Here is a 283,078-nt window from a genome sequence, read left to right as displayed (position 1 = left end):
AACTGTGAGGGGGAAGCAGCAGCTCCCAGGATTCTTTAAAGTCATGTGCTTTAATGTATGGTTTGGATCTGCCAGGGGGCTGGGGTGTGTGGCGATGAGCTGTCTATCTGCTACTGATTCCAATTCATTCAGAAGGCACAGGCCAATCAGGGTTGAGCCCCTATGCTAGTTAGCTGGCCTGTGCTCACTAGGAGGGGAGATGTGACAGGAAGGTTGGTGTGGTGCAAATGCTCCACCAAACTCTAGCTCACATGGCCCTTAAATGTAAAATGTATGATGATCTCCGCCAACCATTTCTAGACCATCTATGTATTCCAACATGGAAACCAGAGACAGAGGTTACACGCTTCTTATTACAGGGGAGAGACCAGGAGCTCACCAAGACAGTAGCTAAGTTCCTCTATTTGATTTTTTGTCGCCGAAGTACACTACAGGATCCTGCCCTTGCTGGAGACCCACAGAGGTGAAATAGATTACTCGCCTCTTCTTCCCTTTGGCAAATGACTGTACTGTTGAAATGGCGACAAGATCTCCCTGGCCTATTTATTCTGAATGTTTGTATGTGATGCCAATAAAGGTTTGATGATGATGATGATGATGATGATGATGATGATGAAATGCTCCACCAAGACACCTGCACCATTCCAACCATCCCACTACCTTTCCCTTCCCCCCACCTCTCCCTGTAAGCAACCAAGAAGGTCCTGTGGTGGCTCTGCACCACCTAGGAGCAACTTCTGAATCTGAGGTGTCAGTTCTCACATATAAAGCCCTAGACAGCTTAAGAGACAGCCATATGACGGAATACCTTTCCCTGCACCAACCTATGCATGATTTGAGATCTGCCAAAGAGGCTCTTTTTGGTAGTAGTACCGTTGCCCTCCAAAGAAGCCTGGGCTCATAATAGGGCCTTCTCAGTGATGGCACCCAGCTGTGGAATTCTCTCCCCCCCCCCCCCGAGGTTAGTTTTTGGCACCAGGTGAAAACAGTCTGACTTCTGAATCTTCAGCATTGGCTTATGTACTGAGCGGGATGACAGATGAAGGGATGTTGCATGCAAAAATGGATTGTGAATCTTAGATGTTTCAAATACTTTGTGGTTGTTTTTGCATAGTTTTATATGTTGTGACTCAGTCTGCGGTTGAATTATGGTAAAATACAGCATATAAATTTTTACAGAAGAATAAATGAAATCAATTCTGAATACCATAAATGCTGGGACAACTCCGATACTCGCTTTTAAGGCAAATGATAGCCGACTCCTTAGTAATTCTTTGAATGCAGGGAGTGGAAAGTAAAATAATATCACCCTTTTAAGGCTCTAAAGGGGAATCAGCACCTCATGCTCAGTCAGTAGGCAAAGCCCGTCTGTTGTAAGAGCACAGCAAGTGACATATAGCGCCTAATAATTTCCATATATGAACATGATTTCGTTCCAAGGCAGGGAAGTGGGGGGCGGGGTTGAGAAGTTACCTTTATTCTGCCCAAATTAATAAAAGAAGAGCTTGGCTTGGTTTTATCCTGCTTCTACCTCTGATCATTTATCATGCAAATGAAAAGCTGTAATGGAAAATGTAAAGAAAACAAATTTTGCAATATATTGAAACCTCTATCCAGTGAGAGATAAGATTGAATATTAGAAGGAAGGGTGCAGAAAATTAGCTGTCTGTACAATAACTGGGAGGGGAAGCTGTTTTATTTAGCCTGGAGGGATTTTGGTTGCAAACCGACTAAATTAAAATCCAGTCTATTAAATCCAGGATCATACTAGAAAATGCCTTCTCTTTGCACTTTTAGATAAATTTTCATTGATCTCATTTTACGCATGATTACATTTTTAATGAGTTGTGCAATATTTCCAAGCTAATTTTAAATCCCTTCTCTCTCTCTCTCTCTCTCTCTCTCTCTCTCTCTCTCTCTCTCTCTCTCTCTCTGTCTTGCACACCCTACCCCACTTCATACTTACTGCCCGCTGGATTAACATTTCTGATAAATTGTTGGACCAGAAAGAAGGCGCATTACCAGGATGAAATAAATTACTTCCAGTTTTGCAGCTACGGAGTGATAATGTGAGAATACAAATGTCCAGCGTCTAATTATGCCATCTTCCAATTCATTTCACAAAACAATCTCCCCCCCCCCTCACATTGTCTATTATAAATAACCCCTGAACAATATGCATAAGTGGGGGGGGGGCGAGGGAGGGACAATTCCTTGCCCCAGGACTGGCCATGCAGAGTCAGTGTTCCCATTTTTTAAGTTCGAATCTATCTATCTAAAGAAAGAAAAATAAAAATGTGGGTAAGGAAGAGCTGAGGTGTGATCACTTTTCCTACGTAAGGCAAAATATCCAGAAAATAAATTAGCTGTCCAGTTTTCAATAACATCTCAAATTACAGGTAAATAAAAAAATAATTCCAATTTTACACTCTCAGGCCACAACCCCAGAAAATAAAGTTGACAAACCATGCTTTAACGTTAGATTGGATCATGTACTGATTTCAGCATCAGATGCCAGGGAATTTAGATGCCAATAATGCCTGAAAGATGGTTTCCCCTGGGCTGCACAATCAGCAAAGGACGGAGTGAGAGTCATCCCATTTCAGGTTCATCACATCATGGACACAAATAATCATGAATACACAATAGAAAGAATGGGGGGGGGGGAGAGAGAGAGAGAGAGACTTGTATGTTATGTTCAGTATTTCCTGGCCAGCTCCTGAGCTGCTATCCTGACCTCTCCCTAGTCATGCTACTTATGCACACTGATGAACACAACTGTGGAAAGCAGGTTCACAACTGCTGGGGCAGCTGCCAACCCTTTATAGGGTTACCTAAGGCAGAAGTGAGGGGTGATCCTACCTGCTGACACTGGAGCTCAACTCTTTTTGGCCATTTGTGCGGACTGAAGCATTGATTCCTTCAGACAGCCTTGCCTTTCAGCAAGGGCATATGCCATACCCAGGGCGGGAGATGGATCCTAAAAAAGAATTATTAGCAACTTCTTTCTGTTCTTTCTTAAGGATCCTCCGCTCCTCCCACAACCCCTGACTTTACACAATAACTACATGCAAAAAATGAGGAAACCCTTCAGCAACCCAACAGTCATTGCTTAAAGCCAAAACAATGTCTAGTGGGGTGAAGAAAAAAGAAAAGGGGGGAATTCTTTCACCTTCATCCTGGAGAGCCCTCAGTGTTAACATTTGCTTAGGGTAGGAGTAGGGAGAGTGCTTTAACAAAAGACAGGCCAAGAAAGAGCACTAACCCAAATGAACACAGGGAGAAATATTTTCAAGTCATTCAGCTGGCATGAAGACTCAAAGGCTGGGCAGGCACAGAGGATATTTTGGTCACAGTGTTGCAAGTGGGCTGTGAGAGTCATCACACAAGGTTGGCACACTTGTTTGCATCCTCTTCAGCCCTCATTACTCAATCAATCAATTTGTCATTTGTACCCTTACAGCAGCTTCAAAACATTAAGAAAATACAAAAATCAAAAGTACATTGTAAAAAACAAAACATTGTGCTAATTAAATGAACAACAGCAATCTAAAATATGGAAGATGGGCAGAGTATCTGGTCCAACCGGGCTTTGTGGGTTTTATAGTGTTTTAAAATCCTACAACGCCTGTTTGACCAGAGATAATAATGAGGCAAATGGCCTGCGCTCTGTGTGAAAAAGATGCCTTTCTGCACCATACTCTTAACCTCTACATCAAAACCACCCAGTGTGCCCTTGGTCGAGCTAACATTTGGACCGGCACCTTTTTCTAGATCACCATCATGAATAACTGGATCCAGAATTTGCCAAGAAGCTGGCCAGGGGCCACAGGACTTCTTTCTCAGAAGCAGGGGCACTTTCCTGGCATGCTCCCCAGCTGAGCAGATTCCTCTGTCAGCTTCATTATAAAGGAATTAAAATGAGTTATTCCTGCACAAAGTGGATTTTGGTGGTTATGTCCTCATTCCAGAGGAATGTTTGCAATCTCCATGCAAAGCCATCTGTGTCATCAGTGGATCAGAGCCTTCGGGGTGTGCTCAGTTGTGTTGGTTTAATAAATCCGTTGCACGCTTTAACCTCAGTGTGATTCGTAAGGCAAGCAGAGTTCAAAAAGAAACAAGAGCAAAAGAACAACTTTGCTTTAACTCCTGTTTCTCCAGATGCTAAAGCAATATTATCTTTTCACTCACCAGAAACTGCCCCAACACGCAGCTGAAAGTCTCCCTGGATGATACCCCTGACTCACTCAAGGCAAGAAGACCCCAAAGGGAGTTTCAGCTCAACCAAGGAAAGTGTAGCAGAGGAACCAAAGCCAGGGACCAGGCAGCAAAGTCACATCTCCTTTTAAAATATTGGATACTGAGTTATACCCAGAGCAGGCCTACTGAAATCTACTGTATTGGCTTACATTATCCATAATAGGTCAGATACCAATTATCATGTACGGGCATAAATGTATCATGTGTAGAAATAAATTAGCATTTCCTTTTGTTCAGAATTTTGAGTTTGGTGCCAAAGTTCTGCTTTGCAACAGCTTCTGACATGGGTAGCTAAACGGGCTATTCAGGAGAAGATTCCTGTTGCAGATGCAAGGCGCTGTTTGGCCAGGAACCAGTTTCTGCAGCAGTCCGGGGAGAAAACAATTCCACTCAGCTTTGCACAGCACCCAGGTGAGCCATGTCTTTGTACAGTATTCCCTCCTCTCCCTCACCCCGAACCACGCAGGTAAGAAAAGAAAGCCACTCCTTTCAGTTTTTACTCAGCACACATTTTGCGTCCAAAATGCAAACACCTAGCGATAATAAACACCTAGCGATAATAAAGCATCTCAGTTAAGTCAAAAAACCTGGAGATTCATATGGTGTCCATATACATTTTGAAAGCAAATGCTCAAAAGACAGAACAGTTGCATGCAGCATGGGGCCACAAGGCCGGCAGCTGAGATGCCAGCTACACTACTAGGCTAGTCGTGCTCCCATTTGCAAGCACGGATGGGCACACTGCCCAAATATCTTTCATTTCCAAGTCACCTAATGGGATGAAATCCAAGTGATGTAACACGCAGCTATCTAGGTGCCTGAGTTGAATGAAAGGTGGCAAGTCTGAGCGTATGTTGGGGTGGGGGCTGTTGGCTGTGGCTGCCTGCTGAACCCACGGAAGTCTGAATGTGCTGAGAGATTCCTAGCACAGAAAGGTGATGGATTTGTCCAAAAGCTTGCTGACAATGTCCACTTCTCTTTAGGTTACTTTGAATTAAATTGGCCCTAGAGGGGATACCGAGGCAGGCTGGGCCCAATGTCACCACTTTGAAGAAGGTGCTGCAGCTTCTCCAGACCAGGCCCCTCTCTTTGGTCTTGCTGTAGCCACCAAGTTTGTGGAGCTGGAAATGGCTGGAAGGGGAGGGTGCAGTGGCATCGCCAGGTGGGCATCCTTATGCCTTGGGCGCAACCACAACTGCTGACCACACCTTTGCACAGCTGCTGCGGCTTTATTAAAATGCAAAATGCAGGCAGAAGCAGAGACACCAATAAATTATTCTGTAAAAAGCACAAAATGCTTTTTTTCCAAACGGCTCCCAAAACACTAATAAGCACGGCTCTCTTATGTGTACTTGACTCTAGTTAACCTTTTTCTGGCGCTTTTTAACATCTCCAAGTCAGGTACTAATATGGAACTAATGTGGGGTTTATGTTCCCTACAGGAATAAGGGAAAGAGTGCTGCGCATTATCGCAAAGCACGCAAGTCCCCGCCAGAAAAATGGCAGGACTTTAGATCAAAGTGCCCATCCTGGAGCACAGGAAAAGAATTTAATCATGACTGTGTCATGAAGGGTGTGTGTGTGCTTCGCTTTTTGACATCAGGCCTGCTTTATGGAATATTAATCCTGAGCGCCGTTACTGGAAACTAGAAAGTCAGCAAGAGCAGAAACAACAGCATGTCCTCCTCACCATGTCTGGCCATCCCAGAACCACTCTGTTGAAGCTGTGAGTGGAAGAAGACCACAGGAACAGAAAGAATATGGCGGACAGTGCCATCCTATACTCTGCAGCAGACTCCACAACCTGATGCCTTCTGGATGCTTTGGAGTACAGTTCCCATCATCCTCAGCATCATAAAGCCATCTTGGACAGAGGATAATGGGAGTTGTAGCCCAATATCTGAAGACTACTCTGCTGAATGTTAAAAATGACTCTGCGGAATGCAATGAACTACATCACTGTAGTTCATAAATGCCAAAAGGGAAGGTGCCACTGCTGAAGATCAGACAACTGTTGATGGGAAAGACCCTCCGGAGAGCTACTGCCAATTAGTGGAGGCCCTAGCACAGTCTTCCAACCAAATGCCCTCCAGACCTCCTGGACTACAACTCTCATCATCCCTGATGACTGGCCATGCTGCCTAAGATTGATGGGAGTTGTTCTTGTTATTAATCCCCCACCCTTCACTCTAAGATCCCAATGTGAATGGCAATATTCAAACACAATAACTGGGAGAGTCACTGGCCTCTGCTAAGAAAACCAGTCCGAGGTAATCAAAGGCAGTTCCCCATGTCTGAAAGAAAAGTTTAAAAGCATTAAAGGGTCACAGAAGCCCCCTCAAGTGTTTTAAGCTTTGGGGCTAATTCGTACACTCCATAACGTATGTCATTCATGGAAGCACAATCCAGTAGGCGCTGTTCATGTGGACCAAAGTTATGTGTGAACCAATCATGGGCAGGCATTGAGTGTTAGCAGGACACCCACCCCCACCTCACAGCAGTATGACCTGGCAAGAGGCCTTTCTTCTTCCACCTTTCTTCCAAACCTCGATTCCTATCCCCTGGGTACTTTCTGTTTCCACCACACAGACCTCACTGGAGAGATTGCCCAGTCAGGCAATCCTGAGCATCCTGAGACAGCAGCAGTTGTGTCCCACCCACAATAATCCCCCTGCCAAGCTGCTGGAGAACAAGGGATTCATTGGACAGCAGCCGGGGTGGGGGGGAAGAACATAAATATATGGGGGGAAGAAGGGAATACATAATGGAGCCTAAACCATATGAGCAAAGCAGCTTCTGTCTGTGTCTCTGTCCTAGGAAGTAGTAGCAGTAGTAGGGAAAAGTGAATGGTAAGGTGGGAATCCCAAAATGTGCCTCAGTCAGGAAACAGTCAGAAAGACGCCCAAGAATTTCCACTGAGAGGCAACTCAAATGAAGGGGTAAAAAAGCAGGAGGCCTTTTATTAAGACCACAAGACTCACCCCCTACTTCCTACATACACTTTAGTCAAATTATACCCACTCAGCCACCCTGCAATTTAAGCACTGAGGCAGCTGAAATCCTGTCATGTATGAGGAGGCAGTGACCAACTGCAAAGTTGTAAGCTATCAACAACAGTATCATTGGATGGAAGAATGTTTTTCACTGCTTTTTGTTTTTTAACTGTAACTGATTTTAGATGTTTCTAATTGTAATCATGTTTAGAATGTTTTAATCTGTTCCAGAATATTTATTTTTGTTTTAAATGGCACATCAGTTTGCTGCCCTGGTCTCCTTTGGGAGGAAGGGCAGGATATAAATTCAGTAAATAAACAAACAGGGCACAGCCGGCTAGGCCCCATGGTATCTGGAGCTGGAAGGAAGGAGATGGTGTCATTTCTATCACTTGAAGCAAGCAGTGTTGGTCTGGGTGTGATTAGCAAAGCGGTGTTTAGGGAAGGAAAGTTTCCAAAATCTCAAAGAAGCCCATTTCTGTTCCATGGTACATGAGTAATATCCTTCAGTGGCCCTGCTGCAGTAGTTTGTGGGCTAAACATCAAAGACCTAATCTCTCAGGCTATTCTCCAAACCCTACTGCAAGGAGAATTGTGGAACAGCACATCCCTGATTTGAAAGGCAAAAGCTTTCTGCACATGCTCATGGATCTTTCTAAAGCTGATGTCTGAAATGGGTTTTCATGCTACAGTGGCAGGTGCAGAAATTCAGGATTTAATACCAAGGCCCAAACTGACTTCAGAGCACTGAAGCCCCAGCAGAGGTGGATTTAGGGGAGCACAACCGCAGGGGACGCCACAACTGTTATTTAGAATGGAGTGTGAAAAGGGTGCTGAGTTTTGGTGCTGTAAAGGGCTCCACTGAACTTTGAGACCCCTTTGTCTGGCATTGGCCCCAGAAATTGCTTGGCTGTATGGAGACATCTAGAAGATGTTATTTCACTCTTCCCTGAGAGGTTTGGCCGATGCTACTATAGGGCCTGCGTTTTCTAGCTTTTGTAATACTGTACCTGTTTATGTACAAGTGCATAGCAGCGAGGCCCAAACCCACAGCATGCCTGCTGCTGGCTGGACACCACACAATAATCAATCCAGATGGGGAGGAGAGGCAGATTCTAGCCTCTGTTGCAGAAGACAAGAGGTCAGCCCCCTCCCCTGACCAAAGAGTCAGAGATCACCCTACATTCACAGGTGAGTCCCAGGGAAATGTGCAGCCATCATGTGCTTGCCGGGTATACAAGTGCATGCTCATAGCCAGTCCCTGGCTCCAATTACACCCTGCTGCTGCTGCTACTGAGAATCTCTCTCTGTTTATTATAAAGATATCTTAAAACAACAAGCGTAATAGGCTGCACATGCTGGCCACGGCTTTGGGGCAGCTGGGAGTATTTCCCAACATTCTCCACCTGGGCGGGGGGCGGTTTTTGCATTTATAGGCACAAGGAGGCTCCCATCGCCACAAAGCTGCAGGAGCCTTTCAGGATGGTAAAGTCATTTACCTGGAGGGGGCAAGGAAGAGGGCAAGACTCCGGAGCTGGCTAGCAATCAAAGGAAAGCCTCTTTTAATATCAGAGCGCCACCAGGGCAATCCCAATGGCTAAGGAAGACTGGGCTTCATGCACACCAGACATCGCACGCCGCCGGATCCCCCATTCAGGCTGCCAGATGTGGAGATTTACTTTTGCATTCTCATTGTTTATGACAGATCAAGTCAAACAGAAACTTCCTTGCAAGTCAGCCTCTGTTTTCCCAGCTGCCAGGCATGTTTGCTCCTGCAGACACTTTCCTGCAAATACTTTGACTGCATTGGGTTGGGGGTGGGGGGGGCATGGTGGGGGTAGTGCTGGACAGCATCTGTGCCTGAGATTCACAAAAACATTCCTCTTTGGAGGCAGGGAAGGGAGATCAGAATCCTCCATCAGTGCAGAAGAGGAAGTTGTTAACTCTGCTATTCCAGACAGAGTGTTCTGCCAAGCTAGAGAGAGGGAATGTGAAATACAAAATATTTAAGACCCCTACACATTAAAAAGGCATGAAGGTGAAAAGCTGCAAGGAAGAGAAGCTGATGTGAGTGTTAAAATGAGTGTGGGTCAAATGCAAATTCATGAGACAAGCCCCCTGTGCAAGCTCTCTGGCTGTCAGTCTATGGCTGCAGCTCGTCCTCAGAGGAAAGGCCACCAGCACAAGGCAAGTTTACTATGACCCAGATTAGATCTTGCTTCTGCAATGCCCTCCTACGGCTCTCCTGGAAGAAAATGGCTTCCAGCCAGACACCTTCATAACTGAGCTCACTTCCTTGGTCAAGGCTTGGGATTAAATATTTTATTCTTCAGCTTTGTCCCATTATATGTTTTCACAACCCATTCTAAGCAGTTTTGCTACTGGAAACTGGGTCCAGTTACTTATTGACACCCTTTGGTACATAAAATGTGCAGCACAAGGATTGTGAGTCTGGGTAAAGGGTAGACTTCACCTGTTTCAATCACACACACAGAGATGCTTGTAGAGTTAGAAAAATATCAAAGTAGTTTATTGTAGGAAGTACGTAACACGTCTTATAACAATAGAAAAGTTTCTAGGTCTAACCTAACTAATCTAGAGAAGACAAAGGCAATCGTTCTAGTGAGGGGGGCAATAATGACACACCCACCCATATTAATCAGATCCATGGGCTTCTACGCCTTTACCTGCAACAAAGCAGCACACATCTAACTTGTTCTTCCACACCCCACAGTTGGATAGCGTGAGGCAAGAAACAAACAGCCTTCAAAATCTCCTGCTGGACCAATGTGCAGCAGCGTTCGCTGGTGTCTCCTTAGTTTGAGACCTGTGCAGGCTTTGGACAATAAATTAATTAGCTAATAATGAGTACCTGCTGGGCCCAGGGGAAAGATGCTGATCTGAAATGCCAATATTCTCTTTGGAAATAATTTAGCTTTCACTTACATAGATTGCTTTGGTGAGTGTCATACAACAGCCTGATGTGTAAAATCCATATGTCAGGAAGACTTCTCAACAGCTGCTGCTCTGCAAGTCTCTCTCTCTCTCTCTCTCTCTCTCTCTCTCTCTCTCTCTCTCTCTGGCTTTGCAAATCCAACTGTCACTAGCCTGATTCAGTGCAGTATCAGGAGGTGGGGAATGAGGGGGTTTATAGGTTTACATGCATGGGCTTTAATCCTGCTTCATTCTCCATCGTTTTAGGTTAGAACAACAGCTAACTGATTAACAGGTTATCTTGCTTTTCATACATCAACAGAGTCTTGATATCTTCAACACCTGGGGGTAGATGGAGGCTTTGCAATTCAGGAGCACTGAAATGTAAGCAAATGAAGGCCGCATCCACACCATACATTTAAAGCACCACAATTCCACTTTAAACAGTTCTGGCTTCCCCCAAAGGATTATGGGAGTTGTAGTTTCTTAAGGGTCCTGAGTGCTGTGAGAGACCCCTTTTCCCCCTCACAGAGCTACAATTCCCAGAGTTCCCTGTGGAGAGGGATTGACTCTTAAACCACACTGGAGGTGGTGAGAATTGTTAGAATGTGGCCCAAATGAACTGCAAAGTGCGTACAGGTATATTTGACAGGGTTGCCAGATGCTTTGATTCCAAAATGTAAAGAGGGGAAATTGGGCCAGGAGGAGAAGCTGACTCCTTGTTTGAATTCCAGAGGCACTTAATGTCAGAGCTGGTACAGACACCACCAGCCAGAGCAAGCGGCCTGAGCCTGCCAGAGCCTGAAGTTTTTGGAAGAGCCACAAAGCAGCAGCAGCTGCCAGCACAGGCAAGAGAGGCTCTTCACCTCAGCAGACCTTCTTGCTGGAGCCTCATCCCCTAAATTGTGCCTTCTCTCTTTTAACAGCTGTGGGACTGTTTTTTCCAAGGCCACAAGCCAAACGCCTCTGAGTCCCAAATTAGTTAGAAGTTCTCTCATTTCCCACATTCCATCTCTCTCCAAGCACATTTGCTGTTCTAATAATAATAATACTACATTGTAATGCCCTGTTTTAATGAGTTTCTTCTCCTTTTTTTTCACATACAAATATCCTGTTTCAAAATCCAGATGCAGAATCAGATTTTTAAAAAATCTGTCATAAAAATAAACAATGTTATTTCTGCATCTGATGCTCTTGGCTATGGAAGTTCAGGCCACACTCAAAGAGTTTCAGTCTCTAAGACACCACAGGAGAGGAGGAGACTTAGAGCAAATTACTGGCTAATGGATTCACAGACGCTCCCAAGCCTTCCACAGTACAAATCACTTTTGAAGGAGATGAGCACAAAGCTGGCTTCTACTGCAGCACTCTGTTGACCCACCAAAGGCCTCGGACTTCACTGCACTGAAACAACAGCACCAAACTTTTACCACTGAAGATGCGGGCAGAACTTCTGCAATGCCACAGAGAACAGGCTCTTCTGGACAGCCTGTTTCTTCAGCATTCATCCTGATTTGGTGGCGCAAAGCTGACGTAATGGTTTGAACATTTCTTCTGATATGTTTATGGGGTGGTTATACAACGAAGATATTATTGCATTCATCCTGATGCACTTGAAGAGTTTTTACACCTCCTTCTGTGATTTTTTAAAAAAATAAAAAATATATCCCGCCCATCTGGCTGGGTTTCCCCAGCTGCTCTGGGCGGCTTACAACATATATAAAAGCACAACAAAACATCAAACATTAAAAAACAAAGTACCCTATACAAGCAACAAACAAACCAAGAAATCATTAGAAATCAATAATGACAACAGCAACAACAATAACAATAAAAAGTTTACAGTTATACCCAAATTGAAATAACCGCCAACCCCAACTAAACATTTAACCACCAACCCAACAAAAACAAAACAGAGGAACCAAAATTAGAACCTTTTAAAACATTTTAGCCGGTTGCCCCAACCCAAGAGTTGTTCCATTCATTCATCCATCCCACAAATCTCAGTACATTTCTCCTGCAACTTTCCTAACCACAAAAAGTCCTTTAAAAAAAAAAGGAGGGGGGATCTGTTGTGCACTTCAATCTACAGTGGTACCTTGGGTTACAGACGCTTCAGGTTACATACGCTTCAGGTTACAGATTCCGCTAACCCAGAAATAGTACCTTGGGTTAAGAACTTTGCTTCAGGATGAGAACAGAAATTGTGTGGCTGCGGTGCAGCGGCAGCGGGAGGCCCCATTAGATAAAGTGGTGCTTCAGGTTAAGAACAATTTCAGGTTAAGAATGGACCTCCAGAACAAATTAAGTTCTTAACCAGAGGTACCACTGTACTAGAAGTGTGCAGATCTAAACTTCCAGAATGTGACTGAATGTCTCCTGCAAAATAAGGACAGTTTTGCAGAGCCCAAGAGGCCAATGGCTGGTGTGGTGTCTTCACACGAAAGAAAAGCATAAGAGGCTTTGGGCTTTTCAGTTCTCTTGGTGTGAGAGGGGGTCCAGCAACCAGGCCCATCCTCTCTTCCCTTGGAGGGCAGGCTTCTGTGCCATATCCAGATGAAATCTGCCACCCCCTGCACACACACTGGTTCACTCCCAGGGGTGCCCTTAGGAAGGGCTGCTGGCCTGGGAGCCCACAAGGGCTGTCTTAATGAAACAGCACCAAACCCCAGGCTCCCACCCCTGCCCTCCTGCTTTTTAATCGAAGCCTTCCACAAGATGGAACTAATTATCGCCATCTGCTGCCTGCTCCATACTTATATTTCCTCTCTAGCAGCTCATTCTTCAAAAACTCGGTAGCTTCCTCCCTTTACATTTGTAAATGCTGTTGACTATGGATAAAATCCATGTTTACTTTGTATTCGGGGCCTGTTTTAATCATCTACAGATGTCCTGCTCTCTTTTGCTTTGCTTGGCACTCAACCTCAGAGGGAAATAAAAGAAAAATCTTTATTTTACATTTAAATTGTAGATTGCTGCAGACTAAATAAAATGCCAAATTGTTATTGGAAACAACACAGCCGCTGCAATAACTGGAGTTGACATTTGCTTTTTATACAATTATAATTTTGTTTTCTGGCATTGTTTAACGCAAAATGGTTTCCACATTTCTCATCCCTTCTCCAAAATGATTTGCAATGAGGCCACAGACATTTGAAATTTATTTTTATTTAATACTTTCCTATGAGTTTATGAAATACAGGGATTATTATGCTATATACAGTAGATAGGTTTTTGAATGCATACCATCCCCCTGGACTCATATTTCAATACACATTATCCTCCTGAACCCATTTGTAAATGCCCCTTATTCCGACAGACCTCTCCATAAATATGCAATGTCTCCATGGACTGATTTGGCTGTACAATCCTTTTTATCTCTGGTTTCTTTCATATTTATGGTCACCTTTGATGTCCAATATGCACACTCTCCTCGTCCTCTGGTTTTTATTTATCCACCACTAGTGTCCACTTGCTGCCTCCATCAGTGGCAAGGCAAGGCAAGACTGACCCCCAAATCCTAGCCTGTTTCCCAGATCATAGTAAAACAGGAATGTGCATAGACAGAGGGGCTCAGATACCTGCCCGCTCCACGGAACTCTCACTACCCAATTGCTACTATTACCTGCTCAAGTGACACCCAACAATTTACTGCCAGAGCAAGTGCCAATTTTGCTTTCAGTTATCACTGCCAGGGACCAAACTGTGAACCTTTAAAAACCACCCCACACAACCTGTCGTACCATCTTTATGCTACATATCACTGAACATCCCAACCAAGGTTCATAGCTGTCAACGTTTCCCTTTCTTTAAGGGAAATTCCCTTATTCCGAATAGGATTCCTCGCAAGAAAAGGGAAAAGTTGACAGCTATGCCAAGGTTGTCCTTCATAGGGTTATTTATTTTTCACTGCAATTCTGTTTTTAAACCAAGAGAAAATTCCTGATTATCATTTTCTGACCTAAAATCACTTCCCAAACTTGCTTAGCAAAAATTACTGGAAAGAAGCAGTGTGTTATTACTGAGCTCAGCTTTGGCCACAGACAGCTACTTCCGTGGCAGAATGTGGCCCCATCTGACCAACACAGAGACATGCCATAATCAGGATTGTTACGTAAAATACAGCAACATTACCATAATAGCCTGAATTTAAGCCACACTTCCCCTCCCCCCCAAAAAAAATTTCGACTGTGAAAAGTTAAAATGCGGCTTAAATTTGTGACCTTACAAAAATTGGCTTTTACGATATTGCTGCTGAAACAGACATACGGTGAAACAGAATAGGAGTGAGTGCCTGCGGAATTTTAAGGGAGCGGCTTATACTCTGTTATTGTCTTTTTTTCTGTCCCCCCCCCCCTTGAATTTTAAAGGTGCGGTTTATATTCAGGTGCAGCTTATATTCGGGCCAATACGGTATATGCATTTGGTATATGCACTGTTCCAAACCCTTCCCTTAACATTAGTCCTTTGCTTCCTCTTTCCCATCATGCAAAAGAAAACTTCAGCTGTGAATGATCATGCAATCAAAAATTGCTTCACAAAATAGGCCACATTCGTTGTGATGGCTATGTAGTGCCTCCAGTTCCAGAGGCAAAATGGGGGGACCAAGAGTGGGGTGTGTGTCTTATACTCAGATCCTTCTTCCACTACATATTGAGGCATCTGGTTGGCTGCTGTGAGAACATGATGCTGAACTACATAGGCCTTTAGTCTAAACCAGAAGTTGGGCTCTTCCAATGTCCTATGCTCAGAGAGGATTCATGGGGACTACCACCTTTGGAGAGGCTCTCTCCATCAGTGCCCAAATCCAAGTATTTGGGTGCAACTCATCTCCTACTGATGCCAAAGCAGCTCTCCCACCTCCTTGGAACCTGAGGTTGATTTCCCGTCTCCAAAAGCCCCCTTCCGCAAATTGCTCAGTATGCAAATGTAAAGTCTTCACGGTCCAGAGCGCTCATTCAAAGTACAAATGTCCCAATAGCAACTAGCATGTCCAAGCACACAAACTGTTTTTCAGGCCTCCTTTGACTGTTTTGTCTTGTGAAGCTAAACAATGCATCAACTATTGAATATATTTAATAACAAATAATTTTAAAAATAAGCATGATAATTTGCACTTGGACAGAACTGGCTTGGCTCACCCTATCCATTGAGATATTGCTCCTTTACTGTTCTGACTGATGAAAAGTTCCGTGCAATCCAATATATTGCACAAACAGATTGTATGTTTCTATGCACTCAGGAAAGCTGTGCTATTAAGCTAAGGGAAAAATACTGTGATTCCATTAAAGGTACTCTGTGAGCAAAGACAGGAGCCCTGAGCAGAAATAACTCCAGACTATACATGAGAGAGAGAAGTATCTTAAAGTATAATAGAATGTAAACCAGGTTGGAAAGAACCACACTGATATTTTACATCACAGGTGAATACTGGTCTGAATTAACAGCTCATTAAGCAAAAATATTTGCAAGCCTGGATCTAAAAGGAAAATCTCATTGATTGTCATATATAATTTCCAGTCTGTGGATAAATCTGAAAAAATGTCAGCCAGCCAGGCTCTTACCATGCACCAAACAAACAGGTGTCTATTGGCCTCCTGACCTGTGACATCAGCCACACAATAAAAGCCCCTCCATTTACAGAGCAAGCCATTTGGTCCTGGTCTATGGCATAATACCTGCTTCATAAAATGCGGAAACATTTATAACAAATGCCTTGTTAAATCCCAGGAGGAACCGAGTCTTACGATGTGAAGTATTCCCTCCAGAAATCTTGTAAATCATAGAAAAGTTTAACATATCCTGGGACAGGTCTGACAATCTGTTTGTGGTTTCCAGTTCATTTTCAAACATTAGATCTGGTCAAGCCACAAATAGCAAAAGGATCCCTTGACGTTTTCCATGCCAAAAGTTTGTTTAAATCTTGCTAGAGGAACGGGTTTACATGCCAGGCAAATTTGGTTTCTAAAAATCAATTAATGTTCTAGTTTTTTTTAAATTCCATTTACTCTGTTGTTTTGTTTTGCTCATAACCTTTTAAGAGCTTTTAAGAAACAAATGGCTTGCCTGGGCCAGCCCTCCTTCCCCTACTCTGGACATTCCCTTGCATGGTTTTTAAGGCTGAGTCACCATGAATGCTTTCTCCTTAAAAAAAATAAATATATTTTTCAATAGTCTAGAATTTTTCAATATCATCAAGAATTTATATGGCCTTGGAATCTTGGGGTGGGGGAGAGAGATAATGGGATTAAGCCATTTAGATCCCAGTTCTAAACATTTGCTCTGCCAGGCATCTCTGCCTGCAGCCACAGTGTGACACTGGGAAGGTCCTTGGCTCAGAAGAAGAGCATCTGCTTTGCATAACAGAAGGTGTCCCAAATTCAATCCCCGGTGGCATCTCCAAGTAGGGCAGGAAGGGCCTCCTTGCTTGAAACCCTGGGGACTCGTCACTGCCAATCAGTGGAGACAGTATTAAGCTAGATGGAACAAGGTTCTGGCTGGAGGTAAAGCAGTTTCCTATGTTAAAAAACCCCTGAGGCAAGCAGACACTATGCAACCCACTCCAGAAGTTTGCATGCTGGGCAGCAGCAACAGGCATATCTTCCTGCAGAAGGCAATGGAGCAAAACTGAGCAGAATGGAGCAGGGTAGGGAGCTTTAGGCAGGGGCCTTAGGGCAGGACACCCAGTGGATATCATTTGTGGGCATCTCCCTCCTGTGCCCTGTCCGCTCATTATGTCAGAGGCCAGTGAACGAAGTATGGGGGAAAGTGGGTGAGATCTTAATTACACTTAGAAGTCCCCAATCCTGAGTCATCCATCCTGAGGGGGCCACCACAAAACAAAGGGGGTGGCCCCCTTTCCCCACTCCACCCCACCTGGATTAGGTAAGCTGTTTTCATTTGGGCAACCCCCCAGAATGCAGGCCCCACCAGCTGGGCCTTCGAATGCCATACCTGTGAGTAAACACAGTGAGTTGACATTATTAGCACCAGGATGACCGATGGTAGGGGATATGTCATGTGCTTAAAAACATTGGTACACTTCTTCATACTTGTCGGGAGAATCACGCCCTTGCTGCAGTCAGGAAGTCACCCCAACTTGTTTAGTAGACAGAGCTGGAAGGTGGCATTTGTCAAGGCTGCAGAGAGCAGCCTGGGAGGCAGCAAGTGATGCTTTGCAACCCGGCTCCTTCCATTCAGATGGAGAGACCACAGCTTACTCTTTCCTCCCTTTGTGAAACAGAGAGTCACTTTTGAAAGTGATTGGATTACCAAATTAATTCAAGCTAGTCCCAGATAACCTTCAGCAGCATTCAAAAGACATTCACCAAAGATGCGCTTTGGGGCTGGCGATAAGATTTCCCTTCACTGTTTGGCTGCTTCTGCCACCGGAGCGCAGCCGTGTCTTTGTGATCTCAATCACATCTTATTCACAGAGCGGCTGGTGGGACCTGCCGCTTCCGACATTATAGCTGTGTGTGTGTGTGTGTGTGTGTGCGTGCGCGCGCGCGCATGTGTGCAGATTATTAAAATGAAACTGCGTTTGCCTCTCTGGACAGCATTTCTCTTGCAGGCCCCTTTGGCTGAAACTCACCGTGGGTTTCCTTTATCAAATTAATATGGCAGGCACATTAAATGTCAAAAAAGTAACATTAGGCTAATGTTGCCACTTAGATCTCACTTACAGTAAGGCAAAGAAATAAAAAAGTTGAAGTTGTTGTTCTAGATTAGAGCAAAGGGGAAAGTGTAAAATGTCAAAACAGAAGAAGGGCCGGGGTGGAGCTTGCTCCCAGTAATGTCAGACACTCTTTGCTAATGCTCTACAGCCGCTCCTGATCGTATCAATGCTCCTGTGATTTCGCCTGCAATAAAAGGAGATCTATTATAGAGAAAGCAAATGAAAACTGTAAATGAGGCTTTTGAAAATGGGCTCCAACTTTTGTCCCAGCTGGCTAAACTCATGAATCAGAATGGAGACCTCCAGATGAAACTTTATAACCTCAAAAATTGCAGGCAGCGCAGGCAGAATCTGTGAGTGAGGGGAATTCTGGAAACCACAGGGCTGTGGGGGGGGACTTGTTGGATATGCTAACACAGTGGGGCCAAGATGCGTTCCCAAATCTGAGAATGAATGATACAAATGCAGAATGAGTCCACAGAGCCCTTGACCACAAGCGCTCCAACCCAGCCAAGCCTAGAGATATTGTGTCATTTGAATGCTTTACACTACAGTAAAGGATGAAATGGCACGGGTGACTTGGAGCACCCAACATCTTCCCTGCCATGGATCCTCTGTAATGCTTCTTCAAGATTTGAGCACACACACCCTTTGCAGGAGGCAGATCCTGAGATTGCCTACTCTGAAGCGAAAGGAAGCCAAGGTGCCAAATAAATGGGGGTGCCCCTTTCACCTTATGGAATCCAACATATAACTGCAAGGATGCAGCCCAAATTCTGGCTCTCCTCAACACTGCATCTCCATAGATGGAGGAGGAGGAGGGCCTTGAAGAGGACTTTGAAGAAATGCTGCAACAAAACTGGATGAATTGGACAACTGGATAAAGCAAGATAGGCCCCTAAGAAGAGACAATGTTTTTCTAAATCTGACCAGGTCACAAGCTGAACAAGGAAAACACAGAGCACATTAGCTTTTATCCACACTTACCTTTTGCCCCAGTCTGTAAAGCCGAAGTGCAGTAAATGGCAATTCTGGTTTTCTGCAAGTTGCCGTTTGCTCTGATTCAGCAGTAAAGAGTGGGTTTTCATGGGGAAAACTCCCAAGCAAGAAAAAGGGTGCTTGGACACATAACTTTAAAGCACAGACTGTGCCTGGAAACCGTGGAGGAAAGATAAGTGTGGAAAATTTCTTATTTATTCTTTATTCTTTACTTTTTCTTAGTTACTTGTGTGAGAGAGACAAGCAGGGCAGAGGTAAAAGTAAAGGGGAGACCCTGGCTCCAACTCCCAATGGTCACAAAATGCTGCTGCTTCACCTCCTTTTCCTTGCATGGTCTTTGTGCCCCACAGAAGTGCAGAAGCATCAGGGCTGTTACAAGTGCAGGAGGAGAGCCTGTTTCCCAAGCTTAGGGCCACAAGCGGAAGACACTGAGAGGCCTGCATAAGATACAACTTTCAGTGGCAGAACAGGATGGGAGTGAAAGCTGGGCAAGGAGAGAACGTGCCAAGTCAGACACATTGAGTCCATCTAGCCCAGAATTGTCTACACTGACCAGCAGCTGTTCTCTGGGGTTTCAGGCAGGGAGAGCTGACTGAAGATCTTCCCTCTGGGTGACCTTGGGCAAGTTGCCACTTCCCAGACTCACTACTGTTTAATCTGTATGCTATTTGTACAGCACCTTGTAAAGCAAAAGTTCCGCAGGAGTGGTTAAAATAATAGCATGAATGTGTTGCAGCTGCCAAGTCCTGGTTGCCAAAGGTCACAGTGGATTATTTTCCGTGCTTCTAAACTACTCTGCTGTTCTGAGCTACTTGCCTCAAACCAAAGTGTTGGCCCCACAGCAGTGGCCTCAAAAGTGGCCCATGTTATTAATGACTCTGGAAGACATGCCAGGGACACCCCCCCCACACACACACATATGCTCTGGTGGGTTGAGCCAAAGAAGGGTTAATTCCTTCACCTCTCAACAGTAGGAACATAAGAAACCACCCAGTACCGAGTCAGAGCCTTGGTCTATCTAGATCAGGATTATCTATGCTGACTGGCAATAGTACCTGTCCAATTTTTGGGGCAGGTGTCTCTCTGAGCCCTACCTGGAGATGCCACTTCCACTGGTAAAGGTTAATTACCCATGGATGGTTAAGTTCAGTCAAATGCGACTTTGGGGTGCGGTGCTCATCTTGCTTTCAGGCCAAGAGAACTGGCGTTTGTCCACAGACAGCTTTCTGGGTCATGTGGCCAGCATGACTAAACCGCTTCTGGTGCAACAGAACACTGTGATGGAAGCCAGAGCACATGGAAACACTGTTTACCTTCCTGCCGCAGTGGTACCTATTCATCTACTTGCACTGATGTGCTTTCGAACTGCTAGGTTGGCAGGAGCTGGGACAGAGCAACGGGAGCTCACTCCATCGTGGGGATTCGAACCGCCAACCTTATGATTGGCAAGCCCAAGAGGCTCAGTGGTTTAGACCACAGCACCACCTGCGTCCCATGCTCTGCCACTGAGCTATGGCTCATCCAGGATAAGGACGCAATGGGTTCTGATCGCACTAAGAAGCCAGTTGCCCATCGATTGCATGGGCATGGCTTGATCCTCAAAATCCTCCAGGCACAGGCACATGACATAAGTTTCCATTGAACTTGCAAAGTGTGGGGAGAGCCACACTGTCAGGGCCTGGTACAAAGGTATATGCTCTATCCTCCTAGGTGACCCCTTCACAATGCTCCTGTAAGGGGCAATCAAAAGCTTAGTGTGCACTATATAAATAATAAAATTAGTATTCGTAGTATTAGTAGTGCAAATGGAGTCCAGTGTGTTCAGTCCTCTCCAAAGAAAATGTTTCCTGTTAAGATAGCCCTTCTAAAAAAAATCCCTGAAACACCAGAAACTTATCATTACATTAAAAAAAAAAAACCAACCCAGAAATATTTACAAAAGTTTCTTTAAACAAAAACAGATTTTCTTTCTGAAAAGCCTCCATCCTGACACAAAATGAACATGCTGGCTGTTTCATTCACAACTTTACATTCTTTTTGGTTTTTATGCACAGGTTATTTCAACATTCATTCCTCTAACAAGCACTGAATATCTAATTAAAGATGGTGCATCTTCAAGCCTTCATTATTGTCTAGAGGTTTGTTTCACTTCCAAGAAAACTTATTAGGGCCCCTCTATTAATGTAATTTAATTGTGGGGGACAGGGGGAGCATTTGTTTTTCATTTCAAAAATAGGTGGTTTTGAAATTCTGGCCTGTCAACATCACTTAAAACATCCCTGTTCCGTGCCTCGGTGTAATACATTAAATCAGCATTTTAATTGTGCCCTGGCCTTGCGGTTCCTGGCAGTACAATAAGTTCTTCTGTGAAAGCACATCTCTAAAAGTCCTACTGAGTGATTAATTACAAGTCTGGAAGATATAAATATGCCGTTCAGTACGGACAGTATGGACTGTTGGAAGCGATGGTCTGTTATGCCCTGGAGAGCTCCTTTACTTAGCAGACATCGTTTTAATTCAAACAAGATTCCAGCTTTGCTGGTCTCCTCCAACAGCAAGACTGGCCTCCATTAGCCTCCTTCATTAGCACCACATACAAACCTCCAGAATCACTTAGCTGTTCCTACAGAATTCCATCAGCTTCCTGTAAGGCTGCAAACACACAATACACTTAAGGCACATTTAAAGCACATGGCTCCCTGCAGAGAAGCCTGGAAACTGTAGTTCACACACCCCACAGAGCTACAATTCACAGCACCCTTAACAAACTACATTTCTCAGGATTCTTTGGGAATATGTCCTATGCTTTAAAATAATGTATGGTGTGTATGCATACAGGGAGAAGAAAAAGCAGGAGAATTTTGTCAGCATGTTACTCAGCGGACAGTGGCAGGTGGATTTGATGTTGTCGCTGGCTGCTTCATTCAGAAACTGCTGTTGAAATGTCCCTCCAGTCCAAAAATGTGTTGCCAAGTGACAGGGCAGGAGGTGAAGAGAAAGAATCTATGACCAGAACAACCTGCCCCTTCAGTACATGGAACCAGCTGAACAGGAATTTGCTTCCTTACTAATACAAAACAATAGTGTATAATTTGTGCTGTTCTTGTAATGCCAAGATCTACAGCACTACCCTTAGCCTCTTTATTTGGCCCTCGGAAGCAGAAACAGAAGGATCTGTCAATTTCAGGTCTCAGTTGCTCCATTTTTCCAATTTGATTCTCCGCATTTCCGTAGCAATTTGTGAATATCTTTTTAAAAATGCTCTTGAAAGTTCTTTAGCAGTTTAGTGTTAATTTCTCCTCATAAATACATTTTTATGCAGTTTTAACTAATTTTGTAAGCAAATTCTCCTAACATAATGCAGGCTTGTAAGTTATTTTCTTGAATATATTCATTTTTATGGACACTTTCTTCTAATCTGCATTTTTGTAAACCCTGGTTGGAGAACTGCATTGCAAAATTCGGATAAGTGTGAATTCCGAAGGATGGCTGGTTTTGGTTCTCATATTTTGGGGGAAGTACAAACATGATGAATTCAGCTTTGAATGTGAATGGAATCAAATTTCTCTCCCATCCCAGCTCAGGAGTCTCTGTAGACTACAGCCCTCATTGGCCCTGCTTTGTACCCTCTTTGAGTGATTCTGCCTGGCTGGAATGTGTCCTTGAACTCTGATAATGGCTCTTGCTTGGATGGATGGATGAATGGATGGATGGATGGATGGAGGATAGAGAACAGTGTGTGTTGAAACCATTATATAGTACAAAGGGAAATTCAAGTTAATTGTTCCACCCACTTTTGCTTCTGCCCCTGCCCACCAATGACATGTCCCCCTTGGAAAGTTGTTCAGAAGGGAACATGGCGCTCAGCCTGAAAATGGTTCCCATCCCTACAGTAAACATTATAGGCAGCTTCCTATAATGAAACACATTTTATTTCTGGATCTTCGGTGGGCATTTTACTAATGGGCACCCAGCGAAAAAATTCTTTAGAAAGTTTTTCTCCAAAAGAAGGAAGTCAGCCTTTGGCAAAATAATTCTGCTAGCATTTGAGTTTACTTTTCATTGTGGATGTGTGGAGGGGCAGCACATGCTCCCACAGCCATTCCCATCCTCATTTCCTCCCTCTCCAAGGGAAGTATCCTGAGGTTAGGCAGATGAAAGCTCTCATTTCTTTCCATTTTCCTCATCATGTCTGTGTTTTAAAGGCTGATGGCAAAGGCAACCTATAATAACACTTGATGAAGCACAGACTGCAAACGTATGAAAACAAAGCAAGCATGTTGTAATTATTAATTTTTAAAGTTGGGTGAGGCAAAAGAGAGAGAGAAATCTACATGCTGTTGTCTCATTTGTCCAACATAAGAGGCCGGCAACTGGTTGGAATGGGTGTATGTGTGTGCCACCTTACCCTTTGCCTTTTTAGTATAAATAATCACATTTGGGCTGGGGGGCTGAACTCTTCTTCCGGTGGCCGTATATTTCTTTTTTTTAATGCTATGTATTTAAAAAAAATATTTATTAATATTAATAACAAAATATAACAATACGCCAAAACAAGAAAGAAACAATTTCAAATCTTACAGATTAAAACACGAAACTAAAAATGAAAGAGGAAAAAAAGAAAAAAGAAAAGAAATGAAGATAAGACAAAAAAGAAAAACAAACATATTCCCAACACCATATTCATCATTACATAACCAAAGTTGATAAATCAAAGACTTTCACTGATCTCACAACACTTCATTTCAGTCTCGTTATATCTTTCTGTATTTCCTTATTATCTCAATCCATATATATATATATATATATATATACACACACACACACACACACACATATATACACGTGTGTGTGTGTGTGTGTGTGTGTATTCCTTCCCCTTTCTAAACTCAACCAGAGGTCATTCTAAACTCAACCAGATTTTTACCCTTGAATCTTGTTTTTTGAAGTATTCATTCAAACAGTTTTTGTCTTATTATGTCCGTCAGTTTGGCTAACTCCACATATTCACAAAGTTTACATAGCCATTCTTCCCTGGTAGGTATTTGTTTCCCTTTCCAGTACTTAGCTACCAGGATTTTTGCCGCTGATGTCGCATATAAGAATATTTTAACTTTATCTTTTGGAATGTCATCGTTTAATATTCCTAATAGGAATGCCTCTGGACTTTTACTATAAGTAATTCTTAGTATTTTCTTTATCTCTTCATGGATCATGCCCCAAAATTTCCCAATCTCCGGGCATGTCCTCGGTAGCCAGATATTTCACATTCCTTGACCATCAGTGGTAGGATTTGTTGGCTGAATCACCTCCCTGTCAGATAAGCCAGCCCAGCCCTTTTGTAGAATTGTCTACATGCTCTGGAAGCCATCTTCATCTGTTTTCTGTTCAGCAGAGTATTTTGTGACCCTCCTCCACCCCCACACATACCCCTGTCTACTTTACTGAAACCTTTAGGCTCAGGAGGACTGGACTGGCCAAGACAGGCGGCAAGGCTGCTCACTCAATCCTGTACTGAGGGAGGGGGCAGGATTGTCCCCAGGGCAGGCCCAAATTATTTCACTGCCTCTGGCCGAGGGCAATGTGGTATATTCATCCCTCCATTCCAAGGACAGAACCCAACTGGGCTTGCAGTTGGCGAGAAGAGAGTGTTCATCGTCATCACACCTTAGTGAAGCAGGCTGGTTTTTGGGGTGCAGGACCGGCTAGGTGACATACACAGGGCTCTGTCATCAAATAGAGGGAAATGGCTGGTTCCCTCCATTGTCCTGCCATCAGAGGCACTTATCTCTCCTCTGGCTAAGGAGAGGGCCGGCCGCAAGTGTCCAACAAACCACATCCTGGGACATCCTTGGAAGCTGAGGGAAGCATTTCTACCTCCTCAGTCCAAGATGTGGGAAGTGTCTTCCTTGCTTGGTTTGGAAAATTGATAGACTGTAGGTACATCATTATGGAACCTGGCTTGTATATTATATAAGCAGCAGCATTTATGTATCCTATTTTATTTTATTTTAATGTGCATGTACACACACAGAGATCCCTGAGAAATTACTTTTTTTATTATCCACCTTTTATAACACCACCCTAACCCCGTAATAGTAGTTTAAACTCACAACCCATTTCAAACACAATTACTAAAAAAAGGAGGGAAAGCCTGACCATAACCACCACTCCTCTGCAAAATCAAAACGTAAAAGAATGCTGGATTCCACCCACAATTGGGGCTGCTTGTTTATAACAATGTAGACTCATTATTAATATGAATTGGGGGAGAAGAAAGATCAAAGCTAATGTTTATTCCTGGTGGCATGTGAGCTGAAGGACATTCCCAGACATTTGAATACACACACACACACACACACACACACACACACACACACACACAAGCTCTTTTCCTCATGTTTCCTTTGGGGGAAAATCTGTTTAGTGAATTCCTCTCCCGGCTCTGGCTTTATGAACCAGGTTTGTCTCTCTTCCATCTGCAAATGGCCAGCTGAGCTGCTGGGGGAGCCTCCAAGTTGGCTGTGATTTCATTCACTCAGGCGCAGCTAAGCATCTTAACAACCAAGCAGGGGAAATGAGTAACAAAAGGGCAGCCAGTCTATGGCCATTGTGCAGCAGCAAACTCCACTCCTTTGCTGCATAAGGAAACATTTAATCTTCAAACAGGTGACCACTTTGTCGATTATTACTTTTCACATGGCGGGGAAGCTAGAGAGTTGGGGTTAGCATCAAAAAAATGTGTGAGATCTGAGCGAAAAACTAAGGATATCCCACCCTTTATATGGTTTAAGATTTCTTTCCATACCACTGGAGCCATCTGTATCTGCAATTACGAGGGAAAACAATAGGGATTTGCAATAAATCTTGCCTAAAGCTGCAAATTGTTCTGGTGCTTACAAGCAGGGATTATGAATAGCTTGTTTGTTTCTGGGCAGAGATACCAAGTCAAGAGTAAGGATTGTGGGTGGCCGCAAAGGCACCGATGCCGACATGGCAAACTGACTTCCCTCAGAAAGGTGCATTAGCCTCTATTGGTTACAGTTGAGCGCGACTCACATTCCGGGGCCACACAGCGTCCCTTGTGGGAGTGCTACAATATCCTTCCCACGTCCCTTTGCTATGCCTATCAGCAAGCCGATGCCAGGAGATTAGGTCCATAGCAGTCAATCGTTCCATATAAACATCCTCTTTGCCGCAAATTTTTGCCACTCCCGTTCCACCCCAGTCTGTCTTAGCGTGACTAATGACATCCACCAGAGAACCGCAGCTTGAGCCACGGCGCTGTAGCAATCATGTAGCTCTGTGCATGCATTTTAATTTCATGCTCTGTTGGGGGGGGTGGAGAGAAGAGGGAGTGGGGAATCACCACCAGGCTTAAACAAAAATTGAGTCTTTAACATGTGTTGTTTTACACGCCTTTTTTTTTAAAAAAAGCTTCCCAGCTGCGTAACGTGCTTCTCGAAAGGTACCTCAACTGAAGCTGCTGCTACCTGGAGAGGAGGCTATAGAAAGGAGATTTGATCAGAACCTGATTGGAGTCTTCTGGATTAAAAGCAACAACAGCCTGAAAATAAGTACTGTGTACACACATACACACACATATGATAACCCTGGGAAATCTGAAGCATACCAATAGTTTCAGCAGATGGCTGCTCTGATCAGCCTCCCTGGTTCTCCTTGCAGCGTGGTTTGGCCTGACAGCACCCGCCACCCCATCACAATCTCCGTGGGAGAATTGCTACCGGCAGATCACACACCTGGGCCGTTTTGAACACAAGCAGCAACTGATGTCCTTCCAAGAATAAGGAAATGGGGGAAGAGCAAGTGATACCATGGAGGAGGTCTGGTTGAGGCAACTGGGCTGGTCTCCTCAGACGTGTTATATGAACACTGCTTTCCTTATCCCTGACATTTGCCTTCAGTGAAGAACATAAAAGGCTTCCAACTGTGTCATAAACCAGGAATTCCCAAACTGTGGTCTGTGGACCACAAGTGGTCTGTGAGCTTCGTTCAGGCGATCCATGGCGTATCTGTGGATTTGTGGTTGAAGAAAGGAGGCAGCACATCCGTCACGCGGAATATTCATAATTGTATTTTTATTGCTCCGTTTTATTTCTTATATTGTATTTTATTGTGTTACAGATTGAATTCTATGGAATTACAACTGCTGCAGCAGGCAGGAACATCGTTAAGTGGTATGCCAAGACCTTCAGCAATTTTCTCCCCACGGTGGGGGGAATATTTGGGAACCCCTGTGGTAGACTCTCTCCCACACTGTGCAGGTGGCTTTAAAGGAGGAGTAGATAAATTCATGGAGAATGAGACTATCAGCAGCTACAAGTCATGATGCCTATGTTCAACCTCTGTCACAGGCAGTAGGTGTCTGAATGCCAGTTGCTGGGGAGAATGCAATTGTACTCATGTCCAGTGGGCTTCCTGATGGGACATTTTATTGTGTACAAACAGGGACAACCCAGTCAGATGGGCAGGGTATAAGTAATATTATTATTATTACTATTGTTATTATTAAACTAGATAGGGCCCTTTGGCCTGATCCCTCTGCAGCTGGGCTCTTCTTATGAACGTCGTCTGCGAATGCTAATGCTGAGAGAAAGGGGTGGGAAAATAATTGGTTCCATCACACGGAAGATGAAGCGAGCTTGTTTTCTGCTGCTTCAATGGATTCAAATTACAAGAAAGGAGATTCCAACGAAACACGAGGAAGAACTTTCTGAGAGCAAAAGCTGTTTGGCAGTGCAGCAGATTACCTCAAATGTGGCGGACTGCCCTTCATGAAGGTTTTTAAACAGGTTGGATAGCCGTGTGTCAGGGATTATTCAGCTTTGGCCATGCAGGGGGTTGGACTAAATGACCCTTGGGAGCCCTTCCAGGATCTTTTGAACTACAACCCAGCCAGCATGGCCAATGGCCAGGAAGGGTAGAAGCTGTAGTCCAACAATATCTGGAGGGCACCAGGTCAGCCCTTCCCCTGCATTGTACACACCAGTCAGTGTAGGTCTTACAGTTGCAGAACACAGGGTAGCACTAAAGAACGAAGAGAGAAAGCACTCCATCTCCTTGTTCATGTCTGAGAACAAGGCCCTGGACATGAGCCATTTCAGAAGGTGCAGATTAAGACATCTCCCTCACTCCTTGGCATGTGCAGGGAGCAGAGTGCATATTGGGCAGTGCTGTAGCAATTCCCCAGGCTCCTTGCTGGCTCCCAGGCTCACTCCAAGATTGGGCTGGTGCAGACCAGGCCCTGCCTCTGTCCAGTGGAGGAACACCTGACCCCTGACTCAGGCGCTCCTGCTCCTGATGCAAGACCCAAAATAAGTTTTTATGACCATGTGGTTGCCGCTGCTGTCGCCTTTCCCTTCCCTGAGGATTCTGAGAAGGAAGCAAAGGCCATTTTCTTTGCTTTATGAGTTTCAATAGCTGGATTGTTTTTTGGTCCCAAAATACGGTTGTGCTGCGTGGCTAAAGCACTTTACAATTTCTTGCTGATTATTGTTGCTATTCTGCTGCCGTTATGCTAGAAGCTGCCTTGGGCTTATAGGAAAGATGAAAGGTCCAAACACATAAGCAAGGTAGTCCTGCCTGTAGTTAATGCATAAATGCCAGGGTCCTGTCTACCTTGAAAGCAGATGTGGAAACCCTGACTCCTAAACATTCATTTGTTTGTGGGGCAAGTTGTGGTAATTCAGTGGCAATTGCAAGGCACTCTGCACATGTTCAAATGCACTCTCCTCCTTTACCACATGCCCCAGGACCAATATTGGATATTAAAAACACATTCCATCCAGGCCCCAAGTTAAGCACAGAGCACAAGATGATGGGCCCAGCGAATGAGCATCTCTCTCCAGGGTGTGGAGATGGGGAGAAATGGTGCCCAGTGACCAGAAGAATCAGAGGACCATTAAGACATTCCATTTGTCTGAGAATTCACAGTCTGTTTTAATACTCTAATGTTCCAGAAAGGGCAAATAAATTAATGATTCCTTCTGCTAAAGAGCCTTTTTTGAAGAAATGCGGCACTGTCTTTAAAGCCCTGAGACAGACTTTTCTGCCCCCTAGTGGGGGAAATGCAGAGAAAACAACAGAACAGCTCACCTCTCTGGTAAGCATTTCTGCTCTAAGAAACGGGGTTTCAATGGCAGGTTTAAATATTGTAGCAAAACACAATGGATACTTTAAGATAGGTCATAAGGGGTATTAAACTATCTTCTGCAACGTGTCAGAAGATAGCCAGTGTAGTGCAGTGGTTAGAATGCTGGACTAGGGGCTAGGAGACCAGGGTTCAAATCTCCTCTCAGCCATGACCTTGGGCCAGTCACTCACTCTCGGCCTAGCCTTCCTCAGAGGGTTCTTGTGAGGATAAAATGGAGATGGGGAGAAGTGTCTATGCCACCTTTCAGCTCCTTGGAGGAACGCTTGGGTATAAATGAAATAATAAATTGAATTGACTGTAGTTTAAGAAAGGTGACCAGCATTCCTGCACAACACTCCCACACCCACACCCACACACCCTGCATTGTTGTGTTGAGGGTTTCTGGCATCAGGGCAGATGCTCCCCACCTGCCTTCTCTTTGAGGAATATTATGTCCATGTTACGAAAGTGTAGGACAATACCTCTTTTTTACTCTGCAACCTCCTTAATTCATACCCAGTTTACTCTGCTCATTCCTGCAAACAAACAAACCTAATATAATCAAACAAACTGGGACTACCTCTGATATCAGGAGATCATCCACTGATTCTTAACTGTGGTATGTGATGAAAGTTAAGAGATGTAAAGTAGAGGTTTGGAAATAGGTTTGTGTGTGTTTAAAATTTGTGCTGCGCAATTCTGAAGTCATGGAAAGAAAAATAAATCCACGATTCTGTAATGTAATTTTACAGTCATTACTGAAGTTTATTGATCTGTCAGTTTAAAGTGCCACAGTATCAGTTCACCACTGTATTGCATTAAACTTTTTTTAAAAAACACACTTTAAATAAAAATCCCATTTTGTGACTCAGGTATACAAAAGTGCAAGCTTCGGGCCCTCTGATGTGTCAAACGACATAAATCAAAAGTCATAAGGAAAATGTATTCCCCCCACCAGAAAATGTGAGCCATAAACAGAACAGTCTAAAGGATAAACTTTCCCCCCAAAAATGCAATGAATTATGTTCAATTCATCTTTCTTTCTGCATCTGCTGCTTTCATACATCTGCTGTGCTCATTTAGGATTTTTAAAAAAGATTCCCATTCATATGCTGTCGTATGGCTCTCCCAAAGGACTTTGCAGCATTAATAAAACAGGTAGATGAACATTCTGCACAAGAGCTACAATGGAATTATTTTAATGTTCAACTGAATCTGAGCAGATTGGAAAATGACATGTACAACACCTTTAAAAGACGTGCCTGGGAATTAAAACTTACTGTCTTACTGAGGACAAAGAGATGAACAGAAACCTCAGATTCCTGAGGAGTCACTGCAATAGTAATTGCCCTGCTGCTGGTGGTCAGTGTATTAAGTGAGTTTGAAGTGAATAGGTTACAATACAAATGCAGTGGCTAAAACACCAGCTTTGCAGCTGGAACACATTCTTTCCTTCTCCCAGGAATTTAGCCTTCTGCCTGATGAAGGGTCCTGTGTAACTAGAAGCTTTGCATATTCCCAAATCAGGAAAAAGTGCTCTAATCTGACATACACCCTTCCTGATTTTGCACTTATCTGTCTTCACAGTCAGCTATCAGTTCAAGCATTATAAGGTAAATTGGGGGTTTGTGAGGGTTGCAATAAAAGGGGCAGTGCTATCTGGAACAGCCACCTCTTAAGAAGGCAAGCAGCTTATATGTTGTCATTAGTGGCAAGTGCACAACTTGCTTGTGAACAGGTAGATTTATTGATTTAAAATATTTATATCCTGCTTTTCTGCCTGACAACAGGCCTCCCAAACGGTGGATGAACTGAAAATGTTTAACAGCACAATAAGAAGATTATTTGAAACCACAGTGGTGACTTATGAAGACTGAGGAGGTGAGACATAGGAGGCATATATCCTCTGCCCATTTTTTAGATGAATCCAATTTCTACAGGAATACAGAAATAATTCAAGAGGAAAAGCAAGACAATGAAGATCATGGACATCCTTAAAGTTGGTTTTTCAAGGGACAGAAAGAGCTCTTTTCATGTACCGTAACTTACTGTTTTTCTCATTCACCCTATCCTATAGTTTGGAAGAGTTTACAGAAATGTCAGGATATATGTTAGTTAAATGGCTTACTTTTGATCTTGCTGCAATGATGACTGTCTCTCCATGGTTGCCCACTGGGCTTGTAAAGGGTTTTGAGAGCCTGAAAACAGCCTCAGGAAGGAGGCCACCAATTCCACTGCCCCCCAAAAAAATTTTTTTACAGATGGGATCTGTGGCCATAGGACAGCAACTTGTCCAGAACTACCTAGTACTGAATTATCCACACTGGACATTGATAGCAGAGCACCACCAAACTTCCTTCTCTCTCCCCACTTGCCAGCACATATCAAAGTCCCATTACTGTGGAACACCTCTCTCTTCCCAAATGAAACAGCTCCATCAAAGCCCAGCTAGCGGAGAGGCCCTTCTTCACCCAGCCAAAAGAATTCCACTGGGGAGCAAAGCAACACCTATTTTGCTTTCACTCGAATATTTCATAGACGCCGATCTGCAGCAAATCACATTTCATTTTTGTAAAAATAAAATAAGTAAAATCATAATCAGGAGGAATCCACAGTGATAACATACTCATAAGTCTGGTGCAGTCTTTTGAGAACAAACACTGAGGCAATAAAACAGGAAGGAAAAGCCTCGCAGCAGGAAAGGGCCCTCCCCGCATGGAGGCAGCCGCTCCACCTGCTGTGCAGACAGGGGATTTGTGTATGTGAATTAACACTTGTTCTTATTTGTTTTCTCACCTTTTAATACAGCAGCTGCGGGTGTGCCGCTTTATCTCCAGCAAACGCTAATAAGCATCTCTAAAAGGAAAGCTCACTTCAAGGACCATGGTGGATAGCCAAAAGGGGGCTGGCCCTTTATTTTGCATTTATTTATTTATATCCCACATTTTTCTCCAAGGAGCTCAAGTTGGTGATACATGGTTCTCCCCTCTCCTCATTTAATCCCCACAACGGCCTTGTGAGGTCGGTTAGGGTGAGAGGCAGTGACTGGCCCACAGTTGCCCAGTGACCTTCATGGCTGAGTGGAGATTTGAACCCTGGTCTCCTGGGTCTTAAGAGAAGAACATTCTGACCACCACTCTGAGCAGGCTCATTCTGGCAGGCAGGAGGCACCCGGTTCGGACACAGCCAGAGGGAGGGGGGCACAAATTTGATTTGGTTCACATTCGCAGGCCAACCTATCTAGTGTGCCCTGGGAAGTCCTGGGAAGCCCCTGGCACACTGTTTCGCTGCTATGCAAATTTGCCTGCCAGGCAATTCTTCCTTTCTGCTTGCCAAATTGGATTCAAAGTGGGCATGAATAGAGCGATCAGCTCAGAGAATCTCCAGCAAATGTGACTAAAAGCCACACAACTGGGATAAGTACCTGCAAGTTTTAAATTGCTCCCATGACGAATTGTAATCGCTCCCTTTCCAGTTCTGAATGACCAAGCTTCTAAAACAAGCCCCTTTTATTTTGGAGGCACTGGGCTTGTTATTGCTGAAAATAACGTTCAACTTTATAAATTGCTGTAACATTGTTGGCATTATATCTTGCTTAATAAGGAAATTTAATTGTCCATGTAATTTGGTATTTTCATAATGACATATTGTCTGTTATGCCAGTCTAGAATGACTTAATTTGCCTTTATAAAAGTTCTCATCGGCCTCCCTGAATTATTTTTTAAAATTAAAAGTCATAAATATACACATACACTAAACTACTGCTCTTGGTAATGATGAGCTTCCAAATCGCAGGGCCAGTTTACTTCAAAAACTGATTATTATTGACATTATACTGATTATGGTGAAACTGTTCTGCAATTAGAACCCCCCCCCCCAAAAAAAAAACCTAACACAAATGCAAGCCTGATGAATTTCATGCTGATGTAATTGTCAGACTGAAAAGGATGATAACTCTTTGTGTATTCCAAATTTAGTTTCTGGAGTCATAATCCAGATTTCAGGCTCCCAAAAATGGAGTCTTTCCTCAAAGGGAAAACATTCAACTACCAGAATTCATGACCAATACACATCTAATTTATTTATTTTTTAAAGTTTTTAAGCAATCTCTTGTTCTGATTAATGGCCTTCTGCCCTTAAGCACCATTGCAACATGGGGAAGTGTCTGTGGTGTCAGGCAGGAAGGCTTTTCTTTCGGCGGGGATGAGGAACCTACTGTGGTCCTCCAAAAGTTGTTGGGCTCTTAACTCCCATCATCCCAGCCAGGATGGCCAGTCCTTGGGGACTATGGGAGTTGGAGTCAAGCAACCTCCGGAGGGCCAGAAGTTTCCCACCCCTGTGTAGTATATTAAGACATTTCTGGGCTACCATGACCTATATTTTTAAAAAATCATTTTGATAACAAGAGCTGGTAAATCAAAGGGGAAGCCATAATCTCCTGACAAGACTGCCTGCTTTATGTACATGTTGTTGTTTTTCTTGAGTCCCAATCTACATAGAAAATGCCTCCTATGCTCTTTCTCCTCCCCCTTCCAGTTTTGTCCTACCTTTTGATTCACTTTCTCTCCTCTCTTCCCTCCTGGGCAGTTGCTGTAGCTGCTTAATATAAAAAAGCCTCCATGTGGTGGTTCAGGAGCAGGGCGAGGCTGACTTGCTCCACAGAGATGCTGTTTTATGTAGTTTAATATAGAGAGTTGTCATGATGGCCCCAAAGAATGACACAAAATCAATAGCACACAAAAGAATAGTGCACCAAAGCTCATTTAAGAGACACCAACTCACCTATGTGGTGCCTCCACATTTGAGGCTGCAATCCAAAACACACTTACTAGGAAGTAAGGCTGCGTACACACAACATTTTATTCCAAAATCAGTGGAGAGTGAGCACGTGTTTGTTTTTTTCCATGTAGTGTACACGCCAGCTACATCTGTTGTATATTTTTTTGCCCCTGAAAAGTGCTTATGGTTTCATTCCAAAAATAAAAGCTCATTGCAGATTGATTCTGCATTACCCTGCAGTGTGTCCATTGGAAAACAGATTGTAAGCAGTCCTGGCAGTGGGGCAGAGAGGTGTATCCCTACCTCCCCAATGACGTTGTGGGTGAGCATATACCAATAGTGCAATCACCACTTCTTTCTTCATGCAGCTGCAGAGAGGAAAAGGCATAGCTTAACTACCCAATGGGGCGGTTTTCAAATGGGTTTCAAGCAACCATGCCCATCCCTGTGGATGCCAGGTTCTAAAAACAATCTACACTGAAAACACCATGTTGAGGACAAGCACGAACAATTCTGGATTTTTAAAAAACTAAATTTTTGTGCTACAAATGGCTTGATGTATATGCAGCCATAGTCTCACTGAATGCAACAGAGCTTACTTCTGAGTAAATGTGGTTAGGATTGCATTGTAGATTTACAGTGCTTTCCATAAAACACTCCCTACCATCTCTAGGTCATCAACCATGGGTACACATACGCTATTGCGATAAGGATATCCATCCATCCCAAATGCAGGAAGAACCACCTCCAACCTTCCTCCTGGGCAGCACAATGAAGTCCCCGCCCTCATTTTCTTTCCTGATCCCTCTTTAGTGGGAGCTCTGTATGTTGCCTTGCTGTAGACAAGGCAATTAAGGATCACGTCAATGATAACAGACACACAATATCAGGAAGATTCAGTTGTGCAATTAAAAACATAAGCAATGCTTATAAGCTAGAGAGAGAAAAGGAATCCATATTCTCATTCAGAAGCAAAATTTGAATAATTACTTAGGAGATACAACGATGTCCTTTTCACCAGTGCGTGTCCAAGTCAAGACTACAATGCCTGACATCAAGAACCCAACAGCACTGACTATCACCTCATATGCCTGAAAAACATGGACATACCGCAGATATTTTAATTCTCTGTAGGGTTTTTTATATGGCTGTGGCTGCCAGTTATATATTTGTGCTTGTTTATTGAATTTTAGTGCTGTATCTGATTGCACTGCATTGTTTTGATGTTTTTACCCATTTATTCAAATTGTTTGCATGTCACCCAAAGAGGTTTTGGGGTGGCTAATAAACAAACAAACAAAAAAGCAGAATAATTTTGGCATACATTTTCCCCAGTGAATTAAAATCCTGAGAAGTTTAGTGCAGACACTTTTCTAAAATTGCGAAGTTTGTGGTTCACACTATGAATCATAAGATGTGTACAGTGTTTAGAGTACCTCATGAGTTGTGTATGTCTTCTCTGCATGCAGCAACTGAGCCAAGATTCACCCAATGTACTTTGCATCACATTTCCTTCCACATTCCAGGGGCATTAAGATACACAGAGCAGCCACCTGACGTTAGACAAAATGGGATGAAATGTCTGGATGATGCAGTGTTAATATAATCTACAGATGACCTTACTGAGCTTCCCTGCCTGTCATAAATTTGAATTAATTGTATCATTTTATTTAAGTTCCCAACTTGCTGTGGTGTATTAGCATATAAAAATTAACTCTGCGGGCTGTAATCAGTTCACCTTAATAAACCAACTTACCAGGACAAATGTGATAAAATTATAGTACCCCCTCATGGTGTTACCTTCATACCCCAATAGGACATTGCCTAATATTAAAATCTTCTTCCACCAAGCTTGGTGGATAGCTAATTAACCTTTTCTAAAATCCAATAAGAGCAAGAGGAAACTAAACGGAATAGCATCAAAGTCTGAAAACAGATGAGGAGGAAATTTCTCCACAAACTGAAGAAGAAATCTCAAAGAGAATCCATATGCATTTCTATATCAGCAAACATGGCAAATATTTGTGCATGAAGGAGTGGAAAGGGCAGATCAAGGTTTGATATTCGTAGGGAGGAAACCAGCAACCAAACAATGGCAAAGTAGTATTCCGCTTTGGCCAGCCCAGGCTCTCTCCTTCCTCCTTCTTACTGGGTCCTCTTTTTACTTTTCTGCACATAAATCCAACACCAAAATTGGCTCCCACATCCCACATGTTCATGGCAGGCAAAATTATTGACAATGGGCAATTAGATGATGAGGGGACAAAGAGGACTTGGGGCTCACTCTAGGAAACGGAGTCACTGGTACCACCCATTATTCATGCTACCTAGGACCTCAGGGACACTTACCGGTATGTGCAAATTCTTGCTTGGCTACAGCTTTACTGTGCGGCATTCAAGCCAGTTACAAGTGGATACATGAGGCTCTGAAGAGGATTATTTAGGTGATCGGGGTCAATGCAGGGGCGAGGCATTTGTAATGGGGAATGGGCATTCTGGACAATGCATGCATGGGGCGGGGGGCAATTTGCACTAGAACTCTCACTAAAGCCAGAAGTGATTAAAAAATTCATGTGTGAAAACACCCTCAGTCTCATTGACCCCTCTGAAAATGGAATTAATGAGCTTCAGAAAGATTATTACCCACACTGTGGAGGACTGGGGTGAAATCAGACATTGCCTGTACATTTTACTATAGTTTGATATTCCAATTAAAAATTGTCATAGGGTTAACATGAGGATAGGAATGTATAAATACATTTCAAATGAAATACGAGCCTTGGATCTGCATATCTACTATGTGCTAATTCCTACCACAAACACACACTTTCCTATATAATCAGGTATAAAAACGTCATAATTTATTTCTCTGGTCAATTTAAATCTTCCTTTCCTATTCTTAGCAACTGTCTGAAATTGCCCAGGAATTGTGAAGCAGAAGTGAGTGTTATTCCCTCAGCGGCATATGAGAGCGGCAGTCCTGTGGCCAGGTATGACGTGGGCATGCCTGGAAGCTTGTAGCTGAATTTAGTTGAAAAACAATTTGTGATTTGTCTTCTCAAGGATCTTTATTTAAGTCAACAGACAACTTTTGAAAAGGCAGCTGCCAGTAAGCCAGAGAACTACCTAGGAAAAATTTCACCCTCCTCCTCTTAAAAAAAATAAAAAATCACAGTTCACTGTGACAATAAAATAAATGAGCCTTCACTGACCAGAAAGTACACACCTATTTCAAACAGTACATTTTGTCTTTCATTCTATGCTTTCAGTCATGAGTTTCATTTTGCTTTCTCTCCTCTCCTCTTCTTAATGTCTCTTAAGCTAAACAGTTCAAATTTTCAATTGCATTATAAAATAAAGGCTCAGAAATGCATATTTGGTGTGATTTTTCAGCTGTGGTTAGCAAAAGTAGCTGGGCACAGTGTTTTCTGTTCTATTAATAATTTTTCATTCTTGTAAAAGAAAACAAGGTAAAATGATGGCAACCATCTGCTTTCTCAATTCTTGTTTGGAGTTCTGTTGGCTACCTCTGTATTCTCTCATACATGACTAATAGGAAAGATACAAGACTAATAGGAAACATAACTGCAACTTCACTTATGGTTGGCTTCAGTTAACAGATGGTCTTTAAACGATCCAACATAAAAGCACACATTTTTATAAAAACTGACCCCCAAACTGCTTCATAAAGTAAAGGGGTTTTTTGTGTTTTTTAGATCTTTAAAAACTTTAAAGAAGTTGCAGTATAAAAGAGGCCCTAGAGTACAAAGAACACTTATAATTTCCAACTTAAAATATCAGAGACAAAAGATTTAACAATACGATAAGTATCAGAAATAACACACAATTCCCTTTGCAGCTATATAAAAAGAGGCTGGTCGGCTGGTAAAAATCTTTCCTACTCATATTTTAAGTATGGCCATAAAATTACAGCAAACAGGTCTGAAAAAAATCTCTCTGCCATGGCTGATATACCCATGATGGACTAGCGAAGGCCAACATCTTCCATATGCTGGTTAAGAGCTGGTTAAGAGGTGTGCCTAAGGCTAGCACTACAGCTGCCTCCTTTGGGGGAAATTGTGAGTGATGGTTCAGCCATCTCTAGCAAACGACAGTCCTCTAACCACTTTCCCCAAAGCATCCCAACTGGCTTTAGCAGCAAGTTGCCGCCAGAGAAAATTGTCTGAGGTTCCCTATGTAGCACCAATTTCTTTCTAAAACAGCCCCTATATCTTACCAAACGTTTCAACTGCTGTTCAGTGCAATGATAATCATCCAGTGTATGCTCCTCGGGTCAGAGGAAGGCAACCAATGCAAGCATCACAACACAACCCACCAAAAGAAATATTAATTTCCTATATACACTTATAGGGTCTGAATTAAGCGATGAGGAACTACGAACAAGATCTTGGAGTCATAGGGAATAGATCATGCTGGATTGTGGCAAACATACCATGCAACTGTCATGTTTCGAGTGGGACATCACGGATTTAAAGCAGGCATCCCAGTCTCTGATTGGATCCCAGAATGTCCCAGGATCCACACGTCCTTCCTTGGGCGGCCACTGCACAGGAGAACAACTTTCCTCTTCTCAGTCTCTTAATAAATTAAGCAGGGAAAGAAAATGGCTGTGGTGGCTGCAGGGAGAAATCTGGCTCTCTACCAATCAGAGCACCTGGCAGGGAGCGCAACAACGTTGATGTGATGGCAGAGCACGATGGCGTAGCAAGGAAGGGAGGACAGCCCTCCATTTTGCCTTGCCCAGCCTCGCCAGAGTGCACAGTGTGTGTGGCCCTGGGGGACCATGAGCCCAGCAGGAAGGCAGCCGGAGCATGTGGAAAGGAATGAGACTCAGCAGTCGGGGCATGAGTAGCAGCAGGAGGTGAAAAGGCTCTGGGTGCTCTCTGGCAGTGGCAGCTGCTCAACAGTGACCCTTTTCCTCCCTTTCATACCAGAGCTCAAAGGAGGAGAGATGTGGCGCAGGGCTAACGCTACCACGCCTTCTCTGCACTGCTTCTGCCCCTGGCGCAGACCTGAGCCAGGAGCGAAGCTGCAGTGTACCGGAGCCCAGAGGAGAAGAGGCACGCCACCGCCGCTGGTCCTTCTCTACATCGTTTCTCGGAGGTGCCCGTGTCCCTGATCCCAGCTTAAAAAGGTTGGAAAGTATGGTCAAAATCACCCACCTGCCCTGAGCCTTAAAAGCAAATTGGAAGACATTTCCAAGCTGATTGTTCTTCCATCCAATTCATCCTCATGCTGTGAGCAAACCAACCCACTTTGCTAACTGGACCATTGTACTCTGTCATTTCCCCAGCCCCCATTTTAAAAACACAAACCTCACAAACATGATGCTAGTTAACTTGTGTAAATCAAGTCGCACATCATCTAATCTAGAAGTCATTTGCCTTGAAATTTTACTTCTCCCATTTTTGTAAGACATGTAAATTGTTCTTTTTGACAAAGCTAGGCCAAGTCAAGTGCATTTCAAAAAATGTCCTGAAGAAGGAAATTATTTTAGGAAATACATTTGCAGAAAACTAGACAATCTTTGTGATGTACTAGAATGACTAACATGAAGACAAAGTTGAACAGTACTCATTGTTTTCTTTCTTCCAACAGTCATAGTGTAATTCAGTTTTGTTGCAAATAAGCCTAGGTACATTTTTAAAGGCTTATTTTATTTTCTGATTAGCTTAAGCCTTGACTATTTAACTATGGCTCAATTATGTTAATCAATGAACAGTTGCACTGGTATTGTTCTTTCATGTACAAAGCAAGCCCCAACTGGGCTGTCTATTTTTTGCAACAAATTAACTTTCTTTCTCTCTCTCTCTCTCTCTCTCTCTCTCTCTCTCTCTCTCTTTCTCCTGCCAAGGAACGGAGGATAGACACAAAAGTTATTATCTGCCTATGAGAGTATGTCAAATGCAGAACAATGGGACTTTGCTTCCCAACATGCACACCACAAATCAGGAGAATGGTTTCTTGGTATAAACATGAGGATTTTATATTACCCTAAATCAGAATTATCTGAGTTTTCCTAAGAAGGAAGGGTATATGATAGTTTCTCCTACCCAATTTCAAAAGTGTCATGCAAATAAAATAAAAATTAGGAGTAGAGGAATAAATAATGCTGGCAACTAATAGAAAGCGGAAAGTAAATTTGTATCACTCAGAGAATCTGCTGTTCTAGAAGCATCATCAGCATCTGTGTCTGAGCAATTCATCATCGCAGGGAGATGGAGGGCTAGAGGAGCAGAGCCAAGCTACAAGCCAGAAAGACCAACACACACATTTTAAGAAGGTTATGGAACAAAAGAACTCATTTTATCACTTGGCTTTACCGCTTGAGAAAATGGCTCCTGGTGTGCTGAAGTCCATGATAAATGTGCCCCCTCCAGATCTTTATTGCCCTTGTAAATCACAGGACTGACAGCAGTTAATAAGAAAGCTTTTGAGTGGTTTTGAAGTTTTGCTATGCTTTGTACAAATAAAGCCTCATAGTAAAGAATTTGCTAGTCCTCAAGATATGGAAAAATTATTGCAAGTGAAACCTGGTTGGGTTTTTTTTTATTGTGTTTCCTTTCTCATACAGAAAAGGGAGTATGTGTTAGGAGGATGAGATGATGAAGCCAATCCAGACATGTTGTGTTTCGGTTTCTTTTACTGCTGGTTTTAATTATCTTTAATTGTTTTTAACTGTTTTTATTGATGATTTTAATATTTCTTATAAACCGCTTAAGAGGTTTTACTACAATCCCACAGTATATGAATTGAGTCAAATAAAATAAGCAAATAGCCATTTTAACTTGTCTTTCTGATCAGAGCATAATGCCTCTGTCTTACAGGCATTGGCTCTGGTATTTCTAAGCTTTGGGGCTGGGAATGCAGAGGGGAAGGAGGAGAGCGATGTTGGAAACCCAATTTCCAGCAATGCAGTGGAAAGGACCAGGATTCTAATTACTGGGTAATTATGTTTGGTATCTTTTTTAAACAAAGCAAGTGATGGTTGGGTTTCTATTAAAAGTGATGATTCCAAATACTGGTCAGAGAGAGTGACACTGACTGCCAGCTCACCTCCTGCATGGAACAACAAAATTATTCTAATCTATAGAAAGGAGATACCACAGAAGGCAGCTGCCATGATAGGATAATCCATATCCTGAATTTATACTAGACACCTATCTTTTCCTACGGTGACAGCCTCATCCTGGGCAACACAAATGGACCTCCATTCTAAAGTGATTTGCCCCAGTTCAGTGAATGCAATCTCCATGTGGAAATGGAATTTCTGCATGTAAATCTACTGTACCAGATGTGCTGAGTAGGGGATGACAGACCACATCTAGCCATGTGATAATACGACATGCATAACTACACACAGCATTACCCCAAATGTATCTCCATGCGTCAGCTCGTGTGCATTAAGCATGGTAATCTGAAATTATAAGAAGAAAAGCAATTGTAGGTATAACAGTAACTTAATATGGCTAGAACTCTCTCCCAATCTTTCCCCGCCCCCAATAGCCCATATTACATAACAAGTAGTGGTAATGCATGCAAGAACACCATGTGGTGATGTGTGGAATCTGTGGCCCTCTCCAGATGTTGCTGAACTACAACTCCCATCAGCCTCAGCAAGCATGACCAATGGCCAGAGATTATGAGTTAAAGTTCAGCAACATGGGGGGGGGCAAAGGTTCCCCCACTTGGTATGGAGATCAGTTTGGGATACACATTTAAACTGGGAGACACCAGGGAAGATGCAGGCTCAAACTTCCGCAGCAGTTTTGCTGGGACCATGAGCACACACAGGACTAAACTCAAGCATGTATGGGACAAATGCTGTGCTGTCAGGTTTGCATCTTGCTAACAAAAGGCAGCACCCAGGAACAACTTGTGAGCATGGCTGGCACACAGTGCTTTGGATTTGCTTTTCTTCTTCTACGCTGTGGAATCCGGTGAGATTTTGCACGTGCAGAAAACTTGCTCTGAAAGGAAGCCATCCCAAACACAGGGCAATCCCTGGACTTAGGAAAACCAGTTTCCCTTTTGATAGCTTCTAAGAACCAAGGAGTTCTGTTTTGGTCCACTGATTTCAGAGCTCATTCATGCACAAACCTGGGCCTAATCATTCAGTTCCCTTAAATGAAATGTTTGTTTAGGCAGCAGAAGAGAATAGAAAGCTACTGATGATTAAAGCACTTGACTTTACAAAATCTACACCACACCCCGCCCCATGCTGGTTTACAGCTAGGTGTTCTCCAATGGTGGAAACCCTTGAAAAGCTCACATCATAATTTGAGAATCACTTGCCAAATCATATAGGTATTGATGTTTGCTGCTCTATAGTTAAATCACATCAAATGTCAATTTAATCATCTCATTAGCTGGCTTTTATTGAGCTTCAAAGCTCACTACATACTTCTGCAATTCTTTGATTAGGCAACATATAGACTGTATTTGCAGTTTGCATCTGCCAAGTGATTAGCTCAGTGGTCCTGTTAATCTGTTCGTCTCAAAGGCATGGAGGATCAAATTCCTCGGAGGAGCATGCTCTGTTTACATCTTTGGGGCATAATGTCACCATGCAACCTTATGAGCAATATCAGCAAGCAAACGCAACTGCCTGTTTGCTAAGCTAGAGAGTGATTTCAACAACACGGTGCAGGAGGTAATGAAAACACTGACTACCTCTCCCTTGATCATACTTGGTTAGCACTCAGTAACCTGCCTAGCTTTTAAATACTTTCTTACTAAGACTATCCACTGATTAACTATTTTTAGTCAAATTAACTGTCATCCTGTTTAACAGACTAGTGTTTAATTATCCAGTTAAAGCAAACAGCCTGGCTGCCTGTATAAAGGTAACAAGTTAAGGGTATGTATTGAAGATAACAGTTCCTCCCACGTAATTAACAAAGACAGATGGAAATATTCTGTTCAAAAAAATCATCCCAAATATAAGAAATGATAATTAATAGCATCAGCAGTGAACACCCTCCAGCTGCAGCCAGCATCGATTCCTCTGATTTAAAATCCACATTCTAAATCTGCGATTAATGAATTAATCGATTAACATGCCGATTAGTTTGATGAATGTTCCCAGCCACACTTCTTGCCAAAAACGCTGATGTAAGAGCCAAGAAGAGAAGCCGGGTGTGTGATTGTCACATACATAGAGTCTGGATGGCAAAGGTCAGAACAGCTTACTGGTATTGCTGGCCCGCTGCTCCGAATTGTATATCTTTTCTGTCCCTTGGTTATTGCCTGACATGATTTAACAACTGTAATTCCTTATTTAACGATGTCAAAGGTTTTTAGGAAATTGACTGTATTTCACCAACGATATATTTCTTCTTGATTACCGAGTGGTTAAAATGATTTTAAACCAAGACAGCAAAATAAAGCAGTAATAAAATCAATAGAAGGTGCTTAAAACATTCCTTCTATTAGGTAATGGCATTTAAAATATCCGTAGCTTGTAATGGCACTTAGGATATGCCCAAAAATCAATGAGCTAAATTACTTATTGAACTAGTTAATTTGAGCATTGAGTTTTATATGTATATTGATAAAAGAAGCTTCCAAAGGCAGCATTATCAGTTCTGTTATATGGTCAGATGTCTCCCCCTGCTGGAAAGAAGAAAAGAGTCCACCCAGAAGGAAAATAGAATACTGTACTGTGTTTTAGGAAATTGTGTGATGTAAGGTCTAGAAGTGCCACAAGAGGTCCCTGCCCTTACTATACAACAATAACTTCAAACTGATTCAGCACAGGCCACACAGGGCTATTTAGGGGGCTCTTCCAGCTTATGAACAGAGGAAGCTGCGTTCTTCTAGGTCAGACCATTCACCCGTCTAGCCCAGTATTGACTTCTCTGACTGGCAGCAGCTCTCCAGGGTCTTGGGCAGAGAGAGGCTTTTCCCATCACCAGGTACCTGGAGATGCTGCCAGGGATCGAAGTCGGACCTTTTTGCATTTTAACGCTGCCTTAACATCATCTGATTTTAGTCTCTGCTCACTTGACAGCGATCATTCAGTTTTAGCTTATGGGGGTCTTTTAGTTTTTATTGGATTGTGCCAGTGTTAATGCTTACTTATTTAGTTGCTAGGCTTGTATATCACAATGTATGGCTTGGATTATTATGTGCTTTTTTAAACTCTTTGTATCAGGGTTATACATCACCTAGAGGCTCATTGCAATGCGGTAACTGATAAATGTAACAAACGATATAGAATAAGATAAAGTAAATAAACAACAGAAGTGCTTTGCATCATAACGTCTTCTTCCATAGCAGCCCTTTTGGAATCAATATTGCAAAAACACACAGTAAACAAAATTAAAGCCATTCAAACTTTTAAAGAGAAAGGTTCAGGAGCCGTCACTGACAGAAATATAGTATTCTGCTCGTGGATCTTTCCTGGGGGGGAAATCAGGGTTTGTATCCCGTCCTGCAAAAAGTGTCCAAGGGCAGCTTACACAGCACCATAAAAGCAATGTTAGAATAGTAAAATCCGTTTGGCAAATAAAACTTACAAAAATAAAACAGCAATGGCAAACCAGTCTAAAATCCATAATTCATACTGAAATTACGGGTGGGGTGGGGTGTAAAATAGGTTTTAGCCTGGTGCTGAAATGAGAGAAAAGCAGGCTCCAGGTAGGCCCCTCTTGAGAAGTGTTCCATAGGCACAACTGTGACAAGGTCCTATTCAGACATCATGCTCCCTCCTGCAGCCTTTTCCTTCACTTCCATCCAAGCAGGCAAACTAAGCAAATTAAGAATGTCATGGGAAGTTGCCGTATCCCAGGTCAATCCACTGGACTATCTAGCCCAATATTTTCTTCTCTGACTTATAGTGGCTCTCTAGGAAGTTGGCAGAGGCCTTTCCCATCTGCTGCTATGGGATTTTTTTAACCAGAAAAGCCAGGTATTTGTCAGGGTCCAGCTACACCCAGACTATGAACCAGAGTCTCCTTAGAGGTGGAGGAACAGGGGAAGCAGGATCGCAACACACACACACACCAGAACACCAGCACTGCCAGCAACCCTGAGGATTCCTTCATTACTTTGAACCCTGATGTTCCAGCTGTAGCATAGAAGGTCAATTACTGGTTGCCTGAGCTCCCATCTGGGTCACAGGAATCCCCTCTGTCGGCCATACAGCAACAGGAGTGGTGGAGCTGACAAGCTAGCCACACTCCAGAATCATCCATGTGTCTCTGAAACACCAAAGAAAACGTATTTTACCCAATGGTAGTGAGGATCAGAAAAAAAATACATGGTTGAACTTCACTCTGTAAAAAATACTGAAAGCTAAAAAAAAGAAAGAAAATAAATTAAGTGCTCTGGGAATTTTCTTCAACCTCCCTCTGTCCAACAGCGCTTGAGCAAGGACCCTGTAGTGATAACCTCAGGTCTCATCAGGTAGCAAGTTTTTTCTGTCTCTTATGAGGAATAATCTCTGACCAGAAATCCAAATCATAAAAGGTCAACTCCTTCCCTTAAGAGACTAAAATTGATCCATATAAGACCTCATATTGCGAATTCCTGTTGCAGTGCCTTGTCGGGGTTGAACTACTGGCCAAAGGACTTTCTTCATTGTAGATAAATCTGTATGAAATCTTGCAATGCTGCTTTAAGAAACTTTTTTTTTTTAAAGGGTCTGAGGGGCCGGGATTTCTGCAAGCAGTCTCCCCTTTCCTCTTCTTTGGCTCTTACTAGTAGAAGCTGGGATGTAAGAAACAGCATCTGTTAAGAGGCGCAATTATGTCACTCAGTGCAGAGCTGCAAGACCAGGACAGGAAGAGGACTGTGGCATAGCAAGATATGGGTAAGAAGATATAGCAAAGTACTTTGGGCAGCACATACAATCCTCAGAAAGCAAGCAGTGCAACACAAACTTTCAAGCTTGCCAACTGAGAGTGGGTGGTGTGTAACAGCCTATACTGTGAGAGTGGGTGGTGTGTAACTTAGTTATTCTTTCTTTCCTTTGATTCAGAAGGTTCCCAAGAAGGTTTCCTATCAAATACTCAGCATTCAGTCATGGAACAAAGAAATGTTTGGTCATAAATTACCATGGCCCACCAATGGTGTTTGTTGTGAGAAGGCCACAAACAGATTTTGAGAACAGCCACTCATGTGCCCATCACTTCAAGACCATGATAGTTGTTCTTCTTTCAACTACATCTGCACATTACGTAGGAACATAGGAAGATGCCTTATAACAGAGGCCCATCTTCTAACTCAGTACAGTGGTACTGAGTGGTAACTGAGTGGTACTGAGTGGTAACATCTTTCCAAGGTTTCAGACAGGGAACATTCCTTCTCCCACCTGGAGATGCCAGGGACTGAACTGAAGACCTTCTACATGCAAAGCAGATGCTCTATCCACTGAGGTACCATCCTTTCCCATTAATAAGCCAAAGCAGCTGCCAACATCTGCAGCACACTTTTCATTACAAATCACATCTCAGCTCAAGGCTCTTGCTCCTATTTGTGTCCTGTGATCTACGCTGGTGTCTTCCAGGTCCCCAGGTACAAATGCTCAGAGTACTGAGTTTTACCTGCAATTTCTAAAAAGCCTTGGATCTCCTTACTTAAGAAGCCACTTCTCTTCCCATGCCACAATGCAGCAGGTGAGATGAGAAGAGGCACCTGAGATCTTTCTCATTATCAAAGAGAAGGTAGAGGCAATAGAGTGCTTTCTGGAGAGACTACTTGGGACTGGCATGTGTTTTCTCCTTCATCAGAAGGAGGTTGAATTCAGAACACATTGAAAGAAGTTAGTCACTTCTCTGTGGGCTTTTGCAGTGGGCAATGTCACTCAAGAGTATTCAAGGAGGATAAAGCATAAAAGCTAATCTTTCTTATGAGGTGCCATTCAAGGCGGGGGTGAGGGGAGCTTCAAAAGAACAGCAACAGAGACCGGTAATATATTTGTGAATGAACCAAATGAATGTATCTGAGTATCTTCTCTTATCTGAAGCCATCCCTATAAATCAAGATCATGCCTTACAAGGGATTAATTAACACACATTCTGAATCACTGAGCCAGAAAACACGCTGGTATTTTCTGCAAAAATTATGACCAATTAAGTGGTTCTATAACATCTACTTTCCTCAGCAACAGTGAGAAATTCCAAACAAAGACAAGAGACAGCAGCCAGTGTGGGCCAATAGAGAGCTGGTCTTGGACCTGGGGAATAAGTCTCACCTCTGGGTGACCTTGGGCAAGTTGCCACCTCAGTCTCAGTATTGGTTAATCTGTATGCTATTTGCACAGCACCTTGTAAAGCAAAGTTCTTCAGGAGTGGTTTAAATAAGTATAAGAACCTGAATGAATTGCAGCTGCCAACTCATGGTTGCCAGAGGACACAGTGGATTATTTTATGTGCTTCTAAACTACTCTGCTGTTCGGAGTGATTTGCCTCAAACCAAGGTGTTGTGCTCTACTGCCATGGTCTCGAGGTGGCCCATATTAATAATAGCTCTGGAAGAAGTGGGCTGAGACAAAGCCCACCACTCAATTCCCTCTTAACAGTAGGAGCATAAGAAATGACCCCATATAGTCTTGGTCTATCCAGCCCAGAATTAACTATGCTGGCTGGCAGCATCAGCTCTCCAAAGTTTCAGAGTTTCTCTCCCTGTAGTACCTGCAGATGCTGCTGTGGATTGAGCCTTAGGTAGGACACCGTCTGCATGCAAAGCAGAGGCTCTGCCACTGAGCCACAGCCCTTCCCTTAATACTTTGGAGTTGGAGTGGATGACTATTGTAGATATAAAAAAGTTGTTGCTGGTTGCGGTTTAAGCTCTTGTTTTAAATTGTTTTGTGCTGCCTAGTTTTCTCTCTCTGGAAATAAACATGTGGCTCCCCCAACAGATGACTCCAGAGTGAATGCAGCACTGGACAGATAGAAATCTTTAATGTTGCAAATGTTTCCTTCAATTGTGGAAAATGTGTGTTTGTGTGCATGCGTGTGCGTAATTTCAAATAACCAAGGAAGCCCTCCATTTGGAGCATGTGATTGCCGGAAGAAATATCAACAACCTCAAATATGCAGATATGCAGATGACACTACCTAGATGGCAGAAAGCGAGGAGGAATTAAAGAATCTTTTAATGAGGGTGAAAGAGGAGAGCGCAAAATATGGTCTGAAGCTCAACATCAAAAAAACTAAGATCACGGCCACTTGTCCCATCACCTCCTGGCAAACAGAGGGGGAAGAAATGGAGGCAGTGAGAGATTTGACCTTCTTGGGCTCCATGATCACTGCAGATGGTGACAGCAGTCACGAAATTAAAAGACGCCTGCTTCTTGGGAGAAAAGCAATGACAAACCTAGGCAGCATCATAAAAAGCAGAGACATCACCTTGCCAACAAAGGTCCCTATAGTTAAAGCTATGGTATTCCAAATAGTGATGTATGGAAGTGAGAGCTGGACCATAAAGAATGAAGGACAGGTGACCCCATCTAGGCCCGAAGTCACCCCCCCTAAAGCAGGCTCAAAGCTTCTCAAAGCTTTTCAAAATCATTTTCTCAGCAGCTAAGCATCTGCTCATTTGCTCTGCTGTTGCAAGGCAAAACCGTTACTTTTTATCAGTACAAGAAGGCTTCAAAAAGCTAATGAATAGGCTCTGTTCAAAGCAGGCCTGAGAAACGAATCTTATCTCACTCTAGTTGCAACACATCTGAACATGCTGAAGACCCCTTGGCTCTCACCCCCCTTTCCTGGGAAGGGTGCCAAGAGTCCAATAGTCCCAAGACAGCTTTCTGTTCATGCTCAGAGGAACTCATGGGCAGGACTCTGGAAGAAGGAGGAGAAAGGGGGCGGGAACTGGAAGGGGTATATATGTTTGTGCACATGACTGTGAACTCGTGCATGCTTTTTGTGAGTTATCACACTTGCTCCTTCTACCAGTTCATGGATGGTAGAAATAAAGCTTTTTCTCCGAAACTATTCCTTGAGTGCCTGTTGACTCCCACCTCCCTTTCCCGGGCGCAATATTTTTCCCACCCAAGGGCAAAGCCTCATAAGGCTACACTATGGTATTCCAAATAGTGATGTATGGAAGTGAGAGCTGGACCATATAGAAGGCTGATCGCCGAAGAATTGATGCTTTTGAATTATGGTGCTGGAGGAGACTCTTGAGAGTCCCATGGACTGCAAGAAGATCAAACCTATCCATTCTGAAGGAAATCAGCCCTGAGTGCTCACTGGAAGGGCAGATCCTGAAGCTGAGGCTCCAATACTTTGGCCACCTCATGAGAAGAGAAGACTCCCTGGAAAAGACCCTGATGTTGGGAAAGATGGAGGGCACAAGGAGAAGGGGACAACAGAGGACGAGATGGTTGGATAGTGTTCTCTAAGCTACCAGCATGAGTTTGACAGTGGAAGACAGGAGTGCCTGGCGTGCTCTGGTCCATGGGGTCACGAAGAGTCGGACACGACTAAACGACTAAACAACAACAACAAAATGTGTCTTGCACGTGTTAGCAGCGATACAGTGTCTTCCCTGAAACCAAATCTCGGGTTTTTTCCCTCCTCAAATTTCCCAAAATTTCCTAAAAAACGTAGAAAAAGTATCTTTGGGTGGATGCTAAAGCCGCCTCCAGACTTAGGTTGTGAACGAAAAGGACGCTTAAATCATTCATCAACGGCTTCCCTCCAGAGTGTTCTGGAGGCGACTGACCCTCGCATAATGGCATCCCTCCTTTTGCCCTTCTCAATATGGCGACACTACCGCCCCACGACGCCAAGATGGAAATCTTCTCACAGGAAGCCGAACTGCCGGTGAGGTACCCTTTGAGATCATCCCAAGATGGCGTCGCTTTCGCCCGCCCACAGGCTGAAAGGAAGTCGCATGACGTCACTGCGGCTGCCCTTCCCAAGATGGCGCGGCTGCCCAGCTCCTCCCTCAGCATCGCTTGCTTCACACCCGGTGCCCTGAGTCACTGAGAGGCGCTTTGCTTACCGGGAGAAGGAGGCCAGGAACTAGGCCAGGACGTGGAGGCCGCGAAGCCGCCGCTGCTATGCCGGAGCTGGCCGTGGAGCGAGTGGTGGTCCACCCGTTGGTGCTGCTGAGCGTGGTCGATCACTTTAACCGGTGAGGGAGGCGGCGGCCGGCCGGCCGGGCTGAGTCATGGTCGGCAGGCCAGGGCTTAGGGAGGCAGGGTGGCCGTAGGGCTGGGGTGGCGCTTTGCACATGCTCAGGAGCAGCGAGCTGCGAGGAAACTAGTGTAAAGAAGCGCCGGAGTGGAGGCCGCGGAAAGACAGCTTAGTCAGGGGCCCGGGCTGAAGCCGCCTTCCCGCCTATGCCCCTACCCCGGGTTTCGGTTGGGGAGACCCTCTGGCTTTGGCGAGGCCTCGGAGCAATAAAGGAAGCGGCTGCCTTTATCGCGGAGTGAGGCAGTCGAGCCCAGGGGAGAGGCCTGTCTTATCTGCCTGGCTCCCCGATCCTCCTCGGAGCAGCTTTCGGGGGTTGAACGCGGAACCTCTTTCCTTCTGCAGGCCAAGCGGCTGCTCTCTCCCTCTGCACCCCAACAAACGGGCCTTTCGGCCAGAGACTTCATGGAGGCGGGCTGCATGCTACTTTTCGCCGACTTGCTTTTTATGTTTAACGCGGTGTCTTTACCGCGGGTGGAGCGAGGATGAGATTCATCTTTTGCCACTGCTTTTCCAGACTCTTGAGTGGAAAAGCGGAATATAAATGAACTGATATGACTTAAAATATACTTCCTTCCTAAGTAGCAGCCACAGCTGCATGGATGAAAGACATGTAAGCAGCGCATGGCTGTGCCAACTTGACTGAGTAGGTATGTGGCAGAGCATTTGCTTTACAAGCAGCAGGTTCCAGTTCAACAACATCTCTCCCCCAGAAAGCACACCTGCTATATGGATTTCAGAAGCAGGTGGTGGGAAAGGCCATGCTCTGACATAGACCTTGGAGAGTCACTGCCAGGCCATGCAGTGCTGACACTTTGGGGCTAGGTGGATTGGTGGGCTAAGTCAGCTTTTTGTATGTTGACTTCCTCCATTAACCATCAGAAGAAGACAAGCCATCAACACTCAGCTGCCTCCTCCCTGATGACTATCAAGACTCCTTCTGTTGGGAGTCTTGGCAAGTTGCTACATACTCTTTTCCTCCCACCTTAGTTATGCTGGTGTTCATTGCCCTGAGTTGATAAAAATTCAGTTCAGGAATAGTTTATGCTGCACATCAATGTATCTCATCTTTCTTTTGATTTTGCCTTTCTATTTTAGGATAGGAAAAGTTGGAAATCAGAAGCGAGTTGTGGGGGTTCTCTTGGGTTCGTGGCAGAAGAAGATTTTGGATGTCTCCAACAGCTTTGCAGGTAAAGTGATGCCTGAGATCTCTAAGGTTGTCTAGCAAGCCAGATGTGGTTGTAATGTACACTCCTACCCTAACATTTTCCACCCCATTAATGGATTTGGGGGAATTTGGGGTTTGTCCCTTAAATTGTTGGTGGGTAACCTGTAGCCCTCCATATGTTGTTGGACTCCTAGTTCCATCAGCAGCATTTGGAGGGTCAGAGGTTCCCCACCTTTTGTCTTAAAAGTGAGAGACCCAGAAAAGCTGAGTCATAAATCTCAATTGAAACTTGGTTGATAGTCTTGAGTTTTCAACAGCCCTCTGATTAAATAATAACCCAAAGGAGCCCAGTTAGGAACCTGCTGGATTGTGTTTGGCTAAAAGCTTAAATGCGGTCCCTCGAATTCTCAGGCTGTCGGAAGCCATCCTTAGCTTTCCATAGTCTGCTCCAGGGAATCATCATTCTTTCATCTACCTTTAGTTTAAATCTGAGTCTGCCCAGTTCTAGAAACTTGTGATCTTGTCTAGTCATTAATCTTGTGGGCTGCAACTACATGTACCTCATACTACGGTCAATACTGTAGTAGGAAGAGGTCCTAAATCAGTGGTAGAGTATCTTCTGCTTTGCTTGCAGAAGATACCAGATTCAATCCCCAGTGGTATTTCTAGGTGGGGCTGAAAGACCCCCATTTTGAGACCCTAGGTAAAGAGATTGACTTCATTACTGTATTTAAAAAGATGCTTTTATTGCTCACCACATGCTGTTTGTCTCCCTGGGCTCCTTTGGGAGGAAGGGCAGGATATGAATATAATAAATAATAATGGCATTTTCTGTTCCTTGGGGAACTTTTGTAGGTCAGTCATTGAATGCATGCTTTGCTCACAGAATGTGCAGTCCCTGGCATTTCCATTTAAAAAGGACCAAGTGGCAGCTGATAAAAAAAATCCCCTGCCTAAGACGCTGGGTAGCTACTCAGGAGACCAGTACTGGGATTGCATAGTCCAGTAATCTTACTCAGTGCATGATAACTTGCTATTTTCAAAAGCCCTGTGATCCTCTCATAAAGGGTAGAATAGAAATTTAAATCATCCTCACCTCTGTAATGTGAAGACTGGATCCCATTCTAAGTGACTTGCCAGCTTCCCAGAGGCATCTGTGAGAACAAAGTGCTGGACTACCTGGACCCTCTTTGGGCTGCTCTTAATTCCCACCACATGGGATGCAACTTGGCAAAATTGTCACTTTCCTTTTTAAAATTTATTTATGATTTTCAGTTTTATTCATTTCAGTAATTTTACAATCAATTTAATATTTCAAAACTCGACTTCATTCCCCCTCTTTGTGGTCCCTTAAATTTATTTTTTATATTTTCTGCATATTCCAAATTAACTTAATTTTCTAATTTATTCATCTACTTTAAATATAATACTCTTGTAAAACTGCAGGTTATTACAATAATCCTGCCAGTGTTCTTACTGTTTACAGGTTATTTGTAAATATTCAATAAACCATTTCCATGGGGGTTTTTTAAAGGCTGGAAATTCATGCCATGGTTTGGATTCTCTTTTTTTACTCACAGTCCCCTTTGACGAAGATGATAAAGACGACTCTGTATGGTTTTTGGACCATGACTATCTGGAGAACATGTATGGGATGTTCAAGAAAGTAAATGGTAAGCAATGCTTGGTTAGCTAGAAGTGCAAGTCACAGCTAAATCTATCACTAGGAAAAGCCAAAAAGTGATGTTATTTAAATAACTTTGCTATGACTGCTCACAGATGCTTAGTTATTAAAAAGTTTTTCATTTTGGAGATGAACACCTCTGTTAGTGAGAAAATGAAGGAACTGGGTCACCCTTCAACATCAGATTCTGCAAAACCTCTCATGTTTTAACCTAATGCCCCAGCAAAGAAACCATATTTTAGACTACATGCTACTTGAAGGAAGGGTCTTGTTATAGCTTGTGTGTGCAGTAAATAGGCTTTTTGTTGTTCAGTCGTTTGGCAAAGTCCTCAAGGTTGGGCATATCTTGTCTATTTTGCCAACATTCAAAGTGTAGTATTCTGTACCTGTAAAATTTATTTTGAAGCTGATGTCCAAGTCCAGTAAACTTTGGATGTAAGCAATGTCCAGTATGAATGATAGGCTCAGTTTGTGAGAAATTCTAAAGTCTCATCCCGTTTGCTATACAATATCATTGCATGTAGAACCATGCTTTATTCCTGCAAAGTCCCACTTCCAGTGAAACAGTAGAAGAAGGAAATGGCTCTTGGAGGTTGAGCCCTCTTCCAGCTGCTTCATGTACTCTGACTCTTGCTTTGCTTTCTGTGTCTTTTTCCTAGCCAGGGAAAGAATTGTGGGATGGTACCACACAGGTCCCAAGCTGCACAAGAATGACATTGCTATCAATGAGCTAATGAAAAGATACTGCTCAAACTCGGTAAGAGCCACTCACAACCTACAAATTCTGACAAGGCTTGCTATTTGATGTTACTGCAACTTGTAAGAACAAGTTGGAAATGGCAAGATGATCCTTTATGCAATAGCAGGCTGCAAGTTACTGGAAGGAGACTGGTAGGTTTTGTTTTCCACCAATAGGCACTAATGGGTTTCTTTCAAACAGGTATTGGTAATTATCGATGTAAAGCCAAAGGACCTGGGGCTGCCCACTGAAGCCTACATCTCTGTGGAAGAAGTTCACGATGTGAGTATCCTGGGTTTATGCACATCACGTTGCTTTTCCCTCATACATTTCAGTGTCAACCAAAGGACCAGACTAAAACAGGCTGAGCCAATAACAGGAATGCTGCCTGTACCTTGCTCATGTCACTCCTTTTGCAGCCAGCACCCTACAGAGTACCTGAAAAAAACTCTGCTTAGGATGAAAGAACTTGCCAGTGTTTATTATTAATTCAATTCACACTTCCTTATGGAGGTAATTTGGGGTTAGTGTGTCTCTTCCATTGGCCAGTTATGGATCTGTTCTTATTCTTCAGCAACTCTTGGCTTCTTATGCAACAATTGTAAGTTTTTCCAGGGTTCAGACACACACACACACACACACACACACACACACTCTGCCCAGAAGTTGAATAAAGGTGATTACTTTCATGCCTGGTCTCTGCTTGCACCCCAAAGGATGGGACGCCCACCTCTAAGACCTTTGAACATGTGACCAGTGAAATTGGAGCAGAAGAAGCGGAGGAAGTTGGGGTGGAGCACCTGCTACGGTAAAAAAATACCTTTCTCGCCTGTCACTTCAGACTTCTGAGCTTGTGTTCTGCTTACATAGTTACTCCTCAAGATAATACAGGGAGGCAGGCATTCCCATCTTGCAGATATAAAATAATGGATGCAGAATGCCTTTGACCCCTGCAAGGCCACACACCCCGCCAGCTTAATAGAGGCATCATCCTTAATTTATCCTGACAGCCACCCTTCATTGGGATCTAGTGGTAGCCTATCCCTTAGCCATGCAAATGTGCCACCATATTTCCCATGCTGGATTAGGCCAAAGGGTGCCCATCTAGCATCTGGTCTTATTCTAAGGGGAAGCCTACAAGCAGAACCTGCACCTCCCCACAATGCAACTGGTATTCGCTTACATCCCCATGTCTTTGTATGGGTTGGTTGGTCCAGAGGAGATTCAGATTTCTAATCCAACTGTAGAAATGCCCAGCATTGATTTCCGTAATGTGGCAGAGAAAAATAATTCTATTCTTCCTTTCCTGCCAACTGGGTTCTCTTCTTCTGACCCCTTTCTTGGCTGTTCCAGGGATATTAAAGATACCACTGTAGGCACCCTTTCTCAGCGCATCACAAACCAGGTCCACGGCTTGAAGGGACTGAACTCCAAGCTTCTAGACATCAGGAGCTACCTGGAGAAAGTGGCCATGGGCAAACTTCCCATCAACCACCAGATCATCTACCAGCTCCAGGATGTCTTCAACCTGCTGCCTGACGTCAACTTGCAAGAGTTTGTCAAGGCCTTCTATCTGAAGACCAATGACCAGATGGTGGTGGTCTACTTGGCTTCACTCATCCGCTCTGTGGTTGCCCTCCACAACCTCATAAACAACAAGATCGCCAATAGAGATGCAGAGAAGAAGGAGGGGCAGGAGAAAGAGGAGAGCAAAAAGGAGAGGAAGGATGAGAAAGACAAAGATAAGGAGAAGAGTGATGGCAAGAAAGAGGAGAAAAAAGAGAAGAAGTAGAGTAGGATTTTGTATTTGTATATTAAAACCTTGTAAACTGAACTCTGGTGCTGGCTGTGGGTTTTTTTGTTAGTAGAGGCTTGGGGGGTACCCAGAACTGCCTTGGTTTGTAGGTGGGTAGCTAGATAGAAGATGAGATGACCTGAGCAATATCTGTTTAACTGGACCATCTATGGCAGGGATGATAATAAGCCATGAGGCCAAATGCACCTCCAGGACATTGCATGGCCCTTGAGGTGCTTTCTGGAGATTTTAAAGCAATTGTTGGATGGCCATCTGTAATGCATGCTTTAGTTGAGATTCCTATACTGCAGGGGGTTGGACTAGATGACCATTAGGCTCTCTTCCAATTCTGATTCTATGAGATTCTCACCAGCTCTGCTTGAAGTCTCCTTGAGTGTTTTTGGCTGGCTGGAACGTGTCCCAGAATTCTTAATATTTCTAATTGCCTGGATGGATGAGAGACAGGAATGTGTGTAGAAATAAAAGCTGTTACATATAGGGGAAATGTATATTAATTTCTCCACCTACTTTTGCCTCTGCCCATGCCTACCACTGCCATGTGGCCCTTTGACTGAAAAAGGTTCCCTGTCCTTGATCTGTATACAGCCTGAAGCAAGAAATGGCACTAGGGCAGACAGCCTGGTTAGTCTTTGCTTTAGCAAAAGCTGTCAGCCCTGGCATGGCATAATGCCTCTTCAGCCAGCTACAAAGACAGAGTCTTGATCTTGTTTGCTCACAGTGTTCAAAAGCAGGCCCCACAGACGCACACCCTAAACTGGACTATCCAGTCTGGCCAGTGAGACCATAAGCTTAATCCCATAACCAAGAAAGTCTGTTATGGGGGCATGTATGGCTATGCACCCCCAGATGCACACACCAGAGGTAGACCACAGGCCAGCTCTTGCCTGGATTTGTTCTGAAGTACAGCAAAGACAACAACAACCTGAGGTACTGGTACTTTTTTGCCAGAGCTCATGCAATAATGAGCTTCAGCCGCCAGGTGGCAGCAAACACTCATGCAGCTGGTTTTAGAAATCCTCGTCAATACAACCCCCAAAGTAGGGAAAAGTTTAAATGACATACAGTGGTGCCTCGCAAGACGAAATTAATTCGTTCCGCGAGTTTTGTCGTCTTGCGATTTTTTTCGTCTTGCGAAGCACGGTGTCGGGAAAGTTTTGGAAAAGCTTCAAAAATCACCAAAGTCTTTAAAAACCTCAAAAAAGGCTACCACACCGCGTTCTACAAGTTGCTCCTCGAAGTCAAGTCGCAACTGTATTAACGGTGTTAAGAAAAAGGAAACAAACTTTCAAGACGTTTCTGTCTTGCGAAGCAAGCCCATAGGGAAAATCGTCTTGCGAAGCAGCTCAAAAAACGAAAAACCCTTTCGTCTAGCGAGTTTTTCGTCTTGCGAGGCATTCGTCTTGCGGGGCACCACTGAACAAGCCATCAACAGTAAAACCATCAAACAATAAGAGAGTAAAAATTGCACATTATCCACAAAAGAGGCAAGATCTTGACCGTTGCACAATAGGAGAGGGTTAGAGAGATTGCTTGCTCGTGAGGTGACCATTAATTGCTTACCACTGCCGCATATGCCCACCTTGTCCAAGAACAAGCTGGCAAACTTTTGGGGCTAAAGGAGGTTACTTTACTAGGAACCTGCCTCACCCATAGCCTCTTTCAAGACAGGTGGCATGAAGGGGAGATATTTAGCCTTGACCAGGTCGTTTGCTTTCCGCTTCACAGACATAGTGGTTTAAGGAAGAAATCTTTACTTGGGAAGAGAGTAGAGAGATGAAACAAAGGAACATGGGCAGACTCTGGGTGCTGCATCAGACCAAAGGCCCATCTGACACCCCATTCAGTTCTCGCAGTGGCCAACCAGACGGCAGTGGGAAGCCTGCAAGCAGGATCTGAGCACAACAGTAACTTTCCCTACTTGTAATTTCCAGCAACTGGTATTCAGAGGCATACCACTTCTGTTTTTGTCATTTTCCTGTTTTATTTCTTTTTTGTTATGTTTGTTGTTTTGTAGACACACATGCATGTGCACACACATAAATATGCATAAATATATGTAAATACCTAGCTGTTGTGATCAGTACACCTTGCTGGAGTGAATTCTGTGAATTATTTCTGCATTCTGTGAAGTACTTCCTTTTGCATGTTTTAGGTCAGCTACCAATCAGTTCCAGAGCCTGAGGTCTTGTTTTATGAGACATGGGGAAAAGATTTGCACTTTTCTCCAGCACAGCATCCTTGATTTTTGTTTCTTCCTCTCGCATTGCTTTTGCACACATCTGTCTGAGGCCCTTTTTTGCAGAACTTTTACTGTTTCTGCTTTTGCTTTTTCAAGTGGCTGCCTAGTTGCTGTAGGGAGACCTGAAACTGGGATTCAAACCTGTGCGGAAACAACCAACCTCTGCATTTTCCTGTGAAGTCTTTTTATCTGCTTTTCTATAGCAAGTCAGATACCCAGGTAGGCCCTTTGCTTAGGACAAAACCTCTCTGGAAGATGTTTGTTCCTGAGACAAGAATTGCTAATTTACAGGCTCTTTGGCCCACCAGTGAAATTGGAGATTATGACAACTGCCGCCCTCCAATTCCCAGAGCAGCAAGAGCAGAGCTCTGATACAGCAGCCAAGCCTGTGACAACGGTGACTTCAAACTCAGCCCCCACTGCAGCCCCTCTAATTACAAAGGAAACTGCCTGTTAAGGATTGGCAGCAGTTCTCCCAAGTGGCTTTGGCAAGATGCTGATGGAATCCAGAAGGGCTTTTCTGCAAACTAGGAAGGAGGTCAGACAGTCAAGCAGCCCAAAGCTGCTTGTGTGAAAAAGGACATTCCCCTCACCCCCTTGGAGTCCTGGCTAGTCAGATGAGAAATTCAACACGAACACAGTAGCTGATGGTGGAAGGAATGAGAATCAAGGTGACAATGGTTGAACAGAACTATCTAGAAGCCAGTAGGCTGCTGCTTATTGCAAGACTAGATCATGTCCAAAAGATCTGGTTTCATGAGTTGATTCAGTACTGTAATTGCCTTTGGTAGAGTGAAGAACATTGTAGAGTAATAGCTGAAGTTCTGTGTTTTGCTAGGGAAAGAGAGATGAAGTACCTACCTCCAGACCTGTGTGCAACATGCATGGATTAGGAGAGGCTCCTAATTGCAAGGGAAGTCACCAGATTTGTTTCACAGCTGTCTGTGCTGGATGCTCTCCAACATCTTTGCGCGCTTGGATAAGGATTTAACATGTGCACTAAGGTAAAGGTAAAGGGACCCCTGACCATTAGGTCCAGTCGTGGCCAACTCTGGGATTGTGGCGCTCATCTCGCTTTATTGGCCGAGGGAGCCAGCGTACAGCTTCCAGGTCATGTGGCCAGCAAGACTAAGCTGCTTCTGGAGAACCAGAGCAACACACGGAAACGCCGTTTACCATCCCGCCAGAGCGGTACCTATTTATCTACTTGCACTTTGACGTGCTTTTGAACTGCTAGGTTGGCAGGAACAGGGACCAAACAACGGGAGCTCACCCCATCACGGGGATTCGAACCGCCGACCTTCTGATCGGCAAGTCCTAGGCTCTGTGGTTTAACCCACAGTGCCACCCACGTCCCTGTAACATGTGCACTAACTACTGGTAAATAGATTGGTGCTAAAAAAGCAAAAGTCTGGAAGTTTGCTGGGTGTCATTTTTCATCTGAATGACTTTATAGGATTATCATGGCACAGGGTGGACAGCCATTTGCCTCAGCTCAGAGTGACCTGCTGGTTCTGCTTAGAATGCCCCAAACAATACAGAGTCTAAGAGGGGGGAAATGGGATGCTGTCCTCTACCAGACCAGGCTCTGTCCATTTAACCAAATAGGGTCTGTTCCTGGCAACAGGTCTTTCCCATTGCCTACTGAGCCCTTAAAATAGGCATGGGAACTTCTGCACACAAATGTGTTTCACCTTTTGAGCTATGGCCCCTCCCTAGTAGAAGATGAAGTTGCCTTTCATGAGACTTCTGCTGGCCTGTATGATCTATTTCACCTGGCTGTGGCTCCACAGGGGCACAGGCTTTTCAGCCCTATAAGCTACAAGCAGGGCGAAGGTCAGTTGGACCACTGATCTACTGACCTGTGCTCCCCCTGCTTTCAAAAGTGTTAGTCCGACAGAGGCAAGGAACCTGTGACCTTTCAGCTATTTTTGGTACTTCACTCCCATCCACCATAGCCAGGGATGATGGGAGTTGTAGTCCAGCAACAGCTAGAGACCCACAGGTTCTCTCCACCCCCCGGCCACTTTAAGTTATCTTGGAAGTGAGAGCCATTGCAAGCTGCCTTAATAGCACTGCTTCTAAAATAGCCACTGCCCTCTTGTCTTTGGCCCAGCCTTCCTCTCCGTCACTTTGCTGCTATTTGGCTCCATTGCTTTTGTTTTCTCCTGGGAAATGGAACAGAAAGCAAACTAGCTTGAGAGCCTGGAAGATGGCAAAGCTTGCCCCAACACCTTCCAAGCCGTCACACCCTAACGCTGGCAGGGGCCACTCACCTCCAGTTTGGAATGTGTGAGGGTTTCACTGGCCAAACAAGGGCATGGGGCTCGCCCTCCTGGTTTCCCAGAGTGACTCCCCCAGCAGTGGGAATCTCTGGCTGTTTTGCTTCCCCAGAGAACAGGGTGATCTTCTTTCCCTGCAGCAGAGCTCACAAAGCCAGCCTGTGCCTCTTGGCCAAGCTAAACATGTTTTGCTGCTCCCTCCTTCTGCCCACAACACAAGGCTGCTCTCTGCCTTCAGGGACAAAGCCATGCTTTTAAAGCTGGCAGAGAGGAGGGGAAATCTTTCCGCTACAGGCCCCAACCCCTCCCCTCTGACAGTCCTTCAGGTAGAAGCCTTTGCAAATTCCCTCCCCCCAGGCCCTGGAAACTTCCTCTGAAACACAGGGGGCTTGTCTTTGGCACCAAATGCTGCCCAGCAGAGCCATTCTGGCTCTGGTTGTGCGCTAAAGAGTTGGAGGAAGTGGTCACACCTCCCCCACCCCCACCCCCCACCTTCGCTTCCAAATGCCAAGAGCAGCAGCCTGTGTGCCAGGCCTGCAATGGCTCCCTTGGCGCCAGGCTAGCTTGGGGGCCTCTTTGGTTTCCCTGGTTGGAGCAGGAGACAAGTCAGCTGGGGAAGGCAGTGGCGGCGGCCTGGGACTGCTGCAAAATGTGGCTTTCCCGTCTGAGCATTCGAAGAACAAAAGCAGAGCCCTGGAGCTCGACCAGACCCAAGGGGGCCCCATCTAGCCCAGCCTGCTGTTCTGACAATGGCCTGCCAGGTGCCCATCCTGGAAAGCCCAATGGCACTCCTGCATATAAGGACACCACTCTCCCCAGCCTCTTCTGGGCACACACTTTCAAAACCCGAACAGGAAAAACGTTGAAGTCCAAGCAGCCTACATGAGCCTTCCTGCAACTGAGCCCCTTGGGGTCCTTTCTCCACTCTTCTGAGTGCATGCAAATCTTTGCAGGCCCTTGAGCAGTGGTGGCAGGAGCTGCTATGCCTCCCCTCTTGGGCTGCGAAAATGTGTGCCACTTCTGCACTGCTGAAGTGGACTAGATGGGGAGATTCGTCTAACTGCTGAGTTGAATGACAGACACAAGTATTTGCAGCACAGCAGTGGGCTGGATGATGTGCTTAAAAGCAAGGAGAATTTAACCCCTTTTGGTCGCCCTGGGTTTCCAGGCCTGCCTAGGGCTCTTCTTCTTTGCCTGTCTACAGGATGTTCCCCTTGCTCCCTTTCAAGCCAGAGCATTAGGAACAGGGGGTCAAAAACCTCCACCTGCAAGCAGGGAAACAGGCAGGAGTCAGGCCAAACTCTCAACTGGGTCATCCTACAGTGGGGGTTTGGGGGAAGCACACAGACCAGAGGGCGATGAGAGCTGCGGTGCCCCCACCTGTGGCTCTAACACAGCAACAACCTTCGCCATGTACACGTTTGGGAACCGCCCCACCCAGCACCCAGGAGAAGCCACATCAGGGTCCCAAAGCACAGAGGGACACATGAAGCCCACAAGCAGCTGCGGATTGTTTATTGCACAAGAAATTGGCGTCACTGAGGCAGGATGATGCAGTACAAAACTATCCAGGATCCCCATCAAAAGCTATTGCAATTCTTTGTATCCACAGACATTTATATACACATTTTTATACACATTTTATATACACACTTACTTACAAACGAACACGCGCGCGCACACACACAGTCCAGCTCTCATATGCAGACATACACCTTGCTGTGGAGGCTTGAGGCATCCCCACCGTCTGCCATGCAGCCATAGGACACACACACAGACGTATGCCACTCCCACTCTTGCATCTGGTCCCTGTTCTCAGGGTGTGCCAGCCACACATACTCCAATCAGAGGATTTTTTTTTAAAAAACCACCCAGAAATAAAGACAGGGGATTCTTCTGGTTCGCCCCCTGCCCCTTCTTCCTGCCTTTTAGTGCAAAAAAGTTCAGAGTTCTGCACTTGGGATAACCTGTTTTGCAGACATTCAAGGTAAAGGCTTCCCCCTACAATCTTGCAGCTCACTGGGCACCAATGTTTCCAGAAAAAGAAGATGCCCCACTTCCAACAAGACTTGGAACAGCTCAGATCAGGAGACTCAGGTTCTCCATGCCTGGCGGAAGCCTGGTTTGGCCTCCCCTGCAATCTGGCCAAAGGCCGTCCTCTCTCTTCCTGTCTATAGCCTTTGGGGTTGAGGGGGGTACCCATTTGCTGCTTTGAACAGCCCAGATCCTGCTCCATGACACAGCTGGGGACTGCCTGGGGCCCTGCCCTGTCTTCTGCTTCATGGGTTTGGGGAGGAGTGGAGCCTGGGATGTGGGCCAAATCCTGCCCACTGCTTTCAGCAGAAAACCAGCATGGTTGCAGGGCACAGAAGCCTCACCTACCAGCACAGGGAGTGGGAAAAGGCCTCAGGAAAGAGGAGGTGGGTTTAGGAAAGTTGTAGGGAATCCTGCCTCTAGATCCCACCCATCTCTACTGATCCCCAGCGGCTATCTGGAGCAGGGGCTCGCAACACACTCCAGTGTCCTTGGCAAGGGGGCAATTCTCAAAAGTGCTCTTTTTTCCTGTGCAGAATGCCTTGACATAATGTTCAGGATGTCCTGGTGGGTTGGTACCAGTGGGGGTTGGGTCTGGATTGCTTTAAAAGGCAGCTACGACAAAAGCCCATGAGGCCCATAGGTGGGGCAGAATGGCTGCATAGCTCAGAAACTGGTACAAGGAATCCACAGGGAAGGAAGTGGATACCACTTGCAGCCACTGCTCTGCTGGAAAGCAACTAAATATTTTTTTTTGGGGGGGGAGGGGGCAGAGAAGGGGAGCACCTTCTGCAGCCTCTAGTTCTCCAACCACAAGATCTAGGCCTGGGCAATCCCTCTTCCACAAAGCCACCTCCTTCCACCTTCCTTCCTTCCTGGAGATTTGGCTCCATTTCCAGGTATTCAGGATGGCTTCCCAGGAGGATCTCTTTGGAGTCACTCTTGCCCAAAGCCCTCTGTCTCCTCAATGGCGTAAAGGAGCTTCTCCTTCAGCTGCTCATAGCTCTTGTAGGGAGGCAGATCCAGGCGGTTGAAGCTGCAAAAGGAAGACAGCGCAGCCAATCAGCAGGGGGAAAGGAAAGGAAGTGCCCTCCCACCCATCCAAAGCATAGGCAGGAAGGGCCAAAGCAGACGAACTCACCATGTGTGGCTACGGGGAAGCCAGGTCTCCTTGCCAACCTTATCAATGCAGAACTTCTGGGGCCCATTGCTGCCTGTCAGAAAAGAAGCACAACATCAGAAACCCACAAAAAGTACCCATGGGGTGTGACAAGAACACACAGTTGCACTTCAAATGCAAACTGGCTTGCAAACCATCTTGGCAACCCCACCCCACCTCTAAGACTAGAGCTGAGAAGTAGATTGAGCTGTGTTCCTTCACCACAAGCAAAGGCAACCAAACGGGCTCAAAACAACTTCCACGTGCCCCCATAGCCCTGGCTCCAAGCCTGACAGACAGAACCACACGACCCTCCCTCCCCCCACCATGAAGTTCTCCCACAGTCACTCAGCAACTGGGACGGCGACATCCCCTGCTTCCCCCTCCCTAGGCAGCCAAATGCACAAATACCAATAAGCTCAGCAAATCCTCCGACTGGCAACCGGCAAGTCCCCGTCACAAACTGCAGAAGCCGGATTCTCTTCTCGTTGTCCATCTCCTTGATCACCTGCAGCCAACATGGTTGGGGGATGTCAGACCGGGTTCCCACCTTCCCAAAAATATTTCAGGCTCTCAGGGACAGGGATTTGCCCAAAGCAACACTGATTGCGTTAATAACAATGACAGCTAAGTGCGGGGAGAGACATCTGGTTGGAAGTCAGATCCTCAGAACTAAAAGGTCCTGCAAACAGGTCATGCGTTACTGATGAGGCAAATGCACTCTGCGTATGATCAGAGGCATGTGTCAGTACTCTGCCACATCCAAGGGTCTGTCCAGGGCAAACCTTCCTTTCCCCCTGTCTATACGGGGGACCCCTTGGCCAGGAGCTCTTCCTTGGGAGGCTCACCTGCCAGAACCACTGGATCTGCTTGCTGTTCTTGGTGTAGTGCCGATAGATGGTGTTCTTCTGCCAGTCACTCATGTCAATCTCCTGCATGCCACACAGCATCAGCTAGAAGGGAGGAGAAGGCGAGAGGGGGCCCAGCCCAGGTCACCGGGAGAGTCCAGAGGCAAGACCCACCAAGGCAAGGCTTCTATCATTTTGAGAGTGCGGCTGCGGAACTTGGAGGGCGAGGGGCAGTGGGGAGATTCAATTAGAACTTCTTTAAAAAAATCAAATTGAGTAAATACCAAGGTCCCTCTGAAATGTCCCTTTCTCTCAATAATTGTTCCACTGACAAGTAACAGTCAGAGGTCTCATATTCGCAAGGAGTGGCAGCCTTATCGAGGGGCTGCAGGAACGTAAGATGGTAGATGACCATGTAGTTGGTTCATTGGAAGCCAGACAGTAGATCACTCAACTGCCGTGACCTCTGCACAGCCTGACAATGTACGAAGGCAGAGCCCAGAGCAGGAGGACAGGCCCCTCTGGGTAGGAGAGGAGGCCCCCACACTTCCAACATCCCAGCTCACCTCTAGCTCCTTCTCATCAAAGTACCGCAGCCACTCCAGAGGTGCCACCTCATTGAAGCCATCCAGAAAGGCCTTGGTCTGCTCCTCCACACCCCGGGTGAACCGCCAATCCGTCAGCAACCTGCAAGGATAGACAGACCAGCCACTCAGCACCCCTTGGGCACCTAAAGACCTGCAGCTGATTGACCTGGCCCTGGCTTGATCCAAACCTCAGCTGCGTGATTTTGGGAGGACCCTATTTCCTGTTCTTCATGGATTAATGAACACACACACCACAACTGAGTATCCCAAATGCCTTATCATCTGTATCGCATTCATTCTCAGAATCAGCCAGTGAAGTTGGTCCACAACGTTCCCATTTTACAGATGGGGAACTGAGCACCAAATGCCCAAGGCTAGCTGATGAGCATAACAGCAGAGTGCAGGGCTTAATTTCGTGGCCTACCACCCTGCCTGGTCAGCAGCCCAGCAAAGAGGCAATTCCTGGAGCCAAATGCCATGCAAAATGAAAGAGCCTCTGGCCAAGCTCTTCTCGAAGCACCTCTAAGCCTCAGGAAAGCGAAGACCGGGAACTCACATGATGTACTCGTCCTTGTTCTCCTCAGTGACCCGGATGCTCTCTCCACCCTCCTTCAGTTCGTGGGTGGTCACCTTGCCCAGAATCTCCATGTCCTGAATGAAGTAGAGTTCCAGGCCGCACTCCTCTAGGTTGTTCTCTCTGCAAAGGGTGGGAGACAGAAGCAGCAGATGAATCTTCACTAGGAGGACAGTTGGGGGCCTCAGCAGCTGCCGCCGAAACCTACAAGAATCATGCTCTGGGGGCTAAAGATCACAGGCCAAGTGGCTGCTGTAGCTGGCAGGATATCCCGAGTCCCAGGCGTGCATGGCGTCCCTAGTTGGGACGGACAAAACTGCCCCTGCAGTCTCAGTAGCTTAATTCCCCCCCCCCCCCGAAGATATCACGAGACCTGCTCTCAGCATCCCCAGCCCTAATTTGGTTTGCAAACCACAATTCCTTGGCGCTATGCCACAAGCAGCCCCCGCCAGTTTCATCCTCCCTCTTCTGCTCATTATAACAGCACCATTCAGATCAAGGTCTTTTGCTTTGCCCCTTTGCTCTGTCTTGTTTGTCACCCTCCCTCTTTACACCGGGGTGGGACCTAGGACCTATTTCAGCTGGAGGGTCACTTCCCCTTGTGGGGAACTTCCCAGAGAGGTCTGGAGGGCTACATTTGGCCCCTGGGCTGGCGGATTGCCCCTCCTGCTTTTACGCTGCAAACCTCAGCCTTCAGGCTTTGGGGCACATGAAACACAGAAGATGAGAGCAACTAAACGCTGCACACTTGGGCAAGGTGCCAAGCGACAGCAATAGGAGGGGCGGGGGCTGTACTGCTGGTTGCTATGAGATCACCACAGGTTAAAAGTGGCTGTGCAAGCCATCAGTAGATTTGGGGCACCAGCTCCATGGGACACGGGCTCATGAGGAAATGGGGGGGGGGGCAAGCAGCACCCTTGCTAGCACTGACTTGATCCAGACGATGGAGTTGTAGAACTCGGGGTCAATGGACTCCAGGTCCTTGAGGGTCGGCCGCTTGTTCAGCATGCGCTTGTAGAAGGGCAGTGTGAAGCCTGTGTCAATGAACTTGCCATGGTACAAAGCCTGCAGCACAAGGAGACACACACCCACCCCAAAAAAGTACGTTAGAGCAAGCTTAGCACCAAACTGCAGAGGAAAAGCAAAAATACAACATGTCCCCCCCCACACACACATCAAAGGGGCAGCTGATCCCATCACCTCTCTTCTTGCATTCCCCCAGACACACACCTCCACTGCACACTAGGCTCCAAGGTTATTCTTTTTTTAAAAAATTTAAGGTGCCAATATACCAGAAACATTTAGCCCCATGTTCATTTGGAATCCAAGTCCCACAGAAATCCCAGCCGACAACACGACAAAAATCACATAAAGTAGCATAGTGGTTGTGTGTGTGTGGACTCCATTTCTAATCTTTAAAACACAACTCATTTCAATGCCCAGAGAATTGGGTGCCTTACCCTGATGCCTAAAAGGCAACAAAATGGGTGCTAGGCATGGTTCTTTAGGGAGGTGCACTCCAGCTGAGGTGTCACCAAGAAGAAAGCCCTCTCTTCCTTTGCCAACAATAAGGACCCACAAGTGGCAGAGCCCTTGCTTGGCATGCAGAATGTTCCTGATTCAATCCCTAATGGCATCTCTGGGCAGGGCTGGGAAGGACCTTTGCCTGAAATCCAGGAAAGCCGCTGCCGGCCCGTGTATGACGATACTCAGCCAGATGACCCAAGGAAGGGTCCTTATGTTTCTGGTGGCACTCGGCAGTACCTGCGCCTGAAGCAACAAAGAGCTTTGAAGGCTGAGAGCCACAGGGACTGTTAGCTCCCCCCACCCACACTTTGCTTTCCAGCGGGTACCCAAATGTCCCCCTCTGGGGAGCTGAGGCAGCCAGCCTGCTCCCCAAACAGTTCTGGAGCAACGTTTGTTTAATCAAAACTCCGCGGCCACAGAACGGTCTTCTGGGAGCCAAGAATAACGCAGACGCTTTTGCGCGTCTGGAAAAGACCAGCCTGGTGGTGAGTAATAGTCTAGGGTTTGGAGGGGAAGGGGGAGCCAGGAGGGGAAACCATTGGGAAAAGTTCTTCCTGCTCTTTCAAAGGCCAAAGGAGGGCAAGCCCACCCAGGGATCAGGCCCCGAGACTCGGTCTAGGGGCAGCGCCTGCCCTCTTGGTAATTCCCAAGCAGCCCCCTTCTTTGGGTGTGGGCAGCTGCCTTTTCCTCCTGTAGAATTCTCAGGCCAGGCCAAAGGCCCAAGTTCTCCTCCCCTTTTGCCTGGAGGATCAAGGGAGTGGGGGAAAGTTACACTCCTTTCTCTGCTAAGAAACAAAAATACAGAACTCTGGAAAAAACAAGGGAAGAAAGTGTTCCATGACACACTCTTGTCACAAAGAGGCCACCTGACCTGATCCATTTTTCCTGGCTGCTTCCTTTCTGCTCAACAAAGTCAGAACAGACGTGCCATTTCGGAACTCAATGGATACATAGCCGTCTTTGGCCACAGAATTAAATTTAGTTTTGAAGAACGCAAATATTTTGATTCCCACTCTGCAAAACTCCCTTTCTTTTTTTATTCCAGGGGAAAAAATGATTTCTCTTTCCTGTGTACACCTTTTCCCAGCAAAACTGTTGGAGGGGCAGAAATGTGTCCCTGTTGCCAAAGGAGCCAGGCCAACGCACAACAGGGTTACCTTGGCGACAGACATCCCCCCCACCCCAATTTAACCAGAGAGTTCTGCTTTCAGCCACTTAGTGCCGTGACACCATCATGTCCTTCCCCACGTGATCCACGAATGGCCAGAATACAGTGGAGAAATAGAAGCACAGCCAGAAGCAAAATGCTGCCAGAGCACTGGTTGGCCAGGTGAGGTGGGTGGAATTGGACAGGATGAACATTGCAAAGCGGCCGCTAATGGCAACGGGTGCCACTGGGAGAGGATGGGGGTGCCTCCCTTTCACCTCAAAGACTTGATGCATCGCTCCTGAAGATTTCACAGTAGCCTCTCCTGAATGCTACAAGTACTATAGCTCAGTATCAAATCCCAGAGAGGTAGTAGCTGTGTTAGCCTCCTGAAGAAAAACAGCAGCTTTCCCTGACCTGGTGCCCTTCATCAGCCACAGCCAATGGTTAGGGGTGGTGGGATCTGCCGTTTGAAACATCTGGAGGGCACCTGCTGGGCTGGGCAATACTAGGATAGATCAAACCGTGGCCTGATTTGACCTAAAGCAGCTTCATAGGAACACAGGAAGCTGCCTTATTCCAAGACAAACCACTTGCCCACCTAAGCAAAGTACTGTCTCCACTGACTGGCAGCAGCTCTCCAGGTTTTCAGGCAGGAGTCTTTCCCAGCCCACCTGGAGATGCCAAGGATTGAATCTGGGGCCTCCTGCATACAAAGCAGACACAGTGCCACTGAGCTATGGCCCTTGCTGTGCAACGACCTGCACTTCTAGGTTGGCAACCTGAGTTTAGAGAAAAAGTTGCCTACACTGTGAGCAAGCACCCACGAAACGCAAGTGGCGAAGCTACGGAAAGCAGTCAAGGTGAAGGGCAGAACTCCCGAGGTAGTGAGAGGCAGCAGAAGCCCCACCCAGCCCCTGCACAAAAGCCCTCAGAGGCAGAGCCCCCACCCTCACCCCCCCAGGTGCTAGTATAGGAGATGCTCACCATGGCAATGAACCTGCCAATGAAGCGGAAGTAGGTGAGGTGGTCGGGGTTGATGGACGAAGCAGGGTTGATCTGCAGGCAATAGTTGTTCTTGCCAGCGTATTCAAACAAGCAGTACATGGGGTTGAGCACCTCGTGGGACAGAAGGAAGAACCATTCGCTGTTGGGGGGGGGGAGAGAAGGATGGCTGATGAGAGCCAGCCCAGCCTAGCCATTCAGGCCCAACCATTGTCAACTGTCCTGCGCAAGGGTGGGCGGGGGCCTGTGCACACACGCTCCTTCGGCAGCCACAGTCACTGCTCTCTCTTGGCTATCTCCCTCCTTTGGTGCAGAGAGCCCCCGCATCCTGTCCGTGGTTCTACCCTGTGGTAGAACAGCATGACGTAACCTACCATAGGGTAAAACCACTGGCAGGACACAGGGAGATGCGTCAGAAGCTCCTGCAGGGCGGGAGTGGCTGCCGTCTGGAGCCGAAGTGGCAGCCCGTCTGGGACACGCTGGACTCGAAGCTCTGCAGAGGAGGCCACCAGGAGGCCTCTCAAGTCCCAGGCTGCACAGCCAGCCAACCAGGGGACCCTCTCATGCTCTCTGCAGAAGGCCAGGCCCTGTCGATCCCACCCCGATGTCCTGAGTCACCTCCACGCTGCTGCTTCAGCAGTTTTCCCAGGGTGGGATAAATCCCAAAGGACCAGGGAGGGTGGAAATTTGAATCTCCCACCCCTACCCCACTGTGCTGTGCCGACTCACCGGGCAATTCCGCCGTAGTCCAAACCCTCCTCCCCACGCATGATGATGTACAGTCGACGCCGCAGATCATAAGGCTTCATGTTCATGATCTGAGCAGAGAGAAGTGAGGTTGGCAGGTGCAGTGGGGAGAGGAGAAGGGTGCTCTGCCCAAGGGGTGACCATCCTCCCCTCCCCTCCCCCTGACCCAGGCCTCACGTCACCTGCTGGAAGGAATCTTCGAAGAGTGTTTGCCGAGAGACACTGATCTTGACATGGCTGGGCAGCGCGTTGGACTGTGAAGGAGATATAGGTTGTAAGAGGCCCAACGACCCATATTCAGTCCCTGCATCCTGTCTAGGTTTGGGCATCCTCGTCCCCACCCACCGCCCGCCACTGGGAGCCACAGATTTTCTGGGAATCTCGCAGCTTCTCCTCCTGCCCTGCTGGGAACATGGTGAATGAGCAACTCACATGGCAAAGGAAGCGGAACTGGTGGAACTTCCAGCGAAAACTTCGGTCGTATGCTCCAGGTGACCCACCTTGCTTACTCCTGCAACAGTAAACACGGCCTTAGTGGGGCCCTGGCCACATTCACATTTATTGGCTCTTGAGACTGACTGATTTCCTTCTCTCCCACAGTTTAAGTTTGTGTGAACATTTCAGATTCATTAGATACCTTCCAAGAACACAGAGTGGATATCCCACAATCGTCAGCACTGTATCTGGAAGGTCCTAAAAGCTCCCACAATGCACTGCACGACCCCTCCAAGCCTGGCTGGCAAACAAGGGTCAGATGGCCAAAAATCCCCCCTTGCAAGGAATCCTCCATCTGGGAAGAAACCCACAGGCACCTGGAGGCTATGCTGGGCAGTGCTGAGAGGGCAGAGCACCACACCGGAGGGACTTACCCTGACTCAAACCCGGGACGGGGGTCTTTGAAGGTGGTAGTGCGGGTGTTGTGGTCCACAAAGTAACGCACCCGCTCGTTTGTATACTTCATCTCCCAGCCAGGTGGCAGCGCTGGCTCCTGGATCATCCTGAGCAGAGTAAGAAGTTCAATGGCAACACACACCTTGGCCTGATCTCTTTCCCCTGCCCAGACCCACCCACTGCAGCTGGAAGCAGCGGCAGTTTCTGCTCCTGGCGGCCTCAACCAAGCTCACAAAATGCTTCACCCATGCCCAGTATGCTAGCTCCAGTTCAGCCTTGGGCAGGAACCAGGACAGGCAGAGACAGTCTTGCTGGGCACAGTCATTCTGCCTGCTCACCAGGCTTGGAACTCAGGGCACATGCCCAAGGGCCTGAGAAGGAGCCTGCCCTGCCTGTCCCAGGAGGAACATTCCTACAGCCGCTGGGAATGATGCAACTCAGGTCCATCTGTGGGGCCTGGTGGACAGCTTGAGACCCCTTGCAGGCTTCCTATGCCCCTCTGCAGGCTGAAGAGACCTCACAGTTGCCCCAAGGCTACTAGATAGGAGTCCCGGAGTGCAAGCCAGAAAAAGGAAGCCAAGCCTACCCCTGGGTGCGGGGGTCCTCCCATTGTGTGGTGCGGGTGTTGTGGTTCACGTAGTAGATTCGCCTGTTGTCCTGTCTTTTTTCTGGAAGGAGAGGGAAAGAATGGAGAGGTAATGTTAGTTTCCCTCTCTCTGGCCAGGCTGGATTGGGGCCCAGCAGGGAAATCTAATGGGGAATCCAGAACCAGCAGACACACAGCAGCCAGGCTCAGATGGGACGAGCCTGACATGCCAGGGTCTTCCAACATGCTCCCTGCCACAGCAGAGAATAGTGCCTCCAAGTCTTGCATGGAAGAGGCCCAAGACACACCAGCCTCTTCCCACAAGGAATTCAGCCTTGCCCCTCGTCCATCTTTCCCCCACCTGGCACCCCTCCAGCTGGAGGTACCCTCTACTCCGCTGGCTAGGGCTAATGGGAGCTGGAGTTTCAAACATCTGGAAGGTCTCAGGTTGGGGACCACTTCTCCTCCTCCTCTAGGGGAACACAAGTTGCATGCCAGTCAGCACCCCCTTGGCTCAGGCACAGCTCATCTCCCAGCCTCAGAGGCCTAGCCTTAGGTGCCCATTTCCCAGAGAGGGAGGTGGTCCCATGAATGAGAGTCTGTGATAACCTCCTTCCTCTGCAAGCTCACAAGCAGGACAGCCTCTCTCTCCCCCTTCCCTGCTCACTCAACTCACCTCTACCCCACTACAACGCTTGCTCATTATCCCCCCCCCCCATTTCAGCTCTGAAGCCCTTGATGGTTCTACCACAGCAAGCAACCTAATGCCAGGCCTGCAAAAGGTGGGGAGGGGCTCAGTGCACCCCCACTCCTGAACTGCCCCCAAACAGCTGGCCCTTCCTCTGACCTCTCAGCCCCAGCAGGGCTGTCCTGGAGACTCAGCGACTTGGGTAGGGAGCCTGGCCTGTGTGTGCAGGATCAGCCAAGGGCAAAGCAGATTTGTTGACTCCTAGGGAGAGAGTCTGCTCCCACCCCCATCACCACCCCGAGAGAGCAAGAAGAACCCACAGCCGTGGTAGCCTGTGCTCTTGAGGATCCAAACAGCAAGAAGGTGCATCACCACTGCCCCTTCCCTGCTTAACCCCAGGGCCATCCCTCTCTGTCTTTCCCTGCCCAGGATGAGTGCTGAGGGAGGGGCAAAGGGTCACATAAAACCATCAAGGTCCTCATGATGATCCGGCAGATGGCCAGCAGGTGTCTGGCTACAGGGAATTCTGACAGTTGCGTCTGTCCATCCTCTTCAACCTCCCCCCACCACCACAAGGGCGCTTGCAAGACTGCCAAGAGCCAAACCTTGACATCTGTCTCTCTCTCAGACACCGAGACCCAGTTTCAATGAGGCTGGATGCTCAGCCCGCTGTAGTAGTAGCAGCAGCTGACAACCTCTCCTCCGTCTCCAGCAAAGTGAAGTTGCTGTTGATGCTCAGGCAAAGATCCCAGCAGCCCACAGTGGCATCGCTGACCCAAGCTGCAATTCTCTCGAGACTGTTTGCAAAGGGTCCCCCTGGTGAAAGCTGCCCCTCTCCTGGCATCCAAGAGCATCTCTCCTCAAGTCCATCCAGTCCTGTTTCTCAGCTCCTGAATCCCTGCAGGCAGTCCCTGCCTCTCCTGGGCTGCTCTTGCCAAGGTCCTGAGTCCCAAATTGGGTGGGGTGGAGAATTGACCAAACACACACTAAGTTTCAAAAAGGAGCTCTCAATTCCTGATGTTTGGACTTCCAGACCCCACTCCCCCAACCCGCTGGACAGTCCAGTGGCCTCCCACAACATTTCTGCTAGGCCTTTTACAAGAGCACAACACACACACAGTCCAGTGTCAGCAACACAGATCCCATCTGGCCCCTGCAGCCCCTCTGGGCTTCTTCTGAATTCCCTCGCAAAGGTAGGGGGCAGGGAAAGAATGACTGTTGACATCCCTTGGTTTCGTTCTAATTGTCCCAGGGTCCAACAGGAGGCAGCATCCTCTCCCCATGCACACACACTTCCCTCCTTCCCCGGGTGTTAGGATCAGATCAGTGACCCCTGACTCCTTTGGCACATCCCAAGCTCCACAGTGGCTCTACATCCCAAGAACCACTTCTACCTGCTTCCCAAAGCTCTCTCCATCCCCTGTGCTGCCTAGCATCACCTCCCCTTCTCCCCTTCTCCCCCAGATGCAGCAGGGACAAGGCAGGCTCCAAGGGGAGCCCAGCAGAAGCGGCCCAACCACGTAGGGAGCAGAGCAGCTCCCACCCTCCCTCCAAACAAGAGAAAGAGAAACAAATGAAGCCAGGGTTGGAAATGCACCAGCAGCAGCAGAAGCATCGCTGGACTTGGGAGATAGTTTTGCCATGATACGGGATTTGAACTCAGAGCCCAGGCAGGTCTTGCTGGCCAAGTAACACAAACTCTTCGTGCCTCCCTGCCCTCAGCATTAAGGAAGAGAAGTCCACCCACCCCACCTACACCAAAGGCAGATGCAGTACAAGCAGCAGGAAGGTCAGCCCCAAGCCCAAGAAGCCAGGCAGTACTTACCCCAGCCAGGAGGAAGGGGGCCCAGCGGGTCATTGTCAGACGGGGCACCCGACGACTGGAGGGGGCAAAACAAACACCACGGGAGTTACCAGAGAGAGTGCTGGAAGGCAGGATGGGGTCCAGCCGTTTTGCCCTCCACCCTGCCTTCTCTTCCCACCGCCCGCCAAGGTTGGCTAAAAAAACAACAGCACACACGTCCCAACCAACTGTGGGAACAGCAAATGCCTGAATGTGTGCGGCTTGGGGCAGAGGACAGGAGCGAAGGAGCTGCAAAAGCCCAGGTGGCAGGCAGGCAAGGGAGGGAAGCAAGAAAGCAGCTGCTGCTGCCCCTGTGCTGGCTGAGGCGACTGAGAGCCCCACCACAGTCCCACCTCCAACCTCCTCCAAGAACCACACACAACCGGGGGGGGGGGGGATATTGCAGGCCTTTCCAATGAAATCATTCCCACAAGCCCTGTCCACGCCCAGAGCTTCCTGGCTGGGCCTGCGGGCTGCTTGCCTCCTCCTCCTCCTCCCTCCCCTCCCTCCCTGCCTGCCTGCCCTGCCTCCCTCACAGAGGACCGTGAAACCCAACAGCCGGGCGCGAGATGCTCACGGACTGAGGGAACATTCATGCCGCACAGACAGGCGTTTCCCCCACAGCCCCCCACAGGTCCAGGCCCCATACAAAGCACCTTTATCCAACTCCAGGCAGGCTGGGCCGGGGGACCCATTTCAAGCCTGCTGGGCAAGCTGGGGAGGGGGAGACAGTTCCTCAGCAGCGCGCTGTTTAGATTAGGTCCCCTCCCTCACGCGTCTCTGGAGAAAGCCAGGCCTGACAGAACTCCTGGGACCTGGAGGCTCATGTCAAAAGACTTTTCGCTCAGAGTCCCATTTCTGTCACACCCCTCAAAAAGCTGGGGTCGCCTTCCTGGGAACAGCAACTCCATTATTGGCCAGCAAAGTCACTACAAGGCGAACAATGGTGCCCTCTGAACACCTTTCCATGTGGAGGAGGGAGCTGCTCTGGTGTGGCAAAGAATGGTTTTCTCCACCCTGTAATGTGTGGTCAGCTGTGGGGTGGCTGTAGAGGCAGAGAATAAGCCATCGGCCCAACGGAAGGGAATAACAACAAGATGCAGGCCTCTATTTTGACCACCACGGTGCTGCCAGGGTCTTGTGCTCCTGTGTTGTGGAGTGGGGAGCAGGTTCCCAACCCAAGGAAGGCCAGCAGGCTCTCACAACAAGTCCTGACCCTGCAGTGCACCCAGACTGGGGTCTGCATCATATATTCTTGGAGAGTCCTGCCCATCACCATCTAATGCAAGAGTGGCAGGAGGGGAGCCTGACTGGCATCTTCCTTCAGGACAGCCAGCAGTACTGGCAATCAAAAAAAGGGAGCTTCACACCAGATCTGTTCACAGGACTAGGGAAACACAGTCTCTCCTTACCCCAATCCCCTGAATTTCAACCAGACATTTCTAGTCGCTCATGCCTAAATGAAAACCGGCCACTTTCCACACTCCAAGCCACAGGCACCACATTCACAAGGCCTCCTTAAGGGTACATTAGACACAGAATAGTGGTGTTCTTACAAGGCCATTGGGCAGAGGGATTGTGCAGGGCCCCATGAGCTCAAGAGCTATGCCTGCTTCTGGCCTCACTAAGGGGCAGGGGGCCCTGTGAGTAGCAGCCAGGAGGGGAACCTCGGGGCCTTCTCTTTCAGTTTCATGTTGTTTTACTCTTGGCTGCTCCTTTCTCAATATATACTGTTTCATTGTCTTTTATTACTTGCTGTAAGCGGCCCTGGGATCTCTGTTACAGGGCTGCCTATGGATAGTGACAATGAAACAAACGATATTAGTAATGGAATCAGGCTCTCAGAGCCCTCAAGGGAAGGCTCCAGAGCAACACTAGACTGCAGCAGGGGCAGGACCAAGGCAGCCAGCAGGCAACGGCTACCAAAGCCGCAAAAAGAAGGGGCTATGGAAGGGGCCTGTCTGTAAGCTAACCATGTCCCCTTGCAGCTCTCCCTCTGGGTCTCTTCTGCTGTAGATACCAGCAGGTATTAGTAGGCATCTTTGATGCAGGCCCTCCTGGTACCCAGTTCTCCTGGGCTATTTCTCTGCAGCCTAGAGCACTGCTCTCGCAGCCTAGCAAAGGGACTGGTGGCTGTGGGAAGGCGGCAGAGCCACTCTGTGCAGTTTGGCTGGCTGGGGCTGGGAATACCCTCACCTGGTAGAGAAACCTTTGGCTGAATTGCTGCATGGCTCCTTGAAGCTGGTTGCGCTGGCTCTGCCACTGCTCATAGTTGCGCACGTACTCGGCGGTGGGTCGCTGCCACGTGGTCGTGCGAGTGTTGTGGTCCACATAGTAGTACCTGCCACGGGGATCCACTCGTTTCTCCCAGCTGCAGGGGCGAAAGAAGAGCCTAATCTTTTTGTTTGTCTCTCTTTCGCACACACAAACACATACGTGGCAGATGAATCCTCCTCTACCATCATGGGAACTTCTTTTGCCAAGGACCGTTTCTGGGCCAGAGGTGGCTTTTGGGGTTGGATGAAGAATTTTCCCTTCTTCAGGCACCCCAGATGTTCTTCCATAATTCTGCCATTATCCAAGCAATTAACCCTTTTCAACCCACACACCCCTTTAGGGTAACAGATTTGGGAGGTGGAGTTTGGCCTTCTCTGGCCAGAGCTGTACTCCCCTTACAGGATTAGGCTTGAAGGATATGGGGGAGGGGCATGTCCTGTTAAATCCAGTCCTGTCCTTAGAACCCCAAGCAATTTTCACAGCTTGAAGCCCCTTTCACCAGTGATGGCTAGAGCGCCAGCTTGATGCCCCTCTTGGAAAGAGAGTGAGCTGGGCTCAGGTACCACACTGTTTGGCCATGTGCCCTTGAAGACTCAGAAACTTTGACTAGTAAAGAACATGGCAACTGGGACCAGGTATATGGAAGACACCTGGCCAGTCTTAAAAGCATCTGCACTGGGCACAGCTCAAGGTGTTAGTTCTTACCTTCAAAGCCCTAAACAGCTTAGGACCCTGTGCCCAGGGCAGATGCTTTTCCAAGCTCCCCCATCTTCTGAAGCAAAGTTGGTAGGTGAGGAAGGAAAGGGCCGTCCAAGTAGTGGAATGCTCTCCCCAAGGAGGCTTGCCTGCTAGACACTCTGCTCTCTTTCCAGTGCCAAGTGGACCTTTAAGCTGATTTAAATATATTTCAAAGCCGGTGTTTTGTAGGCGTGCTTTTCACGACTATTCTACTACAGCTATTTTAACTAATTAATGCTGTTATTTGCATTTTTTAAAGAGCGAGTAGCTCTAAAAGCCTTTGGACCAAAGAGCAAAATGTGCACTTTTGTAATGAAAACAATCAAGCAGGTTGTTCTTGTACCAGCTGTCTTTGCGAGCCCTGGGCAGCTGAACACTGAGCCTGCTGCAGAATTATGGCCTTGGAGATATACGGTATAAAGCGTGTGTATGTGTATATATATGTTATCACATATGTTAGGATCTTGTGAAGAGCATCTGCTTCCCACAGCACACCCAGCCACCCTCCTTTGAGTATCTCCAGACCAGATCCTGCAAAGCACGCCCATGTCGGAGCACCTACCCTGGCGGAAGAGGGCGCTCCCAGGTGGTGGTCTTTGTGTTGTGGTCCACGTAATACACTCTCCCATTTGGCAGCTCTCGTTGCTCCCACCTGAAGGACAGAAAGAAAGAGAGGAGACACAGAGTGAGAAGGGGACGGAGGGCCCATTTTGTGAGCCAAGGCAACCCGTGTTGCTATTACTTATTTCTAGCATTTTCCAGAGAATGAAGAATTTTGTGACTCTCACTTTGCCTATGACTCCAACAGCCCTGTAAAGTAGGCACAGTGGCTTACTCAAGCTGCCCTATGAGCAAAGGCACAGGACCCCCTCCTCTGCACCCACTGGCTCCAACTGTATAGCAATACTCCAGCCAGATCCAAGGGTGCGTGTCAAGGTTTGGGGGCCCCAATAACTTCTGCAGGACCTACAGCTTCCAAAAGGCATCAGCAGGCACACATAACAGCCCATCTTTGTTTTGCTTTGGCCAATCACAGCAAGATTAAGGAGCAATCCCTGATTGGGCAACGCTTTTACCAAGAACAGTCTGCCATTTAAACAACAACAACAACAACAACTCATAAGGGCTAGAAACTTTATTTTTTAAAAAACAAAACAGGATATATGAGATGATGTTACTGTGAAGATGCAAAATGCACCTCTTAAATATCCCCAGCCAAACTCCAGGAGGCTCTGCAGAGGATCATAGATGGCCACCAATCTGCAAGAAGGAATGCCTTCCACTCCAGAATGCCATAAAGCCAAGACGTGGCTCAGGAAGGTGGCTGCCTAGGCAATCAGCTTGCCATCCTCCCGGGCTACCTCTGCTCTGAATGGAGACGAGGCTTGCTAGTAGCAAAATAGCAGTACTGAGGTCACCTTGCCGTCCAAGCAAGACGCCCTGCCTTACGTAAAGAACCACAACCCGCGCCTGCTGCAAGGGAGCATAATGCACCTCTTTGTATGCACGAGACGAGGCGCGAACTAGTGTACACACCGCCGTGTTAATGAGAGCCGCTGTCCCCGACGCAGGAGCAACGCTGATAGGAACCAGATGCAGGTCGGGGAGGGGCGGGGGGAGAGGAGGTGTCTGTTCTGCCGTGAGCCCAGAGGGAGAGGGAGTGAGCCAGAGAGCCTGTGTGTGACAGCAGGACGCCCCTTCCCCACAAGGACCCCAGCTTTGCACAGCAGCACCCCTTCTGGTCCTCCTCACTGAGGGCCATGTCGTGGGTCTCCCAGGGACATGAACACCCCACCCCCACCCCGCATATGGAACAGTTTAGTCCCATGGCTTTCCACAGCCTCCTGCACTCCCCGCTCCAGCTGTATGTATGTGAGAGGCTTTTGTGCTTGCCACGTTGAGTGCAGATGTTAAGGGAGAGCAGCATAAAGGCAGCCTACAGCACCCCCGCCCCTCTGATGGGCTACCTCCCGGCAAGCCTGTTTATGCCCATGCAAATGGAGTGGCCTGAAGCAGGCGCCCGACGCAGCCAAGCAAAACACTGCTGGGCTGCCAAGAGGAGGAGCTGGAAGCGGCCTGCATGCGCACACATTCACACCAGGGCTTGGAAGTGCCTGTGGACTTGCCCCACCAGAGGCCCTGAGATCCCACAGCCACAGAAGCAGGGGAAACTTGGCTTGTACACAGCGCAGTCCCCACCCAACACCCACACAAGCTTCTCGCTATATAGCAGGGGACCGTCAGCACCAGGATCCTTAAAGGAAAGGTGTCTCGGCTGTAGGCTGTGGGATGCGCCCTCCATTTCAGGAGCATCTCTGCATAAAGGTGTCAGGTGCCCCCCTTGCCTCCTGGACCCCAGGCACACCGCAGTACGTGAGCAGGAAGGGAGGAGAGCTCCAGCAGGAAGAAAGAGCCTTTTGAGACGCCCTGGACTTTTCCAGCTGTCTGCAAACAGGAAGTGGCTGAGGCCTGAAAACAGTAGCGCTCACACACCCGGCATAAAGACGCTCTGAGCTGCTGGCCCCCCAATTACCTGCAAGTGATGCAAACACACACATGAGACTCTGAACCGAGAGGCCAGAAGGAAAACAGATGGCTCCCTTCATCGGAAATGCAGGAGTCAGGAGGTGGTGTTTGGGCATTGGAAGGCTCAACAGAAATAGCCACATTGCAGGACCAGGAAGGATGGAAGGAAGGGGAACAGGTGCAGCTGAGGAGTCACAACTGTCGAGTTCACAACTGAATCATAACCCTAGTAATCCAGACTCTGGTCCCAGATCAGGCATCCTCAGAGCTGGACCTCAGTCACAGCCAGTCCCCTTCCTCCCTAAAACTCCAGGTCTTGCAAAAACACTGTAACATTCCTCTAAGGATGATAATACTTAGCATTCATATTTCTTAAATGCAGAAGGGGATTCACAGACATGATCACAGTAATCACTGAAACTGTCTTGTGAGGTAGGCCTGGGGCCCCATCCTGCTTAGAAAGAGAGAACTTTGGAAGAGACAAGAGAGCAGGAGTTCCCGCAAGGATAAACTCTACTCCCAGCAAACAGCCTCTAATTCAGAAACATACTTTTTAAAGGTTTCGACTCCCTGGTCACCCATCCCAACCTCCCCCTAGTTGGCCAAGGCTGTGGGCATTCATGCCATGGCCAAGGTGCCCAAACAGAGAGCAGGACACCACTTACCCAGAGGGCAGCACCTCCAGAGTCTGTGATGCTGGCTGAGAAGGCTGGGCCTCTGAGCTGGGGGCAGATTCCCCTGCCCTTGGAGAGTCATGAGCTGTGCCAGAGCTGGAGGTCGCACCTGACACAGCCTCAGGTGGCACAGCCTGTTCATCTTCAGGGACATCAAGGGTGGAACTGGCAGGTTCACCATTCACTGAAAGAGAGGGGAGCAATTATGGCAGAGTTGAGGGGATGCTGATGCCTCCTAAGAACATAGCAGGAGCCATTAGGCCAAGGGTCCATCTAGTCCAGCATCCTGTTCTCCCAGTGGCCAACCAAATGCCTGTGGGAAGCCTGCAAGCAGGACCTCAGCAAAAGAGCACTCTGCCCTCCTGCAGTTTCCAGCTGCCTCTGACAGTGAAGGCAGAACACAGCCATTTAGGCTAGTAGCCAACTGTAACCCTGCCCTGAATTGGTCTAATCCTCTTTTGAAGCCATCCAAGTTGGTGGCTACCACTGCCTACTGGGGAAGCAAATTCCATAGCTTAACTGCCTGCTGTGTGAAGAAGTCCTTCTTTCTGTCTGTTCTGAATATTCCACCATCCAGCTTCATTAGGTAGCCTCATGTTCTTGTGTTGAGAGGGAGAAAAACCTTTCTCTATCCAATGTCTCCATGCCATGTGCAGTTTTATAAACTCCTTTTGCATCACCTTCTACTCATTTTGTCTCTAAACTAAGCAGCCCCAAATGCTGCAACCTTTCCTCACAGAGGAGTTCCTCCATCCCCTTGATCATTCTGGCTGCCCCTTTCCCAACGGTCTCCAGATCTACAATATCCTTTTGGAGGTGAAGTGTCCAGAAGTATACACAGCATTCCAAATGTGGTTGCATCATAGATTTTGATAACAGCATGGGCCGTTTTAGTATCAATTCCAGCTACCACGCACTGGGCCAACATCTTCATCAAGCTCTCCACTAGGACCCCAAAGTCTCATTCCTGGTCCGTCGCCACCACCCTGAAAAGGGCCCAGAGTTTCCCCAATGGCAACCTCTGTCTGTAGAGCATAGACGGTCAAGTAAAACTGGGGAAGTGACATGGGGGAGCTAATCTTTCATCTACAGGTAGCACCTCAAAGTTACATTAATGCAGGTGGGAGAGCAATGCAGGTCCTCCACAAGTGAGGTGGCACACAGGGCTGGCCTTACAGCTTCAGAGGAGAGACCATCACCTCCTCCTTCTCCTCTCTCTCCACTCTCACCTGTGCCATTCACTGTGCCACCCTGGGTCTTGCCTGCTGGCTGCTGCTGGGCTCTGGGACTGGGGCTTTGCTCCCCGTTGGCCGTGCTCTGCCTGGCCACTCCAGCCACATGTCTGTGTGCCCTGCAAAAGAAATAGTCAAGAGGTGAGGGGAGTGTCTCCTGAGTTTCCACGATCATTATATTCCTTGTAGGCAGGAGGGTGGAAGGCTGATGGCTGGGCCTGTTCTCCATGACATTGCATACCTCATCCTGCACCAAAATAGCACAGATCAGTCATGCAAACTGAGTCCATGGACATGTAGTTGCAAGATCATGGCAATTACGGTTACATAATAGTCACAACTGCAAGTGGAATGGAGGGAAGAGGGTAGGCAAACATTACAGGGACCTGACACCCCCCCCCCCAGGTTTTTGCGGTTTCATCAGGTTTCTGTCAACAGACATAAGGACTAGAAACATGCCAGGAGGAAAACAGAAGACAAGAGGAGTTTGCGCTGGTTTGAGACATTCCGCATCTCTGCACACAGCAGGAGTGTGTGGAAGTCATACTATGTTATCCTCACAACAAACCTGTGAGGTAGGTGAGGCTGAGAAAGAGAATGACTGGCCCAAGTTTGTAAGAATGTAAGAATGCTTACATTTCTAAGAATGTAAGTAGAATCCTGCTGGATGAGGTCAATGACCCGTCTAGTACAGCATCCTGTTCTAACAGCGGCCAACCAGATGCCTCTTATGGGAAGACTGCAAGCTGGATCCAAGTACAACAGCCACACTCAGCCCACCTGCGATTCCCAGCAATTAGTATTCAGCGGAGGTGGGTCGTTCTGGGGGCTCCACGGCTGGGTGGGAATCTGAGCCTGGGCCTCCCCAATCCTAGCCTGACACCCTCTAGCTGCTATAATACTACCTCCACCTCAGCTGGAAACTCTCCATGTGTCTGTTTTCATAGTGCTCTTATACAATGTTCAAAATGTGGAGAGCAAGCTTATTGGACCTGCGTTAAGCTTCCATGTGCTTGTCTGATTTTTTTTTCTTTTTAAAGAAATACATTAAGGGTTAGAAGAACAATGCAAAACCAGGACGAAATCCTGGACAGTTTCATATTAGTGCACGCGGAGCAAGATGGTAAGGTTTTTGGCACAGGACTTGCGCAGACATCACTAGGAATGGCTCACCCACCCCACCCTCTGGGGATAAACAACCTCTGGACCTCCAGGGGTGTTTTTTAGAAACCCAAATTGCCCATTTCCGCTGTGTTGCGCAGGTCGTGTAGGCCCAAATTAGCCATCCTGCCAAGGCTGTCTTCCTACGGGGCTCCTAACTTGGCATCATCTTTTAATAGACGTGTGGAAATAAACCAGAGGAGGTCACATGGCAGAGCTCACGGGGAACAGCAGCTGCTTAAAATAGGAGCCTGGAAAAGGGGGCAGGCAGCACCAGTGGGAGGAACAGGCTGGGGACAGCAGGCGATGGGGCAGTTTCCCCATAAGTAGAGTAAATGGGGGGGGGCAGGGAGCAGGGCTGATCCTGGGTAGAGAGGGGAGGCACGACCTGTAATAGGCCCTAATCCCCACTTCCAACACGCATGCAGAGAAAGCTCCAGAGATTCTGGCCTGGGGTCCAGAGAGTCAGGCTGTTTCAAAGTCAAGGAGGCGAGATCAAAATAAGGCCCTGCAGCAGCTGGGTCAGGTCAAACAGGCCAAACAGGTCCCACAGTGCCCAACCAGAACCACAGGATCCCCAGGATATGCTGGCTGATCAAGACACTGTCTAAGCATCTCCCTCCTGCCGGTTTCTCTCCAAGTGCAGTTTGGGGGGGGGGTAGGAGCAAAGGGCATGAGGGGGAAAGGAAACCAGCACCAAGCTGACCTTGGTAGGAATGAGCAACCCCACTGGGAGAAGGACTCAGGGAAGTAGCAAGGGGAAGGGGGCACAATGGGGAAGGCGACACCAAGGACAGCAGAGAGCAAGGAGAAGGTCCCCCATCCCCCCGCCCAAGGAGAAGCAGGAAAAAGACAGTGGAGGAGGGGCAGCCCATGAGGGGACCCAGCAGTGAGAGGGCCCATCTCTGCTGTGCAAATGCAGGGAAGCACTTTGCAAACAGGCACGAGTGATTGATCCTGGTCACAGGGTGGTGTTGCCAGCCCTCCTCAGCCAGGGAAGTGCTAGGCAGTCAACACAAGGCTGAGAAATTCCTCTGATCTGTGCAAAAGGTGGTGGTGGTGGTGGTAGAACAGGAGGGAGGACCACCAGCCACAAGTGTTTGTTTCTGAAAACGGAGCCCAAGGTCCCCCCTCCCATCCCCTTTTCTCCTTTCTTTAGAAACTGTTTCCCAAAACACACAGATCTGGGGCGGGGGCGGGGGGGACGACACACACTCACTCCAAACACGTCACCTTGGAACCTCTCTGATCAGAGACAGCACGAAAATGAGAGAGCAGGCACCTTTGTTGTAGCCTGTTTGCGAATTGCCCTGAGATGTTCCTCAGCTGCTTATGGAAGCAAATCCCACTCTAATCCCACCCACACCAGTTTCACCCCAAAGCAGCCATCCAGGGAGGGAAGTGCGGCTCAGTAGGGAATTTGGCATCCCAGCATCAAAGTTTTCCTGCAAGGGCCCAATTTTGCAGAACAATGAAGAAACAGGCCAGGGACAAAAACTAAACTCCTTGTTGCCTGCCTCTGACCAGCAAAGTCAGTAGTAGTAATGATGATAAATAAATAAATAATCTTATTTCCCCTGGAAGTAGAGGCTTAACCCTTAGAGTGGGTCATGCAGCTAGTTGCCTGGAGAGACCAGGTGCAAATCAAGGTTGCTCCAGACGCTCTTGGCCCATCACTCAGCCATCCCTGCAAAGCGTCTTGTGATCCAAAGGTCAGCTTGAACTTTCCCTTGCAAGAGCTGCCTATTCCATGGGAGACTAAATAAGGCCTAGGAAGGCTCATGGCCCATTCATGTGTCCAATGGAGAAATCATGGGACAGACTGAAGTTTTCACTGCTCCAGAGAACTCATCTGGAATCTGTCCAGCACCCTGATTAGATCCAACAGCTGCACAGAGCCAGGACTGAAAGAATTTGCTGTTCCCCTCAGGGCATAAGGTTCTTTACACCGTTGCCCTATTTAAAAAGAAGCAAGTCTCTAGACCTTATGGCATCAAGGAGAAGCCAAGAATGTTGTGAGTGCTCTTGCCCTCCTATCCAGCTTGTCGGCTTCCCAGCGGGGCAGCTGGTTGGCCACTGTGGAACCCAGAATGCTGGACTAGGTGATCCACCAGCCAGGCTCTTCTGAGGATGTTCTTCTGAGCAGAACCACATGAAGGCTGCAGAAGATGCCTGTGTCTGTTTGGAAGGGCCGTTCTAGGAGCTTGGTGAAGGCCAAAAGTTCAACTCCCTGAAAGCTCTTCCCATCTGCAGAAGCCAATGTGTTTTATTCAGGGGAATCAAACTTATTTTGGTGGAGGATTCGGGGGCTTCTGGGGGCCCTGCACAAACAGAGCCAGGAAGGCACAAGGAAGCAGCCAGAGGAAAAAGGACACTGGGGAAGAGTCCTCCCTGGATATGGGGCTGAGTGCTGCAATGCAGGGAAGAATGGAACCTGGTGAAGGAAGCTGGTAGGCTGGCTGGCCACCCATCATCTCGGGAGAAGCAGTATGGTTCCCTTGCCAGTGGGGTGCTAAATTCAGCACCAGACCAGCAACAGTACACAAACACGACACAGCTGTGGCCAGAGAGTGGAAGGAAGGGCCAAGCAGAGCCCCCTTGGCAAGCCCCTTGCCCTGCTTTCTGGGCAGCTGCTCAGAGCAAGCATTTTTTGCCAGGGTCAGCAGGCTCTGATTAGAAGGAGAAGGAGAACTATCAGTCTCCAGGGGACTCTTCTCTAAAGCCAAAGTACCACTCAATGATTGCCTGCACTTTCCACACACCAGATAATGGGTGGTGCTAGAGCAAGAGAGCAAGGGTACCAAATGTATAGCCCACTACCAACCGTGTCCTGGAGCTGCAATTCCCCTGCTACCAAATGCTCCTCTTGCCACAGAGGGATGCAGTAGCCCTTATCTGGTCTTCCCAACTCTGACCCACATGCACATGGCCCAGCCTGACTCCTCAAAAAAGGCAGTTCCCAGTCTCCCCCTGCCCACCCAGGCCTTTCTAGCCTTTCTAGCCTCTTTCCTGCCTCTGTCCTGGCTTACCTCCCAATCTCCCTGTCCTCTTCTTTGTCTCTTTCCATCATGGCTTACCCTGCCCTGTGTGCTGACCATCAGAGGCTCCAGAGTGGCCACCTGCAGCCATCCAAAATGCCACGGCAGAGCAGAGGGGAACACTTACCTGGACCTGCCGCCAAAGCAGTTGGTGCTGGGGGCCTGGTGCCTGCTCTCTGGGGATGAGGCCAGACCACAGGGATCCCTCCCAGCTGCCTGGGACCCTGAAGGAACAAGGAAGCAAAGAACTGGTCAGAATAGGACCCTGGCAGGCAGGCCAAAAGCCAAGCCCTGGCAACAGCCAACTGTGGGGCAAGGGGAGGGATGGCTGGACAAGGATGGAGGCAGCTGCTTGTTCTAAGCCTGCCTTTGTATATATACAAGCCGCTGTAACCTGGAGCTGAGGTGGAGGGGAAGGGTGCAAACCATAGCAAATGATACAGGTTATTGTGACACTTGAAACCTCATAGAATCATGAAGCTGGATGATCCCAGGGGCCACTGGAGAGCTGAGCTCTCCTCCCACCTCTGAAGATTCAGCAACTATAGCAGAGGCTGGTGGGCAACATCCACAACACAGCTTTGCCCATGTGGACCTCCTCCATCTGCCAGTGGTGTTGTGGCAGTTCCTCTCACTTTCAGGAAAGACTTGGCTAGGATGGGTGAGGAGAAGGAGCCCTGGGTCCCTTCCGGGGGGGGCGGGCAGCAGGAAAAGACAGACCAGCACCTTAGGAAGGAAGAGAGGTGCCCCCCCCCCCAGGATGGGAGGACCTGATTAACATTTTGCATGCCTGCCAGGTGAGGTTCACTTCCCTGGACACAAGAGCTCCTCGCCATTCTGCTCAGGACAACTCAGGCACTAAAGGTCTGAAGAGCAACATTTGCTGTGGGGCTCAGTTCAGAGTCTGGCCCCAGCCTCAGAACCTGCTCCCATTCTCTAAGCTGGGCTCAAGGACCTGAGATGCTGCTGTAAACACTGCCTCTGCACAGCTACAGAGTGATTCCCGTTTCCTGCCACCAGACCACACATGGCTGGGAGTAGAGTACAGGGGCAGTTTGGCTCAGACCCGCTCAACCCCCCCACCCCCAGCTTGAACCCGTCTGCCTCAGCTCCCGTCTTTCATAGGACATACCTCCATCAAAGGCCCCGCTGGCTGCCCAGGACCCTAGTGGCAGGCGGCTCCCCCACCGCACCCTGCCACACTCACCCTCTGTCATGATGTTGCCGTTAGGCAAGCTTCCCACATCAACACTGGGCCCATCCAGGAAAATGGTCAGCTCCCCACCAGAGACAAGGCAGCCTTTGTTCTCCATCTGCAGGTTCAAGGTCAGCTGCTTGTTTTCCGCTGTGAGGTACAGAGAGTGACAAGAGGGGGGAAAGCCATTACACCGGGAGAGTGGCCCTGGTGGACACAGGCCCATAAGTGGGGGCAGTCGGGCAGCCTCGTTCCCTAGACCTCCCTAGCACTCCAGCCCTAGCTAGCCTCACCCCCAACACTTTAATCACACCATTCCTCCAGTGGCAGAGTTGGAGCTTAGCCCCTCAGCAGGGAACTGTAATGTTGGGGGTTGGGGAGGGCAGGAGTGTATGCTGAGTGCCTTGCTCCCCACCCCGGATGACAGAACCATCTCTGTAGCCAGGGAGCAGCGCAGGGAACTCTCCTCTGTGACATTAAAGGCTTTCCAATGTGAGGGAGCTGAACCTATATCGCTGCTCTGCCCAGAAGATGCTCAGCAGAACAGTCAGGCTCAGGGCCGCCCACTTCAGGCCCAACACCTTTCCTGCTGCTGCAGCTGCGCTTACTCCCCAGAACATTTCTTAGGCCCAAATCTGCCCTCAGAGCCTCAGTCTCCTCATGCTGGCTGACAAGGAAGGTGATGAGCACAAATGCCCCGAGAGGAGGCTGGCATCAAGGTGACCTGGGCCCCTCCTCCTCCCCAGCACCCAGGGCAAGAAGACAAAGAGCAACTGATGTTCGGCCCCTGGAGAGAGAGGGCCCGGCGCCTTGGGCAGGCCCCCAAAGTTCACACCTGAGCTGCCCGGGGGCCTCCCTTTCACCAGCTGCACACAGGGCTCCAGCCTCTCTGTCCGCAGTGGCGGCGGCAGCTCCTGGTGTGTGAAGTGCAGCACAGCAGAGTCAGGGAGGGGGAGGTTTTGAACCAGAGGAGCAGGAGGGTTTGGCCTTCCATCTCCCCTTGGGAAGACCCACAAGGAGCCAGGCCCAGCCAAGGGGCCACCAGCATGCCTTTGGTGATGCAGGGAGCCTGTCCTCGCCCCTTTCTCTCCCCGCTGCCCCACCTTGGCAGCCCTCTGCTCCTGCTGCAGGCTGCACAGAGCCCTTTTGTCCCCTGGCAGAGACAAGGTGCCTGTGTCTCCAGGCAGGGCAGTGAACACCACTTTCCCCTCCCTCTGCTTTCTTTAAGAAAATAAACACGCCCGGGCCCCTCCACCACGGCCCATGGCCCAGGCACACATAAAGGGACCTTGCTGTTGCAGCAGCCGAGGGTCCCTCTGCGGCCGCACACAAAGCCAGCTTGTGTGCAGGGGGGACGGGCTGTTATCATTTGGGGGAAGGGGCTGCCCCAGCCTTACATAAGGCCTCCTCCGTTCACTACCTCCGCTGCACCGCTTGGAGCCTCAGCGCTCCCGTTTGGCAGGGAATTCCTAGCCAGGACATGAGAAGGACCTGCGCTTTCCAGCAGTCAGGCCAGTAGGAGCAGGAACAAGGAAGGGAAGGAAAAAGGAAGGAAGTTCCAGCTGCTGGACAGGCTCCCCAGTGCCCCAGGGTGGACATGCCTGGAGCGATGTGAACAAGACAGCAAAGAGGAAGGCAGCCCAAGGCTTAACATGGATGAGAAGCGATGCAGAGGGGAAAGGAAGGAGAGAGCTCCGCCTCCACCTTCTGGGCACCAGGAGCAGGGAGCCCTCAGGGAACAGAAGGAGCCTGTATTTGTGATGTTTAATATGTTCTATCATGTTCTAATTGCTTATTGTTTGTAAGCCACTTTGGGAATCATTTGAATGAAAAGTGGCATAGAAATATAATAAATCAAATCAAGATGGTGGCCAATCGAATGAAGGCCAAAGGCTCTCTGGCCAAGGCAATCCTTGTCAGTTTGCACAGGCTTGGGGTATAAGAGCTTTCCCAGCAAAAGCAAGGGATGCGATCCCAGAGTTCCTGCCTCTTTTTCCTAGAAAGGAAGAAGGGGAGGCCCCTTTTTTCTCTGGCAGGGCCTTTCAGCCAGTGGCTCCCTACAGTATAGCAGTCGCCAAGGGAAAAGCACCACTCTAACCAATGAGGGGAGTGCTTCTCTGGTTGGGTGCACAGGAACACATAGGGAGAAATAGGGTCAGAGAAAGCTGTCTGATGAGGGAAAGAGGGCAGAGAAAGTTGGTTTGTGGAGTTCAGGATTGTCTACACTGATTGGCCATGGTTCTCTAGGGTGTTGTAGACACCAGGGACCTTCCATATGCCCCTACTGGGTACAAATCCACCAAGCAGTAGCTTCATTTAGCCTACATGCTAGCAGTCTGTCAACGAGAATAGAAGGTTGGGAGGGAGTTCTGGTAGGGAAGGGGAAAGAGCCCTCCAGGCTAGTCAAGGACACTTGAGGGTTTAAAGAGGACAATCGCTGAGATGCAAGGCACCTTTCTGGAAGAAGCCTTGTACACCCAGCAGAACAAGCTTTGCCAGCTGGCTTGCAAGGAGAGGCGCTACTATTAGAGGGATAGGGCCAGAGGAAGGGGCAAAGCAGGACGTGGGACCCCAAAACATGGTTGCCCACACAACTCTTTCCCAGCATCGGCCTGGCCACAGTTCAGTGAAGCCGTCTTTGAGGTTGGCTTTCCAACGAGGAGCCCATCCATCCATCCTTACAACTTCCTCCTTGGATCCTGCTACTACTTTGTGTGGAGCAGAAATCAGGGCTGGCTTCCTTCTGAATGACTTCTTTGTGGCTGCAGCTCCAGCATCCCTGCCTGGGGCCAGGCAGAATGAGAAGCAAAGTCACAGACCTTTGCAGGAGCTGTAAAAGCATTGGGGGGGGGGGGAGAAGGGGGCTCCCTAAACAAGAACCTCTTGATGCAACCTGAGAACAAGGGTGATGATTGTAGGGGCGGGGGGAGGTGTTGTTTGCACACTGCAGCCGAAAGGCTCCAGGCCCCTTGTTTTCACACTCAATTGATGCAGCCACATGAGGATTTGTTTTTACACACAGAGAGAGATTTCTTCTGAGCCACACCCCCTGCTCTGGGTCCGGCCTTGATTCAGATGCTGGCTGCTTCAAGAGCCTTGGCGGAAGGCCCCATTCCCTGCCTGGCTGGCAGGCGAGAGGACATACGAAGGAAGCTGCTGCACTCACACAGTAGAAATGGGATCAGCCTCCAGGTTGGGGGGGGGGGTTGTAAACCTGTGCCCAGAACAGGCTTGAGAACAAAGAGTCCCTTGCGGGTGGGTGGGAATCTGGAGCTGCAATCGATGCATCCGATGAGGGACTGGGAGCTGCTGCAGCCAAGGCAGTAGCCGGCTGGCTCTTATTGAACTAATTTGCACCCCACCCTCCATCTCCCCAAACAGCCTCTCCTACTGGAGCTCTGCAGGGGCTGCCTGGCCAAAACGTTGGTTCTGGCAGAGCGCTTCTGGAGCAGATGTCCAAGGAGCACAGCTAGGCTGGGAAGAACTCCCAACCCCACCACTGCCATTCTGGTGCAGCAAACACCCTTGGGACAAGGACAGAAGATGCTCAAGGAACATGCAGGGATCTTCAGGGCACACAAAGGCTGCTGACCCAGCTGGAGATCCCAAGAAAACTTCAGGTGTGCCCATCCATCCACTCCAGGAGGCCTAAAGGCAGCTGGCAAAGTGCCAGGAAGGAGCTGCGGCTTCCTCCTCTCCCAGTGCAGCCCAGCAAGGCCAGTTCAAATCATTCTTCAGCCCTGAGGCTCATTGGGCAGCCTCAGGTAGGCCTCTCAATGATGCTACTTCACAGGGAGGAAGCCTCCACTCTCAGCTCCTCAGAAGAAGGGAGGACACACAAGCCACCAGTCCTCAGCACCTGAGAGATGAGCCACATGAATCTCCCATCTTGTGCCTTCAAGACTGTATCCACCCCCAGCCAGAGCATCACAGAGAAAGGCATTTGGATCTGAGGCGCCTGTTGGTAGAACCAGGTGGCCATTGTAGGTGACTTTGCAGATATCTCAGGGTATTGCTTTCTCATTAGCTGTGCATTGCATATCCTGAAATGGGTGCAGAGCCCTAGCAATGAGGCAGGATAGAAATTAAACCAATAGGACCCCCCTCCCCACTCTTTAGATCGGCAGCTCACAAGGGCTGCCCTTTCTCTCCTGCCCAGGACATAGAGGAAGGGAGGGTGATTTTGGGTGCTTGCTCAATGGAAGGCTGACGGGGAGCAGACACCCACACCCATGGCAAGGAGAAGTGAGAGCGGCCATTCTCAGTGCCAGCTGTCAATCTGCTCTACCTGGAGTAACTTCCTCTCCTCAAGAAAGATATGGTGGAGTTGGAAAAGGCAAAACGATCAAAGGGATGGAGCAACAGCCCTATGGGGAAAGGTTACAACATTTGGGACTTTTTGGTTTAGAGAAAAGGCAAGAAAGGGATGGTAGAAGAATATGGAGTTACGCATGGCATGGAGAAAGTGGACAGAGAAGTCCTTCTTTCATAGCACTTGAAATCGAGCACATCTAATGAAGTGGAATGAAGATTCAGGACAGAAAAAGACACTACTCCTTCACACAGCACATCTTTAAACTATGGAACTCACTCCCACAAGAGGCAGTGATGGCCAACAACTCAGGTGGCTTTAAAAGAGAGTTACACAAATCCATGGGGGACAAGGCTATCAACAGCTCTTAGCCATAATGACCATGTTCTGCCTTCACCATCAGAGGCAGTAACTTCTGACTATCAGCTGCTGGAAACCACAGGAGAGGAGAGTGCTCTTTTGCTCAGGTTTCCCACAGGCATCTGGTCGCCCACTGCGAGAACAGGGTGCTGGACTAGATGGGCCACTGGCCTGATCCTGCAGAGCCTTTCCTATGTTCTTATGCAATTCATCCAGGAAAACAAGCACAGAGAGCAGCCCTTGCCTCAGAGCCGCAGGGAGAAAGAAAGCCTGATCTTCTGACACTCACCGGCAGTGGCTGTGCTGTCGCTTTAAGAAGCCTCCCCTCGCAGCCAGTGCCAGGGAAAATTCCATCCTTTTTGGTACCGAGCGGAGCCTTTTCCATTTGCCGCCCAAAACTACGCCTTGCCTCATGAAAGGAGCATTGTGTCTGGCACACAAGGAGGAAGAGGAGCAGCTCAGGTGGGCGAGGAGAGGGCGGGAGGGCGACTCAGGCAGGATCTCAAACACTCGCCCTCCAACCACACCACAAGGCCCCAAAAGGGCAGCCCCAGTGTTAACCCCCCCCCCCCGCGCACACACAAAAGCCACTTCCAGCAACCATGAAGCCCTTGCCACCTTTTGCTCTGAGACACCAGTGCAGCAAGGAGCTCTGACACTGCAAGGGAAGGTGCAGGTAAGCCTCCGCTCATTTTCTTGACCCAGAGCAGGGGGTCTCTCTCCACTCACCTCCAGTCAAAGCCTGCTCACCAAGGCCCAGACATCTCAAAGCTAGTGGACCAGACCATCAGGCCTAAGCCCAGGGAGAAGAGACTGCCAAAGAAAAGTAGCTGGCTGTTGCTCTGACTTTGCCCCCACCTCCATCTGCTATCTCCAGGCCCGGCACCTCTCAATACGAGGTCTGTATTCTGTGAGGCGGGGGCCATGGTGGGGGCGGGGGAGCAGTTTGGGCTGAAGGAGACGGAGAGAGCCTTTCCCTGCCGGGAGCCCCCTGAATAGAGGCCTTTATGTAGCAGCAGAAGCAGCGGCTGCCGCCACGGGCCACTCCAGCAACCACAAATGGCAGCAGACAGCCAAGGGCCTCGTGTTGCTGGGCGGGCTGCTCTGCTTTCCTGGCTGGTGAAGGGGTGGCCTCCATCAGACACACCAGCAGCAGCAGCCCTGTGCGCCTGACAGGCCTCCCAGCCGCTCACAATGAGGCCTTGTCTTCTGCCAAGGCCAGAGCATTTCCTCCACCAGGTATGCCTTATTTCCCCCTGCCAGAGGACGCAGAAAACCTGGTGATGCCCAAACAGGAGGACAGGCCAGCGGAGGGAGCTGTGGAGAGTCTCTACCACGGGACATACCTTTCCCTTTGCTCTGCTTCAGTGCACTGGGGAGACTGATGGAGGCTGTGCCCAGCAACTCATTCCGCAGGGTGTGGTAGCTCCAGAGTTTCACGTCAAGGTGGCTTTGTGAGGTGACATTCCTGCAGCGGGGTTGGGGGAGGAAGAGGGTGCAAAAGAAGACAGGTTGGTGAGGTGGTGGGATCAAGTTTGCCTTGTGCCAAGCATGAGGGACGTTCAGTAAAAGCCAATTTGGGGACAAAACTAAACATTAAATGGTGAAAAGGGGGCTCTGCAGAAATAAATGAAAAGAATGTGAGTGCTCTCGACCCGTCATTAGGCTTCCCAAACATAAGAAGAGCAAACTAGGTCATCCCAGGCCCCAGTGAGAGGCCTTCCAAGGCCTAGTCATTTCGACAAACAGGCTTAAGATGACAAGTCAGGGGGAGCCAAGGGCCTTCCCTTGTTTGGAAACACAGCTGATAACATGCAGATGCGTCCCTTGCAAGGGCTCCTGCTTCACCATGGAAAGAGCAGCTGCCGCGGCCACAGAGCCTAAGGCCCATCCCACCACTTTTGCTCCTACACAGCTGCTAGCCTGGGCAAGCCCTTGGGGCCAGAGCAGACCCACCTGGGCAAAGCCAGCGCCTGCCTCAGCTCTGTTTCACACACACACCCCAATTCCCTAGAGCTCCAAATTCTTACAGCACAAGATTCTCGTTCCAGAGCAGCTCTGAGCTCCCGATCCGCTTTGCTGTCTTCTTGGTCTCGCTGGTGAGCCCATCCGCCGTCACCTCCACAAAGCAGGTAATCCGAGCCTGGCGCCCCTGTGCCTTGGGCTTTGCTGACACCACTGGAGGGAGGAAGTGGAGGAAGTTCAGTAGCTGCTCCTCAGCTGGAGTGGTGGGTGGCGCCTGCCCTAGGCTAACCTGGTAGGGATTTTGGGGTAGCCAGATCTACTTGCATGCCAGGGAGAGTGACAATGCCACCCAACTGTGCCCTTTTAACCCCTCCGCTTTACACAGGAGGCTCCATTGCTGGTTCCACCCTTTATGCAAGCACAAGACTGCCAAAGGAACAAGCAGGGCAAAGGGCCTATCTATGGCCTACACCGAAACCTCACTTGAAAATAGATGAAGAGCCCTGGATTCCCGCAAAGAACCCTGGGAAGCAAACCTGCTGGCCCGTAGCGTGATAGAAGTCCCTTCCCATCCAAACAAAGGCTAGAATACGGGCAGCTCAATGTGGTGCCCTCCAGATATTGCTGGACTCCAACTCCCATCATGCCTGACCACTGGCTATGGTGGCTGCTGGGGGTGACTGGAGCTGGAGCCAAACAGCACCACTTTGGCTACCGCTGGTTCAAACAGCCACTCTCCTCCCCTCCCCACCTTGGGAGCTTGCACTGGACAAGGAGGCAAGAGTGCCCCCTTGGCATTCCAGAGGGTCTCTTACTTGAGACCCAGAGTCTAGCCCTAGCTGGAGAGTGCCAAGGCTGATGAGTGCCGACTACAGACCCAGGGGCTGACATTTCAGCCACGAGAGGAAGGCAGAGCAGCTGCAGCCTGTGCAGAAACGCTCCTGCAACTGCCAGTGTTGGGAGCCCCCTGGTGGCACAGCATGTGCAGCTGGCCGGACCTAACAGCCGCAAGAGGCTGCCGCCTGGCCCCATCATACGCTCCCCCCCTGCAGCTGCTTGAGGTGCAACCAAAGCATTCATGTTGGGGGGGGGCGGGGGGCACCAGCTAGCCAGAAAAACAAGTCTGGGGTGGGGGGGAAGAAAGGGGAGACTTGCCTCTCAGTCCTTATGAGCAATGACCCAATGGCACATTGCTGTCACAACAGGCCAGAAGACAAGAGAAAAGCTTGTGGGTCTCATTTTTAACCCTTGAGACTGGAGGGCAATGTGAAGAATTAAACACTCATATATCAGTAGAGTTGGGAGATACCCTTGCCTGAAACCCGGGAGAGCTGCTGACACTCAGTGTGGACAATATTAATCTATATGGACTCAGTATAAAGCAACTTCCAGCCTTCCTCCTTGTAGAATGAATTTAAGCAGTTGTAGTTAGCTGAGTTCCTGCAGTGAGATGGGATGGCAGTGATGGCTCTCAGGGTGCGGAAGGACCCGGTAAGTAACCCTACCACAGCCATGCCTCTCTGGCCTGGATCCAAAGTTTGCAGGATCAGCAGGTAAAAGTCCATTGCTGTTATGACTAGACGGTAGGAAAGCTGTTTCTCTTCCCACACCCACCCTTGCATGTATATGCATGTGTGTGTGTGTGTGTGTGTGTGTGTGTACACACACACACAAACAAATACTGATGAGAGAACCCATTTGTTCCCCACCCTGAACTGACAGTAGTTAGGAGTGGGGACTGCTAAAGTTCAGGCCATCTTGGCAAGCTGTAGGGAAAAGATCAGAAGGTCACACAGTCATCCTGTTGGCAGGGGTTTTCTCGCAGGCAAGGAAATTATGGGTCATGCTAAAAAAGAAGAAGTCATCCCTATGCTGGGGACAGCACAAGTGGGAATGACTGGGAATGACTGAAAGACCACAGCAAACAAGTCAAGGAACTATCATGGGACCACCCAAATGCTGGCTACAGTGCTTTCTGGAGCTCTTCTTAACTGGCAGCTGCTTAAAATAAAAGCAATGTAAAGGGGGGGAATCTGTTGCCCTTCAGATGACAACTCCCACCATCCCTGACTACTGACCACACTGGCTGGTGCTGAGGGAAATGAGAACCCAACAACCTCTGAAGGGCCACAAGTTACCCACCTCAATGTAAACTAGCCTCCTCTTCATTTTAGAGAATATTTAGCACCTCCTGGGATACACGAAATGTTCTCATCCAGACTGCTCTGCTCCCTACTGTTTTTTTTTTAAGCTTTTGCTCAGCATAATTATTTGTGAGTCCGAATAGCTCAGAACAGCACCCATAAAGCAATATAAATGTTTGTTCGGCTCATAGGAAGAATCTCACTTGTTTTGTGGGTTCTATAAGCTTCCTAATATTCTGATCTGAACGTATCTTTAATGCATCGGAAATTGTTTTTTAATATGTGTGATTGTTTTTATATGTGTTTTTTAATGTGTTATGAAATTCCTTTAAGATGCTTCATGGAAAGAGGTTTGTAAATTAACTGAACACAACCCCACGGCGCACCTACGCTTACACAAAAAATCCTTGCAGCTGATGGGAATTTCACAGGCGGCCCAGGGGGAAAGGACATCCAGAGCTGACAGAGGGACAGACCAGAAACAACAATTGCTGCCAAACTCCACAGAGTTGCTCCTGGACCAGAGGACTCACCTTTCACAGTAAGTGGAGATTTCTCTCCAGGCAACCCCACAGAAGCCATTTCATCGCTGGATGCCTATGAAAGCGAGAGAGCAACAGGTGACACATTGTCTGAAAAGTCGGGGCGAGTCTCCTCCAAGTTCTGGTACTGGACACCGAGCTGGGAGCATCAGCACTAGGGAATGGGAGGAAACCTGGTTTATGGGCTCCAGCTTCCATCAGCCACAGATATGGGCATAGCCAGGGTTTTTGTTAGGGGGGGGGCAGGCTTTCGTTAGGGGGGACAGAACCTCAGATTTGTATTGATTTGTATTGATTGGGGGGCAGTTGTCCCCCGGCCCCTCCTTGGCTACGCCCATGGCACAGCTAGCATGGCCTGATGGAGTGGGATGCTAGGAGTTTGGCTACTCATGCTTCCTGCTGCTTCTCTAAGTTTGCCTCTTTGGCTCAGGAAATACCTTGCTCTCACCAGCCATACTGATAACTGCACCTTCCAAACTTAGAACTTTTCCAGTTGTTGAGTTCTGAATCCTGGAACAGATAGAACTCCTTGAAGAGAACCATCAGAAGCCCCAATCCAGCAACAGTTCCGGAAAAACGAGGCCCCAGGGGGTAGTGTGGGGAATTCCCCTCACTGAGTAAGACAGCAAAGGCAGAAGGAAGAGAGCTTCAAAGCACAGACACAAAGAGGAAGTGGGTGCAGAACAGCTCAGTTAAGGACTGCCAGCATTTGTTTGCACACAGCAAGCTCTGATGAAGAGCAGCAGCAGCCCTACGGGAGCTTTTCATTCAGCAAAGAGGAGGAACTTCTTCATGCTTGAGCTTCTGGATCATAAAAAGTTTTGTATTTTAAGTCTCTGAATGACAAGTGGGCAGGTAAGGTTAGAAGAAGAAGCAGGAACACCCCCTCCTGAATGAGTTTCCTTGCTCATTTTCTATCCCTCACAGAAGAGTGAGTTTGTTGATTTGCACTACCTACAGATCTCCAAGAGCAGGAAGACAGAGTTGGTTCACAACAGAGTGTGAGTCTAGCAACCACGCAAGCTGCTCAGGAGGAACCAAACCAAGTCAGCTAATCATTAACACATTCAATCATTGCATATTTATTACTCTCCTTCAAACCCAGCATTCTGTGAAGGTGATAGGTGACACACATACCAATTCACTTCATTCCCTCTATGGTCTCAGATGCACTGAGAATGAGCCAAAAATTGAGTTAAACAGAACATAAGGTAAATTATAGGTGGATGGTGTTAGATCAATCCCACATATGGGTACAGTTCTAGTGTACCCAGAGAACATCAATGTTGGTAGTTCCTTTCAACAAAATGAGCAAGATGCAAACAAGAAGTCCAATAGTTCACACACAGCAATGCAAGAGGCAGTGGCAAAAATCATTCAACATGCCTCATGACGTGTCTACATCAGCTGTTATCTGCGTGACAGAGAGTGCTGTCCTCTCTCCTTTGTGGAATCAGATTTTACTCCCATATTTCTTTGTAGAACTCTCTGGAGCTCCTTGCCACAACCAGGAAGAATCTACACAATTCATTTGCGCACACACCCCTTTGTTTAAACAGTATCACTCAGGCTACAGTATATCTTTACAAGTAGCTGCAGCAATCAGCCAATTCAAGAAGCAAACCTGCCTCAGTCCTTGCGCTTATGTATAGTGAGCACATAAACAGCAGTTCCAACAGAAAAGCTGAATGCCAAACAATAAGCAACGCAATAAAAGAAGCAATACAAACTTCTCTATAATCTGAGCAAAGCAAATAGGTAGATGAACCTCCTTAGCATGTGTCCAAGGAACGTCATGGTGCCCCTAGTAGAGCCAAAGGCTATTCTGTGGGTACCTCAGAAAAGGAGGAAGGGCACCCAATGGCTTGATTCAGCCTCATCCTACAGCAAGGCACTGTAGAGCAACACAACTGAAAAGCACACCCCATATAGACTGTCTAGACACTTCCACTGGCACAAAACGTAGCAATTTGTCCCACAGCTGAGTAGGTTAATGGCAGCCCAGCTCTCTGGGGAAAACTCTACAGTGACTGCCCAAAAATAAGTCCAGGTGTCCATAGTGATATGAAAGCAACTCTTACCCAGTGTTAGAAACTGAGATATGAAGCTAGGAGCTAAATGGCATCTTAAACCTAGGTTGTGGGTGCAACAACGGCACACTTTTAAAATAACAATACAAAGCTGAAAATGAACAAACTGCAGCTAAAATATTATGTTCATTATGCTCACCCCCCCCCCTAATATTCTTAAGAGGGTCTCTTCTCCAGTCTTCAGAGAGTAGCTGGAAGTGGGGAGGCAGAAAAAGGTCCTTCTTTCCTTCCACTCCGCAGTTTTAATCTGAAATCTTAGGTGCAGTACTGTGCCCAGAGCTCAGAAACTGTTCACACTAATGAAATTCCATCACAAAATGTGCCTAAAACAATGGGAGTTTTGAACACTGCTCTTACCAACCTAGTATAATACTCCAGTTGTTTTGGACTACAACCATACTGGCTAAGGATGATGAGAGTTGTAGTCCAAAACTGCTGAAGGGCAGGCAGGAGGCTAATGTAGTCTGCCTTAAAGGGCCTGAGGCCCTCTTCACCGTAGAACAGTCCGCCTCATAGACAGTACATATCTTAAGGGCACCTTCTGAACAGAAGAGCTTAGCTGCTGAGGTACTCAGAGAGACAACCCCTGCCCTCTTTAAAGCTTTAAAGGGACAAGACAGGCAGTGGGGCTGGAGACCCAGAGTGCCTGCGGTTTCCAAGCCTGTCGACATTATATACACACACATACAGTAAAAATATTTGGGGTTTGCTCAGGCCTTCCGTTTCTAAAGGTTTTGGCTTACTACTTCATCCCGTCATTTGCCACCTTCGCCTTTCCTGTAGCTTGGCGGGCCGGGGGTTGTTGTTGCTGTTATAACCTGAAAAGCGGGATGGAACTAACAACCCCTAAAAATAAATAAACAAACGAATGTTTGTTTGTTTTTAAAAAGAGAAACTCAGGAGTATTTTGCTTTTTAAAGCTCCAGCTGATTTTCAAAATGTTGGAGAGAAGGAAACCAGGCAAGCAAGCAAGCAAGCAAGCAAGCGGGTGTGAGTATCCGTATGTGTCAATCACAGCAGTGGCCAGACCCCCCGCTTCCCACCCTCAAATCTCTAGACTTACCGGCGACGGTTCCCAGCTTCTTCCCACTTCCACCTCCTGTAGTCATGGGTCATGTGACAAGTGACACGTCACGTGACACATACTTCGGAAGTGGAAAGGGAGGCTACGGAGCCGGGACGGCTAGAGCGGAATGGCGGAGGAAGCGGTGGCTGCAGGGGCTCCGACTTCCGGTTGTCGGGATGAGGCAGGAGTGGAAATTGTGGGACTGGAAGTGGAAGTTTATTTCCCCGGGATTCTTTGGAGGCGGGTGGGCGGCATCAAAAGTATTAGATGAAAAGCCCCGCCTTCAAACAATGCAATGCTCTTTCTATTCTTTTTTAAGTCTAGGAAGAAAGGACGATTTTAGATGGGAACTACAGCTCCCAGCATGCCTTTCTTCCACGAACTATCCTGTGTGAGGCCGCACAGTTCCCAGCATGCTCCACAATGGAGAGCGGGTGGAAAGACTACACTTCCCAGAGTGCCCTGGGAGTCACAAGCTAAAGTCGGGCAAAATGGCTCCCGTGGAGCACGTCGTGGCTGATGCTGGAGCTTTCCTGCGTGGAGCCCCGCTTCAGGTACAGTGGGAAAAGGCTGAGAGCGGCTACCTAGCTCGGCCAGTGGCCCACTGGGGAGCCGCGCGAGAAAGGTCCACAGGCCCAGGTGTATGCTTTACTTTGCGTAGATTTTTGTTGGACCTGGAGACTTTTATTAGGCCATCCCGAGTAGAGAGAGAAAGCTGCCTAGACAGAGACTCTCCTTAGGGCGCATGGCAGGTTGGGGTTGTGGACTTGGAGATTGTTCCCTATCCCTTGACAGCTTCAGGCGGTTGGGGACACACACACACCCGTCTACCAAGCCAAGGTGGCTCCTCAGAATGTTGCATGGGACTCCTGGTGTCCCCTCCCTTGTTGCAGGTGGCCCTGTTATGCTTCTCGGTATGTGGGCATCCCAGAACCCCCAGATTAGCTTTTGCTCCTAGAGTGTGATTAGTAGGTCAGGAGAGGTGTGGCTATAGGTCTGCCTCTCTCTTCCCTAACCTAGTTGCACACACACACACCCCGGCCCAGCCCCCTTCCAGCCCTCAGGTTCCTGACCCACTTGCAACAGTCTCAGCTGTGTCTTCCCCACTGGCAGGACATTGGCAAGAACATCTACACAATCCGAGAGGTGGTGACTGAGATCCGAGACAAGGAGACCCGCAGGCGGTTGGCAGTGCTGCCCTATGAGCTCCACTTCAAGCAGCCTTTTCCTGAATATGTAAGGCTTGGTGAGTAGCCTCTGCTTCGTGGTCTATTCTTCCTGCCCCTCTCCCACCCCATCCCCTCTTCCGTGACTTGCCTTTTTCTTTTTGTAAGTAACTTTGAGCTCTTGACTGGAGAGCAAAGGATGGTATTCAATTCTAGTCCTACTCAGGGTAGACCCATTGAGATTAATGGACATGACTTACTTTCATTAATTTCAATTGATCTACTCTGGGTGGGGCTTTGTTGAGTATAACCCCAACTAACATGTGATACACACACACACACACACACACACAGTCAGGAGTAGAAATCAAGTTGATCACCTACAATTGCTTCATTGTTACTTGCTCTTTGATATGTTTTCCTAGTGCCCTCTGGAATTAGAGAAGCACTTTTTCTCATGACCGGTTGTGATTTCCTAGTTTTGCCTCTGGACTTAAACACTGAAATCCTCCTTTGTTTCTAGTGACGGAGTTTTCCAAGAAGACGGGTGACTACCCCAGTCTTTCAGCCACAGACATCCAAGTCCTGGCCTTGACCTACCAGCTGGAAGCAGAAAATGTTGGTGTGGCTCACTTGAAGAAAGAGCCAGAGCAGAAGGTGGATCTTCCTTTTATGATTTCTCTTTTGAAGGGGCCTTTTCCAGCAAAATATTTATTTACTATGATGTTGGTTTTGTATCCTGCTTTTCAGGCAAATGTTTTCTTCCAAACAACTCACATTAATTAAAAGACAGACAGAGAGAGGTCCTGCCCTTAGGCTTACACACTTAAAAAAACAAGACACACAAGAGAAGGGGAAATAAGGGAAGCGGGGGGGGGGGGGGGCTTGTTGACCAGATGGATAATGCCAGGAACCAAGTGGTGGGGTGGGCACAGGCATTACTATCTAGTTGGGGCCAAGATAATATTTCCTTGCTTGGATAGAGATGCTGTAAATGACCCTGCAGCCCTTGTTCCCCTGGCTGATGTCAGCATTTGCTCCTTCCTTTCAGCTGTGCACTCCCAGGACAATTGAAAAGGGTTCTTTCTGCCAGTGAGGAGGGAAGTCAACTCCCTCTGTGGCTGATCGAGGAGGCCCCTTATTGCAATATTCTTCCTATCCAGTAGGAGGGGGCAATCCAGTTCCACATGAATGCAGGACACTCTTGCCACCAGCTGCATGTGTTAGCAACCTATGTTTTGTCTTTGTCTGTTTCCTGCTGCTGCAAATGCCAAACAGGCTGATTATGCACTGCCTGAATCCTGTCCTATGCTCTGCTGTGGCTTGAATGCCATTCTTCTTGCCATTGCTGCTCAAATGCTGATCAGACTCTGGGAAGGTAGGTTTTGTGAGGCAGCTGCTGCTGCAAAAATCAACAATATGCCCTACCTGACCCACATCCCACTTCCTTTTCTCTCCCCACCCTGGATCCTTGCAGGTAAAACTCAGCTCAACAAAGCAGCACCCTGAGACACCTGTTCATGTTGCTGGCTTCCATCTACCTTCCAAGGTAATTGCCTCTGTGAGCAATCTGAAACTCTGCCCCACTATTCATGGAAGGAGTAGGGGCAGAGGGTAGCACACCTTGATGACTCACTGCCCCTCCCCTCCTCCTGGTTGCACGGGGTGTAATCTGGGAATGACCAGGTGTGCCAGTTGAGCCCTTGCGCTGGGAGTCCTTGATAGGCAGCATCTCCTCCTTGGCTTGTGTGAGGATCCAGTGACCATTCGGCATCTACCAGAAGCCTAAAGGAAGAGGTAGCCACACACGGCTTTTCTAAGAGGGCCATGGAGGATGGGCAAATTTCTCAGTGGTGGAGCACCTGCTTTGCCTGCAAAAGGTCCCAGGTTCAATCCCAGCCAGCATCTCCAGGTAAACACCCCAGAGAGTCATTGCTGCCAGTCAGTGTAAGCAATCTGGAGCTTCTATAAGACTGTTTCTTCTGGCAATTCATACATGTCAGCTTTTCTTCTGCCCAACTTTTCTCCTAGACCAAGTGCCCAGGAGGTGAGAAGAGTCCTTCCGTGGTGGGAAGCAGAAACTTTGCAGACTCCACAGGCCCTGAAACCTCTGAGTTTGGTTCCTTCCTGTTCTGGAGGAACCCTCTGCCCAGCATTGAGGAGGACCTACAGGACTTGCTGGTAAGAAGTCTAGCATTCTTTCCTTTCTTCCTGCCTCACTGGGACACGGGCACCACCTTCATCTCCATAGCCTGGGAAGGTTCCGTGCTCAGCGGATCCTCTCCCAATTGGTCTGTTTTTCGCAGAAAGCGGATGCTGTTGTTATTGTGCCGGAGGACCCCAAAGGCAACAAGAGTAGTGGTGAGGAAGAGGAGCAGAGTGGAGAGGACAGCGATGACGAGGAAGGCTGGATCACGCCTAGCAACATCAAGCAGATCCAACAGGGCATGGGCCAGGCTGAAGAGCCAGCTGGTGTGCAGGTTGGCTGTGTCACCACCGACTTTGCCATGCAGGCAAGTGTGGGCTGTGTGAGACCAGGTGGTTCCCAGGGCTTGAGGGGAGGGAGAAAGATGTATGCTTACCCTTTCATCCTTGTAAGCCTCCTGCTACATTCTTGTGCCTGCTACAGCTGCCTGGAGGCCCAGCAGAGGTTTTATGGTCTATGTTGGAAGAACATGATGAGAATAGGAGGGACAGAAAGGGTGGCTCATGAGCAGCAAGGGGTGACTTGGGTGGCAGCAGGAAGCTGAGAAGAGGGAATGGAAGTGGTCAGGTGTAGAGCAGAGGGATGAGAGAGAGAGACGAGAAGCTCCAGGAGGTGGACTGAAGGCAAACAGGCAGTGGGACAAAAACAGGAAGGGGAGAGGGGAAGCAGCGCTTTGTGTTCCGAGTTGGGCAACCTGGCAGACCTGAAGGAGAGGAAACTGGGGGCTCTCTTTCAACTGGAGAAGCTTGGTCAGCCCAGCAGCAAAAGAAGAGCAAACTTCCAAAGCCAGCATTTTGTGTTTTTTAAAAAGGAGAGCAAGCATTGCCTTATTTTAGCTCCAGCCCTTTCCAAGACCCCGGCCTATGGAGTATCCAAAGTCTGTTGAGAGGGACTTGCCCTGCACCAGCATCATGGGGGCACATTGGGTGCTGATTGGGCTCCCCTCCCCTTCTCTGGTCTCTTTCCCACAGAACATTCTGCTGCAGATGGGCCTGCATGTGTTGGCAGTCAATGGCATGCTGATCCGGCACACCCGGAGCTACGTCCTGCGCTGCCACGGCTGCTTCAAGTATGTGATGAGTTGGTGGCTGGGCTGCAATCTCTGGCATATGGGTAACAGCTGGGCCTGTGTCTAGCTGTATTCAGGAGATGCCCCCTGGGCTTGGGCAATGGGCTGCTGCCAAGGTTGTCAAGCCACTGACTGGCTTCTCTGCTTTCCTCCAGAACCACATCAGAAATGACCCGGCTCTTCTGCCCTCACTGCGGGAACAAGACGCTTAAGAAGGTGGCGGTGAGCGTAGACGACGATGGCACCATCCACATGCATTTTTCCCGGAATCCCAAGGTCTTGAACCCCCGTGGCCTCCGGGTGAGCAGCTCTGCTCTGGGCTCCAGTGCTCTTATGGGCTTTCCGTGCTTGTTGTTGTCTCTGCTGGCTGCCCGTGCTCCCAGCTGAGCACCTGAGGCAAGAAGTAAGAGTCTGCAGCAGGCCATGATGGCCTCTGGGGCCAGCAGAAGAATCTTCTCTGGGTTTATTTATTTCCTCCCAATGGCAAAAGTTCTGTGGCCAGTTCTATCTAGTGTAGCATTAAGGAACTTGATCCACTAGCACAACGATTTATGGTTGTGCAACAAAATTTCCCCCTGCATGTATCCTACGCCTTCCCAAATCTTCTCCAAAGAGTTGAGGGAACCCCATAACAGATTATGGGGGGAGAAGATGTGGGGGTGTCCGTTGTGCAGCTGTCACTCCTCATGCTACGACCATGAGTGGATTGGATACCACTGTAAGTAAAAATGTAAAACCGTAACTTGGAAAAAATACAACAAGGATGAAAGTCAAGTGTGAGATGCCTCTCCCTGTCAGGGGTGTGGGGCAGGGTGCATTGGGCCTTTTGGCTTCACTGTGTGCCTCTTTCTTTCCACAGTACTCTCTTCCAGCTCCTCAGGGTGGGAAACACGCAAACAATCCCCACCTGACAGAGGACCAGCACTTCCCCCAGCAACGGCTCTCTCGCAAGGCCAGGCAGAAGACAAACGTATTTGACCCCGATTATATTGCAGGAGTTTCTCCATTTGCGGAAAACGACATCTACAGCCGGGCGGCCAATCTACAGATCCGGGATACGGCGCTGGGTGCAGGCAGGAGGCGTCTGAACCCCAACACAGCCTCCAAAAAATTTGTGAAAAAGAGATGAGGTGGGGAGAGATGCAATCACCCACTTGTCCCACTTGTCAATGAAGGGAGGACAAGTCTTTTGTTTCCTATAGCTTGTGTGAAGGCAGGACTTTGCCCCTTGGCGCTACTTCCTGACTGCTTCCAAGGCAACAGACATTAGTGTGAATAAACGGCAAGCAGCAGGAAGGTGGGCGGCAGACTGACAAAGTGATCTGGAAAGTGAGAGTGGCCCTCGTGTGGCAGAATCCATGTGCTGCGCTCAGGTCTTGGGTGCATTCTGATGCAAAAGACTCAGCAGCGGTGGCTGCATGTTTTGTTTTGTTTTTTAATAAACCAGGGTGTCTGCACATTTGGTGTCTGTGCACAGCTCTTTGTAGTTTAGCTTGTCCCTTTCCTGACAACTAGACCCCTTTTCTTCCATGAGCCTTTCCCTTGTAGCAGTCAAGAGCACAAGCCTTGGCCTTTTTCTACCAGGTCTTCAGCCATACCGTAAGCTGGTTGGGATGGCTAGACTGGAAGCACTGCTCTTTGACTGTCTTCTATCACATTGCTGGCTGCAAACTTTTGAGTTCCACAAAGCTCTTCCTCGGAAGTGGCTGTTCAAAGCAAAAACAGAAAAGTTTACGGCCCAGTAGCTGATTAACCCCAAAACACACATCCATGTGGGCTAATAAGAGTAGGAACCTGTAAAAGCCTGTTTAATTTTTGGTCTAAATACCTACGCTGGGGAATAGGCCTCTGTTTAACTCAAAAGATCACTTCCACTATTGTCAAAACATATGACAATAGGTTGCTTAAAATCTTTTCTCTTTTGTGAAAAGGGGCTAAAAGAGCCATGAGAAGGACAAGTGCAGGAATGTCACAAAAAACTGCAAAAATGCCTAGCAATGAGCTGGTGGCAACTCCATAAGGCTATGTCCTACTCACAGGGAGAGCGGCAGGTGTTCACCCCCAACCCTCTGGTGGGTCCCCTTGCAAGACAAGTTGTATCACATTTTCTACTGCTTCCTGCCTTGGGCTACAGCAAATCCTCCTTGCACTTAACAAGCCTTTTCCTTGTAGAGAAAAGGTTAACAGCCAGTTTGCTGCAGACTGGCCCCTGTTCCATTCCTCCTAACTATGCCCCAACATGCAACAAAGGCTCACTATATACCTGGGAGCAAAACTGACTAGTAAATGAAATTTGATTAGATAGATTTCTAGTGCAAACAAAGGGCCCTGCCCAGTCCTTGCATAGCTCTAGTTAAGTCGCTAACAGTGCCCCACCCTGGCACCACACAAAGTTAATCTGGGCATTTGCAGCTTGAATGAAAGGGCTGTCAAAAACATTCTTTGCCATCTTCTAGGGAGGCAGTTGCCAATTTCATAGGCATGCCTAGCCTGCTTGCTTTGTTCTGAATCTGCCGTGCAAACACCAAAGACCTGCCCTTGGTGGCTAGGACTTAATAAACACAGGAGTGGCTTACACACACACACACACACACACACACACACACACTTTTAGCAAAGTTTGGTGACTTGTACCTTTCTCTTTTACCTATTCCCATACACCTTTCGCCAAAAGCAGACACTGCTGCTTCCTATTGGAATTGTATTCTACTAATTAATTAATATGAATTCCCATATGTATTGAAAATACTCCCAGGAGGTGTGTGATCTTGCCACAGAGCAGAGCATTCAGAGAAATGACCATCGCCCAAAATTCATGTGACATTGCTGCCTCTGGATCCATCCCATTACAGTACTGATATAGAATATAGCCATGGTCAGCAACAGAAGCTAGTTTGGTACAGCCTGAAATCATTTTACTACTTCCAAATACTGTCCACAGGATTCTTTGTAGTGGCACCCAGAGGCTGTTGGGGAACACCAGTAGCCTCACAGGAAACTGATTCAATGTGGTTGTGAGGACCCAAGTGCCACGCCGAGCACAGAGATACCTCTTAGCAAAGCTCTTGGCCTGCTTGGAGTCTAATTAGCATGTTGTTCTCCTTTGTTTATGACTGGACTAAGGACTACAGCAACATCTAGGGCCCTGGGGACCCCCTTAAAGAGTCCTAGTTCTCTCTGATTGCTTTGGATACCATTTGCCTGTTGTCAATGCCAGCAGTCCAGTAGTCCCTTGATAGGAGCCTGAGCTGGTAAGGCTTTGTGTATTTGCCTAGCCTTCTCCCCATTGTGGCAGCAAGAGCAAGAGCTAATTCTTTCATGTGCTTACTATTTCACATGCTCCCATTTTTTAATTGGTAATTTCTCCCTCCAAAGATCCAAGCAGTAATCTGAGCTGTACAAAGAGCTTGATGAATGATGCAGTGGATGGGTGGCAGGAATAAGTTGTTGGCATCGTCTGTCTTGGGAGACAATGGGAAAGGGCACCTTTGGGTAAAATCAAACTGCGGGAGAGTTACAGCACTTTGGGTGTAGAGACCAATGCAGAAGAAACATGTTTTGTTGCAGCAGGGGCAGATGAAGATGTCTGGTTGTGGTACAGCAGAGGCACCATGGCATTTCTTCTCTCTGCGCCCCTCCCAGCGGTCATTTCTCCTCTGCTCACTGCTGTGGATACATGCCCTGACTGTCGTTTTAGGACAGACAAAGGAAAAGACTTCTCCACACGGCGCATAGTTAAACTATGGAATTAGCTTTCACAAGAGGCAATGATTGCCACCAACTTGGATAGCATTAAATGAGGATTAGACAAATTCGTGGAGGAGAAGGCTATCAATGGCTATGTTGTACCTGCATTATCGTGCCTCTGAAAACCAGTTGCTGGGAATCACAAGTGGGGAAAGTGCTTGTTGCACTCATGTCCAGCTTGCAGGCATCTGGTTGGGCACTATGAGAACAGGATGTGGGACTAGATGGCTCACTGACCTGATCCAGCAGCCTCATCTTTTGTCCTTACACCCTGCAGAGTAAATACTGCTAGGCTTGAAGGACCAACGGTCTGACTTCGTATATAAGAATAGCTGCACATCATCAGATGTCACAAAAGGTACAGATTCAAACACTAACTGACTAGGCTATTTGGTGCCTCTGAAGAGGATTAACAGCAGCTTTTTTCACAGCTAGTATTTAAATGGGTTTTTGCATTGTCTACAGTTCAATTTTCATTGAATGAAAATGCCATATCCTCCAGAATGAATGCCCATCTCTAGACTTACTTAAGTCTTTGCACTAATGTAGGATTTTTTACATTCATTCCTGTACTGTATGTACCACTAACTCAGGGCATGAATTGTTTAATAGGGATAGCCTTCATTCAATAATTGAGGGATTCTGCTCATTTCAAAAAAAGAGCTAAAAGTCCTTCCCCAAAATGCTGTGGGCAAGGGAAGGGCTGCTGAGATGTCAAAAGCCACCAGCAAGAATGCCTAGCTGGAAGCCTGTGAGCGATTCTTGTAAAATTCACATTCTGTAATTTCATCACCAAAGACAAGTTCAAACTGCATCTTTCTAGCAGCGTGGCTTAACACTTCAGCACTGAACCAACATGGGTATCTTCAACTAGCAAGGTCCCTTTTTTTTTTTTTGCAGGGGAGGGGGTTAAATTGTGCAGGCCTGCCACACGGATCTGCTAATACAGTAAGAGATCCAGAATGGGAGGAGTCCTTGGCAAGCACTGATCCTTCCCCAAAGCTGCCATCTGCACACACGTTCTAAAGCATCTACCCTGGTACTCACCTTTGCCCCATCCTGGACCAAATGAAGTACCTCGGTTGGCTGTGCTGTGGCCAGTTTGCAAACACTTCAATGACTCTTATTAAGAGGTGCTAGAAGGGCAATTTCTCCACCTTTTCAATGTATGTTTTCCAGAGAAGGCAGCTGAGGCAGGGCTGGGGCTTGTGTCTTCATTTGCAGCAGGGGTCGGGAGTCATGCAGAATTAAGGAAAGGCAGAGTACAAGGCTGGGTTCCTGTATTTCATTTGCAAATACAGGTGTTCCAGGTTCACTTTGCAGAAGGCTTCCTATCGTCAATTTTTCTCTGCTTTCTGCCAGCAAATGGGCAGGTGAAGCAGTATGGCATACTCTGGTGCCCTTTTATCTGCTTTCCAGTGAGATAAATTCTGTCTGGGGTTTTGCCTTGGATAGAGCCGCAAGCTGGGACTGCATCAATGAAACGGGCACATTTCACGTTGGAAACCATGGGCAAGCTGGGTGTCGGTCCTGCCCCCCCCCCCAAATCCTGGCTACACCCATGTTGGAAATGAAGCTACTGTATTAAGCATTGTCACCAGTCTCCCCTGTGAGGGCTACGAGTGGACGCTTGCCCCTAACAGCATGACAGCTAAATGGACCCTTCAGCGTCTATCTCTGAATGCCAATGGCACAAATGACAGGAGGTTTTGCGTCTTCCTTTTCGGACATCTGGTGGTTGGTTACTGGGAGAAAGCGGGATGCTGGGCCGGAGGCGTGTCTTTAGATGGAGAGCTGCCAAATTAAGGGAGAAGTGAATGGGCTCTCGATGGCTCCTGGTCATGAATTTCGCGGTACAGAGGCAGTCTCCCTCGGGGCGAAGCCTTCCCCTCGGGGCACCAAGAGGCAACATGCTGGGTCTGGCCGGAGTGTGGTTTCCCCGCCCCAGTGACTCAGCAAATCCGCGCCTCCTCCGCCTCTTATAAGACCCGCGGCGCCGACGGCTTAGTTCAACTGCTGCCCGGTTTGCATCGCCATGGCTGGTAAGTAGCTCATCTCCTCGGCCCAGCCTTACTCTGATGGGCCCTAAAGTACGCATCAGGCTGCCCCGCGGAGCCAAGCGAGCAGGTCGAAAAGAGAGGAAGGACGGGGGTGGGTGGGATCGAGTCGAGTCGAGTCTCCAAGGCACAGGCTCCCCCTGCAGGAGTCCTTTCCCGCCTCGAGAGCGTCTCCCTTCGGGTTCCCCGAGGCCCTGCCGCAGCGCCGGCAGCAACTTGCAAGAAGGCGGGTGGCGCCCACCTGGCGGGCCCCCGAAAGGCAGGCAGGGGCCTGCGAGGCTGCGCTGCGCTGCCCTGGTGGGAGGCGCCGAGGCGGGAGTCTGTCCGCCTCTGCTGCAGCCGCGGCGGCAGGGCGGCTCTCCCGGAGCTTTGGCCGCCCGAGGCGCCTTGCCTTGCCAGGCTCTGCCCTCCTGCTCTCCTTGCAGCTCGGCAGGCGCTGATCGTGCTGGCCCACCCGGAGCGGACATCCTTCAACTATGCCATGAAAGAGGCGGCTGTCGAGGCGCTGCAGAAGAGTGGGTGGAAGGTGACCGTCTCGGATCTCTACGCCATGCGCTTCAACCCGGTCCTCTCCCGGGACGACGTCACCGGTACATAGGTCTCTGGGTCCCTCTCGCTCCGCTAGGTGTGTCTGCACAGATTGGCGGCGGCGGCGCCAGCTCGGCTGGGTTTCAGGCCGTTTGGGAGGGGGCGCTTTCCCCAGCCTTCCTGCCTGGAGGAACTGTCGTCGGGGCGAGTACCCGGGACCTTTTGCCGCTCCTTTCCCGGAGCCTCTGGGGGCTCGGCCTCGCCTGCGTGCCTGGACCCACCCTTCCCCCTCTCCCCCTCCCTCAGGCAAGCCGAAGGACCCGCAGCACTTCAGCTACCCGGCCGAAACGGGGCTGGCATGGAAAGAAGGCCGCCTGAGCAAGGACATCGTAGAGGAGCAAAAAAAGCTGGACGCTGCCGATCTTGTCATCTTCCAGGTGGTTCCCAGATCATAGGACGCTAAGGAGTCAGACCACCTGGTCCATCAAGCCTAGGGTTGTTTAAGTGAACTGTTTCTCCAGGTTTTCAGGCATGAGTCTACCCCTTCTACAGCCCTTCTCCAACTATCATAGATGGGCACCGGCTTCCTGGGAGGGGATTTAGAGGGGGGTGACTTTTCACCTGCATCATAAGCCTCTTCTTGCCTTAGGCAAGAAGGCTTGTAGTGTTTGACCTGAGTGTGAATTTTGGCCATGAATCTTGCTGACCAGTGAACTCTGGAGAGGCAAATTTAGGAAGTCCTAATTCAGTAAAGAGGGTGGGAGCAACACTTTTTTAAAGCTCAGGCTTTAAAAATTGGATTCTGGCAAACATGGAAATTGTCCACATAGGGCCTGTACTTCACAGGGGGAAAACAATATGCTTCTAACCCCCTGAATCATAGAATCATAGAGTTGGAAGAGACCACAAGGGCCATCGAGTCCAACCCCCTGCCAAGCAGGAAACACCATCAGAGCACTCCTGACATATGGTTGTCAAGCCTCTGCTTAAAGACCTCCAAAGAAGGAGACTCCACCTGCTAGAGCTTGACATTGGAACAAAGTTCTGGAACTAGTGGTTCTAAGGGAATGCCATGGGCACTGAAGAGCTTTTTGGGAATGGTACCTGGACTCCAAAGTACCATGAAATGAATGTGCAACAGGGGCCTCAACCCTTATCCTATGGCTCTGCTTCTGTTGCAGTTCCCTCTCCAGTGGTTTGGTGTCCCGGCCATCTTGAAAGGGTGGTATGAGCGTGTCCTCACTGGTGGATTTGCCTACTCCTACAGTGCCATGTATGACCAGGGGCCCTTCAAGGTAGGTATGCAGTGGGGATTTGGTGGGAGTGAAGTCTTGCTGCTGCTGTAGCCGCCACCACCTTTCATTCTCTTCAACTGGCCAGTAGCTGCAGCCTGTCTGTTGTGCATTTGAGCCCTGCAGTCAGCCTCTTTGGTGCTCTGCATGAAACAATATGGCAGACTCTGGTGGTAGTGGGAAAAGACAGAGGATTCTGACAATGACCCTGCCTCTTGGTATTTTAGAGAAGGGTGTTCTGTGGGACAGAGAAGGTGCAGTTCCTTTCCTCCATATTGTGGCAAGATGATGATCAGCTGGGGTTTCACAATACTCTGCAAAATGACCCTTGTTCACTAGTTGCTCTCTGCATGACAGTGTCTCAGCTGCTGTGTAAAGCATAACTCATACCTGGTTACTTACAGAATAAGAAGACTCTACTTTCCTTCACCACTGGTGGGATGGGCTCCATGTACACCCCTGAAGGCATCAATGGGGACATCAACATCCTTCTTTGGCCAATACAGGTAACAAGGCAACATTTATTGTCAAACCCATAGCTATTTCTAAGAGAGTTTAAAAATTATTATTAAAAGGTGTAATACTTAAGTAGATGGTGCAAGCTTCTGCCTTACACAGAATTCTTACAGGTTCCTGTACTTGTCTGGTTTGAGAACCTTTGTGTAATCCAGAGGTTTACAATCCTGCATTCCAACCAATTGGCGAGATGACTGTTTTTTCAAGAGCTGTAGTTTACTGAATCCTAGCAGAAAGCCCACATCCCTTGTGTGCAAAGTTGTAGACAAATTTTAGGTTTTAAAAATGAGTAAAAATGTCATAGCAGACATTTAGTATGGTAACAAAAACACATACTGTACTGGAAATGTCACTATAGATCTTTTTGTTGGTCCTGAACTTGTTCTAATTACATTCCTCCTGCGCTATTTGAATATGTATTTGATTTGCAAATGTTCTTTCTTCCTACTCCCCAGAGTGGCACTCTCCATTTCTGTGGTTTCCAAGTCTTGGCACCCCAGATCGCTTTCAGTATTGGCCATACACCACCAGAGGCCCGCTCCCAAATCCTGGAGATGTGGAAGAAGAGATTGGCCACTATCTGGGAGGAGATGCCCCTCAGCTTTGCCCCAAGCAACAACTTTGATTTGAGCTTTGCTGGGGGCTTTCTTCTGAAGAAAGAGGTCCAGGAACAGCAAGAAGATAAAAAATATGGGCTGACAACTGGCCAGCATCTGGGAAAGCCACTCCTGCCTGATAATCAAGTCAAAGCCCAGCAGAAATAGCAAATTCTGTTGGTAAAATGGGACAAAAAAAAAGGCCTTTCTGTAGTAATGCTAGCAGTAAAAGTTTCCTACTTTCACTTTCTCTGGGTTCATAGGGTCCCTGTAGGGCAGACCTTCCCCAAACCGGCGCCCTTCTGCTGTGTTTGATTCCAGTCCCATCAGCCCAACAAGGATGATGGGAGTTGAAACCCAAACTCCACAATGGAGCCTGCATTATTACTGTTCTACTCTTTGCAGCCTTAAGATCCTAGCTTATAATCCACAGGTGGGCAACCACCACAGCCTTTCACATTCCTCTTTGCAGCCCCCATCTCAGCAAAGAGTACCACCTTACTGCCTTGAGCAACAGAAGAGTTGGCAGGAAGGTCCAACCCTAGAGCAAAGTACTTAGAGCTTGGGTCTTGCACTTCTCCAAGTGCATATGCCTGGAGAGCATCATAGGTTAGTGCTACTTGGAGCAGACCCATTAAAAGTAAAAGGCATATCTAACTTAGGCACACTGATTTCAATGCATCTACACAGAGTAGAATGTAGTTGTATAGAACTGTATGGATCTACCTGGCTGCTTTTTGTCAGCTCTTCCATTTCTTGTCATAGTAGCCTCAAGGTAGTGGGGGTGGGTGGGTGGAGTACATTGCCTTTACTTCATTAGCAACCACCAATCCACAATGGATAAAACAAGCTACTTGGCAGTCAATACCACTTGCACCAGACTTGAGCTGCCAGAGGAGAGGTGCAGTGGCAATCTGTCTGAAGACAAAACAAGCCACAGATGCAGCTGAAAAGAGGGCAGCTGGGAAGAGTGGTAAAGACAACTGGGCTCCCACCTTCCCCAGCTGGAATCAGCCACAGCACAGGAAGGCAGGGGCAGAGTTCCCTGGCAATAAATGGTGCTCCAGGGGGTGGGTGGTGGGTGGGAAAAAGTGTAATTAACTGGCGTGGAAGGTGAAGGGTTGCTTTAAATCCTCTTAGTTTACTTGCTGGTAGTAGGGATTAATACTACTTGAGATTTTTGTACTTTGGTAATAACTTTCACATGTACTAACAACAAAGCCAGGTGTTGCCTCTATTAGTCAGGTTTGTTGGAATGTCATGTAGATTTATACAAGTCTCTCTTGCGCCAGCAGAGAAATTTAGAATAAAATACTTTAAACCCTTCTCTTGCAGCTGTCTATTGAGTCAAGGGCCACATTTTGTGCTAGGCATTTATACAGTTTGAACCTATTACACCTGTTGGATTCTCTCATGACAGCACTGCTCAGAGGGGAACGGTGCCTGTTTGTGTCTCCATGAGAGGTGGTGAAGGGAGAAGCCTAAGTCTGCTGCTCTACCGGACACAGTAATATGGGACAAGCCAGCCCAGACATGGTGGGTTCTGCAAAGGAGGTATTTACACAAAGAAGGTTCTACCTTCCCATCAGTCCAGTGAAGGGACACCCCTCTCCACCTGATCCATATACGCTGGTGGTGGCTTGCTTATCGGCCATAGAGCAAAAAGGGATGTATAGAATTGTAGGGTTGGAAGGGACCCTGAGGACCATCTAGTCCAAACCCCCTGCAATGCTGGAATATGCAGCTGCCTCATATGGGGATCAAACCTGCAACCCTGGTGTTACCAGCATCATGCCCTAACCAACTGAGCTATCATTAGTAAACTTCTAGCCAGTGTGCGCAGGACTCAGCAGACAACACACTAGCCTTGCACTTCAGGACCAAGTGACTCCAAGATACTGAAAAGAATGGAGCAAAGTAGCAATACACTGCAAAATGAAAACTTTCAAAGTTTTATTCTTGACTGCAGCTGTGTACAGAAATATAGTTGCAAGTATACAAATGTCCCAATAGAAGCAAAATATCTCTCTCTTAATATTCAACAAGTTATCACAGGATAGCTAAAAACAAATGCAAATGAGTCCCCCTCCCGCCCCCTCCAATAGAATAAACAAAACCATTATCAGTGCTCTGAGAAACCCACCTACACAAGCCAGGGACACAAAATGCACAAGGGGCCATCTGAGGCTACATTCACATTGCAGGATATTGGAAAAGGCTGCTTGGTGGCTGGCTGGTCTTGAATTCTGTTCTAAGCGAGCATGGCAAGAAAGGGGAGGGGAAGGGAGTGTGTTAGAACTGCAGTGATATTAACAGGCCTAGCTCGGGGAGAAAACCTTCATTAGTTGCACACAAATTGCTGTTGGGACAGATGGGCACAACAAGGTTCTTGGTCTCAGCAGGTCCAAGCCCACACTGTTCAGAACAAAACCTTGCCCTGTCCAAATGGGACTTCATTCCAAACAAGTTGGACTCCATGGGCCAGAGCCCCAATACAAAAGCTGCTGAAAAGAGGAAACAATGGACCCCAGATGACAGGCAAGCTACCTAAGGGCTTAAGGATCAAAGTGGCAGTGGTGGCAGGGACTGAAAGAAAACTGCAGTGGTGGCAGCAGCAGCATCATCCACATGGGCCATGTCTGGTGCAGAGGTCAGGGTTACACTCAAAAGTTATTTCAATGCAGGAAATCCTCTGCTATGAGCTCAAACAAGAGACCACCATTTTCTGAAGCAGTCACAAGCAGCCTGGACTGTCAAGAAGTTCTTCCTAACATTTAGTTTAAATCCTTTTTCTTGCAAAATGGACCTATTGGTTAACACTGAAGCCCTGGAGAAAACAACAACAAAAAATTTGCTCCCATGATCAAGAGTGACAGCCTCTCAAATACTTAGTGATGGTTATCAAATCTCCTCTTCGTTGTTTCTTGTGCAGCCTAAATATACCTAGTCCTTTCAACCTTTTCAAATGGGATGTGGCTATGACCAAGTTGCTCATTGCCAGGGTGGGCAAGACCAAATGAGGTACTTCCTGGCCTTTCAGGCTCTGCTCTGATGCAGTGTGCTAGAAGATTACTCAGGATAAGACACAAACACTTTCCTAGGCATGTTTGGAGTGGTGCACAAGAGGAGGAAGGAAAGCAAGTCAGGGATGCCTGAAAGGACAGCTCTCTCTTGACCATTAATATGTAGGGAGGGACCTGAAACCACAAGGGCTTTTACAGTTCTACAAAATCTGATTCCCAATGTGGCTTTATCCAGAGTGTTTGAGGAGGGAGTTGCACATAAAAATGATTGCTTCCTGTAGTTTGAAGCCCTTTGTGGTGGAAAGGCTCAGTTGGATTCTTGTGGACTGATGCAGAGGGTAAAATGAATGGGGACAACATGACCTCCAAATGCCATGTGGGGATCAAGAACACACAGGAAACAAGATGCACCTTGCAAGGCTGCTGAGGTCCCATCTCCATGAAACTCTAGAATGCAGGCCCCGCAAAACAAACAAAAAGGGTGTAGGAAAGTGCAGCACCAGGCAGCCACTGAGCAGACCTTTGTTCCAAATACATACTTTTTTGTAACCAAATCACGTTAAAAATGTTGCACATTTAAATATTGACCTAAAATGGACCAAGAAAAAATAGAAATAAACCAACCCAAAAACCCATGTACATCACCGTTTTGAACAGAGCAGCAGCAGGAGCCCTTTTAACAAACAGAACACAGATGCCTGCATTGTATGGCTGGAGTAATGTGGGGAGAAGTGACAAGAAGCAGCTCTGAGCAGGAAACTTGGTTCAATAGAGGATTGGTCCCTGGTGACTTAGTACTGTCCTCCGAGGACAGTCCTGATGCCACCGAAGTGAACAAGACACAGCAGCGTACAAGTCAACCTGCTCCTACTCAACCCTCTCCACACACTTCTTCCCCATAAAGCTCCTGCCATGGCCTGGGACTAAGTGCCTCTTCCAGAAGACACAGGCAGTCCCAGGCCCAACTGCAGGATCCCCAGAAGTGAAAGCAAAAGCCGCTGGCTTGGTACATCCCTTTCTGCCTCCTCATTCATAGTTAGGCACATGGCTGCTCCTTCCCATCCTCAATACTCTTTCAGCAAATAAAAGAAACATAACATTGTAAGAGAAGCAAGCTCAATGCAGCTACAGACATCATGAAATGAGGAAAGAAGGTTCCAATTGTGAATTTGTAGTGTTGTTATAAATTAAAAAGCTAGCAAGAAAATATTAGACATTAACCATGAGTGAACAGCTGAATGGCTCATGTCAAGGGACTCCCATGCAAAGGAAGATGCACATGTGTCACCTCTGCAGTGAAGTTGCCCTCACAGCCAATCAGCACAGAGGCTGCCTGATTATATGAACGGCCAGAGATGAACCAATCACATCTGCTGCAAAAAGTACTCAAATACTTTGTGAAGACTTAACAACAACCCCCCTTCCCCTGGTTCCTAGATGCCATGTTGTGGGAAAACAGACAACAAAACTCACACATTTACCACAAAAATCTGTGGCAAAAAGAATATATGTGTGTGAATATATGTATATGTATATATATATTTATATATATATATTATTTATGCCAATGTACTCACTCAGTACAAATAGCAAAATAGTTTATCATTTTCTAAATACAAAATAGAGCTTTCCAAAAAAATGAAACACACATTAGATATAAACCATCCAAAACCTGAACGATTGAAAACTGTATTCAAAATTAAATGACCTAGAGCAGGTCTCTTTCTGAAAAGTTCTCTTCATATCGGCAAAATAGCCTGTACTACTGAAAACATAACTCAAGCCTCTCAAAGAGAGACGGACAAACAGAACGAATCACTGACTGCAAACATCAGAGACGGACTGGCATTTAACAGGACAAAACAATAACAAAAAACAAGCACAACTCTACATAGCTCAAGGTGGAGCACAAGTTAGAAAAAACACACAAGGGGTAGCCTAAAAAACCAGGTACAAGCTAAATTCTTCTCTACACAAAAGTAACAAAAATGAACACCAATGCTTACTAAAAAACACAACTCCCCAATGCCAACAAGAGTCACACACAACAGCTGTTGATGTGCAGGAAAGGAGGAGAGGGAAATAAAAATCCAGAAGAGGGAAACTGTAGCTATCCCTGGAGAGCACCTGAAATTGAGTTTGCCCCTTGGTGCTGACAGCACACAAGAGCATCTGCCTTTTAAGCCAAAATGGATGCAAATTCATCACCAGCATTTGCATTTTGAAAGAGTGACGTTACTTGTCTCGTATGAGCTAAAGGAGCTATGTAAGAACATAAGTAAAGCCTACTGGATCAGTTCAATGGCCCATCTAGTCCAGCATCATGTTCTTACAGTGGCCAACCAGATACCTAGTCCACAAGCAGGACCTAGGTGCAATAGTACTCTGCCCACCTGCAATTCTCAGCAACTGGTATACAGAGGCACCCCTTCAAGCCCCGAGGGGAAGCTGCCAAATCCCCCTCCCCGCATGTGAGTTTAAATTTAAGACTTCAAACCTGCACCAATTAGAAAAGGGGTGGAGGAGCAGAAACCAGCATGCCCAAAAATATTCTCTCACCCCTCCTCTACAGACCAAGGAGGTATCAGCCAGCTTGGTCATTCCAGCCCCACTACAATGGACCTTCTGGTCTCCAAAAAACCTAATTCAGATTTGTACAGGTGGCAGCATATTTCACACAAGAGGAAAGAGACAGAAAAGGGATTAAGAGGAACAAAATTCAGCTTATGGCCTATCAAGGCAGGACTCAAGAGGGGGTATATTGCTCAGCATAGCAAACTGCCCCCTTGTGAAAGGGGAGATGGGCAGAGCACCAGAGGCTCAGAGAAGTCCCTGTTTGAGCAGCCAATCTTCCAGCCTCCCAGGAAGCTGTAGTCACATTCTTGGATATCACCCACTCCCCGCCCCTCGTGGCTTTAGGGGACTCTCTGCCAGTATATGCCACCTTCCTAGGTGCTAATTCACAGCTTTCTCCATACTGCTATGAAGCTGACAGCAGCTTCCGTTTAACAAAGAGTCACTAATTCACACTGGTATGTTCAACACTTGGTAACTGCACCATTAAGCAATGACTGGCATGAGTGAAATGCACAATTGAGGACTGAACACTTGAATCACCTTCACCTCCCCCAAGCAACATTTTTCACTGGAAACCATTTACACCTGCAAATCAAGTGATTGAGTCTTCAAGTGATGAGCACAAATGTGTGAATCAACCATCTGTATATCCCAGTTATTTTAGGACACATATCCCTGTGTGCTTTGCAGCCTGTTCCAAGAGCTGTGAAGAAGAGCTGAAAGAGAGGAGCAGACACAGTCTCAGGTTCTTTCAGTGCCAAGCTGCAATGATAAATGAGCAGCTGCACTCTGCATCCCCACAGCTGGACTAGAGATGGGGGCAACTGTCCAAAGTAGAGCCTCTTTCGCCTCTTCCAGCTTCAAGAAGTCTCTCTCTGATGCTCTCACTCAGCAGCCGTTTCTCATCAGGCTTAGCATGGGTACTCTTCCAAAGTGATGGTGAAGGCTACATTTCCCCTTAGGTCCAAGGCCGCACTTTGACACAGGAAATTTAACTCCAAACATCCTAAATTCCAGAGTCACAAGAATGAAAGTCTTGCAAATCTGCTTGTCCATTACAGGATTTCTGAAGTTACAAGCTAAAAGAACACACAAAGACAAAAGTTAAGCGTAGTAAGAGCCTCATTCTTTCCCCCTAAAGCACTCTAATTAAACAGCATCCAACAGCTGGTTATTTCCCTCTATGCTGAAGTTACCAATGATGGCTTCTTTGAATGTAATATTACTGCCACCCATCAGTGAAATCTGACTGGGACTTGAAGAGGGGATGTATACTATGGAGTTGGAGTGTGAGAGAGCCCCTCCTAGCATTATGGCTTGGGGAGGGCCATGTGCTGCTGAGCTCTCTCTTGTAACTGCACCAGCAGCACAGAACTTGGTAGGATTTAACATCCTAAAATAATAAGATTTAATGCTTTTGTAAAGAAAGCTCCTAGAGCGCTAATGGCTGAAAGCATTGTTGCAGACAAGTGGATGACATTTTTATGTCTCAAGAGGCAGAGCAAGGATTCCAATCACTGCCAGTAGAAAAAGGATTATGTAAAAGCCCCTGTTTCCTTTGTATAATTTATTCAGGCCAGAAAAATAAGGCTTTATTTCTGTGTGGAGTAAACACAGCTGACCATGCTGCCTTGGAACTGCATATTTCAGCCTTGAGCTGAAGTCAAGGCAAACGACCCCATATCCACCCTGGGATTTCTGAGCCATGGTAATCAAGCTCAGTGAGGCCACTGCAAGTGTCCTAAGGGCCAGGAGAATGAGGGCTGTGAAGCTCTATTTACTCTCAAGACAGGCACTAATTCTATTATCATTCTGGGGAAGCAGCAGAAAAGACAGACTTTTATTAGCTGCAAGAAATAAGAAGAGAACATGCTGGCTTGGCTAGAGTCTTTGACTCCCATCTCCAACTCACCTGGACAGTTAGAAGGAGCCAGCCATGTTGTTGTTCCCCTGGTTTTGTAGAGACACTAGCAGGTCATCAATCTTCTTCATATTCTGATTGGTGGTCATAGCAGAAGACAGCTGGGGGCTTTCAGACATCTGCTGGGATAGTAGAGTTGTGACTGATGACTGTGCTTCACCCTGTGGCTGGCTTATTGTGATCATCTGATCTGACATTGAAGTGGGTCCAGATGTTAAGAGCTGGCCACAGTCTGTTGAGAAAGGCAAGATTCATTCAGAGCACCATGCAAATTTCTTGAGCAGTGAAAGGAAGCCTATTGCATTTCACATTGTACTGGCCTCATAAACATCTAGAGTGTCCCCACAGAGCATTTTCCCCTAAGGCATTTAGGATCAGGGTGCTGGTATCCCAAGAAACCAGTAGAAAGAAGTCAGACACCGACAGATGCACAAAGCATCTCATATGAAGTTAACAGGCCCTTTGGCTCATTCTTCTTTGTCTATATATAAAATCTACTGCATAGCTAGAGAGCTTTCCCCCACCATATTATGTGCTGTGCTATGCTCTGAAAGCATGCAGATAGGTTTACAGCAGCTCTGCCACAGTTACAGAATCTCTACTTCTGGGAAAATGCTACATAAATGCCACTGAGTGAACAAATTGAATTTGGATGCTTTTGTACACATTTATACACTTAGAATGGACTGATCACTGGCTTTTATAAGGCTGGGCCTGATGGGGGAGGTTGGAGTCCAACTCCATCTGGAGGACCACAAGTTCCCCATCCTTGCTTTAGACTGTAAGCAGTCTATGTCAAAATTGCTGTTAACACTGTAGTGTGTTCCCAGATTATATGGGCTTTACACAGAAAGTCATAATTCAACACAATTTTAGATAGTTTTTCACAGCTGCACAGATGTGGCCTCCAACACAAGCTTCACAAAGGGAAGAAAGCACTAAAATTTAGCCAATGACAATTCTGGATACTCTGTACTTACTATCTTGGATGCCAAACAGGAATATTCCAGAGGTCTGCCGAGATGAAGCGGAGGAGTTCTGCAGCTGGTTCATGGAACCACTTCCAGGTGTGTTATGGAACAAAGCAGCCTGTTGCTGCTGCTGCTGCTGCTGCTGCGGGGGTGAAGAAGCTCCCTGGATGCCAGCCATATTGTTTGGTGAAGAGTAGAGGGGGGGCTGCTGCAACTCTTGCTGGTTCATGCTGTTTTGCAAGGCAGACATGGAAGTCGATGATATGAAGAGGGTGACAGGTTGCTCCTGAGAGCTGGAGGATCCTTGGACTAGCTGGATCTGGGGTGAGTTGTGGAATAAGGCAGGCTGCTGCTGTGACTCAGCTTGATTAGACCCTGGGCTCTGGTTCTGAAACTGCATGGGTTGCTGATCCTGATTCATTGGTGCCATGCTGCTTTGTGGGTGGAAGAGAGACTGGCTTTGTTGTTGTTGTTGTTGTTGCTGCTGCTGCTGCTGCTCCTGGCTGGCCATTGGGTTAGGGTTTGGGTTGTACATCATGTTCTGCTTCTGAGATGTCATAGGACCCATGGAATTCTGATTGCTGAACCTCAAATTCTGCTGCTGCTGCTCTTGGGAGGGTGTGCTGTTCTGAAGAGCCACCATAGAATGCTGTGGTTGGAACATGGCTCCTTGCTGGTTTTGGGGCACCTGTGATTGGAACATGCTCTGCTGCTGTTGCTGGGACTGCTCTTGGGCAAGCATAGGGCTCTGGAGGTGTGAGAGCTGAGCCTGCTGCTGCTGGAATGTCGACTGCTGCTCAGCATTGGCAGATGTCTGCAGAGGAGAAATGGAATTCTGTGTGGCAAAGAAGGGCATCTGTTCCTCCTGTGCAACTGAGCTCTGGGGAAGGAATAGGTTGCTTGCCTGCTGGTCCTGAACCACACCCATGGGACTCTGGGAGTGGAACATTGGAGGCTGCAGCTGCTCTGAGGAAGAGGCAGAGCTCTGGCTGTGGAAGAGAGCACTTTGGGTCTCCTGCGAGATGTTCTGAGCATCCCCAATAGGGCTCTGTGAGTGAAAAAGCTGAGCCTGTGAATGGGGAGCCTGCTGCAAGAAGCTTCCAGACTGGAGAGACATCAACTCCCCACTCTGCTGAAAGAGGCTCCCGGTTTGCTGCTGTTGCTGCTGTGTTCCGTTGTCCTGAACGGCCATCATGCTTTCTGAGGAGGAGAAGAGGCTGACCTGCGCCTGGTTCTCCCCGCTGTGCTGCATTTGAACCATAGCTTGAAATACATTGTTCTGCATCTGTTTGGTCTGACCTGGAGCTTCTTCACCTTCGGCAGAGCCAGAAGACTGAAACATGGAAGGGCCGTTGGCAGGCACCACCTGCTGCTGCTGTTGCTGCTGCTGCGATGGCGTACCAGCTTCATTACCAGAAACACTGGTGGGTGAGAATAGCTCACACTGCATCTGTATGTCTTCATTTGTTGTCAGTGCACCCATCAGGTGAGAAGTTTGTTGGTACACTGGGGACTGCTGCATGTTTCTATTTCCCGAAGAGGAGGTTGAGAACATGTCAGACTGCATCTGACTTGCTGCCTGGCAGAGGCCTTGCTGAATCTCAATCACCATAGCTGCAGAAGTCTCCATTGCTTGCTGTTGTTGCTGCTGTTGCTGTTGCTGCTGCTGGCTGGACAAAGAACTTTCAGGTTGTGGATGGACATTCTCACTTCTCCCAGAGAGAAGGTCCTCAGCCCTTGAATGGACAGTGTCAGAGGAGGAAAACATCCCTTGGCTGACTCCATTTTGGATCTGGCTAACCTGCTGAAAAATCTCTACATTGATTTGCTCTTGGACATCCTCATTGTCAGACCCAGAGAACAAGACAGAGGACAGCTGCTGCTGGGCTTCCAGGACCTGCTGGACCAAATCTACACTTCCATGGTTGCTGCTGGCAGTGCTAGACTGAAAGTTCCCTGCTTGCAGTTGTTGAATTGTGTTCTGCAGCTGACTCACACTGCTGGCCGATGAGAAAAGGTTTGACGACATCTGCTGCTGCAACACTTGTGCCGATTCCTGGAGTGGTGACTGCTGCTGGGACACCTCTGTCAACTGAGACAAAGTCATGACTGCACTGTCTGGCTGCAACACCTCTCTCGGCTGGGACTCCCTGGTGGGGAACTGGGATGCCTGCTGCAACAAGGTGTCACTGTTTTGCAGCTGATTGGGACCAGAACCTGCAGGGAAGCTGCCAGGCTGGGCAAGGTCCTGTGCCTGGAGGGAGGGCATTGCCTCTGGAGTATATACCTTTGGCTGCAGCTGCTGATTTTCACTCTCTGGTGCTAAGTGAGAAGCAGAAGAGGAGAAAGTGCCATTGCCCAATATACTGGACATGTTGGTTTCCAATGTGGCTTGGGGTGGTCCAACTACACTTGTTGCCTAAGGGGGAAAGCACACAGTAATAAGACAGAACAATCATAAGCTTGCATGGTGCCTCAATGAAACAACACTCTGAAAACTGTTTAACATTTAAACCACACCAACTGCAACATTGGATCCCTATCCCATTAAGGCATGTTGAATTTTTCAACTTACAAATTCCAAAAATGAGGGGTGCTAAAAAGTTGTAAAATGACTTGGAAATTCAAAAGATATTTTGATTAAATTAATATGATTTAGTTTTACTTGGCAACTAACTACATAAAATATTGACCTTTTGTTTTTGTACAACTTCCTATAATTTTTAGCTTCTTATAAAAAATATGTAAAAATGTGTGTAAAATTGAATATCATAAAAAATGATTGCCAAGTACTTGCAGTTATATATGACCCCGCATAATGGACAATTAAAAAAGCACAAGCAGCAAGAAGGCGGCTTACTAAATATAAGCAGAGAAGTAAGCAGGATGCTTCAATACCATCAAATGAAATAATTTTTTTGGCTGATAGAAATGAATAATAGCCAAGGTGGAAATGATGGAAGTTATGAACTGGCAATAGAAAAATCAAGTACACCTTCCACTTTGAATAAAAAGACAGAGTACAACATATTAGAAATAAATAATTTTGCTATGCAGGGCATTAGATATGCTGTTGACCAGCTCACCACAGCTCACCACAGATTTGTAGTTGATCACAATAAAATCAAGAGAGCCCAAGAAAAAGATATCAAATCCCTGAATCAGGAATCTGATTATCTTTGTCAGAAAGGGTGAAATTGACTGGTTCAACATCAAAGTAAAGCACTCAATGGAAGACCCACACCACATCTTGTTTCAGCTGCAACAAGTTAGGCTGCAAAAGAAGGCTGTGGTGGATGCTGTTTTACCAACCATTCAGCACTCAGCATGGTATGCATTTAGCAAACTGATAATCCAGACACTCTTGGGCTCAGAGAGCAGTGGGAAGAGGAAAGCTCGTGTCTGAAAGATCATTAACTTGAGGGGTAGAGTTGATCTTTTAATAAAAGTTTTGTCAAATAAAAGTTTTGCAGAACCCCCCCCCCCCAAATCACCAGCTCTCTATGCCACCACTTACCTTAAAGACTGGAGGAGCCCTTTTTTCAGCTGTAAGTGCCATGGGAGCAGCCTCTTCACTCTTGATCACACAGTTTGGCCTGAGTGGCGTTATCAAGGCACTGGGAAGAATATTTACCTTGTCCAGGTTACAGCCACTGGTGTTCACTGCAGCAGAGAACAAACACAGTCTTACTGGTTTCCTGAAGGATAGCCACAGGGGCTGAGAATAAGAGGACTGGTTGCTAGGGCTACCCCTCCACTCTCCAAAAATTAGGTTGTAAACAGCAACAAGCATCTGAATACATAGCACTGCCACAGAGAGGGTAATACATCTGGTAAAATAAGTCCCTATATGGCAAGGACTATACTAGTATGCTACAACAAATACAAGGCCATGTGGCAACTCACATTTGACAAAGTGATCTCAAGCCCATTATTCCACAGTAAGTGTGTTCATCTTTAAGATGCTACAAGATTGTTTTGTGAGTAATTTGATGGAAAGAGTAATCTTGATGCTTTCAGCTCTCCTTACCAAACAGGGATCTAGGAAGTTGCCTTATACAGAGTGAGACCATTAGTCCATCTACAGTACTTTAGCTTTACTAATGGTTTTCCAGGGTTTCAGACAGTAAACTTTCCAAGCGCTACCTAGAGGTGACAAGGATTGAAACTGGGACCTTCTGTATACAAATCAGATGGTCTACCACTGAGCGACAGCTCATCTTCTGAAGAGCCATAAAGTTGTTATTACAGGAAAAATCACCCTGATCTCTGATGTCCATCCATTTGCAAGCCACCAAGTTTCCCCATTCTGTTCTTTCAAATTGCATCAGCTTTTGCCAGAACACATCAAATGTTCAACTTCTTGCTTATATTAAGGGTTTTAAGTAAAAGTGAAAGTAGTAAAATAAGGGCATGAAGGAAATAGCAGTAATTTGCAAGTGTCTTTTATCAGCTGAAGAATAGTTTTCTATGGAAATAATCCAACAAACAACTTGTACAAGCCTGCAAGTGATGAGCACCAGTTGTTTGAGCCAAATGGCATCAGCATTTCACTGTGACTGATGAAGCATATGTAATTAACTGCAAGAATTCCAGGCTGATACAAGGAAAGGAGAAGGGATGAATTGGGATCAAAAACATAATCCTGCACACAGAAAAGTGGGTGAAATATTTGACTCAAAGCATAATGAAGAACAAACTAAGTACAACACTGCCATATTTATCATCACACACTTCATGTAGGCCAAGTCACACAATTATACTGGTCAATACATAAATTAGTTCTGGAGAAAGAACGAATATGCCCTACACATACAACAAGCCGAATGGGAAACACTCAAATGCAAAATTGAAGCCAAGATGGGAGAAGTGTCATAAATTCAATGGTAGCTGCTCTGCATGCAGAAGGTCCCAGGTCTAATCCCCACCATCTCTAGGTAGGACTGGGAAAGAATCCCGTCTGTGACTCTGAAGAACTGCTGCCAATCAGTGTAGAAACTGCTGAGCTAAATCGACAAATAATCAGTGAATGTATGAGAACATCTCCTGTTCCTAGTGAGTTGGAAACATTCCAGAACAGCTATGCTGAATCTTTTCCAGCTGCAGCCCTGGAAACCTGACAAACTCATGACCTTACTATTTATGCTGCTTTGCTTCAAAAACACATGCTCTTGAGCAGCTTCTGAAACTTAATTAGCTTCAGCAAACAATTCACTTAGTAAGAGCACACAAACCAACAGGGCCTGCCACTACAGTACACACAGAGCAGTAAAGACAACTGCAAAGCAAGTACTATGAATAATTTATTCTCTATTTTTATTTGAGTGGTGAGCTTTGCACTAGCAATACAACTCTTATGTCAACATTTTCATGAAACAGTTTAGCAAGTTATCTGCACTAACTTCATGTGTAGTCAGGACTTTTAACCACTTGTGGAATTAATATGTATTAGAAACAGCAACACTAGAGTAATTGCAAGATTAAAGCCCCAGCATATACCACTGTCTCTGCGACCAGGAGTCTTAGGCTGCAATCATATGCAGACTTACTTAAGAGTAAGCCCCACTGAGCTCAAAGCGATTTACTTCTGAGTTGACATGCAAAGGACTACACTCTTAATTTGTGATCACAATAAAGCTCTTACGAAAATCTTTCTGAAAGGTCTGCAGAAAATTGGTGTAAGTTAGAACTCAAAGAGATTAATACCACTGCTAAGAATTAGATACCTTTGATAGCATCATCAAAAGAGCAAGGCTGGGTTGGACTGGGTATTTCCTGCTTCACGTTCACATTCAGAGTACCAGCTGCAAAGGCAAAAGACACTGCTGACTTTCAGAACAGATGTAAAGCAAAGTGTTCCCCCATAAGGTGAAAGGTACATTTTAAAAGTTTATCTCTATTTTCATGTGCGCAGTGGTGGGGGAGACCTTAACTCAGATCTTTGTAATACGGTGTAGCCCCAAACTCATCTTCCTCCCATAAACCCTTCAAGCTTCAGAGAGACAGGCTCTCTTCAAAGAATGAGAGCAAGTCCCTGGTGTGCAGCTATCAGGTCAAGTAGTGCAAGAGGTGTTGCCCACCCAACAGTCTTGCTTTCTTCCTCAGCCTCTTCCAAAGATATAACAATTAAATACAAGAAAAACTGTGCAGAAGTATTTGCCAAGGGCCATCTCTACAGCTTCATCATTTTCAACATACATGTATCAGGAGTGTAAGTAAATGGCTGTATGTCATGTGATCTTCCAGCATTGGTCACCACATAGATCCCCACAGAAACCGGGGCAGTTATTTGCTGGTCGTGATATGGCGGCACCTTCACAATTAGATGATTCTAAATCCAAAAAAAAGAAGTTTGTTAGAGCAGACACCTTACCAACTTATATCTTCACAGACTAACACTACAAGACCTAATCATAAGAAGTAAAGATTGCATTGGAGGTACCAAGGATCTGCTGGGAAATCTACCTAGCTACAAATTGTAAAGCTGAATCTCTTGAACATACCTATCAGTAGCGAGCGCACACAGGAGAAAAGTCTTTACTCAACATAATCTTCCTATCTCTGCTATTACAATCTTTTTAATTTCAGAAAACCTGCACATAAACAGCAAGTCACTGTTTCCTTGTTTTGCTTTGCTATAGCTTCCACTGCTCATCCACCAAAATGCCAGTCAGGGACTTAGGTTGTGCAGTGGCAGCAATGAAATAACTACAGAGAGGTGATTTTGAGGTTCCGCAGCAACTAGTAGTATTCAGAAGCAGACCAGAGGTAGTATGTAGCCACAAATAACCTTATTCTCCATTAATTTGTCTAGCCTCCTTTTAAAGCTGTCAAAGTTGACAGCCATTACCACATATTGTGATATGAAATTCTATAGATAACTTTGCTGGGGATGGGGAGGCAGACATAATACCCAGCAGTTTATCTGCATTATTTGTGACTAAATCTGAAATAATTTCCTCACCCAACAAAAACCGAAGCTCAATTTATGATCCATGATAACAGCAGGTTATAAAATTAAATCATAGCCAGAAATATTGGGAAAACAGAAATATTCTGTTTTTAAGTAGTAAATAGCATATGACATATATGCAAAATAGAAAAGTAATGATATCTTTATTTGGGTACTTTATCATCACAGAATCTTATAGAAATAATTAATAGTAACTTGGTCTGTCTCTTCCGGGGTGGCGCCATCGGTAATGGCGGATTCCCTCTGACTCGGAGGAGACCGGCTCTGCGGGAATCAGGTCTGTACCGCTATGGCGAAGCGGGGACCCTTCAAAAATCACAGGCGGGTGAAGCCTGTGACCGTGGGACTCGGCGGGCACCTTTTGCGCCCCCCCAACTTGCAAAGGAGCCCGATTACGGGTTCCGGAGTGAAGCGGGGAAGCGGCGCGGTGCTGTGAGTCAACTGCTTCTTCCGTGGAGCGAAGCCGCACAGCCGTTACCGGAGAGCGCTACCTTTTTCCTGTGACAATTTGGCTACAAAACAACGATCCGTGAGTAGGTTAATTGGGGAAATAAAGGAGAGAAAAAAAGAAGTAATTGGATACCGAAGCGGAGAGGCATAAACAGGAAGTCTGCCTTCCGTTCTTTGTAAATAGATGAAAGCAATGAACTTGTAAGCTAAAACCTTGAAAGACGCTTGAAAAAGACTATAATTCTATCATCTAAAACAAGCAATTTCCCCCCTTGACTGCAGGAGAGGAGGGGGGAAAGGTCTGAACTGTATTTTCCTGTAAAAAGAGAGAAAAGGAAGCTAAAAATCCACCGCTTAAAACCTGGGAACGGACTGCCAATGAAAAATAGAATGCCGTACTGTGAAATGCGCTGTTGGTGAAAGTACTTTTTGACAGCTAATTCCGCAAGTGTGATACAAGTGAGATACAATATCTCTGGCTGGCTTCCCTGGTTTTAAAGTAACTGGAAAATAACTGAAATTAAAACTGTCGTCTATTTTGTGAGCTGGGGGATTAAAAGAAAAATGTTATTTATTTTAAGGTAACAACTGTTGCCTGTTACTGTGTCCCCCTAGAGGAAGTTTGAGATTGTTACAATAACAACTGGGCCAGGGGAATTTTCCACTTCATAACAAACTCTGATCGTGAGACTGACCTTGGGTATTATCTAGACTGTTATGGCAAATGCAAAAGAGAAAATAGATTTGCTTCAGGAAAAAGCAACGAGGTCTGGTAGAGTGTTCCGCACAGACGTTGGGCTGCAGCGAAGAGCATCAACATCTGGCCCTCCTGGTTTACCAACAGGAGCTGCATTGGTACAATCTAAACCCAAAGGAATGGCAGCCGAAGATGTTTTAGCTCAGGCACTAGGTAAAATTAATGAATCTTTGGAAAAATTAAATAAACAAGTAGCTGAAGCATCAAATAAAATTGATCAAAATACCACAAGCATTAACAATTTGGGACAGAAGGTAAATACCAACACAGAAACTATTGAGAAATTGCTACAGGAATCTACTTCGACCCGAAAGACAGCTGAAGAAGCAAAGGAAATAGCAGTTGCTGTAGAAGAGAAGTTACCACCAATACACAAGCAACTTGAAGAGCATAGGTCAATACTGTCTATGATTGAATTGAAGGAGAAGCAAACGAATTTAAGGATCAGGGCTGTACCTGAACTTGAGAAAGACAACTTGATTGATTTTCTTACGCAGGAATTTGCAGACTTTTGGAACCCAGATTTTGAGAAGGATAACTTCAAGATAGTGAGTGCTTTCAGGCTTGGAAGAGGAGGGAAGAAGAACAGGGTGAGAGACTGTTTGATCACCCTCTGAACAAAAGAGGAGAGAGACAAAATCTTGAGTCTGCACTTCCAGAAGACTTTGGAAATACACCAGTCAAAAGTGGAGATATTTAAGGACAGTCCGAAATATCTTTTGGACCTTAGGTCCAATTATAGAGATTTGGTTGCCCTGCTGAGAAATAACAAAATCATCTTTAGGTGGGAATTCCCCCAAGGCTTCAAAGGAAGAAAGATAAAAATAAGATCAGAGGACGACAAAGTAAGATTTTTGAGAGACCACGGTGAAGACCTCCAGAAAGAAGCTGGAGAAGAGCCAGGAATACTAGAAAGAGGAATTTTAGACATACCAAAACTACCTTTTGAATTAAGAGACCGCCTGGAGAAGGTGATACCACCTACAGAACAGGAACAAGCACTTGGTGCAGTTGAGGAGAAGTAAAGTAACTACATCATGGCTCTGCAACTACTAAGCTGGAATTGTAATGGTATGAACTCCCCTCAGAAAAGGAAATCTGTGTTTCATCTACTAAAAAAGGAACAATTGGACTTGATTTGTTTACAGGAAACACATGTAACAAGGCTACACAGGAAAGTATTGATCAATAAAAGACTGGGCCAGGAATTTATCTCTTCGGATAAAGTTAAAAAAAGAGGAGTAGTGATTTATGCAAAGGAGAGACTATTACCGAAATTTATCTTCAAAGATGACCAAGGAAGATTTGTGGCAATTGAAATTCAAATACAAGGAGAGAAATTTTTAATAGTAGGAGTTTATGCACCAAATGAGGGGAAATCTGAATTCTTTAAAAAGTTGCATAAGACCTTGATGGACTATTTGGATTATAATGTGATTTTGATGGGAGATATGAACGGAGTGGTATCTACACATATGGACAAGGCACAAGGACAGGTAGTCACTAAGGATGGTAGACTACCGAAAACCTTTTTTGAGACGACAGACAACTTGGACTTAGTTGATATCTGGAGAACAAAGAATCCCTTGGCCAGAGAGGGAACCTTCTTCTCTGAAGCCAAACTGACATGGACAAGAATTGACCAAATATGGGTAACTAGAGGAATGGCATCAAAGACAAGAAAAGTGGAAATCTGCCCAAAAACCTGCTCCGACCATAATGCTGTTAAGATGGAAATGAAACTAACACCAACTGGTTCCTTCAGATGGAGGATGAATGACACCTTATTTAGAGATGAAGAAGTGATTAAGAAGGCCCAAAAAACCTTGAGAGACTATTTTGAGATAAATATGAACACCAATGTTGAAAAAAGAGTAATCTGGGACGCAAGCAAAGCTGTTATGAGAGGGTTCTTGATACAACAGAATGCATTAAAGAAGAGAACCCAAAATGAGAAGAAGGATAAAATATTGGAGAAAATAAAGGAAAGTGAAAAGAAATTGAGAGCAAAACCAAAGTCGCAAGAGATATTGAGAGAAATAAAGTTATCTCAAGTACAATATATGAAAATGATGAATCAGGAGATAGAATGGAAAATTAAACAAATGAGACAAAAGACATTTGAGTCGGCTAATAAATGTGGGAAATTGTTGGCTTGGCAAATGAAAAAAAGACAAAAATTAAATACTGTTACAAATTTAGAAGTGGAAGGAAGGAATATACAGAACCCAGCTGAGATTAGAAACTGTTTCCAGAGGTACTTTAAACAACTATATACACAAGGGCCACAGAAAGAAATTGACGTAGACCGATTTTTGAAAACAAATGGATTACAAAAAATCTCTCAAGAAAATAAATTAATGTTGAACTATAAAATAACCGAACAGGAGGTAGAAGGTGCCATTCAGAATATGCAACTAGGTAAATCTCCAGGACCGGATGGACTGACTTTTAGATATTACAGATCTTTAAAAGAATGGCTAGTACAACCTTTAAAAGAAGTCTGTAATGAAATAATGGGTGGGAAAAGGGCACCAGAGTCGTGGAAAGAAGCGTATATTACACTTGTACCGAAAACAGAGACTGAAAAGACCCAGCTTAAGAACTACCGCCCCATATCACTGCTCAATGTGGATTACAAAATCTTTGCAGACATTTTGGCTAAAAGACTAAAAAGAGTGCTAGTGGAAGAGATACATAAAGACCAAGCAGGCTTTCTCCCGGGTAGACATCTATCTGATAATGTGAGAAACATAATCAATATTTTAGAAAAATTACAAGTGAACATAAATACTAAGGCAGTTCTGATATTTGTGGACGTGGAGAAAGCTTTTGACAACATTTCTTGGAGTTTTATGAAGAAGAACCTACAGGGGATGGGGGTAGGCCAAGGTTTTGAAAATGGTATAAGTGCAATTTATTCAGAACAAAAGGCTAAATTAATTGTAAATAATGTGGTGACGGAAGAATTTAAGATAGCAAAAGGGACACAACAAGGTTGCCCAATCTCCCCATTGCTTTTTATATCGGTCCTGGAGGTCCTGCTGAATATGATTAGAAGGGACCAGTTGGTTAAAGGTATACAAGTCGAAGCTAAACAGTACAAGTTGAGAGCATTTGCAGATGACTTAGTATTGACGTTACAGGAGCCAGAATCTAGTACTAAAAGGGTTTTGGAACTGATTCAAGAATTTGGTCAGGTTGCAGGATTTAAACTGAATAAGTCAAAAACAAAGGTCTTAGAGAAAAATTTAACTATGATGGAGAGAGAGAGAGGTTTCAGAATGAGACAGGTTTAACAGTGGTTAAGAAAGTGAAATACCTGGGGATTAACATGACAGCTAAAAATGGGAATCTATTTAAAGACAATTATGAAAAATGTTGGGCTGAAGTGAAAAAAGATTTTGAAATTTGGTCAAATTTGAAGCTTTCACTGCTAGGCTGTATTGCTGCGATAAAAATGAATGTATTGCCTAGAATTTTGTTTTTGTTTCAAACATTGCAAGTTTTGGACAAAATGGATTGCTTCAAGAAGTGGCAGAGAGATATTTCTAGATTTGTCTGGTAGGGCAAGAAGCCCAGAATAAAATTTAAAATATTAACGGATGCAAAGGAAAGAGGTGGATTTGCCCTGCCAGACCTTAAACTTTATTATGAATCAGCAGCTTTTTGCTGGCTGAAAGAATGGCTGCTTCTTGAAAACACAGACATTTTGGACTTAGAAGGTTTCAATAATGTATTTGGATGGCATGCATATTTGTGGTATGACAAGTTCAAAGCACATAAAGCATTTAAGAATCATATTGTCAGGAAAGCATTGTTTAATGTCTGGATAAGATATAAGGATTTATTGGAAAATAAAACCCCAAGGTGGTTGTCACCGATGGAAGCGAAAGCACTGAAAAAGCTCAATATGGAGGCCAAATGGCCAAAATATTGGGAAATTCTGGAACAAGAGGGAGACAGATTGAAACTGCAGAGTTTTGAGAAACTAAAAAACAAAGTGCGAGATTGGCTTCATTATTATCAGATAATGGAGGCATATAATTTGGACAAGAAAATTGGCTTCCAGGTGGAAAAATCAAAATTAGAAACAGAACTGTTAGAACCCAAAACTAAGACTTTGTCAAAGATGTATAACTTGCTGTTGAAATGGAATACTCAGGATGAAACGGTGAAATCTGCTATGATTAAATGGGCACAAGACGTTGGACATAACATAATGATGGCTGACTGGGAACAGTTATGGACCACAGGTATGAAGTTTACGGCATGCAATGCCTTAAGAGAGAATATTATGAAAATGATATACAGGTGGTACATGACACCAGTCAAGCCTGCAAAAATCTATCATTTGCCCGATAATAAATGTTGGAAATGTAAAGAAACTGAAGGTACATTCTTTCACCTTTGGTGGACATACCCAAGGATTAAGACTTTCTGGGAGATGATCTATAATGAATTGAAAAAGGTATTTAAATATACCTTCTTGAAGAAACCAGAGGCCTTTCTCCTGGGCATAGTCGGCCAATTGGTGTTAAAGAAGGACAGAACTTTCTTTATGTATGCCACAACAGCAGCAAGAATACTTATTGCAAAGTATTGGAAGACACAAGATCTACCCACTCTGGAAGAATGGCAGATGAAGGTGATGGACTACATGGAATTGGCGGAAATGACTGGCAGAATCCGAGACCAGGGAGAAGAGTCGGTGGAAGAAGATTGGAATAAATTTAAAGACTATTTACAGAAATATTGTAAAATTAATGAATGTTAGAATGATGTTAGAATGAAATTAAGTGGTTCTAGTAGCAATGTCATAAAGGTGTATGTAAAAATGGATGGTTAATAGGTGAGAATCTAAAGTTATAATATATTAAGTTAAAGGACTAAGATATAAACAAAGAGAGAAAGGAATTGCTGAATTAACCAATTGAACTGGAATACAAAAAGGGAGGTGAGACGAGGTCAGGGAAGCAAGGAAATGAAATGTAAGATACGGAAGGATTAATTTGTTTTTAAGTGTTTCTTTTTTTATTTTTATTTTCTGTACTTTGTATTTTGTATGTTTTTTTCTCTTTTTTAAATATATTTTTCCTTGTTTCTTCTCTCTTTAACTATGTAATTTTTTGTTTTTGAATTTTTAATAAATATCATTTTAAAAATAATAATAGTAACTTGGTCTGTTTGGTCCTGGTAGCTAGGGATGATGGGAGTTGTAGTCAAACAACATCTGGGGACCCAAGGTTGAGAAAGGTTGCTCTAGATATTTTTCCACTCTCAACTGTATTTACCCTAGATTCTTAAAAACATAATCACCACTTTGCTGGATCAGACATTGACCCAACTAGTCCAGCAGCCTGTTCTCACAGTGGCCAATCAGATGCCTCCATGGGAAGCAGGGCATGAGCACAAAAAACATGTTATATGGTTACCTTTAAAAAAAAAAAAAGTTTCAACAATTTTATCTTTGTTTTTAATTAATGATGGTATTATGTACATTTGTTTTTATTGGTTTGTGGATATTAACCATGCTTTATATATAATTTTATTTGTATACCACCTGGAAAAAACTTTGATCAAGCAATTTGTAAATTTTCTAACTAAATAAAAGAAACAGTACTTTCACCAACCACCTTCTCCAACAACTGGTAGTCAAGAGGCATACTGCCTCTGATAGTGAAAGAAGTAAACACCCATCATAGGTGGTACCCATTGATAGGCTTATCCTCCATTAATTCAAGAAATGATCATCACCTAATCATTTTGAATCCATAAAGTAGCATTGTAAAAGGAGAGAAGATATTAAGATTCTAACTTTACGGATTCAAAATGTTTTGGTGACAGTAAGATTTCTTGAAGGAAGAGATAATTAATGCATATTTAACCCTAGTGCAACAATGGATTTGGGTTTGGATTCCCATCATTAGAAGACTAGAAGAGAGTTAACCATTATTTATGGCAGTCCTTATGGTAGCAGCTGCACAAAAGCCAATTTTTGATCATCCTACTTCCAAAATGAGGGTCAGCACACCTAGAAGAGGAATGACTGATTGCTGCTTGCACGGGAACCTTTGCTGTTCTGTATCTCACAAGCAGGGCAGAGGCGGGAATTGAAGAAAGAAATTGCCCCGATAAACAGAACAAGTATAGTGCTCACTCACATAATCTCTATGCTTAAAGGCTGCAATGGCTACCACTACACAAAAGAGGAGAGACTGCTTAGGTTGTGAAAAAATGTGAAATGTACCACAGTCTTGCAGCTCGGGTTTAAGGAGTAGGGAGTAAGAGAAGAAATGACAACTTTGTGCAAACTATTTGTACACACACAAAAAGGTGACCCAGCCAGATACTATTTATGTCAAAATATCTTTCCATGAAGATTGATCCAGTTTGTTGGTCATATGATTGTTTGACAAAAAAATAAGCCACATGAAGGCAGCTTTTGTAGCAAATTTACCTTTTTAAACTTGGGCATAAAGTGCTTGGAACTCGTATTTCAACTTCATATATGCTTTCTAAATCCTCCCTTCCAAATATATGATAAGAGGAAAAATTATTTAGCAATTCCTCAGGCATAAATGAACAACTGTATCCCAACTATGAACAAGGAAGATTTTATATCTGGATTTCTGTGCATTTTTAAAAAGCATGTACCTGATGAAACAGCTCCATGTCAATTTCTGCTTCCCCTTTCCAAGAGTTTTCATCTGTTTGAAAGCAAAAGAGAGTAGAATTACTGCACAAGCTCAGCTAAGTTTATCAGGGAAGCTGGTCACAGGAACCACCTACCTCCTTGGCTACCTGCAGAGGCAGTCGTTAGCCCAACTCCATCCACAATGGTCTCCCCACCCCTCACCTCCATTCTCAGCCTGAGTATGTATGTATAGTTCTCACCAGACATATTCTCTTGAAAGATCACTTTTGTTCCCTTCAGAAAGTTCTTGCCAATTAAAAAGACTTCCTCTTCTCCCTTCACAGAACAACTGTGCAGGCTTTTCTTTAGAATCTCTGGTACACCAGCTGGCTGAGCTACAAATTGAAAAAGAGAAGGGATATTTATTATATACACCCCCACACCTGCAACTTAATGCCAAAATGGGCTTCTAAGTGGTTTAACTGACAACATGCAAAAAGTTGGCATCATCTCCCAAGGTCTCAATCTGGAACTTGTCATTTGGCTTGCATGGCATATAGGAAAGCAGAACTTACAGCGATTCTGCTTGGGTGTAGCAAAGCATGCTCATCCTTTAATTCATCAGAGAAAAGCACAGCGCAACTCTCCTAGGAATTGGCACATGACTGTAGTCTACTAGAATGTGTTCATCATAGCATTTCCCCCCTAGGTAACACTGAAGTAAAATAGCACTAGTTCTCTCTTTTATAAATGGGCTAGTGCAAGGAGTTTCAAAAATCAACCAACTGTCATATACAACATCTTAGAGGCCTTTAAAATTTGTCTCACAACAAGGTCCATAACAATTGGCTGGACATGTACATACAGTCTTCAGCAAGTTTCCAAATACAAATAAGCTTTATATCAATATTACACAAAAGTTAGTCATTTTGCCCAGATGCAAAAAGTTGGCATTTTAAACACAACTGTAGTTTTAAGCCTCAAGCCAGCAACAAATAATTCAAACCACAGAAGCAGGCTATCTCAGGCTAGAAACAGTAATTTTCCTTTGCCAAAGTCCTATGATACATGCCACACTCCTATTTCAACTATGTGCACTGCTTGGTGGATTGACAGGGCACACTGTTAATTTGGATGTAGGCCAGATCCCCTACACCCAAGTTTTGGTTAACACTGAAAATAGATCAATGAGGGAACCAATTAGATATGCTATAAGCCTACACAGAAAAAGTAATTTCATTTAAAGCAGCATGAGGACTCCTAGCAACACAGACACACATGAAAGCTAAGGTCTAGGCAATTTATTTGGTTTATTTGGGTTGTTCGTTCTATTTTGTTATTAAAGCAGAAAATGAAATGCAGGGCAACTGAATTAACAGGAGACCCAAAGCCCCAGCAATATGGGACTCAGAGTTTGACTTTACAACTTACTGCACAGAATTGGTGAGGACGGCGTCTGCAGGGTCAGAATGGAACCATCCTTCCGAGTGATGTTAACACGGAACACTAGCCTGGCCCGAGTGCTTTTTTTCTTGGAGCCAGCGATGCCTATTCGAGCTTCAACATCTGCATTTCTCAGTTTCAGTATTCCAACACAGTCCACCCTAGCAACACAAGATTAAAGTTACCTACCCAACTTGCTTTCAAAGAGGCCACTTAAGTTTTGCCAAGGTATGTAAAACAGCAAGCTTCCTAGGTCTCCAGGCACATGGGTATTTAACCCAAGCGAGAGTTGCCCATATAAACACTACAGATGCATGTGCCTCTACAGCTGCAAAGATGATGGAAGCAGCCACAAAAAGCTCCCTCACCTCCAAGCTCTGCAGCAACAGCTACTGTCAAAAGAGCCTTAAATTGGAGAGGGGTCAAAATAAAAAAAATCCTTCCAGTAGCACCTTTAAGACCAACTAAGTTAGTTCTAAGAACTAACTTAGTTGGTCTTAAAGGTGCTACTGGAAGGATTTTTTTTATTTTGACTATGGCAGACCAACACGGCTACCTATCTGTAATTGGAGAGGGGTGTGTGCTAATACCTCTGCTAAGGCAAACAGTCACTTGCTGCCCTTGGGAAATTCATTTTCAGTCTCTCTCCACCTCTCCCATAAAAAGGGGGCACAGCAGCTTGCCTACTAGGTGTGTTAAGAGGATGGCAAGCAATCACTTTGCATATTATTCAATGTAGCTAAAATGTTCTTTTAAATGTGTTTGTGAGAAGGGGGGTATTGGTTTTTTGTTTTTGTTTTTATTATGTATTTTGTGTTTTCAATTTCTATTTTTATGCTGCGAACTGCCCTGTGATCTTTGGGTGAAGGGTGATATACATTTTTTTAAAAAATTTAATCTTAACTACGGAAGTGTGAAATTTAGGCAAAGTTTATTTGGCTTCCATGCAATGTGCCTCTAACAAAGAACAGCTGCAGGTGGGTTCTTAAACCTATACACAAATTTCTTTGGTACAATAGTTTGAAAATAGAAATAATTTTAAGCTTTGTCATGCAACTGGCACAAATAAAAACAAGAGCCATGACCCAAGAATCCTCAACAATGGCCAAAATAAGCAATTTGTATTATGGCCAAATACTTCCAAAATATCTTTTTTCAGAAACTAAAATAACCACCTAAATGCTACCTCCCCATAACATTTGTTATAAAATGCATTCATCCTAAATATTCAGAGAGAGTTGGCTAATGCATTCAAATATACCAGAGGGGAAAATAGCATCTTTACAGAAAAGCAAAAGATGGCAGTAGCACTTCAGATTCAGCTGAGGCATCAGTAGCTCACAGATCAGATTTGGTGGCACACAGGGAAGAGCAATGAATCTGGACAACCCAATTATGCTGGCTGGCTGAGTGCTCATCACTAGAGCAACCAGTCACTATTCTGAGACTCTTTTGCATCTCTCGCTTGCATAAAGCAAACAGAGAAAACAATGAACTAAGAAATCAGTTCATCAACGAAGCGAAAAAGTTTTTCAATTCAAATTATTCTCTCTGGTTCCCAGAATATCCATTCTGCATTTTCCCCACCCAACTCCCCCACCTAGTAAGGAGAAAGATGGCCGCAGAAAATTTATTTCAAATGCTGTAGAGGGAAGTACAAAGCTGCTGTACTTCTTATTCACCAGATACTTGAAAAAATTCAAGCTACACTATGACACCGACATTATTATTAATAATATTTATTAGTCACTTTACTCATTAAAATGGCTCAAAGTGAACATGAACAGAAATACTAAACCAATAAAAATAATCACATCAATAAAAAAACTCACATCTATACAAATAAAAGACAGGTCCAGATCCTGCCCCCCACCCACAAGAGGCCAGAAATCCTTCAAACTAAGGGCCAAAAGCCCAAGCAAAAAGGGGGGAAATGCTTTGCGCTGACATGTGAATAGAATTGGACAAAAATTTTGTGTCACCTGCCTCTAGTCTATGGGCCACAGCAGCTATGTCAAAATAAACATGGAGTTTAAACTGCAGGTTTATTCATTGATACTGCCCCCCCCCCCCATCCAGCCCTACCCATGATCAAAGCAGGAAATGGCAAATCTTTAACTAACTGGTCTTCACAAAAAGGATCATGTAATATAAGTCTCAATTCTTCCCACTTCAGACAATTCAACAGATGAGGCCTAGCTCAAAACCAGCTACATGGACCAACAGGTAAGGAATGATCTGGTCTCGTCTTAGTACACTATTATATCCCATCAATGGACCACAATAGCTTTTAAATTAAAAGGTTGATCCATTTTAGGGAGGGAGTCAAAATACAGATCCCATTACAGAAGCTGAGATTGACCAAGTCACAAGCAATACAAAACTTCCTAGTGCACACACATAAAGCTCCACATGGCAGACAGTTTATAAGAGCTTTGTGCTCACTGAAAGACAGCATTGTTTATTTCATCAGCAGAGTCACCGCTACTGAGCCAGCACTGTGAGAGCACTTCATCTTACAAAACTCTGCTAGTTTCAGATAGCAGCCCAGTTAAGAGCATTTTGACAAGAGCACAGCTGATGCATTCACCTAGCCTTGCCACCGGTTCACTGGCAGCTTTCACAGTGTTAACTGGGGAGGCATACTTTAGTCCTGCCTTCCACCTACCTTGTCTTACAGCTGTCAAAAGAAAAACACCCCACAAGACAATGAAAAGTGGGGAGAGCTGCATTTTCCAGAAGAGTCTCTACAATGTCACTTTTGCCAATCAGTTATTTGTTGTCGTTTTTAAAAAGAAGGATCTAAGAGTTCAGAATAATATGCCTTGTATTCTCTTCATCTTATTTCCACGTATCTAAAATACTTTATAAACATTATATTTATATACATGGTCTTAAAAGTTGTCACTGTATACAATGTGTCAGCCTAAGCAAAGGAGGGAGCAGACTGCCTATCTTTTAGCATCCAACATGCTGGTAAGTAGTCCAATTCAACTATTAAGATGTACAGTGGTACCTTTGGTTACAAACACTTCGGGTTACAAACTCCACAAACCTGGAATTAGTACCTCGGGTTAAGAACTTTACCTCAGGATGAGAACAGAAATTGCACACCACCGGCGCAGCAGCAACAGGAGGCTCCATTAGCTAAAGTGGTACCTCAGGTTAACAACGGTTTCAGGTTAAGAATGGACCTCTGGAATGAATTAAGTTCGTAACCAGAGGTGCCACTGTATTGGTACATGAAAGGCTCCTCCACATTCACAGATTTCTAGGCAAGCTGGGGCTGCCCCATTAACTTCAGCAGTAGGAGATGTTACATGCACTGAAATGCTGTACATATTAGCGTTCTGACACAAAAGTGTCTGCTTACATGCATTTTGTGCAGACCAGAATCCCAAGAGCTCTAGATTGGGGCCAATGTACAGGAAATAATTTAAGTGTATTCAAGTAGTTCCCATATTTACTGCCTTTTATTGCAATTCAAAATGCCTGATCTGAGTATATACAGAATCATAAAGAGATGAAAGGGACCTTAAATTGTCAGGTAATCCAAAGCAGGAAATATGCTGCTACAGAATCACTGAGAGACCCAGAAATAGTACAATGAAAAACAGTGACTTACGCCAGGGTCATGTTGTTGTTTGGATCCAAGCCCACCTCAATGACGGTGGTACCCTCTATGTCAACTTCTTTGCAGGGTGTGGTGTTTCGTCCTGTAACCCTGCAGGCCTGATAGAATCCATGAGGTTTCACCCGACCAGAGTCATTCCCCACAAAGACCTGCAGCGTCACAGCCTCATTGTGACCTTCCAGCTACAACCATAAAACAGGCAGGAAAGCGTTAATAGACTACAACAGACAATGCAAATAATTTGCAAATATTACAATGTAAAAGGTATTTTGAACATCAGAACACTAGTTAGTATTAAAACCCAGTGGTGCACTGAAAGTCTTCTCTTTTCCAAAATAACAGCTCAACTCTTCAGTTGTTGCAGGCTATGTGAAACCAATTTAATTCCAGTTAATTATGCAATATCTCAGTTATACTTCCCTGAGACCATCAAGCAGGAATCAGAATCCTTGCTTATAAATAGCAAATCTGCAATTTAGTCCCAAACTGAAATCCTTTCATCTTTATTCCAGTGTGTTTATTGTATTTAATTATGTATCCATTCAGAAACAGTAGCCTTTTCAAAAACCTATTAGAAATTAATGGACTTTCTAAACACGTAGTTATAAAATACAGAAACACCATCACAAAACAGTCCTAAACACTTCTAGATTATAAATTCTTCAGAAACTGTACATGCACAAAAACATATAAAAGCAATTCAGTCTGTACACTGTTAAGATACAACATCTTTCAAACTTTATATTTGCTCAGAAAGTGATGTAGTTAAGTGATTGAAATATCTCTCCCCAAATAATCCATGCTATTTTTTGTTCTATTAAGAGTTTAACACCCACAAATATTCAAGGGCAACATGAGCAAAACAGAGAGCAATGATTTCCCCACCAGCTGGATTAGTAGCATTTTGTAATTCCTTGGTGCACTGTGGGGCTAAACACTGATGTCCTAAAAGTCTGTCCATACTCCAGGCTAAAAGTTAGAAAGTCAATGTAGGTACAGAGCCCCATTCAGTTTTAGCACAGTCTTTGAGGGCTTCCTCACACCTTTTTCTGATGCACTACATCACAGCTTGCCTAGTTTCTGATGAACAGCCCCACAGACAGTGCTCTGTGCATTCATTTAACCGTTAATTGCTGAGAGCAGCTATTGGTCTATATTTACACATCCTCCACTCAACAAGAAAGGCTGCTCTTTACCAAACTAAGAAACATCCAGACCTCTACTCTCCAAACAACACAAAAGCCACATCCCTGAGAAATATGGAACTATATACACAGATTCTAAATTAGTGCAATTTACAACTTAGAATGACAACATCAATACTGAAAAACACACCGTGGCACTGGCAACAGTTTGTCACTGCAGGGAAACCCATGATGCCATGGAGGACCTAGTATGTTTATCTTTTGGCCAGAGGCAGGTTTGGCTGGGGGTGAAGAACTGGATTTTCACTTACCATAAATGGCAGCACACTCCTGAATTGGCCCACCCCAAAAATTGAATTGGCCTACCTTTACGGTGGGGAATCCTTGTTGTGTTCTGTCTTTCACCGAGCCCCGACTGCCCTCAGTTAGGTAGCGAGCTCTGTGCTGTGTCTCTGGCTGCACCATTATCTTCAGCTCCTTGCCTTCACTTTTACCAGGGTACTGACCACATAACATAGGACTCTTCTTGCCTCCAGTTGTTTTTGGGGTTTCTGATGTTCTAAAGAGTTAAAGCAGACCAGTGATTTCAGTTACCAGAGGCTTTCTTCAAAAAACAAGCACAACTGGGGTGGGGAGGGGGAAGAGAAAAGAACACAGATCTGGGCCATACTTAAATCTACCAATATAAAATCACAACGCAAGACTGCAAACTGGGAAGAAATGTAGAAGGGGGTGTGTGGTTTCATGTACCGTACTCACAACAGAAATTCAGTAACTAAACCATATAGCCTGAAACTTAAGCCCTTTTAATCTTTGTTTTATGTAAGAATGTAAGAAAAAGGCACACTGCTATTTAGGCAAAAATACCTGTATAAATCTAGTCAGATGGCATGAGATGGCAGGCATCTTAAAACTGTTCATCATGTTTTCGTCACTAATTATAACCATTTTGAACAGTGGTCACTGTAAATCCCTAGACTATGTAATTAAATGCATACAGCTGAGCAGAACTCACATTGTATATGCAAAATCCTGCATCCTTTAAGTGAAACATGAATTTTGAAATGGATATAGTTAGGCCAATAAATCCATCCACTATTAAAATACAATATTCCTTTAATGACTATATTGATTGTGATAAAATTATTTCTATTCTGGGCATCCAGGCCATATCCCAGACCACATGGCTGCTGGATGCTACTTATTTGTGTCCTGAGATTACATTTGCTTCACTGTCCATTAGTTTTCCCCCCCTTATATACAAGTGGCCCAATCCAGCAGCACTTGAAACTTTCCACCAAATTAAAGAGAGAGCATAAGTAACTCTCCCAGTGAAATCAATGGCACTTAAACTATGATTGATTGTGCCTACATTTTTTCCTGTAGCATAAATGCAATTATTTAAATAATAAAACACTGCACATCAATCTTCACCAGGCTGAAAACATTAAATGTTTTATTACTGTGATGCAGATTTAGAAGGAGGAGCCACTCATGGGCTGACCTGATTAAACATTTTTCTATTTTGCAACACAAATAAAGGGGCCTCTGCCCTTTCCAGAAGTAGATTAGACAGAACAGCATCTAGCTGTTGCTAATGTACATTCTGTGTAGCATCCAAGGTGAAGAGAAATATTTCAGTGGTAAAAGGAAAGGCTTGCTTTGCTCCTGACCTTGGAAGTTCAAGTTTACAGACACTATATAGTGACGGATCAGTCTGATTTATTTCTTTTAGAACCATCTCTTTAAGCTGCTGAGTCTGCTCTAATGAAGTAATACATGCAACACGGCTCAGCCTCTAACCAGCAACATTGTTTAGAAACTGCATTGAATGGTCAGTTCCATAAATGAAACCAATTTGAAGAAGGCCCCCAAAGGGCACTGTCTTTCGGACATCCCTAGCTTCAAGATTTTTAGGAATGCTGTTTCAACATGCCCTATCCCTGGTGTGGGCTTCTGTTTGTACAAGTCCTCACTGGCTCATAGGGAGAATGGGAATGAATTGTGTGCTCTGCAGATCTGAGTGCCTACATATATTTTAAGTTTGTCCTCTGTGAACTAAAAAGTACTTGTCTTCTTTCTTGAACACCAGCATGTGCACTATAACATCAAACCAGGGGCATGGGCAGCCCTAAGCCAGTTCTCACAATACAGCATTGTGAAAAGTAGAACAGGTCTACATCAGGACCTCAGTATCTCAGCCCACAAAGGCCTGGAAAATCATTCAAGAACAGCCATAATCAACACAGGAGTTTCATGGCTATTTCCAGCACTACGGATCTTTTAGTACTTAGTACTTTAGTACTTTAAGCTTTGTTAGTAAAGCTTCATAGAAAATACTGCTTGAAATGTCTGCTGTACTAGTCTGGAATGCATAAAACCTGCATCCACCACTGTGCTCCTGCTACCAAAAGGCCCTGGAAAAAATGTGTTTAATGCTGACAAGTGTTCTACCTCAATCAAAAAATCGTGGGTTCTTTTGTGTTTTCGTGAAAAAGAAAAGCTCAACAACTTTGGGGTTTGTCCAAAAAAACCCACAACTCAACAACTTTCGGGGTATCCTGGCAACCCTATTTTGGGACTTCTCTCCAGGCTTCATGCACAGTGTGGAAGACTGCTACGTAACAAACTTTATGTACAAATGAAATAGAATCTAAGCATGAAAAAACTCTCTCAGTGGCACTTGGCAGGTAAGATATATTCTATGTTTAGCTATGGTCTAGCTCAGGGGTTGTCAACCTGGTCCCTACCGCCCACTAGTGGGCATTTCAGGATTATAGGTGAGCGGTAGGGGGTTCTATGGCACAAGCTGAATCCTCCTTCCATCGAGCACTGGTGGGCAGTAAGGAAATTTTACCATCAAGAAAGATGCATTAGTGAGCGGTAGGTATAAAAAGGTTGACTACCCCTGGTCTAGCAAAAGTAGCAGCTGTACGAAAACCTATTTTTAAAAAGATGTTTAATCGGTTTTTGCATTTGAGGACAGGTCTGGATAAAATAAATATTTTAAATCTCATGAGAGTTTCAAGTTCATGACGGCAGGCCTATAACACAGTAAACAAGAATCTGTGTTCACAATTTCTACCTAAATCTGCTCGTTCATAAGCAGTATTCATAAATCAACTGCACAACTAGAACTTCTCCTTCTCATCCTTGAGAAACTGACAGTGGCATTTTAAGAGCCTTCTATGAATTCTCCAAAATTCTATATGCTGAAGGGGTCATCACAGTGTCACTCTGCTAAATACTCCTTCTCTTCCCGTTTCTCATCAATGTCCAGGGATCTAAAATGTGAATACACACTTTACTTAGGTGCTACTGGTTAATATAAAGTCCAGTAGGTTAGACAGGTATTTTATGAAAACCAGAACCATGCCTCTAGTAGTCAAACACAATTGTTTTCATCGTAGTACTTTGCCTTTTGTGATGGCAACATTTGCACTGAGCCATTCAGGATGACTCCAGATATGTGTCTTGAATAATAATAAATTAATAACAACAATAATTTCTGTTATATTATCATTATTACTATAAATGCTACTGGCTAGCTGCACTACTCTTCCATGTACCACCTTGTTGAAAGAAAACTATATTGAGGTTCAAACCTGTCTAGGTTTAAACCTCTGCTTAGCCATGGAGCTCAATGAGTAGTCCTTGAGCAAGTCACCAGCCCTGCTTGTGCAACAGAGTAAACCATGGTTAATGGTTGACCATGATCACACCTAAAAAGGCCTGTTTAGCTTCTCTCTGCTTATGGGCCAAGGAAACAAACACCAATTCCTCCTCACTTTGCACTGCTTCCAAAGCAGGGAGCATGGTTTGTTTCACTCCAACAAGCCACAATCAGTAAGCCAAAAACAAACCCAATAGGGCTTACTTCCAAGTAGACACACACAGGATTACACTGTTAATCTCAAGAAACCGAACTTACTTCTTTGAAGAACTCACCACTTTAAGAAAACCTTCCCTGTATCTATTTTAGTTTGAATAAATTCTGGCCATGCTTGCCAATTTTGAAATTTGCAAGACAAGCATAAAACATCTTACTTTATGTCTGAGTTTTTAATCACCTTTGTCCGAGGAAAACTCTCTGCTTTGTTGCAAAGGATACCAAATTATAACAATGCTGCAGTGGCAACATAAAATATACTCTGTAGAGTTTATTATAATCTACCTTTACAAAGTTATATTTTAAGTATGGAACTGGAACAACAAAGTGTACACAAATTGAAGGTGATTTTCCTGCAGATGGGAAGGTGTTTCCTATCTGCACAATATTCACCAACCTAAGGATAGCTTTGTGAACATACCACAAACACATACAGAAAATAAAATAAGCCCACTGTTTTATTATGAGCTACAAAAATAAACATTACTGGAAACCAGTGGGCAATCACTTGGATCCCAATATTCCCCTGTATGAGCAGTGTGTGTGTGTGTGTGTGTGTGTGTGTGAGAGAGAGAGAGAGAGAGAGAGAGAGAGAGAGAGAGAGAGATATTACTCAGGCAACTGCACTCACCTCTCTACTCTGAAGGTACCCTATCCTTCTGTAGCCTGTTTTAAACTGACACTCACGTTGCAGATGGAGAGAAACAGTGACACATACAACCTTATGAGTGGAACTGTATTCTGCTCATGCAGCAGGACCTTTGGATCCAAGCCACTATTTCTAAATTGAGATGCAGTTAAGTGAAAAGTGTGAAGTGGAAAAGATGAGAAACCACCACCCAGGCATGACTACAGACAACAACAGCAACACACACACACACACACACACACAACCGAGAAGCACACAGCAAAACAGGATTAGAGATTTATTTCTGAAAAATCAAATACATAACTGAAGTGACATGGAACAGAAATTTGGTTCAGCATATTTTAACATTTTAGTAAGTGTTAATATAATAAGATCAAAATCAGCTGTCTTTAATTGATGGAGAGAGTGAAACAGAAGTAGGCGAAGTGCAGATCCCTTATAAATAGCTTTGTATGGTACTGTTGAGGAAGACATGGAGGAGCCGATCTCAGCTTCAGGGATTACATTTTTAACATGCTTTTATTGAAAAGCTTCCTATTCACTAATCAGTTTCCACAGGGAAGAGCTAGACAACAATTCCAGGACACATTAGTTCAATAGTTGCTAAATCAGACTAGAATATATATTCATATGTAAACCTTGAATTTTAGCATAAGAAACCATTGAACTTAGTTCCAGATTATCACCTCTCCTGTATTTCTCAGTGTGAACCTGAGCTGAACACTAGGGAAAAGTTAAGGTAATGCTTTTAGCTTGTTTTTTAAACATATGTTGATAGAACTTAAAGGCAGATACCAACCCATTTCCTGCTTTCGAGTTGCTTTTGCTGTCCGTGCTGAGCTGAGAAAGGACATAATGAGGCGCTTTGGCACTGTCAGCATCAAAGATATCCATGGTTGACTCTTCACAATCTCGCCGTTTGATCCCCGGTCTCTGCTTTGGATTTCGTTTACGTGATTTACGTGGCACCTCAGTGTTATCATTGTAGGAACTGGTGCTCATGTTACTGAAGTTGGAGGGGGAATCCTCCATCCACATACTGCAGCTCTGCTCAGATTCCAATCCGCACCCCTCATCCTGGCAGGACATCCGGCTGTTGTCCAGCAAGTCCTCCGGTGGTGGTGTGATGTACAGGACTGTGTGCCTCTTCGGTGTGGACTGTTGTTGCTGCTGCTGGGCTGTGTTATTGGTTAACTGCTTGTCACTTACCCCTCGGTTACTTACCCCCATGGCTGAGGAGCAGCTCTCCACTTGCATAGCTTTGCTGTCAGTGACTGAGGTAGAGTAAATGGTGGGACTGGAAGAGGTGGTAAAGGAGCTGCAAGCACCGCCCATGGAGGAAGAGGAGGGAGCTGAAGAAGCATCTGCGGTGTACAATTCAGAAGTAAATACAGGGTACATGATCCCAACTGTGCTGGCTATAGCAGTCCCTTTGAAGTAATGTGATTAGTGAACTGATTTTTCCCCCAAATGAATGTTTTGGAATTTGGCTTGTTTTTGAATTTAAACACTTCAAGTGATATAAGCCTTAAGCAACACAGAAGTATTCTGAAAAGTGTCCAAATGATACTTCCATTTTTGTGCATGTGGCAATCAGACTTTTTTCTTTAAATTTTCTTTAAGTCATAAAAAGGCTGTAAGCAAACAAGGGCGCTTTTATTGCCTCAGCTGGACTATGAGTTTAAGCCATTTTATCTAAAATGATAGGAACCCCAATGCAAGACATGTGTCAGTGCTTTTAGGCCACATTTCATGCCAATCAACCAGCATCTGAAATTTTTGAAAAAGGTGGGACTGTGCTTAGCCACAAAGTATTAAAATAAGTTTCTAACCTATGAAGCAGAGAACTACAGGTCATTTTTAATGCAGACACTCCCTGCTTCAGAGGCAAATCCTGGAATAAAAATATGAGAAAATAAATGAGAAGAGAGCTGCTCATTATTCCAGATATTAACTATTAAATGAGAAATGAAAGACAAAAATAACTTAACCGCAACAAAATGGAACTGGTACCAATCACCATTTATGGCTTAAAAAAAATTATTCAGCTGAGATTTGAAATCAGAGCATGCTGGTAAGAAAATGGAAGAGGCATGATCAAGTCACCTCCTTATGTGTTACTTCAAGTCCATAAAAATATAAAACGAATTAAAGCCACCCAGCATTACTGATGGCATAAGTAGCAGCCCATGTCTCAGCAAAAGGAACATTATTAGGGTTGATGGCTAAATAACTACCAGGCCTAAGAATTAGATATCTGTTTGCGACTAGGGCTTCTTAAAAGCAGGTTAGGCAAGAAGAATGCATAGATAAAATATATTTAACTGCCCACAAAGCCTTCACTCCTCAACAGTGTCCTGAAGTCAAAGTGATTGCTCTGAGCTAAGGAGATTGTTGGCTGCAACTCCCTGCATATATCTGAGAATGCTACGAAATAAAAAAATTACCCACCAGCTTAAGACATCTCCCTATTCCAGAATAATTAGCTTAAAAAATAGCTGTATTAAATTGATAGCACTACCTGCTGAAGGGAGCAAACAAGATTGGTAAAACTTATGTTAACTATAAAAAGGAAGGTGGATTCTGATGACTCAATGAACAGAATTTCTGTGTATAAACTGAAAGGGTCAGAAAAAGGAATTAAGATTGTTGCAGGTTCCTTTTCTTTTAAATGCATTCAATATGCAATAATATACTTAAGGTACAGAAAAAACATAAACTGACATACTGACCTAGTGAAAATGTTAGTATTGCATTAAGAAGCCCAAGAAATATAGACTAAAAGCAAAACAGATCAATCTTCTGTTTAGTTTTAGTTATGAAGGTTTCAAATGTGAACCTATCAGTCAGGTAACAGTGCACTCTTCCCTTAGAACTACCCCCATCCCATCTCCAGCCAGTCTCTGGAATAATCTGGAGCCACTGACAGATACCAGTTCCATTTTCCAGCTTGTTCCTTGGCAAATGCAGTGGCTGAAATTGGAAGTTTCAGTCACTCAGAACTGCATTTTAAATTTTTTTTAAAAAAACCAAAACATTTTCCAAGTCCTTTTTGTATCATGCATTAATGCAATGCTTTCCTTAGAAAGATGTAAAGTTTGCTAATTTCAGTGACTATATATAATTGCTGATTTGCAGCCACTTTGAGTTGAAAAGTTTGCTATGGGACATTATTTTTTTAGCTAGCTTTTGTTAAAATAGCACTAACTTCCATTTGCTTTTAAATAGTCACCCACCTAGAAATGCAAAAATGCGGCTAGCATACTGCATGCACTGTAAAACATGCAGGAAGAATGCTCTAAATTTGCATTGCTGCAGACAATCCTTTCCCCCTCTCTAGTAGCACCCCACCCCGAAAGGAAACTCCATGCAGAATATGACCATCTCTGGATTCTTCCCCAAACAAAGATGATCATACAAGGGTCAGGCGTTAGTACGGAGGCTGCCTCATCTTTGATTTAAGGTGCAGAGAGTTTACACACTTAAGCTGTGTGTTTGGCACCAGCCCATTATGCTGATCTGTGAATAGTGTGGATAGAAAAGTAACCATGTTCCTATCTAACATGGAAGAGTTTGGAACTTTCACATCAGTCCACACTGGGGTAGTTATGCCAGGCAGGATTAGCAGCCTGAAGAGGGAATTCACATAAAATAAAATCCTACCAAGAAAGCCAAGGTATGCTAATTTTATCAAGCAAAATATTAGCACCAAGTTAAAGCTTGAAACCTGTGTTAAATAAATAGTAACTTCCTTAAAAGGAAATTCTCCAATTAGTATAGTTTTGCAGATAATTTGAAAAACACAGACTACCAGGACCCTATTTTTTTGCTACCCCTGTGAATCAGTCATGTGGACTGCAACCAAATAATTGTTTGGTTTACTTAATCACAGCTGTGCCAAGTTATAAACTTGAAGCTTTAAAGCTTAAAAAATAGGCAAGTTTAGTCACACCAATGAAAAAGAACTAATTATATGTCCTTATACCAATATTAATAATATAACCCAGGCCCAACATCCTACTATTGCATTTGAAGTTAGGCAGGCGGACCTCTTTACTTTTGTAGCTGAAAAGGCTCAGGAAATGATTGATGCATTACACATCAGTGAGATAAATGCTATTTTTTCAGGTAGTGTATACATAATTTGGATGCAGTGTTAAATTCAATCTGAAAAAGTAATGGCAATCCCTTGACTGATCACTCCATACTAAAGCAGTCTCAAACCCTTTTTATTATTAACAAAATGTCCTTTCAACTGAGCCCAAATCATGGCACTAAGAGTGCCAGCCATTAGGAGTTAGCCAAGTCCAAGACATAAGGAAATTGGCTTTCTCTAGGAAGGTGGTCACCAGAAAGTAACCCCTAATATTCCCACTTTGCAGCCTTAACCCAGAAACACAGTCCTCCCACTTTAAGCATTTTCCTCTTACTTCTTGAATAGAATTTACTCACTAGGACCCAAGAGACACAGCTCAATAAGCACAAACTCGATGTTTGGGGAGGGTTGGATATTTTTACTGCATTTTGTTAAATACAAGATTACAGTCTAACAAGGTTCAGTTTCAGTTACATTTTAAAGCCATTTTAGAATTACAATCACATGCCAAGAATGTTTTATGACAGTCTCCAGAGGCATGGCAACAAAAACTACAATACACAGTTATCTGTGCAAGTCATTTTATAATTAGCTCATCCAAGATCCAAACAGGAGAGATCACACTGGAAGTTAAAAGCCCTTTGAGCTCCAATACCATCAATAGTCAAAGATGAAATAAAATATGTAGTTCAAGAAAGAACAACAAGCTCCTGCACCCTTATTGGCATCTGCTTCAGTTCTGTCTTAGAAACAAAAGGACTCAAAGCAAGCCTGTGCAGTGCATTGCAAAGTAATGGCCACCCCTGCTCTGTGCTACAAGTGACAGCTCATGTCAGTTTGCAAAGACCCTTTGCTTTCCAGGTACTAGTAGCTTTTAACCTAAATAAGCATTTTGTTTTTATGGCAGTGAGGCAGTTTTTTAAAGCCTCTCCTCTCCTCAGAATAAGATTTAGGAGATGAGAATCAAAGAGGTTATGGGCAGCTTGGGTTACTAGCTAAAGCTACAATAGCTTTATACAACCTTGGGAGACTAAGACTCTAAGATTTTAAGCCCTTTTAAAATTCTCTGTCCTCCTTCAGCTCACTGCTAGTTTCAGAGAGATTTGCTATCTTTAGGCAGAGCTTAAAGGAAGCCATTTCTTGCCCTAAGGTATTTCTCTTAACATAAGCCCTTCAGGGCTACAAGGCTTTTCAAGAAGACCAAACATCAGTTCAAGTGATGAGAAAACTAACAGGCAAGCTACCCTGCAAGGCAAAGTCACCTTCCAAAGTGGAGAACATGAGAGATCAAAAGCTAAGGCTTGGGATGCCATCTGTATATGAACCACTATTATGCACAAGCAGCTGGTGAAAGAACTCACAGCTTTCCAGAAACTGGCACACTTGCCATGCTATTTGCTGTTCAGAAAACAGAATGAAAACAATAAGCATTCAACAACACAGGGTGAACCCTTGGCATTTTGATAGACTCAATCCCCAGAGCCTATCCCTACACAAGTGTCATTTATGAACCTTGCATTTTCTATTCTTGGTAGTCTCCACTTCCAATATTGCTCAAATCTTTCTGTGGGTTAATTTTGCAGGACCAGTGAATTCAGAGCGACAGTTTTGGAGTAAAGACAGAAGGACACGAGCCCTTGTGTTGTCAAAGGTAGAAGTATGAACCGGGACAAAGTGGCTGCAAACCTGCTTCCGACACCTTCTGTGTCAACTTTGGCTGCTTACTTTTCTTCAGCTTCATTTATTGATGTAAAATCAAAAACTTTATTAAGAGTTTAACTTCAGTCAATCCACTATTTATAACAAAACAAAAAGAAAAAGAAAGGAAAGACTTATGAAGAAGTCTGAAAACAAGACCGACCTATACCCTGGGTGAGATTGGATGGGTTAAGTGTCTCTGGTACTATTTGTCTTCACTATTGACAGACACTGTCACACAACCCACCACACGATGCCTGTCTCTGAATGGCGGAGCTAGAATGCAAGTTAAGTGTATTAATAGAGAAAACAGCTAGCATCCCAGCAAATATCATAAAAGCAATCCAATTTACTTTAAAAGTTCAAGGCAGATTCAAAGTAGGTTGGTTACTTACATTAAACCCCAAACAATTTTAAATTCCCCATTACATTCACATGCCAAAACAAGTATTATTTAACACAATTAAAAACAGGATTCAGTCTGCTTTGACAGACGGGAAATCCATAATTTGACACTCATATTTACAGATGCACAAGTGGTTATTTCTTACCTGGAACTTTTGTTGGGTGATTCATGTTCACCAATTCAGACTAGGTGGTCTGCCACTCAAGAGCGACAATCAGTTGCAATCAACCAGCAAGCATGAATTCAGAGCCCTCATACCTATTTATCCCTGCCCAGTATTCCTCTCCAGACACAAGGAAATGCTGCATTGTCTTGATAAATAAACTTAACATTTCTCCAGAAAGGAAATGACTGTCCTTTCTGGTCCAATCTTTACAATATGCGATAATTAGTTTGGTAAATTTTTCACACTAGTCATCATTCTACGAAACTGGTAAGAGACACGTGATAATCTCACAAGTGTTCTTACCATAGGTAAAGGTAAAGGTACCCCTGCCCGTACGGGCCAGTCTTGCCAGACTCTAGGGTTGTGCGCTCATCTCACTGTATAGGCCGGGAGCCAGCGCTGTCTGCAGACACTTCCGGGTCACGTGGCCAGCGTGACAAGCTGCATCTGGCGAGCCAGCGCAGCACACGGAACGCCGTTTACCTTCCCACTGGTAAGCGGTCCCTATTTATCTACTTGCACCCGGGGGTGCTTTCGAACTGCTAGGTTGGCAGGCGCTGGGACCGAGCGACGGGAGCGCACCCCGCCGCGGGGATTCGAACCACCAACCTTTCGATCGGCAAGTCCTAGGCGCTGAGGCTTTTACCCACAGCGCCACCCGCGTCCCTGTTCTTATCATAAGCATAAGCAAAACCCTGCAACTACTGCTCAGTGGAAACATAGACTGACAGCTAACAAACTCACCCCAAATCTACCCTATTAAAACAAATGTGTTTTGTTCAAGAGCCAATATAACTGATCAGTCAAGAAAAAACCGCAGTAAAGCATGAGACTCTTGATCTCAGGGTCATGGGTTTGAGCCCCACATTAGGCAAAAGATTCCTGCATTGCAGCAGGCTGGACTAAATGACCCTTGCGGTCCCTTCCAACTCTACAATTCTGAGATTCTATGAGAAGAAGAGAAAAGAGTTTTAACAGGATAAAAAGAGGTAGGCACTGGCAAACCACCTATTTACTTTTACTGGATTTAGTGCAAAGAAGAAAGCAGGTATAATGTATGTAGCAAGGGTCCTTGTGCAGTGTATTGTGAAGAACATGACTAAGCTTAAATTGCACAGCAATTCAGGCAGATGAGGAAACCATCCCTAAAGCAGCCACCGAAGTCTCATAAAGCTAACTGGACAATGAACTCTGCTATGCCTCTCTGGAGCCGTATGTGTGCCAGTGTGTGTCTAAAACTATTGATGCTGTATTGTTAGATCACGCAGCACAATGTCAAACAACATAACCTGCCTTTAGAAGACAGATAAGAATCCCTTCTAGTCCCCTTTTTGCCAAATACACACACAACATAAATCACTATCTTAAAAAAATATGATTTATCTCCTCCTCTTTCCACTGATATGTAGAATCTTGCCAGTTTTTAAACTATGTGAATTTGAAACTTTGTCAGAATTATATTGTACTCTGAGGTATAATGCACATTATCATGCAAATTAAGCCTCATGTCACATTAACCATCTCAAAAGAGAAAGTATAAAGAGAAGCTACAGAAGACAAATGAACCCTTTGCTATTATGGACAAATATAGTCAAAATGACCTAAGATGTGTTTTTATACTCAAGTTTCTGAGCAACTACTTGCTCCTAATATGACAGAAGCTAATATTTCTAGTTTAAAAGTGCATTCCTTGTGAAAATTAAAAAATAAAATTTTACCGACTTAGGGTAAAAGTAAACTAAAGGAGCACTTATTGTTGCATTTATTTTTTTTACCTTCAAGCAAATCAAAATGATTAAAAACAAGGCACTTGACCTTTCTCCACCTTGTGAAAGTCATGGCCCCTCATTCAAGAGAGATTTGCATGGTGTTTTTAAGACAGAGGTAGGCAAACTAAGACCCAAGGGCCAGATCCGGCCCAATCGCCTTCTAAATCCAGCCCGTGGACGGTCCAGGAATCAGTGTGTTTTTACATGAATAGAATGTGTCCTTTTATTTAAAATGCATCTCTAGGTTATTTGTGGGGCATAGGAATTCATTCATATATTTTTTTCAAAATATAGTCCGGCCCCCCACAAGGGCTGAGGGACAGTGGACTGGCCCCCTGCTGAAAAAGTTTGCTTACCCCTGTTTTAAGACATTTGTTGTGATCCTATAAAGTTTAATATCAAACTGTGAAAGGGAGGTTGGCAGATATGTGTTGGGAGTGAAAAAGCAACCGATTTGAGACAGGTCATTTCTCAGACCCATTCTTGAAGCACTGCTTCTTCCTACTTAGCAAACACAGCATTTCACATTAAATGCTAGTATCCTGCTAAGAAACACCTGTCTGCACCTTCTGGCAAGAGACACTTAGAAATAAACTGGCTGCACAGAAAGGATAAGCTCTCTCTCCCTCTCTCTCCACACACACAGAGGTGTTATCAAGACGTATCTGCCTTCAAGAGATAGACAACTCTTCCCAGCTTAACTATATATAGTTCATCATGAAAGTTCAGAAATATGCTGAGAACTATGTTAAAATTAAGAATTCATAGCTGGTTAATTTACAAAGAAACCACCTCATGTTTGGATTGATGAATATGAAACACACCTTTTATGTTAAAATAATCAAATGTGCTCTTAAAAGACCAATTACCAAGACTCAGTTTTAAAATGGTTTAGACTGATTTGAAAATTGGAAGCCAAACAGTAATAGCAGAACTAGCAGTCTGTTCCTGCAGGCCCTCATACCTGAAATCAGCCAATCCTGTTCCTCCAGAAATCTGAAGTTAACTGCAGAAAATCTTTATGTAACCTGCTTATGTGTCCCAGAACCTCAGATCAAAGCACTGAAAGAAAAACCTGGGGCAATCTGATTTGCAGCCAGATACTGTGTCACCCTGTGGCTAGGGAAGCAGAGAACAAATGAAGTAAAGTCTTAAATGAGGAAAATATTTTTTACCAGCTCTCTCCTCTTAATCTAGTCATTGGCACCAGTAATGGCAACTGTGTCAGAAAGCTTAAATAAAGAAGAGGGAGCTCTACATGTAGCCAAAACACAGAATATTTGCTTGGGTCTTCATGAAGAAACTGCAACCAGCTTTAAAAAGAGTTGCTTTTGGATTCTTACTGATTATAAAAAAGCAGAAAACTGTCCCTTCAGGATAAATAAGATTAGATACAACAGATTTGCACAAAACAATAAGGAGTTTTGTTTTTTGGACATAAAAGGAATGGGCTCCTGCAGTTCTAGATTGTCCAAGGTCACCTTCCCCTCCCAGCCATTTGACAATGTGGCTGATTGGAAACTATCCTTGTCTGCCCGATGAAAGGACTAGAATGAGTGAAAGTGATGCTTTGTCCCATTTTATAAGTGATTTCAATCTCATAAAACCCTCCACAATCCCACAGCCATAACTCCCATCTTCCCAAAGTCCCTAGCTAGATTGCGCTTTGAAAATTGGGATGGTTCAGTCGGTAGAGCACGAGACTCCTAATCTTAGGGTTGTGGGTTCAAGCTCCACGTTGGGCAAAAGATTCCTGCACTGCAGGAGGTTGGACTAGGTGACCCTTGTGGTCCCTTACAACTCTACAATTCTATGATTATTTCTACAGAAGAGAAGGCCAGGCACAACAGTTCTGTACAGAGAGCACAATACCCTGAATGTTAATGTGGTGGCTGATTTATGTCCCCCTCTTCATCTACAAGTAACATCTTAAAGAACTCTGGCATGGTTCAGGGTCAAGCAGAATGACCTCTGCATCCAGTTTTGGGGAAGCTTAGTACACCCAGCTGTAAAAGCCAAGTCAACCTGCATCTTCAAAGAAGGAGTGTGTGGCCCACACTCTGAAATGGGAAGAACTCCTGGGAAGAATTAGCCCCTCCATGATAAATGCTTTCTAGAATTCCAGAATTTCCCAATGCTAGGTCTTCCTAAAACTCAACTACTAGCCAATGACTAAAATATATTCTTTTTGTGCCTTTTGCCTTGCCTGTAGAAAAGGAGCAGAGTCACATGAATGCTCTGGCCCAAAGTTTCAGCTGGGACTTCAGCTTATCCATGTCGGAGGAGAAGGATCCTCTTTGGGTCTATGGTATTGAGTCAATCCCAAACGGCAGATAAATGCTGCTGAGAAAGAAGAGATACACTATCATACCAGCAGGGTCTGTGGGCTTTAAGCTGAGTGACCTATTCAACAAGATTTCTTGTAAGCGTTCATGTATTTGCTGAAGGTTTTACTCCTCTAAGGGCTTTCTCCTCAGTTTCTCCAATATCCCGAAGTAGCAGAACTCTCACTTCCAAGATTCCAGACATGCTTGATTAATATTGATCCTATCTGCACACAAGGTAGTTTCCTTCAATATATTTTTAATGATTGGGGGTGGTAGAACTGCAAACGCACCATGCAGACCTTCCAAGTGTCCCTATTTTCCAGGGACGTCCCTGATTTAAAGAAGCTGTCCCGGTTTCTGATTTGATCCCAGAATGTCCCACTTTTCCTTAGGACACCCCTATTTTCATTGGAGAAATGTTGTAGGGTATGGAGTTGCTTGACTCCTGAGCCATCGGAAGGCAATCCTGTACAGGGAAGATTTTTTAAAATGTTTTATGTTTTATTATAATTATATATATATTGAAAGCTGCCTGGAGTGGCTGGGGCAACCCAGTAAGATGTGTGGGGTATAAATAGTAAAATTATCATTATGGAATGGAGCATTCCTATTTTCACTGGAGAAATGTTAAGAGGGTATGCACCATGTGAATTCAAAAGAAATCTTGGCAAACTTCATATTGTTATCACAGCTATTTTGTCTCTGTCTCTCTTCAGTATCCATCTCTGCTTATCTTGACTGATTCTCTTCCCAGCATGTTAAGGCTGCAATTTCTGAGTTAGCCTTTACAGCAATTTGATTGTCCTCTCTATAAATTATCTGGATTTGGAGCCTACTGTATCTACATTCAGCACTGCTGCAATATAAATAAATGTTTTTTAAATTTTCGTCTAAGTTCACTCACTTAACCCACTTCCGGGTTGGCGCCATCGCCGAATGGCGGACTCCCTCCGAGCTCCGGAGGGAGCCTGCTCGGCAGGGGCTGGGTCCTACCGCACCGGCGATGCGGGGACCCTTAAAAACCACGGCCACGAGGGCCGTGGACATGGAGACTCGGCTGGCACCGTCAGCGCCCTCCCGACTCGTGAAGGAGCCTTTTTAAAGGCTACGGATCGGGTGCCGGGGAGAAGCGTGGTGCTTTGAGTCCTCTGCTATCCCTGCCGAGCGCAGCCGCATGCCATCCGGCGGAGAGCGCTGACTTCTTCCATTGAAAATTCGGACTTTTTAACAACAACCCGTGAGTAATTTGGAAACTGGGTTTAAAAGGAGGGAAAAAAAGAATTTCCTTTCGATTTGGACACGAGCGGGGGGGGGATCCAAAAAGGAAGTCAGTCCCCCCCCCTATTGTAAACCTTCTAAGACAAGGACGGGGAAACCAAGGTCCAAAAAGATTTGTATTGTTGATAAAAACTAAGAATTCCACGATGGGAAATTATAAGAACTGTGCTGGAGGACGAATTGAGGGAGAAGAAACGTAACCCCCCCCCCTGGGAACCGGGGTGATTGAAGAGAGAGCCTGGTGAAAAGAGTCGGAGATTTTGACAGCTGTCAAAGTAGCTGTCAAAGTCGGAAAGCAGAGAGGATTTTATTATGAGAACTTTGCTGGCTAAATTTGTTACAATTTGCTACAACTTTTTAAAACTTGGATACAAAATGGCGAAAACATGGATAACAATCGGACTTTTGGACTAGAGAAAACAAAGTTACAACAATCCCCCTAGAGGAGTTTCGGGACATTACAAAGATGGTCGTAAGTGGAAAAATACCATTGGAATTTTATAGAACTGGTTATCTTTTGGGAAAGCTGCAAAACGGAAATAATATTTTGTCTACAGGGTGTACAGCTAAAGGAGACAATAGAATTTTCTATTGAAGAAAGGAAGGGACTGAACGCAAGTTTTTGTTCCTGAATAACAATAATCCCTGCAGACTTACTAAGCTTCTGAATTAGAACGTTTCAGCAGCGGAACAAGAGGAAACTGGACTACAATTTGGAAAGAACAATGGGGGGAGCTTTATTAAAGATCTGAAGCTAAGTGTTTTAAAAAATAATTATGAAAGGGAAAAAACAAAAAAAAAAACCAGCAAGGAGTTGGGGGAAAATAGGCGATTTATGGATTGTAAGAATTCCAGGCGGATAACATGGTTTGGTGGTCAGGGGGAAATTAAACCGGGGACAGAGGGGGAGAACTAAAATCCAAAGGCTTGTCAATTTCTTTTTTTGAACTGGTTTTGTTTCATCTATTATATCTTTTATTTCTTATTTCTGATATTTTTACTATGTGGGGTGTCTTTATTATTAAAAAAAAGGGAAATTGTGGAATAAAAATGGGGTGGGCCCTGGGAAAGAAATTTTTGGCTTTCTATTAAGGGTATTGATGAGGAGTGTAGAAATTTTAAATTCGAACAATGGTCTAAATAAATTAAGTTTTTAATCAGAATTGAGAGCTTGTGGAGCCAACAATATGAAACAGGAATATGATAGGGGTGGGGGAAGGGGGGAGTCCCAGAAAGTGGATATATGAAAATAAGGTTCTGAATGTATTTTAACTTTTTACTTTCTGTATTTTTGAAAATTTTAATAAACATTATATAAAAAAATAAGTTCACTCACTTAAAACTTTAAAACTACAAATCTAGGGGCAATCTCTCTGATGAAAACTTAAGTGTGAACCACCCCTTCGGAACAAACTGTAGGATGCTGACCACAGTAATTGTAATTATTCGGATTTAAGTTTTTAAGTTTTTTAAGTCAGAGAAACATTTAATCAATTAAACATTTAATACTATTAGCAAAGAGATAGAAAGAATATTGAAAAAGTATTCTTATTCAATTAATATGGTCCCCTATATAAATACCATATTGTGGAATATGCTAGTTTTCTTTAGTTTTTGTTAATATGAACTCCCATAGGTTCAGTTTTTGAAAGGAAGTGGATTGACTGTCAGACAACTAATGCCTAGAAGGAACAGACACATAGTTCTTCTCATCAACTATATCAGATGCTTGAAAATGATCTCAAAATATGAAAATCAACAGTAAAGTATTTCTGTGGATTTAAAGTGCAAGCAGTTTTCAAAATATCTTGCAACTGTTGTTCTCTTTTGACTGAATTAGCTTCTGAAGTGCAGAATGAAGCTACACTGGATGATTTGTTAACTAAAGTAGTCTTGGATCTAATTACCAATCTCCCCAATACACAATTAAATCCACAGATTTCATTAGGGAAAGTATTCAAATATATCAGCATTGAGCAGTGCTGTAAAGTTTTACCCTAGACTTAAGCCTTGTACTACCAAACCAAGAGGCTCATTTTCAGGGTTGAACATACTAGAGAAGGCACTCCTATCTAAACTGAATAATGCACTGAACACATTGCTTAGTCCAGCTATGCTCTGATAATAAATAGCCTTATGGAGAAGGCCAGACTAGGCTAGACACATGATGTTCTATTACAAATATTACATGATCAGTCAAGCAATCTCGGCCCATGAGAGGAAAACCCTGGAGCACATCCATTAGTGAGGGTATTATAAAGTTGGAGGCATTCCAGATGAACAAGAATTTGAATGCCAACTGCCAATTCAGGTTTGCCCCTTCATAACAAAAACAGTCGTCATTCCCCTAAACAGAAGAAAATGATCCAGCAATATTAATTTTATTTTAAAAGAACAAACTGTATGAGGCTGAATAGGTGATAACTTAAGTTTAAAAAATATTTTGGTAACTGGATTCAAACATACCTACATTTAGCAGGTATCAACTATCCCTTCACACATCATCTAAACACTTTCAGGACCAAACAGAAAGCCATGTAGCTGAATCATTCATGGTTTCATCAAGCCATGTGGTGGTGGGGAAATGAAAGTAGAAGCTACAAACCCAGAACACTGCTGCAGATTTCATTTCTGTCCTGGTTTGCAAGGCAGCATTCTCTGGCCCATTCAAACACTCCCATTTAATTCTAAACTGGCAACTACTACATCAAAATATAATATATCTGAGGAGTCCAGCACCACCATAGGGGCAAAAGAGGAAATGTGCAATAATAATTTCCCCTACTTCTAAGTCTAAGTTAGTCTTGTGGGGGTTTTTTAAGACTGCAAACTTTTCCAGCACTGTTCATGCTGACAACAATATTAATATGCATTAAGTTCTTAATTTTACTCAAGTGGAGTACTTACCAGCAGCAACTACACCCGGAGGGGGCGAACCTGCCTCACCACCACTTGTTTGACTCATGGATGCTACAGAGAGTTCTCTGGAAGGTGGTAACTGCAGCTCCTTTGGGAGAAGGTCATAGACAGATTCTAAAAAGAAAGAAAAAAGATGTCTTAAGAAAACAAACAAATGTCCCTATATTTTGCTACCAAAATAGCAGGAATGCTAGAAATCATGCTATGTTGGTATGCCTCAAATCTATGATAGAAAGAAAAGGTTATATTACCTCAGTACCAGGGATAAGAGTCCAAAAGCACTGAAAGAGTCTAGCAATTACATAGGATTTCAGTAAAAGACTAAATCAAATCTTTGGCATTTGTAAGAAATTCCATAGATACTAACTTTCCATCACAATTATGGCAATGTATGCCAACCAATTGCATTCACCAAATTTTACATGGTTTTTAAGGCTTTGGACAAGCATCTGAAGAGCACCAAGTGTACCCTGCCAAATCACAAACCAGCTTTTGGTGCGTACATGAACACTATCACACATCTCCCTTTGCATCCCTGCTCCAAACTACCGGTATATAAAATTTCTGAGACACTAAAGACTAATATTGGGTAGTGCAAGAGTAATGGAACAAAACCTATATGGAAAGTATTACAAAGATTGTCTAGGAAGGAAATATAAGCAGGACACAAGCTCCTTGCTGGTTCCTGTTCAGATTTTTCCAGTAAGAAGCACAATGAGTTTCATTTCTACTGAATGGTTAGAATTTGACCCTTAACAATCAACTCAACTCTTATAACTGACTCAATTTTCCTTTTTACTATGTTCTGTTTCATATAAATCCATGTTTTTTCATAAAAGCAGTCCTCAATATTCATGCCAAACAGCAACTAATTTACTTTAACAGAGATAATATATGTTTCTGATCCAGACAATCCACTTTTCTGATTCAGATAATGCACTGTATCATTTTTTTATTACATAGATCACTAAGTTCTGGCTATTTTCATTCATTTTGCTCAACTATACATTATAAACTATCACAAAAAACAGATACCCAAAGACGTCCATTTATCATCTGCTACATGATTTTGTATTACCATACAAATGGCAAGTTTTTAGCCTCCAACAACCCTGGATAATAACGCTCCTAAACACCAACCACAAGGAGAGGGGATTTGCATGAGACCAAGAGAAGGGTATTCCATGCTGCCTGCCTCCCAAATCAAAATACCAATGAAGTTCTCCTGAGCTGGGTTCACAGAGTAACTTCACAGAATTGTAAAATCCAACCTCAAAAGAAGAAAGAACGCTACAAACCCCTGAACACATTCCTGGCTTGGATTAAAATTTGGAATGAATCATCAATTTGGTTTTCATTACCTTCTCCAAGGACTCTCATCTAGCATTAATAATTTTCCATATCTTTCCATACAAGGACAGGCCCTTTATTCAGGTTTCAGAATCCAGGAGGGAAGCAGTGAAATGCAGCCCACACAAGGCAACAATGGGCAACAGATCCAGCTGTAGCCTTTGAACTGCAGTTGGCACTATGACTAGTAGTACAGAGTGAGAAGATACTCTGCTAACCCTAACTCTTGAGGCATGCAAACAAGGTGAAATGTTATTCCTTGCAGGGGAATGAATGTGAGCATTATCTCCTTGCCAAAGCACCCTAGAATATTCTCAAATCTGCCCTTGTGTAGGCACAGAAATCTCCCCCATTAAAATGTGTGTGACTTAGAGAAAATAACTCCACTTAGATGTCTTTTTAAACAGTGATATAACAGCCTCTTTAAAACTAATCCACCTTTCAACTTGGGCCCCCCAAATTTCCTTGTAAGAAAAAAACTTACTTTGGATAGCTTACTTCAATACGTTTATTGTTACAAGTTAACACTTTGCTTGCAGAAGGCAAAGATAGGGTTCTAAGCAGACTTTACAATTCAAAGCAGCTCAAGCGCGCAAACAAGGAAAATGGCCAGGCACTGTTGGAAAGAAGGCCTGCCTTAAAGGGCACAGCAATACAATTGTGGCTACTTTGCCCAGCCTTACACACCAGCCACAGCTTACACCCGGTGTCCAAATGTTCTTGTCAGCACAGAGAAGAAACCTGGTGCAGCTGGGAAGGAGGGCTGTGAGCAGAGGAAGAAAGAGGGTAGATCAGTGCAGAGCCGGGGGTGGGGGGGACTAGCCAAGTTTTTGCCTCAGGTGAAGTTTCCAGAGGGGCATCATTGAGGCTCCAGCCTGTGTGTGTTTGTATGGGGGGTTGCCAAACTGGGTCTTCAACCCAAGGGAAGTAAAGCCTACTTTCACCCCTGGATGACTGGACAGTGCTTTTATCTCTAATTAAAAGTCACTACAGCTCATCTAGGGAAGTAGTCTCAGTGAGAGCTTACTTTTAGTGATTGTACAGGCAATACGGGGCATTCAACACCCACTTTATATATACATGCAATTATATATAACTGCAGATTACCCTTTAGAAAAAAATCTCTACCTTATTTGGGTCACTGAAGGCAGTATCAAACAAAGTAGTTCCATTAGCACAATGACATCTGGTTGCTCAACAGAACTTCCCATCACTCTCCTCAAATCTCCCTCCTCCCAGAACCAATTTAGGTGCATGGAAAGGAGAGGGCAGTTCTTTGGCACAGCCAGAAGATATTGTCTTAATTAAGTTACTTCGTCAGATACTGCCCTAATTTATTTAGTTTATGTAGAGCATTATATGCACAACTCATCCAAATGATTCCATTGAAGAAAAAACTATAAATAATGATGTATTTATATTGTAGCATACCAAAATATACAATAAAACCAGGCAGTAGTTATGATGTTAGTGTACCTCCTTAGCGAAGGCATTCCAGTAGCAGGGGTAAAACTCAGCAGTTTGACAGAGCTAAGGGCACCCAACACTCTGACAAATAAAGCATCTGGTATGACACAGATCCCTATCATGGAGGTCTCATTTCTACTGCAGTTTCTGAACAAGGTAAGAAACAGAAGGAGCCTCTTGCAAAAGCAGGATGAGAAGCTCTCACTGTTTCTTATATTTCCTGAACTCCACACAAATTAGGTATGGCCATGCCTTTGTCCCAAGCCCTCAGCACATACTGGAGTACTCAAGGGAGGGGTGTAGAAGTAGCTACAAATAATGGCTGGCTCCTTAGCCAAGTCATGAGTTGTGGATCCCTTGTGGACAATAATTACCTAATTCCAAGATTAATGTTAAGAAAGTACTTTGTGCCACAAGGTGTATGTCAACAGCCAATAGTTCAGGTGTTTAGTTCTAAATAAATATTTTATTGCCAATTTTAATGTTTGTTGTTGTTGTTGTTGTTGTTTGTAAATCACTTAGAGGTTTTATTTACAATCAAGCAGTATAGAAATTTTGTTAAATAAATATATAAAATTGGCAGAATCGTCACATCTTTTTGCCCAAGAATCTTTGCTGATTTTTGCTTCGGAATGCTGACGGCAATTGTTTTGGAACATTTATTCTGCCAACAGTTTCTGCCCTGCAAAGATACAACATTCTTGTCCACTTCAAGCTTGGGTCTCAACATGACTGGCAACTGCACTGGAAAACATACCAGTTGCATGCCTGATGCGCATTAGCTTTCTAAAAGATTATGACAGCCAAGAATAACTGCCAGCATTCTACACATAATCATTCTAGCATCTTACTACTGTACTGCTTGCTGAAATAAGAACATCAGCTTCTAGGTATAGGACCTTGATCTAAGAAGAGAGAATATCAGAACTTCCAACTATCAAGCAACACCAGTGAATCTGAATTGTATTGTCACCTTAGCTAGCATACTTTCCAAATGGGCTTTGTTATCCACCTTTGTTATATCTGAAACTAGAGGAGCACTTTCCCCTCCTTAAATCATATTTTTCACATCATACATATCTTCAGTTGCTGAAAGGGTTTAGAAGGATTCCATCCCTTTAAGTAAAAGCCAAATATCTACCATCTGGTCAACATAATCTGTACACATCTCTTTTTCTGAGAACAGTAGAGCAAGTCAGATAGCCATCAGAGCAAAACACAACAGTCAGAACGCAAAGAATTGCACAACTGAGCACATGCAACCAATATGGCTGTGGGCTTCTGCTTCTCTGTCAGAAGGCTACCATGCTATAGAGCAAACCACTATTTTGAAATGGAGGAAAATGTCGAAAGTAGTCAAAATGCCTTCTAGGCATTTTTCATGGTTAAAATATTCTCTGGATTCCAATCAATATTGTTTAAATATTTCCCCTAATAACATAATTGTCCCTAAAATTCAACTTTACATATATATTTTTGTATACTTGAATAAAATATGCTGATTTTCTTAAACATTATTTCAACATTTTAGAAGTAATTAACTTATAAAAACATGTTTTGAACTAATTATATACAATATAGCAATGTAGTATCTTGTTGACCAACTTTTGCTGCTTTTATCATCTTGATAACTAAGCAGCTTTCTTCCTCCTATCACCGCTACCAAAATGTCTGTTTTCCTATTCATTTCTTTTGGAACATACCACAGAGGTCTCCCTTAATGTGTGTTTTGCTATTGGTGCAGGTCCAATTGCGACTACGTGGAGATTTCTGGGTGCCAGGTTGGTGATTGACATCTCCATCGAGCCAGCTGACTCGCCCACAGTCCTCCATCATCACATCAAGGGAAGTAAGTACAGGTCTGAGTACGGATGTATTTGACTGTACTACAGCCATTCCACCCAAATGGAACTCATAAACCACAGTTAAAAACCTCTGCCTTAGTCCATTGTTAATACAATTTCCATTTCCACAGTGAGTTTCTCCTTCTTGCATACTAGGATAAATGAATTGTTGTAAGAGCAAGCAATGTAGTTGAGATCATAGAATCGTAGATTTGTAGCACTGGAAGGGACACCAAGGGTCATCTAGTCCAACCCCCTGTCAAGCAGACATTCCGTTGTGGTGACTGCAACCTACATTTAAGGTGCCATTTGGTGCCCAGCTAATATCTGAGTTTCTAGCACTATCCCTTCTTCCTTTTGCCATTATTGAATTACATGTAAATTCTCCTTCTGAACTTGACCCCTCTACTTGGTTTGGAAACAGAAGCTGAACTTCAGAGCCAAGAAATGCATGCTGTCCCTACAAGCATACTCTCATCTGATTCACCAATTCCAGGAATGGGGAGCCTTTGGTCCTCCAAATATTACTGAACTACAACTCCCATCAGCCCCATCAAGTTCAGCAACATTTGGAGGGCCAAAGGTTCCCCACACCTGAAATATACCTTCTCTCATTCTTATTATGAACTTCATCTGTAATTTTGATTTCTATGAGGGCCATACTGTAGAAAAACAAGGCCTAAGTTCAAAAGTAAGCAAACCATTCTGAACAAGATTAAGGTATTCAGGAGGTAATTTCCTTCCTCTGTATTAATGGAAAGCAATACAGCTGGCTCAAAACTAATGACAAATTGCTGCCTGCATGAATGCCCATCACACCAACTATGAGAGCTTTGCTGTAAGTAGATGTTAAACCAATTTTAAAATCACAGAATTGTAGAGCTAGAAGGGTCTCCGAGGGCCATCTAGTCCAACCCCCTCCAGTGCAGGAATCTCAATTAAATAATAATAATAATAATAATAATTTATTATTTATACCCCGACCATCTGGCTGAGTCTCCCCAGCCACTCTGGGCGGCTCCCTATCAAATGTTAAAAACAGTACAGCATTAAATATTAAAAACTTCCCTAAACAGGGCTGCCTTCAGATGTCTTTTAAAGATAGGATAGCTGCTTATTTCCTTCACATCTGAAGGGAGGGTGTTCCACAGGGTGGGCGCCACTACCGAGAAGGCCCTCTGTCTGCTTCTCTGTAACCTCACTTCTCGCAATGAGGGAACCACCAGAAGGCCCTCAGTGCTGCATCTCAGTGTCCAGGCTGAACGATGGGGGTGGAGACACTCCTTCAGGTATACAGGACGGAGGCAGTTTTGTATCATATTGTATATGACAGATGGCCATCCAAAGGGAGTCCACCACCTCTTGTATGAGTCTGTTCCACTGTCAAACAGCTCTTACTGCCAGAAAGTCAGGATCTCCATTCTTATATCTTGAATTCATTACTAATTTGAAAGCATTGAATCCATTGTTTTCAAGCCAACAAACCCAAGTTATCATGCAGAAACTTAACTTTCTTACTGTGCTTATGTAGGAAGACATGGTTTACTATTAACACACCCTAGCATGTATAAGGTTTTTACAGATACTTGAATGTTTACTCAAGAGTGTTAGTTGGAACAAATAAGCTAACACTGGAATGTGCTATACTGTTCCAACCAAATACATACTAGGCACATGAAAAGGCACATGCAGTAGAAAAGCAGTACATCAATGGAAGCTTTTAAAACCTAAGGGGATTAACCTTTACCCCATCTTATGATATGCTGAACAGACTAACAACCTCAAAATTTTCATTCTAGAAATTCCTAGCCCTTGACACATTTTTATAGTTCTTCTCTGCACCATGCACAATTATTTTTACTCAGCTGTGAATATTGGAAGTATCCTACCTAGTACTACAACTGAGGCTCCGCTGCTACTGTGTATAGAATCCAATTGTTTGAAAAATCATTTTAAATTCTGTAATAAAAAAAATCTAGCAATAACAGCTGGGATAAAAAATAGAAACAAAGTAAGAGGGAAATGGAGAAGCAGCATGGATTAGGTGCTATAATAATAATAATTTATACACCACCCATCTGGCTGGGTTTCCCCAGCCACTCTGGGCAGCTCCCAACAGAATATTAAAAACACAATAAAACATCAAACATTAAAAACTTCCCTAAACAGGGCTGCCTTCAGATGTCTTCTAAAAGTCAGATAGCGTTTGAAATCTGATGGGAGGGCGTTCCACAGGGCGGGCACCACTACTGAGAAGGCCCTCTGTCTGGTTCCCTGTAACCTCACTTCTTTCAGTGAGGGAATCACCAGAAGGCCCACTGGACCTCAGTGTCTGGGCTGAATGATGGGGGCAGAGACGCTCCTTCAGGTATACTGGGCTGAGGCCGTTTAGGGCTTTAAAGGTCAGCACCAACACTTTGAATTGTGCTCGGAAACGTACTGGGAGCCAATGTAGATCTTTCAGGACTGGTGTTATATGGTCTCGTTATATGGTCTCTAGTTATATGCCTGTTCAGTGAAGCGAGGCCACTAAAAGCCCAAGTCTGCTCCCCCTATGAACAACAAATATGTTCATATTTGGCCCCTACAAAGCCACAAATGCTTTTCTCCAAACCACTGTTTTGCCTTTGGGTTGGGCTAATAACGGAACAGCCAGACAGCAACTCTCAGAGGGATTTCATTTGCCAGTTTTAAACTTGAGAGAACAAGAAGCCCAGTGCCACTTGAAAGCATCTATTAAGCAACCACTAGAACCCTACCCAAGACCCTTTTGCTCTCTAGCAATTCCAGCACACCAGTTTTTCCTTCACCACTATGGATGCTGGAACAGAAGAGAGGCGAAAATTCTCATAAAGACCAGGACAGGTATCCAATGCTACTCAGAGTAGATCCTTGAAGTTAACTGGCACAACAAACTTAGGTTCATTAATTTCAATGGGTGTGCTCCTGAGTAGGATTTAGTTGGATACAACCATAGGTCCTCACCAGATTCTGCAATTTGTGCTTCTCGGCACAGATGCCTATTAATAGCATTTACTACTGCTCAGTCCTTGCCAGGTTACAGTCTCCTGTTCTGTAGTAAACACAGCCTACGTTAACAAGTCTATCAATGTAACTTTCCTGTTATGTCAAGACTTTTAGCTGGCTAATGATGACCATGGATACAGTGGTGTAGCTTTAGTATTTATCTTTAAAACTATTATTTTTTAAAAAAATCAACCATAGTGTTACAAGAACTACTATTTGCTGTGGAATTAATTTTTGACTGTTGTTTGTGAAAAGCAATAGTACACAAAGAAATAAAAGCACCAGCAAGCTTGGAGGAATTGCAGGAACAGGTCAGAAAAAGAATACACCTGTAGCACTTTAAGACTAATAAATTTATTATTGCATAAGCTTTCATAAATAAATCTGCTAAATCTTTAAGGTACTATGGGAGTCTGTTTTTGCTGCAACAGAATAACGGCTCATAATCTGAAGTTTACACTCTGGATGGAGTTTATCCTGATACAAGATGTTGGTTAGAACTTCAGTCAGTGAACCTTATACCATGCATCTCCCAAAACAGTTGTTTGTTTTTTTGGCTGATGAGTTTTATAAGTTTCTTGGTCACCTGAACTTCCAGTAATATTTACAAGCAAGTTTCTTTATCTATTTCCATCAGCTAGGCTTTTTACTTTTTAAAGAAAGAAGGGGTTGTAGGCAATGCTAGTTCTACTCAGAGGAGATCTACTCAAATTAATTGATATTAGTTCCATTAATTTCAATGAGTCTACTCCAAATAGAAAGTAAGGAATCTATGTGGGATAGAAAACTGATCCCAACTGTCCTTAAGTATTTATTCACCCCAGAGAAATCCAGTGCCCACAGGACAATACAACTCAGTTACAAACTAGATTCAACCAAAACAGCAGAGGCAAGATCTATAGACCTCTCAAATGTAATCATTCTTAACACACCCTGTAAGCAATTTAGAATATAGGAGAGCTACAATATGCTAGCTACAGCCTGCAATGAATTCAATTCAATATACCAAATATGTCAAAGTTGACTAAGAGGATAAACATGATCAAGAAAATGTTAGTACTCACTCTCTCTTGACTTCAACTATTATAATTAAGGAAAATTCGTGAAGTACTTGCCTGGGAGCTACAATTTATAAACAATTACAAGAATGAACAGATCTTTCTTTTTCTTTTTCTATTAAGTTTTCTTCTTTAAATTTTCCCGGAGACCCCCAAAAATAAATTATGAAAACTTGTATTCCTGCACATACTATATATAACAGTATACATATACAGATCTTTGTTTCTATGAGTCTTTGCAAGTACCCATCACCCCTGCTAATGAACATAAATATTCTGTATAAAAGTAATGAAGATGTTACAACTCTTCTAAAATTTTAAGAGTTTAAACTTTACAAGTAAGAAGAGATTACTCTGATTTCTGGTGTTACTGCAGGGGAGAAGGAAGCCTGCCATCCACCTTGTAAGGCAGCTGTCATACTCCTTACCAGATTTGAATTCAGTAACTTTTATTATCTCAAGACTTGACTAATACAAAAGCTGCTGCATGGACTCAGAAAACGGTTTAGTTAAATGATTGATCGTGAAAATAATAATTCATGTATATTCAGAATCCTGTGTTTTATTACAATTCTTATTTAAAAGCACCTAAAATTCTAGACACTGTACAAAAATCAAAAGGCATAGGCTCTGCCTATAGGTTTATAATTAACAGACATGATAACAAAAATCATTGGAAGAGAGGAGAAAAATAAGCAAATTTAGAAACAATTCTTACATACAGTTTTAGAATTGTCATAATGATCACCGTATTTTTCGCTCTATTGGACGCAGTTTTTCCTCTCCAAAAATTGAGGGGAAATGTGTGTGTGTCCTATAGAGCGAATGCAGGCTTGTGCCATAGCCGCGCGCAACCCCTCCGGCAGGGAGAGGCTGCACGGGGCTATGGCTTCTTTAGCCCTGCGCAGCGTCTCCCGGCAAGGAGAGGCTGCACGGGGCTAAAGGGGAAGCCAAAACAGCGAGCGGGATGGATCCCGCTCGCTGCCTTGCCTTCTTCCATAGCTGCGCGCAACCCCTCGGGCAAGGAGAGGCTGCACGGGGCTAAAGGGGAAGCCAAAACAGCGAGCGGGATCCATCCCACTTGCTGCCTTGCCTTCTTCCATAGCTGCGCGCAACCCCTCCGGCAAGGAGAGGTTGCACGGGGCTAAAGGGGAAGCCAAAACAGCGAGCGGGATCCATCCCACTTGCTGCCTTGCCTTCTTCCATAGCTGCGTGCAACCCCTCCGCAAGGAGAGGCTGCACGGGGCGATGGCTTCTTTAGCCCCACGCAGCCTCCCCCGGCAAGGAGAGGCTGCACGGGGCTAAAGGGGAAGCCAAAACAGCGAGCGGGATCCATCCCGCTCGCTGCCTTGCCTTCTTCCATAGCTGCGCACAACCCCTCTGGCAGGGAGAGGTTGTGTGCAGCCTGTACGCTGCTCTTTGGGGCTGGGGGGGGGAATATTTTTTTCCTTGATTTCCCCCCCTAAAAACTGGGTGCGCCCTATGGTCCGGTGCGCCCTATGGTGCGAAAAATACGGTAGGTGGAATGTTCCCTACAGGAGACAGTTCTAAGACAGGAGGAGCCAAGTTATACTTGGCCCCAGCCAATTGGCTGTGTCACTTTTCACTTGCTGGGTGCAGGTGAAATGGCTGCTAATGAAGACAGTACAATGAAGAAACAGTAAAGTGTAAGAATATTATAATGTTTGCTAATTGAAAACAGTCTGGCCCAGATTTTCCTAACTGGGGGCTATATGGCCCACTGGGACTCCCCAGGATATTTCAGGGGGTCCACAGGTGAAGATCACATAAATGGGGCCACAGCATGAGGCTAGGGGGCCACAGAGGAAAGTGAGAAGTGAAGGGGGGGGAATCATTTTTTAAAATCTGATTGGCTGGCTATCTGCTTGGCCAATCACAAGCGGGTATGTGGGTGCCCCACCAGGGCCTAATGCTCCTTTTTGCCACGTGCGTGTCCTAGTTTGTTTCCAGTGGGAGAGGACGATCGCTGAGGCTCCCATTTAGACCAGTAGAGCCCGTGATCCAGAACCAAAGGTCAGATTACTGCAGTGGTGGAGTGGCAATGGGTAGGACTGGGCGAGCCAGAGCTGAATGTTGCTGCTGCCAGTGCTGGGCCCAGTGGCAGCTTGGGCATGACTCTGCAAGGTGCAGGGTGCACTCCACCCCAGCGCCTAGTGGATCAGGGCCTTCAGATGCTGCTGAGGGGTACAGGGCCTGTCGGCAGTGTTGGCATGGCTCTGCAAGGTGCAGGGTGAAATCCACCCCAGTGCCTAGCTGAGCGGGGTCATCTGGTGCTACTGACTTGCATCTAGTAAATAACTAAGCGTCTACTCAGAAGAAAGCCACACTGAGTTCAGTGGGCCTTACTCCCAGGTAAGGGTGTGGGGGATTATAGTGTGCTATCACCTGGGGCCCCTCGGGATAACAAGATCTTTTTGCACCAGATCAATGAGGACCACTTGCTTTTTAAAATTCTCCCATACTGTATATATAGCACTCCTTGTGTTCCTTTTGAACTGTATCTATAGGTTTCCCCCTCTGTGTCAAATAACTGGGGTCAAATAAGTGTTGTTTATTTTTGTAATACATGGAAGATGGATCTCCCTTGGGATGTTCTGGACTCTCCTTCCTTGGAGGTTTCTAAGCAGAGGAGGGATGGACATCTGTCATGGATGCTTTAGCGGAGATTCCTACATTGCATGGAGTTGTACTAGAAAGATGACCCTGGGGTCCCTTCCAGCTCTATGATTCTATGTTTTTCTCCTTCAACAATATTTCATTATGTTCCTATCATTTTATGTAATTGTATTTTGTAAAAAAATTATAAATAAAACATGTTCTATTCACAAACAAAACATTTAAATAGCTACCTTTCTACCAGTAGGATTTGTTGGGGGGGCATAACATCATATCTGTAGTGATTTTTTTTTATAAAAAAACTTATTGTGGGGGCACAGGAAGGAAATAAGGTTGGAAGGGGACCATGTTTGGAAAACGATGGTCTAGCCAACAAGAATTGAAAAATAACTGTTTAGACTACAACAGGTTTAAAATAAAATAAAGACGTCTGACATTTATAATCATTGATTATAAATCAGCACACTTTTAAAAAGAAAAAAAGGAAGAGAACATTCTAAAATGCCTCAAAATAAGCAAATAAAGTTATTCACCAGAAAAGAAGAGACTGAGGAGATATGATAGCCATTTTCAAATATCTAATGGGCTGTCACATGGAAGATGGAGCAAGCTTGTTTTCTCCTGTTCCAGAAGCTAGGACCCAGTCCAATGGATTCAAGTTACAAGAAAGGAGATCTGAACTAAACATCAGGAAGAGCTGTTTGACAGTGGAAAGGACTCCTTCAAAAGGAGGTGGACTCTCCTTCATTGGAGGCTTTTAAGCAGTGGTTGGGTGGTCATCTGTCATTGATGCTTTAGTTGAGATTCCTGCACTGCAGGGGGTTTGACTAGATGACCCTCAGGGTCACTTCCAACTCTACAATTCTATGATTCTAAGACCTATGCAAAAGACCAACAAAAGCAATTACTCTAGAATGACAATGGTAGATTTCAAACCACCACTACAATAACCATGACTGAATCAGCAAGAATCAATAAAGTTACTAGGAACTGTTGCCACTGCAAAAGAGTAAAACACACACACACACACACACACACACACACACACACACAGCTGACACATATACCAAGGCAGCAATTCTACAAGACACGGTGGGACTTACTGCGGAGTAAGCATGCAGAAGATCACACTAAGTTTCCTTAATGCAAATAGCATTAAATAATAATAATAATAATAATAATAATAATAATAATAATATAATTATATCCATCCAAGAACACCAAGTGTAAAACATAGTACTATACACATAGTTTAGTTTACTTTCTACTATTACAGACAAGGCAAACACATTCCAATCAAAGCAATTTCTTGTCTTGGCTTACTGCCACATCTCTTTTGACCCTTATCAGGAGCCTGCAACCCTCCTGCTATAATAAGTACAAAGATTTGCCTCCACAAAAAAAACAAGTGAATTGCCAAGATCTTTTAGAAACTGCACTCAATTTGCCACAGCAAGGGTGAAATATAAATATGCAAAGGAAAAAACCACAAATATCATACTATTTTAGACTGTGATGTTCACAACTCTCAGGTAACTCAAGGAAACCTCTCCTTGGTGAAGATTCAGCTATGACAAAATCGGTGACGGTAGCGTAAAATGTTTTATCTTAGTTTAGTTTAGGAAGTCATCTTTAATGGGTAGATCAATTAGCTAAAGCATTAGATGATTAATTGGTAGGAGGTTATTTTAATTTGTTCATTATTTAAAGCAACTTTTTCTGATGCATTACTATAAAAACAGCAAGGATAAAAAATGAAAGTAAATAACAAGGCTCTTTATGAAGGGTTGGTAATATGTAAATTTAAGTCACTGAAAATCAGTCATCTGATTCACAAACAATTTCCATCACTTTACAGTCTGCAAATAGGATTTAAAGTTTCTCCTTCTAAATAGTTTGAGATAATAGATTCATATGCTTCCACTGTTGCTAAGTTATCTTTGATGACAAAGTTCACTTTTATTTTGCGTGACTGCTCTGCAGTTTTGAGCCACAGTAGGTTGTATCCAATGTTACTTCTACTCTTTGGTAAAACCAATAACATTGGGACAGTAGTGCTAAGTAGCACCAAGCATTAAGGTCTGGTGTAGAGTCTCTGTTCATGATCCCAACCAGTGCTATTTTCCTAGAAAAAGAGGTGCCAAAACTCACCAAGAACCTCTCTCCTTTTCTCTTGGAATGACAATGGTGCCCACCAGAGAGCTGCTGGAACTGAGTTCCTGTGAGTTCCCCCTGAAAAAAAAGCCCTGGTGGGTTGTGGGTTCGAGCCCCATGATGAACAAAAGATTCCTGTATTGCAGGAGGTTAGACTAGATGACCCTCAAGGTCCCTTCCAACTCTACATTCTACAGGTGAAACTCGAAAAATTAGAATATTGTGGAAAAGTTCATTTATTTCAGTAATTCAACTTAAAAGGTGAAACTGATATATGAGATAGACTCATGACATGCAAAGCGAGATATGTCAAGCCTTTATTTGTTATCATTGTGATGTTTATGGCGTACAGCTGATGAAAACCCCAAATTAACAATTTCAGAAAATTAGACTATTAAATGAAATCAGCAAAACAAGGACCGCAAATAGAGCAATACTGGACCTCTGAGAAGTCCATGCACATGTACTTTAGAAGCATGCACATGTACTCAGTACTCAGTACTTGGTTTGGGCCCCTTTTGCATCAATTACTGCCTCAATGCGGCGTGGCATGGATGCTATCAGCCTGTGGCACTGATGAGGTGTTATGGAAGACCAGGAAGCTTCAGTAGCAGCCTTCAGCTCTTCTGCATTGCTCGGTCTCATGTCTCTCATCTTTCTCTTGGCAATGCCCCATAGATTCTCTATGGGGTTCAGGTCAGGCTGATTTCATTTAATATTCTAATTTTCTGAGATTGGTAATTTGGGGTTTTCATCAGCTGTACGCCATAAACATCACAATTATAACAAATAAAGGCTTGATATATCTCGCTTTGCATGTCATGAGTCTATCTCATATATTAGTTTCACCTTTTAAGTTGAATTACTGAAATAAATGAACTTTTCCACAATATTCTAATTTTTCGAGTTTCACCTGTATGATTTATGGAACCCTTCTCAACTGAGATCATAGAATTGTAGAGATACAACAATCCTTCACATTGGCTACTTTGAAACAGCAGGTAAAAACATACCCATTTGTCCAAGTCTTTGGAACTTGATGATGTTTGTGTTAGTTGTACTTGAAATTTAGTGTTGTTTTTAGAATGGTTTTGTCTTGCATAATTTTCCTATATTCATGTTTATACTGTATTTTGTGTTGCAAACTGCCCTGAGCTCTGCTCTGGAAGAAGGTGGATATTAAAACTCTGAAACAAATAAATAAATACCTATTTTGTCACAGTAAAAAACATATAAAAATGTTAACATATTAGCTAGAGTTAGACAGTGTACACTAATCCACTGCCAATTTCACTACTTTGAGCTGCAGTTCTATACCTACTTTCTTGGGAGTAAGCTCAATTGAACATGATGGGACTTACTTTCGATGGGAAATGTATAGGATTGTGTTATACTGTTAAAGAGATGTCTGTTGGGTCTGGGAAGAGGAGAGACAGGATTAGTATTTACCATTGTCCTGTTCAAAACTAGTTTTTCACAAGAAATCTTTCTCGTCTGAGCACTTTCAGCCTGTTCAATCCTTTCTTTTCTAGCCTTGACTAATTTTTTTGTTTGTACATTGAACGAAAATTGAAAACAAAATAAGCACTGGTTATAATCAAAGGCTTTATATACTTTTCCCAATCTAAATTTTACACAGACTTTTGACATATTTTGACAACAAAAGTCAGGATTACTAACTAGGCCATATTTTCAGTAATTTCCTTCTATCCCCCTCAATCATATGCCTCTAGTTTATTACCAAAAAGCGGGAGAGCACAAACAAGAACTGCATCTGCTGTCCCTGGGCCCCAGCGTTCTTCCACAAGCTAACAATTGCTGTGTTCACTGTCATCCACACAGAAATGAATCTTCAAGGCCAGCCCTGGCTAAAGGAGCAGTTGACACATCCAACATGCCACAAGCTCCAAATATTGACAAGGCCAAGGGAAGCCCAACTATAGTTCCTACTTCTCATACTAGAAAACAGGAGAAATCCCATCCTGCTGAGGAAGCCAAGGAAAGCTTAATAAACACTTCATTCAAAGACTTGTCATGCTTCTTTTCCCTTCAATGCAAAAGTCAATCAATAACTCACACAGCTGCTGCATTTCTCTGAAAGCAGGGATTATTAGAACTTTTGTAATCCCACTCAGACAACCTCAGTAACTGCCCATACCCTTGCACATATTTTAAGAACCACAGACCTGCCCTATTGCGAAAACGGAACAAAAAAGTGTCAAATCACATGTTGAAAATCTACAATTTAAGTGAACATTTAAGTGGACAAAAACCCATCATATAAATATAACAGTAAGGCCTATAGGAATACAAGTGGGCAATTGGTTGCCCTGGCTCCATATTTTCATTACACTGATTTCTTTTAGCCTTGGGGGCCCATTCAGACTTTAGTCTAACAGTGCAAGAAATGCTGTGAAGAAATATACTGAGTAAACCTGAAACATTGGTCTGAATACCCAACAAACCTATTTTGTCGCTCTAGATTTCACAAGATCATTGGAGAGTCTGACCTATTTTCCTTGGGGGCATGAATGGAAATAACTCCTGCATTTTGTGCAGAAAATGAGAAATTGAGTTGAATCAACCCTCTGTTTCGGGAGTTTATAATGCTTGCTTTAAGGCAACTGCAATATTTTTACATTTTTAAAAAGTCATGATCTAGTTGTACAAGCTGAACTTTAAAATAATATCTTTTTCTCATACCATGTTAAAACAACCTGCTGGACTTCCATAAGTACACTGCTGTTTTCCTTTGAATTCTCTCTTTGTGTCTCTTGTGTGATATGTGTAAAGGAGTGAGGGCAGTGTGGCAAGCTAGTTGACCCTGGCCATTATTTTGAGGGCAAAATATTTTACAGGGTTGCTAGCCTTACTTCAATGTTTGCTTCGTTTTTTCTCCCTGTTGGAGCTCCTTCAGAAGATGAACCAAGCGGTTACCAGGATCAAGGTGAAGTGAGGGAAAAAGAAAAAATCTACCCTTTCTCTCTCTTTCCTCCTAGGAGGCCAACATACTCGACTTCCCCACTTAACTCCTGCATTTTCAGGCCAACTCTCTGTGGCATGCTACACTGGGCCCAATACCATAGCTGGCTGCGACAGACTCATGATCATTTGTTTTTCACAATTTGTTCATCTACAGAAGTAGGAACAAGGAGAGGCAGCATCAACCTGCATTCAGCCATGAAACTCTTCAAGCATCTTTGGGGCAGTTGAAAGGATAAAATGGAGAGGGGAGGGCCATGTAGGGTGCCTTGAGCTCCTTGAAAGAAAGGTAGGATAGAAAGTAACAAGCTAATAAACAGACCTATTGATGGCAGGAAGGAACGGAAGCTGATGGGAAATTCAGAAGAATAAAAGTGAGAACGGGGCCCTATTTAGAAACTCTCTCTTGGTTCAACGAAACATGAGGGTTTCGGACCTTACTTGTGAACCGCCACCGCCGCCAAAAAGAAGGATGCTAATCTGGCAATTGATAGACAGCGAATGAAAGTAGGGGGCCTCTGAGCACGTGTAGAGCGCAGCCCCGCCCCCACCCGAAAAGTGACCTTATTAACGGCGACTGCGCCCCTTCCTCACCTTGGTCGAGCGGGGGGGGCAGCAGCCCCTCCCCGTCCCTCCCAAGCGGCCTCCTTCTCGCACACGCCCCACAGGGTCGGGACAAATTCCTGAGAAACAACGGTGATCGAGCGAGCGAGGAGGCCGCTCCGGAGTCCAGAGTCGTCGATGCAACGCGGCGGCGCTCTTTCCCTCCCACCGCTCCCCTGAGGCCCACCAGAGACTCACCCTTGGAGTAGAGGGACTTAGGGGACTCGAGGTCGAGGTCGGCGCTGAGGAGAGAGATGAAGTCCGAGGGCATCGCAGCTCCGCGGCCCGGCCGGGGGGAGGTGGCGGCGGTGGGGGGGCGGGACGGGGGGAGGTGGCGGCGGTGGGGGGCACGGACGGATGGACGCCGCAGCGGTTGCTGACCACAGGCAAGGGGAGCGGAGGGGGCTGTGCTGCTGCGGCGAGAGGCGGGACCAGGGACAGAGGAGGCGCGGGCCGGGCTCTTATTCAGCCACCGCCGCTCCTGACAGGCATTCGGTGCCTGTCGCCCAGCAGGACCGCCCCCTCTCCGTTGACACTGCGCATGCGTCGCCCGGCTCTCGAGCCACGGCGACGGTGAAAAAGAGAGAGGAAAACACAAAAACCAACGGGAAAAGGAGGCGCATGCGCAAGGCCTCAGACCGCGGGCGGGGGGGGGAGGCGGCGGGGCAGCGGCAACAGGCGACGCAAAATGGACGTTGTGCGCGTTTGCGCCGTGCTCGGCAAACAAGTGCCCTCAAGCCTTCGACGCATGCGAGCCGCTCGCGTAAACGAACCAGAGACGGCTTTAATGCGCATGTGCCAGTTCTTGTATGGACAGGGGCCTCGCGGAGTCGATTCGAGGGTGGTTTCTGCGCCTGCGCTACAGGGGATGTTCGCGAGAGAGAGGCCTCTTTGTCAGAGTGGAGGGAGGTGGCTGTACAGCTTCCTTTTCAGCTCGGGGGAAGAGCAAAGAAAAGTCAAGGCAATCTCTTAGGAAGAGTGAGGAGCTGTAGGCTGCCGTCGTCGCCGGCCTTTTTTTTTTTTTTGTAATTGCTACTTTTGTTTCAACTGACGTGCTTGATCACTGGTGCGTTGTATTTATTTCGCATCTACTGACCAAAAGATGGGGACAGAAATATTTAAGGAGAGGAAGAATTAAGAGGTCAACTTCTGCGTCAGTTTTCAGAAGGGTATTGCCCTTTTCCAGGCTGCAGGGGAAAAACAGCTACGCCACCGCCAAACACCGAATGTCCTGTGTTCCCTTTGACTTTAAGCACCCTTGTCTTGAGTGGTTCTATATCACATTTATTATGGCAGAAGCTTTTGCAGGCTGTGCGGTCTGACCATTTGTGCTCCACTAGTCCATCTATCTTTAAGGCGCCACAAGGCTGTTTTCGGTGAAGGAAGGTTGCTCCGTGGCTGGCAGCACCACCTTTGCCTGCACAAGGACAGAGGCTGAAGTCCCAGTGAAAAAATCATAATTAAGTAGCAAGTTACTGGGAAAGTCCACTCCCGTTGGAAACCACGGAGATCTGTTGCTGCACTGGGCTTAAATGGCCTTAGAGTGCAATGTGTTCATAGAGTGGCTTCTGCCTGCCCCTGCCTTCTGAATCTCAGGTCCTTATAATTTATTTTAAAAACAAAAAAACCGAAAAAAAAACCTGGGGCTTGAGCCTCTGCCATTGTGTATGCAAAGGTGTACCCTATAAGGAAACATGGAGACTATAAAATGATAGGAGGTGAAGTGCAAGCACTAGAGGGAAAAGGTGCAGAGGCCCCACTCTCAATATGCAAGTTCTTGAGAATCCGAATGTACAGTTATGAGTTTTCTGTTCCCTCTTGTACCACGGAAGCCATAGGATAATTAAGGGGGGCTCTCCCAATTAGTTCACAGTGGGGAAAGCCAGGTGTATCTCCTCAGTGTGTTGCCTACGTAAAGGAGTAATAGTAGCATATTGATTACATATTAGCTTACCCTGCCCTTGAGTGGACTACAGTCAAAGATCAGAATACTGTACAATAAAACACGTGAACCTATAACCTAAAATAACTTAGAGAAGGCAGCAAAAGCAATAAAACAAAAGCATAAAACCATCAGCAGACATAAAATAGACTAACATTAAAAGGTCATGGAAAACAAAAAGGTATTTGGTGCTAAACTGACATCCAGATGACTCACAGGTGAGCCTCTCTGGAGAGACCTTCAGCAACTAAGGCTCCACCACTGAGAAGGCCCTTTCCTCAAGAGCCACCCATCACACCGCAGCAGAGAGAACCTGGAGAATGGCCTTCACTAAAGATCTTTATGTATAGAGAGGCCCAACTGGAGACATGTGATACTTTGAAAAATGCAGGCAAGCTATCAAGAAGGTGGAAGTTGTCATACTGGGTTTGAGTAATACTTGATGCAGGTAAACAACATGACGGTTGTTGACTCCATATTCTGAAACCAGAGTCACTTCTCTTCCACCATCACCAGCGATTGTTTTATGTTTTTGACCTGTTCTACATGTCTGAATCTTCTGGATTTCTGTTTTATTTTCTCTTTATATGCTTTCTGTATTTTTATATTTCAGATTAACTGGTTTCAGGTTGTGGTTTTGTTTTAATATATTGCTTGTTTTTCACAGATTTTTGAAATGATAAGCAGTATGTAAATTATTTTTAAAGAAATAAGAATAGTGCAAACACCGAAAAACAACCATATACTATCGTTTACTTTGGTATGCAAGTATTATTAAATCAGGTCCAAACCATCCTATTGGGTCTGGCCAAGAATAGGGATATAGACAGGTTTCCTATCAAGAGCACCACCACTTGTCAGGTGAAGGAAATGGCTTTTGGAGAAAGTGAGGGGGATGTGCATTCCAACTTCCCCCAGGACGTCAGCTATGCCAGCCCTCGTCTGTTTAAACCGCAGACAGGAGATGACTACAAACCACATACTCTGTATGGTTGAGTCACATGTGCACACACATACTTTCTGTGTGTGACAAGAGGCACCTCCTTTGCCTAATTTCCTGCACTTCTAGTTCAGTTCCAGAGTACAGAAAAAGTTTGTGTGGGTATGCAAACCATCCAAAATGTGAATGTGTTAAGTCTCCTAGCTGTCGTGATTCTTGCCATTCTGGAATCTACTTTTTCCTCACCAAATCCTTGGCCTCAATTACACCCAACACTGCATTCCAGTTAAGTACCACAGGGAAAATATTTCTTCTTATCAGTTGTGAATTTTGCCATTATTCATTTTCTGCAAATGTTCCCATGATTGTAGGAGATAATCAGTTTTCTTCATGCCATTCTTCTCTCCACCCCACTTGTTCTTTCTAAAAGAAACAAATCCAATCTTTCCAATCTGCCTTCATTCAGAAGGCTTTTCATTTTTGTTGCCCGTTTTCTCAGCCTCCTCCGCACTTTGGGAGGCTGCATTTTTCCCCAGCTTTCCTCTTCGTCCTCGATCGCTTGTTCTTAAGCTTAGACATACACACAAAAACTGTGTCTGTAACTAAGAGAAAGAAACAAATGCTACAGCACGCACAATAAAACAACTTGATGCCATTCTAACACTGCTGATATTACTTTCTCCTGAAAGCTGTTTAGAGAGTCCATTTTTAATGCCATTTTAATCTTTGTTGTGGAATATTTTACATTGTCTTAGATTAGTGACATTCCCATGAGGGATGCCAGTCTTGTATGTTTCTAACCCTGCTCCAAACACCCATTTCAATTCAACATGCTGATGAGGATCAGGACTGGACTGTTAGACATCACTTTTTATCATTAAAAACCTCAAATTATTCTAAATTGTTAAGCAGGTAAGGGAAATGTGCCATACTCACTGGGACTGATAGTTCAACAACATCTGGAGGGCCAAAGGTCCCCCACGCCTGGTGTAAACAGTACTAAACAAGATGGACCAATGACCTGATTCAGAATAGGAAAAGTTTCCTCTGTTCCATTTTAATTGCTTTTCAAAAACATTACAATCCTATTTGTATAATTATTAGCAAGTACATATAAGATAAAACCAAGAGCAACTTGAATGTTTGCCTTATGATGAAAATAGTGCATGCATGTTATACAAAAGGCAGGAAATTAATTGGGATGAGCCAATTAACAATTTAAGCCAGTCGTTATTTTAATCAAATTGTGGGGGGAGAGAATAAGCAGGTGTTTCCTTAATATACCACTAGCTGGAGCGAGGCAGTTGATTGTTTTCCAATAGTAACTGGAAAATACTGGGCATCTGTCAACTGCTCCGGTGACCCCAGGCCATGCTGGCACTTCCTGACTTGTTGCTAAGCTTGGCAGGGCCTTTGTTGTGTTGCCGCCTTTTCCCCTCGTGGCATCCTTAGAGGAAGGACAGTGGTGGACTTGTGAGACAAAGCTAACAATGCCTTTGTGCAGAACCCAAAGAGCTGCTGCTATAGTTCTGTGTACAGTGTTTTTTTCTTTTTTATAAAAACCCTACATCTATGGAGATCACCTACTACAGTACTGTGTGTTCTCTATTGCTAGAACTTGACACGAAGAGTGGGGTGTCAGTTCTTTTGTGATGAGCGGTCAAGAGCCTTCCAGGAATAGAGATGCGTTTACACAAAATGCTGCTTCCATTTTATGATCCTTAGCAGTCTTTTAACCCTCACTGAGGGAGGAATTAAAGCAGGTGTGGGGACCCTGAGACCAAGGGAATCCAAATTCAGCCTACCAGAACTATTCCCATTTGTCATTATTATTATTATTATTATTATTATTATTATTATTATATTATTATTGTTGTTGTTGTTGTTGTTGTTGTTGTTATATTATTATTATTGTTATTATTATTGCCTTCCATATCTGTAAATGGTATATATGAAACATATATCTTGGTAATATACAGAATAACACAATTAAAAAAAAAAATACAAAATGGACACTTGTGGCAGAGATGTATTCATCCAGGTGGGAAGGCTTGTCAGAATAAAAATATCACCAGTTTCTGGAAAAGTGCAGATAGTGAGCCCCTGTTGCCTCTCAACAAAAATGCTGTTCCACAGAACAGTAGCACCCACACTGAAAGCCCTGCTAGTGTGCTAGTGTTCTAACTTTGAGGTGCAACATGTGGAAGTGCCTTTACCGTGGGTGTGTCACACTAGCCAGGAAATACCGTATTTTTCGCTCTATAAGACGCACTAGACCACAAGATGCACCTAGTTTTTGGAGGAGGAAAACAAGAAAAAAAATATTCTGAATCTCAGAAGCCAGAACAGCAAGAGGGATCACTGTGCAGTGAAAGCAGCAATCCCTCTTGCTGTTCTGGCTCCTGGGATAGCTGTGCATCCTGCATTCGCTCCATAAGACGCACACACATTTCCCCTTACTTTTAAGGAGGGAAAAAGTGAGTCTTATAGAGCAAAAAATACGGTAATTTATGTAATTAAATTTTGAATCGGTCAAGTACAAAAACTGATGCTAGTGCTATACCTTTCAAGTGCCCAGAAGCGCTTCTCTCTCACTCTCTCCCCCTCCTTCTGTCTTGCCACCCACTTATCCTTTTTCCCCCCCAAGTCCCTATTTCCCTTCCCTATTTCCCTAGAACAGCTTGGACCAGCTTTCCCAAAACTTGTGACCTCCCAATGCTTTGGACTACTAAGTCCCATCCAGCATGGGAGTTGTAGTCCAAAACATGTGGAGGGTATCAGATTTAGAAAGACTGCTGTCGTAATTGTATTCCTTAAGGTCCCCAGGATCCTTGGAGCTGCAGGTTGTCTCTTTTTGTTAGGGACCACCTGGCGGGACTTTCACCAGTTGAGCTTAGGCACCCATATCATATCAGGACCTGTGTGCTAGTCTGCTTTTCTTAGCATAGCCTTTCCTACCTACAGCTCCTAAGATTTTCTCAAAGGTAGTGGTTTCCTTGCCTACACTTCATCTTCTCCTTTTTGCTCTCCTGGCTTGCCACTGGGCTTACTAACCTTTATCTCTGCTTATAACCCAACTACGGTAATTCTTCCCTAGTTTCACTTTTCTTGCTCTGTAGCCTGTCTGTGGCTTATAAAACCCTCAAATAGCTGTGTTTTCTTACTCTCTCTTATTCTATATCCCTGGGACTTTTCTCTGATGTTCCAGCGCATCTAGGTAATGCTCCAGAGCTGCCACCATCCCATCACCTCTGCCCCTGCTGTATATTTATTTCAGCTGGCCTCAGTCCATTATACAGTAGCTGTGGAAATGCATACCATTTTCATAACCAAGGGCAATATTCTCCTTATGACAGTGTTATCAGCTGCCTTTAAACAGTGTTTTATTGAAGCAGGCCTTTAAAAGTTTTGTAATACCATAAAGACGGGTCCCTACCACCCTACCAGCAACAGTCTTTTAAAGATCTCATTTACTGCTTTTTACACCCCCAGTTGTGGTTTCCTGGTTCCTGGTTCTGACATGGAAAGCATACAGTAAAATCCTTAGGTGGCAACAGAAGCACCAGTCAATATAAAAGCAGGCAGTAAATGAGCCACACTGGGGCCTTTGGCCTCCTCTCTTCCCCACTGACTGGAATTGCTTGCACAAGGCTAGTGCAATATGCCCCTTGCACAAAGAAAGTCCTCCCACAAGCCAGGGAGGGTTTCCTGCTCACTCACTAGGATTGTTGGATAAGATCCTCCTGGTCATGCGGTGATTTGCAGAGGTGGTCAGAAGGAGGAACTTCTCTGGGGAACCCCCCTTCCTGTAGAACCATATCCCCTCTGAATAGAGGCCAGCATCTACATCAGAAGTGGGGAAGCTCAGGCCTCAAGGCCAAATGCAACCCTCCATCTGGCCCTTTGGACAGCACCCAAGCCACAGCCCCCTCCAGCTGTGTTCAGCTGGAAGGTGTCCTTGAACTGTGTTAATGCCTCTTATATACCTGGGTGGAGGATGCCTTAAACCAGTGCTTTTCAACCAGTGTGCTGTGGCACCCTTGAATAATGGTCAGGGGTGCTATGGGCCTCTGTCCCTCTTGCCTCCCCTCCATCCTCTGGTGCCCTCTTGGGTCTCTGCCTCCCAAAGGCTTGTGTGGCTGTTTGTTGCAGCAGCCCTGGCTACAAGCTCCCCATGTGAATGGTGCCTCTGGGGCTGGTCAGGGGGTGCTTCCCAGGCCTTTGTGGGGCACTGTGAGGAGGCACCTCTCTTTTAGCTCAGGGACCAGGGGCAGCAGCAGTGGCTCCCCAGAGGACTCCCAAGGAGAGAAGAGAGGAGGCTGAGGGAACACTCCACAAGGAAGGGTGTTTGAAAAAGGGTGAGGTGCTTGGATAAGACGGAGTGTTTTCAGAAGTGGCAGAGAGATATTTCTAAGTTTGTCTGGCAGGGCAAAAAGCCCAGAATTAAGTTTAAGATATTAACTGATGTGAAAGAAAGAGGGGGCTTTGCCCTGCCAGATTTAAAGTTGTACTATGAGGCCGCAGCTTTCTGCTGGCTAAAAGACTGGCTACTTCTTGAGGACACTGACGTGTTGGATTTGGAAGGGTTTAACAATACTTTTGGATGGCATGCATACTTATGGTACGACAAGGTTAAAATCAATAAGGCCTTTAAGAACCATATTGTCAGAAAATCACTGTTTAATGTCTGGACAAAATATAAAGACTTGTTGGAAAATAAAACTCCAAGGTGGCTTTCACCTTTGGAAGCTAAGGCCCGAAAAAGACCCAATATGGAGGCCAAATGGCCAAAATATTGGGAAATATTAGAAAAAGATGGAGACAACTGGAAATTGCAGAGTTTGGAGAAAATGAAGGATAAAGTGCGAGACTGGTTACATTACGCTCAGATTAAAGAAGTTTTTAAAAATGATAAGAAACTAGGGTTCCAGGTGGAGAAATCGAAACTAGAAACAGAACTGTTAGAACCAAAGACTAAGGTGCTTTCAAGGATGTATAACTTGCTGTTAAAATGGAATACACAAGATGAAATGGTTAAATCGGCTATGATAAGGTGGGTGCAGGACATTGGGTACAATATCATGTTTGAGGACTGGGAAAGGTTGTGGAGTACTGGGTTGAACTTTACTGCATGCAATGCTTTGAAAGAAAATGTAATGAAAATGATATATAGATGGTATATGACCCCAGTCAAACTTGCAAAAATATACCACCTGTCTGATAATAAGTGTTGGAAATGTAAACAGAGTGAAGGAACATTCTTCCACCTCTGGTGGACCTGCCCTAAAGTGAAGGCGTTCTGGGAAATGATTTATAATGAACTGAAAAAGGTATTTAAGTATACCTTCACAAAGAAACCAGAGGCCTTTCTTTTGGGTATTGTCGGCCAAGGGGTGGCAAAGAAGGATTGGACATTTTTTATGTACGCAACAACAGCAGCAAGGATACTTCTTGCAAAGCACTGGAAAGCTCAAGATCTACCCACACTGGAAGAATGGCAGATGCAACTGATAGACTATATGGAACTGGCTGAGATGACCGGCAGAATCCGTGACCTGGGAGAGGAGAGGATGGAGGAGGACTGGAAGAAATTCAAGATTTATCTACAAAAATATTGTAATTTGAGTGAATGCTAAGCAGGATGCTAGATCATAAATAATTGAGCACCACTAAATTAGATGATTTAAGATGATAATGTGAGATTGAGAAAATATAAATTTCTTCGAGAATTACAAGATTATAAATAAATAGATGGGGCATAAGAATGCAAACAAGATGATAAATTGCTGGCAAAAAGTTATAACGATGAAAGTGGGAGCGGGAGATGTGAGGGAGTCCAAAGAAGATGTGAAACTATGTTAAGACATATGCTACATTGTTTATTATATCTATTTTGTATGTTAAACCCTAATAAACATTTATTAAAAAAAAAAAAATGAAAAAGGGTGAGGTGCTGTCAGCTCGGCAGACAAGGGGTGACGCAACTGGGCTCCTGAGCCCCACAGGTTGCCACAGAAAGAATGTAGTTGGTCAAGGGAGCCGTGGACCCAAAAAGGTTGAAAACCTCTGCCTTAAACCATAAACTCATTGGGACAGGTACTGTCCATTTAACTCCGTGCAGGGTCATGTGAACTACCAACCCTGTATTAAAATAACACTTATTTTTATTAAATAATCAGAATTGTAGAGTGTGAAGGGACCCTAAGGATCATCTAGTCCAACCCCCTGCAATGCAGGAATATGCAGCTGTCCCATACGGGGATCAAACCTGCAACCTGAGCATTATCAGCACCATGCTATAACAAACTGAGCTATGTGATATTATTTACTTAGTAACAATATTTGTATGCCATCCCATAAGGTAAAGTTCTTCAAGTTCTTGTTGTTGCTGCTGCTTCTGCTGCTGTTTACTTACTGGAGAAACACCTTTGCAAGCATTCATCTTTGCTATAGCCCTGTGAGACTGACCAATCGAGAGGATGCTGGGGTGTAACACATGATGCAAGGGCTGTGTCCCAAGTTTGTTGCAACAAATTCTGGAATGTACCTCTTGGACTTATTGCTGCCCTCTCTAAAAAAAAATCTCTGCCACCCCAGGAAACTGACCTTGAGTTGCATATGCAGACAAACAATGCTGACACCACAGCCACATAGTTTCAATCCCCTTTTCACAATGGCCCTCTCAAAGTAGGTTAGACAGAGAGTGAGCTTTCTGGTTGAACCAGGATTTGAACCCAGGTCTTCTCACTCTAAAGTTCTACACTCAGTCCTTGTACCATAGTGGCTGTCGTTGAACCTGAGCATCAAAACAGGGAAATGCCAGGCCTCACTAGCTCTTCCCAAGATATTTTGCATGAGCTCACACACTTCTTAGTACTTGTGTCCGAGGTTATAGCACCAGCTGTTCCTAGCCATGCCTTACAGATTAGCAATAAATACAAAGTTGAGGTGCACAGGGACCTTTGTCATAGTAAAAAGTGCCCCTGTTTCTCTTAAGGAATCAAGAAAGTTGCCACAATGTGCACACCCCCCCCCAAAAAATGTTGAATACAAACAGACACGTACAGAAGAGTTTGAGGACATTGCCTTTATTAGAAAAAGCTCTGAAGGTCGAGAGAATGCATTCAGGTGACGGAACAGAGAGGAGAGAAATATGTATTTTGGAGGCAGGGGATTAGAGAAGAAGCTGTTTTATATAGTACTCCCTTATTACAGCCTTTGTTGTTCCTGGAAATATTCTGGTATTATAAAATAAGGTGCCAGATTGTCTCAATTAATTCTGTGATTTGTTTCAGTTAGGGGTTTTGTTGGTTGTTACATAGCAGCTATGATGGAATATTTCAGAAACCCTGAATAATGTGGAAAGAGAAGGTTTTCAGCTCAACATACCCACTGCCTGTTCTCACTCTCATTTGTTTGTGACAGTCCCACCCAACCAACCAAAAATAAAAACATATTAAAAATTACAGGACTAGCATCATATAATTTTTGCACTCCAATTACTCACAGCTCAGTCCTATCAAGCTGCATTAATCAAATGATGAGACCAGAAATCAAATCTGTTCTACCCCATGACTCTCCGGAGTTTAGCTACAGCCATGTTAAAAATGATAACAGAACTTCAAGAACTATCCACATGTGCTTTGTAAGATCTAATATTCAACTACAAAATGATCTGAAATCCATGCATATGTCAGTCACTCCACTGTGGATAAAATCACCCCTGAACAGGTAACCTGACTCTGAAACTACTTGGTGCTCCACAGGCCATTGGCTACATCTAAATTTTAAACAATGTCAGGGCTTGGCATTTCCCTCCTCTACATATCAGAAAAATGTTCACTTTTGCTAGCATGAAAGAGAACACCAACCTGCAATCCTCTCCCTGGCAGGCAATTAGATTGGTGGGGTGTGGGGAGTGACTCTCAGAATATAATAGAATGGGGTGGACCACAGACCCCATCAAATGATATTGCTATAACTACCAAATCTCTTGAGGACATGCAGGGCTGTAGCACTCCTTTGCAAGATTGCATTTCTAATTAAAAGCTTAAAGTTGCTGGTTGAAGATCTTTTGCTAAGGCTCCTGCAGTCAGAACCGTATTCAACGAATCTGACTTCCAGGTAGATATGCCTTGGACAGCAGTTGTCATGTGCTACAAGTTACTCTTCCTTAAATTTTGTAAAGAAGGGCGTCTTTACACAACTGCCTGCATTTTTGGACTCTTGTTGAGGATAGTGTGTGGCTGGGATAGAGGGCACTTCATGGATGAGCTGCTGCACTTTAAAATATACCTGCACCCCATTGCTAAAAGAAAAAAACTGACATTCATGGATACATGTTTTTGATTTGGGTGGGGGTGAGTTTGAATCTAAAGTTTGTCCTAGACAACATTATAGCTGCAAAGATCTTTTATTAAGGGCGACTCCAGCCAGGTTTTGCTCGTTGCTCACCCTCCCCTCCTATTTTGGTAGCCTTATCCATTGGCGTTTCCTCCTGGCTGCTCTATCTGACTGGTCTTTAACCCCGCATTAAATTAGCCCAGCAAGAAGCTAGGTGGCCACGTGGCTGATCCTGAGCAAAGGCGTCACATCGAGCCCCCTTGGGTGGCTTGGCGAAGGAGTCTCCGAGGGGGGCGTTTCAATGACCCCCCCTCCCAGAGATGGATTCTGAATGAAGAGCAGGAACCCCCCGGGGAGTCTCCTTTTACAGCCCTCTCCGAAGCCCTCGGGCTTGGGAGAGAGTGGGAGCGGCGCTGAGCCAAGGAAACTCGAGGGAGCGGGCCTCGTCGGGACAGCTACAAGGTGGGACAGGGGCACGGAACGCCCTGCAACTCCCGCGGCCCAGAGCCGTTCCCTCGGGGGCAGTAGCGCTTCTGACAGCAGGAAGCGCTCTTCTTGGAAAAAACTGTTCCGAGGAAGGACCGCGGCCGAGGTGTGCACGTAGGCGGTCCCCGGCTCCATCCAGACCGGACTGGGGAAGACTTTCGCCGGTGCCCGAAAGTCTGGAGAAGTTAACCGCTGCCGGTGAGCGTGGACAAGACTGGGTTAGTTGGACCCCAGCAGCCTGACTTTTGGGCGTCGCAAAGCAAAGGCAGGCGGTGCCTTGGTGGAAGGGCCGGAGCCCAGAGGGAGCCTCGAGGGAGGCTCTTTCCGTGGCTTGCTTGCTCGCTCCAGCCCTGGGCCGGCTTACCTGGGGGGGCGGCGGCGGCGGCGGCTTTCCCTCCAAAGGCGCTCCAAGGCCAGTCGTGCAGCGGCGCAGCGCAGAAGGCGCTCTCGTCGGCCAGCATGGAACGCATGGTGGCCACGTCGTGCCAGGGGCGCCTGCGCGGGTCCAGCCTGCTCGACGGACGGGCAGAAGGGCGTCTCAGCTGCTCGGGGCTCGCGCGCTCCTCTGCTCGGCCGCGTGCGGAGCTGGGGACCATCGGTCTCCCCCGGGGGGAGGAGCTCAGCCGCGTGGCGCCCTTCCCTCCTCCCCCGGCAACAGGTATTTATTGCGCAGTCCGGGCCGCGGGCCTGCGGATTAATGGCCACTTGGCACCAACACCGGGGCGGAAGGGGGGGGTGCGCACACTGTGTCCTGCTGCCGCCCTCCCGCTTCAAGCCCCACGAGAGGGGCTGTTCTTGCCCCCCAGAACAGACGAGCAGAGCCCTCTGACCTTGAGCAACGCGGGGAACGAAGACGCTTCCCCACCCCAAGCAAACGCCGCTTTCGGTGGCTAGGACCGCCACTTCTTTCTCCTCGAGGGGGCAACGTGGTGTCCAGAGGGGCTTCTCCTGCTGCCGCTTTGTTCCCTCATGGGAGGGGAAGAAGAGGCTGAGCTGTTGTTTGCGAACTTGGTCAGCGGCTTCCTGATCCTGGCCCGACTGCTCTGACTGTCAACTAGGTTTCCAGGCCCAACTCAAAGTGCTGGTTTTTCCCTATAAAGCCCTAAATGTCTTAGGAGCACAATACCTTAAGGAGTGCCTCTCTCCATATGAACCTACCTGGCCCCTGCGATCATCATGCGGCCCTTCTCTGTGTGCCTCCTTGTGTTTGTTGGGTTAGATTTTGGGTTTTATTAGGCATTTAGTGTTCTCATTTTGTATTTTTTTGTTGTTTACCGACGTGATCTTCAGGTGAAGGGCAGTATACAAATTTAATAAATAATAAGGAAGGAGCTCAAACTCCCTCATCATTTTAGTTATCCCTTTTCAGCACCATGATAGCATCTTTGAGATGCGGCACCACAGAACTTGCCCCCAGGGCAGTTGGAGAGAGAAACAAAACAACCCAGTACTGAGGATGGTGCCAAGCTTGCTTTGCACCGTTTGTTTTCCTTTAAGTAACAGAGCTAACTTGAGTAGTCACTTTTCTTCTTGAGGACTGCCCACTTACTACTCCATAGCATAGCAACACCAAGACCAAGCACAGGAAGCTGTCTTATCCAAAATCAAATCTTTTGGTCCACCTTGCTAAGTACTATCCTTACACCAGCTTGCAGCTGCTGTCCATGGTTTCAGATGGGATTTCCCTAGCCCTACCTCAAGATGCCATCGGGGATGCATGCAAAGCAGATGCTTCTCCCCTGAGCTGTGGCCCTCCCCTCCCCCCTTCAACAAAACAGGGTCAGAAGAGAGGGAGAGGAGCTCCATCTTCTTCCCTGAAATAGGCTTCCCCCATAGTGTCCTAACAGCGCTCAAGTCAGGCAGGGCTGGTGGCTAATGAGGAAAAAATGAAGAGTTACAGGGGGCTTGCGATGGGAACCAAAACCCAAATTTCACCAACCATTATAATCACCCTGCATTCCAAGGGTAGCCAACATTACACTCTTCAGGTGTTCTGGACTGCAACTCCCATCATCCCTGACCATTGGGCATGTGGGCTGGGACTGATTTGACTTCTAGTCCAAAACATCTGGAGGGCAATAAATTGGCAGCCTCTGCCTAATTTCAGTTCAGTTCTCTTGGTGCCATCACACATGTAATAAAAGCAGCAAGAGCCACACTGAAGTGGGAAGTAGAGTGGGTTATTGCTCATAAAAGCTTCCGCCACAACAAAACAGCTAGCCTTTAAGGCAGCAAAACACTCTTTTGTTGGTTTTGTTGAGAAAAAGTGGGAGATGGAATAGAGTGGAGGACAGAAGAGAACCACAAATATGAAGGCACCTGCCAGTTCCCTTCCTCCCTTCCCAGCTGACACCAGGCACCTGTTCCTTCACACTCTCACTGCCTCACTTTGGACAACTTCCTGTCTTGGAAAGGAGGGGTTTGAAGGCTCCACACTTACACACCTTTTTTGTGGGGGCTCCATTTATATAGACTACTAGTGAATTCATTATCCAGCCACCAGACATTTTGTAGGCAGAATAGCACCATCTGAGGGAGGTGCCAGCAGGTGTGGGGTAATCTTAAAATACAGTCATACCTCGGGTTGAATACGCTTCAGGTTGAGCGTGTTCGAGTTGCACTCCGCGGCAATCCGGAAGTAACGGAGCACGTTACTTCCAGGTTTTGCCTCTTGTGCATGCGCAGGCGCTCAAAATGACGTCACATGCATGCGCAGAAGCAGCGAGAAGCGGCGTGCACAGACGTGCCGTCGCTAGTTACGTTTGCTTCTGGATGCAAATGGGGCTCCGGAACAGATCCCGTTCGTATCCAGAGGTACCACTGTATGCAGAAATGCAAAGGGGGGGGGATGTATAAAACAACACAAAACCCTTTTATAAAAATATAAATAAAGGGGGAGAAAGCCCCCAGAAGAGCTTAGTGAGACTTGAGCATGCTGTGGGGGCACAGAATGCTGGTTGGCTCTTTGGAGGAATGGAAGGGAATGAGTGGAAACCTGAACAAGAACATTTCACACTGCAACACTTTTTAACAATAGTGGTGCAACAATAAAACTGCTAGCACATTTGCAAAGCTGAGCAGCATCCAGTATGGGTTCAAATAGGATGGGGGACCACATGTTGTGATTCCAGCATTGCAGGGGATTGGACTAAACGACCCTCAGGGTCCCTTCCAACTCTACAATTCTATGATTCATATATATATTCTGTTGTGGTCATTTATATTGCTATGTGACAGGTTTTTCCTCTGTCTCAATTGTTTTTCCTCTTCTTCGGGTTCTCTGGTGTTCCTGTATTTTTGTTTGGGGATTTCGTTCCTTGAAAAATCAATAAAAATCAAGTTTAAAAAAATGTCTTGTGGATATAAACCAGGAAGGTCAGCCTACACAAATTCAACCAGATTTATAATTGTCTTCGGGATCACCTTTGGGAAATGAAAAAATTAATTTCTAAGATGCTGGTGCAACAGCAACAGCAAGTTCAACTAACATAGTCAATGACAACTTTTAACACAGGCTCAGGGTTTTAAGAAAGGAACCATGAACATGTAGAATGTCTGCACTCCAACCCCCTCCTCAGAACCAGACAGCTTCTTGAGTGTTTACCATCATAACTGCTATTCCAGACAGATTAGTTTCCAAGACAACAAGATCTGAACCTTGGATTTACAGCGAGGGAGAACTGAGATACATGCATATATCTAGCTCCCTTATCATCTAAATTCAACAGACACAAGAACAGACACAAGCCTGTCAGCCAGTCTTCAGAGAATCGCCCATAGAACCAATTTAACTGCTGGCTGCATTTTTTCTTCTTTTTGCATTGATGGTTTTAAGGCTTTTATGTGCTCTCAGATATATATGTAGGCAAAAAACTGTTGACCAAACATTGCTAGAAAACTAATTTTAAAGAAACATGATTATGCATATCTGCTTACGAGACTCTTTCCAAAACAGTGTAAGTCACCTGACCTTAGCAAAAACAGCCTTGATCTCAGCAAACAGTCAAACCGGTGAGGACTGTGGACAGCCTAGTAACAGACAAGAGAAAAACCCTGGAGGGTTAGTTTCAAACTGTCAAGATATGTAACTGAAGATTATACTAAGAACTGGGTTTATTCAGTGCTCAGGCCTGAGGGGTTCAGAGCCATAAATGAACTACTCTAAACCCCCAAAGTTATCCAACAGAAAACTGCAATCTCAAGACAAGCCACCAGTTTTACACTAGATGTTACTTATGATGCCGAAATTTCCTTTAAGAAGCTATAGTCCTTGACCTCCCATGAAGAAAGGCAACATCAAAATTATCTTAGTGGATAACTTTAGCTTCATGGCTGTCCTTCCCCTTAACACACTTAAGGCAAAATTAGGGGGAGTATGTGAGAAGGAAGGGAATTATCCCAGCACAATGCCTGTCTTGTGCTACTTGCTTGCATTGTTTCAGGCTTCAGAGCAAATGAAAAAGCACAAACCTAAAAGGTATCCTCATCTCTTGTTTCAACCCTAGAGGCACAATTTCCTTCAGCTTCCTTCTCTCCCTCAGTGTTGATACCAACTTGCTTGCACTTAGAACATAGCAAGCTTTTCTGGTACAAAGTTGGCGAAAAGGCCACAAGCTTCGTACCACACCAGCTTCTTGGAGTTCTACGCTCAAATAGGGCATTAAGAGCAGAAGCAGAAGGGCAGGCAAGTGATGGCCAGTTCCAGCTTTGCCAGAGGTAGCAGAATCAGTCAGGAAAACAAGGCCGCTGACCAGAGTAACTGGAGAGTCCTTTATTACAGATCAGGCAGATTAAAAAGGCAGACAGTTAGGACTATGTAAACCAGAAGACTGAAACAAAAATGTACCCATTTAACCGTTTCAAAAACCATGTACGGAAAGAAGCTGAAGGAAAACACCCGAGAAGAGGCAGGTGTGCCGCCGTTCCCAGTCTGCGCTGTGCTGGTGGAGCCATTTCTCTTGCTGGTCTCCTGCTAAAGAGGAATGTTGACAGCATGCCATCTCATTCTGCTGGTACTTAATGGGACAGGCTGGCATGGATCAGAGGCACCATCACGACGAACCAGAAGCTGCTGGATGAAAAGTGACTCATGGTCAATGGTGACAGAAATGCCATGCCATGGAATGGCAGGAAGTTGCTGTTTCTGCAGTTACAAGAAAGATAACAGTGGGCCCCACCAAATTCCCGCTTGGCTTTGCAGACACCAGGGCTGCTGGACTGACTGATACAAGTGAAGGACAACATCTAGGTGTTCATCAGAATTTAGTAAGACCCCACCATTTTCAGTGGCAAGGCATGGTTTCCAGTCCTAAAGCTTCAGGAGGTCAAATCAGGAGGATTTCCCATCCATCACGTAGTAGCGATACATCAATCCCAAGACTATGGCTCCCAAAACAGGGATCAGCCAAACTGTCCAGAAACTGAGGAAAAAGGCAAGAGGGGGGGTATAAAGTTACATTTATGTTAAATGCACTTAAAACAGGAGAATTCTTTTCTAGAATCTTTTTCTGTCATAGTTCTGTGAGCAAAGTCTTAACAATTCTATCCATTCATTTATAGGTACAGATAAAAACCTAAGGCAGTTCATTCCTACCCAATAAGTATGGTTGCTTCAGAACTTTCCACTAGTTTCAGCCTGCATGTGGCTACCAGTTAAATACATTATCATGGCTGAGTAAGGAATCTCATACAACGCAGGAGCAGCAAAGATGGCACAAGATTAGGAACTGGCCTCAGTCAAAGGTGGGTAGATTTATCTCATTTACAGATATGTAAAAATAAAATGTTTATAGGACTAATTTAGATGGTCATTCCACAGATCATAGTATGTAACAACAAAGCCTAGAATGATGCATGATTAAGATGCTGGTGCAGGACGCTGATCCATACAAATGTTGAAGCACCATAGATCTATTTAGAAACCAGGCTGACTTAGAGAAAGCTTGTTTGTTTACTCTGTTGGCAGAGCAGAATACCATACCTTGATTCTTTCGAGGGAGACTTGTTTGGAACCTGAGAAGACAAAACAAGCACACATTTTGTATACATTTTATAAAACATGCAAGCTGAAATTATAGGTTACGAAATGGTCTGGTTCACATGTCATGGCAACCTATGGGTTATGGCTTGCTATGAATATTTAGCATGGCCTGCCTGGACAAATAAACCACCAGGCTTGACTTAGGGTCCCCCCCCCCCCACTTTCTAAACAAACCACATGCCTCAGTTTGCATGTAACGCCAAGCCTTCTGGTTTGTTTGTTTCTGTGCTAGCCAGGTTGGAGTAAAGTGGGAGTGATTAAGCAGCCTGCACCAGCTTTCTGCTCATTTACAATATACCATGGTTTATTGTTTACTGTGACATATGACCAGTCCAATTTGAGCAAAGGTGGGTAATAGCATTGAGATGACCCTGGAAGAGGGAACGAATGGAAGGATTGTTTTTTGGATCTTCATTCTCTGCCCCGGTTCTTCACATATTCATTTACTCTCTCAACATGTTCCATTCTTCCCAACAACTATGTCTGGGCACACATTTAGTTTCTCTTCAGTCCCTCTTCCATGTTCTATAAGTACTTGGGCACTTTTCACAGGGAAGCTCTTCAGGCATCCCCAACCTTTGGCCCTCCAGATGTTTTGGACTACAATTCCCATAATCCCTGACCACTGGTCCTGTTAGCTAGGGATCAAGGGAGTTGTAGGCCAAAACATCTGGAGGGCCGAAGGTTGGGGATGCCTGTCTTAGACAATCACTGTTTGCCAGTTGCTGTGTGTTCCTTTGCTTTCTTATTTGCTGCTGTGATCAATAAGGTTCCTCTCCATGACTACAAGGCTCAGTCACCAAGCAGAGACTTCCCATAACAATACAAGCCATGTGTTGTGCTGCTTTTTTGCCCTTGCTTGTTGGCCTGAATTTTGAGTTCCCCACTGTTCACCATCCAGACATGTCTTAACAGCAACTCTATGTCAAGCACACAGCTTGGTGTCCTTAAGACACATTCCACATACTGGCTTAGCCTCACACCCAGCAGCCACACATGGACTCTTCATTACAAGCACAACACTTGGCCTCAATTCAAAATGAGACATCATGAAAAGCCAGCTTGAGCAATTGCCTCTCCATGCAATGGAGGGAAGTTACAAAAAGGTGCCTTTGCCTTTAAGATGTGAATAGTTCCCTTATTGCAAAGCTGCAAATGCCAAGTGACAGCAGCATCATTGTGAAAAGGGCTGTCTAAAGCAGTGCTGTTCACCGGCCAAATCTCCTAGCCAAGCATGAAGAGAAGCCAATTGTTAAACATGCACATAACTCCTTAATGAGATTCCATTTAACACTCCCAGCACCAGCGCCAGCCCTAAGCCTTCCTTTGGCACCCATCCCATGTGTCTCCAATCTGTCGCTTGAGCTCTGAGCTGCAATGCTAAAGGGTGCTTGCTGAAATAATATAACTTCTTTGCTTTACCAAGTTCAAGTAGCCTTTCTGTGCACCCAATGCAAACAGCTTGACCACAAAGAGTGGCTGGCATTCTCTCTTGTACCTCGTGTTTGGCAGATCTAGGACAGGAGACCTCTTCGCTTCTTGTAGCAAAGATAAGAAACTGGGATGGGGCAAAAAAGCCCAGGGGAGAGGAGAATCTTATCCAACTCCCCTTGGAGGATGCAGACACAAGCCAAGAGGGATTGTATGGCAAGAAGTGACTATCAAATACTTGTTCTTAATTTATTTATAATTTGTATTCACCTTTAGAAAACCATATGTATTTACAAAGAAAAGTTAAGAAAAAATAAAGAAATTGCAAGTATTACATTAAAAATAATGGTATATATTATGTCATCTCTAATAAATATTTTGGATCATGTCAAGAATGTGCCTTGTTATACCTATCTTCAATAAATATTGCCCAATTCTGTCTGAACTTATTAAGTTTCTACAGAAACAGAACCTTGTTTTTAACTTGTTAAAATTACAGTGGCCTGTGGCAGTGCAAATAAATATACTGACCATGAAAACTGTTGTGAGTCTAAGACACCAAGCACAGAAGCAATTTGCTTGCAGTATTGTACTATGTAGTAGGTTATATGACTGCTGTTTGTTTCTACATGTAAAGGTTATTGAAAAAGGGAAGGCTACAAGAAGACTGGGAGAATTCCCCCCCCCCCAACACTCTCAGTATTACAGCATACAGCAACCAACTGTGCTAGCTAGGAATGATGTGGATTGTAGTCCAAAATATCTAGAGGACATCAGGATGGGGAAGGCTGAAATACAGAATATCAGAGCAGATATCAAAGATGGAAGTACTACTGCCAGAACAAGGAATTTTTACCTGCCTCTAGGAGTTGCCCTACTTCTGTTGATCAAAGAGATTGTTCAGTACAGAAATTATGGATAGCTACTTTCAGGGGGACTATATGACAAAGAGTCTTCCCATCATTTCCCCCCCTATAAAATAGCCCAACATAAAGTGTAAAAAGAGATGCCCAAGAGAAATCCACTAATCTGCATTCAACCTACAGATTAAGCAATGCTATATTTCAGAGGTAGTGGCAAGAAGACAGTTGCATTTGTGGTGAAAAGCTAAGAACCTGTGGAAAGTTGAGAAGAGATGCTAAGAGACTTAAGGACCAACAACACTGAGCTGAATTCCACAGGCTGAGACATGAAGCTGGAAGGACAATGCAGCAGACCGTCTGAGGTGCCCCTGTAAGTCAGAGAGGTCTGCTTTGGAAACCAAGAAAAGCCTTTCGCAAACAGAAACTTGCCGCACCACCAAAGAAACCCAATCCATGAGCGGGAAGGGTGCTGTTCCAGTAAGGGCAATTTAGAAATAGCCACATTTTTTGGTGGCTACTCATGACAGACAATGACATCAGCAGAGAGAGAGACAGCACAAACAGAGAAGTCTTAAGAAAAGATCCAAGTCTATAGCAAGTCAATCCAATCAAAGGCTTTCTGTGAAGAAAGCACTATAGCCCTCAGTATTGAAGGCCCTCTCCAATTGTTGCAATTGTAAAAGCCCCCTTCTCTCTACCCCAATCAGCTCTCTCCCTCCACTTCACCATATTCCTAGTCTGCCCATTTTGTATGAGCTGATTTATTGTGGGCCGTTTATCTCTTTTTGTTCCCTTTTCCTCACACCAAGCCACCTCCTGCCATGCCACTATTGTGGGGGGGGGGAGGTAAAGGACCCCTGGATGGTTAAGTCTAGTCAAAGGCAACTATGGGGTGTGGTGCTCATCTTGCTGCACACTAAGAGAGCCACCGTTTTCCACAGACAGCTTTCCAGGTCACATGGCCAGCATGACTAAACGGCTTCTGGAGCAACGGGACACTGTGACAAGTGCCAGAGTGCATGGAAATGCTGTTTACCTGCCCACCATAGCAGTACCCATTTATCTATTCACACTGGTGTGCTTTTGAGCATAGCATACTTTCGAGTATAGCATACTTTTGAGTGGGTGGCACTGCGGTCTAAACCACTGAGCCTCTTTAGCTTGCCGATCAAAAGGTCAGTGGTTCGAAACTGCTCAAGGGGGTGAGCTCCCAGTGCTCTGTTCCAGCTCCTGCCAATACCACTATCTATGCCTGGATCAAACTCCCACTCTCTATGGCTATGAAGGCCCTTCCTCCATGTCTCCTTACCACTGGAAGAGGCAATGCCTGCATTGGCCCCCAGGTGAAGGGACCATTTCCCTTCTTTAGCCATGATAATTTTATTTATTTTTTAAAAAGGAAAAAGCAGGAGTAAACACTACTAAACCCATTGAGTTTCCCCCTACAGAAGATTTCATTAGCTTTTGAGGCTCACACAAGTTGCTTTTGCTGAGTATGCAGAAAACCAACACTGAAGAAGCAGCTAGGGAGGAAGAAGAGGCGGTGAGCAAGCAAAAGCAACCCCTTTGGTTAGGCCTGGCAGAGGAAGAAAAGACACAAAACAGGCTCAAAGGCTTGAGGAGCAGAGGGGAGAGGGGTACCTCAAGTTCTGCAGAGGCAAAGGAGACAGAAAACACAGGGGCCATTTAAATATGACATATATGCAAAGGGCTAGCACTCATTTGTTGGCTCTGCTACAAAAGGACCATGGTCTCCTATGTAAACAGTCCAGAAAATTATGATGCAAACCATGCCATCAGGATCCTGAAAGGGGAAAACAGGACTCCCTTTCAGGACATGTAAAGTGTAGATGGGGGAATCAGTGTAAAGGCAGAGGACCAGAAACGTCATCAGCTTCTTCCTCAGTGTCTAAACCCTTCTTTTAGTAATTGAGTCAAGTAAGCCATTAGACACTGCAGAGCAGACAGAAGTCATTTCCAAATAATAGGGTATGCCTGGGCACATTTCTTCAGATGGGCCAACCAGGGCTTTGTTCCAGGGACAGGGCTGAGGCCACCCACACTACTCTATGCCTCTCCTCAGGAAAAAAAACCCTCACTTGTCAGAAAGGAGTGACACTTAGACAAGATTTAAGTGGGACTCACTTTTTCTTTCTTTGCAATGTTCCTGTCACAAAAGTTTGCCTGGCATTCTTCTTATGAAAAAAAAGTATAAACATGTTAGCATGCCCGTAGCATTTGGTTTTTTTCCTGTTGTTGTTTTTTCAAAAATGGGGACCCATACGTAGAAAACCCAGAAACCCAGTAACTGTCATGTTTGCTTGCATCAAACTGCAGTAACCAAACTAGCCACGCTCATCTAGCTAACACACACACACCACATATTTCCTTGTGCACCAGTCACTCTGAAACTTTAAATCTGGGTGGTTCTATAAATGAAACTACTGCAATGTGTTTTTATGTTTGTAGGAAAAACATTGTGAAGACTCTTTTTCTCGCCCAGGTATCATAAATCACAGAAAGGTATTGACTTTACAGCTTCCCAAGACACTAACACAACACATGAAGGACAGGGAGTGGGTGTTTCCCATATAAAGTCATTTCCAACTCTGGACCAAGAAGCAAGGCAGCAGAGAAGCTACTTAGGTCTTCTGTGAATAACCTGAGGTTGCTCCCTGGTGGCAGATGGGCACATCTCTGGGCAAAGTGTAGCACAGAATCAAATGCTTAAATTCTCAGGACAAATTCAACAAGTTGTTGGCTGGGACCTCATGCTCACCCCAAGCCTTTGTTGACACAAGTCAGGGAGCATGACAAGAGAGAGAGGATAATACACAGAATGGGCTTCGAGTTAGGTAGGAGAAATGTTATAATCCTTTCATCATAAATGATTGAACTGCTGGGCACCACACAGTGGGACTTGGGCAACCCACAATGGCTGTGTTTACATAGCCAGCGGATGGCTCCCACTGCTCCTCTCCAATCGTGGGAACTGCTCTTCAATGACAGGCTCAGAATTCTCCCAACAACTGCAACACAGAGTTTGACAGGTCAGCTCCCGGGTAGACTTGCTGGGAAGGGGCTGCTCAGGTATTCCGATGTGTTCCATACCTAGAGTGCTTTCAGCCCCACCCACTCAACCAGCTACAATTGAAAGCTGTTGTGTGCAGAACAAGGAAATCCTCTCTCCTCCAGCAAAGGTAAACAGTCCTGAAACCCAGGACCTTTAACCCAGAACTGAATATCTTGTGAGGGAAGTAAGAAGAGCCCTGCAGCTACTGCTGGATCAGGCTGAAGGGGGCCCAGCAAACTCTTTCCTACAGTGGCCAACCATATGTCCCATCAAGAAGTTCTCAAGGGAGGGCAAGGGAGTTGGTAGCCCAGAGGGACTAAGCACCAGGCCTTTTGCACCAGGCCCCAAATCTTCTGCTTCCTTCAGTCATTTAAAAAACTTAATACACACACTGCCCAGAGACACCTACACATATAAATTAGCATATGCACATTTTCATTCCACATCCTTTAAAGACCTAACAACAACCCTAGTAAGACCAACAATCCATTCTTATTCAACTTCCCCGGCAACTTTTACTCTCAGGAATATCACCTCTGAACACAGATAGGCATTGATCTGCCTGTACTGTACTACAGACAATTTTATAGTCACGTTTGAAGGCAGCATGGCACAGAACCACTGCGGAAGGAGAGTTCTTCATTGAACTGAAGCCCCAAGGTAGAAAGAGAGGACGTGAGAGGCAGAACACAAGACCTGCAGCCAGAACACCAGTGGCCTTGGGCTCTCTAGAGGAAAAGGCCCACGGACAGCACCCCCATCCCCATGCTGACCAATTAAGGGCAGAAACCGACCAAACACTCCTAGTGCAACAGGGCAGCTCTCATTGCAGCACCCTAACTATGTTCAGCTGTTTTACCACTGAAGCCAAAGTGAGGTGAGCTCTGCTCACCGAGGAGTAGGTGCATTCAACATGCCCATTCTCACTGCACATTTTCAAGTGCCCCAAAATGCTAGAATAAAGGGAGGTAGGGGAGATCACCAGGATAGTGACTTACCTTGGAGGCATTAGGATTACGGTCACACTGTTGAGAGAAGAAAAGGAAGAGAAAGAAGAGAAAGGATGTTAAGCTCCTGGAAAAAAATATTTCTGGCATGCAAAAAAGAGCCCAAGCCACGTGAGGTACCTGGCATCCTTCACTTCTCACTCCCAGAAATGAACTGGGAGCAAAGTTCTTATTTAATAAAACCAGGACATTAGAGCTGCCTTGCCAAACTGGTACTCTCTAGTTGTTTTGGATGACAACTCCCACCAGCCCCAGCTTGCATGGTCATACTATCTACTCCAACACAGTTGTGCTGGCTGGGGCTTATGGGAGTTGTAGTCCAAAACTGGAGGGCAGGAGGCGAGCAAAGGCTGAGTTCAAGTCATTTGAGAGCACATGCTGCTACATTAATCAGCTCCCCCACCCAAACCCACAACAAGCTCTTTGACAAAAGAGGCAAAGAATAGTTTGTGCCTCACCTTCTCTCTGGAGCTCCACAGCCTGTACCCAAAGGTGGATATTCTTATTAAATAAAAGCTACAAACATTCCCAATTTTCCCCCCATACTAGGACCTCACCGGATGAACCTCTCCTATAAGGTATTGGTCAAGCATCTCTCGGGCATCCATAGAGTGGCCAACATCTTCAAAGTTCTCAGTGGCATCTCTACCAGCTTGTTCAAGCAGAACCTCCTCTCCACCTGGATGCTGCAAAGAACAACAACATAGGAATTATGAAAACGAAAAGCAGCAAGAAAAACACACCAGCTTCTCTTCCTCAGCATATACACAACTGACAACCCAAGGCATGTCCCACTGAACTCAGTGGGAATAATATCCAAGTAGACATGCAAAGGATTGCACTCGGTTGAATCCTATACTTATCTGCTCAGAAGTAAGTCCTTATGAATTCAATGGGACTTGCTCTCAGGTAAGTGTAGTTGGATTGCAGCCTTAATGTCCCATCTCCACTATGGGAAGCCTCAATAATTCCATCCAGTTTCCTTAAACATGCTTGGAAAATTAAGGCCCTGGCCATCCAAGAACCTGGAAGCCTAGTACTGGCAAGCAAGAGGCCCGCGGATTTTACTCCTTCTATCCATGGTCAGGAAATGCATTAATGTTCGTCCCTTAAACACACATCAGGTGCCTGGAGATTTACAGTACTGTATTTGTATTTTAATCATGTGCAGCCTTGAGTATTCTTTGATATAAATGTAAGATAAAATAATAAAAGAAAACAAATGCAATGTTTTTCAGCACCACTTAAGACCCATCTGATTTTTTTAAACTGTACCTCTGATATTAACAGCCATTTTTCTACCCAAGGACACCCATCTGCTCTGGTCCAGAACAACTGTGGGAACCACCAGGTTGGTGAAGAGTTAAAGAGTGGGATGCAGGGTTGCCAGGATGAGCAAAGCTAGAATCGCTATGATTACTACGGTGCTTTCTGGTTCCACAGATGCAAGGAATGAGCACATGTTTTACATGCAAAAAGTCCCAGGTTTAATCCCTGCTGGCATCTTTGGTTAAAACAAAAACCCTTTACCTGACCCCGACATGGATAGTGGGAGGCCGGAAGAGAGCATTCTCAAGGACAGCCCCATAACTACTGAATTCCCTCCTCACATAGATGTGTCTGCCTTCATTATACAGCTTTTGTCATTGTTGAAAATGTACCTCTTTATACAGGCCTTCAACATCTGATTATCTATCTATCTATCTGTCTGTCTGCATTTGTACTCAAATTGATATTTGGTGTTTTATCGCTTGTGTGTATGTTTGTCTCCCTGGGCACCCTTAGAAGGAAGATATATAAATTCAATAAATAAACGTTTTAGGGCCCACCCTATACTTCTGATTCAAAGTTGTTTTTAACTATATTTTACATTGCTGCAGCCCATCCTGGGACCTTATGGTGAAGGGCAGGTAAGAAATCTAAATAATAGCAATAATAGTGGACAGATACTTGCAGCTGGAATAAATAGTGTGAGGCTAGGTGGTCAATTGCCTGATGTGCTAAAAGGAGAAGCTTCCTACACTATCTGCGTTTTACTTCCAATAGTTTGGACTCCTGCCACCTCTCCCTTGGGTTGTAGATGCCACTGACTTTTGGTAGAGCAGGAGCCACATACAGCATCTCAGGTCAGAGAGTACAATGCAGTCAAAACATGCCCAGGCACACCTTCAATGTGCTGGAAGGATCCCTGGGGTGGATTTTGCTCCCAGGGTAAAAAAAAAGAAAAAGAAGAAGCCTCCAAGGGCGAGGCAGGGGGCAGAGGTGATGAGAGTAATCTCTGATTGACGTCATCAGCTTCCCCCTTTGGCAGCTCACATTTCTCCCCAGAATGACAAAAGAGGTGTGGACACTGAAGGCCTTAGAAATGGACAACAAGCGAAAAGGGCTTGATTTAAGCCACCAGCAATTGACTTCTTTCCTTTGTCTTTATGAACTGCAAAGTTAAGGATGGGCATGGAAAGAAGTTAAGCAAAGCTTATTTGAGAATGAATAGTATTTAGCCCTAACTAATCTCTCAGGCATTGAATCTGGTTTCCATACTACCAGAGAGGAGAGAGAAGACAAATACAAAGGTAGCTTTTGAATTAGGCTAGTGTGTGTCATGCTGCCTTAAGTTCTTGGTATCTTCTGGTTTTAAGTTTCTCCTTAAAGAACAGTTTTGGCGTTCCATGTCACTTAGAAAAGCTGGATCAGTAAGACAGATGATCTGATATACAGTCAGTTTGAGAAGCTGAATTCATCCACAGCCAAAAGGCCATTTACAGCCAGAAAATTTTTCTCCAAGTGATCAAGCAGACAGTAGAGAACAGAATGCCAAACCAAGTTGGAAAGTACCCAGCAAAGATGCCCCCAGCCTAGACAAGTATAGGAACCCAAAGCTCTTTGCCGGAGCTAATGCCATTCAGACGTTTGATTTTAAATCTTCCAAAGTCTCATAGCAACTTGCATTTAGAGCAGGAGACATAGTGAGGGCCCAGAATTTGGCACACAAGAGAAGGGGCCCAGAAGCAAGCATTCCTGTGCATCCTCCCTTGAAATACATTATGGGTACCCAGCTGGTGTTCACAGGCAGCTCCTGAGCTACCCAGGAATTCAATTCCTAGCTTTTTGGAGTTTCAGGTCTCCCTCATTCCAATGTGCTTCTATCACATGATAGTCTATCTAATGTCTCATTCTTTAATATGTAATCTTTGCTGCAACATTACTAAACAGAATTGGATTTATGTAATCCCTGCTGCAATTGGCAGGCTTCAAGGACTAAATCAGCATCTGGCCCGTTGACCGACAAGCTGCTGGAGCCCCAGGAGCAGAACACAATTATCTCTTTGCAAAGAGGCCTCCTCTGCTTTACGCAACAAGCCTGTGGTAGCACTTCAGGCTGAACCACAATCTCACTCATGTATCATGCAGCAAGAAAGCACAAAGAGTTTCAGGTTGAAGAACATTGCAGTACAATTGCTAAAATAGGCAGAAAGATCAATAAGTGGTCCTCCAAGACTACAGCAATTTTCAAGCAGTCCATGGGGGAAGATGTTTGGGAACTACTGAACTAACTAGGAGTCTGAAAGGTACTATCTACAGCTTCAATATAAGACCCACAGAAAGCACTTCTCTTTCCTTGTGAGCTCATCCATCCTTTCAAAACAGTAGAAGAGGCCTTGGTTAAACTCACACACAGGCACACAAGTGTAAACACACAGTGGGGTCTTCTCAGTGGTGGCCTCAATCCATTAGACTACATTATCAAAGAGGCCAAAGCATGTAAGTAGCTAGTAATTGGTGTAAAGGCTATTTATATTAGGACAAACCTATGAGGCTCTTTTGCAAATTTACAATGTTTTCATGAAATTTCCTTTTATCTCTGTGATTAGCTATCGATTTTTTAAAAACGAAGCACTAATTACTTTAGTATAGTTTTATGTTGCTTTTATGTAGTGATTGTTAACTGCTCTGGATAGGCAATAAAAAGAGGTCTAGAAACTTAAGTGAAATAAACAGTAATTTAGACCACCCACAGTCCTCAGTCTCCAGACTACTCTTTTTGCAGATGGTATTGCAATCTAGATCTGATTCAGATTATGGTGTGGATGTGCATTTACCAGAAGCTTAAGACTTCTTGTCTTGTCTTGTCTTGTCTTGTCTTAAGACACTGTGGACTGCTGGGAAGGGGAAAGAGGAAAGTGATCATGTGTGTCTGTGTGCACACACAATTCCACCCCCAACCCTCTTAATCAGTACTTCTGGGAAGTAAACAGCAACTTCAAAGTCACTGAGTAGCCAGAATTGGGAATTAGCTCATAAGCAGTTGAGGAATTAATCAGACTTAAGACAATATTATATGTTAGATACCAGGCACTGAAATATGGATATTTCCAATACAGTGGCCACTTCCTGCAAAACTTACCTTGCTTTTTAAAATACTGGCATCTATTAGGTATTTTGGAAAATGGTTTGTCTGGTTGCTATGCATTTGGACACCTCTTAAGACACTGTAACCAAATTTTGCAAAATGGTTCCTGAGATCAAGGATGCGTCTTTTATTTTTGTTTGGGTACAATGGGAAGCCATTAGAAATCAAGATGGCACACTGAACTGGACCTTTCAAAACTGCACTGATGTTTTGATTTCTTAGAATTCCTCAGCAATTCCAGGTATAAGGCTGCTAGCAGTTAATAATTATTTCTATAAGCATTTTAGTGTTCCAAATAGTTGAAAATCCTTTTCATATAAATGTTCACATCAACCCTGTGAGATCCTAAATTCTTAACAGAGGCTGCAACATAAGATATGTTCACACAGAGGGCTAGCTGAATTATGCAAACCCTTAACAAGCATTTGCTCCTATCCTGTCCTCATTTAGAGGAGTCAATAAGCAGTTGTGTGTGCCTACAAAGCTGCCAAGTGGTCAACCCACTGGGTCCACCAGCCTAGTACTGTCTGCCTCAAGGGGAGGGGAAACTTGCAGCCTTCTAGATATTTTTGGACTGCCAGTGTGAAATAGTTGTTGGTGTGTTGAACTAGGTCATGGGAAACTAGGGTTCAAATTTGCACTTGGCTATGAAGCTCCCTGGGTGACATTGGGCCATTCACTCAGCCTAACCTACCTCACAGGGGTGTTGTGGGGATTAAATGAGCAGGAGAACCACGTAAGCCACCTTGAGCTCCATGGAGAAAAAAGGGAAATATAAATGCAATAAAGAAGTAAATCAATGAGTTCCTATCATGCCAGGCCACTGGGATAATTAGGTCATTAGGGTTGATGGGAGTTGGGAGCCTGAAAATACTTATAGGGCCTCAGATAATTTCCTGCCCTCCCCTTTATCTAAAGTGACATGCCGTGGGTCTCCAAGGCTTTTCCCAGCCCTTTCCCCCTCACACTGGCCATCCAACATCTCAGGCAAGAGTGTACCACCCTTTAAACTGGAGATGCTGCGGACTGAATCTGTATGCCTACTACATGCAAAACATTTGTTTTACCCCCATTCCCATGTGGTCCTCCAACTGACTCTGACTGATTAGATTTACTCTCTGTGTGTTGCTACTTTTTATGTATACATTTTTAACATTTTCAAAGGATAACTGAGGAAACTCAGCCCACTGAAGTTGTGGGGAGGGGGTGAACCTGCCCAGAGTCTTAGAAGGAAGACAGGGGACGCTATGGCAAAGCAACGCCTTGTGTCTGTCAGGAGCTGGAAGAAGTTAGCCTGGACTTTATGACGTTGTGTTCTGCCTTTCCCAATTTACAGGCCGCTTGCAGTTGAAAGTCCAGGAGGCTGGAAGAGGCTCCGTCGGGGGCCTAGCCATCCCAACCATCACCACCCCGCCATGTTTAGCCTGCAGGCCAGCCTTTTCCAGCCCCCTCACCCCGTCCGGCAGAGGCCAGCTGGGGTCTCCCCTTTCGGCCCCTCCAGGCCCGGTTGGGGCCTTCATGACCTCAGCAAGGCCCCGCATCTCCCTCCTTGCTCCCAGGAAGTCCCTGGGCGGGAATGGATCCACCCACAAGCCCCCGCTCCCGTATCGCGGAAAACAGTCCCCTCCTGAGGGTGGGGGGCCTCATTTGCATAAAGTAGCATAGCCACCTCGCTGAGGAAGCGGGTTACGTCATAGACGCGCCCGCTGATGACCAGCCAGGTCTCCTTGTCGGTGTTTCGCTTCGCCACTTCGTCCAGAGTGAAGACGGGCCTCCTTTCGCGCGACTCCGGCGCGTCCCCGCCGCTACCGTGCTCCTTCATCGACCCCATTCAGATTCCCCCGGCTCGACCGAAGGGGATTCTTGGGCTTCCGCGGCCGCCGTACCTTAGGCCCCTCCCACTCACCAGCCGGGTGGAGAGGCGGGGGTTGGATGAGGTGGAGGAGGGCATAGTGCTCAGAGGCCAATCGGAACGACGCGCCGTTGACTTTGTCAGCCAATGAAATAGTCTACTTTCATGAGGCGGCCGACGGGTGTAGGAAAGAAGGCATGTTTTTCTCTTCGTAAATACGTACGACTAGAATGTGCTTCATACGGGACTTTTGAGAGGAATGGCGTCAGCGTAGACAAGGCAGATAGCATATTAATTGGTTTCTTACCTGTATGGAAATGATGGACTGATTGTTTGGGGTGTACGTATGATATCTTCCCACTCTTCAATATAAATTATATACACATACACAAGTCTGAGAAGCTGATACACTAATATAGACTCAAAACAATTTAAAAAATCATAAAAGCATAACCATTTTAACACAGATTGAAAATAATAAAACTTAAAACATATAAAGGTAACTATATATGTCTAGATAGGCTTACCAAAACAAAAAGGCTTTCAACAGGTGTCAAATAGGTAGGACGATGCCTGCCTTATGTGTAAGGACTCTGCTGGCAGGGAGGTTTTCTGGATCCAGGAAGGGGATTGTCAATATTACCTAGGAATGAGAAAATGAGTTACAGTGGTACCTCAGGATGCGAACGAGATCCGTTCCAGAGCCCCATCCGCATCCTGAAGCAAACGTAACAAGGGACGGCGTGTCTGCACGTGCGTGGGTCGTGTTTTGCCGCTTCCGCACATGCACATGGCAGAATTTTGAGCATCTGCGTATGTGCAAGCGTCAAAACCCGGAAGTAACGTGCTCCGTTACTTCTGGGTTGTCGCGGAGTGTAACTCGAACGCGCTCAACCCAAAGCACATTCAACCCGAAGTATGACTGTACATCTTTCACCTCTGCCTTACCTGGGATTTGAAGGGAGCACCAGGAGTCCACGTAAGAGTTTTCAGAAGAACCCTCAGGCTGAAATAATTCTAAAGAGCTTGAAGAGTGCAACATTTGCTATTGCCGATTTCATCAACCAGGTGCCCTCCAGTTGTTTTGGACTACAGCTCCCATCACAGCCAAAGATGTCATCCAAAACACCTAGAAGGTACCAGGTTACCAAAGGCTATGCAACTGAATGTAAGTGTTCTATGTAGATGCCACCTCCACTACATTGGGACACACAACAGACCTTCAAACATAACTTAGAAAACACTAATCAACAATCATGTCACAAACATATTAGAACAAACCTGTTTCAAAATAATTTCTTGTTGTTTTTAGGACACCCCTCACAGAGCCACAATTCCCAGAACACTTAACAAACTGGTTTCCAGGATTCTTTGGTGGGAGCCATAACAGTTAAAGTGCTGTGAGGGTACTTTCAATATAAGGTGCGAAAATGACTGTCAGTCCTAAATACATTTATTTATTTTATTTATGTAACAAAATTCATATACCAATTGATTGAAAGAAAATCTCTAAGCAGTTTACAAAATTACTTATATTTACAATATATCTTGCTAATTTAATTGGATTTTCTTTAAGCTCAGTTACAAACCTAGACATGCTTTCTTAGGATCAATACTGATTGAAATAAATGTGACTCACTTGCCAAATATTTTTACACTGTTAATGATTCTTCTGTACATTTATCCTCATACAACACCACAACCATACCCTCTGTTTCCAGTCTTCAGGCTGTGATGCTGGTTTCTTCAGGCTGTCAAAACAGTAGCACCAGCACAACAGGAACTGATCAGCTGGGAGAAACAAAAAGCTGGGAACGTGGGGTGGACCCCAGAAACAGCCCTATCAGAACTGAGATGGATTGCAAGTTGGTGGGGGTTGGAACAGGAAGACGGAGGTTGAGGAAGGTGAATTAAATAGAGAAACTAGAACCCTGGACTGAAACAGTTGCTGCATGTCCCAGTTTAATCTATTTTGAGTTTTTTAAAAAATAAAAATTGAAGGTGTGGGGCAGATATAAATGCTTGAACCTGTATCCTGAGCAGCCTGACAAACTTTTAAAGCAGATACAAGCCAAGGAGTTGTGCATGTCACTGTTTCCCCATGTATACATGGGTCTCTGAGCAGTGAAATGTTTGAACTGAGGACACACATTCATTTGAACCTCACCAACAAAGTGCAGCTACATTTCAAAAGCTTTCTGGGCTTTGGCAATTGGTTCAGCTGAATTGAGCAATGATTCACATCACTGCACAAATGGACCTTGGCATATGAGGGCAAGAACGTGATTGATCCAAGTACATGCATCAGCTTTCAGAGTAACATTACACGACTTTGCCAATATGCTGAGTATTTGAGACGTGATCTCTAGTTCTTCGCCTGCTCTTATTGACAAGGGAGATGGGTGGGAAAGGGGCCCCACCACATTCAGATACAAAAGTTGTATGAATTATGGGGTGTGTGTTTCTCTTTTTGCCTGATTATCCCCCTATGACAGCCTTGCCTTCCTGTCTTCTGTTTATTCAGTCACGGGAAATATTTTCAGGTTGAGGGGAGTGTGGAAAGCCATCATTTTCACAGGAAATGTGCATTTCTCTTTATTTTCCAGTTAAGCAAGTTAAACCACATGAGCTGGAGGGCAGCCCAACAGCCTCTTCATTTATTTACCATCAAGTTGCAGAGGGTTGGAATGGGCTGAGATAACAACAGGCCAGAGACGCACAGTCACGATGCTTCCATATCTGCACGGTGGCTCCAGCTTATCTGCAGTCATAAAAACAAAAATGTAGGTAGGGTAGTTCTATTCCCTTCATACAGCAGTTCGCTTATTTGTTGAAAGATGACCTGAGTGTTGTTATCTGGGGCTTCTGGAAAGCCCTCCAAGGGGTGGGGGGAGTGAGCAGGGGATGAATTTGCCCCCTTGTCTTTCAAACCATTTTATGAGATTCTTTGGGGGAGCAACAATATTTCTACCCAACTCACCAATTCTGTGTTGAATTACTATAGTTATAAACGTTCACATGGGCCCAGGTATGAGTGCTACATCTCAAAGGCACCAATCCTATTTCAAAACATATCTGAAAATTAGCTCTTAGATCTTCATGAATATTACTCCTCCTCTGCTGAAAGCCTTCCACACACCCTGTACTTAATATCTGCAGTGTTGATACCTACTCTGATGGCTACATAACAGTAGGTGCTGCTTTGAGATCATGGGAGTTTCAGTCCCACCAAGGGCCAGCCAGTCAAAATGCCTTACCAGTTCCACATTCCTTTCGCAAATTCAAGCAGAGTGAAATATAATTTATGGTTGTCCTACTCAGTCTTGTGCCTTACCGCAGATTGGACTTGGATCTTGAAAACTACCCATAGGAATGGGAGACCAGAGCTGTCAAATGAACAAGCCCATCGAGATCATAATTGTTGGGAAATAACTGGGGAATGCTAGTTATTCCTGAAGTCCTATTTGTGTGGGGAACTACAAAGAAAAAATGTCTGACTGCTTAGAATAAAAACAAACATGGGACTTTACGCACTCTGTAGACAAAACAGCCCCCAGAAGAGTTTAAAACTCAGATCTATGCAGCATTTGCAAAGTGTGAGAAATATAGCTTATTAGACCTTTAAATGTCCAAGTGTTAAGTGCTTACAGTTATCTTCTCCCTCTAGCTTTCTCAGAGTGAATAGACCACAAACATTAGTAAGTTTAAATGCTTTACTTACAGTAAACACATGTCTCACTCATGCATTGTTCAATACAACAGCAGAAACAACACAGGCAGTATATTATTGATTACAAAAGGCAAACACTAATCTCAAACATGCGGCCTAAGTCTGGAGTCCAAGTCTCAAACATCTGCTCAGCTTAAATGGTACAACAGAAGGAGAGGAACAAGAAACAGACAATACTTATTCCCAAATGTGAGGGGGTGTGACCTATCTGTCCCTTCTCTAGTAATTTACAGCTCTGTGGTCTTTAACCCCTTCATTTACTAACTAGCATAGGTATGCATTGTTAGCTTTGATTGCAAACAACTCCCACAATAATTATCCAGTTGAAATGGACAGCGATTTGGCCATAGAAAACATGGAGGTTACCAACTTGGCTCATGTCAGTGGTAACCAAAAATCCAATTGTACTTATAGAACAGATGATAGCAGCAGCTGTAAAAACCAGACATGAAATCAATAAGCCCCTAAGTAGGATGCAACAGAACAATTTCCCCCAACCAGGCACCCTACAGATGTTTTGAAGCACAACTTACGTCTGTACTAGCTGGGGGTGGGAGCTATAGTACAAAACATCTGGAGGACACCAATTTGTGGAAGGCTAGAACAGAGAATTATGCCTAAATAATTACACCAGCGAGGTTACAGCGAGGTCTACCTTATTTGCTATTTTGTCTTTTCCTCTACATAGATCTGCTAATGCTCTTGCTTAATTCCTTTTACCGCCTTCGAGAGTTACACTTTTATCATCTGTGTTTTGATGTCTTATGGAGTAGATCAAACCTTTCCTCAAGCCAGTTACTGTCCTTGTTCCTGTGGAATACTCTGGCAGAAAGCAGAAACTTCCTCTGACATACCAAATAAATAGTGGCTTATTACTAATAAGAGTGGTTCTGGGGCATGATCCTGCTGGAAATCATTCCATCAGCAAAACCCTATACATGTGCTCAGGGCCCTTCAAAGGCAACAAATTTCTGTCATGGATAAGCGGACATAAGGGAGAAGTGGTTGACTGAGCCAGGTAAGGAGAAGAGATGGCAGACTATTTTTCTTTCTGATGTTAATGCTGCTGACCTTTGTCTCTCTGATGTTTACTCCTCAAAAAACTCTCTCTCTCTCTCTCTCTCTCTCTCTCTCTCTCTCTCTCATGTTCTTATTCCTTAAGTAAAGATTATTTCCCTCTGCTTGTTAAACCACAGCCATTAAACCAACCACTTTCTGCAGCAACCTTAACTATGTTCCTGCCCTTCCCTCTTGTTCACAGTTAAGCATGTGGTCTTATGACAGAGAAGGATAGATGGAATTTGGCATATGGGCTGAGGATCATGACCATTGTCAACTTCGTCATACAGAAGAATCTTCTCTGGCTAGACCTTTAAGCCCACTTTCTCGTTCCTCCACATGCAAACTCCTCCATCTTGGCTGTGAGTCCTGGATGTCCTGATCCCTCCCTTGCAGACTTTTTCCCCACCTGGCCTGGGAGGGTGGGCCCCTGACTGACTCTAGCTACAAAAGCTGAGGCTTCACAAAATATTATTGGGCTGAGGTATTGGGGGGTGGGGCGGCTTGCTCTTGCTTTTTCGTATCTTTATTTTAGATCTTCTTGTGATTTATGTGGACATTGTTCTGTTTGGTTCTGTTCTGTGTATTTTTTTTAATGTATTGTTTATTGTTCATGACTTTTGTTATGTTGTAATTACATATTCATGTTGTAAACCGCCTAGAGCTGTGGAAAGGCAGCATACAAATAAAATTATGTCTCTATGTACGCATGTAGCTTACTCTCCCATGTTGCCTTTATTGATGTCAGTAATTCCCTAGCTGTTACCCACAGTAGGGCCTAGAAAATGCTCTTGATTCTCTCCAGGCAGGGATAGTTTCATACAGCAGCAGCCACGAGGCACTTGGCACCCAGTATATGTGCTCACCAGTGTGCCCCTTGTAATTTTCCTTTTGGGAGGGTGGGGTCACTTCCTATGACCCCCTCCCTCCCCCCTGCTTTTACAGTAACTCCTGCAGAAGGCCAGGCACACAAGACCTCAGCAATGTGTGGGTCCTGGGCCTGGAATGTTTTCTTTCATCTCTAATCGCTGCACTGAGGCTCATAAATCATGTAGCCAAGACAACAAGTAAAAACATGACTGTAATTTGTTTCTTCCTGGCCCATTTTTGGCACAGCAAAACCAGAGACTTTCTTGGCTGGGAATGATGATGACACCATGGCAGAAGGAAAGTGAGTGGACATCAACCTGGTGACTCTTCCCCCACCTTCCCTGCTTTCTTTTTAGAGGTGCCAGGAGGTAGTAGGATGCTGACAGTTATCTCACTGCTGACCATGCTGGATAGAGAATAACACAATTAGCAACCGGATTGTGTGTGCGTGCCACTTCTTTGAGGGAAAGAACGTCATATTCATGTGTGTTTATTGTCACCAAAGGCACCTGATCAGATGGTGGAAACAAAGTTTTCAGATAAACGAATTAATATTTTTTATATTTTTCCTTTTGGAGATTGGAGGCAAAACAGTCCTGGTGGTGCAAGAAGTTTATGGACTGAAAAAAGTTAGGTTTTACATGATTGCCCTTATTTATATCACGTCCGCAGCAATCCTCTGCAGAATTAAGTGGAAGCAAACCTCACTGAACACAGTTATATTGACTTTGAGGAAAACATCCATGGGAATAGGCCACTGGATCCTAATTTCCTGAACCACAGGTGACATGTTCCTGCTCCTAAGTAGTTTAGTGTATGAGTTCAAAACTGTCTCCCATGAATACATAACAATTGCTTTACTGTATTGTGATGGGCCACCTCATCCAGAATTGTTTCACAAAGTGGCTCTGGGAAGCTCTCAGATCAGAGCTGACAGAAAGCACCATCCCATGTCTGTCTCAAGCAAGTACACTCAGGCATTGGCAGCTGGCCACCCCATTAGCCTCAAGCAGGCTTCACCACCAGATGCCACCAGATGTTGTGGACATGGCTCTCATAAGCCCCAGCATCATATGGCCATACTGCCTGGGGTTCATGGGAGCTGAAGTCTGAAACATCTGGAGAGCGACAGGTTGGCAAAGGCTGTCCTAGGGTAAGCAATGCCACCCCTTGAATGGGCTGTGCTGTTGGGCCAGTGCTACACAATCCCACATAATTCTTCAGTTACTATTAAAAAGAAAAGAAAAAAGATAGAAACTGGGTTTTTTTTTGGTTTTCTGAGAATGCCACTGCCTTTATGAGAACAGAGTTTCTACACAACTCCTAGTTGGGAGTCCTGGGAAATAAAGGCTTGGGATGTGTGTGACTTACTCGTTTCTGACTAGCCTGATAAGACCCAAGATGGACCCCACCACTATTGTCTTCCTCCTACCCCTTTCCCTCAATGGCTGTCAAAGAATATGAAGGGGGAGGGAATTCCACAGATCTCTCTTGGGCCTCAGCTGAAACTCCCCATTCCATAGCTCACTGGAAGAAGAATGAGGAAAAACACATACTTATACCAGAGCCTGCCAAATGGAGAATTATAAAACAGTGGGGAGAGGAGCGTGATTGACACACAAATAAATAACACTTAGAATGAGACACATTGTTTAAAAATAAGGGAAGTTTTCTTTTCGCTCCATTCCTACTGCAGAAGTTATGACAAGCAACAGCCGACATCTTGTCAAAGTTGTTGGATCCAGTATGTCCCATTGAGTTCAATGGGCCTGCTCTTACGGCTGTCTGGATCCAGCACCTTATTTGCTGCCAATAGCTACAGCTGCTCTCTCCAACTCTTTTTCTGCATAACGTGAACTGGTGAAAATGTGCCTCCTTTAGCTTAATAGATAGTGGTATAATGGTAAATTCTGTAGTACAAGAGCTCATCTTGACACAGATAAATTTATAAGTGATGAGAATAAGGTGGTGCAATTGGGGCAGAGTGAGGCAGCTGACTCAGGCAGCAGGGTGGGCAAAAAAAGAGGCAAGTGGAGCTCTCAGAGGGTGAGCTTGGTCTGGCAGATGACCATCTTCTGGAGTAGAAACAAGACTTTTTCACTGTCTTTCTAATTTACACATGGTGGGCAAGCAATTCCATTGGTGGGCATTTAGCCCTCTCGGTACCCCACCCTTCCCCAGTGCCACCTGTATCCCAAAGATTTTATAGCATAGAGGAAGGAAGGCAACACCTCTGCTATCTTTGTTATCTGCAAACAGAACATGCAGCCCCCAGAAAGGGAAATACAACAACCTTTCAAACATTAATTAAAAAGTAATTCCCAACTACAGCATTTGAAGCTTTCATGATTTGCAATTGCACATTTAATTTTAAAAAAATAATACACTTTTCCAACAGGACTAGATATGACAATGCTGCAAGCAAGCTATTTCTGGAACTCCGCAAGGCTATGGAAATGCAAAGCTCACATTGAATTTTAAACGGATATTTTGCTTGTGTAGTAAGAGCACAGTTAGGATCTCTTTAAGCGGGTGACAGCAGGTGTTTATTTTAAATGCAGAACAGGTAATTTATTGGTGTTCCACCCATGTGCTCTGTTCCCTGCGGGTATCCGCCCTGGCCAAGGATAGTGTTCATGATTCATGTAATAAAACCAGTTTAACAAACCCGTTCTGGTGCCCAAGGTGAAAGAGTCCTACACGTGAGGTGTTTCACCATGTTTAAATGGCTGTTCCACTTTCATTACAGCCTTTTGGAAGCATAACAATGTGACAACTTTCCCCAAAGACTTTTTGAAAGATCTGTTAGTTGTGCCAAACTAGAGCCTAACAGCAACCTCCAGTATGTGAACAGTCCAGCATCATGTTCTCATGATGAAGAAGGTGGGCATCCCTACCCGCTGGATCCATGATGTGACTTGTATGGTTTTTGATGTTTTAATCTTCTTATTGACTTCATGTAATTTCGAGTCAGTATTTTGCTACACCCTGCTCTGGGATTATTTTAGTGAAGAGCAGAACATTTCCCCATCCCTGAGCTAAGCCCTGAATGTTATAGGAAGTGTGTGCCAATAATAATTATTATCTATCTATCTATCTATCTATCTATCTATTTATTTATTTATATCCCGCCCATCTGGATGGGTTTCCCCAGCCATTCTGGGTGGCTTCCAACAAAATATTTAAAATACATTAAAACATCAGTCAAATAATAATAATAATGCCTGTTTTGTAGCAATACACTCTGCCCAAGCAGGTCTCTGGCCATTACTCCCTTCATACCCCACGACCAGACTAGATTCAAGTGGGGGGAAACCAACCATGATGCCATTCATCTGTTGGCCAGAGCCAAGGCTAAATGGGTTAATCCGCAAGCCTTTGCTGGATTGCCAAGAGAGGAATCATCACCCGGTTCCTAGTCCTGCTCTTCAGCACCCTCTCGTGGGATATGTACACACAGCAGCTTAAAGTGGATTCAGTGCATCCACACATTGTCCTCATGCAAATGGCAGCCTGAATCCTACACACAGCTGCTTTAATCTGGATTTCCCCAATATACAGATAACGCAGCAAAGGATATAAAGAAAATTTCGTAAGGGGAAAAAAGGCCAACATTGTGTGGACGAGTATTTTTATTATAAAAAAAAAACCTGGTGATGTTTTTTTCTGGATGCCCTCTATTAATGCCCTCTGTTACTAAGTCCTGTACTTTCATTGGCAAACTGCCTCCATGGGCCTGAGGCAACACACTCACTTTTTAAAAATCCCACTGTTTTGTGCAAGTGTGGTATATCGGAAAACTCGTATCTCAAAAATTAAAACAAATTGCCCAGTTCACAATGGGCCTCAGTTTTCCAGAACTCAGGGGGGATGGAGAATAACTAATTAAGAGAAAGGAACAGCAACAAGTTGATTTCGGTAGACAACCTGTTTATTGAACATTCTTCCTGATTTGTTTGTGGGAGGTTGTATGATACCTTATCAAGCATTTTTTTTATATATCACACTCTCCAAGGCATTGCCCCAGTGCTTTCCTTACTGCAAAAATCCCTTTTTCTTTGGAAGCAGCTTTCTTGTGTAAAAGGGCCCAATCCCCTTGAACTGCACCACCTGAATTTGCCAGGAATGTATTGAATCCCACGCACAAAACAGTAACAGCCTGGAAGTGGTCTCATTCTGGAGACAGGTAATTAATTAATTAATATTATTATTATTATTATTATTATTATTATTATTATTATTATTTTATTATTTACACCCTTCCCATCTTGAACCATTAATGGTGTTTGTACTCAATTCTTTCCTTCTACTCTTGTCTGTGGTTGACCAGGTTTGCCAGGTTTTTGAAAGGGGGGGGGGAATGAAAACCTTGTTTACTAAAAGCAAGGTGAGCACAGTCAAAAAAATTTACCTGCCTCCAGCTCCAGCCTGTTGTTGTCACCGGTTCTGTTGTTTTGCAAACCACACTTCCCCAGCCAGATGCATTCCTAGCCTTCCCTTCCTGCAAATGTGAGACTGGAGAGCCAATGCGAGAGCGATAAACCTGGGAGTGAGGAGGAGGAGGAGAACATGGCAGCACAGTGAGAGAAGCAGGAGCAATTTGTATCAGATCGACCTCATAACATTTTGGAGGACATCATTTTATACTAATCAATAGGAAAATATACTTTTGAGGGTAACTTTAATTATTTAACAAAACCCACATGCCACTTGATTTTAATAAAATATCTAAGTGGTTACGGTAATTAAAATTAAAGTCAAGCAATAAAGGTAAAGGTACCCCTGCCCGTCCGGGCCAGTCGTGTCCGACTCTAGCATTGTGCGCTCATCTCACTTAAGAGGCCGGGAGCCAGCGCTGTCCGAAGACACTTCTGGGTCACGTGGCCAGCGTGACGAAGCTGCTCTGGCGAGCCAGCACCAGCGCAGCACACGGAAACGCCATTTACCTTCCCGCTATAAAGCGGTACCTATTTATCTACTTGCACTTAGGGGTGCTTTCAAACTGCTAGGTGGGCAGGAGCTGGGACCGAAAGACGGGAGCTCACCCCGCCGCGGGGATTTGAACCGCCGACCATACGATCGGCAAGTCCTAGGCACTGAGGTTTTACCCACAGTGCCACCCGCGTCCCCAAAAGTCAAACAATAGGAGACTGTTAAAAACAGGAATTAAAAACATTCAAAAGATAATGTTGTGTGTGCTGGGGGAGATCTTGAATTTCACTCAGATTTCTACAGCAGAACTGTTGCTATCTAACCACTGTGATCAAAGAAGCACATTCAATATATGAGGCTGAAAGCTGGAGTTTCTCCCCAGAAAGGCTGCTGTGTGTTTGGACTATATTTTTAAAGGGAAACAATGTGCAATAATGCAAAACAGCCCGGGACTCCAAGGTCACATTTGACATACATCAGCTGGTGCCCTGAAGATGCTTTGGACTACAACTCCCATCAGTTCTAGTATCACAAAGTTGTGCCAGCTGGGGACTAGGGGAGTTGTAGTCCAAAGGGTACCGGCTTGGGCAAGGCTGGTATACAAAATTTTAAAGAGAGAATAAAGTAGAGAAGCTTTCTCTGGTGATGGTGTTCACACTCTGTTTAAGATGGCAAAAAATAATGTCAAATTTCACTGGAACCTACTTCCAAAAAGATTGGAAGCTATTTCTATGTGCCCTCCCCACCTCAATCTTGGCCCACAAGCTTTGCCATCCTCCTCTTCCTCCTAGAGTCAAATTTCCCTGCCCAGTGTTTGTGGAAGCTGCCCAGCTGCCCCCTTGATTTTCATGGGCAAATAGAGACACCGGGAGGGCTTGGCCTCTTCCTTCTCTTGTGTTTCATGTGGGCTTCTAGCCAGAGGAGCAAGCAGAGCCCTGCTGGGACCATCTTGCCTATCCTGCCAGACTGAGATGGCGCTAAGGCCACACGCAGCTCCCGGCTTAGCCCTGCTGCTCTGGGCCCTGTGCAGGACTGCTGTGCCTGTCACCATGCCTGAGGCTGTGCCAAGGGAGCACCAGGGACATTGCTACCAGCTTGCCCAGGAAAGATTGGCCTTTGAGGAAGCCCAGGCTGCCTGCGGCCGATGGGGAGGGCACTTGGCACAGGTCCCTTGTGAGGAGACAGGGACGTGGGGTGCTCTGAGAAGGAGGAGGGGGCAGCTGAGAGGGCCCTCTGGGATCTGGTGGGTCTCCAAGGGCCCAACCAAGCCTGTGGTGACAGGTAAGTCAGTCCTGTGGGGGCACCAGAGAGGGCTGGGCAGAGGCGGGGAGTGGTTTCTACTCCAAAGAGTGGAGGGTGCATCCTGGTTTCTATCACAAAGGCCAGGTCCCTTTACACAGCTGACCTGGCTGTGGTTAAAGGCTGGGATTTGGGGAGCCACATTGAGGGGCAGAGTGTGGAAGTGGGGGGCACTGCGCTGCAGAGAGCTGGCTCTTTTGCTTGTAGTGCAGAATTCTGCTTATTATCATCTGCTCTGTCAAGGGCATACCTCCCCGCTTTGCCTACTGTGGTCAGATCTTACAAGGGGGCAAGGCCCTCACCTTGCCCTGCCCAGCTTGCCACCATGCCCTTGGCAGCCTCTTATGTCTTTGCCCAGGAACCCAGCCGCCTCATCTGCATGGGACTCACCATCAGCCCCCCACCTGCACCTTCCTCTCCAACCTGGGCTTGCTGCAGGAGGCCACCGGGCCCACCTGCCGCCAGAGACATCCTTTCATCTGCGAATTTGGTGAGAGACCAGCTGGGCTGCCAGGGTGGGACCGTGACACCCTCACCCCACCCCAGTCCTGAGGACAGAGATTGCTCCTCCTGACCCAGGAGGGGCTCCCTTTCAGGATGGTCTTTTTTGCAGGTCCTGTGGAGGGAGGTGAATGCCCAGTCAAAGTGGCCAGGAGTGCCAACAGCTTCAGGCCTTGGCAAAAACAGAAGGCTCAGCTGGTAGGTGAGGGTAGCCAGTTCTCTTCCCTCCAAGTCCAAAGCAAATAGGCTTTCCCTCCTGCTGCCTGAAATCAAACTCCAGCGGATGCACTCCAGTGGAAGGCAGAGGATGGGGGGGGGGGGGGCAATAAAAACAGACTGTCTGCCACCTCTTAGCCACCCTCCAGACAATTCTTTTGGGCATGATTCCTGGGCAAACTCCTAACAGGGAACCCTTTGCCCTGCCCCTTCCAAGAAAGCCTATTGGGTGACATATCCTACCTGGCACAGTGGCACTGCTCTGTCCCACTCTTTTTTCTCTGTCTGCCACCAGGATCTGACCTCCATGGGGCGGAGGCCACAAAGGCTCATGCGGCGGCATCTGGGTGATAAGCAGAAGTACCCAGGTGATGTGGGGATTTATTGATTTCTGAAATAATGCATTGAAGAGTAGGTCATCTGCAATTATAAGCAACTGTGAGAGGCTGATCATCTTGGGTCATTCTGCTCATTTTAATAAACCCTTTAAATGCCCTAAAATAATATTTGTGGGGCTGAAAGGGATATTTTATCTTATTTCACATAGACCAGCTTTTCCAAAAGATTGTAGATGTCAGCACAACCAAAAGATATGCTTTCAATCTGCCTGTACAGAATTACAACTCCAACATTTACCAGTGGTATTTGTTTAAGCTATGCCCAAGGGGCAAGGCACCCGTGATTAATGGTTTTTAACAAGTTTTATTTCAGATAAACTTTTATTACCATGTTCTACCTCTTCAATGGAAAGAGCCTGAAGCAATGCTCAGGATGAAAATAAGCAACTATAATAATGTAAAACCAGGAATAAACTAGTAGCCAATGGATCTCTTATCATGAGGCTGATCCTTTTGCTGGTCAGGGCAGTGGTTTTCCCCTGAAAGGAAGCAGCTTGTTGTTGAAACAGGCCCACCGCAAGGAGTTTGTGTTTATGGAGGCCAAAACGCCTGTTTCTGTGTAGGGGGACCCTGAGGGGAGAAAAGACTCTTGCTCATACTTCTCCTTTTGCCTCCAGAGGCATCAGCAATCAGGGAGGCCTTGCAGGATGTTGTTCCCAGGACCTGGCAGCAGGTAAAAGAGCCCCACTGGGAGGGAGTATCTGGGGAGGGGACCCCCTTCAGCCCAGCCCCACTGAGGCCCACAGCAGAGCCACCAACCTTCCTCTGGCTCAAGACAGCCAACCTCTCTTCTGGTGGTTAGCACAGGCTTTATGTAGGCCGGAAACCCCTTATTCAGTGGTCTGCCTTTGCCTGCCAGCATTTGAGCCCAAACTCCTGATTCTGCCTGCAGGAGCTGCTCCAGCGACTGACACTGCCGGTGAACAATGGTGCCTGGAGTGCCTCTGAGCTGGTATGATTGGGCCCATAGGGAGGGCAGATGCCCCAGAAGGGGCTGAGCCCCAACTCCAAAGGCTGTGTAGCTCCCATGGGGAACCTGAAGAAAGAGTCAGGCCAAGTCCTGAGAGGATCTTTCCTCCAAGAGAGGTGATGGGGAACATTTCATGGAAGGAGTCGAGGCATCCCCATTAGTGCTGAGGGTCAATAATCAGTGTGGGCAATGCATGGGCATGGAGGAACATTAACATTATGTGCCTTTGCGTGCCAGGAAGAGGAGGTGGGATTTCTTCAGGCTGTCAGTGAGGACCTGCTGAAAAGGAGGCCTCCAGCCTCCCCACACTGGCACCTCCTCAACCTCCTGGCAGTCCATGGCACCAGCCGGCTCCTGCAGGTCATTCTGGGCCCCTGCTCACCCAACGTCAACATCCAGGTGAGGATATGCCACACTCCCGGGTCCCCTGATGGGGAGGGACAGGCAGGTGCATGGGTCCCTTCATCCCATATTGCCCCATCTTGGATGGAGATTGAGTCCCCAGTAACTGCCCACTTCTCCCTCCAGCAGCATGAGGCCCTTACTGGCACCCTGATGCAGATCCTTCACAAGCTGGAGCAAGCTCTTCAGGAACTGGGGGGCAGCAGTGATGCCATCACCATGGAGACGCCTCTCATCAGCATCTATACACACAGGTAAGCTACCAGGCTTGCAGCCACTGGGTGACGGGGAAGGTAGGAAGCTTGACTGGTCTGGGAAGGGAAGGGAGAAAGATCTTGGCAGGAAGTGTCCAAGGGAAAAGGCCTTGAGGTAGCCATCTGCCCTTCCCTCATCATGGCAGCTGGCTCACATTTGCCTGGCTGTCCTGCAGATTGGCAACTCTCCTGGGGCACCCTGGTCCCAGGCACCATCTGCTGTGCCCTGGCTCTAACCCTAATTCTCTTTGTCTCCCTGGCTCAGGGTGAACTCTTCCAGGCTGGGCAATATGGCGTTCTCCTTCCCTGGCAACCCATGGGCAGCCAGAGTCATTTTGCCAGAGCAGTCTGCGCTGGGCTCCATCATGCCACAGAATATTCCAGTGGATGTGCAGGTCAGAGGGAGCAGGAGTATGTGGCTGGCCCTCTCCTTTGGACTGGGCACAGGGGCCTTCCCTTTCCATGAAACAGAAACTCTCCTCTGCCAACTGCTGCTACCCCAGGAGGAGGAGGAAGGCAGAGAGCACCCAGCCAAGGAGTCGCTTGCTGTGCTGTGGGATGCACTGGGGCCCAGCACTCAGAAGTGACTTGGCTCCTTCAGATCAGCCTGACGATGCACCCAGAGGCATCTTCCCTCCCTCCCTCTTCTGGAGCCTCATGCTTCTGGGCTGGACTCCAAACATTTCATGAAACCCCTTTGCCAACACCCCTGCAACCAAGGCCCCCTGACTTAGCCCTACTCAATCTACCTACCCAGTGCTTCCGACAGTAAGCAGCCATGTTTCCAAAAATGGGCAGCAGAGCGTGAGGAGGCGGGGAGGAGCGTCCAGCCATCCTGCCAAGTGTGGCCATGTGGCCAAGCAGGCATGGCTGGTGGGGCAGGCCCCCACAGCAGTGGCGCTGCCCTTTCTTCTTTTCTCCCTCTCTTTAGATGGTGAGCTTCCTGGGCAGCCCCTTTCCCCCGAGCTCTGAGCAAGGGGTCACAGGAGCTGTAGCTGAACTCAACCTCCTTTCTGAGGGCAGCCAGATCAGCGTTAGCAACCTGAGCACCCCTGTCCAGGTATGTCCTGCCTAGAGACTTTTGGCTGAGTTGAGCCTTCCTCCCTGTAAGGGGGTGGACTATTGAGCATCTCCAAAGGGCAAGGACAGCCCTCCAGGATCATTTCTCATGGCAGGATCTCATGGTGTGGAGATAAGCTGGATTAGCCACCAGGTAGGCCAGCCGCTTAGCCTGGGAGAGCCTTAGGGTCTGGTCTCTCTGTCATCAACCTTCCCTCTCTCCCACCGCAGCTCACCTCCATCAGTGAGGCTGCCTCTGCTCAGGGTGAGAGCCTGAGGCAGCTGCTCATCTCACTGTGGTGGTGCAGTAGCAGCCAGTGACATCCTGCTCTCTTTTCCCATCCCAGATTTTCCTGCCCCGGGTTGTGCCTTCAGCCCCTGCAGAGCCAGCTGCCTTCCTCTCTCCAGGGGAGGCCCTCCTTCTGACTGCGAACGTGACATGGACAGGGGGATCCCTGATGATCCACGCTCACCTGGACCCTGTGGGGCCTCTGGAGCTCTTCCTGCAGCCGAGCGAGCAACTCCGGGAGCCCATTGAGCCCAACATCGGCCTGGGTATATCAAGAGGACAGAAGAGCTGGCTTCTGCTTCCACTTTTGGGCTGGGGAGTGTGAGGACCTCTTCCTAAAATGGTTTCCCTTTTGTGTTGCCCCCCGCCCCCATCTCCTGCAGATGGCTACACTTGGCTAGTGAAGGAGGAAGTTCTTCGTGACCTGAGAGGAGCCCTTCAGTTCCTGGTGGTGCCACTGAACCTCTCTGCCAGCCAGGGTCCTGCCACCTTACATGTCAGCACCTATGGGATCCAGTGCGTCTCCCGGCACCTGCCTGATGCCCAGTGGCAAGAGGCAGGCTGCAAGGTGAGTCTTGGCGTTCAAGAAACAAAGGGAATCTGGGTACCTTGCGCCCCCTACTGCCGGAGGCAGGGAAGAATCAGAATCTGGTCCTTAAAAACACTTCTATCCCATTTCAAGACCAGACTGCCTGCTTCTTTATTTAAAACATCTGGATCTCTGTTTTGTGAGAAATATCCAAGGTGATCTGCTGCCCAGAAGCGCCCTTAATCCCACCCTGTTTGCAGGTAGGAGAGAGCAGCAGCCTGGCGGAAGGCCACTGCCTCTGCACCCACCTCTCCTTCTTTGGCAGCAGCTTCTGGGTGGCGCCAGTCCAGCTGGATGTGGTGCGCACAGCAGAGTACTTTAGCCAGGTGAACAAGAACCCAGTTCTGGTCGTGGTCCTGGGAGTCGTCTATGCCCTCTACTTGGTGGGGGTGGCCTGGGCCCGCTGGTTGGATACACGCCTCCTGCACCAGGTAAGTTGCTGGGGGGTGAGAGGGCCAGAGGTAGGGGGGGCGGTCTGGCAGCAAGCAGCACAAACTCACAGGCCCTTGGCAGCTCTTAGGTGGTTGAAATATACTCAGAGTCGCAAAGTGATTTCATGCTCTTTATTCAGCTCATAGTGGTGAGGAGGAATGAATAAATGTCCCCTCACAGTATCTGCTTTATATACATTATTTACACAATGGGCTGCACATGATTGGCTAATTCTGGAATTCTACTGTAAGCCAATCAGGTTGTGGATTCACTTCTATCTGGAGCAGGATTGGGTGGTTCCTGCCAACCAATCATACTGCTGCATTGTTCTAGGACCAATCAGACTGCTGCATTCTGAATCCTATTGTTCTAGGACCAATCAGACTGCTGCCTTTTGGATCCTATTGTTCTAGGACCAATCAGACTGCTACAGTTTGGATCCTATTCAACTCAGTACATAACACCCCTCCCCTCTAAGTTCCAGTCCTGCCCGGGAGGTCGCATTCATAGTCCTCAAGGTATGCCGGCGGCCTACGTGTGCGTTGTGGCCTGGGGTGTTCCCTGGTCCGGGCTCCGGGTTCTGGCTCGTGTTCCAAGGATGCTGGCTGTGATGCGGCTGTTTGGTCTGGTGCAACCGGCTCGCTCAGTCGTGGTTCTGGTTCCGGTGTCCTTTCGGCCTCACGGGTCCTCTCTGTATTTACTGATTCTGCCTCTCCTGCTGGCCCCTCCTGCTCTATGGGCCTCACTGCCCCGCTGTTCCCTTGGGACTCCTCTGACCTGTCCTCCTCCTGGTTTTCTCCCGGGAATCGTCGCCGTATCTGGTCGCAGTGGCGGCGCCAGCATTGCCCCCCATCCGTTAGCACCTCGTACGACACGGGGCCAGTGACCCTGGTGATTGTGGCGGGTACCCATGCTGGGCCTGCCCCAAAATTCTTTGCGTACACTGGGTCCTGGGCCTCGAAGGTCCGGGGGTTCCTGCCTTCCCCCACCACTACCTCATCCTGAGCTCTATCGGGGTGAAGGCGGTCCAATCTGATTGCAAGGCGCCGACCCATTAGTAGTTCAGCGGGGCTCCGGCCAGTCGTTGAGCTGGGGGTGCTGTGCTGTGCTAGAAGGAATGTGGCAAGGCGGTACTCCCAGTCCCCTTGCGTCATGCGGCGAAGGGTGTCCTTGGTGGTCCGCACCATGCGTTCTGCTTGGCCATTGGTGGCAGGGTGGAACGGCGCCGAACGGATGTGGCGGATGGCGTTCTGCGCTGTGAAGGTTTGGAATTCTCCTGACGTAAATGCAGTCCCGTTGTCTGAGACGAGAGTGTCAGGGAGCCCGTGGGTTGCAAACAGCCTGCGTAGTACCCGGATGGCTGCGGACGTGGAAGTGGACGGTACCAGTGCGACTTCCAGCCATTTGGTGTAGGAGTCCACCACTATGAAGAATGTTTTCCCCTGAAAGGGGCCAGCGAAATCCACATGCAGGCGTGACCATGGTGCTCGGGCGGACTCCCAGGACTGGACTGGGGCCCTTGGGGGATCTGGGCGGGATTCTTGGCAGGCCTGGCAGTGTTTGACCCAGGCCTCTATCTCTCCATCGATCCCCGGCCACCACACATAACTCCTGGCAAGGGCCTTCATTCTTACTACCCCTGGATGTGTCTCGTGTAGGGCTGTGAGGACCCTTTTGCAGAGGGGCTGGGGAACAACGACTCTGCTTCCCCATAACAGGCACCCCTTGTGGGCCGACAGTTCATGTTTGCGGGTTGTGTAGCCGGCGAATTCTGGCCCGGGGCTGCTGCTGGGCCATCCCCTCCACACCCAGTCCAGGACCCGGGAGATGACCCTATCTTTCTTGGAATGGTGTGCAACTTCTTGTGCCTGAATGGGGCGGTCGGGAAGCAGCTCCAGGCTCATAACCTCTTGTGCAGGTGCTGGGTCAGGGCCTGTTTCCGGTAGTGGTAGCCTGCTGAGGGCGTCCGCATGGCCCATCGCCTTCCCAGGTCGGTGAATCAGTGCATACTGGTAGCTGGCAAGGAAAATTGACCACCTGAGGACGCGAGGAGACAGCACTTGGGGGGTCTGCTTTTCGGGGGCAAACAAGCCAAGCAACGGCTTGTGGTCAGTCACCACGGTGAAGGGCCGCCCGTACAAGAAATCATGGAATTTTTTTACTCCCTTTACGATTGCCAGACCCTCCTTGTCGATTTGCGAGTAGTTCCGCTCGGTTGTGTTGAGTGTCTGGGAAAAGTACGCCACCGGTACCTCTCTTCCATCCGGGAGTTGGTGCCCCAGGACAGCTCCAATGCCATAGGGTGAGGCGTCGCATGCTAGCACCACCGGCAGCCTCTCGTCGAAGTGTGCCAAGACCGAGTTTGAGACAAGCAAGTCCTTGACTGCCTGGAATGCGGCCTCCTGGCGCTGGCCCCACACCCAAGGGGCCCGCTTGTCCAGGAGTCTGTGTAGGGGCTCCGCTACCGCCGCCTTGTGGGGAAGGAAGGAATGGTAAAAGTTCAATAGTCCCAAGAAGGCCTGAAGTTCAGTCTTGCTCTTGGGCGCTGGGGCATCACAAATGGCCCGTACCTTGTCCCCAGTCGGGTGGACCCCTTCTGCGTCCACCATAAATCCCAGAAAGTCCACCTGAGGCACTCCTAGTAGACATTTTTCCCGCTTCACCTTGAGACCCGCCGTCTGGAAACGGTGCAGAACGGTGCGGAGGCGGTCCTCAAACTCCTCTGGTGTGGGGCCGGCAATCAACACATCATCGAAGAAGGGGGTGACGCCAGGAATCCCTTTAAGGAGAGAGTCCATTATATTCTGGAATATGCCTGGTGCCACGCTGACACCGAATTGCAGCCGCTTTACCCTGAACGCTCCTCTGTGCGTCACAATCGTCTGTGCCTCTGCTGTGGCCTCATCTACTGGCAGCTGTTGATATGCTTGGGCCAAGTCCAGCTTGCCAAAAATTTTCGACCCAGCCAGGGTGGCAAGGACATGGCTGACCACTGGCACTGGGTATGCGTGGGCCGTGAGGGCCTTGTTTATGGTACATTTGTAGTCTGCGCAGATGCGGACCGAACCATTAGGCTTGACGGGTGTGACGATTGGGGTTTCCCAGGGAGCATTAGGCACCGGCTCCAGCACTCCTTGCTCTACGAGTCGGTCCAATTCCTCGTCTATACGGGGTTTCAAGGCGAACGGGACCCGGCGGGCCTTGAGCCTGACCGGTCGTACTGCGGGGTCAAGCTGTAGCGCAATGGGGGGGCCCGTATACTGTCCCAATTTCCCATCGAAAACCCCTGGAAATTCCTTGCATATGGCGTCCACGTCCACTTGTAAGCTAGTGTGGTTCACCCCGGTGACAGCTAGCCCCAGTGGTCCAAACCATGCCAATCCCAGTAAGCTAATGTAGGGGCCCTTGACCACAAGCAAGTCCAGTTGCCGCGTCCGCCCTCGGTATTGCACCCTGAAGGTCCCCACCCCCATTGTGGGGACCTTACGTTTCTGGAAGTCCCGGAGGGTGAATGGGGCCGGCCTGAGTTTAGGACCCCCAGTGGGACACAGTTTCCTTAAGGTCCTTGCCGAGATTATGGATAGAGTTGAACCCGTGTCAAGCTCCATGCGGCATGGGGCCCCCTCTATCTGTACCTCTACATAAATTTTCTCTACGTTGGGGTGGGGCAACTGGTATACCTGGAAGTCCGTGAGCTCCGTCGAGTTGCCTTGGTGCGTTGGGCCCCGGGACCTGGGGCTCTTGGATTGGTCATCTGATGCCTGGTGTCGGGTGGGCCGAGCCCGACACACCCGGGCGACGTGTCCCGATTTTCTGCACTGCCGGCACTCTGCGTTGCGGAAACGGCAGGTCCTCCTCTCGTGACTCTCCCCGCAGCTTGCGCAGTTCCCTCCTTCTCGTCGAGGCAGCTGTGGTCTGTGCGCTGCTTGAGTGCGCTGCTGTACTCGGTGCACCTCCTCCCTGTCGGATCCTGAGTCGTCGGTGAGGTCTTCATGGTGGACCCTCGGTTGGGATGGCAGGCTCGGCCGTGCCTCTTGGGTCGACCTCTCGGCAGCTTCTGTTGCCAGGGCCTCCTCCAGAGCGACCTGGAACGTTAGGTCCTTCTTAGCGTAGAGGCGCCGTTGCAGCTTCTCATCCTTCAGGCCACCGACGAGGCGGTCACGAAGCATGTTCTCCAGCTCTGAGAAGTTGCAGAACCGGGCGGCTTGGCGGAGAGAGGTCACAAACCCAGTTATGGTTTCCCCAGGGGCTTGCCGCTTTGCGTAGAAGGCATTTCGACGAGCCACCACTGAGGGCTGCGGCGAAAAGTGCCCCTTCAGCTGTTCCATTATTGTTTTGTATGGAACAGTAGCGACGTCTTCAGGCGCAAGGAGAGCCCGGGTGATTTCAAACGTCTCCTCTCCGCAGACGCTGAAGAATATCGCCCTCTTCTTGGCGTCTTCTTCGTCGGTGACCCCTTTGGCTTCTAGGAGGAAGGTGAAACGGGAGGCGTACGCTTCCCAGTCTCCAGATGCTGGGTTGAATGGCGAGAAGCTGCTGTTGGCTGCCATTCTGAGTTCCTTGTGCCCCGGAGCTGAAGCCTGGATACACGGTGCGAGGCAGCGGTGCGGCAGTTGGCGGTGCTGCGGTGCTGTGTGTGGCAGTCAGCTCAGCGGGATCCCACCTTCGTCGCCAGTGAAATATACTCAGAGTCGCAAAGTGATTTCATGCTCTTTATTCAGCTCATAGTGGTGAGGAGGAATGAATAAATGTCCCCTCACAGTATCTGCTTTATATACATTATTTACACAATGGGCTGCACATGATTGGCTAATTCTGGAATTCTACTGTAAGCCAATCAGGTTGTGGATTCACTTCTATCTGGAGCAGGATTGGGTGGTTCCTGCCAACCAATCATACTGCTGCATTGTTCTAGGACCAATCAGACTGCTGCATTCTGAATCCTATTGTTCTAGGACCAATCAGACTGCTGCCTTTTGGATCCTATTGTTCTAGGACCAATCAGACTGCTACAGTTTGGATCCTATTCAACTCAGTACATAACAGTGGTGATGCTCCCAGAAGGGCAGGTCATGCAGCAACAGCCACCATTTGGAGACTGAACTCTTGGAGGGTCTCCAGCTGCTCTCCCACGCCATGTGGAGAGGAAAGGACTCTGATCTCCTCACCCCCACCCCAAAAGGGTGTGGCTGGCTAGGGGCGGGGAAGGCTTCTTATTTGCTACTAATGGTCATGACTGCATTTTGCTCTCTATAAACATACAGCTGAGTGAGATGCAGCTAACTCTGTTCTTTCTAATGATTCCATGTGGATTTAAGGTTTGCATATCTCTTCGCCAGCAAATGAGATCCCCTTATTCTGGTCTTCACTGGGGCCAAGTGGAAAGGACAACTGTATGTATGGGGCCTCAGCGCTCTCTGCTCTCCTGCGCTGTTCCGTAGCAGAGCATGACCCTAGAAACGCCACCCTTCACACCCCTCTCCCTCTCCCAGGCAGGGCCAGTCCTCCTGTCCGATGATGATCCCTGTGCCCAGTATGGCTACCTGCTCCAGATCTGCCTGCATGGGCAGCAGAAGGCCCCCGGAGGCAGCCCCTGTGTGAGTGGTCTGCCCTGAGTGATGGAGGGGGTGGGGTGCCTGGTCTTTGCCCCAGAGCTCACCCAGCCCTTTCATCTCCAGCAGGTCTGCATCTGCCTGCAGGGATCGTCTGGTGTCAGCAAGCCTCGGCGCCTGCCCCTGGATGCCAGCCTCTTCCTCCTACGGGAGCCATACCCATTGGGAGAGCTCCAGAGCATTTGGTTGTGGCAGGAGCCCCACTCCGCCCCACAGCTGCCCTGGTCAGTCTGCCCAGAAGCAGGGTGGGTGGGTGACATCCCACTTGGCGACATTGTGCTGGCATGCGGGCACTGCCCACCTCCCATGGCTTGGCTCTGGGGTGCCAGCCTGCCTCTGCTGGACATGCCACAACTCTCCCTCTCTCTGAATAGGGCAGAGGTGGTTATTGTGTCAGGGTGCCCATCCTCAGGCACCCTGAGGAGGTGGGGCTGGGGGGGGGGTCAGCAGCACACCTAGCACTCATCCAGTAGGGAAGCCTCTTGCCTCTTCCTGAAAAGGACTTTCTTCTAAGTGGGGCACTAAGAGCACTCATTACCCATTCCCTTCCCTCAGGCATATCGCCCACATCACAGTGCGAGACCTGCAGCAAAGTAGGAGGTTCCATTTCTCTTGCCAGCCGTGGCACGTCCTAGCAGCAGGGGCCCCACACAGCACCGCCCAGCATTTCCTAGCAGCTCCACAGCACCAGCTAACAGCATTCTGGTAGGCTTACCAAGAGACGGGGGAGTCTGTTTTGGTGTCCTCAGCCCCCACCTGACCACTGTGCATGAACTTAGCAGGGATCTCCGAACTGCCTGCTCCCAGGCAGAGCTGGAGACTCCAGCTGTCTTCCTCCTCTGGCTCTCCCATAGCCTGGCCTTGGGTCCTGCTCCCACCCACCCATCTACCGATCTCTCTGCAGGCCCATCTTCCGGCAAAGGACCCTGAGTGGTCTTCGGGAGGAGCACACAGTGCTAACAGTGCTGCTGACCCGAACAGGCCACGGGCGGCCCGTCACCCGGGTCCAGGGCCTCTCCTGCGGCTTCTGCCTCCTCCTTTGCTCTGCCCTTGTCAGCCTCATGTTCTGGGAGGTGCCCCACGATTCACCCGAGCTCCTGAGTGTTGGTAAGGGTTGTTCCACATGGGATATCTCCCAAGGGCCACTAGCATAGAAAAGGGGGCTGTGCAACTCCTCTGCTCCAACTCCTGCCAGTGGAGAAAAGTCCCTCCTGCCACAACTGGAGGGACAAACACAGTCATACCCTTTGGGCCGGCAGGAGGGAGGTTCATGTATTAGGACTTTGGAAGAGCCTGGGTGCAGCTGGATCAGGCCAACTGCGGGTGGGATCTAGCCTAGCATCATGCTTCTCACACAATGGCCACCCGATGCCTCCTGGGAAGCCCACAAGCAAGGCTCCTCTCCTACATTTGATCCCCCACCCCCTGAATCTGGAGGCATCCTGCCTCTGATTGTGCAGGTAGCAGTTGGTGCCTCCTTCCAGCTTCCTTGGGGCACAAAGAGTGGTGGCTGGTAGGTCCACTTGCAGGCACTTTCCTCCCGTTGATACACAGGCAGCTGCTTCTCCCTCTCCTGGAAGGACATCATGATCAGTGTGGAGAGTGCCTTGATTACCTTCCCCGTCAACTTGCTCCTTGTATTCATCTTCCGCCACGCTGAACCACGCAAGAGCCTTGCAAAGCCCGGCCTGGCAACAGCTGTGCCCAGTGCCCCTGCCAGCCCAACAACCCTGGACACTGTGCATGAGGTAGGGACAAGAGCTCTCCAGGACCCAGGACATTTTCCCCATTGTGCCTCCCCTTGGAATAAGGTCAAGGCTGAGCTGGCAGTGGACAAGAACCCCCACCCGATCCCCAGCTACCTCTTCCCCAAGCCCCCCAGGATCCTTCTTGCACCAGTGAACTTGGTCCCAGGGAGAAGTTTTTGCATTTGCAGATACAGCAAGCACTGGCTTGCCAGAGAGTTTTCTCTGTGGCACTTATGGGATGGCTTTTAATAGGTAGGAGAGGATATGTTAATGGTAATTTATCCCTCCAGGTGCCCACATTTGTGGGTTGAACATACAAAGAGATCAGCTTATCGCTTCGTTTAAAACACAGGGCTGAGCAGAGTTCAAAGTCTCATCCTCAGCAGAAAAATAGAAAGCATAGGAAAAGGCTATGAAGCATTCATTAAATTCAGTCCAGCCACAAAGCAAGCTGGTTGCCCCTTAACAAAGAACCAGACACAGACTGAGAAGTAAGTTTAAAATATGTTTACTTACTCATAGTCATGCAATTGTTCTCAGCAGCAACAGCAGTAAAATAAATGCAGGCAAAATACTTATATTTACAGTATGAACAGCTTGAGGCATGTGGCCAATGCTGGAGCGATAGGATATATGTCTGCTCCATCACTGGCTGAAGAGAAAAGAGAGAGGGAAGGAACAGGAAATACTTTGATTCTTCATTTCCAAGAGAGGAGGGAAAATGACCTCACACAGAACCATCTCTACCAATTACATTTCTATGGTCTGAGTCTCTCTATCAATAATGTGACCCAATGGTCTTAACCCCTTCACATGCTAACTCACAAAAATATGCATTGTTAGATTTGGCTGCAAATCTCCCACAACACTTCTCCCATCTGCTACATCTTCTTGTGCCCAGCTTTGCCCACCTTACCCTCAGCCTGTTGGGTGCATCTGTGCCCCAGTCGCCTGCCACTCTCCCGTCTACCCGTGCTTGTCTTTCCCTTCCTAGAGCCTGCGTGGGGCAGTGGAGACACTGAGCAAAGCCAGCAAGCAGAGCCAACAGCTGCTACATCCCGACATGGACCTTGAGGAGCTTCTGCAGTGGCTGGCTCGTTTTATCCACCCTGATCCTGGGGAGGAAGAGGAGGCAGCAGGTGAGAGCCCAGCCATGCCTGCCTGCCTGCCTGCCTTGGGCAGCCCTGCTAGACCCCCAGAGGATGGTGACGCTATGGCTTCTGCTTGCAGGGAGGGAGCCCAAGATCTCCAGTGTGGCGTCCAGTCCTGATGCGCTACACCAGACCTACTGCAACCGCTACCTCCTCCTGAAGCTGCGGCACATCTCCCGTCTCCTGGGAGAGCTGGAACTAGGAGTCCCGACAGCCAAGCACCCTCCGGCTCTGCAGCAGCGCGTGGAGGAGATGGCCAGGCGTCTCGAGCTAGCAAGCCCCATCCGGTCTCGCTCCATGTAGGTAGCTCAGACAGGCTCCGTGAGCAGGCAGGGAAGCCTACCCTGCAGAGCCTCCTCCTCATGCCTTCCTCTTGTTCCTCCACAGCCGAAGGTGGCACTTGCCCTGGTGGGGCGCCTGGGTGGGGTGGGCCCTGCTGGTCTCCCTCAGCGCAGTGGCCACCTTCTTCTCCTTGCTCTATGGCTTCCACTATGGCAAGGAGAGCACCGAATGCTGGCTCATCTCCACTGCCATCTCCATGGGCCAGGCCCTCTTCGTCCTGCAGCCCCTCAAGGTACTTCCCAGCCAGGCTGAGCAAACCCAGCATTCCTGGGGGGCCTTCTCACGGGAGGTCGGGTTACCAGACCTCTAAGTCTGATCTGAAGTCTTCAGGTTTGCCTAGTACCCTCCAGGTGGCAGGTGAAGGGCTTGAATCGCTAGATGGGTGAAAGTTCCAATGGTGTGTGTGTGTACACAGAAAACTGTGTATAGAGTGTGCGCACTTTGGACCAGCAGGAGCTGGATGCAAATTATAGCATAGACACTCTGGGGGACAACCTCCACTCTTCTCCTAATCAACCTCTGTCTCTAGGACCCTTGTGACTATACCAGGGTCTGTGCCCCTGACACCACCAGGGGCAGCCCCTAGGTCTCAGGTTTGGGCCCTGACATGTCAGGGTCTGTGATACTCCTCAACTGGCAACCTGTAAGAGAGGGGACACCTCAGCAGCAGCAGCAGAAATCATGGTGCACATACTTCTTCCTCATCTCACGTATGTGTCTGCCACCTGCCTGCCTGCCTGGGACAGGTGTCTGGCATTGGAGCACTGCAAACACCCACTGCATCTCCTCTCTTCCTCCCATGAATTTCAAGGGGGTGGGGGAGAATTTAACCAAAGCACCCTCACACATACACCAGTTTGTTGTGGTGTTTTAGCACAAAGTGAGGGGCTTGGCTCATCTGGAGAAAGGGAAGCCTACAGATGCTCCCTCTATTTTATGGATGGGAGGGGGGCAAAATGGCTGTGGATCCTGCCCATCCCTCTTCTCCCATGAAATCCACTGCAGGTGATAAGTTTTGCCATCTTCTGTGCCCTGATACTGAAGAAAGCAGAGGATGAAGATGAGGCAGCCCTGGACCTGGAAGACCGGTAAAGCGAGGAAGTTGGCTTGCAGAAGTGGAAAGGCAGGATGAATTGAAGGAGGGAAGGGGAAAGGGGCCTCTCCGGAGAGGATGGGGTCCTGGACTGCCTCCAAGTAGAGAAGGGCAAAGGTGGCACTGAGAATGCCCTGCACCAACTGCAGAAAACAAACTCAAGTTCAGAAAATTCAAGACAGGCGCCAGGCAAGCGGAAGGGTTTTCAGTACTACGTCTGTTCCTTTTTCCACCTCCCATAAGGGAAGGTTATGCACACACAGGGAAGAATCACACCTCTCCACTTTGGCTCGGTATGACTAGGGGCCCACCTGGACCATTCCTCTGCTGCTTTGGGTGGCCAGGCAAGGCATGCAGGCTTGGTGGAGGAATCCAGTTGCTGGTGTGGGGACCTCTGGTTGCCAAGAGCAGGTAGCCCAGGGCCAGCTCTGGGAGAGGCAGAGTGGCTACACTAAGCATCTCCTGGGCTTGCTAAACAGGAAGGAAACACATTGAACTGAAGCCCCTGCAAGAGTAGGACTGGGACTGTCCCCTATGGAAGGGGAGAAGACTGGGGAGGGACTAAAAGGTGGTGACTGGCATGTGCACAGTGGGGGTGGAGAGGAGTCACCACCCAGTGGCAGAGCAGCTGCTTTGCAGGCAGAAGGCCCCCTGCCTTCCTAACTCTTGACACTCCCCATTAAAAAGCTCTAGAGTAGTCTCTTGGCTCGTGGCCTTGAAACGCCACTGCCAGTTAGACTAGAGCAGACATATTAGGTTACCGGTAATTTGACCATCCTAAGGGACACTGCAGCTCCAGGACTGGGGCCAAGGGAGCAGAAAATATGCTGGGAAGCAGTCCTAGGGCCCCATCCTGACCCACGTCTTTGACCTCTGTGATTGCAGGCTGTGCTCTCTCCAGTGATGGGAGGGCAACTTTCTGCGAGGCCACCTTGGCTTTTGCCACGCCATGTGCCCAAGACCTCCAATCAGCCTCTCCAACATGATGTCACCCACACCTGTACAAAGGCCAGGACCATCTCTCCGGAGGAACGGGAGGGCACAGTATGGGAGGGGGACAGCGAAGCCCCATTCTGTAACCTGCCAATGGAGCCAACCCTGAACTCACCGAGTGTTGAAAGAGTTGGGATGCAACTCAGCTTGCTGAGGGTTTGCATGAGGTTAAAGTGGATAGAGAAGGGAACCTCCAAGATTGTCTAACTGCCCTTTGATCTCTGTGATGACCTTTCCTTTACTATTAGACTGATATTCTTAGGGTTCCTAACAGTGACCAAACTTCCTGCTTCCCCCTCTTCCTTCTGAAGCTGAAGGAGAGAGGACATCTATGGATGTATCTCTGCCAAGAGTAAAGAGCAAGTATGACTCCCTTGTAGCTTTAAGATTAATTAGCTAAAACTAGTAACTCTTTTCTATCCAAGTATATATTTCTTATAATAAATGGAGCTTTATTATATTCCAATTTTAAGTACTCTGTGTGTGATTGCAATGAAGGCAACCCTCCTCTCCCCAGTAAGAAGTCTATGTGAGGTCAGCTTCCAAGCTGTGTGCTATCCTGCAAAGTGATTCAACACTAGGCATGGCCCATACCGAATAAATGGCAGGCTACAGGTCAGTGGTGTCCGTGGAAGCTCTCTTTCACGCTCTGAGGACATCATGATTGGTTGCTCAGGGGCCCAGGCCCAGGACAGGCCCAGATCCAGACACCCATTCCCACTTCAAGCGCCCTGGTGGCCCCCTGGCAGTGACATGCAGTAAATTGTAAAACGTCATGTGGCTGGCTGGAGACTTGCCAGCCCTTGTCCAGAAGTATCATAGAACTGTAGTGTTGGAAGGGACCATGAGGGTCATCTACTCCTACCTCCTGAGGAATCGCGCTAGCACAACCTCCCTGGAAGGAGGGTCCCTTCGCCTCCGCTTAGAAACCTCTAATGAAGGGGAGTCTGCCACCTTCCTGTCTGCCCCACTCCCAAACCCCTTGAAATCCCATTTCTTGTCAACCGAACTGCTTGGTTATCATACTGTTCTCTGGAGCAAGAGGAATGGGATGAGCCTCCTGGGCTCTCAACATTTGCCTGCCAACATGCCTTTTATCCAGCAGACAATGCAGTTGCCCCTCCTTTCTTCCCCGCCGGGGTGCAGACAATGGCACCCTCTTCTTTGCAAACAAGAGGGCCCATCTCCAGCTGGAGCACCAGGTGCTGCACCTGTTCAGCCTCTGGGTGTGGCGCTGCTCTGCTCCTCTTTTCAGCAGCTCCCCCACCTGCTTTCTCAGTTGGTGGGTTGAGCGTGCACGGTGGGGGGCGGGGGCGGTTTAGACTATTAAAGGGTGGCCCCGGACCAGCTTGCTCCAAAGAGGGAGCGGCATGGGGCTCCCTATAGGGATGTGGCTCTGGCTCTGGGCCGCACAGGTCTCTTCGGAGGAATCGGAGCCCGCCTGCCTGCCCGTGGCAGGAGAGGACTGCTATCGGCTGCTCCGGTGGCCACAACCCGCCTTGCGTGCAGTGATTTTGTGCAGACAATCCCACGGCCGGCTCCTCCACACGTGGAACCAGCAGATCCAGGACGCCCTGCGCGACCGCCTGGACGACAGGAGCAAAACCTGGATCGGGGCTGCAGCAAAGGCGCTCCCAGAAGTGAGCCACCCTGGCAAAGGTGAGAGCGGGGCGGGGGCGCAGAGGCCCAACAGCAGCACCGCAGAAGAGGGGCAGCAGCAGCCAATTCCAGTATACGCTCCCGGGATGTGTGTTATTCCCCACTCAGCATCTCTGACTCGCCCAGACGCCAAACCCCTCAGGGCAAGACCGCCACCCTCCCTACACAAGGTGGGACCACCGTCTCCTCGTGGGGATCGAGGCGGAGCAGCCAAGCTTCTCACTTCAAGGGCCCAGCCAGGCCCTGCAGACCCTTCCCTCCGTCGAGGAACCCCGCCCACCAGCGTTTCAAGGACACTCAGGATGGCAACCATCCTCCCATGCCAAGCCCCGCTGCTGATGGCTCAGCTCTGCAGTCTGTGACAGGCAGTCAAGGAGTGGGGTTAAAAATAATAATAATGCAAGGCTGTCCGAGGGTTTGCTACCAGGCACTCACCCTATGCAAAGGCTCCCCTTAAACCACTTGCCACCACTGGGAGACTCTAGTCTGGAGAGGGAGCGGAGCCCTACAGGGGGCGCTCAGGGCAGCCTCAGCCGGAAAGCCTTATCCTAAGAAAATCCCCCAAAGGCAAACAACTGGCGGGCTGGTGCTGAGTGTGGGGTGGCGGGGAAGAGGGATAACCGTGTCTGACGGCGGCGCCTACTCTCCGCAGACCACTGCAAAGTCCTCGTCCGGAATGGGGACCAATTCTATACCAGGAGGGAGGAGTGTGACCAGAAGCACTTTTTCATCTGCCAGTCTGGTGCGTGAGTCTGCCCGCCCCCCGGGGTGGGAGTTCGTGCCCTCATTCCGCACCCACAGGGGCTTGGGCAGGGGGCCTCCAGCTTCAAAGAGCGAGAAGGACCTCGTGGCTGAGCTGAGGATGAGACTCTCTGGACGGCCCCCCCCCCCACGAAGCACGCCCTTTCGAGGTGGCTGCAACCCCGGAGGCAGGGCCAGGGCCAGGCTCTCCCCAGGCGGCTGGGCTGGGCCGTCGCAGGTCCTAGAACCGGCCCCTGCCGCCCAGGAAGCGCCCCTTCCATGAATTCTCCCGAGCTCAACCCCTTCTGCTCTCTGTCCGCTACAGGCCCCCCGAGGACGCCCCGAGAGACTTCCACGCCCTGGGTGGTAAGTTCCCGCCAAAGCAGGTGCCTGCGCAGCCGTCGAACAGGAACGGGCGAAGGTTCTCTAGGCCGCCGTCGCTGCGCAGCGCCCCCTGGACTGACTGCAGCGCACCGCCGAGCAGCCGGCCCTGGTGACTTTCTCTCCCTGTCTCCCAGAGAACGACCTGCCAGCATTTGACGTGCGGCCCGACGGAGGTGACGCCCATCCTCACCGAAGAGCCGACGGCGACTGCTCCTCTGAGCGCCCAGGCCTCCGCCGCGACTCCTCCGCCGCCCAGTGCTCCTCCAGGAAGCAGCACAGTTCGCCAGCCGACCACCGCTGACATCCAGCCATTCCTTGGGACCAGGCCAGAACTCGGCACTCCCCACCATCCTCCGAGCAGCCCCAAGTCGGCATCCAGCACGTGGCCCGCCAGCAACAGCAGCCAGACCCGCCCCACCTCTCAGACCTCAGCCCCAGAGCCCAGCACTCAGCCGCTGCCCACCAGCAAAACCACCTCGGGGGGTACCAAAAGCCACGAGTCCAACACCAGCCCAGACTCCTTCACCTTCAGCCCTAGAGACTTCCCCCCTGAGGACCAGGGGAAGGTAGGGAGACATCTGGACTGGCACCTGCTCCCACCCTGGTGGCACCTTGTCCAGACAGGCTCTCCTCTCTCTTCGTCCCATACCCCACACCCTGCTCCGGAGATGCCAGGAGGTGTGTGTGTGTGTGTGTGTGTGTGTGTGCATTGCCGGATTCTTCCTTTGCACCTGGAAAAACTAACGCTGAGGTGCAGATCAAAGATGAGTATGACTCGTATGTGATTTCCCAGGGATCCAAAGTCACTTAGTGAGGGATTTCCAGACTGGTTTTGCCCACCGCAGAAAGGGGGGCAAGTGGCTATGGGGAAGCGTGGGGGGGATGTGTGGCTCCCTCCAGCCTAGCTGCCTTCTCAGGTCTTCCCCCTATAGGGTAGAGGAGCCTTCCCAGAGTTAGAGATTTAGCGATAAGCTCTACTTGCAGGCTCACTGACAGCGTAATAGGGCAACCAGGCCCCCTTCTCCCCCAGCCCCTCTCACTCAGGGTCTGTCCCACAGGCCCTAGAGAAGGTGCTGCACCAGTTCAGCCAGGCTGTGCAGACCCCAGACCACCCTATGGCACTGGAGCAGGCAGCCCGGATGCTGGAGAATTTGACAAATTTCCATGCTCTGCTCTCAGACGATGCCCAGGTACTGGCATGTGGCACGGAGGGAGGGACGGTGGGTGGGTGGCACCACTGATCTAAGGATCTGTCCCCTGCGGCCTATTCTCCCAGTCCTTGGTTGAACCAGGCTCTACCCAGGCTATGTAAAGAGGCAAGCCTGCCGCTTGGCACAGCCAGCCTCGCCCTTGCACCCCCAAATCAGCCCCGCCAGATGACCAGCCCTGCCTTGTTCCTACAGGCCTCTGCCAGCCAGGCACTCCTCTCCCTGAGCTCTCAGCTGCTGAGGGACCACCCTGCCAGCAATGCCTCCTGCCTAGACCTCGCATCACAGGCTCTTTTCCAGGCCCTCAGCAACCTCCTCCAAGCCTCAGGCAGCCAGACACCCAGCTTTGGCCCGCAACAGGTGGGGGAGAAAGAGGACCTGCAGGGGTCGGGGGGAGAAGGCTATTCAGAAGGATGGGGTTGCCAGCTCAGGCCTGCTGCATGGCTGGGTCCCATTCTGAAGGCACCCCCTTTTGTCCAGGCCTTCCCCTTGCTCCCGAGCCCATGGGAAGGGAGCTGAGTTTCCCAGCTTCCCGCCCTGGCTCTGCCCAGCTCCTGACCACACCTGGCCTTTCTGCAGCAGGAACCAAAGGTCCTGGAAACAGCACTGGAAGCCCTTCCTCTGATCCAGACGGGGCTCCTGTTGGGAAGCTCCACCATGGAGGAATCCACAGTAACTGTGGTGTCTCCTGTGCTCAGCACCACCCTCAGCAGGTACCAGTCTCCTCTCTCCTAGGCACTGAATAAGTGGGGGGGGGGGGACAGACTTGTTCAGGGCAACTGAATGCATTGTTTGGTTGCCAATTACCTATTGGAATCCTTTTGGTACGCAGAGTAAGACATTGTTCAGTGAATGCATCTTGGTTAGGGAACAGACTTTTATGAATTACAATCTCACACACAGGGATGTTTGCAGTTAAGATAAATAATAAAGGAGTCTATTACATTATTTTAAAAATTATTATTACATTTATAACCCACTTTTTCTCCAAAAAGCTCAGGATGGCTCACAGACTTCTCCTTTTCTCCATCTTATTCTCACAACATCCTTGAGAGGTAGGTTGGGGCTGAGAGATAGTGACTGGCCCAAAGTCACCCATTGGGTTTCATGGCTGAGAGGGGATTTGAACCCTGGTCTCCCACGTCCATGTCTTTCACTCTAACCACATAGTTGGATAGAAGAGTTCCAAGTTCTAGCCTAACAAGTCTGTACTAGAGCATGGTAGCCATGCTGCCTCCTATCTTATCTCAGAGGATAATTCTTCTTGGAGAGAGAAATGTGAGAGGAGCAGGAAGTTGTGAAACAGGGTGCAGCCTGAGAATATCAAAAGAGAGAGAGAGGTGAGCTGAAGAGGTTAATGACACAAAGGTAGTCTGGGAATCTGGAGGTCTTGAACTCTGTCCTATCAGTCCTAGCTACGCAAGACCCCTCTTCTGAAAATGGAGTTGCACTCAAACTTTCAACAGTAACCACTCTCCCCACTCCCTACCAGGTGTGACAAAGCCTCCCTGCCCCATGCCTCCTTCCACCTGCTTCAGCCAAGGGGCCTGAACGTAACCTTCCCATCCAGCTCTACTCTGGAGCCAGTTCTGAGCCAGCACCCTCAAGTACAAGTCCAGGTAAGGTGGTAGTGGCTTGCAGCCCACTGGGTCCTTGTAGGGGAACATAGTGCAGGGCTGGCAGGGCATGGAGGTGGGGCAGAGGGCACCCCCACAGCTCACTCTTGCTCTCATCTTCACTCTAGGTGGCTTCCTTTGCATTCAACCCTTTCCGGCACCTGGATGGGAAGCCGATCAAAAGGACGGCAAGTATCGCTCTCATGGCCAGCGAGGAATCCATCGGTGTCCACAATCTTGCAGAGGAAATAGAGGTGAGAATGGATACTGTACTGGAAAGTTCTCTCATCAGGGGGACTCTTCTCTCGGCACCCAAGTGGCATGGAGAAGCAGCGCTGTCCAAGGTCCAGCTCTGGATCAGAGATAAGCACTTTGTGCTGTATGGCCTGATGGGAGACAGTATGTGCTCAAGGACCAGTGGGGGGGACTGCAGGGCTGACCATGGGCATTCTGTCTGCTTCCAGATTGGGCTCAGTGCTGAGGCTAGTGCTGAGGCCCCTCAAACTCACTTGACTGGCAACGTCAGGAACTTTGACATTGTGGTAAACATCACATCAGTAGAGGATGCCCTGCTAGTATCGGTGGAATCCAGCACAGTGGTCCAGATCACCTTGCACCTGGGCCTCCAACCTGAGCCCAACAAGAACAGCAGCCTGCTCAACACCACCCTGCCCAGCAGCGGATGGCAAGATGGTGAGGACTTGTTAGAAGGAAGCTAGAGGGCAGGTACTGCTTTGGGATTTCCTATTGGAGCATCTGATTGACCTCTAGGAGAATAGTGCTGGACTAGAATGGCCATTGGCCTGATGCATCAGGTTCTTCTTATGCTCATACATACAACACAATGCTGCATGTATCCCCTTAAAAGTAAGTCTCATTGGAGTTCAGTAAGGTAACTCTCGGGTAAGTGGGCATAGCTTTGAGGTGTTAACTTCACCAACTGTTCTGGGTTTCAGCCATAAGACATGACCTATATGGCAGGCTTCCTCAAACTCGGCCCTCCAAATGTTTTGAGACTACAATTCCCATCATCCCTGACCACTGTTCCTGCTAGCTAGGGATCATGGGAGTTGTAGGCCAAAAACATCTGGAGGGCTGAGTTTGAGGAAGCCTGCTATATGGGAACAATTTACCTCTATAAATAAAAAGGGAAAGTTGCAAAAGTATTCAGATTGAATCAGCTGTGTTTCAATTATTTAATTGCCCATTAAATTCATTTAATTGCAAATTAACATGGTGTAGTGGTCAGATTTGCACTGTGGGAAACATCAATGGGAAATTTGATTTAAATCGCTTAGTTAAATCAGCCCATTTCTTCATTTACATAATTGACCAAACCACTTTGATTTAAATCTGTGCACCTGGGAGTAGGGAGGGGCTTGAGGAGCTGGGGCCAGGCAGGACTGTGTCCCCAGTGGAGGAATGTGTGGGTGAGGTCAGTGGGTGTGGTCCCTCTTTGCTCTCTTTGATTCACTGCTCTTGCTTCAGAGGGTACCTACACATGGGTGATTCCTCCAGAGGAGCTGCAGCATCATGGCCTGGGCACCTACTACATCTCTGCAGAGGTGGCTCCCCTCTCTCAGGGCCCCTGGAACCTCTCCATTCACACCATCATCTCTGGATGCTACTACTGGTCCAGCCAGCATCAGGCCTGGAAAAGTGATGGATGTCGGGTATGCAGTAGGGTCAACCAGGCCAGAGGGCTGTTGGGCAGGCAAGCAAGCCTTTGCTTCCATGCTGGGAGGAAAAAAAAGTAGGGCAGAATGTCATGGGGAACCAAATGGAGCAGAACTTTTGGGCCTCATCCTCCTGTGTTGGTTTCTAATGCATCAGTGCCTCCCTCCCAGGTGGGCTCCCAAAGCAGCGTCCACAGCACCCAGTGCTTGTGCAACCACCTCACCTTCTTTGGGTGCGTCGCCTTGGTCCTGCCACACCTGATTGACCTTCACAACACTGCAAAGCTCCTGAGCACCGTGGGCCAGAACCCTTCCGGGCTGGCCTTGCTAAGCAGCTTGTTGCTGGGCTATGGAGCTGCCCTCGTTTGGGCTCGATGGAGACAGAGAACGGATGTTAAGAAGGTGAGGGAAAAGGGCAAGCGAAAGATTTTGAAATATACTCAGAGTCGCAAAGTGATTTCATGCTCTTTATTCAGCTCATAGTGGTGAGGAGGAATGAAAAAATGTCCCCTCACAGTATCTGCTTTATATACATTATTTACACAATGGGCTGCACATGATTGGCTAATTCTGGAATTCTACTGTAAGCCAATCAGGTTGTGGATTCACTTCTATCTGGAGCAGGATTGGGTGGTTCCTGCCAACCAATCATACTGCTGCATTGTTCTAGGACCAATCAGACTGCTGCATTCTGAATCCTATTGTTCTAGGACCAATCAGACTGCTGCCTTTTGGATCCTATTGTACTCAGTACATAACACCCCTCCCCTCTAAGTTCCAGTCCTGCCCGGGAGGTCGCATTCATAGTCCTCAAGGTATGCCGGCGGCCTACGTGTGCGTTGTGGCCTGGGGTGTTCCCTGGTCCGGGCTCCGGGTTCTGGCTCGTGTTCCAAGGATGCTGGCTGTGATGCGGCTGTTTGGTCTGGTGCAACCGGCTCGCTCAGTCGTGGTTCTGGTTCCGGTGTCCTTTCGGCCTCACGGGTCCTCTCTGTATTTACTGATTCTGCCTCTCCTGCTGGCCCCTCCTGCTCTATGGGCCTCACTGCCCCGCTGTTCCCTTGGGACTCCTCTGACCTGTCCTCCTCCTGGTTTTCTCCCGGGAATCGTCGCCGTATCTGGTCGCAGTGGCGGCGCCAGCATTGCCCCCCATCCGTTAGCACCTCGTACGACACGGGGCCAGTGACCCTGGTGATTGTGGCGGGTACCCATGCTGGGCCTGCCCCAAAATTCTTTGCGTAGAGGCGCCGTTGCAGCTTCTCATCCTTCAGGCCACCGACGAGGCGGTCACGAAGCATGTTCTCCAGCTCTGAGAAGTTGCAGAACCGGGCGGCTTGGCGGAGAGAGGTCACAAACCCAGTTATGGTTTCCCCAGGGGCTTGCCGCTTTGCGTAGAAGGCATTTCGACGAGCCACCACTGAGGGCTGCGGCGAAAAGTGCCCCTTCAGCTGTTCCATTATTGTTTTGTATGGAACAGTAGCGACGTCTTCAGGCGCAAGGAGAGCCCGGGCGATTTCAAACGTCTCCTCTCCGCAGACGCTGAAGAATATCGCCCTCTTCTTGGCGTCTTCTTCGTCGGTGACCCCTTTGGCTTCTAGGAGGAAGGTGAAACGGGAGGCGTACGCTTCCCAGTCTCCAGATGCTGGGTTGAATGACGAGAAGCTGCTGTTGGCTGCCATTCTGAGTTCCTTGTGCCCCGGAGCTGAAGCCTGGATACACGGTGCGAGGCAGCGGTGCGGCAGTTGGCGGTGCTGCGGTGCTGTGTGTGGCAGTCAGCTCAGCGGGATCCCATCCTCGTCGCCAGTGAAATATACTCAGAGTCGCAAAGTGATTTCATGCTCTTTATTCAGCTCATAGTGGTGAGGAGGAATGAAAAAATGTCCCCTCACAGTATCTGCTTTATATACATTATTTACACAATGGGCTGCACATGATTGGCTAATTCTGGAATTCTACTGTAAGCCAATCAGGTTGTGGATTCACTTCTATCTGGAGCAGGATTGGGTGGTTCCTGCCAACCAATCATACTGCTGCATTGTTCTAGGACCAATCAGACTGCTGCATTCTGAATCCTATTGTTCTAGGACCAATCAGACTGCTGCCTTTTGGATCCTATTGTACTCAGTACATAACAGATTTATGATGGTGGTTGGGGGTTATTAGCATTTGCAGGCCAGAGACACTCCCCCATCTGCCCTCATTCAGGCCATTCTTGTCTGATGTGCTGAAACGAGGAACAATGAGATGTTTATCCAGCAAACAGCTGAGAGCCAGACACCCTGGAAAAGCCGACTGGCTGAAGGGGGCTTGGCCATTTCTATTTTTTTTTTTTAATGAAATTTATTAAAATTTCAGAGAAAAAAAGAATTACAGAAAAACAAAAAGTAAAAATACAAGAAAAATACAAAATACAAAATACAGAATAAAAGAATAAAAGACACTTAAAAAGAGAAAAAAGAAAAATGGGTCAATCTTTCCATAGCTTACATTCATATCCTTGTTTCCCTGACCTCCTCATACCTCCCTTTTTTGTATTCCAGTTCAATTAGTTAAGTCAGCAATTTCTTTCCCTCTTTGTTTTCTCATGATCCTTTAACTTAATATACTATAACTTTAAATTTTCAACTATTAACAATCATTTTTTACATACACCTTTATAGCATTACTGCTTAAATCACCTAACTTCATTCCAACATCATTCTAACATTCATTAATTTTGCAATATTTCTGTAAATAATCTTTAAATTTCTTCCAATCTTCTTCCACCGACTCTTCTTCCTGGTCTCGGATTCTGCCAGTCATTTCCGCCAATTCCATGTAGTCCATCACCTTCATCTACCCACCTTCTTCCAGAGTGGGTAGGTCTTGTGTCTTCCAATACTTTGCAATAAGTATTCTTGCTGCTGTTGTGGCATACATGAAGAAAGTTCTGTCCTTCTTTGGCACCATTTGGCCGACCAAGCCCAGGAGAAAGGCCTCTGGTTTCTTCAGAAAGGTATATTTAAATACCCTTTTCATTTCATTGTAAATCATCTCCCAGAAAGCCTTAATCCTTGGGCACGTCCACCAAAGGTGAAAGAATGTACCTTCGGTTTCTTTACATTTCCAACATTTATTATCGGGCAAATGATAGATTTTTGCAAGCTTGACTGGTGTCATGTACCACCTGTATATCATTTTCATAATATTCTCTCTTAAGGCATTACATGCCATAAACTTCATACCTGTGGTCCATAACTGTTCCCAGTCAGCCATCATTATGTTATGTCCAACATCTTGTGCCCATTTAATCATAGCAGATTTCACCGTTTCATCCTGAGTATTCCATTTCAACAGCAAGTTATACATCTTTGACAAAATCTAGGTTTTGGGTTCTAACAGTTCTGTTTCCAATTTTGATTTTTCCACCTGGAAGCCAATTTTCTTGTCCAAATTATATGCCTCCATTATCTGATAATAATGAAGCCAGTCTCGCACTTTGTTTTTTAATTTCTCAAAACTCTGCAATTTCAGTCTATCTCCATCTTGTTCCAAAATTTCCCAATATTTTGGCCATTTGACCTCTATATTGAGCTTTTTCTGAGCTTCCATCGGTGACAGCCACCTTGGGGTTTTGTTTTCCAATAAGTCCTTGTATCTTGTCCAAACATTAAACAATGCTTTCCTGACAATATGATTTTTAAATGCTTTATGTGCTTTGACCTTATCATACCACAGATATGCATGCCATCCAAATACATTGTTAAAACCTTCTAGATCCAAAATGTCTGTGTTTTCAAGAAGCAGCCATTCTTTCAACCAGCAAAAAGCTGCTGATTCATAGTAAAGTTTAAAGTCTGGCAGGGCAAATCCACCTCTTTCCTTTGCATCTGTTAATATTTTAAATTTTATTCTAGGCTTCTTGCCCTGCCAGACAAATCTAGAAATATCTCTCTGCCACCTCTTGAAACAGTCCATTTTGTCCACAATTTGCAATGTTTGAAACAAAAACAACATTCTAGGCAATACATTCATTTTTATCGCAGCAATACGACCCAGCAGTGAAAGCTTCAAATTTGACCAAATTTCTAAATCTTTTTTCACTTCAGCCCAACATTTTTCATAGTTGTCTTTAAATAAATTCCCATTTTTTGCTGTCATGTTAATCCCCAGGTGTTTAACTTTCTTAGCCACTGTTAAACCTGTCTCATTCTGAAACCTCTCTCTCTCAATTGGTGTTAGGTTTTTCTCTAAAACCTTGGTTTTTAACTTATTCAATTTTAATCCTGCAACCTGACCAAATTCTTGAATCAGTTCTAAAACCCTTTTGGTACTAGATTCTGGCTCCTGTAACGTCAATACTAAGTCATCTGCAAATGCTCTCAATTTGTACTGTTTGGCTCCGACATATATACCTTTAACCAACTGGTCCCTTCTAATCATGTTCAACAAAACCTCCAGGACCGATATAAAAAGCAATGGGGAGATTGGGCAACCTTGTCGTGTCCCTTTTTCTATCTTAAATTCTTCCGTCACCACATTATTTACAATTAATTTAGCCTTTTGTTCAGAATATATTGCACTTATACCGTTTTCAAAGCCTTGGCCTACCCCCATACCCTGTAGGTTCTTCTTCATAAAACTCCAAGAAATGTTGTCAAAAGCTTTCTCCGCGTCCACAAATATTAAAACTGCCTTAGTATTTATATTCTCTTGTAATTTTTCTAAAATATTGATTATGTTTCTCACATTGTCAGATAGATGTCTACCCAGGAGAAAGCCAGCTTGGTCTTTATGTATCTCTTCCGCTAACACTCTTTTTAGTCTTTTAGCCAAGATGTCGGCAAAAATTTTGTAATCCACATTGAGCAGTGATATGGGGCAGTAGTTCTTAGGCTGCATATTTTCAGTCTCTGTTTTCGGTACAAGTGTGATATACGCTTCTTTCCACGACTCTGGTGCCCTTTTCCCATCCATTATTTCGTTACAGACTTCTTTTAAAGGTTGTACTAACCATTCTTTTAAAGATCTGTAGTATCTAGAAGTCAGTCCGTCCGGTCCTGGAGATTTACCCAATTGCATATTCTGAATGGCACCTTCTATCTCCTGTTCAGTTATTTTATAGTTCAACATTAATTTATTTTCTTGAGAGATTTTTTGTAATCCATTTGTTTTCAAAAATCGGTCTACATCAATTTCTTTCTGTGGCCCTTGTGTATATAGTTGTTTAAAGTACCTCTGGAAACAATTTCTAATCTCAGCTGGGTTCTGTATATTCCTTCCTTCCACTTCTAGATTTGTAACTGTATTTAATTTTTGTCTTTTTTTCATTTGCCAAGCCAATAATTTCCCACATTTATTAGCCGACTCAAATGTCTTTTGTCTCATTTGTTTGATTTTCCATTCTATCTCTTGATTCATCATTTTCATGTATTGTACTTGATATAACTTTATTTCTCTCAATATCTCTTGCGACTTTGGTTTTGCTCTCAATTTCTTTTCACTTTCCTTTATTTTCTCCAATATTTTATCCTTCTTTTCATTTTGGATTCTATTCTTTAATGCATTCTGTTGTATCAAGAACCCTCTCATAACAGCTTTGCTTGCGTCCCAGATTACTCTTTTTTCAACATTGGTGTTCATATTTATCTCAAAATAATCTCTCAAGGTTTTTTGGGCCTTCTTAATCACTTCTTCATCTCTAAATAAGGTGTCATTCATCCTCCATCTGAAGGAACCAGTTGGTGTTAGTTTCATTTCCATCTTAACCGCATTATGGTCGGAGCAGGTTTTTGGGCAGATTTCCACTTTTCTTATCTTTGGTGCCATTCCTCTAGTTACCCATATTTGGTCAATTCTTGTCCATGTCAGTTTGGCTTCAGAGAAGAAGGTTCCCTCTCTGGCCAAGGGATTCTTTGTTCTCCAGATATCAACTAAGTCCAAGTTGTCTGTCGTCTCAAAAAAAGTTTTCGGTAGTCTGCCATCCTTAGTGACTGCCTGTCTTTGCGCCTTGTCCATGTGTATAGATACCACTCCATTCATATCTCCCATCAAAATCACATTATAATCCAAATAGTCCATCAAGGTCTCATGCAACTTTTTAAAAAATTCAGATTTCCCCTCATTTGGTGCATAAACTCCTACTATCAAGAATTTTTCTCCTTGTGTTTGAATTTCAATTGCCACAAATCTTCCTTGGTCATCTTTGAGGATAAATTTCGGTAATAGTCTCTCCTTTGCATAAATCACTACCCCTCTTTTTATAACCTTGTCCGATGAAATAAACTCCTGACCCAGTCTTTTATTAATCAGTAGTTTCCTGTGTAGCCTTGTTACATGTGTTTCTTGTAAACAAATCAAGTCCAATTGTTCCTTTTTTAATAAATGAAACACAGATCTCCTTTTCTGAGGGGAGTTCAAACCATTACAGTTCCAGCTTAATAGTTGCAGAGCCATGATGTAGTTACTTTGCTTCTCCTCCAACTGCACCCAGCGCCTGTTCCTGATCTGTCGGTGGTATCCCCTTCTTCAGGCGGTCTTTTAGTTCAGGAGGTAAACCTGGTATGTCTAAAGTTTCGCTTACAAGTGCTCTTAACTCTTCTGCAGCTTCCTTCTGTAGGTCTTCTCTGTGGTCTCTCCAAAATCTATCTTTGTCGTCCTCTGATCTTATTTTTATCTTCTTCCCTTTGTAACTAAAGGATAGGCCTTGGGGGAATTCCCACCTAAAGATAATTCTGTTACTTCTCAACAGGGCAACCAAATCTCTATAATTGGACCTAAGGTCCAAAAGATACTTCGGAATATCCTTAAATATCTCCACTTTTGACTGATGTATTTCCAAAGTCTTCTGGAAGTGCAGACTCAAGATTTTGTCTCTCTCCTCTTTTGTTTGGAGGGTGATCACCCTGTTCCTCCTCCCTCCTCTTCCAAGCCTAAAGGCACTCACTATCTTGAAACTATCCTTCTCCAAATCTGGGTTCCAAAAGTTTGCAAATTCCTGCGTAAGAAAGTCAATCAAGTTGTCTTTCTCAAGTTCAGGTACGGCCCTGATCCTTAAATTCGTTTGTTTCTCCTTCAACTCAATCATAGACAATATTGACCTGTGGTCTTCAAGTTGTTTGTATAACGGTGGTATCTTCTCTTCTACCACAGTGGCTGTAGCTGTTGCTATTTCCTTTGCCTCTTCGGCTGTCTTTCGTGTCGAGGTAGATTCCTGTAGTAATTTCTGAATAGTTTCTGTATTGGTATTTACCTTCTGTCCCAAATTATTAATACTTGTAGTATTTTGGTCAATTTTGCCCAATGCTTATGCTACTTGTTTACTTATTTTGTCCAAAGATTCATTAATTTTACCAAGTGCCTGAGCCAAAGCATCTTCAGCTGCCATTCCTTTGGGTTTAGGTTGTGCCGATGAGGCTCCTGTTGGTAATCCAGAAGGGCCAGATGTCGATGCTCTTCGCTGCAGCCCACCGTCTGTACGAAATACTCTGCCAGACCTCGTTGCTTTTTCCTGTAGCGAATCTATTTTCTCCTTTCCATCTGCCATAACACTCTAGATAAGGTCCAAGGTCAATCTCACGATCAGAATTTGTTTTGAAGTGGAAAATTCCCCTGGCCCAGCTGCTATTGTAACAATTTCAAACTTCCTCTAGGGGGACACAGTAGCAGTCAGAAGTGTCTTAAAGTAATTAACTTTTTCCTTTAGCCCCCCCAATTCACAAAAAGGACAACAGTTTCAATCTCAGTTATTTCCTGTTACTTTAAAACCAGGAGAAGCCAGTCAGAAATATTGTATCTTACTTGTATCTCAGATGCAGAGTTAACTGTCAAAGAGTACTTTCAGCAACAGCGCATTCCCAATATGGCTTTCTTACTGTTCACTGGCAACCCGTTCCAGGGTTTTGAGCGGTGGATTTTAGCTTCTTTTCCTCTCTTTTCTACAGGGAAATACAGTTCAAACCTTTCCCCCCTCCTCCCCTGCAATCAAGGGGGGGAGATCGCTTGTTTGATGTTCGAATTATAATCCTTTTGGGGGGCTTGGCCATTTCTAGGGCCACCCACCCCATTTGTGTCTCTCCCCCCTCCAGGTGAAGGTCACAATCCTAGCAGATAATGAGGCCACCGCCTGCTTCCCTTACCTGGTACAAGTCTTCACAGGCTACCGCCGAGGGGCTGGGACCTCTGCTAAGGTAGGGGAGGGTCTCACTTTCCTGCAGGCCCACTTTGTACTGTTGATGGTACAAGTGTTGCCCATCAAGTTCCGTGACCTCAGGCACCTGCCCACAGAATCTGGGCCGAGTCTGGCAGATCTCTCCCTATCGGGGTGTGGGTGTGTGGGGTGCAGGCTTCTGTGTGACTGGCTGCATGCAAAAGCCTGTCTTTGATGACATCCTTCATGTGCTCCCTGCTTGGGCAAGGAATTGAGGAAAGGAAGCAATCCATGAACCCCACCCAGCATCCGCCCTCTTTTCCCTTTCCTTGATTGACCCCTTCTCCCTCCTTGGCTTGAGGTTATCCTGACCCTCTATGGGGCAGAGGGCCGGAGTGAGCCACACCTGCTACAGCACCTCCAGGGGCCCTCCTTTGAGCGAGGTGGGCGTGATGCCTTCCTCCTTGCCACACAGAAGTCCCTGGGCAACCTTCACGCCATCCGCCTCTGGCATGACAACACTGGGTCCAACCCCAGCTGGTAAGTCCATGGCCCAGTGAGGGCTGAGGGTGGGGTTAGAGGCGAACCAGACTGCAACTGGGATGCCAGGCAAGGAGGAGGTTGGAAGCACACGACTGGTGTGGGAGAGTCCGTTGGCATCACCAGACCTTATCAGATGCTAGTAGGCAAAGGGACACTGCAGCTGGCATACCTAGTCCTCCCATGCCATGGGGTTATGCTGCCAGGACCTGGACACATGCAAAATTCCCAGGTCCTCAAAGTACCATATTTTTCACTCTATAAGACACACCAGACCACAAGGCACACCTAGTTTTTGGAGAAGGAAAACAAGAAAAAAAATATTCTGAATCCCAGAAGCCCGAACAGCAAGAGGGGTCTCTGCTTTTGCTGCACAGCTATCCCTCTTGCTGTTCTGGCTTCTGGGACAGCTGCGCAGCCTGCATTCGCTCCATAAGACACACACACATTTCCCCATACTTTTTAGAAGGGAAAAAGTGCATCTTATAGAGCAAAAAATACGGCACCTCCTTTCAAGCCTATGCTGAAGAAATTCACAAGATCCCTGTCCAACTGTAGCAAAACTAGCTGCAGGACAGCTGGACATTCCAGGGGGACGATGGAACTGTGGCATGTCTTGTCCCACCCAAGGTTCATGCTCACCATGTTAAAGGCCAGCTTTGGCTCCAGAGGCTACATTGTCATGTCAAATAATGCATTATGACCCACCTTTGGTCTGAACCCCCAAACATAAGGGATACATCAGAGAGGGAATACCCTTCCACATTCAGTCTTTTCCCAAAGCTGCTGGGCAAAGAACGCTTTATGTATAGGTTAACTTGGAGCAAAGCTTCCCTTGTGCTTGAAGGAAGCCACATGCAGCTCTCTGCTTTGGCAAGGTAATGAGGGCAGAAGGAAAAGATCCCCACTGCTTCCCTTTAACCTGCAGCTCTTGAGTGATGGGGGAGTGGGGGCAGATCCCTTGGCTGCAGCTAATGGGCATCACATGACTGCTTGGCAGTGCCACCTATGTGTGGGCAAATGACTGAAAGGCCTGAGCCTCCTGCAGGTTTGTGAGGCGGCTGGTTGTCTGTGACCTGCCTGCCAAGAAGAAGTGGCATTTCCTGTGTGACTCTTGGCTGGCAGCTGACCTGGAGGACGGCCATGTGGATAAAGTCTTTGCTGCTGCCTCCGAGAGGGATCTCCTGTCCTTCAGGTAAATATGAGCCCCACCCACCCACCTCCTGCCAGTTTGTGGCATCTCTGGAATGTGTTTTTGCCCTTGGGGTGTTTCTGCCCCTGATCTACCCAACAGGTACCTTGCCTTTGACTGAATTATGCTAAGAACACCTGTGTGAAAAAGCAATATGCAGACATCAAAAAATAAAAGTCAGGGAACGGCAGGCTTTGTCCCAGAATCTGCTTGGAATGACAAATCTCAGACCCAGTGCAGAAAGTTCCTTTGACTATACACAGAGAGGGCCTTTCTCTCCCACCCATCTGGGAGATGGGTCTTCCTTCCAGGTCAGAGAGTGTGATGCAGCTTCCAGCTCCTCTCCATTCAGAAATTAGGTGCAGCAGGAAAGGTCCCACCCTGCTCCTGGCCCTTGACCCTCTCTGGCTCAGCCCACACCAAATACATCCCTTATCCCACTTCACCAGGTACCAGTTCTGGTCAGGGCTGGTGGACAAATTGACGCAGGAGCACCTGTGGCTGTCGGTGGTGACCTGCTCGCCCTGGAGCCCCTTCACCCGTGTGCAGAGGCTCTCCTGCTGCCTGGCCCTCCTCTGCTGCACCTTCCTCATCAACATCATGTTCTGGAGAAAAGAGGCAGCGTCCAGAGGCCCCGAGGCTGGTGAGTCGGCTGCCAGCTGGAGACTAGCATAGCCAGTGCCTTTCCTTGTCCCCCGCCCCAACATGATGCAGGTGGGTGCTGGGCTAGGGGCAGGTGAGTGGGTGGGGTAGGGAAGAGGCTGGCTTCCCACCACTTGCCATGGCTCACAGCCCCCAAGGCAGAGCCCCAAAGAGTCCTGTATTTTTGCTCCTGTCCCCATGCTCCACCTTCCATGCATAGGGCTTGTGTCTCTCCAAGTAGCACTGAGGATTCTAAGCTTCACAATGGAGCTGGGAGTCCCCCTCTGGACGCCGCCCAGCATTTTTGGCATTGAAACTGCCTCAGCCATAGCAGTGATCCTTTTGGCCACCCGCTCCTCCTGACTGAAGGTCTCTGTCTGCCCCTCCTCTTCCCCCCCCCCCGCTCCCGAGACAGGGCCTTTCATGGTGACTTGGCACGAGCTGCTGCTGAGTGTGGAAACAGCCATCTTCTTAATGCCAGTGAGCCTACTGATCAGCCACATCTTCCAGCTGGTCCAGCCCCCAGCCCCAAAGCCTCCGGCTGCCAGCCCCGAACTCCTGCAGACTGTGATGCCCCCCAAGCAAGTGATGCCCATCACACGAGTCAAGCAAGTGAGACCCCCTCCTCACAAGTCCCTCCAGTCAGCAAGAGGTTCTGAGCGGTCAGCCTCTGCCCTGATGGGTGCTTGGCACTCTTGCCCTGCTCTCTCCATTGCAGGAGCTGGAGGAGACCCTGGGCTTCCTCTACAAGAACAGCCTCTGCCAGTGCAAGTTCCCTGGGACTTCTGAGCAAGTACTGGAGCTTGTGGCTGCTCTGTGTGACCTCATCGAGTCCTACCTCCAGCACCAGAAGGACCTGGAAGGTCCCCCTCAGGGTAAGAGTAGCCTTGGCATCGGGTGCAAACACCACTCCCTTCCTCTCAGACAGAGAGTGCGCCACCCTTCCTCATGCTCTGTGCACCAGCTTGCACCTTTGGGGAGCTGAGCAACCCTTGACTTAATTGGAAAAAAGGAGGGGGAATTAAGGCTCTGTAGGGTGAGAGTGATGCCTCTTTGTACTTGTTTCCAGAGAGGCGCTTCAACCTCCACAGCTACCTGAGCCATGTGCTGAATGACTTGGGGACTCAGCTCTGCAGCCTGGATTTGTGCAGCTTCCCTAATCCTTATGACCATCTGCATGCAGTGGACCAACTACAGAGAGTCCAGCAGCACCTAGAGCAGCAGCAGGCCCAGCCCTGGCCCAGCACTGAGGGGCCTGGCAGGTAGCCCCCATCTGGAAGCTCCCCTCAGCTATCTCTTCCCCACTCTCCTGGCCCCATTTCCTGGTAAACTTTTGCAGAGATTGCTCCAAACCCAAAATAATACATGGGGAACAAGATCCTTGTAAGCCACTGTGAAACTCTGCGGCATCTACTGTACACACCCTACATATGTATACAAAGAAACACACCTAGCTAAGGTCAAAGTTCCTTCCGTGAAATAGCTTGCAGGAAGAAACTAACCAGATATCTTCACACTCTAGGGAATGCCTTCAGGGGCTGGGCGAGGAGGCAGGTCACAGTTACAGGAGATAGAAGCTGCCCCCCCAGGACTCACCAGTGAGAATGGGGGTCGCATATGCAGCAGAGTGTTCATATGTGACCCAGAAACAGAGTGAGGCAACAGTCCAAGGTCACCACCGCAGTCGAGTTCAGGCAAGGTACAATGCAGCAAGGCAGGGCGATGAGAATCAGGAAATAAGGCACCAGAGACCTGTATTATTTCCTGCAACTAGAAGGCTCACTAGGGAGGCTTTATATGGTACTCTTGTCTCCTAAACTACACTCATCCACAGCCACTGACTGCTTCCTCACAAGCAGACTGCTGCCTCTGATCCCAGAGACTGGCAGGGGGAGCTGTTCCACCCCCTGTTCTGACAGTTCCAGGAGTTTTTCATCAGGTACTAACCTGGAGGGCCCCTGGATCTATAGGGTATCTGGTTCATCTTCAGAGGACTCTGTGTCTGGTCCCGTGTCACACTCAGACCCAAAGCCAGCCAGTTTTCCCAGCCCACCCAATAATGGTCTTTTTCTTAACTGCCTATTGCTTTTTCTGCTTGGTCTGTGGGACATTTGCCCTCCCCACTGCACAGTTCCCTCCCTCCACCGGTATTCCCAAAGGCTGAGGTGCCATTTATTCTCCTGTCTCTGTGTCTCAGGCCCACCGGGCCCAGGAGCGAGCTCAGCAGTTTCCCACTTGAAGACCCTGACAAGGAGAGGCCGCCGTTCTCCCACTGTCTCCCCGGGAGATTCAGCTTTGCCTGCTGGCTCACAGTGGGGAGCATCAGCCTGATTTCGGCCTTCTTCACAGTGCTCTACAGCCTAGAAATGAGCAGGGACGAGGCTGGGCACTGGGCCGTCAACATCCTGCTCTCAGTGCTACAGAACATCTTTGTAATGCAGCCCCTGAAGGTAACCTGGTTTTATCTGGAGTGCAGCTAACCTCTCCCCACACCCTTGCCAGACCCAGAATCTCCCCTCTTCTCCCTGCCTCTACAAGTGTCTTTGGTGTTCTGTGATTCTGCAGCAACACTGCAGGGTCAGAGCTCTGCAAGGATCCTCAGACCCCACATAAGTCCAGACTCTGGGTTTAATGCTTGTCCATCTCTCCCCCAATCCGCACTGGTAATGGGTGTAATGTTACTAACCATTCCATTTGTGGTGGGGCCCCTCCTGCATATTCTGCTAAGAGGGGCCCCAGACACCTGCCCTGTGGGGCTCCCCAATGGCAACCCTGTTCTCTCTCCTTCCCAGGTGTTGGCTCTGACCTTCCTCTTCTCACTGCTGCACAAGAGGGAGTTGTGGAAGGACAAGGGACAGGAGCAGCAGCTCTGGTGGGCCCTGGGCCTTGTCACAGGTAATTCAAGCTCTCCAAACCGCCCTCCCTGCGCCTCCATCTGCAGTGCTTGATAGGGCATCTGCCTGAGTGGCCTCTGACAAAAGAGGGCCTTTTTCCTCTTGCTTGGGACTGACTCCAGCTTTCCTCTCCCTCTAGCAAGGGGCCTACAACTGGAAGCTTATGGGCAGAGAGACTGGGCAGACCCAGCTTACAGACCCCCTGCCCTCCAGCCAATGGTGCGGCCAAAGGAACGGGCCTTGAAAGACAAGAAGTTGTACTCCTTGATCAGAGAGATTGCAGGTGAGACCAGGCACGAAGGCCAGTAAGGGCGTGGATGGGTTGTGCAACACTTCCTGCTCCCTCCCCACACCAAGCAGGGGTGAAATATGCTCAGCATTCACACTCCTAAGCATCAGTGGTTAAGGAAGCAAGCAAGACAGAGAATGATACCAAGGCCAAGGTCAGAATGGTGGGAGCGGCAGTCGCCTCTAGGAACACAGGAAGAAACTGCCACATACCATGTCAGAACATTGGGCTTACCTTACATTAAAAAAAAATAATAATAATATTAAGGATTTTCTTGTTTTACAGCAAAAAATTGCTTTGCACAGATAACTACCATAGAGTTAGAAAAATTTTCAAACGTAGGGGGTCCATGGCTTGGCTTTTGAAAAATAGGGGGTCCTCAGTACAGTGTTACCTCGGGTTACAGATGCTTCAGGTTACAGACGCTTCAGGTTACAGAATCCACTAACCCATAAATAGTACCTCAGGTTAAGAACTTTGCTTCAGGATGAGAACAGAAATCTCGCAGCGGCAGTGGGAGGCTCCATTAGCTAAAGTGGTACCTCAGGTTAAGAACAGTTTCAGGCTAAGAACGGACCTCTGGAACGAATTAAGTTCTTAACCCGAGATACCACTGTAATTAGCTAATTGGGAACCACTGCTATAAACCATACATAACTCAGTGGGTGCAGAATCTGCTCAGGACAAATCTTCAGATGTAATTTGCAAAATTTAAACCACCAGCAGGGAACATCATACCCAAGGGCGTAGAAAGGGGTGTGTGTGCGGGGGTGTGTGTGTGCGTTCTGCCCCGTGTCATTCCTGAGGGGGTGACAAAATGGCACACCGCGGGAGGGTGGCACTTACCGTGGGGCCTGGCCTGCAGTCTCTCCTGGGAGTGATGCAGTGGCTCAGGGCCCTGAGCTGCCCAAAACGGACTCCATGGGCAGATCACCACGCCACCCCTCAGGCGGATCACCACGGCGCCCCCATGGGCGGTGCCCCCCGCTCCCGCTGCTCCGGGTGCAGGAGCAGCTAGCTATGCCCAATCATACCTGCAAGCGGGTGGGTTGCTTAGATCTGGATGGGATTATAATTTGGCCTGTGAGGTTGTTCTGCCCACGTCGTCTGGCTGTAGGCATGCAAAATCCAACAGGACAAACTGTTTCGATCCACTTCCCTTTTCTGACACCCAGTGCAGCTTGTGTTCCTGGCTGTGCTGATGGTCCTCAGCTATACCGAGAGAAGCCCCAATGAGTTCTACTTTAACAACGCCCTCCAGAGGACCTTCACATCCCACCTGGAAGACATCCTTACCCCAGAGGAGTTGTACGGGTGGATCAGGGTGATTTTGCTGCCTGGCCTCCATGGCAATTCTGAAGGTGAGCAGCACAAGGAACAGAGATAAAAGAGACATCCTTCTGTATACAGGCAGCCCTCTGCTTATGGGCATTCTACTTGTGTGTGACTTTTATGCGGGTCACCACAAAATGAATGACTGAATAAATTGAAACAGTGTGCCTTCCCTTGCTCAGGGCCGCTGCCTGGAAGTCTCTTTTTGCTGCTCACTCACTGCAATGGGAGGGATTGTGGGGAAGGCTCAAGGCAGAAGCCTCAAGAGAGGGAAAGTGTGTCGGGCAGTGGCCCCAGCGGCACACACTGTATAAATTATAAAAACATGGCCTCTTTAGGCTTTTTCAGTGTTGCCAAAGCAGACACCTGAAATTTACACAACTTTTCACATCTGTACAAACAGGTGTGCATCTGTGTGTTTTGCTTCTAAGCAGCACATTTCTCCCCTCTCTCGATCTCCCAGGTTTGGCCATGGATGGAAACTCTTTCCTTGTGGGCAGCGTGCGGCTACGGCAGGTCCGAGCCACAGGAGCCCCGGCAAAGCCAGGGCCAGCTTTTCTCCCACTCCAAGAGGGAAAGCAGGGTCCCACGGCCAGCTGGGGGCCTCCTGCTGCAGGTGGGAGAGGTCAGGCGAGTGCCTGGGTCTTCCAGAATGAGAGCACGCTGCAAGAGTACCCCATCTGGGGGAAGTTTGCTCTCTATCCGGGAAGCGGCTACCTGGCAAACCTTGGCAGAAACAAAAGCTACGCCAAGAGGTATGTGGACTGAGGGAGCTGCAAAACAGGCATCAGGTCCCGAAAGATCCAGGGGCTCTTTCTGGGCAGGTGTATCTCAGTCTCTGCCCACTATCTCCTGATCTGGTGAAGCTGTGGGAGAGGCAGGTTAAAGCTAAAGACCCACAATCCTGGCTAACAGTAGTGAATATGGCATTGCTAGCTGGAGTCTGGCAGGTGGTACTTGAGGGAGAACTGATCAACTGGGCAGGGCATGCAATAGTAAACTAGAGTTGTGTTTCTCTTCCCCTGCCGCCAGTAGATTTAGGCACAGCCCTTAGAATTCTCTCCCACTGCAAGGTGGACACACAATACAACTTTTTTCTGCACCATTCCCCACCAGAACCCTTCGCTATCTGGAACGGAACAACTGGCTGGACAGAAGCACACGAGTCGTCTTCATTGAGTTTGTTGTCTACAATGCAAATGTCAACCTCTTCTGCGCAGTCACACTGATCTTGGAGGCCAATGGGATAGGCAAGAGCGTGTAGTAGAGACAAAGGGGGCCTAGCCCTGCAATGGGCCTCAGCGGCAGGATGGCTGTCCTGGGGCTGTTGGGGAGGGAGAAGGAGAAAAGGCGTTCCCTCTCCCTGGGAGCCAGCCTTGCTTGCAGCCTCCGTGCTTGACCCTGTGCCTGTTTCTGTGGCAGGGACCTTGTTCAGCAAATCGGAGTTGCAAATTCTCCGCCTCAATCCAGATCTCCAGCTCGTCCTCCAATTTATCTGTGCCCAGATCACCTTTCTCCTGCTCATACTATACTACATCTTTGTGCAGGTGAGCGGGGCCTCTGTGAGGCAGCTTAGTTTCCTTAGCCTAGCACCCTCTGGATATTGCTGGACTACAACTTCCATCAGCTTTAGACAGCACTCTCAAGGTGCCTAGGGTTAGTGGGAGGTATCAGCCAGTACCAGCTCAGGGGAGCTGAGATGTAGAACCTGCGGTGGGCCCTCTGGGTGCTGCTAGGCTCCCATCATTCCTGACCATTGCCATTGGCTGCCTAGAGCAGTTGGGCATTTGGATTCCAGCAACACCTGGAGTGCCGCAGGAGTGTCATCCCACCCTTGTTTTAGGGCAGTGTCAACCTTGGGTCCCCAGATGTTGTTGGACTATAACTCCCATCATCCCTGAGCTCTGGCCTTGCTAGCTAGGAACGATGGGAGTTGTAGGCCAAAAGCATCTGGGGACCCAAGGTTGAGAAAGGCTGTTTTAGAGGGTGGTGGTGTGTGGAGGTGGTTGTATTGCCAGAGAAAGAGCATCACACCACCAATGCTCCTTCCACTTGCATTCCCCCCCCCCAACATGCGGCTGCCCGAGTCAAGCCTGCTTCTTCCATGGGGCCAGCAGGGCCGGCAGTTGAAGCAGCAGAAGTGGAAGTACTTCAGCAGCAAGAGAAACCTGCTGGATGCCAGCACCATCCTCATAAGTGTGGCAGCTATTGGCCTTTATGTGAAGAGGCGCGTGCTGGCAAAAGGCATCCTGAAGCAGCATCGCCAAGACCGCAACAAGTGAGTGTCTACCATCTGAAACAAGGGGCAGGGGCAGGCCCCCACTCAGTAGAGGCGGCTTTCACACACCCTAAAGCAAATCTCCCTCCACACCCCTGCCAGGTTCATCAGCTTCTATGAGATGGTGGAAGTTGACTCTGCTCTGACATACCTCATTGCTTTTCTGGTGGCCTTGACAACCATCAAGCTGTGGAACCTCCTGCGCCTAAATCCCAGAATGCACCTCATCACACAGACACTGCAGAAAGCCTGGGATGAGGTCCTGGGCTTCCTGCTCACACTTCTGGTGCTACTTGTGGGTTACGCCATTGTGGTAAGAAGAGACCTGCCAACTGCAGGGAAACCAACCAAGGGCGGAGGGAAGAGCCCCCCCTTCCTGTGTCCTTATACCCCTCCCCCTACATCACCTTCACTCTCTTGCCATCAGTGCAACCTCATGTTTGGATGGAGCGTAGATGACTACAAAACCTTCTTTAACTCAGCTGTGACCATCGTAGGGCTTCTCATTGGAATCTTTAATTATGAAGAGGTGAGTGCCATGCAGCCCCACTTTAGGCCGAGGCACACTGCCAGGCTGCCCTTCCAGGACACCACAGATCGCAGCAGACCCCCAGCCCCATTCAGCTCCCAGCTCAGCACCCAGAGAGACCTGCATGGATTTCAGCTTTCTGGGTCTAGAATGCCATGCTTCCCTGTGCCCTGCAAAGCACAGCACGGCCAACAGCTCTCTGCTATGTGCATATGTAGACACAGGGGACATAACTGTGCTCTTCATGCTTAGGTCATTGCTGTGGACCCCGTGTTTGGCGCTGTGCTGATTGTAACCAGCGTCATCTCCATGGTGTTTGTGATCATCAACCTGTTTGTCTCTGCCCTTTTGACGACCTTCAGTCGGGAGATGAAGGCTGCCAAGGTAGGTGTAAGCCCAAGCGGCTGGTGCTGCTCATCACCAGCCACCAGCCAAGCTTCAAGCAATTAAGCCTTCATGAGAAGCTGCTTGTGCCGCAGCCACCCCTCAGGATCCGAGTTCACATATAAGGCATCTCTCTCTCTCTCTCTCTCTCTCTCTCTCTCTCTCTCTCTCCGGTTCATCACAACAGGCCAGCAAGGAGGAATCCATGTTGCAGCTGATTCAACTGAAGATTTCCACCTTGTTTGGAATCAAGAAACAGCCGCGCATCCCAGCAGCTTCCCGAAAGGAGCCACAGGACTGAAGTGGCATCATCCCACCTCCCCATTTGGACAGCTCTTTTCTATTCTAAAATGGGAAGGGTCACCATTTTCCAAGTATCACTAACGTACATGCTATCTTTAAGAATATCAGAGGTCAGCTGGGCTGGCAAGAAAATCTATAGGGCTTTTCTCCCACTTTTAAGCTGCCCCTCCCGCTCTTCAGCTAATTTACCATGTGATCTTGACTCAACATTACCTCATGCTACATCCTACTTCCTTTATCCTTGACACACCTTTGAGTTGTTGGGACTAACCAAGGCAGAACAAATCTGACTGCCCAGAAATCCCCTGCTGCAGCCCTGCAGGTTGAAGAGCAAAACCGATCTTACTGGCTTCCAGCCCAAAGGCCGGTCAAGTCCCTAAACAGCAGGAGCCAGTTTCTTCTCTGCCCAAAGAGGCAGAGCAAAGGAGGGCTGTTCTTATTTATAGCCAATCCCAAATAGTGGTGCACATCAATTAAGCCTTACAAATCAATTTATTTTTCATGTCGCTGAGGAACTCTTTACCTATTGCAGGGCTTAACCCCTGAGGAGACAAACAGGGAATTGTAGATTATACTCCTCTACCCAGCCACAGATTTGAAGAACTCATATGACAAAGGTGGGTCTGTTGAGATGCACAAAGGATACACTGTTTCAAGGTGAACCAGAGGGAGGAGATAGAAGGGTGGGTGGGGAAGAAGAGTGACTATTGCCCCTCCCCACCCAGAGAGCTCAGTTTGCCCAATGGGAGAGATCAAATCCATGAAAGGAATCCAATCCTGCCTTTCCTTAAAGGCAGCCAACCTCCAAGATGCAAGGATCCTTAAGCAGCCCTTACCTTAATCCAGAGGGGACCCTTCTGCCCAAGCAGAAAGCACTCATCCCCCTGCTCCAACCTGTAAAGGTCAGCATAAATCCTACAAGGGCTAATTTCTCAAGAATGATAGCTTGACAGTTCTATCACATCACTGCAGAGAAGGACAGCTGCTTCAGAACCCAGGCACTTCCCCGTGCCCTGCAGGACAGGTGGCCCGCTCTTCTGAAGCTGCCCCTGCTGCCACCAACCACAATGTCTTGTGGGAAGCAAGTCTAAAGGGAGCCTCATAAAATTCACCTGTGGGCGGTGGTTGTGGGCTGCACTGCAGATCCTCAGGTGTGCGATCCAAACTGATAGGACTTGTTCCAAAATATAACTGCGAAGCCAAAGTAAAGGCAACACATTTGCATGCTCCTTTTTGCCAATATTTCCCCTTCCCTCAATAAATAGTACTCCTTGTTTGACTGGAAGTGTGACTGTCAGTCTGAAGGAACGGCCATGATAAGAACTGGTGGCAGCTGCCCCTCCATGTTGTAAACATACCATGCCTCCTTTGCTTCCCCTCCACCACTGCCAGAAGCCAGGAAATATTATGTTTCACTTGAGACAGATCCAGTCAAGGCTATTCCTCAACTTTATTTAGAATTAATAGAGAAGATACAAACCAATCAAATTGTCCCAGAAAAGCCACATGAAAGAGTTACATACAGAGTGTTACATGGGAGAGCTGAGGTTGGCTGCTGGCACTGCAGCTGGTCTGTAAGAGCAGCAGAAGTTGCTGGATGTGTTGCTGCTGCTGTCACCACCACCACCCATGGCTTTGCCCTATAGGCAAGGGAAGAGGCTAGAGAACCAGGAGTGATGGCACATGTCAAGCAATGGCCCTGAACCCAGCCTGATGCAGAGCCACGTTAAGGCAGAACTGGGCTCACTCAAAGCTAGGAAAATGTGTCTGCTGCTCTGCAAGCCAGAGGCAGGAGGACCACTGAGCCACAAGGAGTGTAGACTGGTCAACTCCTGTGCCCCACAGCATCCCTCCCCGAAGGAAAGTCATAATGGCCCCGGAGGGCTCCCTGAGAACGCGGCAGGCAAAACAAAGCTATCAGGGGCCCAGAGCAGCTCCCCTTCCACAGCACATGCCTGGAGGGGGGGGGGCGCGCGCTTCTGTCCAACTACGTTGCCCAGAATCTTCAGGTTGGTGTCCCTACACCACTGTCTGTCCAAATGAGAGGCCACCTACATCACTCCCTTTCCCCTCTAATGCCCGGCTGCAGACTGCAGAGCAATGCATTCGGAGGGATTGTTCCTGCTCCTATCTCAAAGAGGCTGTGCAGTCCCCCACTCCTGGAGCAGAATGTCAGAAAAGCAGTGGCATTTGGTGTAAGTACAGAAGGAAGAAAGGCCAAGCGGAGGAAGAGGAACGAGCACTTGGCCGTGCTAAGAGGGAAGGAGGAGGCAGCAATCAGGCCCATCGGCCCCCTGTTCAGGGGCTCTTTTTAAGTTTTCTTCTTCAGTTCCTCAAACCTTCGAGAGAGGTCATCGAAGTCAATGTCTTCTGAGGCGGAAGTGTTGGCACCAGCAGAAGCGGCAGGCAGCGTGTCTGGCACAGATGGCAACTCTGGCAGCACAAAATTATCACCCGAACTAGGAACTGCAGCTGGTGGCCTCCCCCTCGGCTGTGGCTTTGGGGCTGGTCCTGCAGCAGACAAGAGTGACTGGTTACAAGCAGTAGGCAGGCTCAAGGCAGCGAAAACAGTAGTCTACCCAACAGTAGTAGGGGCAGGGGTAGGACCATTCTTCTTTTTGCTGTACTACAGTTAGTATATGTCCTGCAGAAGTGAGCACTTGCTGCACTTCAGTTGAGCCTTGCAGCTCCTACCAGTTGCTAAAGGGGCCCAAGCTCTCTGCCATGAAGAGTCCCAGTCTCTGCCCCAACACAGACACACATGGGCACATGCTTACCTCAGCAACTCAAGAGCGAACACAAGAGTGAAGGGGACCAACAATAAACACAAGCACCAGCTTTCCCCTGACATCACCACCTCCCTCCCTCCTCACTGCCTTGCCAGCTCCACAGCCTTCCCCTCCGGCCCTGCACTCACCGGTCACCTGTGGGGGTGGCAATTCCTTGTCAGCACCCATGTCATCAATCTGAAACAGAAAAAAGCTGGCTTTGCATGGAGCACCCCACACAGAACCACCACCTGACAACTCCCCAGAGGCCTACATGCACAGCAGAAGCACCATATCTGATGTTCCCATCTTCTTTATGCAGCCTTGCCAGACAGCAGAAGGAAGGATGAAATGAGGGATCTGGAGGAGGAGGAAGCAGTGGTGGTGAGCCTGGCCTGGTGGTGCCATAGGTGAGGGAGAGCCGTTCAGCATGGCTGACTACCTGACTAGAAAGTGGCCCTGGCTATGTCCCCCAAGGATGGCCTGTAGCTCTTCACCATCGCTGGCAGTCTCACCTTCAACCTGACATGAACCACCAGCAACCACAGAAGTCTGGAGAGCAGCAGCTGAACAAGCACAAGGGCATGAAGGTGGACACATCCCCATTTCCACACTCTGTAGCTGCTCAACCCACCCCACATCTCATCCTCCACCCCTGCCAGCCAACGTCAGCTCATGCCTTCCATGGGCAGCAGCCTGGACTCTGAAACCAAGGTGACCTCTGAGTCACTGCCTGCAAGCTCATCCAGGCTGCTGAGATCATGCTGGGGCTCTCTTGGTATCATTATCTCAGCCCCTCCCTCCTGCGTGGTAGACTCAAGTAGCTGCTCTGCTCGCTCCCCTCAGTGGCTGCCTCTTCCACCACCACATCGTCAACCAAGGTGCGGCTGAAGAAGCTGGAACAGCTCCTGGTGGACAGGCTGCAGGGCCACTGCTGGACCTCCTGGTTGGCCTCTATACCAAGTGTAGTTTCCACTCACTGCTCCAGAGGGACAGGCTTGTCTTGGACTTCCTTAAGTGGGAATGGGACTCCTGATTATTGAAAGTGACCTGGGCAAGTTTCTCCTCAACAATGCCTAGGCAGGCAACATCCACCTTACCACTGGCGGTAGGCCTAAGAGCCCCATCATCTCCACCATGGCCCACTACTCAAGGACCCCAGCCAGTGCATTATGTGCATTTATGTGTATTATAATGAACTGAACAGAGTGAAAGATTATGAGTCATGGGGGTACAGAGACTGTGTGAATGAACTTAGTGCTTAGCTTATATTTTTAATTGCTATTTTGTTAATGTTTTTAATATTGTTTTATAGATTCTAAATGCCGAATTGATTTGTTAATCACATGACTTGCTGTAATTGTGAGGTTTAGCTTATTTTTTAGTTGCTGTTTTCTTAAGTTTTTTATAGATTGCCACTGTTTTATTGATGTTTTATTGATAATTTGTTAATTATTTTATATGATGTATGCTGTATTTGCGACATGCTAGTATGTTTTATTATGTTATGGCTATTTATTGTTTGTAACCTGCTTTGAGATGAAAAGCAACATAGAATGAATGAATGAAAAGCCAACATAGAAATGCAATAAATCAAAATCATATCAAAGGTGCATGAAGTTTGCTGCAAGCTCAAATCCAGTGGATGGCAACTCCTCAGTCAGTCCAAGTGGGAAGGCCTGCCAATACCCAGCACTAGACTAGGGACAGCAACAGTCCCAGCAGAGAGGACTTGCCCTCCCAGCAATTCAGCTTTTGTTTTTCATCAGCAGTACTTACAGACTCATATGTTGGAGGTGTTGCTGGAATCTGAGGTGGGTGAAGGTTGGTGAAAGGCTGGTAGGTGCCCACCGGTAGCCCGTTGAAGTGCTCCTAAAGGGAGAAATTGTTAAGTCAGACCAGCACCCCTTTCTAATGGCATAATCAGATAGGCAATACCTGCCAGAACAGATGGAAAACCTTGTTCACACAGCAGGTAGTGAGGTGTGCTCAGATGCTAACTCACCACAGTAGACTGCTATCCTTTCCTCCCCCCCCACTACCACCCCCAATCCCAACTTTACAGACTCCCCTCCTGTTTCAAGCAAGACATAGGACTTACTGGTCCCTTTGGAGGTGGGTATGCAAAAGGGGGAGCTGGAGACGGCATGGGCATAGGCATTGGCATTGGCACAACTCCATCAGGACCAGCCATTGGGGTCATGAAGCCGCCGCCACCACCACCTCCATGGCCACCTTTCTTTGTATCATCCACGAATCCCACATCAATCAGGTCAGCTTCCACGCCTGCGGGAGCCTCAGCCTGGGAAGAGGAAGAAGCTGATGTCACATGTGGGAAAGGGAGCTGCTACTGAGGGAATTGAGAGTGGAACCGCCTCCCAGTCACTCACCATGACAACAGAGTCTGGCTCATAGGGCACGTTGTAGTTCTTTGCGATCTCAATCAGGTACCTCTCCACTAGGATTTTGGGAGGTGCCTCTACGCTCAACTTGTGCATCAGCTGGAAGGGAGGGAGGGAAGAGTGAGCCCTTCACTGAGCTGGGCAGGTCAAGAACACTTACCTAGCTAAGAGATATCCAAGCCAGAAAAAAGATAAGTTTCTACCTTGCCTGGTGAAGCACCACAGGCAGGACCACCTGCTGCAAACAACTCATCTTTATGAAGCACTGATATCGTTCCCTCCCATAAGAACAGCCTGCTGGATCAGCCTGTCTAGCCCAGCATCCTGTCCTCACAGTGGCCAAACAGATGCCCCAACAAGAAGCCCCTGAGTGGAGCAGCAGCAGTGCTCTTCTTCACCTGCGATTCCCAGCAACTGACTTCAGGAGCAGATCACTTCTGACAGCAGAGGAAGACGTAGCCATTGTGGTTAGTAGCTCCTGAGAGCCTTACCGCCATCTCACCCCCATGATGCCCTTCCCATTCCACTCACCCTGTCATTGACGGTCCCAATCTGGTTGCTTCGGCACAACTTGCCATACTCTTTGCTGTACTTGGCACAGAGCTGGTCAGCAACCTAGTATGGAAATGGCACACTCAAAACAGAGTCCAGGCACCACTGACTCCCCTCTATTTAAGACAGGGCACAGCAACTATCGCAGCACCCCTGGACAAAAGGTTCAGGAGTTTGGAGACTGGAGCCAACCTAAACTCCCAGATCAAACAAGAAAGTCACCAAGTTCTCTGAGCATCCTGTGAGGATAGATCAAAGTCTTTTCCCAACTGCTGCCCCCAGATGTCCAGGAAGGCTGAGCAGCCTGCCAAGACACAACTGGCACCACTCACCATTTTCAGCTCAGCCACCTCCGCTTGCAGTCGGGGGGCAGCCCAGATGAGGGTGGAGACAGCTTCTGCCAGGCCAGAGTCCAGCTCCCTGAAGGGACACAAAGTAAGGCAAGAGTGAACAAGTAGTTGAAAGACAAGGAGGACAAATAGGTCCCAGACCTAGCAGACCGAGGGGAGGGGACACGTGGCAGGCACCCAGCACCCTCTTCCCCATAGGCCAAGACCTTACTTCATAGATTGTATGAGGCCAAAGCGTGCCAGAAGCAAGTCACAGTAGAGCTCCAGGATCTCCATGGCCTCCACCAAGTAGTCCTCCCGGATGATGTGCTCCACACGGATGCGAGCCCGCTCATCTTTGCCAGCAGACAGGTAGTCAGCAATTTCCTTCCGTGCCTTCTGGGCTAGCTCAGCTGCAAGAAAAGGGTTCATCATGGGGCAGCAGGGGAGGCCCACAAGCCTGCCCTGGCCCTGCCTGGGGTGTTTGTGTATGCAAAGAGAGGGGCTCCACCAAGAAGGACTGTGGGTTGTCTCCAACTAAGTTACCGTATCTTTCGCTGAAGCCTGGAGAGCAAGAGGGGTCGGTGCGCACTGACCCCTCTCGCTCTCCAGGCTTCGCGCAGCTCTCCGCAAAGCACGGGAGCCCGGTGCCGGGCTCCCACAGCTTGCGAAGAGTTGCCTGTTCTGGGGGCTGGGGTCGGGGGAAGCTCGGGCTTCCCCCGCCCCAGCCCCGCACCTGGGGGGGAAATAATTTTCCCCCCCTTTATTTCTCCCCCAAAGAACTAGGTGCGCCTTATGGGACGGTGCGTCCTATAGGGTGAAAAATATGGTATACTCAGAATAGACATATTGAAATTAAGTAACCATGTCCATTCAATGAGTATAGTGGGGCTAGAACTGGACACAAGTCCACAAACCTAAGAACTCTTCACAGAATCCACCCCCCCATCCCAATGACCACAATTCTCAGCATCTTTGAAATACAGTACACACACACAAGCAATTCCACACTTACACTCTGACATGTCAAAATAAATTAAAACAATTCTTTTAAAAGATAGTTAAAAAGACTCTTCTTAAAAACCTAAAAACTCCCTTTAAAAAATCAAGTCTTCAAAAAAGTTATATGACCTAAGAAAGTCTTTAAAAGAATCCTTCCAAAAGAATTTAAAAATTATAATGTAGCACCCTAGAGACCAACTGAGTAGTATAAGCTTTCGTGTGCATGCACACTTCTTCAGATACACTGAAACAACATGTGCAGGCTACAAATTAAGCATCTCTTAATTTATAGCCTGCACATGGTGTTCTGGGACACCACGACTACCAGAAACCTCCTGAATCACTGCTCTGGTGATGAGGTCAAGGAATTAGGTAGGAAAGTCCACTCACTTTTCTTTTTCTCCAACAGTTTGAGGCGATTGATGACAAGACGTAGGTTGACTCGCAAGCGCTCGGCCTTGAACCCAGAGCCTAACATGGTGTAGAATTCCTGCCAAGAATACAAGAGAGAAAAAGCCTACTGTCATGTGTGTTAAAGGCAGACAGCTAGCAGTTTCCTGTGTAGATATATTCTACTTGTAATATTTATATATTGCTTTGCACATTCAGAGCCATTCCAGAGTTATTTAGAATAAAATAAAAAATACATTTAAAATTCAAAAAAGTGATACAAATATAAAACACCAAAAGTGCTCAAAAATTAATCTAAACACAGTATTCCCTGCTCTACACAAGCAGGACACCAGTATTCTCAAAAATCTCAATCATCAGCGCTGTCCAAATGCTGAGAATAACTTTTTTGCATGGTTCTAGATTCAGGTAGGTAGCTGTGTTGGTCTAACGCAGTCAAAATAAAATAAAAAAATTGTCCAGAAGCACCTTAGAGACCAGCTAAGTTTGTTCTGCATATAAGGTTTCATAGGTATCTGAAGAAGTGTGCATGTGCACAAAAGCTTATACCCAGAACAAACTTAGGTAGCCTCTAAGGTGCTACTGGACATTTTTTAAATTAATCAATTTATTTGTTGCTTGGTGCTGGAGCATTTCACAACTGGAACGGGGGGGGGGGGAATCTGTTCTCTTGTTGCTACCTGCTGAACATCTTTTGGAGAGGCAGACAGTGAATGGTCTCAGATCTCAGGATCTGGATTGGTTTGAATGTGGAAAGGTTGCGAGCTGTAATGCTTTATCTCCGCTGCAAATATATAATAAAGCAAACAAGCAAATATAAGTAATTTTAATGCGAATTTTTGTATACAGCAAGAATAAATGTTTGAATAGACTATAAATGCCAGCCATTTTTAAACAGAGCCCATACAGACTCAAGTGTGTGTAATAGTACAGTATGCCAAAACCTATTTAAGAAATGCTTTGTGTGTGTGTGTTTTTGTCTGTATGTATGTGTAGAGCACTTTCATCTGTGCAAGCAACAGATTTCTGGTTTCCCCCCCTTTTGTACATGATTTGATCAGCCAAGCCCAACCATATACAGCACAAGGGGCAGCTCACAACCTTGGATCTCTTTAACCAGTTTCAATCCCTGGAGGACAAACCTGCCCCGCTTTTCAGCACTGGAAGCGGTAGAGAGCTCAGCTCCCACCTATGTGGGAGCTGGTGGAGGATTTGCTCCAAGAGGGTGGGGGAGTTTGCAAGTAGTTGAACTACAGAGGCACGAAGGCAATTCTCAACTCTTCTTCCGGCAACGGCTTCGCTTTCGGCTAGACACAGGCAGCTGCCCGCTCCGGGTTCAGAGACCCCAAAGGCGAAACACCAGCGCCGCCCGACCCGTGGCCCAGACAGCCGGTTTCGATGTGCTACAGGCCCCAAGGAGGAGCCATTCCCGGCCAGCGGCAGGAGCAAGAGCCGGAAGGGAAGGCGAGCGGTCAGGCTGGGCAGAGGCCGAGCCCGCCAGCCGCGGACCAGGAAGCGCCTCTTCTTCGCCCGCGCCTCCCGCCACCGGCTGGCCGAAGGCAGCTTCAGGCGGCGGCCCCTCCGGGCCTCTCTCGCCTTTCCCGGGGCCCTTCCCTGCCTCGGCCCGTTCGTCGGGCGAAAGGCGACCGGGAAGGCGGGGGAGGCTTGTGAGGGCGGCGGGAACCAGGACCTCGAGTCGTCCAAGGAGGGCAACGGCCCCGCTCCCCGGAAAACGCAGAGCTGAGCGAAGGCGTTCAGCCGGGACGGCCTTACCCGGGGGCGGGGGGGGGGGAGTCTTTTTGTCTCCGTCTGTCCCGGCAAGCAGCGAAGGTGGCGTCGGCGGCGTCACGGGTCCAGCCTCAGCTGGGCAGGCGGAGGGATACGTCTCTTCTCTGCTTTTCAGGAGGAGGAGGTGCGCGACAGCGACAGTAGCAAAAGCAATAGTCGTAGTTCTTAGCAGCGTCCGGCCCTCTGTCTGCGACGCGGCTTCTCCAATATACAGTGCAGCGACGCACGGGGCGCTTTGTGTTGGTACGGAACTACTTTACCGGCGGAGGGATCTCTCGCCGGAGAAAGAGGGACCTCAATAAAAGTCGTACTTCCTAAAGCGAGCGTTACCTTCATTGAGGTCCCTCCATAGCCCTCAACCGCGGCTGGAGAGTTCCGACCTCGTCGGGTACGACGTCGGAGAAGGAGGAGGAAGAGGCGGCGGCCCCGCCCACTGCCCCCCTCCCTCCGAGCTGCTTCCCATCCCCGGGGGCGTCGCGCGGCAGACTGGAGCCCTCCCGCTGTAGGGGCGCTCGCGTGAATGGCCGGGCGCCTTGCAGGGCATGGCGGGGGCGTCAATCGGGTCCCCCTGCTCGTGGCTTGAAAAGAGGCGGGGACGGCGGCAGCCCCGCCACTAGCACCGCGGCGCCGCCGCTCCGACAAGAGGAGAAGCGGCCCCGTGGAAGGAGGCGACTCGGGGCAAGGGAGGCGGGTTGCAGCAGCAGCAGTTGCTCCTGCTCCTCCTCCTCGGTAGCTGGGCCCGTGGAGAGCGCCGAAGGACACAACTCTGGCCCTGCTGGCTGGTCTGGGTGCGTGAAGCCCCCGGAGGCGCCGGCCTGATGGCTGCGGGACCCCCTCCCGGCTGAGCGCCTGCGCCGGCCTCGGGATCGGCGCCCCTGCTGCCAGACAGGAGGCGCGCTCCGCTCGGAGGGGAGGGGAGGGCTCCAGCGCAGCGCGCCCCCGTCCGCCTGTCTGTCCGTCGGTCCCGCCGTGCACGAGCCGGGCGCTCCCGCCGTGCCGCCATCTTCCTCTGTCTGTCTGTCTGCCAGCCCGGGCGGCCCTTTGTCCTCCTGCAGCGCTGCTGGGCGAGTCCAGGCCGGGCGACGGAGTCAGGTAAGGGCCGAGGCGGCGGCAGCCTCCTTTCGAGCGCGGGGTGGGGGCTGATCTCTAAACGCCCCCCGCTCGCCTACCCTGGTCATCCCCCGCATGGTGACAGGGCTCTTCTTTCCGCAGGTGCGCCCCCCCCGGGGGGGGAACCATGTCCCGTCGGAAACAGACCACCCCCAATAAAGTCCACTGTGAGTAATAAGGGGAGGGGGGCTGTTGTCACTTCCACCTTCCCCCCCTTCCCCCGCTTAAGCGAGGCATCCTCATCCGCAAAATGATGGGGGGGACAGCCCTCCCCTCCACTATTTGCTGCATTCTTCTCCCATAGCCTGGTGGGGACTCCCTGCCCAGCATCGAGGATTTGTTGGCTGAGCTGAGACATGTCCACGTACCACCTCTTGGAGCCTAAGGGCTCCTTAGGTACTCTGGGGGCTCAGAACCCCTCTCCGCCATTCTAGTGGCATTCTGTCTCTCATTGGGCCACCTTACCCACTGATGTTTCTTCTGCAAATGAACAGCTTTTCAGCACTAGTTGGGAATGGCTGGCTAGTCTCCCTTGCACAATGGTGCCTGGAAGTCCCCTGTTCCTCATTGTGCAGCTTTAGGATCAGAATTGAAATAGCAAAGGCCCAGGAAAGAGTCTGGCAATTTCAGGCAAGCACTGCCCACTTTGCACAACTTAAGAGAAAATGTATCAAGGAGGAACTAAAGCAGATAACTAAACCTGGACTACAAAATCCACAGAAGAAGTCTCCCACCACAAATTTGGCTTGCAAAAGTAGATAAGTAGGATTGCTATTGCCTATACTAAAGCATCTTTTACACACATGTAACAGCTTTACCCCTGGAGGAGAACCTGTATGGCAGGACAAGCTCTTCCAAAATATGGGCCCCGGGGGTGGGAGAGCACATGCAAATTCTAGGGCGGAGCCAGGGCAGGCAAGAGCCCTCCCTGTGTGCTTAATGCTGCTGAAGACATTTGTATTTCCAGGTCATGTTGGAAAGGATGTGAAGGGACGGATTGGTCAGGCCACCGTTGCTTTGCAGGAAGGGTTTGGGGAAAGCTGTTTTGGGGAATGGAGCCCAGGCATTAGTCCCATTCTGGGCCATCTTCAGGTAGGGGAGACCATCACTGGGCATCTGAGGAGGGGGCAAGGAATGACTGGGCTTGGGAAGGGCAATGGTCTAATGCGGCTTCTTCCTCCCCCATTGTACTTCCAGGGGAGCAAGTCTTTGCTGGGTTAGAAGAGCACACACGTCAGGCCATGATGCGAAGAGACTTCCCTGGGCTGCTTGGAGCCCAGTCACCACTCATGCAGCAGCTGCCACCTCCACCACAAGAAAAGGACTCCAGCAGCAGCAGTAGCAGCAGCAGCAGCAACAGTGAGTTTCCCCATCTTGTACACGAGGGCAGCTCTGGGACACCTGGGAGAGACCAAACACCTGCATGCTGCTTTGGAATCCTGTCAGCTGGTTTGTGGCAGAGGCCTAAAGCTGTTCTGTATTCCAGGTGATAGCGAGGGGGATGAGACAACACAAGATGAGGTCTCCTCCCATGCTTCTGAGGAGGACGGAGCATCAGCGACAGTGAAAAAGGAACTGGAACTTACTGAGCAGCTGGGCTGCAGCAAGCAGGTCGCTCGAGGCCATGAGGCAAGTGCATCACATTGGCACACATACTAAAGCAAAAGTGCAACACTGCTGTGGTTACTCGGTGGAAGGAGAATAGCAATAGCAGACTCTTGGATGGCCCTAGCATGGAGAAAGAGGACTGTATAGCCCACTCTGGGATTCCTGGGCCTGGTCCATTGATGTGTCCAAGTGATCACTACAGCAAGCTCAAGTGATTGGGTCTGGACTTTTTGGCATTAGAGTTCCCTAATAGTAATGGGGGAAAGGGGAGTGATAGAGCTGTTGTCATCTCATTCTGGGCTTCCCAGAAGAGGCATTTGGTTGGCTGCTGTGTGTTAGAAATACAATACACAACTAGGTAGACCCTCAATCTGATTGCGCAGGGCTAATCTTACATTGTAGAGAATCCGTCAACATGGTCTTAAAAGGTCTGGTGCAGCATTAGTTGGGGGGGAGGGGTATGTGTATGCGTGTGGCAGAATACCAGGCATGGGTCTTGTCCTCTGCTCTTTCCTTAGCCTGCCTTTCCTTGCTTGCAGATGGGTTTAAATGCCAGCCCAGATACCCTGATGGGACTCTCCCGTTGTCCCCTCTGCCAGCTAGAGTGTGGAAGCAGGGAGCAGCTTGTCACTCACGTCTATCAGGTACTTAGAGGGGGCTTTGATGAGACCATCACGCAAGGCTAAACCATCCCTGCCCTGGCTCCCCCTTTCCTTCCAGGCTGAAATTAGTAATCCTGGACTGGGAAAGGGTGGGGATGGGGGCAGGGGCTGTTGGCATTGGATGCAATTTGAATCATCCCCCCTGGTGGGTTTGCACCACATCCCAGGGAAGGCCTTGCGGGTCTCTCTCCTTCTTTCCCTAACAGAAGAGGGAGCTCTTCCGTGGCTTGGCCTTGGCTGCCAGCCCTCATAGGGACAGCTGAGAGGGGGACAGGGCGGCGGAGCCCTTGCCTCACAGCCCGGCCTCGTTTGCAGCATACGGCAGCTGTGGTCAGTGCCAAGAGCTACCTGTGTCCCGTCTGTGGCCGAGCACTCAGCTCCCCGGGCTCCTTGGGCAGGCACCTCCTCATCCACTCCGAGGACCAACTGTCCAACTGTGCGGTGTGTGGGGCTCGCTTCACCAGCCATGCTACTTTCAACAGGTGAGAAGTGGGCATCTCTGACGGTGGGACTGGGACCACGTGGCCCAGGCCGCATTTTGGAAGTCCTGGAGGGGCCCTGTTCAATGGAAGCAATGGAGGTTATACCTGGCAATTTCTGGAGGCAGCTGGAATAGGTGACCCCAGCCAGAAGCATTCTGCAGGCCAGCATTCATGTGGGTGGGGTGGCTTGTAAGCATGGCCAGAGGGAGGGGGAGGGTTACAGCTAAGGCAGTAGCTTGCAAACCTACACAATGGTTTCTTAAGATCTGTGCCGACCACCCGTCATTTCTACTCTTTGACTTTCACAGTGAGAAGGTGTCAGAGGTGCTGTGTGGAGATGCCCTGCCCATTCCCCTCCCTGAGGCTTCTTCTGGTGCTGAGGAAAAAGCAGGTGGTGGTGCTGCTGCTGCTGTCAGCCCCACAGTGTATCCTGCTGGCATCCTCCTGGTGTGCAACAGCTGCGTGGCCTACCGCAAGCTTCTGGAAGCTCAAGCTCCAGGGGTTCGCAAGTGGGCCTTGCGAAGGCAGAACGAGCCCCTGGAGGTGCGGCTGCAGCGCCTGGAGCGAGAGCGCACAGCTAAGAAGAGCCGTCGAGACAACGAGACGCCGGAGGAGCGGGAGGTGAGGCGCATGAGGGATCGAGAGGCCAAGCGGCTGCAGCGTATGCAGGAGACGGACGAGCAGCGTGCGCGCCGTCTGCAGCGGGACCGTGAAGCGATGCGCCTCAAGCGGGCCAACGAGACCCCTGAGAAGCGGCAGGCTCGGCTCATCCGGGAGCGTGAAGCCAAGAGGCTAAAGCGGCGGCTGGAGAAAATGGACATGATGCTGCGGGCACAGTTTGGCCAGGACCCCTCAGCCATGGCTGCATTGGCAGCCGAGATGAACTTCTTCCCACTGCCAGTGGGTGGGCTAGAGCTTGAGGGGCAGCTGCTTGGTAAAATGGCCTTTGAGGAGCCGAGTCCCAGTGCCCTGCACTGAGGAGGGTAAAAAGGAGGACCTGCTCTTGTCTGCTGAGGCCCCACTTGCTCCGCCAGTGAAGCATGGAACTGGAGTGTGACAACGGTCTGAGAGGGGCAGGGAGGGAGGAAGGGGCGGGCGCACTGGCTGTGATCAGAAATAAATTAATTGTACATGTCCTCAGTCTGTGCCTCTTGGGCTTGGCCAATTCACTGCAGCAGCTTGAGAGGCAGCTGCTGCTTCTGCCTTGCCCAGCTTGCTTCCTTGCTGGGCAAGATCCAGCTGGAACTTTGCAGTTCTGTAGCCTGCCCCTTACTACATCACGCTGGAGCTCTTAAGTGGGGACAAGCAAAGAAGGTGGAGTCCTGAAGAGGGAGGTGTATAATACGGCTTGGAGCCTCACAAGTTACCCACAGGGGTGTATTAGGCCTAATCATAGTGGCTGCTAGACTTAGGTACAGCAGCACCAAATGGGAGGTTTGTGGAAGAATTTGACATTCTGGGGGGATATGTGTTGGGGAGGGAGAAAGGTCCTAGATTTGAGTGCTGTTGTTCTTCTTGCCTTTGTGCGTAGAGAGATGGTGGTGGAAGGAGCACCAGTGAAAGGCAGACTTCTAAACAAAGGCTAGAGGAAGACCCTGCTGAGGGGTATATTTCTTTTCTTGGTCAGCAGCCTGTGTCGTCTCTTGCCCAACTTCCAAACTAGGTAAAAGGGAGAGACTTGGCTGCACAAGCGAGGTGAAGTTATCTCTGTCTTGTTAGCCAGGTCTGTTCTGTTCTATTAATCTTAAATCATAAAACCTATGTGCAGCCTGTTAAATTTTTTACACAACAGAACAGAGGTAATTGTGCCAGTGTGAACATTGCTAATTGGGGCTTTAGTGACCATCGTATGAATGTAAGGAAGTTTCCTTTATGAGCTTTGGTATTTCTGCCAAAATTTTCTCCAGGAGACAAGCAAGACACAGACACATCAAAGGAAAAGCTATTGGCTTATAATTATATAGATATATATATAGATATAGATATATGTATATATACTGTTTACATAAGTCAACAAGTTAAATGCAGTATTCATAAGAGCATTAACAATAAAAATACAATCTGTGTGTACAGAGACTTTAAATGGTAAAACAGGAAAAAGGATCTCACCCAAAATACAAATATACAGTACAAATTGATTTATTTAAAACAGGTACAAAAAAAGCACAACAAAATAGATTATCCTCCTTAGATTGGTAATGCTTCATTAAAGATCAGGTAGGAGAAAAGGGGCTGGGCACTCGGCTAGTCCTAAGGCTTTAGAGATACGATGCAGTGGGTTTTGGAGCGAAGATGACCGGTGTTGGTTGCAGGGTTGCTACACACTCGCCCCTTGCCAGCTGCATACAGGAAGGTGACCCACCCCAACTAAGGTGCTATGCAAGGGATTGAAGGGTGGCAGGCTGACTCCGTTTGCTTTCTTCCTCAGTGCATCTTGAGATATAGCAAAGGAACTTTCTCTGCAACAAGCCACTGGGTCAGGCCATCGCTCAGTGTTTCTGGGCAGAGGTGGGACTTAATAGAAGTGGATGTTTGCTCTTGCAGGCAAGGGCTACAGAAACAGCTGGCAAGAAGGGACGGGAAACATTTTAGCTGGAAAGGGTATCTGGTTGGTGCCCTTCTGAAAAGCAGGACCCCAGTTCATCACCCCCTAGTTTGGCAACCCACACTGAAACGTGTCTCTTTTAGCAGCCCCCATCCTACCCCATGGAATGGCCAAATGGACACAGCTGTGCAGCTGCCAGTCCCACAATATTGCATATTAGGGAGCCCTTCCCAAATATTTACTAGGGCCTGGAAAGGGGTCGTGTTGTAGTGTCACAAGAGAGAAATAGCTTATTGCTCTAGGAAGCTGGTTCTCCCAACCCTCCAGCGGCCCCAGATGGAGTAGTGCCCAAAGACACTTCCATATTTTGCAGCTCTATTCCTAACTTGGTCCTGGGCCCTAAGGGCTGTGCAGCAAGCTATCCTGAAACAGCACTGGACCAGGGTGGCAGTAGTGTTGGGCGGTCCAGATGAACTGAGGGGAACTGACCCTCAATAGCCACGGAGGGGCAGAGTTGGTGCCAATGAAAGAGGTGGCCAATCAGGCTCTTCTGCTGTGATGCTGTGCAAGTGATCCAGCTCCCATGAAGCCCTGGGAGTAGAAGGGCACTCTGCCCTAATGGCATGAAGCAGGCATCTCCTCCCTGGCGGCAGGGGAGCTGAAGGACAAAGGAGAAACCAAGGCCAGCATTTACATGGAAATGAGCGTTGGTCTAATAAGCACACAATCCAGGGGAGCCCAAGAGCAAGTAAGGAAGGCAGAGGGTGGTTTGCGGGGAAACCTGGCTCGGAATAGTGCAAAGTGCCGGGCCTTCCAGAGGAGAACAGCAAAGTCTTCCACCTTTCATATAGAGAGGGCTTGGAGTGGATGAGGTGGCTGGTCAGACAGGAAAGCAGTTCCCGTTGTGAGCCAGGAATGCCTGTTGGCAATGGCCTAAAAGCAACAACTGTAGACAAAACATCCAAGGGAAACAAGCCAAGACTGCCCATTTGGAGCAGTGGGAGGAGCTTCCTGGCTGCTATTTTGGAGTGGGACTTGGATGGCACTGATGCAGAGTCACGGCTATGATTCAGAGCCCTAGAGCTCGCCCCTGCCGAGTTGTGGGCACCAGTGCAGGAGAGGGTACTCAGCCAGTGTCTTGAACCCAAGCAGTTCTACAGCTTTCTCGGCTCAAAAACTGTTAACCACTTGCACGTTTTATCTTCTTTCATTCTGTTTGAGTCACCAGTGCACGCAGAAGAGCAATTTTCATCTTTATCAGAAGAACCTGAATACATTTTTCTAATATCCAAAGAAATCTTACACATGTAGTGGGGGCCATTCAAGCTGGTTACAGTGGCCAGAATGTCCCCTCTCCAAACTCTCAATAGGAAATGCTTTAATCACCCCAAGGAAAAGCAGGAGTGTCTGTATGTGCACTAGCATGCTCTTATATACAAACTGCATTGCACTTTTCAAAGGAGCTGGCTGTAACTTGAGGCATCCACCACTGTGACAAGCCTTAGTCAGCCCAGGCCATTCAGACCTGGCTTACCTGTGAACATCTAAGGCATCTGCAACAGAAGTGGATGCAGCCTTTCTAGAAGATGGAGGTGGGGACTTAAGAGCAGGATGGAGATAGCTGAAGAAGCCAGAGCTAGAACATCCTCTCACACGTACACCTACACCATTCCCACCTATGGGATTCGAGTTCTACCTGGCTGCAGAGCTGTGAGGCAACACATTGCCAGGTTTGCAATTTAACAGACTATTAACCATTTCCTTTCAATCTAACACATGTGAGGAAATTGCATACAAATACTACCTCCCTGAGGAGAAATCCAGGCTCCCTTGACTCGGTGCCTGGAGAGGGGCTGCTGGGAGGCCCAGACAAAAATCCTTAACTTGGGACCCGAGCAGAAGAAACCTGGCAAACTCCCTCACTGCTCCCTTGCCCTGGTAAAAGCACCCTCCTGCTATGTGTGAGCAAGTGTCCAATAAAGTGCTTGAGTGAGGTGGTGGGGGATGTTGAGCCCTTGCTCCTCTCCTCACAGAAGCAGCACAGTCACTGCTTCCTTCAGAGTCTCCCCTTGGCTGACCCCAATCTACCCTACCCAGGCTCAGACCTCCCCTACAGGGGGTGGAGAGAAGGAGCCTCTGTCAGTGGAATGATTCTAGGCACACAACTGGGGGAAGGGCCAAGCATCTGAGCAGTGGCCAAACTGGAAGGAACCCAGTTAAGCGTGGCACACAAGTTCGCCCACCACTCGGGCTTCACTTCCCTGCATTTGAACGGCCCTCGATGGACAACTTGACCTCCTGGGGAATGAATGAAGGGCGGAGGAGTGGTGGCCGGGGCTCCTCCCCAGACCTTTGGAAGCTGGGGCCTGCCCAACCATGCAGAGAAACAGGATCATGGTGGGTGGATTCCTGGGGGGAGCCCACTGCCACCCCACCCTTCTCCAATGGGTTTTTCTGCAGCTCCTGGAGACTCTCCCCACCCCGCCCAGGTCTCTCTCGGGTAGCACTCTGGGGGCTTGCCTGGGGCACAAGCCTCCCATTCAGACTCTGTAAACTGATGGAGATGCAAACATCTCCCACCTGCAGCCTGTGGCAGGAGAGTGAGAAGAGCCGATTCGTCCTCTCTGGACTGCATGAGGACCAGCCCTGTCCATACACAAAGAAAGGGTGCTCAGGGGGCACATCGATGCTCACTTTGCTCTGCTGCTCCCCCACCACAAAATGCAGTGTGACGAAACCCTGCCAGGGACTCTCTTGGATGTCCACCACAGTGCTGGAGTCAATCTTGAGGCCACCACTCACCTCTGCACTGCGCACAAAGTCCTGGGTCTGCAGGTCCTCCACCCTCTTTAGCTCTCCTGTGGCCAGCTGGATGATGGCTCCTTTCATGAAGTGGGAGGGTAAGTGGCTCTGGGAATGGGCACATTCCGTGTCAGGTAGTCCCTCATGGGCTGTTCCCTCAGGACTTGCACCTCCCAGGCCATCCTGAGCCCCAGGATGTAGGGACCCTGAGACTGGCCGACCATTGGCCATTGTAATGCCTTTCAGTATTTGCCGATGGCGGAGCTGCTCCTCAGGGGACTTTGGCGACAGTCTCCGAAAGTGGCTTTTCTCAGCAGTAGCAGCCATCACAAGTTCCACTGGGTTCCTCATTGACTCTGCCTTCTGCTCAGGGGGATTACGATGGGAAAGGTTTAGAGGGCTCAAGCCATCCTTCTGCTGAGCAGAACAAACAGGGTAGTCCTGGGAAGCAAGCACTCCAACCACCCTCTGCACCTCCAGGTCTGTATCTGGGGTGCTCCGCTGAGATGGCACAGAGATCTCTGTTCTCAAAATCTGACTGCTTGTCAAGAAGGTACCTTCAGTGCTGCACTCTACCGTTGTCCTTGGCCACTGCCCTTCAGCCTCACTTTCCTTCGCCCCTACGGCAGACCTTTGCACCCCATTTGCTGTGACTTTAGGATCTAGCTGATTCTCCTGCAGAGACTGCTCAGTGTTTGGGCCAGCAACAGAAGCTTCAAATGATGAATAGCCTGCTGGCAGACGGGACATCTGATAATAGACTGGAATTCGGCCCTGTGTAACATCCAGTGGCTGACCTCCAACGTGGGGCTGCAGAGAGCCTGAAGGCAAAACTGAGGCACTGGTCTTGCCAAAGCTGTGGGCTGCCTGTGGAGAAGGAGCAGAGTCTTCAGCCAGGAGAGGTGCATAGGGCACAAAGTGTGGGATATGAGAGGCAGCAAGGCTGGCTGAAGAGGACAGAAGGTGGCTGGGCAGGAAGCCAGGAGGCACAGCGGCGGCATAGGGTACAGAGTAGTGTGATCCCACAAACTGCAAGGGAGCAGGAGGAAGTTGAGTGTAATGGATAGGCGAGTAGGGGATACCAGGGTGCGGGATCAGCTGCGAGGTCATACTGAAGGCTGGAGGCAGCGGGCTGACATTCACCACGGGTGAGAAGGTGGCCGGGGGCATCGCCACTTTGTACAATAAGCCGTACTGGTCCACGGTAAGACTGGTCACTGTGTCGGAGCTGCCACCAGCCTCCGTGTAACGTGAAGGTGCCTGGCTCTGCCTGCCTGTTGCTGAGCCCCGGGACCATTCCACAGAGGTCTCGCTGCCGCCACCGCCCACCAGACCCGACTCAGCCGCCCGCCCCGGCTCTTCGTTGTTGGCAGCCACCGGCAGGTCGCGCTTCTTGGGGGGGAGGAATTCCTGGCCCCGTTCCTGAGCCGCTCTCATGGCGCTCGCTTCGGGAAGCTGCAAGGTGGGCCGCTGCTGTCGCCTCCTCCTCCTCAAGGGGGTCTCCGGGCGGGATCACCTGCAAAGACACAGAGAAGAGCACAGGGGTCAGCCGGGTGGGGGGGGGGGCAGGCGGGCGGCTTCCGCCCGGCGGGGGGGAAGGGAGCCCCGGACACTCCTGTCGCTTACCCGCCGCCACCGCCGCCGCCTCCACGGCTGAGTGCCATCCCTCTGCCCGCCGACTCCGCAGCCACCCCGGGCCTGACCCCGCCCTCTTTCTTCTCCGCCGCCGCCGCTGCCGCCGCCTTGCACGGCGCGCCGGAACTGCCGAGACTCATGACGTTAGGACGGCGCGCGCACAGCGCACAGCGATGACGTGATCGCCGCCTGAGGTTGCCATAACGACAGCCGAGGAAGCGGCGGCGGCGGCATCGCTATAGCGACAAACGCACCTGCCCTTCCCCTCTGCACGTGACGTCGCGCCCCGGCATCCCCGCGAGCTCTACTCCGTCGAGCCATAACTGGTCTACCTGTAGGGTTGTTGTAAGGACTGCTGAGGTCTGGCTTGAGAAATAATAAGCGATGCTTGTGCACTTGAAGCGGTCTCTCCACTGTGTGGTGTGCGTCTTTATTAAGATGATGAAGCCGCCAGCCTCGTGCCTTTGCGGCAGGAAAACCGAAGCGCCCCCACGGGGTTTGCTGGTATCAAACTGGGATTGGAAAGGAACGAGTAAGCTGGCGCTGCTTCTCGGCTGGCTATTCCAGGCCTTAAACCAGGAAGATGCGTAAATTATGGCCACAGTCAAATTCACGCTAAGCAAATCAAGGAAGGGGAAGCAGAGAGGAGAGACCTTTAATAGGAGCCTCACGCTATCCTGGCAAGGAACCGGTCTCTGTGTGGGTAGGCAGCCAGTAAGTGTTTCCAAAACCGCAAAGAGCCAGGCCGCTTCAGTCACAGACTCTGCACGGCACGAGTTCCTTTTACAAGGGCAACAATTCTCGGAGCACTTTCCAACCTTCAAGCATAAAAGTGGCCTTGGCCTTTTACTGGTCAGGACAGGAACAGCTTGCTGGTGCTATGTAGATGGGATGGGATAGAGCTGTCACTCGATGTTGAGTTGATTAATTATTTTTCCTTTGTGTCTGTGAGAAAGAGAGGAATGCTCTCAGTGGGGCTTCTGTCGC

The 283,078-nt window shown here is 46.9% G+C and overlaps 12 protein-coding genes and 2 long non-coding RNA genes across 32 annotated transcripts in view; 8 read left to right on the top strand and 6 right to left on the bottom strand.

Annotated features, from left to right (window-relative positions):
• Window positions 1-44,140: 44,140 nt before the first annotated feature.
• LOC308483652 lies at window positions 44,141-49,626 on the bottom strand. Its single transcript, XR_013989745.1, has 2 exons — window positions 49,493-49,626; window positions 44,141-45,021 (listed from the first exon to the last, which is right to left on the bottom strand). It is a non-coding gene; the product is annotated as an uncharacterized lncRNA (long non-coding RNA).
• An 85-nt stretch (window positions 49,627-49,711) lies between these two features.
• On the top strand, window positions 49,712-55,390 carry PSMD7 (proteasome 26S subunit, non-ATPase 7). The gene is made up of 7 exons (XM_081017719.1): window positions 49,712-49,906; window positions 51,064-51,155; window positions 52,714-52,806; window positions 53,477-53,574; window positions 53,758-53,838; window positions 54,273-54,364; window positions 54,910-55,390. Exons 1-7 carry the CDS (start codon window positions 49,833-49,835, stop codon window positions 55,346-55,348), a joined length of 969 nt encoding a protein of 322 aa, XP_080873845.1. The 5' UTR covers window positions 49,712-49,832; the 3' UTR covers window positions 55,349-55,390.
• A 6,001-nt stretch (window positions 55,391-61,391) lies between these two features.
• WWP2 (WW domain containing E3 ubiquitin protein ligase 2) lies at window positions 61,392-98,907 on the bottom strand. The gene is given in 25 exon segments (XM_081017711.1): window positions 61,392-62,963; window positions 63,069-63,141; window positions 63,498-63,594; window positions 63,935-64,039; window positions 64,501-64,621; window positions 65,078-65,218; window positions 66,027-66,160; window positions 68,757-68,916; window positions 69,504-69,592; window positions 69,704-69,775; window positions 69,954-70,032; window positions 70,391-70,519; window positions 70,999-71,080; window positions 73,512-73,566; window positions 75,726-75,900; window positions 77,107-77,196; window positions 79,736-79,928; window positions 80,974-81,095; window positions 85,303-85,399; window positions 86,383-86,520; window positions 92,389-92,510; window positions 93,073-93,220; window positions 95,685-95,748; window positions 98,847-98,862; window positions 98,864-98,907. Coding segments are annotated over 25 exon segments (2,631 nt in total). The 5' UTR covers window positions 98,893-98,907; the 3' UTR covers window positions 61,392-62,863.
• A 206-nt stretch (window positions 98,908-99,113) lies between these two features.
• On the top strand, window positions 99,114-104,747 carry NOB1 (NIN1 (RPN12) binding protein 1 homolog). Its single transcript, XM_081017718.1, has 9 exons — window positions 99,114-99,403; window positions 99,963-100,095; window positions 100,539-100,672; window positions 101,493-101,564; window positions 102,047-102,196; window positions 102,322-102,528; window positions 103,193-103,290; window positions 103,446-103,590; window positions 104,150-104,747. The coding sequence occupies exons 1-9, from the start codon at window positions 99,263-99,265 to the stop codon at window positions 104,417-104,419; spliced, it is 1,350 nt and encodes a 449-aa protein (XP_080873844.1). The 5' UTR covers window positions 99,114-99,262; the 3' UTR covers window positions 104,420-104,747.
• Window positions 104,748-108,947: 4,200 nt separating this feature from the next.
• On the top strand, window positions 108,948-113,352 carry NQO1 (NAD(P)H quinone dehydrogenase 1). The gene is made up of 6 exons (XM_081017720.1): window positions 108,948-109,079; window positions 109,520-109,684; window positions 109,929-110,059; window positions 110,804-110,917; window positions 111,319-111,420; window positions 111,886-113,352. The coding sequence occupies exons 1-6, from the start codon at window positions 109,073-109,075 to the stop codon at window positions 112,192-112,194; spliced, it is 828 nt and encodes a 275-aa protein (XP_080873846.1). The 5' UTR covers window positions 108,948-109,072; the 3' UTR covers window positions 112,195-113,352.
• A 598-nt stretch (window positions 113,353-113,950) lies between these two features.
• Window positions 113,951-190,269, bottom strand: NFAT5 (nuclear factor of activated T cells 5). 10 transcript variants are annotated; one of them, XM_081015329.1, is made up of 14 exons: window positions 189,952-190,269; window positions 160,743-160,868; window positions 146,895-147,459; window positions 141,924-142,116; window positions 140,404-140,594; window positions 136,767-136,939; window positions 135,596-135,730; window positions 135,356-135,408; window positions 126,717-126,849; window positions 126,245-126,322; window positions 124,036-124,181; window positions 120,528-122,937; window positions 119,539-119,779; window positions 113,951-118,705 (listed from the first exon to the last, which is right to left on the bottom strand). In XM_081015329.1, exons 1-13 carry the CDS (start codon window positions 190,181-190,183, stop codon window positions 119,547-119,549), a joined length of 4,668 nt encoding a protein of 1,555 aa, XP_080871455.1. In that variant the 5' UTR covers window positions 190,184-190,269; the 3' UTR covers window positions 113,951-118,705; window positions 119,539-119,546. The 10 variants fall into 10 exon arrangements, with proteins under 10 accessions (XP_080871455.1, XP_080871457.1, XP_080871458.1 ...); XM_081015331.1 differs by lacking the exon at window positions 189,952-190,269 and adding an exon at window positions 178,075-178,217; XM_081015332.1 differs by lacking the exon at window positions 189,952-190,269 and adding an exon at window positions 147,928-147,989 and having other exon boundaries at window positions 160,743-160,821.
• Window positions 190,270-194,343: 4,074 nt separating this feature from the next.
• On the bottom strand, window positions 194,344-208,379 carry CYB5B (cytochrome b5 type B). 4 transcript variants are annotated; one of them, XR_013989219.1, is made up of 6 exons: window positions 208,082-208,349; window positions 202,559-202,687; window positions 201,993-202,019; window positions 195,568-195,599; window positions 194,865-195,007; window positions 194,344-194,655 (listed from the first exon to the last, which is right to left on the bottom strand). XR_013989219.1 is itself a non-coding variant. In XM_081015340.1 (5 exons), the coding sequence occupies exons 1-5, from the start codon at window positions 208,241-208,243 to the stop codon at window positions 194,604-194,606; spliced, it is 402 nt and encodes a 133-aa protein (XP_080871466.1). In that variant the 5' UTR covers window positions 208,244-208,379; the 3' UTR covers window positions 194,344-194,603. The 4 variants fall into 4 exon arrangements, 3 of the variants coding, with proteins under 3 accessions (XP_080871466.1, XP_080871465.1, XP_080871467.1); XM_081015340.1 differs by lacking the exon at window positions 194,865-195,007 and having other exon boundaries at window positions 208,082-208,379; XM_081015339.1 differs by having other exon boundaries at window positions 194,344-195,007; window positions 208,082-208,343.
• A 103-nt stretch (window positions 208,380-208,482) lies between these two features.
• LOC308482328 lies at window positions 208,483-213,772 on the top strand. Of its 2 annotated transcripts, XR_013989220.1 has the most exons (3): window positions 208,483-208,604; window positions 210,871-213,012; window positions 213,256-213,772. It is a non-coding gene; the product is annotated as an uncharacterized lncRNA (long non-coding RNA). The 2 variants fall into 2 exon arrangements; XR_013989221.1 differs by having other exon boundaries at window positions 210,871-213,772.
• A 6,054-nt stretch (window positions 213,773-219,826) lies between these two features.
• Window positions 219,827-236,669, top strand: LOC308483232 (polycystin-1-like protein 2; the record flags this gene model as incomplete). Its single annotated transcript, XM_081016859.1, has 23 exons — window positions 219,827-220,129; window positions 220,362-220,644; window positions 220,768-220,853; window positions 221,167-221,239; window positions 221,887-221,942; window positions 222,162-222,221; window positions 222,477-222,638; window positions 222,768-222,895; window positions 223,161-223,290; window positions 223,827-223,955; window positions 224,302-224,509; window positions 224,627-224,811; window positions 225,033-225,263; window positions 230,757-230,861; window positions 230,943-231,100; window positions 231,432-231,581; window positions 231,781-231,983; window positions 232,431-232,624; window positions 233,619-233,763; window positions 233,855-234,074; window positions 234,163-234,349; window positions 235,123-235,205; window positions 236,096-236,669. 23 exons carry the CDS (start codon window positions 219,827-219,829, stop codon window positions 236,112-236,114), a joined length of 3,498 nt encoding a protein of 1,165 aa, XP_080872985.1. The 3' UTR covers window positions 236,115-236,669.
• A 2,121-nt stretch (window positions 236,670-238,790) lies between these two features.
• On the top strand, window positions 238,791-263,274 carry LOC308483231 (polycystin-1-like protein 3). Its single transcript, XM_081016858.1, has 30 exons — window positions 238,791-238,969; window positions 239,122-239,553; window positions 240,046-240,177; window positions 240,391-240,555; window positions 240,775-240,908; window positions 241,688-241,814; window positions 241,940-242,065; window positions 242,276-242,504; window positions 243,300-243,484; window positions 243,659-243,889; window positions 251,551-251,652; window positions 251,974-252,152; window positions 252,359-252,393; window positions 253,191-253,347; window positions 253,794-253,987; window positions 254,402-254,598; window positions 254,705-254,861; window positions 255,056-255,248; window positions 256,184-256,436; window positions 256,779-256,881; window positions 257,020-257,163; window positions 258,345-258,530; window positions 258,965-259,256; window positions 259,618-259,751; window positions 259,924-260,153; window positions 260,436-260,779; window positions 260,882-261,092; window positions 261,207-261,308; window positions 261,561-261,692; window positions 261,880-263,274. Exons 1-30 carry the CDS (start codon window positions 238,883-238,885, stop codon window positions 261,991-261,993), a joined length of 5,307 nt encoding a protein of 1,768 aa, XP_080872984.1. The 5' UTR covers window positions 238,791-238,882; the 3' UTR covers window positions 261,994-263,274.
• Window positions 263,275-263,426: 152 nt separating this feature from the next.
• LOC308482996 (IST1 homolog) lies at window positions 263,427-271,600 on the bottom strand. Of its 3 annotated transcripts, none has more exons than XM_081016528.1 (10): window positions 271,578-271,600; window positions 269,439-269,538; window positions 268,279-268,459; window positions 268,050-268,137; window positions 267,697-267,780; window positions 267,154-267,264; window positions 266,865-267,065; window positions 266,543-266,635; window positions 264,913-264,961; window positions 263,427-264,506 (listed from the first exon to the last, which is right to left on the bottom strand). In XM_081016528.1, exons 1-10 carry the CDS (start codon window positions 271,581-271,583, stop codon window positions 264,307-264,309), a joined length of 1,113 nt encoding a protein of 370 aa, XP_080872654.1. In that variant the 5' UTR covers window positions 271,584-271,600; the 3' UTR covers window positions 263,427-264,306. The 3 variants fall into 3 exon arrangements, with proteins under 3 accessions (XP_080872654.1, XP_080872656.1, XP_080872655.1); XM_081016530.1 differs by lacking the exon at window positions 271,578-271,600 and adding an exon at window positions 271,233-271,518; XM_081016529.1 differs by lacking the exon at window positions 271,578-271,600 and adding an exon at window positions 270,602-270,902.
• Window positions 271,601-272,050: 450 nt separating this feature from the next.
• On the top strand, window positions 272,051-277,179 carry LOC308482995 (zinc finger protein 821-like). Of its 4 annotated transcripts, XM_081016525.1 has the most exons (8): window positions 272,267-272,339; window positions 272,460-272,524; window positions 273,325-273,449; window positions 273,555-273,716; window positions 273,844-273,986; window positions 274,505-274,609; window positions 274,943-275,109; window positions 275,418-277,179. In XM_081016525.1, exons 4-8 carry the CDS (start codon window positions 273,599-273,601, stop codon window positions 276,085-276,087), a joined length of 1,203 nt encoding a protein of 400 aa, XP_080872651.1. In that variant the 5' UTR covers window positions 272,267-272,339; window positions 272,460-272,524; window positions 273,325-273,449; window positions 273,555-273,598; the 3' UTR covers window positions 276,088-277,179. The 4 variants fall into 4 exon arrangements, with proteins under 4 accessions (XP_080872653.1, XP_080872650.1, XP_080872652.1 ...); XM_081016527.1 differs by lacking the exon at window positions 273,325-273,449 and having other exon boundaries at window positions 272,051-272,339; XM_081016524.1 differs by lacking the exon at window positions 273,325-273,449 and having other exon boundaries at window positions 272,206-272,339; window positions 273,555-273,720; window positions 273,851-273,986.
• On the bottom strand, window positions 277,042-282,213 carry LOC308482993 (ataxin-1-like). The gene is made up of 2 exons (XM_081016519.1): window positions 282,083-282,213; window positions 277,042-281,972 (listed from the first exon to the last, which is right to left on the bottom strand). Exon 2 carries the CDS (start codon window positions 281,891-281,893, stop codon window positions 279,908-279,910), a length of 1,986 nt encoding a protein of 661 aa, XP_080872645.1. The 5' UTR covers window positions 281,894-281,972; window positions 282,083-282,213; the 3' UTR covers window positions 277,042-279,907.
• A 316-nt stretch (window positions 282,214-282,529) lies between these two features.
• LOC308483228 (polycystin-1-like protein 3) overlaps window positions 282,530-283,078 on the top strand; it is a gene marked incomplete at its 5' end in the record, with an annotated part of 14,226 nt that continues 13,677 nt past the window's right edge. Inside the window, one exon of the mRNA XM_081016854.1 lies at window positions 282,530-282,595. Within this exon, the coding sequence (XP_080872980.1) occupies window positions 282,530-282,595 (66 nt within the window). The remainder of the gene's footprint in view (window positions 282,596-283,078) is intronic.

Source organism: Podarcis pityusensis (assembly GCF_964106645.2).
Source record: "Podarcis pityusensis genome assembly, chromosome: 8".
NCBI lineage: Eukaryota > Metazoa > Chordata > Lepidosauria > Squamata > Lacertidae > Podarcis > Podarcis pityusensis.
The sequence above is the reverse complement of the archived record's forward strand: the minus strand, read 5'-3'. Positions and strand labels throughout refer to the sequence as shown.

Excerpts from the sequence above, each read along its gene's own strand:
- PSMD7 (XM_081017719.1), top strand. The coding sequence starts at position 49,833 with ATGCCGGAGCTGGCCGTGGAGCGAGTGGTGGTCCACCCGTTGGTGCTG. Across the intron at positions 51,156-52,713 it reads TGTCTCCAACAGCTTTGCAG|TCCCCTTTGACGAAGATGAT; the intron begins GTAAAGTGATGC and ends TTTTACTCACAG. Across the intron at positions 53,839-54,272 it reads CTGTGGAAGAAGTTCACGAT|GATGGGACGCCCACCTCTAA; the intron begins GTGAGTATCCTG and ends TGCACCCCAAAG.
- NOB1 (XM_081017718.1), top strand. The coding sequence starts at position 99,263 with ATGCTCCACAATGGAGAGCGGGTGGAAAGACTACACTTCCCAGAGTGC. Across the intron at positions 100,096-100,538 it reads TCCTGAATATGTAAGGCTTG|TGACGGAGTTTTCCAAGAAG; the intron begins GTGAGTAGCCTC and ends CTTTGTTTCTAG. Across the intron at positions 101,565-102,046 it reads GCTTCCATCTACCTTCCAAG|ACCAAGTGCCCAGGAGGTGA; the intron begins GTAATTGCCTCT and ends CTTTTCTCCTAG.
- NQO1 (XM_081017720.1), top strand. Across the intron at positions 110,060-110,803 it reads CCGATCTTGTCATCTTCCAG|TTCCCTCTCCAGTGGTTTGG; the intron begins GTGGTTCCCAGA and ends CTTCTGTTGCAG. Across the intron at positions 110,918-111,318 it reads ATGACCAGGGGCCCTTCAAG|AATAAGAAGACTCTACTTTC; the intron begins GTAGGTATGCAG and ends GGTTACTTACAG.
- NFAT5 (XM_081015329.1), bottom strand. The coding sequence starts at position 190,183 with ATGGTCCCCAGCTCCGCACGCGGCCGAGCAGAGGAGCGCGCGAGCCCC. Across the intron at positions 136,940-140,403 it reads AACAACAACATGACCCTGGC|GGTGGACTGTGTTGGAATAC; the intron begins GTAAGTCACTGT and ends TTGTGTTGCTAG. Across the intron at positions 126,850-135,355 it reads ACATGGAGCTGTTTCATCAG|AATCATCTAATTGTGAAGGT; the intron begins GTACATGCTTTT and ends TTTTGGATTTAG.
- CYB5B (XM_081015339.1), bottom strand. The coding sequence starts at position 208,243 with ATGGGGTCGATGAAGGAGCACGGTAGCGGCGGGGACGCGCCGGAGTCG. Across the intron at positions 202,688-208,081 it reads TAACCCGCTTCCTCAGCGAG|CATCCAGGTGGAGAGGAGGT; the intron begins GTGGCTATGCTA and ends TGTTCTTTGCAG. Across the intron at positions 195,600-201,992 it reads GTAATCCTAATGCCTCCAAG|GTTCCAAACAAGTCTCCCTC; the intron begins GTAAGTCACTAT and ends TTGTCTTCTCAG.
- LOC308483231 (XM_081016858.1), top strand. The coding sequence starts at position 238,883 with ATGAATTCTCCCGAGCTCAACCCCTTCTGCTCTCTGTCCGCTACAGGC. Across the intron at positions 240,909-241,687 it reads CTCAGCACCACCCTCAGCAG|GTGTGACAAAGCCTCCCTGC; the intron begins GTACCAGTCTCC and ends ACTCCCTACCAG. Across the intron at positions 261,693-261,879 it reads GGGAGATGAAGGCTGCCAAG|GCCAGCAAGGAGGAATCCAT; the intron begins GTAGGTGTAAGC and ends TCATCACAACAG.
- LOC308482996 (XM_081016528.1), bottom strand. Across the intron at positions 268,460-269,438 it reads ACTGTTGGAGAAAAAGAAAA|CTGAGCTAGCCCAGAAGGCA; the intron begins GTGAGTGGACTT and ends CTTTTCTTGCAG. Across the intron at positions 267,066-267,153 it reads AGCCAGACTCTGTTGTCATG|GCTGAGGCTCCCGCAGGCGT; the intron begins GTGAGTGACTGG and ends TCCTCTTCCCAG.
- LOC308482995 (XM_081016527.1), top strand. The coding sequence starts at position 272,485 with ATGTCCCGTCGGAAACAGACCACCCCCAATAAAGTCCACT. Across the intron at positions 273,717-273,843 it reads TAGCAGCAGCAGCAGCAACA|GTGATAGCGAGGGGGATGAG; the intron begins GTGAGTTTCCCC and ends TCTGTATTCCAG. Across the intron at positions 275,110-275,417 it reads AGCCATGCTACTTTCAACAG|TGAGAAGGTGTCAGAGGTGC; the intron begins GTGAGAAGTGGG and ends TGACTTTCACAG.
- LOC308482993 (XM_081016519.1), bottom strand. The coding sequence starts at position 281,893 with ATGAGAGCGGCTCAGGAACGGGGCCAGGAATTCCTCCCCCCCAAGAAG.